Below are 215,621 nucleotides of genomic sequence, written 5' to 3' on the forward strand. Positions count from 1 at the left end.
TTTTTCCTTCTCTCGGTGTTTGGGGGCCTGGGTTGCAGCATCAGGCAATGCTCGGTCCACTCGCAAGGTCTTGGGGCTTTTCGGATGGCCATTGTCACATCTGTGGGGCCCTTTCTGTCACCAGGGGGGACACACCACCACCATACTCCCCCTCCCACACCCCCCACCCCCCGAAATCTGCCTGTTAGAAGAGAAGGAGGAAAACGTCCTCGAACAGAGAACATCCACATTTGAATGGGTGCCGTCGCCACTCCAGGCTCGGTAAAGGCAGCCACACCACTCACAGGGAGGGAGGAAAGATTTGGGGTTCTGGGGAGGGGGAATTGGGGTGCAAAGACACAGACCTAGACCTGGTGAATGTCCCCTCCCGGCCAAGCTTTTTCCTCTTTCTGCTGTTTTCCTACGGCCCGAGCGTGGTGGGGTTTGCTGTTTCGGGTGCGTTGGGTTGGCTTCTATCCTCTTTGTTTATAGATACATATTATTTTTTAGTTTCTCTCTTCCCCCCCCCCCCCCCTTTCTTCCCCTCCCCCCCTTGGTTTTCTTTCTGTATTATTATTTTCTGGTCTTCAGGATTAAAACAGCTCCTGGGGAAAGGGAGACAGGGGAAGGGCAGCAGGACTTATGGCGAGGGAAGAGGTAAAGAGACTCGGGGATTTCACCCCCACCCCCACCTCTTACACCCGACCCCCCTTTTCACCCCTTCCCTGCGTTCTTATTAACCCCTTCCCCGTTCCCCCCGCCGTCCCCCCCGGACTCTGCCCCTACTCAGGACTTTCCCAGGAGCCAAACATGAGCAGAAACCGCTTTGCCCAAGCATTAAAATCCACATTATTTTATTCCATTTATCCCCATCTCCGAGCACAGACAGCACAGGAGCTTGGCTCACCCCCCAAATCCCCTACCCCCACCTAATCGTCCCTTTTTTATTTAATAATTACCCTTCCATGCCCGTTTTTTCCCCTTTTCGAGGCAAAAAAACCCCAAATTCCCTCTCTCCCTCCCTCCCTTCCTCTGTCCCTTCACCCCCTTCATTCTTTCTTTCTGCCTCTCTCCTTACCGAGCGAACTTCATTGTTTTCTGGAGGAAATGGTAATGTTCAGACATTAAACCTTAATTGGGCTTTTCTTTATGATGTTTAATTTCCTCCATGGCAGACGGGTTTGCATCTTGCTGGGAAAAGAGAAGAAGGAGGGGAAAAAGGAAAAAAAAACCCAAAAAACAACCCGAAGAAGAAAAAAGAGACGGGGAAAAGCCCTTGTTTGAAGTCTGCAGTCCAGCTTGGGGGGGAGAAAGGATGAAAAAAATCAGGATTTGGTGAAAAGGGCTCCATAAAATCATCCTCCGCCTTTGCCATTTCAGCACTTGGCTCCTCTCCCTGCCCCTCACCGCCTGGAGGAGGGGGGGGGACTGGAAAAAACGAGGGGTTTAATCAAAATGAAGGTTGCGGCATTGAGCGGCAGGGCCGCCGGCAATGGCATTGCCCGCGGGGCCGCGGCGGAGCAGCGCGGACAGGCCGCGGAAAGGGAGGCTGGAGGCTTAACTTGACCTTCACTTTGCAAGGGCGGCCCCCGCCCACCCAGACGGGCAGCCCAGACGGCTCCTCCCGCGGGCAGAGCAAGGCAGCGCGGGCAGGGCAGCGCGGTAGCCCTCCGCAGGCGCGGAGAGGGGGGGGAAAGAAGAAAGAAAGTAAAAGAAAACCGAGTAAAAATTAAAAAGACATTCAAAATAAAATAAATTAAAATAAAATAAGATAAAATAAAATAAATTGTATTACGGTGTGTGTGAGGGTGAGTGCAGGGCACCTCTCGCCCGGGACCCCCACCCCAGATATTCGAATTTCCACGATTTATTTGCAGTCTCGGAAGAGGAGGGGGGTTGAAAGCAAGTTTTCCCGTTGCCTAAAACAAGGAAATACTATCTCGATTCTAGTAGAACAGAGCCTTTCGTCTCTCTCCATTCTCCCCGTGAATCCCCCTCTCACCACACCGTACCCCCCCTCCGTCTTCTAAAGAGGCATCCAAAACCCCACAGCACATTTTTTCCCCAACCAACTATTTATTTATTTATTTGTCCCGGAAATCCACCCCCAAAATCCCTTTTTCCTTATAAAAAAAATAAAGGGGACAACGCAGAACCGCGGCAGCCAGTACGGCTCCTCTTTGCAAACAAATATTTTCTTTAGCCCCATTTAGGAAATAAAAAAAGAAGAAAAATATCCAAAACTCATGGAAGAGCCAATTTATTGGGTTAGGAGGATTTTTGTGAAGTTTGAGGAGGACTTTGATGAACGCTTCTTGGGTGGAAAAAGAGTAAAGAAGGAAGTGCTTGTGCAGATGTGTAACTTTGTCGGTGTTCACCCGCCTTTGTGTGTGTCTGGGTAGGGGGAAGACAGATGCTTTATTTCACAGTCTCTCTATAAAGAGATAATTATATATCTAGTTATCCACCGGAGCAATAAATACTCTTCATCCACAATTACAGATGAAGATGGTTGGTTTAAATACCCATAAAGTCAGTGTTTGGGCTTGGGATGGAAGTTGGAAATGAGAGATTTGGAAGGGGGGTGAGGTGTAAAGAGCTACAGAGAGGGAAAAGCCAAAGGAAAAATCCCGGTAGCCCCCCCAAAATGAGCACAACTGGGTAAAATATCTCAGTATTGCTTTAGCTGTCGTGTCCTCCCCCACCCCGGCAGTCGGTTGCCCATGGGTGCCATGAGTTGGTCGGTCTTAGCCTAGGCGGGAGTGAGTAGGGTGAGCTGTGCCGTACTCATACTTTGCTCCATGGTTACACACCGGAGCTGTGCGTGGGTATTTCCACTCCGAGGGGTGCTCACATACACACCCCCACACGTTTACCTTAACAGATGACCTCAAAACCCCACTGGGATTTATGTTTCAGCGAAGAAAAAGCCCCCTGGCCCGCACCATCTATTAAAATATCATTTCTTATATTGTTTCTACCTCCAGATATTTTAATTTGAGGTATGTATGGCCTTGATTTTTTTCCCTTTCCTTTCTTCCCCTTCATTTTACTGGACCTGAAGCCTGCCCGACATTCCTCATTGCTACCTTGGGTCTCACACTGTACTTTTCCATACCTAATTTTTTAAATGCTTTCTCCTTTAGCAGCGTCTCGTCTCACCTCATAATAGTTTACTGGTTAATCATAAAAATAAAATGAATTTCCACTCTCTCTGTAATTATCGACACTTCTCCAGCCGACGTGTAGGTTTGGGAGGCACAGGAGTGTAGTGGCTGCAAAAATGAATATTAATACGCTTTCCCTTTGAAATGAATTAATTTTGGCAAACGTTTTTATAATGAGGTATCCCGATGGTTTATGTGTTCTCTGTGGCAGCGTTTGGCTAACGCTAGCTTAAAATTAAAGCACAAACTCTCTTTAAAAAATACAGGTAGATTTTTAACGCGGATTTGAGGCACATGCGCTCGTATTCCAGCTAGACTGAAACATGAGTTAAATGTGATTTATTCTGACTGAGGGAGAGATAAGATTTCTGTATTTTTCTGGTACCAGAAAAGCATAGGAGGGGGGGAAATAGAATTTCCGCACTGACAAAAGCAGGAAACACTCTTTATTTTCAGAAATAAAGTTTTTTTTGGAGCTGAAATCGAGAGAAGGGAGACCCCCCCTCCCCTTAAGGAGAAGGATAGTTAATATGAGATTTATTGGGGAGCGATAGGCGCGTATCTTTATTTCCTCTTTGAGCAACATGAAAATAAAGTCACTTAATGAAGTCTGACCAGAAAGAAAGGAAATTTGTGGAGAGTCAACAAGACGCAACCATTAGAAAATCCGCGCAATTTACCCGCAGTAAGGAGTACAAGGCGAGTGATCTTTTTATCTTTCTTATCCTTTTCATCTTTATTATCACTCTTGTTAACAACACCAATGAGACTGGATACATATATCTCCTTTAAATGCAGTCATCCATGGAGCCATTGTAGTTGCTAGCTACAGATATATTAATTAATTTATTCTCTCAACAGTAAAATATTGCTCTGTCTACTTGCTACCTACCAAGCAATAAAAAAGAGGTTTCCCTCAACCCGCCCCCCCCCCCCCCCCCACCTCTGCACTTCATTAGGCTTTACCTATAAGTTTCTATTTGAAATGATTTGCTCAAAACTAATTACCTGCAATGTAGTTCATTTTCCCCTCGCAGGGTCTGGAAGGTTTCAAAGTGGGGTGGGTGGCCTTATGCTGATAAATGCTGCTAATTATTCCCACTCTGTGTTTATTTTATATTTATGAACCCCCACTCGGAATCAAACCAAGGCATTCTTAGGAAATAATTGGCATATTAATGATAAGGAGGGGGGGAAGAGACGTGCTTGGAAACAGCCCTAATAATGCACAGGGAAGGAAAGCAAATAGTTAACATATCGCGGAATTAGCCAGAGGACAGACCCCGAGCCACACACAGACCGGGAGAAGGAAATCCAGCCATTCTTCTCACTCTAATGGGAATTATGATATTTATTGTTAATTGCTGTGGCACTGGAAGATGCAAGGGGGTTCTTTGCTTTTGTCGTTTTTGGGGGGGGCTTCGGGGGTTCGGTTGAGCCTGGAATACAAATTATTTCTACTCAAGGACACGGGCATCTCAGATGCTGTACTGAAGCCCAAATCATTTTCCCCTGCATGTCCTTCTCGTGTATAGCACCTCCAGCACCCCCGCGGCAATGTTCAGCAGGTCAAGGTGCCCCCAGCCTTCTAACCCTCCCGCTCATCCATGACCCTGACAATCCGCTCTTTCTGGAGTTCCTTTTTGGCCTGGTCCGAGGGATTGAGCCCATACGAAGACCACGCACACCCGTAGAAACCTATACAGAGCCCATAGCACCCCGAGCTGTAGAGGCTACGCCTTTACTCTTCATTTTCGGGGGCGTATAGGAGAAAAAAAGAGGAATTTCCAGGTCACTCCCCTCCAGGCAAAACCACCGACCCGGGTGTCTGCAGCGCAGCCGGATTTATTTTCCCCTGAACTTTGAATTCTTCCTATTTTTCCTTCTGCTAAACCACCGCAGGGCAGCCAGGATTTGGGTGTTTAAAATCCCTCTTTGGTCCAGAAAAAAAGAGGGTGTTAAGAAAATGAGAAGCAGGATAAGAAAATTTTGACTTTTTGACTTGTTTTTCTCGGTGTGGCCGGATTAAACTTTGCTTAAAGCGGCTTTGAAATGAGTCCAGCCCTAGGTCGGGTCGGGTTTTGCAGAGAGAATTCAAAGAACTCGGACATTTCTTCGGCACAAAGGTGTCAAGACCACATCTCCTGGCTCAGAAAAAAAAACCCCTTTTTCTGCTTTGCACATTCTATTCCCCACATTGACTATACACTGAGAGTACCAAAATGGGAACAAATCCCTAAATTTGACCCTCACCCTTCAATATTTTCTACGATTTTGCAGTGACTGAAAGAGCACCTCGGTCGTTCTCATTAGCGGTAGAAATATTCCTCCCAATTAAAGAGACGAGGTTCTTCTCTCCTCACTAACGAATTCATTTTAAAGCCAAAGCAATGAAATACGCTGCTGAATAAAACAAACTAGCCCAGGAATAATACGGATTTTATGGCGAAGCAACAATTTGTTCTATCCGCTTGCTGGTAATAAATAAGTTTTATCTATTTTCGTGAGTGTTTGAATGTCTTTGAAATCCAACTATTCCTGTTCAAGGTGAACCGACTTACGATATATACAATTTATGTCACACTATAGCAGTCAGATGTTAGGCATAATCCCTCCTCTTGACCATTTTCCTGCCGGATTGGTGCAGAGACATAGAAAGAAGGAAATGAAAGCGGAGAGAAGTCTAATTTGAGTTTGCTTCTACAATGTATTTGTACAAATATCCTCCTGGAGCAAGGGAAAGAGGGGCAAAGTGCGTGCATCAATGTTAAAGCATTAAAAAGTAAAGTAAAAAAGTAAGTATTACGGGGAAAAAAGGTCATTTTTCACTCTAGAAAACCTCATCCCTACGTTGCCCCAACTCCTGCTTCTTCATGTACCAAACTCTAAATCTTTCGGGAGGGGTGGCTGGGGTTTGCTGCTGCAAGTGGGGCCCATTCCTATGGAAATATTGGCTTTTCTCCTTCCTCCTCTTACTCCTGTGTGCAAATCGAGCAGCTCCTGGAAAAAAGAAAGAGGAAACTGCTCAGGACTGAATGAATCCTCTTGTAATTTTGGAAGACCCCAAGTGCACCTACCATGTGTTGGGGAATTCTGGTTGAGGAAGAGAAGAAAATACTTAATAGTGTGTTCTTCGTAGAAAAATCTGTTCTTAACTCCATCAATCAGGCTGAGGCTCAGGCCAGTGGCTCCCAGTGTGCCCAGACTGGAGGGTGGGCTGAGCTGGGGGTTACTGGACTTGGGTCTAGGTACAGCTAGGACTGGAGGAAGTATCAGTTACTTTGCCATAACTCCATTGTGGATGTCTTTAGGATTTCTCTCATTAAAATCCCTTAACGATCTTCTAAAAGCTTCCGCACCCCTCCACCCCCAATCCCCCCCCGCCTCTGGGAACTGTATGGCGTCTCCCCCGAAAGGAAAAAGCAGAGAATCCATTATATATAAATATCCGCTTAGAGAGAGATCGAGGAAATCATAATCTAATTTATTTAAATTGGCCTGACGGGGTTATTTTTTCCTCTTGTTAAATGAATTTGCTGCAAATTTACACTGAAGAAATGCAATAATGCTGGTCCTAATAACCATAACCATAACAATAAGCATCAAGATGCCCAAATTTAAACCCAGACTAATATATTTCCAATTTAAGAGCTGTGCTTTCACGTCTCATTCCCATCTTAAAGTCAAATCCAGGATAACTCTGACATTCCTTTGGTTCCTGTATCTACAACTATGTCTATAACTGGTTCCTACAGCTATAACTGGTTCCTGTACCCATAAGGAAACCCATCCATATAGCATTTCCCATATGTACATAGAGACTGTGGGAGCCCCTTGGGCAGGAGGTTCACTTCCAGAAGAGACAGAGCTCCCCTGAACCTTCCACCAGAAACAAAAGAATCCCAATTAACCCATATTCAAGCTTCTTCACCCACCAAAATAGCATCTCGGTTGGGTTTTGCTTCCAATTAATACTACGTGCATGAGTATAGCTCTCATTAAACCAGCAATTTGAAGATTAACTTATGCTTCTTGTTTCCCCAGGATTTTTCTAATTATATTTAGAGCGACGCAGCAAGCGATATTTCTTTCCTTTTACAACGCATTTTACACATTCATTTAATTACTTTCCTTTTTTTTTTACCCAAAGATGATCTACAAGCCACAGAAGGCAAGGCTGGCCAATATATTTTTCTGTTACTCTTTTATTAACCTTGCAACTTAATACTCATTTTAAATGGTAAACAGTAAATCACCAAGTAGATGTTTGGGCAATTTTATTTATTATCAAGAAATCACATAATAATACATTATATTTTTTTATTATTATTATTGTGAAGCAACTTTTTACATGACTATATAAAGCCGGAACGTGCTATAACAGACATTTGCATAGACCCTACATAGAATAACTTGAGGTAAAGAACATTACATATGAACTATACTGCGAAGGGAGCATATTAACAACCGCAATGTCCTAGACTAGAGGTACAAGCAGAAAAAACAATGCCACGTACACGGAGAACAGACACAGACTGAACAGAAATCCCACCGAGGAGCCTTTTTAAAGCAATCTGGAAGAGAATATTGCATATATTTTCATTTTCTTCGGCATTTTCAATAGGGGTTGCTGCTGGTGCCTTGGCCTTTGTGTCGGGGAGAGCGGGGGGGGGGGGGGGGAGGGGAGCTTTTCGGGGGCTACAAGTGCCCCTCGGTGGGTGAAGAATAACGAAACGGATTGATTTGTTTTTTGGGATGGTGGGATTGAAATCCAACACAGCATCTCTGACATCTCACCGTAACTCACCCTCACCTTCCTCAGGCTCCAGCCTCCCTCCTCACGCCACTTCGTTGCGGGGAGGGGTGGGGGGCTGTTCAGCAAAGCCTGGGTGGATTTAGTCCTTTTTTCCCATGGAATTCCACCCCCTCCAGTCCCCACGATACTGCACAGCACCAAGTCATCCTCTACAGAGTAGGCTTTGTCCCGCGACACAGAGACAGGGTGCTCTGAGAGCACCCAAAGCTACAACCACTCCCCAAAATCTCCCCCCACTACCTACCCGCCCCCCAAATCGCCCCAAGACATTACATTCCTCCACATCACCTTCTTCCTTTAATTGCACGTGGTTGAGCTGGAGCATCTAAGATAGATCCATAGGTACGTGTGGTTTAATACATCCTAGGCTCTATTGCACAGCATCGCGACAGGCGATACCCTCCGCGGCGGCTCTTTTGTGTGGGATTAAGGGGCAAAAGGGGACCCTCACCCAGGAGCCAGCATTGAGGGAGGAGACAGGGGGTCTTTCTTTGTAAAAATAAGTGGAAAGAAATAAAGCTGTGACATTTCCCGAGATGGGAATGGGGAAAAGAAGGGAAGGAGCTGGAGAAGGGCAGGGAATGAAGGGAGTGGGTTCTGCTGGATGTTCCTGCAGAAATAAAGCTGAAGGAAAAGGCTCTTTTCAGCCCGGGGAGGGATTTTTTTTCCCCTTGAAGGAGTCGGCTCCATCCTTTGCAGCTCGTAAATAAAAGCATTCCTCGGCGCTGCTGGTCATGACCATGAACGCGTGGAAGCAGGAGCACGTGGTGAGCATCCAGACTTCCCAGAAAACGCTGCTTTGCCATAAAATTAATCCCCCCTCCGATATAAAACGAATGGAGCAATGCACGGCGTGGCAAAGCACCGGGCTGCAGCACCGAGCCCCCCTCTCCCCTCCAGCCTGGATTAAAAATTCCTGTTTTTTTTCCCCCTCTTTTTTATCCTAAATTACAAATTCCCATGCAGGCAAAGCTTCCCAAGGCCCTAAACCTCCTGCTCCCCAGGTCCTACCCCCACCTTGCCTCACTCCCCCGAGACTAAAAGTGCCTTTAATACAGAGAATCACGAAAATTGGTATTTCCCCCCCCCCGAAAATCAGAGCACACTTACGAAGAAAATACGTCGCATCCTACCAGGCCCCTGTCTATTGCTTTGAAAAAAGAGGGGGGTTTAGGGAAACACCCCTTAATGTCCTCCCAAGACCAAAACCTCTTCTTAAAGTTGGGTCTGTCTCTATTTGCAGCTAGAAGGACTTTTTAGGGAGGCAAAGAAAGCATTGCCCTTGCTATAAATGTGCCGGTTTTTAACCTGATAGGCTGCTGGGCAAGGGAAATGTAGCTAAATGAGATATATTTCCTTAAAAAACATCCCATAAATTCCCTTTAAAAACACCCTATTGAGAAGATAGCACCCAAGCGACAAAGCACATCTTTCCAGTTACCCCAGGGAAGGGGAGATGCAACTCGCTCAGACTCCAACAGGCTGCTATCACCGGGGGGTACAAAACAGGGCATTTTTTCCACCTATTTTCCTACGTTTTCATCAATAAACGCAGCAAAACAATGTACCTCCTCCATCAGCAGAACTGTCGCGAAGGAACATCTCTCTTTTTTTAAGAGGGGGAATGTAATTTTCAGATAGTGCAGAAAAAAGCTGTGAATCCAGAGAGACGAGGAAAGAAAATTCTCTAAAAGGCTCAGTTTATGTGAAAGGAAAGTCAGATGATGGGTTTTTTTCCCCGGGAGGGTTTTCTAGGGTGGGGGATGCACTTTCCTTCTCCTTGTGACATTCTGGCGTTGAGGACAACACCATCGCCTGCATCAAAGCCTCGTATCTGCGTACGAGGAACATAGTGTGATACACAGACCTCATATATTATATAGATATATACCATATACACCGGTTATATACACAGTCTTTGTCTCTCGCCTGTTCCTAGAGATCTCCATTAAACCTGGAGATGCTGATTAAGCGTATAGGTCCCCATTAAGCCTGGAGATACTGATTAAGCCTAGAGATACTCATCAGCCGCAAGCCTTCAATTTAGACGGAGAAAACCACATCTTGGGTCACACCGTGCATTGAAAAAAGCATCTTCCACCAGGATGCGGGGTCTATCCCTTAGGACAATACCCTCCGTCTCATTTTTTGTGTCATTCCCTCCCTATTTACTTATTTTTGCCATTTTCCCCTCCCGCTTTCCCACTAAACCGGCCCTAAACCCTACGTGCCAGCCCAGGAAGAGCTCCAGGATCTCCCCTCATCCCCCTCAAACCCGGTCTCGCAGTCAACCGAAGCCGGGGGGGGTGGGGGATGAAAGGTAGTGGGGGAAAGGGACCGGCGGCCCCCGACGGCCCCGACGGTGCCCGGCGCTGCACGGAAACCCTACCTGTGCTGTTGGTAAAGGCAAAACGGGTAAAGTCGGGCTCAAAACCTCCCCTTCAGCCCGCCGAGCATCTCTGGAAGCCGTCCGTCCCCCCGCGGTCCCGGCGGAGAAGATGCATTATTATTAATATTATTATTTTCCTCGCTGTCGGGTTTCGTGTTTTAAGGGAAACTGTTAAATTATCAATATCATTTCTTTATTCATTGATTTTTGCGTAGGGAGGGGGATTAAGAGTGATCAGATAAAGTCCCGGGAGCTCGGGTGAATGCTAGAGAGTCTATGTGGGGGTTGTTTTGGGTTTAGTTTGCTTTTTTTTCCCCTTTTTTCTTTTTAGTTTTTCTATTTTTATAATTTTTTTTCTTTTTTAATTTTAATACCCGACACGGACGTTTTTTAAACTTTAAAAGAAAGAAAGAGCTTGCTCTCTCAGGAGGAGTCTTTTCTTTTTCATACGCCGGTTCTGGAACCAGATCTTCACCTGCTGGTCGCTCAGGTTTAATCGGTCTGAGAGCTCCCTCCTTCTTTGGCGAGTAATGAATTCATTGACCATAAACTCCCCTTCCAGCTCTGCCAGCTGCAGCTTGGAATAGGGTTTTCGCTTTTTCCGGGACCGTGTGTGCATCGGGTACCAAGGAGCACCTGGCAAATGGGGAGCGAGAGTTTAGCACTTGGCAAGGAAACCCCATCCCAAACCTTCTCTTAAAGAAAAAAAGGGGGGGAGGCACCCCCAGCACCCCTTTTTCTGCACCTCTCTGGTAGCCCCGCTCTTACCCAGGTCCCTCGCTGTGCTTGGGAATGCTCCCAGATGCCTCCCAGACCCGTGGGTGATGTACAGGAGACAGAGGAAAGGAAAAGGGGGGAGCCTTATAACCGGGACATGAAGCAAAGGATGGCCAGGGAGCGGGAGATAAGCCTGGGGCCCCCCAAGAAGGGCTCCAATGCAACAAGGAGAAACCTCCACCCGAATGCCAACTTGGAAGGCTGTGTTTTCGTATGGTTTTTAAGCACCCCCTCCCCTTTTTCCCCCTTTCCTTGGAAAGACACACCTCTGCGATATCCCCAAAAAGCTCCCGCACGTTCTGTCAGCCCTCCGCGCTGCGCAGGGATGCGCAACTACTACCCTGCTCTGCGTCTCTCTCTCTTTTTTTTTAATGGGATATTTACATGTTTATAGCCTTTTCTTTTAAAAGAAGCACCACCTAATAAAACATTAGGGATTTCGGTGCTACCCCTAGTGGTCTCAGCACACATAGACACGCCGCTTCCCACCGCTGAGCCCATGAATTACACCCCGGAGGAGCCCCAAGCCGGCAAGTTTCCAAGCAAAAAAAAACCCCAACACAACCAGCTCCAGCCCCGAGGTCCTCCTTCCCGGGTCTTACCACCGTTGCCTAAAGTGCTGCCTTGGTTCAGGGGGGACACCAAACCCCCCGCTTCTCCGGTCGTGCCTTTATTCCCTTCATTGAGCAAAGAAGAGCTGGAGTCTGACTCCAAGGACTGGCAGGAAGGAGGGTCGTGAGGCACCGCCTCGCTGCTCGGATAGTCATATTTGCTGAAATTGCCCCCCATGCCTGTGGGGAGGCTGGATTCGAGGGGCAGCAAGGCACTGTCCCTGCCCCTCTCCTCCCTCTTGAGCCCGCTGGGTTCGGAGCAGGTTTCCCGGTAATAACATTTGCTTTCCTCCACCCGGGCGAGGTCGCAGGCTCTACCGAAGGAAGGGTTAATGGAGACGGGGCTGCCCAGGTAGGGTTGAGGGTACCCGTTGCAGGGTTCCGAGGATGCCCAGGGCAAGGAGCAGACGTTATCCCGTCGGGGGTAGGAGAGGGAAGGCAAACCGGGCAGCTGCCCTCCGGAGGCCCGGAAATTAGGGAAGTAGAAGGTGTCTCCTGTGTGGATGTTCACCAGAGGTCCCACAAAGCCGGGATTAAGGAGGTTGTGCTCGCCCATTTCCGCGGGCCTGACCGAAAGCTTCTACTTTATTGCTATCTGACATTAAACATAGTTAAACCGACGGCTCGGCCTCATTGGTCCGGGGGGGTCACGTGAGTCCCAAATTGCGCTGGGAGGGGGGGGGGCCTCCCCTCCCCTGGCAGCCGAGACAAAACACAACAGCAAGTTCCGCCTTTTTACGCCTTTTCTTCCCCCCCCGAATCCCATCCTTCTCTCCCCCACCCCATAAAAAATCATTAAAAAATCCCATAAAGCATTTTATTAAAAAAAAAGGAAAAAAGCCCCAACTGCTCCCAGCGCTGGCTTAAGAAGCGCGGAGCTCCCTAAAATGTCATATTTAGCATAAAATAATCGATAGGAGAGGGTTTTACCCCAAAAACGCTGCGCGTCCCTCCCCCGGCAACACTTCGGGCCCCTCCACCATCTGCAAAAGCGAGGCTGATTCTCATTAATTAGCTCCTTTATTAACTAAAACAGTTCGAATTTACAATATCTCCCCAATAAATTACTATTAGATATTGTGTCATATAAAGTTTACGGGCTTTTTAAGGAGACGAATGATGGTGCCCGCAACAGGCTCATATTTACGCGTGGTGGGATGGCAGAGTTGGAGGCTATTTGCGACCTTTCCTACTCCTTTCTATTATTATTATTATTATCATTTTCTCCAGCTCCTCTGGAAATAGGTGGCTTTGTCGTGGGCTGAGGAAATGCAGCCTCTTCCCAAGCTTTTGCCACTCTCTCAAGAAGAGATGGAAGATTTTTTAACAATCCTCAATTGCTTTTATTAATGACCTGTGTCGAATAAAGCAGCCAGAAGAACACGACTCTATATAGCCTTAATTTACCCGCTATATATCCCATATGCATAAGGGCGCACACACGTATAGAGTTAAGTGTTTCCACCTATATTTTGAATTCTTCTTTTGCTTTGTTTCTGAGAAAGAATTATAGTCCTACCCCCCATTTATTTGGTCCCCACCCCTGGAAACAGAGGTACACACACACACATACACACTCGGAGCTGGTTCTTCGCCACCTTATAGCAATATATTCTGCCCTCGTAACACTACGGAGCTCTTCTTCCCTCCCACCCATCGTCTTCTCCTGGTCATACTGAAAAGAGCTGCTGTAAAGGAATACAAGGGGGGGGGGGGAAATAATGAACAAAAATCGATTTTGGCTTCCTTCAGTGCGAAATAAAGATGTTGGGGGAAGGAAAAAAATAATACTACTGGAAAAGGTGCATCGCATGGAAACCGGGAACGCGCAAAGGCGTTTGAGGGTGGTTTGTGTTCGATTTTTTTCTGGAGTGGGTTTTTTTTCCCCCTCTTTTTTGTTTTTTCCTTGCTTCTCCTCCCCCCTTTTTTCTTTATTTTCTAAAAAAACAGTCTCCCCCCCTTCCCCGTTGCTGGATTTTTGCATGGCTTTGCATTCCTCCCTGCCTTGAGCAACTCCCAAGCGCTCCCCTTGCCAGGTTGACTCTGCAAAGTACCGTAAATATTCCTGTAGAGGTAAAACCGCTGCGCAGGGGCGGAAGCGCTCCGCGAAGGCTGAGCAGGGCGAGTGTAGCCTCGTCTTCCCAACTGCTGCCTTTCCAGCAGCCTCCCTCCCCAATATTTGATATATTTCTCAAGCATAAAACCATTTTGGGGCTTCAGCTTCCCCCCCCACGTCCCCCCCCCAGCCCTGCAAGAAAAATCAGGTGCCAATAAAATAACTCCTTGAGGTGCTTTGTTTTGTCTTCCATGGACAGCTCCTGAAGGTGGAAACCCTCTTTTCCCTCTTTCCTATCCCTTTTTCTCCCTGGCACATGGATATGGTGCATACATACCTTGCAGAGATATGTGCATACCTTCCTACACGCTTTGCCTGTGAAGGAAGAAATACGACTACTAGAAATATGTTGCTAGAATGAAAAATTAGCACTTTTTTATCCCCCTCTTTAAACCTTGCCAAGGAATTTTTCTCCCTGCAGGTATAAGTGAAAAAGCTGCTTGCAATTTCTCCCAGAGTGTCTTCTCGCTGCAGAAGAAACGCTCGCAAACGCTGGGCAAGCGTGGGGAGGAATAGTTTATATAAAAATGAGCACGTGATCCCCGGAGGTTGCCATCTGAATTGGCTTTGTTTGCTGGGGTTTTTTTTATTAAAGAAAACCCTTCCTCTACCTTGCTCTTGGCTTTGCAAAATTCCCCATAGGAGACGTGCCCGGGTGCTGCACGGCTTTGTTCTCCACTGGACCTTGGGAAAGTGAGGGTTCTTTTTTGCTCTAGAGGAGTCTCGGGGTATTTGGGGCTTTTCCTCTCATTTTTTTTTCCCCAGGGTTAAAATGTATTAAAAAAATAATAAATTTTCACATTTACCTCCAAGGAAACATGTGGGGAAGTAACTGCAGGATTGAGCTACGGAGCAAGTGAACCACAGACTGGTGGAGGGATAATGTCAGCGTGGGCATCACAGCAAGGGAGAGGGAGAAAAACACCTCCGGCTCCCCTATTTATTCATTTTTTCCTCCTTTTCTTTAGAGCTGGGAAATGCCGCAGCCGTGCTCAGAAATATATTAAGGGATGCAGAGCGTGGAGAGGAGCTCCCTGCTCTTGGTGGCCTTGGCTGGGGCTCCCCAGCTCCGCTCTGCTCCCGCTGCAAGCAGAGGGCAGGTCTAAGGAAAAGGGGGAAATAAAATCCATCCGAAAGACACTTAACCAAAGCTGCCGCGTTTCCCTGGAGTTTCTTCCCCATTAAAAACGCATTTCCCAGTTCAGGTTGAGCGCTGGGGCTTTTCTAATGCTCAACACAAGCTGAGCGGAGTTTAAAAACGAAAGCCTGAGCCGAATCTCGCTGCTTGGGGCAAGGGTACCGGGGGGTTTAGGCGGTGCAGAACCTACCCCAAAATATATTCCCATTTCCGCCTCATATCGCTTTGAGCCACCCTCCCTTCCTTTTTTCCTGCAGTACTGCTATCCCTCAAATAAAGTTGCACAGCTCAACAAAGTAATTCTCAGCACTTTTCCTCGGGAATCAGCGTTTTCAGGTAGAGAGACCCTTTTGACGCCGATATTGCTATTTAATAATCCTCAGGAAGGGGTTTATTTTTCCCCAACTCCCCAAGTTGTACAAGGAGCTTTCGGGAGACGCTGGTGAGAAGAAGCCGGGAGAAGCTTCATCCCAGCTGGGAGTTTCCCTGGGACAAAAAACAGTCCCCGGAAAAACAAAGAAGAAAGAGAAAAAGACGCTGGAAAAGAGATTGCAACGTCTCAGTTCAAGGTCACTGTCTAGTGTAGTAAATAGGATCGACATCTTATGCTAATGACTGTCTCGGATGAGCATCACTGCACGGGGAAAACAAGAAGCCCAAGTTTGGGGCTGACTTTTCCCTGTGTTTTGGGGTATTTATCTCTGCTTTCCAGCCTTCCTTCTCTTCCCGTTTTGCACCATCGCCTCCCTTCTCTACCAAAGCATGAGAAATAAAAACTCCACTTCCCCTCATCCCGCATTTCATCCTTTTCCCCCGCCGGCCTCCCTGGCACAGGCTCTGCCTCCTCCACCCCTCCGGCCTCGTCTCTTCACGAAATCAAAACTAAAATTTAAGGGGAAAAAACAATGAAAATGGCCTCATCCTCATGGCCACAACAACACATTTATCTTTCACATACCCACTTTCAGTTTTCTCTCAGAAAAGACCGTGAAATTTAACCCTCGTAGAGTAAAAATAGCCCACAACATATATATTGTATCTTTCTGCCTGGAAAAACGAGGGGCAAAAGTGAATTAAAAGGTCTCCTTGAGCTTCTGCAGGTTGGAAAAACACATCCCGTCATAGCTCAGTTTTTCTGCTCAATCAAATTTCACCCCAGGTTGGTTGGGAGCTGTAAGGAGTTGCGGTGACTCGAACAAGAAGTTAGATGCCAGGGCCGAAAAGGAAGTATTTAGGATAAATATATAGATACATGACACGGGGAATAAAATAGACAGGCTTTGGAAAGCCCACAGAATGGCTATTTCGGGCTATATATCACTGAAACCTGTCCCAGCTACTTTTTCTGATGTGGAAAATGTGTGTCTATAGACATCTTACAGATATAGAAGTGCACAATACTCCTCATAGATATATAAGTGTACAAGACAGCTCATAGATACACTAGTGTAGAAGACACCTCTTAGACACAGAAGTGTTCAGGGCACCTTCTAGATATCTCTATAAGAGGGTAGTAAAAAGGAAACCGTAGGAGCTGGGCAAAAAAAGAGAAATATTAACATGGGAAAGAGGTAAATGGATGGGAATAAAAATGTCTACGACACTTCAGCTCATCGAATACACAAATCATTCAGGGCAGGTTTCAGTTTTAAAGACGACAGGTCCCAGCCTCGGTGCAAGGAATAGTTAAATGCCTGGAATATCATGATATTTTTCCCCAGCTTTGCCAGCAGAGGATCTTCTCCTCCTATTAGACTAATGTAAACTGATGCCTGCATCTTTTGTAAGGCAAAGGTTTAGTCCCCAACTTTCAGGAAGTTGTCTTCGTCCTCCAGCTCTCTTTTGAGGGAGAAGTTGGCGTTTTGCACTGTAATTCCCTTGGAGGACTGAAACCCCCCAACAACTGTAACAACAAACCGGTTAATGGTCTAGAAATCACGACTCTTGAGCAAATCACAATTGGAGAGCCTGCAAAGCGTGATCTCACTTATTTAATGTTCCTTGTAAAGGAAGGGAAAGTGGTGAGGAGGAAAAGGAGTTTATTAAACCCACGGCCGGTCCCACTGTGGGCTGAACCAGCTCCCTGCCAGGCAGCAGCCTTCCCCCAAAGCGGAGGCGACAGGGGACACGACATTTTGCTGGGTATAATTCTTAAACACCCATAAACACGAGGGTTTCCCCAACGTGCTGCTCCACGTAGGCGAGGCAGTTTGTAAGCTAGGACCCAGCGGTGCCGGAGGAGTCTGTGGGATGTGTGTGCATACACACACTGTGTTGGCAGTCGGTGGCTTAAGAAATAACATTTTGGCAAAGCCTTTAGAAGCCTGTTTTGTTGCCATCAACAACAACAACAAAAAAACCCAAAACAAAATCGCCTTTCTTTTTAAGACCAAGAGCTTCCATAACAGAAAGTGAACCAGGAAGAGTTATACTCACCTCTGCACTGAGCGCAGGGCTGTGAGAGCAGAATTCCCCCTCCAGAATAGGAAGTTATTCTTTTAAAAGATGCGTTAGAGAAAATAATAATAAAAATACGTATGCAAATGGGAGTGAGTTATTAAGAGAAAACACGAAAGAAATAATACAGGAAAGAAGGAAAAAAATAGAAGGAAAATAGAAAAAAGAGAGAAATAGAGAGAGAAATAGAGAGAGAAAGAGAGAAGAAAGAAAGAAAGAAAGAAAGAAAGAAAGAAAGAAAGAAAGAAAGAAAGAAAGAAAGAAAGAAAGAAAAAGAAATAAAGAAAGAAAGAAAATAAAGAAGGAAAGAAAACATAAAACAGTGAAAGAAAAATAAAAAGGAAAAAGTAGGAGAAAAAGTAAAACAAAAAAAGATACTATGGGGAAAAAAAGGGCGAGGGAAATCCCTTGTCCGGGATTTTACCATAAAGGCTGCGGTTGGGAAGTTATTCAAAGCCCTCGATACAAAGGAAAGAAAAGGCTAAACTTGGGAAACTTCCTTTTCAGGGCTTTATTGTTGGCCATTAGCCCGCCTGTCTAGACTTCAAATAACACCTTGTTTATCTGTAAACAGGAGCGGGAGCTGCCTGGTGAGGAGAAGATCAAGGGTGAGGGTCCCTGCGCTTATTATCCCCTCAGCTCGTGATGTCAAGGTCAAACAACGCCTAGTCACGGTCAAGGGTAATACAGGAGTGACGTCACGGCCTGCTGACCTAACACCCAGCGAGCTACGGGCAGGGAGATGGAGAAATAAGCAAGGAAAAGAGAAGCACGAGATTCCCAATGTTATTTCCTATCGGGAGTGTGAAGAGATAAGTGGAAAAAAAGGTAGAAATTAGATGGATTTGTGTTCCTGGGGGGGTTTGGGAGGGTGGATCACATCCGATGGAGTTCGGTTCCCTGCCCGCGGAACTTCAGCGGAGAAATAACACACTCTTTTACGGGTTTTGCGTGTGTGCGCTCAATTCCTATTCGAATTTCTTCTCCTCCAGGCAAGTGCCTCTTTCAGTGCGCTTGGAAGAGGATGACCAAGTAACCTGACTTGAAGGTTATATTTTGCCTTTCGTATGGGGAAAAACAATCCCCCAACAACCCCCCCCCCCCAAACTAATCAACCAAAACACAGCCCCAAAACCAAACCGAACAACTCAAATCAACCATGTCTGGGATCGCCAGGAGGATTTATCTAGAAGAAATTAAGTGTTATTTTTGTCCGACCAGCCCCGAAAATACCTTTTTTCCACCCAAAGAGCATCATTAAAGAGAAGACCTAGCATCCGCGGATGTGCGCGGAGGAAGAGGTCTAATCTTCCCAAGGAGAGAAAATCTGTCTGTCCCGAATTCCTTCTCTGCCCCGAGAGTCCAATCCCGACCTCCCTCCGCTGTCATCCCTACCAGATTCCGGGGTTAAGACTCGGTCCCACTCTGGGAGGACTGAACCCCGAGGTCTCGAGCACATCGGGGTTGGGGTCCCCCTTTCCTGGGATCTACGCTCCCCCGTAAAACTTCCCACCTCAGCATCGCCTGCCTGCATCCGTCTTCTTTGCCGGGTCCCGGGCGGTGGGCCAGCCCCCGAGGGGAGGGAGGAGGCGTCAGGCGACACCGAAAATATAAATGCATTTCAAAATATCGTGGGAAACATGGGCAATGGCAGGAGAGCGCCTGGTTTCCTTCTCTCGCCAGTATCTGCCACCAATTCCACCCAAACCCCTTGGTGCCCTGAAGCGTCATGAATGAATTTCTTGTTTCTTCTCTGGTTTGAGATTTGTTTTCCTTTTTGCTTTTTCTTCCCCCCCCCTTTCCTTTTTAATACTTCCCACGCCACTTGAAAGAGCGACCGACACACAAACCGACACACAAACAGCCCTGTCCCCCTCCAACAGAATTAAACCACAACTGACAAACACTTCTAAAACTGTAAACTCCGTGAAAGACTTGGGCTCAGTTATATACACCCCTGAAGAACAAAGCCCCCTCATTTATCCTTATCCTATCCCTCCCTCCGACAACACTAGCCCAATATCCTCATTTTAATATTTGTTATTATTATTCTTTTCAAAAAAATGAATCAAAAACAAAGGTTAAATTCAGGTATACTGAGGTAGAACAGAGCCACCGCCACCAGCGCGTTCGCTGTCGGGATGTCGGATTTGGGCTTGTCTGGAGTTGCTCTCAGGCGTTGCTGTGTCTGCACACACAGCAAGCTTCCTTCCTTCCTTTATTTATTTATTTATTTATTTTAGGAAGAAGAGAATTGTTGTTTTTACACCCAAACTACATATTCTGGTGGTTCTCGTAGGTTTTCACCAACGACTTCATCCCGCTATAGCTGCGGTGATGGGTTGCTGGAGGTATTGCGATATTCCAGAGCTGACCGTTTTGGACAAAAGCATTAAAATCAAGAATTTAAGCTCTGCCTGTTTTTCCAAACAGAAGTTCTTCATAATAAAAGCAATAAACACCCTCAGGTTAGTGTCTGGGTTTCTCCACTCATTGGAGAAATGAGGGATGTGGGTTAGAAATAAGAGACCCCCTTTTTTCAGCCCCCCGCTAAGGGATGGGGAGGTGAGAGGAGAGGATCCAGCTCCCCGTTCGCCCTGTTACCAGTATCATACAAAGTGGCGTCGCCCCTTACCTGAGATCTGGGATCATACAGGGATTCCAAATCCATATAGAGCTCTCCCGGTGTTTCTGGGGGTGGGATGGGTCGGTGGAGGGAGATTATCCACACCCCACCATGCATCTGTCTTCTGTACCCATTTATAAAGCTAGAGGTAGATCCATACATACGCACTGGTGCAGACTGGGATTTACTCACCCCTTCGTATGATAACACAGAGGGTGCACTTGAATATAAATTCATATATATATATATATATATATATATATAAATTTATATATCTAACATACATATTATTTACCCACCATCCCATAGAATAATGTAGATGTTTGCATTTGGTTCTGCATATATTAATTTATAGATATAAATCCCATATATTTTATCTGTCCTCCACCATTCCACAGAATAACATAGAGGGCTGCACTTGGCTATGTACGTATAAATTTATATATTTAACATACATTCTTATCTACCCACCATTCCATAGAATAACATAGAGGGTTGCACTTGCATATATATATATATATATAAATTTATATATTGTGTTGGTATATCCAGCATATTATACGTGATAGAATCATATATAGAGATACAGCGGTTGCCTTAATACCCAGACTTATATAAATTACATGCGTACCATCAAGCCCCGCACACATACATATAACACACACACATATAGATATAATACCTACACACCGACGCCCAGATCATAAAAAGAAACGGGCATACAAGGTCCTACGTACATGCCATTATATACCCTTGTATAAATGTGTATATTAATTCTATATATATGCATTTGTGCATAATACCTTGAGCACCTAGGATGCTTACGTGTGCATTTCTGCCAACACCAATGTTAATCTTACTTTACTAGAGCTTGATAGAGCTTGTGTAGGCTCTATCTACCCCTCGTATAAATATATGCACACACTCGATGCAAATTTAACCCGCAATAACATTGTTTTAGGTTACATGCCTTTAAAAGCTTTTTCTCCCCCCTTCCCCTCCCCTTCTGATCATTTAACGAGGTGATTAAATCTAGCAGATATTAAGGTAGATTGTAATGCGCCTATGGAAACAATTTCCTTTCTCGTATTTCTTCCCGAGTTGCCCGGCCGGCTCGGGACCGCGTAAGATCCGCGGGTAGGAGATTTTTATCTAGGGACGGAGTTGAAGTCAAACAGGTTTAGCGAAGCCTTTGAGAGGGAGATTTAAAGAGATTAGAAGAGTCTCTGAAAAGTCATCGCCTTTTCACTGGGGGTAATTGGCGGGGCAGGAAAATAAAGACAAAAAAGAGAGGAAAAATAGGGAAAAACTTCAATAAAAAGCAATCAGCTGGGTCAATCTCTGCGGATGTATTTCCGCCGCTTTTTACTTCCCCTGGGAACAACCCTCCTTGGCTACAGGCATCTACCCTTCGCATCCTCCTCGTGCTTTCAGGCAGCCCCTGATTAAGAGTTTTCTACTCAAATTTGCCGGATTTCCCCCCTTTTCTCCCCCATTCTTTCTCCGCGGAGGTTCCGGCCCGGGTTGTGTTCGCGGTGTGGGGATAGGAGGCAGCTGGAGGGAAGGGTGGGAGAGGAGCAGGGCTACAAAGAGGTGCACAAAGAGCCTCTCCTCAAGGCAAAAACAACAACAAAAAAGGTATTTATTTTTAAGAAATGTCATCTGCAGTCGGTACATATCGTCTGGACACCACAATATTATATACATATACAAGACATTTAAAATAAAAAAGGATGCTTTTACATATCCAAAGAACACTGTCGATAATTAGCCGGGTTAAAGAGGGAAAGAAACAAACCCCAAAGACAATATTGTGTATTTTCCATCTTGTCAGCGGAGCACAGACATTCCAGTTTTACGGCAGAGATATAGAAACCCTCAGGAGAACATACCCAAAATAGTCTCGTACAGCAACTCCCTTCCATCTAGGACCTAAAATCAGTGGTCGGGATATTTAAGCGATACCGAGCAATGGTTTTCTTCCCACAATAGCAGCTTTATTTCTTATTTTCGGTCCCTAGTGCCGAGAAAATACGAAGCTGATGCAACTTTGCCATAGGTTCTCCATACATTGATATATCGGTGGGTGAAATGGCCCGAGATAGGGAAGACTGGTGAGGGGGTCGGACTATACAACGTTACAGGGCGATATTCAGAGTTCATCTCCCCTTTAACATAACTACACTCTTAGCTTATGAGTATATTCTTTCAAAAATGTACACAGTTGAACCTTATCAAGTGGATTTTTCAGAGCAGAACTGGGGGGTTCACAGTCAGAGAGGGGTGGAGGGATAAATCAAAGATGCGCTCGGTGGGTTTTTTTGGGGGATGCTCATCTGCATTCATGAATGTCGATTTTTTTCTATATTTTTTTAAATAACTAATTGGAATCAGCAGAGTCCTGATGATCTCATCATACAAGCTACCAGATAAATATTTACGCTTCTTGTTCCTTTTCCTTGCCCCTTCTCCAAAGTCATCCTCTGTCAGGTGGCGTGGAGATGCGCTGTCTTGGACTTGCTCACCACCTTCTTCTCCTTGACCCTCCGGTTCTGGAACCAGATAGTCACTTGGCGCTCAGACAGGTTGGTAGTGGCCGAAATCCTCCTTCTCTTCTCTTTGGTGATGAATTTGCTGGCCGCGTACTCCTTTTCCAACTCTTTCAGCTGGATTTTGGTGTAAGGGACCCTTTTTTTCCGGCCCCTCCGATAGCTGCTGACTTCGGGTTGTAAGGGGACCACGTCTGGATTAAAAATGAAAACAAAAGCAAAGAAAACATATAAGGAAGAGGGAAAGAGGCGGGTTCTGCATCCCAGGGCGTAGGGATTTCTGCACATCAGGGAGAGAAAGAAAGGGGTGATAAAGGAGGATAAAGAGTGGAGGAATGCAAGCAAAGAGAAAGGGGAAAAAAGAGGGGGAAAAAGAGACAAGGCATGCAGAAAACGCATCCAGCGAGGGTAATAATACTATGATAATAGGAATAATAACATAATATTCGTAATTTACGTGGTGGAAGCGTGGGTTTTTTTGGCGACATTGTCTATGCTGCCAAACAAGGAGCATCAAGTCAACCCGCTGACTAAAGGTGTGCGCATAATCCAAGGGACCTTCCGAACGGATGGATTTTTGACAATATCTGGAGTTTCTGCACAGCTTTCTTCTTCTTTCCCCCCCTTCTTCATTCCTCCCCTCCTCAGCAGCAAACCTCCTCAGGGATCCCCGAACACCCAGCCTGGTGCAGGGACAAGTGCATCCCCCGCACCTCAGCCCCTCCTGCAGCTTCGTGCAGCCCAGAAAGCCCCTCCGGGTGGGGGGCACTCGCAAACCCAGCAAGAATAGCGCAAGCCCCCCCTTCCCAGTGGTTTTTCGCTGCGGGGAGAGGGGGACAGGGGAGATTCTCTCTTCGGTGCAAAGGGACCATGGGGAACAGTAGGGGTTCAGCAGGGATGCGGGGGCACCTTCAGCCCTACTCTGCTGGTACTGAGGGGTTGGGGCAAAGCTCCACCCAAGCTTTCGGGCAGCCCCAGCCCCTTCCAAGGGTCGGGGGGAACGACCTGGGCGACTAATCTCCTCGCCGCTAAGGTGTGACCCAGCCGGCTGCAGAGGGAAGATGGAGGCGAGCTGTCCTCGCAGGCAGCGCAGCCCCAATTATGGCTGACAGGAATTAATTGGGGAGCCCCTGAGGGAGCCGTGGGGGCGATCGGCTCTTTGGGAGGGGGGAAATTGGGGTGCTGAGGGTGCCGCAAAGGTGGGGGGCAGGAATCTCCTTCAGGGGAGGGTTCACAGGAGCCACAGGAAATGGGGAGAGAAAGTATTAGGGGGGCAGCCTCCTCCAAATAAAGCTTACATGCAAGGACCCCCAGCCCCGAGCCCCCTCATACACCCATCATGCAGCCAACAGCGCATCACGAAATTCCCTTCACCTTCTCCCCAAAAGCTCCCGCGAAAGACAACTCCTCCATCTCTCTTTGTCACTAAGAAGTACATGAACCGATGTGGTCCCTCATTGCTCCCCAAAAGGACTAAAGAAACCCATCCCTTCTTGCCTTCCAAGGGTCAGTTCCCCCCCCTCTTTTATTGTGGTTATCCCCTGCCGCGTCCTTCCCCACCCAGCGCTGGGGAAAGGACAGGGAGGCAGCCCCTACCATCACCTTCCTCCTCCCCGCTGTCGTAGGGGCCCAGAGCACGCAGGGCACGCTGGAGCCGGCAGGGGAAGGTAGTGGGGTATTCGTCGGGCTGAAAGATGCTCCAGAGAGGGCATTTGCCTCGCCGGGTCCTGAGGGCTGTCAGCCGGGCAGGGTGCATACCTGACCCGGGCAGAAGCCTCTCCGAACCCCCCTCACCCCTCTGCCTGTGTCCTTCACCTCCAAACAGCCTCGTTTGTCACTTGACACCTACTCCTAAAATTGTGTGCAATTGTGATATGATTAATGTCCCAGCCTCCGACACTTCTCATTCGACTGAGCCACCAGAGAAGGTTGTTTGGGTGTTTGGACTTTTTTGGTTTGTTTTTAATTTTTTTTGTTCCCTATTTAAGCTTTCTATATTTCGAGAAGCAGCAAAAGGAGAGATAAAAAAGAAGAGAAAGGCACCTCTCTTTAGGTGAGGCAAGCATAGGGAGGAGAGAAGAAAGGGAAGAATTAAACGGCAAAGTTACTTTCCAAGCAAGCTTACGGCGTGTATTTTGATTCAGAAATGATTGCTTCACCTTCTTTCCCACACATGTTCATACACATTGCCTTGCACAGCAGGCATTCCAGAGCCGTTTCTCCCCCTTTAATTACATATACAAGCATACACGGATCTATCCGTTTATATATATGTATATATACATATATATATGCACTCTCATCCGCATACACGCATATCCCCACCTCTGGTGGGAGCTGACGGTTGTGAAGCAGCTGAGCACGCCGTTTCCCGGAGCAGCCTACCTGGGAAAGGTGATTTCCAGAGGTGTGCGGACTGCGATTGCTCTTTGGAGCAGTACACTTGCCCATCCCAGCCATTAGAAAGAGCCCAGTGTTGGTAACCTTCCATGGGAAGCAAAGCGTCGTGTCTCGGTTCCGGATGACCACCGAGCCCCGGTACCACCGACACGTCCAAATAGCCCGGGACCGCCTGGTAGGAGCTGGGAAAACCGGGATAAAAGGCGAATTCTTTGGCCCTCGACGGCAGCTCCTCGCCAGGCAGGGGCCCGCCGGCCTCGGGGTACTTCTCCCCGGGGTGGTAAGCGCAGGGTTTCTGCTGCAAGTTGACTCCGTGGGAGTGGGACAACCTGCAGCCGTAGTAGCCCCCGCCGAAGGGGTAACCGTAGCCCAGCGTAGCGCTGGAAGCCGCCCCCGACGGGCACTGCCGTGGGGGCTCGGCTGCTGCCAGCTCAGCGTACGCTGCTCCCTGAGGCGGTGGTGGTGGCGGAGGGGCCGTGGGGACGGCGAGTCCCGCGTGCGGCATCATCTCCCGGCAGTGTCCCAGCCCTTCCATGCGGTTCTTCTCCCGCGGGGCGTCCTCGCAGCGGCAGGCGAGGCCGTCGGGCCAACGCGGGGGGAGGCCGAGCGGTGCCGTCATGTCATGCCGCGCTGCTCCCGCCGCCGCCGCCGCCTCCTCTTCTTCTTCTTCCTCCTCCTTCACCGCCGCCGCCTCCTCTTCCTCCTCCTCTTCCTCGGCGGCCGCCGCCGTCGGGGGAAGCTCCGCGCCGCGCCCCGCCGCCCCGCGACCCCCCCAACATATCGGCGCCGCGCGCGCATGCGCCGCACCCCCGCCGCCGCCGCTCCATTAAGAAATCCGCCGCGGCCACGCCCCCCCCCGCCCCCCCCCGCCCCGACGTGTCCCCGCACACGTGACCCCATCGCCACGATCATTGGTTGGGTACCCCCCCCCCCTTCCTCCGTCCCTGCGCTCCCGCCCCGTCGTGGGGAGAATGAACCGGGGGGGGGCACAAAGAGCCACGAGTGGGGGGCTGGGTCGTGTCCCCCCCCCCATCCCCTGTGTCCCCACGTACACCCCTAAAATAATACAGGGGGATGCTTTCCCTCGAAGCTCCCCTCCCCCGCCATGTTTTAGCGTGGGTGAAGGATGCTCTAATCCATACATTGGAGGCGGGGGGGGCAAGGAAATACTTTTACAAAGCCAAATATCTCCCCAAAAGCCCCCGCCCCCCCCCCAATGCTCCCGTCAGACTCCGAAATAATTTGATTTCCGTCCATTCAGCACGCGGTTGTGTGATAATTAATGGTTTAGTTAATAGATCAGTGATAAGCAGTTCAGTGGCGATGTGGGGGTAGAGATGAGGCCGGGAGGGGTAGGGGTATGGATGAGGCCCCGAGGGTTGTATTTTGGTCCAGGTTGATTTGGGGGAGGAGGATGTGATGTGAATTACTTCCTAAAGCGGGGTCGGGATGAAATGGAATTGGGGAAAATTAGGGAAAATGATAGTAAAATGACAGGTTGCTGGCTGGGAGTGACTGGGGGTTGTTGGGATTCGGGGGGGGGGGGGGGGATGAAGCCTCTGGGAGACCCCCCGGGGGGTAATTCTTAAGGAAAGAGGAAGCTCAGAGGTCTTCAGCACTCCCAACAAGCTAGAAAATAGCGGAAAATATGGGGGAAAATGGTACATTTTAGGACTGGAGTCTCAGTCTTTGAGAGGGGAGGTGAGCTCCCCACACACTTTCCCTGGGGGGTCCCATGGGGAGTGGAGGTCCCTTCGGGACGGCCCCCACCTGCCCCTGTGCCCCGTGGGGTGAGAAGCCGAGTTCTCCATCACCCTGCCCCGCTCGAGTCGTCGAGGGGGATTTTCGGCGACCGAAAGGGCCATCGAAGTCCAAGTTCAAGGCGAGGGAGCCCAAGCGGTTCCCTGCGAGCACCAGGAATGCGGCACCTTCCGAGGGCCTGGGAGTGGATTCAGAAGTGGAATGGAAAAGGGCTTCAGTGCATAGAGGTGAGGAAAGATGAAAAGAGGAAAAATAATTGGATGGGATGGAATAAAGTGGAATAAAATTGAATTGAAAGAAATAAAAGTAAATGCAATCAGGAGAAAATAAAAATAAATGTAAAGATTAAAATTAAACTTTAATTAGAGAAAATAAAAGAAAAAATAGTGGAATTAATATGAACTAGGAAATAAAGTAAAGCAAAATCAAATGAATAAAATAAGTAAAATAAGTGAAAAAGCCGTGCCCGCACCTTTGGAATTCCACAAAGCGCCGTGAATCCATCCAGAAATCACCCAGCAGAACTACTCCCCCACCATCCCAAGAACCACATGGTGATAATGCAGAAGCCGAACGAGAAACGACGTGTAAATTAAAGCCGGGTGTCCCCCACGTCGGGGTCATGGGAAGGGGGGAGCGGAACAAAACCCCTTCCTTCCCTCAGCAACCCTCGATATATTTGTTTCCCCCTTTAATTTGCAAGATGTAGTTAACAGTGTGTAGCACATGTCCTGTGTGCGCGGCGTGGGGAGAGAATTCAATGTACATGTACATTATAAATGTAAAGGTTGCTGCGAGGGTGGCAGGGTTGGGTGCTGGGGTGCTCGGGGGAAGACAGGAGCCCCAGGGAAAGGAATCCGGGCCCGAGAAATGAAATATCAAATAGCTCTGATGGGTGGGGAAGGGCTTTGCCACCTCGGCTTAGGGGAAAGAGTGGGTCTATGGGACACTGAATTTTGTCATTCAGTGGGTTATGCTCTGGAAATGAAGAGAGGGAGGGGAAGCAAGAGAAAAAAGGAGAAGAGGAAAAGAGGGGGGGAAAGAAGGAAAAAAATAAAAATAAAAAAGGGGGGGAAAACACAAAAGAAACAAGGGGAAAAAAGAATAAAAGAGAGAAATAGAAAAAATATTCAAAAGAGAAATAGAGAGGAAAAAATGAAAAAGAAGAAGAAAACAAGAGAAAAAGGTCTTTTTCTGGAGGTAACGGAGAAGAAAAATCATATTTAACCCATTTAACCCTGCGGTTTCCTAGGAAAGTGTCGGTGTCATAATTTCTTTTCATGTCTGAGCTTTGAGGGTGGCTCGATGTCGAGTAATGAACCTAGACCAGCTCAGCTTCCCAAAATATGGAACTGCTTAAGAGAGTGGTACCCATAAATAAAAAATAGGAAGTGGGAAAGGAGCAATTAGAAATAAGAGCAGATGTGTGACCCTCCCTTAGGTTTTCATTTATTATTTATTTTTGTTTACATATATATATGTGTGTAGTTTCCCCCCAAATTAAAGCTCACAAGTACTCCTCTGATTGTGCCCTTGTAGATAAAGGCTGGAGGAATCCGTCGCATCTGATTTTCAGCTTATATTTTAAATGAAGGAAGAGGGAAAATTGACCAATATCAAATAACATTGACTTAGAAATTCCTCTTTCTCAGCCTCCAGCCGGCTCTAGGCTTGCAGATTGCTCCGGGAAAAGGAAGGGTTTATATGGATATTTCTGCAGGGAGCGGTTCCCTCTCCCTCTACCAGCGGGTTCCGAGAGGAAAACATGATTTTTCTTCTTCTGAAGACGTGGATGGTTCTGCCTTGTTCCCCTTCCCTTCCTCTGCCATCTTGAAGACGGACCCTGGAAGGAATTCAGTGTGTTTTTATCTATCTTTTTATTCCAGCTGGAAAGGACGAGAGAAACAGATTCATCACCGAGTCCATGGGAATAACTGAAATAATTACATCTATCCTTGCGATATCCAGCTCTATTATTTGCAAAGCTGCAAGTTGTTTCTCATTCCCTTCTCTCCAGCGCTTTAACTGCTGTGGTTTAAGGCAGTTTTCTACCTTCTCTCCTTTAAAATAGCCGTTTTCTTCTTTAAATTAGCCGTTTTCTTTGTTAATTAGCCTTTTTCTTTACTGCCCCTCTCCCGTTTAAAGAGAAAACACGGACATTTAGGGCTGAACACAGTTTTGCAGGTGAACGCGTGTTTGCAGTCGGAGATCTTGAGGTGGTCAACAGATCGCCTTTGCTAAAAAGCTAAATTGACTTGTAGGTATTCAAAGCAAACTCTTCAAAAGCAGGATTTCTGCCCCAAACGGGTGAAGGTAGCTGTTACCCTGAAGCTACGGATGCGTTTGTGGCCAAATGCATTCGTGCTCACATCTAAGGGAGCTCAAAGTCAAGCCAGGCCAGGGAAATCTCACCTAAAATAGAGTTAATCCGCTGCGGAATTTTATGATAAAAATGCCTTTTTATCATCCTCATATTCAGGAGGAAAAACACCCAATAAATAAACGGGATGGAGGAGAGAAAGAAAAAGGCAAATCCTTCATTTCAGTTAGGGATAGACAGAAAGAATTCACCCCAAATCTGCGGCACGTGGGTATTTTTCCTTTCCTATTTTCACTTTCCCTTTCTCCCTCTTTGTTTCCCTTTTTCTCCCCTCGTTGTTGCCCGAAAGATTTAGAAATCCCCCCCTCGCTACGCCATTTTCTGCAGGAAAAAAGACCACGTATTTATGGTTCTTCCCACCTCCAGACATCTTCCATACAAAGGGAAATGGCCAAGGTGGGAATTTTATTGAAGGAAAATCGGCTCCAGCCGCTGTCAGTGCCTCTAAACCAGGATGAACCCTCACAGAAAAAAAACCTCTACCTAGATTTATGAAAAGAAAAGTGGCTTTTCCATTATATATATATATATTTTGGAGGGGGTGGGGAAGAAGGGGGATAAAGGAGGAGAATTGTAGCTTTGGAGCCCTCAGGGAAATTAGAGCCCGTGGTATGAGAACGTCTGACATCAACATACAATTTTCCCACTGGAGTCCCAATTTAGTGAAGAAATATTCCACTAAATCTCATATTCTTGCAGAGGAATCCAAGGAAAGCTTTCCCAGGCTTTGTTCAAAATGTGCTTTAGATAAATAAAAGCCAAAGACGACTTCTTTTCTCAAACTTCGCGTGCCTTTTTTTCCGAGAGAGAGAAAAATAAATCCTAACATCCCTGCTTCAGCTCATTGCTGAATTAATACAACCACGGAGGCTGTGGCCAAGCCTTAGTAGCATTCTTGCAAAAGCAATGCCTGGAATAGAGCAGGAAAAGATTAAATACAGCCTCAATGCCTTGTACCTCAAAAGGGACACAAAAAACGAGCCCAGAAAGGGACAAAAAAAGGGGGGGAGGTTGCAGTACTTATATTTATCTCATTCCTTGGGTTTATCACTGATTCTTCACCCCCCCCTTGCAGTGGAGATGTTTATGTAGGGAATAAAAGAAAGATAGGATAAGTCATGATAGAATAAGGTGGGATATGGTAAGATAATCAGAGAATAAAATAAATCATAAAATAAAAAAATAAAATTAAATTAAACTTCCCTACTTAAGCTTTAATTTAAATGCTTTTAAAGAGAGAAGGAGAGAGGGGGAAGATGCATCAAAGACGGAAACACAAGATCGGATTTCTGCCCCCCTCGCCCCCCTCCTCGGTCTGGATCAAACTGTCTCGGGTGGTGTCAGGCGGGGAATTGAGCCTGACCCGAGACGATCCGGCTTTTCTCCTTCCTAACCTGTCAGATTCTTGCAACCTGTTTGGAGTGGATCCACCCTCGAGCTTTTTTCAACGTTTTCCTTCTTTTTGTTTTAGCTGCCATAGAATCATGGAATGGTTTGAGTTGGAAAGGACTTTAAAGGTCATTCTGTTCCAACTCCCTACTATAGGCAGGGATACCATCAGGAAGGAGCTGCCAGCCCAGCACCTCCATTTCTCCCCAGCTTAGGAGTGGGGAAAGATGCTACTAAATCTTTAAGTTCCTCTTTGTGCCTTTTGCTTTGTCTTCCTTGCATTTGGCTATACAGAAAGGGAGAAAAATTAAACATATAGATATAGAATCCGGCCCCACGCAAGGCCAGAGGTGGTTTTAGAAAGTCAAACCTCGCTGCCTCCATCCTATGGCTTTATTACTGTGTTTTATACTTTTCCCCTCAAAAAAACCCACCCGCGTCAAAATGGAGAAGAAGAAAAGGACAAGGATAAATCCCTCTTGGTCCCACTCATCTGCCCCATCACCCCAGGGGTGACAACGCAGCTTCCAAAAACCCTTTCCTCCCATCCCGCCGGCCCTTCTCACGGCGGCACCACATTTTGAGGCAAATAAAGGCTTTTCCTCCACCACTCTTTCTGGTTTTTACAGCCACTGAGGAATGTCCCGGCTCTTGGCAATTCCCCACCGTTAATTATTGTTATTATTTCCACGCTGGTCCGGTGCAATAGGTACTTCTTGACTCAGCGATTCAGAGACAGACAAATAAAATATCTGCCTCAGTTTAGGGCCCCTGTCTGGTCGGAAGTCCAAGTTCAATTCCAAGTTAAAACAGGAGGTCGCCTGAAGCGTTGACAAAAGAAAAGGGGGCCATTTGGTCGGGATGGTGTCAACAAAGTGGTATCTGGAGAGGGTAATTACTGCCTTTCTCTCATCATTTTTGCCTGCATATTCTCAGAGAGAGAAAGAGAGAGCGGAGACGGGGACACTCAGGTGCTTTGCAGCCCTTTGTGCTTGGATGAAGCTTTATTTCCCCTTTACATGTAATTTTAGGTCTTTATTTGTAATTGCTCTGAAATACGGAGGCTTATTTTAAAATACAAGGGCTTTTTTACTCTGATTTTTTTTGGCCGTAGGATTACAATCATCCGGGGTTCTTTTCTCCCCCGTCTCCTGGTCCCGAATTAACTCAAGATGCGTCTGGAAGGTCGGAGACTAACATCAGGCCAGTGTAAGAAACCTTCTTTCTCTCGCCAAATCCCCTTCAGAACCAGCTGTATGAGAGCTGCATGTTTTAGACTGTTCCTCCCCTTCTCTCACCCAAACTATTTGCTTCTTGGTCCACTTCATGGCCAAATATTTCATCCCTTGGAGCTGCTGGGAAGGATTGAGGGGGAAGAGTGGGGGTTCTTTGCCAAGTTTATTCGCATTTTGAACAGTAAAACACTGAAGAGCTTCATTTCCATAGGTAGAAGCTGAACTTGCATGATCTGTATTTGCCAAACTGGGGATTAGAGTGTATTAAATAGAGAAATAGAAATGATAAACTAGGCACAAGCGATGCCCACACGTTCACACCGAGGGTGAAAAAAGGATGCAATTCCATTTCCAAACAGTATCATGACGGGAGAAGGGTAACTCTCTATGGGAAACCTGGGATTTATAAGGCATTAGTTAGGGAAAATATGTATGCAATAAACAAGCAAGAAAACGAAAAACAACCCCAAACCAGAGTGATGTTTGTCTTCGAAAAACGTTTTTTTGGTAAATGGGGAGATCCCAGCCTGTTCCCAAACTTATTTGCTGGGCTGAATTTTCAAGAAGAAATGCTTAGGGAAATAAAGTGATACATGACTCCAGCTTGGCAGGGAGAAGCTGAAATTGCCGGTTTCCCCCCCAAAAAGTGTGCGGGTGGTGTGTGGGATGGGCCGCTTTGATTTTTGCAGGCTCTTGATCTGCCTGGATGGGAATAAACTGGTTTTTCACCCGAGAGTGGGACTGTGCCCTCACCTCAGGTATGGCTATTTATCCTCCACAGCGATTAATAACACTGATTTCATTATAATACTCACCGTCTATACTAACTGCCAAAAACCTGATGAGTTTCCTCTTTCACGAGCTTAAACTCCAAATATGGATTTTGGGTCCTAAAGTCGGGCTTAAAAAGCTGCTGCCTTTCCATCCCTCTCCTGTAATTGCTCCAAGAGCATCCAAAGCATCAGCAAAACTTTGGCACAGGCAAGATACTTTTAAATTCAGCATCCTGTTAAAAAGGAGGTGAAAAAAGGGATTCTTATCCTTTACTGGCAAAATAAAGTAATTTTCCTCCCTGTCCTCCAAGGCTTTCTCAGGCTCCGACACACCACACATGACCTGCACAGCTCCTATGTGTTTAACCCCTCCTGAAACACATCCCAGCCTTGCGTGTGATGAGCTCCCAAAAATGAGCTCAAAAATGGGTATACAAAGTCAAATCTAATTGATTTAATGTGTGGCAGAATGGTGCTGCATAGGTAAACCTGGGAGCCCAGTAGAACATGGGTAATGCATCTCTCCCTTCTTCCCTCCCTCCATCCTTCCACCTATCTACCTATCCATGTACCCACCTCTCCATTCAACTACTATACATCCTGTACCGATTCTATACAATGCATATCTCTAAGAACTTCCCTCACAGCATTTGCTTCCAATCCATCTTCCCTCCAGGGGTTACGTCTGTTCCTACATGTCTATCCCGAAAATAAGGTTCCCAGTGCTGCCTGGGAAGATGCTGAAGCCCCCGGAGATACTTCACCTTTTATTTGCCTTCCAGTTTATTCGTTATGATGCCTTTTGCTAAAAACAAAGCCCAAACCAACCAACATTCTCCCTAACCAGTTATTTATCAAATCATTCTGCAAAATACTTGCAGACATCCCGGGTCCTGCTTTTTATTTCCCCTCCCCACAGCTCGCTTTGAAAGCCCGCTGGCAGGTTGTGTCTTTCCAAGGAGCACTATTTAATTATGCCCTTTAATTAATGACTCGCACGGAGACATTTGGACTCCTCAACTCTTTCAGGACACTATTTATCCCCTGTTTAGCTTTGCAGATCAAGTGGAGAGCCATAGCATACCCAATCCGCTCCTAAAGCTTTCATTCTGGAGCTAAAGCACTCCCAAATATTCAGCAGGTGAGGAATTAGAGGAAGAGACATGGGGAATTTAACTGATGTTTCAGCATGGCTACAGGGAGGTGGGAACTCGAGGCAGCTCTTGGGAGTGTGTTGGCGACGGGAAAGCGGTTGGGTGGCTTCTGCAGTGATTACTTCATGTTATATTAACCTTACGTAATATCGTATTGTTATATGTAAATATGTGCAACTTGTGAGCTGGAGACCTCCTAGAGCTATTTACGACTAAAAACCAACAAAAAAACCCTGTAGAATTTCAGCTGGGGACGAGCCTCTTCCGATTCCTTCCCTTCATTCATCATTGCACGACTTCTGGAAGCAAAACCTGAAGACCTGAGAGTGAAATAATGGAGCTTGGGAAAACCAAGGGTACAAAAAGGGTTTTATCTCTGCGGATCAATAGATTCGCGATCTAAAATAAAAAGAGAGAACCTGTTCTTGAGTGTTCAAATCAAAAATGCGCATAAATTGCACGGAAGGAAGTGATTTTCCAGGGATGTCATCCCCTTAAATTAATTCTGCTGTCTCTTTCCTCTCGTTCCTTGAGAAGAAATAATGAAAACTAAAGGGGGAAAATATATATATATGTGTGTATATATTTAAATAACGGACCAGAAACATTTCCTCGGTATTTTGCAAAGCTCTTTCAAAGCTTCTTTCTCTCTTGCAGCAAAGTCGGGCCGTGGAGGGTAAAATTCCCAGCCGGGTCCCTTCTGCACATTTCAGTTGTGGTTCCTTTTCCCAAACTGGTCATTTTTCGAGCTGTTCGTGGGATTTATTCCCCACCGAGCTTCTCCTGCCGCAGCCCTGCTCTCATTCCTGTCTGCCAAATACAGAAACACCAGTTACCGGCCTTTATCGCACTTAACGGCTCCAAATATTTATAGGTAAAATTCCTTTTTCTACATAATTCCCCCCCCAAATTCCTCCTAAATATTTCCACGTTATTTTTCCAACCGCGCTTTGAGGTTATTGCAAACTCCCAGCTTTGCTCCTTCTTGCACAGAGGTTTTCACTCATGCAAAGGCTCCAGGGATGTGCCAAGCACCTGGGAATAACGATGGGATTTGGGGGAGATTTGAGGTTTTCCATGGAAAAAAACAAACCACCGGAGTTCTGGGGAGCGGGAGGATTTAAATGCCAACAAGGTGGTTCATAATAATAGTAATAAAAGCAAATAAGATTAAAGCCGTCGGTTTATGCCACGAGTGCGGGTTTAGGAGGGTAAATACACGAGTTTCTTTTTCGCCCGAACTACTTTTTACAGCCGGGCTGGATTAAGGTGGGGAAACTGAGAGGTAAAGGTGGTTTTTTCCTACAAGTCCCCATTTCGCGATGACAGGAGCTTCCCAAGGGCTGGGGCGACATAGAAAACTGTATTTTCCTGCCTTGCTTCTGCTGGCCCGTGGACACCCCACGATGGCCATAGCCCTGGCGCTTCGGAGCCACACTTTACACCATCGCAAAGCCGACGGAAGACAGAGAGGAGGGGAATAAGTGGCCCTAAGAAGTTAAAAGCTGCAACTTTGGCACCTTTGCCCAGCAAAAGAAGCTGCAAATAAAGAGTCCAGAGCAGGGCTGAGATTGGCGACTCCGGTTTTAGCCCTCGAAGCCCAATGGAAGGTGGGAGAGGATGCTCTCGGCTCGGCCCTAGGGTGCTCCTGGCCCTCTCCATAGGCAGTGACCACTTAGCAGAGGTTGTTTACTCACTAAATACCCCCTTAGAAAGACCTAAATCCCGCATCTCTCATGGGTTTGACGGGGAGCAAGCACCGAGGTGACCCTGAGTCCTCTTCATTCCGTGGCAGGAGTAATTTTTATGAAGGGGAAGTTAAGCAATTTAAAGACGATTTGTTCCTCTTTTCCTGCTCCTCTATATGCAGCCAGAGATTTGAGGATAAAAGAATCTGTGCCTAGACAGATGAATATGCCTGTATTTACGGCTATGCCTGTGGTTATGTATATATATACAGGCATATTTGCATGCAGATATGGATAAATGGTTGGGGGAATTTAATTAAGAATGTAATTGGCTGCACTAGGTTAGCTGGAGCAGCGCTAAGGCTTTGTGGGATACTTGCGTCGGCTTTTTAGGTGAATTTGGGAATTCTGATGCAGCTTCTGGGGAAGGAGAGGCCACTGAAGGTGATAAATGAGGCGATTTGCAAGTTCTGTGGTTCATTTCGACATCTTTGGGAAAGCAAAAGAAAGAAGGAGAGAGGGAAAAGGAGAAATAGGAGAATGAAGGAGCAAATGACAGAAAGGAAAACTTAGATTTTAATATATTTTTTCCCCTTTTTTGGGGGGGGTTGGTGTTTTTTGTTTTGTTTTTTCTTTTTAAAGGCAACTTCAATCACACAAAGCCAAGAGAAATAAGAGGAAAAAATTCACTGGCAAAACTCCAACATCAGATAATTACAACTGTTCTTCTCTTCCCAGCGGCGGCTGCTTTTGGCATTCCTTGTTCTTTGCTTCCTAGCGACACGTTTTACCATTTGCCCATATTGAGCCAAATTTTGTCCGGGGATCTACAGAGTGAACCAGAAAGTCCTGGGGCTGGGGAGAGTCGTTACGGAGCCAAGGGGAGAGGTGCTTGATGCATCCCATGTGTTAAGCCCTAGAGCCACAAACCTGAGCCCCCACTGTGGGCACCTTGTGCCTCCATGAAACGTGTCCTGCTCCTGGAAACCTCTTCCAGCTCCTACATTTTTGGTCTTTTCCATCTGGATGGGGATGAGTAGGAACTTCAGCTCCAAGGTCTCTTGTTGCTGCACCCCCGCCCTGTCTCCTTCATCTGTGTTTCTCTACCCCCTCAGGGGTTAGCTGTAGGCTTCAGAGCCAATAGTCTCCAGAGTTCTTTGCTCTTCTTTTCCTGCCCCAGTCCCAAATCTGGCACAGATGCCCTGCTTTGCCCATTTTAGGCCCAAATTTGCTGAAGTCTCAGCATTCCATCCAGCCCCATTGAGACAATGAAGCTGTCCCCACCATCCCCCGTGGGGGACAACAGGATCCCCAGACAACGGAGAAGCGCCAGCAGCCACCATGCTCAAAGCAACAAAGGTCCCTTCCTGTCCCCCAGGAGAACAATGTGGACATCTCCACCCTCCCAAAAACAATAGGAGCAGCCTGTAGCCAGGGCCTGGCCACATCTGGCCTCTTTCATGTCAGGGGCATGCATCCCTGTGGAATGTGGGGTACGGGTTCATCACAGTTGATCTACCAGGATGCAAGGACCTTCTCAGTCCTCCCTTATATTGTCCCCTTGGCCGCCTTCTGTGTCTTGAGTCTTCTCAAGTTCAAGACCATCTTCTGCCTGCTTCATCTTTGTTGCTCCATTTTCTCTGGGACACCAGAATGGAGAGATCACCTCCAAAAAGTGGCTCCAGTCCATCCAGCTGTATCTGTCTGTGCATATCCTCTTTCCCCTTCTGTCTGCCTTCACCGAGGATGAAATGCAGCTGACACCAGGACAGGAAAGGTGTCACCTCCAAGAACAGCTGGTCTTTGTCTCTTGTCCAAGGGGACAGTCTGGGATGGTGCGATGACCAGGACACACACTCCCACTCCTACCTGGTGCAGGACCATGATATGGAGCTGCATGGTGGCAACCTCCACTCCCAGTCCACACACAGCCTGAACCCAAATCTGCTTTTTTAGCAGTCACCCCAACAGAGACACGTATCTCTGTGTCCATCTTCCCATCCATCCATCCATCCATCCATCCATCCTTCCCAACCCATGGGAGGTCCATCCAGTTTCTGGCCTCTCCTTGCCTTGGGGTTTGAGGGGAGCCACAAGCTGAGAAGTGTCACTTGGGGACCCCACGATTTGGGGGAGTCGGCAAGAGGCTGGGGAGGCAAAGCAGATCTTCCCGGCTCTGATTAAGTGTTAAGTGAGCATTTTGATGTGCTAATGGTCTTGGGGTACGGGGAGGGGGGGAAGGCAGGAGAGGTGCTTTTGGATGTCTGGCTTAGATTTTGCACTTTAATTAATGGAAAAGATGCTCCAGGCGATGCTTTTCAACCGACACTGAAACTCAGACACTCTGAAATGCCCAGAGAAATAATTACACTGGGCCGGGCAATCCCGGATGACTTGAGCAACAATTCTCCCTGTTCCCCCATCCTGCCTCTCCCCTTCAAGAAAAAAAAGAGGAAAACCCCCTCAAAAAATGATGTATCTGGGCTTAAACTCGGGAAAATCCTCCTCCCTCTCGACCTGAGATGATGAGTTAGGGGCAAGGACCGCGATGCACCTTCCCTGTTTCAGTTTATCCCAGTTTTCTCCGTTTTGATTGTTGCGTTTTGATGTGGTTTGCTTTGGAGACTTTTTTTCCCCAGCAAAGGCCTAATTTTTTCCATGTTTCCTGCGCTTTTGGACTCCCGTTATTCCTCCCATACCCCATCATTTTTCTGCATCTTCTCTCAAAGCAGTCCCTAAAGCCGTGGAGCCCGGTGGGATTGCTCCTGTCACCTCCCCATGGCTCAACCCCCTCCTCAGGGTTTTCCTTCCAATTTTTACACTGAGTTGTTTATTCAGCAGGTTTCTTCTCCTCCTCCTTCTTCTCTTCTTCCTCCTCCTTCTTCTCCTTCCCCTTCTTCTTCTCCTTCTCCTACTCCTTCTCCTTCTACTCCTTCTCCCTCTCCTACTCTTACTCCTCCTTCCCTTTCCTCCCTCTTTTTCCATCCTTTTGTGTGTATTTAATTCAAGCCGTTATTTTCCCGACCTGCAGGACAAAACGCAGAATACCGTGAGGAATCAATGCTCTGAAAAAATACTCGCCCTGGGAGCAGCGTTTGACGCTACTTTGGGCTCAAGAATTCCACAGAAATCAGTGAAAATGGGCAAAACCAGGGAGTCATCACCCTCCGGTGTCCACCCACGAAGTGTCCTTAGTGGTTTGGTTTTCACCTGATGCTCTGTACAGGTCGTTTCGGTGGGTTTTATGTGAAAGAAATGTATTTCAGTAAAGAAATTCACAAACCAGCTCAATATCTTTCTCGGAGATAACAAGAAAAAAAGCGAACAAGCCCTAAAATATCCTTTTAAATCAGGTTTCTCCTTTTTCCCTCCCAGAAAGCTTTTAACTTCCAGATAAGTTACCTGATGGACGAAGACTGCAAATACTGAGGGGGCAAATGCATCGAAAATAAGAAACTCCGCTTTAAAAAGAGATGAAATAGGTCCTGGAAAAGGTCCTCGAGCCTTAAAGTTGTGGTTTTCTGCAAGGACACAAAAAGCACCAACTCTTAAATAAAAATCGTTTGTTTTTTTTTGTTTTCAGGGCATATTTATATGTGTTCTTCCTTCGGGAATTTCAGTTTCAGATCCAGCCTTGGAACTATCTGCTCCTGAGTGCACACACGCCTTCCTACTCAGTCCATTTCTTTTATTCCTCATTTAAATACCTATTAATTTAGGAAAGCAATGCACTGATTGAAGAAGTATTCGATCATTATCAGTCGCGAAACCGCAGCGCCGGGCTTTGAACTGGGAATAATTTATTTAAGGAAGGGAATCGTTTCTTCGGGCTTGATCTTCTTTTCCCTTTAAGGTTTTGCCTTTCACCTCCCCAGACGGGAGGCTGCTTTAAAACCCAGCGACGGGCTATTTTGGACGGGAGAGAGTAGAATTATGGATCTACTTTGGGCTTTCCTAAGAGGAAAACATAATAATAGCAATAAAACAAAATAATACTACAAGTAAAAAGCCAGGAAAGCGGCCCTGCACGGGTGGTTAGGTGCCAGCTCGCTCCCGTGGGAATGGGGAGAGATTTCCATGATGATTCGTGCATGTCTTAACTCGGAGCCTTCCCGGTGACCTATGACTAATGCGATGAGCGTTTCCAGGCTCAGCCGGGGATGCGGAGGATGGGGCTCTGCCCCCCGGCACCTGTAGCGCCGATCACACCACCCTCCATCCCCACCCCCCTCGTCCCCGCAGCATCCTGATTGTTTTTCAGGAAAACCCCTAAATAATCGCATTTTTGGGAGGATGGGAAACGCCGGGAGCATCTTCTGCTTCCCGCGACGGCGGAAATAGCGCGTTGATGGAGCTGCGCGGGCGCGTATGGGCACCTCCGCCTACTCCCCCTTCCCATGCAGTGTTTGTACAGCCCCAATTCCCCCTTTTTTTCCCCCAAGCAACGCGCATCGCTCTGCCCTGTTGTCCCCGGCCCCTTTAAATAAAACCCGTGCACTTTCGGAAGCCACGCTGGGTTTGTCACCTCTGTGACACACAGTTGTGTCTGTAATTCTCTATTGGGGTGTAGAGGTGATGTCTGGGTGCATCCCCTCTTCAGATCCAAGCTGCAGTATCCCTTGGAGGCAGATGCATGTCACTCACTGCCCATCTCTTTGTGCAACCACTGCGTTCCCGGCCCTTTTCCTCTTCTCCTGATGTTCCATAGCACTGTTCAGATGCATCATCAGTACCAACCTGGTGGAAAATGCAGCTGGTGAAAAATGGGACTTTATTTCCCTTCCCAGGTACATGAGACTCCAGTTGAGGTTCAAACCTCCAACTCCAGAGATCACTGGCACATGCCTCAAACGCTGGGTAGGACCCAGAAGAGGACTACGTACAGGAGGGGACACCAAATGGGTTAAAGACCAGGAGGTCTGTTGTACAAAATATGCATTAAAAGAATGACTTCAAAGGTGTTGTGGTGCTTTGGGAAACCCCTATTTTCCTTCTTAATGATCAGGTTTGCTGGAAATGGGAGCTGGGAAGGAGGAACATAGGGGAAAGGACTCCATTTTCCACAGCAGGATGTGTGGGGCAAGAAATACTGCTTCTTCTGGAAGACCTGGTCTTCTCTGCAGCTTCTTAGGTGCTCACCTGTGGAGGCCTGTGGTTCCTGCGGGTCACCAGAAAGAAGGTCACTGGGAGAGAAGATAATCAGGGAGCAGTGTTGAGGTGATACAAGTCAACCTGGAAATAAATGAAGATGTCTATTGCCAATGAGTTAGGTTTCCACACAGGGATTTCCTCCCCAGATGATATTTTTGGGACAAATATTAAGTTTTGTGGAAAATATTGAAATTCTTCTTCAGTGCAAAGTTGTTGGTTTTTTTTTTTTCCAATCTTGGGTGTTATTTACAGACCCAAGAGTCTCCAAAGAAAATTCTGAATAGAAATGAAATGAAAAAGAAGGTCCATCCATCCATCCATCCATCCCTCCATCCATCCCAGTGTGCCCTATGTGCAAATGTGGACCTTGAACATTCTCTTACCACACATCAGCAATGTCCTGGCCTTATAATAGCACTCTCTATCATCTGGAATATATTCCTTGTGTATTTCCCAGGTTGTATATTACGTTTCCAGGGTATTCTGTCTGTCTTGTCTGTGAACTGAAGAGTAAAACACTGCAAAAGAGAGCAGATCCTTCCTCCCTCTCCCTGTGAGGAGGAGGAGGAGGTCTGAAGGCATCTGAACCCAGCCAGGACCTCCTGGACATGCAACTGGCTTTGACCTTCTTGGTTTCCCCCTGCCTCTAAGGCACCATGCAAGGATTTAATCTACTTTCCAATGCGGTTTCTTTGTTGGTTTTCCCTTACATTGTCCGGCAGCTGTTATGGACTCTTAACTATATTTATAAGAGGCCTTTTCCTCTCATTTTAGTTATGTATTTTGTTTTTCCTTTAGCTAGAGGGGGTGGTTCAATAAATAATGGTAATGAGGCTCCTGTAATTGCTTTTGGATGTGCCTGCAGATGAAATCTTGGATAAATTATTTCTTGGTGGGAAGATTTCACTTGACTTTTTTGCTGTTGTTCTTTATTTCCCCTTTCTCCTTGCCCAGCTGCCAAAGAAAATTGGATTTCCTCAAAACCAGCTACAGCTTGGGGACTTTTCAGGGCTTTTTATAAAACAACAACTTTACAATTTACCACCTTGTAGGGTTGTTGGTTAGTTTTCTCCCCCATGTGCTTCCCTGTGCACAGGGAGAGATTTATTCTGCCTCAAATGCCTCCCGCTCACAACAGCCCTGTATGAAAAATCGCTGCCCTTACGAGATGCTCAAGCCCATTCTTTGCCTCCTAAATTTGTCAGGCGTAAATTCAACAAAATAAAACATGTCAACAGGAAGAGAAATGACTCAGGCTTCTATGGAATAGTCCTCTTGGTAGGAAAACGGTACTTTTACTGGGTTTAAAGAAAGTTCCCTCTTGACCCAAACTGGGGTTATGCTTAAAACTCGATGGCTGGAGGGGACTCCATAATATGAACTAAACATTGCAGTCAAGAGGATTGGTTTTGGTTAAAATAAAAGGAAAATAAAGCTGGAAAAGGGAGGTGCTGGGGTTGGAAACAGCAGAGAGAGGACAGAGGGATGGAGGGATGGTTGAAATGGGATGAAAATGCCCTGGGAGCTGTTGGAGAGGTTGGGCTGGCTGGAAATGGAGAGGGTAATGAGATCGGTTGTTGTTATGTGAACTGATTAACAAGAGCTGAAAAGGAAAAGCAACTCACTCACACACCCCCACGACTAAATATGCCTTTGGTTGTCCAGGCTGAAGAAACCTTCCCACTCTGCAGTGTCTCGCATGGTTAAAAATCTGTTTTCCAGTCAAACAAGGGATTTTTCCCATGACTCGCTGCCTCTGGAAATATTCCTCTCCCAGACCTTTCTCCCCTCCCCCAAATCTGTGTTTTTTTCCCCTTCTCTTGGACATTTTTGTCTTATTTATTTCCACTGCTAGAACAAAACTTTCCGAGGCAGTAAGGAGAAAAATGGCAGCGAATGGCCAAGGGACTTCAAACCCAGGGATGGCATTTCCAAAGGCTTGGAAAATCACTAAGGAAACAGTTTCAGAAGTTCATCTCAGCAACTTCAAAAGTGCCCAAACCAAGAAGGAATTAACCCTTTGGCCCCTAATTTGCTTAGACGTAAGACAGGAAAAGGTCATTTCCCTTTTCTCCAATCCCACTGTGTTTTGGGGTATGAAATTTGGGCAGGATCCTTTGGAAACTGCTTGCTGGGGAGACTGGGGCAGGTAGAAAATGGGAGGGATGTTTCTGGGGGCAAATCTCTCCTGCCTGCTTCACCCTGGCGTTTGCAGCCAAAGTTGGCCAAAGGAGGGAGGGAAGGCTTTGTTATAACAAAGAATATAGAATCATATAAAGGGCTTTGCTCTTCTGCTTTATATCCTTTCTTTCTAAATCTGAGGGGATGTGTGTGACTCCTCTGCTCCAGTCCCATAGGAGCATTTTATTTCCCTTCACATGGCCAAGGTGCAAAGCTGCTTGGTCCAAAGGTGATCTAGGGTGAAACTACACCAAACCCCGAAGTGATGGGTAATAGGGGGTCATTCCGTGTCATCACCTCTCCCATTCTATCGTCTTTTCCCACTGAGTTTTGGCAGTGGTAAAAAGCCTGCCTCGATAAGTCCCAACTCGTCACAGGGGCTCTGTTTTACACGAGCTGGGACGAGCAGTGATGAGAGCAGCTATAGAAATAAAAGGTAAATTCCCTTCCTAATCCCACGACTTAAAGTGGTTTATTCTTCAACACATACGTGGATCTTTTAGGTTAGTGCTAGAGCCAAAAGTAGGATTTCTCCTGCCTTTCTGAAGCCAACAGCCAATACTTGTGCACACATAGACATGGAAAACTGCTTAGTTTCCCCTCCTGCACACCCAAACCCAAATGTGATCTCCCTTGCACTCATCCACGGTGCATTTTAGATCGGCAGATATTATTCTGATGTCTGGATAATTAATGTATTCATTGCCATTAATGAAATGCCCAACCTGCCTCATGCAAGGAGCAAAGTAAACCCAACCCGAGTGTTGGTGTGTTTGCCAGCTCCACCAGTGCTGATGCCTGGGATGGTGCTGGGCTGTGGAGCCAAACGAAGGGAGCTTTCATCAGAGCATCACTCTTGGGCCAGGGCTGAGCTGAGCCCTGGCGTGGCTGGAAGCTCTGATTGCCAAGAAAAAGTCTTCCTTGGGCCAACAGTGTTGGTGGTGTAAGGCAAGCCTGGCTCCTTTGAAGTGTTTGGGGCAGAGCCAATTTACGCCCAGTTGGGTTTGGCCCATGGTTCATGTTTAGCAACAATATTTTCAAAAACAAACACTGGGGAGGGAACTCATGGGTATTTTTCCCTCCAGGGCATTCAATTTACTAGCATTAAAGGAAGTATTCCTCTTCCTTTCCTTTCCTTTCCTTTCCTTTCCTTTCCTTTCCTTTCCTTTCCTTTCCTTTCCTTTCCTTTCCTTTCCTTTCCTTTCCTTTCCTTTCCTTTCCTTTCCTTTCCTTTCCTTTCCTTTCCTTTCCTTTCCTTTCCTTTCCTTTCCTTTCCTTTCCTTTCCTTTCCTTTCCTTTCCTTTCCTTTCCTTTCCTTTCCTTTCCTTTCCTTTCCTTTCCTTTCCTTTCCTTTCCTTTCCTTCTTCTCTCTGCTCTTCCCTTTTCTGTTTCCTTTTCTTTTTTTCCATCCTCAAACTGGTGAATTGGTTCTCCAGGCCCAGTTCCTGGTTCATCCAGCACTCAATTCCCCAAGGCCTTCCCTGGCCCCAGCCCATATCAGGGGGAACAAGGTTCCTGGTTCTTGGAAATCTCAACAGCTGGATCACACCAGAGGTCACTGACCACTCTCAGTCCCCCCCTGGTTGGGATCTGATGGAGTTAATGCCCACTGAGTTGGAAGATCTCATGCAAGCCTCGGGTTTGCTTGTAAGGAATAGGTTTTAAGCTCCAAAATCTTTGGAGCAGGCACAGCCTCGTGCACACTCCTGCTCCCTGAATCACAGCGCCTGGCTATGGGGAGTGGGCCTTTACTCAGCACTTGCAACCCTGTGATTCACAGAGGCTGATGGCTGCTCATACCCACGCGCAGCAAATCCACCTCGAAACAACCTCTGCCAAGATGAGCCAGGCTCAACTTTCTGTTTGCAATGAGATTTTCTTTTGAGGTCTCTGTCTGGTGAGCTAAAAATAAGACAGAAGGATGGGGGGGAGGAAAAGACATTGGAAAAGTCAACTGTGGCTTTGGGTTTCAGATGTATAGGCACCAAGGTGTTTGCATGCTTGGCTTCAGCATCTCAAAGGGTCAGACAGGATGCATTGCCAAAGTGCCACCATCGAAGACAGCTTTATTCCTCCCTGGAGATCTTGGGACCTGAGTAAAAACCATCACCAATGATGTTGTCCCGTCCAGGGAGTCATGATTTCACCCTGGGATTTTGGAGCTTGGGTATCAAAGCATTGCATAGTCTGCTTCCTCCCAGCAAAATACGCATTACCTTGGCGTCATCACGATGGATTAGGGTGACTGGAGTCAGCTGAGGGGATGGCAAAGAAAGCTCACCCCTTTATCCACCCGGAGAGGCAGGAGCTGCCAGGCCAGTCACACATGAACCAGTTCTGCAGCGCTCCAAACCAGCCACAGCACCTGATGACACCAACCCAGCCAAGCTGAGGGTGTCTGGGATTTGGGACATCTTTGGCTTCAGCATGTCTGAAGACACAGAAGAACTGTGAAGTTGGGTAAATGAAGCCCTTCTAATGATCAGCTTCTCTTTGGTCCTGTGTTTGCCTTGTTCCTTGTACAATGAGCCTGGATCTGAACTAGGTGTCTCAGCTCTCCCCTACAAGGTTTTGCCACCACAATGCTTTATACATTATCTTCTTATATCAATATCTTCTCTCCCTTCTAGAGCCTGGAGAAGGGCAGTAAATGGGATTTCTGGAAACTCAAGACCTTAGGGTTGCAAAGCCAGTTCAATCTACCCCTGTCATCATGCTGGGATGAAACTCAGACCAGGGAGTTTTCTTACTGTGTGTTGATGACACCACCCTTTAACTCCATGACTAAGTTCTGGGGATGAGCCATACCCACTCTCACCTTGTTTCTTGCCAAAGCAGTGCACCTTGCTGCAGACATCAGAGATGAGGATCATTCCAAAGAGCACTACCATATTCATTATGTTATGCAAACCCCCAAATCAGGAATGAACCATTAACCTCTCTTGATTGCTCGGGTCCCTCTTTAAGAATGTCATCTGCTGTGTATTTCCGTGGAACCTGCTTGCTTCAGCCCCTGCATCCATCTCTTCCCACCTACGGGACAGACTGAGCTGCATTTGCTGGGTGGGAAGGTAAAAGAATGGTTTATCCATGGATTTTTATTTGTTTTCCTTGCTTTGCTCTCCAAATAGCAAATCCAAGGAGTGCCAAGGATGTGCATCAACAGGAGAAGACCATTCCTACTGAGCTGGACACATTTCCCAACATTGCTCCATCTTTTCACACAAATCCAGGCTGATTGCCACAACATCCCATCTCAGGAAAGGGTTGAGAGCCCTTCATCTTCTTGTTCTCCTTTATCTGCTATGTGCTCATTCCTGGCTCTGCCATCAACTCACTTGTGACCTTGGCTGCATCGTTTCCCCTCCCAGTGCTCTAATTTCTTATTCTATAAAATGAAGCTAACGGCTGTGATTTCCCTGGCAAAACACTTTGACAGCTCCAGCTGAAAGACTTTCTAACAACGGCTGCGATGGTTTTATCACTGTCTGACAGGTAGATTTGGGGTTGCTGGGAGTTACATGGCTCTGCAGCATTTACTGAGCTGTTTTAAGCTCGTAAAAGCAAACTAAACCTGTGAATGAGCAGAGGACTCCTCACCTCAAGGCTCCCTTCCACCAGAGCCAAGCGGTTCTTATCCTGAAGTTATAGTCAATGAGGTGGGATGGGACCAAGTCACCCGCTTGGTTATCTTGGCATGAGCAGAAAGCCTTCCCCATGGAGATATGTCTGAGTTGCTCTTCCAGCACTTGAGATTCAATGTTCCCTGTGAGCAACAGGTTTTAACATCTCCCATTTTGCAAAAGCCAGGGCTGTATTTCATCCTCTTCCCCAGAGATTCTGCATTAGAAAAATTTATAAGCTTGGAGGATTGTACTCAGGGATGAGCTAATGGAGGCCAGGGGTGCCTCTTCTGGGAAATGCTTTGGTGGTCTGATAAAAGCTGGAAAAATATACTTGTTTTTTCCAGTTAGATCCATTCATCAAATTAAAGACACCGGCTGCCCCGGATAGGTTTTGGCAGTCCCTGGACAAACAAATAGGAAGACCAGTATGGAGCAGGCAACGCTGGGCATCCTGCAGACACTGCATCTGAAATGAGAATAACTTTCCTCTGTACCTGTAACTCCTTCCATAAGGAAAGAGGAGGAGAAGGGTCTAACCCACCAGCTGCATGCTCTGCAGGCAATGGAATTGGTTGTGGACTGGTTAAATATGGGATAAACTGGAGAAATAGGTGCCCAGCTGGCCCCCACTTGGGTTTGCCAACTCCAGGTCAGGAGTGTGAATGTGGCTTTGCAGCTTCTCCAGCCTGGGCTGGTTTGACTGAGGTCAGCTTGACATGGAGCCGAGTGGGAAGGGAGCGAGCAGGCTCAGGCTGTTCAGCCTGAGTTCACCCCCTGCATCCTGCAATGTTTCACAGTGACCTTATGGGGCCAAGAAACCAACCCAGATCTTTTTGGAGAAGCCAAGCACTGGGTGCAGGAGATGATTCATCTATAGGCATCCTTCAGTGGTGGCAAAGCCTGATCCCACAGAAGACCCATCAGAAATAGGCTGCAAGTTCTTCCATTGACTCCAACAAGCCTCAAGCTCATCCTGCAAAATGGCAGATGCTCTTGGTCCTACCATAAGGGGCTTCAAAGAGCTGAAAGCTGGGCCATGACTCCTTTCTACTTTTGCAGATGCTTTGGCTCTTCCACTCCAAGCCAAGAGTTGCTGCCCTTTGACTAATCACAGTGTAAATCCTCATCTCCCATTACGAGAAGCTGCACACGTTGAGGGCTCAACACCCAAGATGCAAATCCCAGGCAAGTCTCAGAGGCTCAACCCATCCCTGCACGGTGGCTGCTGCAATTGTGTAGAGATGCTCAGAGCACCATGGAAAGAAGGTTTGAAGGAGAAACCAACAATTATTGTTCAGCCAAATAACTCAGTTGGGGGGAAGTGGGATCGGGCGCCTTCACTTTCCTCCTGTCATCCCTTTGCTGAGCTTATTTATCTAAAAATAAATGACTGGCCGTCCTGTAAAACACTTTACTGGCAGCTTTTAAAAATGGTCTCTCCCTCCAGCTCCTAATGCCACGTTATCCAGCAAAAACAGTGTTCCACACACGGCAGCCATCAACTGCATTGATTTGTGAGGACTCAAAGATGAATGATAATGCCGGGCCATAGGACAGATGGTGATTTATGAGCCAGGAGCGAGCTGGTGGCTCACTCCTCGTAGCCCAGGCTCTAGCAGTGCTCAGGCACAAGTATCACATCACCATCCCACTACTGGTCCTACTAGAACCAGTAGGAGAGGATTACTGGGAAGGGATGTTGGAGAGGACTGCTGGAGGTGATGGAAAGGGGCCCCTTGCTTGTGTTCATGGCCCAACAAGGTGATGGCACACTATGGCTTGTCATGTCATCATTGGGAATGATTGCACTGAAGGTGAGTTGAGGTTGGGTGGAAGCTTCCCAGGACATGATGCCTGTGTTTTTTTGGGTGCCATTTGAGCCAGCAGCTATTTATGAGTCCTGGGATGGAGGAAACATGGTTGCCAGTGGTTCATAACTTGCCCTTTTGAGTAAAGTCTCACTAACTCTAAAGCACGACCTCAGAAATGGATTTTCCCTTTGCCAGCAGGATCCGGGCCCTGGGTGAAGTTTCTGCTGGGCTATGGGCAGCATCAACATCTCTCTTTGGCAGGGAGGCTCCAAAGGTTACACTGGTGTGGAGCTCACCCAGACCTCCCTGAGATAGAAATACTGTCCCTCACCTTCACCTGGTTACATCAATACTGCAGGATTTTAATTACCTTTGAGACCTTTAGCTCAGTACTGATATTAATATGGCCAACAGGTCTAAAAGCCATAGAGAGGTGGGAATTTATACACCAGCTCACACAGAGCACAGGCGATAATTCCTTTAGGAAAGCAGCCTAAAGACTTCAGTAGGGATTTTTGCAGGCGGATCCAGGCAAAATGGGGATGTGTAGTTGGAGGAGAAACCCCACATCTAGGAATGATGGCTCAGCACCTCCTAAATTTAAGTTAATACTTAAATACATCTGGATTGCACCTTCTCCCGCTGCCGTCCCAAATGCCAGGTCCTTCTTGCGCAAGATCCCGAGGAATACAATGACGTGCCAGGATTTTCCTTATAAAACTCTTCGTCTTGCTCTGCAGGATTGCAGAGGGTTGGAAAACTCTGCCGGGCATGTGCAACTCTGGGTCGTGCTGGATGCAAATTACCTTGATTACAGGTTGGGTAATTATAGTCGCAGCACTGGCAGTTGGAGGGCTGCGGGGGGAAGCCCCTTGTCTTGTTTCTGTGGAGGCTGCCTGTGATTCCATCTTAAAGCTTTCAACAGAGAAGGGGGGTGCGTGTGTGTGTGTGAGGAGGGGACGGGACGGGACTCTGCCACTCCGCACTGCAAAGAGCATAAATCACTTCAAGGGAATCATAAATCAATCTCTTTCCCGAGCCCTCCAGCCCGTGAATGCAATGAGGCGATGGTGGAGCTCATGCTTCACAGCCTGCATGTGACTCTGGCAAGAAAAACACTCTCCAAAATATAAAGAAGGCTTGAGAGTCTAAAAGCCCTTCATTCAGAATGGGCAGACCCAGGAGGCTGGTAAAAGGGGCCCTGGAAACTCTAGGTATTTAGATAGGGGAAGATTAAGGGGGGCTATTAAGGGGATTAGTGCTGGAGCACCTTTCCCACTTGGATTTGGGGGAAACAAGCGCGGTTTTATCCTGGCTTAGTCCCTTTGGGATGCAGACACCTTTGTGCATTTATGTTCTCCACCCTCAGGCTCTGCCCATCCCAACAGCCTCAGATCCTGGTCCTGGCTTGATAACCGATGTCTTTAGTTTTATAGGGAGGTTTTGTGCCAGCCCCAAGCAAGCCCGTGGTGGGGCTGCTGTGGGGGATACATGCCTCTGACCCAGCTAGAGAGCATTAACTGCTCAACGCTTGAGCTGTGCACATTGGGGTTTGCCAGTGGGAGCCACTGATTTCTCTCTGATGAGCATTTTGAACAAGTGTATTAAATGCTCAGCATCCTGCTGAGCCCTCTGCGCTCAGCATGGGTAATATATGTATTAACATGCCAGTGAGACACAGCATTATTCTTATTAAAAGTAATTTACGCAGCCCCATCACTTGACATTTATGTTTCGAAGATGGTATAAATCTGGCGTGCCCAGGCAGGGGGGTTTCTGCATGGATGGGCCATCCCGATCGGGATGCTCCTACCACCAAAAGCTTTGGTTTGAGGCCAGGGAGAGAAAAGGCAGCTCTGGGAGGCTTTTATTAAGGGGGAAAAGGGAATATTTAGGGAAAGGGGGCTAAGGAAACGTGGCTCTTTCTCCTGTTTTGACTAAGCTGTTAATTTGACAGTGAATGACGACGGGGTGGTTGTAAATCTGCTGCCTGTGGATGCAGTCAGCTGAAGCCGTCTGCAGGGTGGGAACTGTGACAGCGAGGTCCCCCCGGGCCTTGATGCCTCCAGGTGAGGCTCAATCCCATGGGATCTGCCTGTGGGGTGCCCCCATGCTGGAGCAAACCTCCTAGCGTGAGTGGGGCACAGCGGGGTCAGAGCAACCGGTTGTGGCACGTCCCTGTGTCCCCAGGTCTGCTGAGCGCCAGCCGCTCCATGAGCTCATCGCTCGGGGGATCTCTGACTCAGTAAATGACCCGTTGGAAGAAATGAGGGGGAAAAACACTGATGGAAAGCAGAAAAAAAAGCAGACCTAAAACAACCAAAGAAGAGCAAAAGGTTTTGGAACGTGGCTGTCTAATTTGACATCATTGGATGCTCTTTCCACCCGGCCTCTGCCCTATGCTGCATGCTGTCCCCAGTGCCCTGATGTGAATTAGTCCTATATGCACGCTGTGCCTCAGTTTCCCCATCACTAAACCAGCATTCTGCTTGGTCCAATAGATTGCAGGGAGCCCTGAAGTGAAGCACAGCAGGCAAATGGGCTATGGGTTGGGTTATTTGTAGACAAGAGGGGACAGAGCCCCAAAAGAGCTCTCTCCCAAACCGAGAGTGCTCAAAAAGGGATCCCAGTGAGCTCTACCTCAAGTCCATGGCACAGTCCTATCCTTGTGCCCTGAGATGCCCCATTACACCCCATTTCCCATCACCTGGGCTTTGCCATCACCCAATGTGCAGCACCCAGAGGGTACCTTGGTCACCTTTTGCAAGCTGCCTATCTCAGGATGGGGGGAGCCACCCCCTGGAGGCACCTATTTCTCTTTGGGGACTCCAAAGGGTGCTGAGGACAACTGGAGTAGGCCCAGGTCTCTGGGGTAACCGCCTGTGTTACAGCCAGGGAGCTGTGATGAATGAAGGCTGGATTGTGGGCACAGACAAGGCAGTGCCAGCGGGGGAATGAGAGTGGGGTGACAGCAGGGACAGACGCCGCGTCCCTTTGCATCGCTGGCAGCCAGTGTGGGACCGCATCCAGTGTCTGCAGCTCACGGGAAGGAGCCAAGATGCCAACAGGTAGTGCCAAAAACCTCTCCTAGAACGGAGGTAGCCAGCAGGTCCCGGAGCGATTGCTGCCACTAAAAGTATGGGGTGACCTACTTGCTGTGGAGTTTAACTCAGTGCTAAGAAGAAAATAGATGCCTTTAACTAAATCTGCTCTGCTTTCAGTGGCCTATATTCCAACCTGCCTCTTCAGCAGCAGCAAAGTCTCTTCTGCCAAGGAACGCTGCAGCAATGACCTGTTTCTTGCGCTGCCAATGCCTCCAGCCCATCACGGTGGCATGAGGAACTGGAGGAGCCTAGACACCTGAAGATGATGCATAAAGGGTCTCCTCCAACCTCCTCCTCCTGCATGCTTTAGTACAGGGTTTAATGAGGATTTTTCCCTTCCTGGCTATAGCCGAGCAACTTTTTCCACAGGATTTCTTGCTTTTGCAGGTCCAAGGACAAGGGTTTTGGGGCAATCACCTTGTTCCCTTAACCCAAGAGTACATTATCCATGTTTCCTTGGGAAACACCCAGCAAAGTGTCACAGGACGGTGGCAGAAAGGGGTTCACCTCACTTGGCGTTGCAGAAATGCCTTTAATTCCTTAATATCCCCATTTTTAGGGTACAATTATAGATTGGCTGCACCTCGCTGCCGTAAATCAGCATCAAAGGCTCCCTCGCGTCAATAGGAGAACACATGTACTTACAAGACTATGGGTGTTTGATGCTAATAAAAGAAGATTAAACGAGAGGTCGTAATCACCAGCCGAGCCTATGAGTGCCAACACAGTGTGTGCAGCCTGGCCAGGCTGGAGGAGCTGGGGCTGACCCCCTGAGGACACCCTCCCACCCCAGAGACCATCCCAGTAGGGACCCACTGGGGCTGCTCCAGCTCCCGTCCCCCTTTGCTTCCCCCTTCCCACACCCCACGCTGGATTTTGGGAACATTAATCACCCTCCCTGAACTGACAGTCCAGCTTTCTGTAGCCGTAGTGATTATCCAAGCGTTTTAATGACACCTTGGACCCAAGGTATCAATTAGACATGTCAGGATAAGAACTGCCTTGAGCTGATTCAGCCCATCACGACCACAAGGCAGGGACCTGTTCCAGGCTCTCTCCCCGGGATGTGTTCAAGCCTCTGGGGCTGGGATGGCTCCGAAATGCCGGCAGGGGGGAACCAGACAAGGATTTTATGCCTTTTATTTAGTGCCTCGCGTGCTGCTAACTCCTTTCCTTGTGCAACAGCTCCTGCAAAGAGAGGCAGGAGTGTGCTTAAGAGTTATGTAGTTGGGATAGTGCTGTATGGGATTATAGTGAAATTCGGGTTGGATCATGCCAATATGGGTTGAATGGCTCCTTGGCCTGAGCTCCTGCTGGAAGTAGGGCCATCTATGGGGTTAGACAAGGTTGTTGAGGGCTTCATCTTCCATGTGCTTATCCACTCAACCTTCATCTTCAACTGTCTTCCTCTATCTCTTGTATTATTTCTTCCCTGCCTGGTGCATCACCCACCTGCAACAGCTTTTAATGTCCAAAATGCTTCCCTGCTGCTCACACATGAATCTGCATGATTTTCCTCCTGGATATAATCCTGCTTTGCAAATGTGATACCTGCAGCCAGCATGGCTCCTACAGTTGATGATTTTATTCCCCTTTGCAACTAGATAAGAGCTAAGCAGGAGCATCATTTCAGAGAGAGGACAGGAAAGAGCTCAGGGAAGACCCAAACCAGCAGGTCACAGTGGTTTGGGTTTGAGTTACATCTCCACTTGCCACATCCCATGGGAATGCCATCAGGTGGGGTTTGGGTCACAGAGGCCTGGGGCAGCTCTAGGGGGAGCTGAGGGTCACAAATTGGGATGTTGAACACAGCAAGGGTGGATTTAAATAACCATTTTTCTATGGGGCCAAAGAGCCCTTATGCCTATCCTGGCCACAACCCATGCAGCTGTGGGATGGGACACATGGGGTACATGAAGCACATCCCTCTCACAGCTGCAGCAAGGAGCAGATGTGCTCATAGGTCCCGAGATGACTCCCACAGATGTGGATGCTCTTGGAAGATGCAAAGCTCTACTCTGCAGGTGGGTATTTCTCTTCCTTTGGGTCACCCAAGATGCACGGACTCCAGGAGACCTCTTTCTCCTGACAAAGCCCAAACTCCTCCATAGTCTTTCCCTGGTGCCAGATGGTCAAATCAAGGATTTCCGCTGAGGGAGACCCAAATACAACATAAAACCACCCTATCAGTGCAAGAGGCTCAGGGCTTGGGCGGCAGCTCGGCCCGTGGTTGCTTGCCATGGCCAATGACTCAACATGGTTGTGGGCTCAGGTTTTTCACATTCTTCTCTGCACGCAGGGAGTATTTACACCCACAAACTGTGGTGCACACACAGCTCAGCATCCTTCCTCCTTAGAAAAGCCTGCAGAAGACAAGAGAGCCTCGAAGCTGTCATCAACATGTGGGCAAGCCGATGAGCGCTTTGTGGTGACAGAGGGCCTGTCTTCGTGAGCTGGCCTGCCAAAAATGTGTCTCTCAAAATGCTGGCAATGACATATTTTTGGGAGCTGGCTGCCTCCTCCTTCTCTGGAGCTGGAAGGGCTCTAAAGCCAATGATCTGTCAAAGCCTAAGGGCTATAAACATGTGGTTTTGCCACCCAAGGTCTTTCTCCTTGGCTTTTGCCTTTGGCATTCTGGGATTGGGTGTTTTCTTTCTTTCTTGGTTTTTTTGAAGAGTCTGTGGGATTGGGCAAATTCAATCCAGCCTACGGTTCCCTGCATTGCTGGGGCCTGCAGCTACACCGCTTTTGGGCCAAGAACCGCACAAGTGTTTGGAGGCTTTGCCATGAAGCCACAGGCGTGGGATGCAGGACATCTCGGCTCCTCTTCACAGGGCTGGCCAACCTCTGTCCATAATTCATCTGTTTCTGAGTCCTGGGGAAAAAGGTCAGAGTTTCTCAAGTGGACCTGGTCTATGTTCCCTTATTAGGAGGACAGGGCGAACCCATTTTGTGTGGTGCACATTGTAAAGCACTAAGGGCGATTGAGGTTGGGTCATTCTCAAGAGGTGTTCAACTAAAAGTGACTGTAATACCCCAGTTCTTTTAGATAGGGAGAAGAACAAACATTTTTGGCTCCAAGGCCAAGCACCTCAGATGACATATTCCTCATAGAGAGGTTGGTGGTAGGCTTTGGTTGGTATTTCATTTAATGCAATCATAGCAAAACCCATCTAAGTGCTTTTTGGTTCCCAGCTGCTGTCTGGGACTCTGAGATTTCTGTTCCTCTTCCATTTTGGGCTCTTCAAGCACAAAAGTTGCTCCATGATGTGATAGCCTGGATTGGACTCAGCTTGGTACATCCTGCTCAAGCTTTTGCCTTCTTTTCTTATCCTCAGCAGACAAGGGGGTTAGTTTACTCTTTTCAGCAGACTTTGACATGAAACTGCTATTGCTGCTCCTTTTGCTTCCTCTTCTCTAAAGTCCTTGCAGAGATTGCACAAGGTTGTGCTTCCTTCAGCTTCTGATCATTCTCAGCATGTTTCCTGATTTACCCTTCAGATCAGCCTTGAACAAGGTGCTCAAAAGCAGCCGCACAGGTAGGACCTGTCTACGATGAAGGCTGAGATATCAAAGACTCCCGTTATAATCAAAGGTGAGGAAGAGACACCTGCAGAGGGTGAATCACTGGAGATCGGTACCCAAGATAGTGCCGATGAATTGTCCTCTGCGTGTGCATACTTCTCCCCATGCCGATGGCAGGAACCAGGTGGAACCTGCTTCAATTTAGATGTCGCAGGGTTTCCATTGGGGTGGCATGGGCTGAGGTGGCATTTCACGCTGATTGAAGGGGGGCCACTTCTCCTCTCTCATTTATGCATCCCTATAGGAAGTTGGTGTGAACACATGTAACAGACACAGTGCCAGGGAGCAAACAGCATCTGGCTTCTCTTTTTAATTTTCCTTTTCCTTTTCTTTCTCCTTTTTCTTTTTTTTTTTCTTTTAATTTTCTTTCTCCTTTTTTCCTTTTTCCTTATTTTTTCTTTTTCTTCTTCTTTTATTTTTTCTTCTTCTTTTTCTTTTCCCTATTATATATATATATTTTTCTTCTTTTTTTTATTTCTTACATTTTCCTTGGGTTTTTTCATTTCTTTTTTTTTTCTCCATGCAGAACATTGGTTTGATTCCAGGACATTTTTTAAATTGCTTTTAGAATTAGCAGGAGGTGGGGCAGGGAAGAGATCTGCTCTGGAGCTAAGCTGGGATATACAGGCTTAATTCCCCATTGCAAGGGGAGCTTGGTGATGCAAACAGGCGGCAAAGGCCCTGAGCTGAGCAGTTGCAATCCCATCTTCTCTGGGGCACGCGGGAATGTTGGGGTGACTCAGAAAGCTGCTGTAGCTGCTGCTGGGAATGGAGCTAGTCTGAGCCCGTCGCTGCACGTGAGAGTGGGCAAGGGAGGGCAAGCCGGGTTAGGATCAACGTGGCAAAGGCAAGGAAGAAACCTGCAGTTTCTCATTGAGAAATTAGCTTTGGAAACAGTTGTGTTGTTCACCAGGGCCCTGGTGGCATGAAAGGAGGGGAGGTGGCAAGAAAGAAGGGAATCCATCTGTCCATCATCATCCTCATTCTCCAAGCGCAGAGTCCAGTGTTATCTGGGCAGGGAGCAGGACTGAGGTGGTGATGGGTCTGACTCATGCATGGGTGGGTGTACATCTGGCTCGTTGGGTTAGGGTCCCTCCGTGTTGTTGCTGATGGGTCAATGCAGCCTGCCCTGGATGGCACAAGGTGTGGGTGAACTACGAAAGACCTGCTCTATGAGATATCTCAGATACCCTGGGGCATCTGAAACAACTCCAGCCGCCTACGTATGGGCAACCCAACTGAGATGAACGCTCAACTCAGGCAATCTTAGAAGACCAAAGGGAAGATGTCCCCACGTGAGCTGCTCTTGCCAGGCTTCCTGTATTAGCCAGGCAGCAGACCATATGCTCCACAACCATCACAGCAGCATGTTGGATTCCATCTCAACAATGGTGGGACACAGAAAGGCAGATTCCTTGTGGGATGGTGGTAGTGCATGAAGTAGATGCCCCAATCACTATCTCTTCAAGTCTTAGTGTCACCTCAGTCTCTGCATCTGTGCTTGTGAGCTACACCTTGCTCCTATATCTCCAACAGCCCCTCAAAGCATAGCAACATGTCAAGGGGGAGGAAGAACCAAACCAATGGTCTATAGAACCTCAGCTATGGGCACCTGAGAGCAGCTTTCAAGAGCAAAGTGAGGCTCAGGGCTGCACTGATGAGAGCAGTGATAATGGGGTCCCAGTGGATGGGTTTGGGCAGCTCGGGTCTCACAGGGCTTGTTCGCCATGTGGAGGTTTCTTGCCATTGGCTTAGTCCTTGTCCTCTTTGGTAAGACTTTATCTTGTCTATCAACAGCCATGGAAGGCTTTTTACTCATCAGAGACTGGTTATCCTCCTTCCATCCTGACTTTGCTGTCTTAGAAGAGCCAGAGAAGAACTGAGAAGGTGCCCATTTCTCTCCACCAGCTCCAAAAGAAGACTGGACAAATTCATGCTACAAGACTAAGTGAAACATCTCCTGGCCTCCATACCAGGGCCAGCACATTGCCCTCTCCCATCAAGCCATTTTGGGGTGGACGTAGAGTTAGAAGGAGAGGTAGAGGATGGGTTGGAGAAGGCCACCCTTGGCACCAACAAAGCCTCGCCTTGCTTTCCTTACCCCTACAGCTCTTGCCATGCGGAGACCTGAAGAGGTCACGAGTTGAGAGGAGACGTCTTGGCGGTTGGGTTGGCGGAGGAAGCAGGGAGGAGGCAAAGGGGGTGGATTTGTTCTAGGCAAGGAGACAACCAGGCAAAAGAGTCATGAGTTCTTGGCTATGGAGGGGCCCATTCCTTGGAGAGAAAATTACTGGCAAGTGGCTGAAACACTGAGTGTTTCTCCCCAGCCCTTCCCTTGCTGAGAGCAATATGAAGGCAATTATTAGAGCTACTTCTGAAAGGAAAAAGGGGGAGGGAGAGGAGGGGAAAATGCAACCAAAGGAAAAAAAAGGGAACAACCTGGAGAGCTGAAAGCTGCTGCCTGGATGTGGGTTTTCAACAAGGCTGCTTGGCACATCTGTTTGCCTAACCCAATGCATCACACAACCTCCGAAAGCTATAATCAGGCAATTTCAGGGTGTGGAGCTGGGCACTAAATAAGTACTGAGATAAGTGCACGCATTGTTCACACGCCAAGAGTCAAAGAAGTGCAGACGGAGAGACCTGCATTGGCCCAAGCCATGAAATCATGAGAGCCTTGGGGGCTTGGGGACGGTGGGGACGGTCCTGGGCCTGGGTGCTGCTTGTCTCGCAGCGGAGCGCCCAAGGGGAGAAAAGGATGAGCATTAAAAGAACACAAAAAGAAGGGAGGAAAGAGCCTGGCTTCTGCTTCTCCACACCTCCCCACGCCAAAAAAGCCTCGGTGTAAGTGTCAATGGCGTCATCGCGGAAAGGTGGTGCTTGTCACAAATAAATCAGCCCTTGCCTTTTAGCTGTGCTGATAATTATATGGTGTCTTAAGTATCTGTACAAACTGTCAGGGGAAATATATGGTGAGTAAAGAAACTTGGAGCTTGCTAGCAGGGAAATGTTAAGGTGTCTCAGCTTAGCTGCTACAAAGGAACCTTGTCTGGATTTATTTGGAGGGGGGGGAATGATGAAAGGTTGGATTCAAGTCCTTTCTTGTCCGTCAGGAGACATTTCATGTGGTTGTATAACCCTAATGGCTTTTTTTGGGAAGGAAAATTAGAGAATCGGAGATTTGGGAACAAATGTGGTCCAGGACAAGAGGCCAGATCCTGGGCACCTTATGTGGTGGCAGAGAAGGCCCTCGTGGTCCAGACAGTGGGGTGGCAGCACCCCAAGTGTTGCCACTCTGCAAATGCAAGGCCAGAAAGCTCAGGTGGGGCCAGGAGCGATGCTAATTCGGGATCAAACCCCACAGGGCAAATGTATGAGTGAGCGGCCGTGCAGGACTTTCACCCGCAGGTGCAGATATCATCTGGGGTTTAGGAAATCCCCAGACTGTGGATGCTCGTAGGTATTTCATTCGCCACCCGCCCATTATCGGAACCCATAACTACCAGCAGGCAGCAGCCCAACTCAGAGAACACCACCACCAAGGACTTGACCTTGGCACTGAGAACAGCCCCAGCCCCACTGCACGGCCAGCTCAGGTCATGCTGGGCACCTGTGGCAGGATACGGCCCTCTACTGAGGTGGCACTTCGGCTTTTGGCTGGGCTTTTCCCAGGGCGCCCATCACCATGGCCTCTGGGCGCCTCATAGCTGAGCTGAGAGTGTAATATCCATGGTGATCACAGCGTTAAAAGAAGCTGTGGAGACACCGCAAGAGGGTTATGCTTTAATTTCCCTGCACCCAAACACAACCAGTAACAGTGTACAAACCAAGTTTGCCTCAAAAGGCTCTATTTGTACCAAAACCTGCTCCATTCCTTCTGCATTTCCTTCTCTCTTCGAGCTCCTGGTTTTGGTGAATCCAAGACCTACCCCCCACACACAGGTTGGGTTTGGGCACAGCTATTTCAGTTCTAGGTGTGGCTGCTTACACAAACTATAATTACACCAACAAAACCCCCATGGGGGACATGGTTACAACGGCACCGAGGTGCCAAAGACATATATGGAGATAACAAGTCCTCAGTAGACACGTCTGGCCCAGCACCTTCAGAAGAAGGCGTCAGCACTGCTGTCCCAGCTTTACAGGCAGGGAAACTGAGGCACGGGGCCATGAGTTGCTCAAGGCCAGCCATAACCGGGACCAACCTCACCCCTCACTGCTGCTGTGCTTCACATTCCTCCCTCTCCTTGACAGCCCACAGCCGGGAGCATCTCACACATCTCCTACGTGAGGGCTCCTGGGTTATTAAGCGGAGCCAGGGCTCGGTGTCGGGAAGGATGCTGCAAGCTCCTACATGCTGGAGCTGGGTTAATCCCCGCCGGTGCAGCTGCAGACGGGCAGGGTGGCTCCACGCTGTGGCAGGGTCCAAAATGTGGGGGTTTTGGTACCCTAAAGATGGGGGAACTGGAGATCAGCCAGGGGGTGGGTTAACAGCGATGAGGGCATGGCAGCCCTGTGGCTGTCCCTGTCCTTGTGCCCATCCCAGCAGCTCTCAAAGGCTTGGCACAGGGGGCCACTCATCCAGTTTGCAAACTGGATAGTGAAAAGCATCTCCTCTTGTAGTGGTGCCCTAGAACAGGCACATCCTACTCCAGGGGGGCTGCATCCCACCTCAGCTTCCCCTTATTCCACAGGGCATCCCACCTACAGCATCTTCCCAGGGGTCACATCCTGCCTAAGTCCAGCTGCACCATGGGGCATTCTCCCTTATCCCTACCCCTCAGCCAATCCCACTCTGCCATCTGTGTTCTTGACCAATCCTGTGCTGTCACCTAGCTCTGCTTCCAGCCAATCTTGCACTGCTACCTCACCCTGCTTCCAGCCAGTCCTGTACTACCACCCATATTTCCAACCAATCCCATGCTGCCTCCCCAGGGATATATAAACCCCCAGCAGCCACTCCCCTAGAGGGACTGTTATGCTTTTTTTGGGGTAAAAATGGGTTTCTTTGGTTAATGGAACCACTGCAGAGCACCCAAACCTCTTCCCCACGTGGGAAGAAGGGGTCCCTGCACCCCACAAGACCTCCATCCCCGCCTTCCTGCCAGATACAGCCCTAATGCCACCTGAGCTCATTAGAACCTGGTGCTAATTGCCTTTCTGAGCAAATTTGGGCATGGGAGGGGGTGTCTCATTAACCCCCACCCGGTGTCTTTGCCCTGCCAATTTGTCTCATGAAGCCGCAATTAAACCCAAGCCCATTTGCATGCAGGTAACGAGCTCTTCAGGCGCGAGCCAGCATCCCATTTCTTAATTTCACATTCCCCCCTCCTTGTTTCTCCTCAACTCTCCCCAGTTCCTTTGCCTGTTTATTTATTGGCCTTTTATTGCAACCGATATTTGCATGGAAACTGTTTCCTGCTGTTCCCTTCCCACTCCAAGCCATCATCCTCGGGTTGTGACATTAGAGTTTCCATGGCAACGCGTTGAGATGCCACAGAGGACCGCGCTGCCTTCAGGTGGGGAGTCAGGCAGATGGAGCTGGTGAGAAACAAAGAGGGGAGGGAAGAAAATACCCGGTTTTGTGTGGCTGGAGTGGTCCAGGGCTTGCTGCAAAGCTGGGCTGGGATAGGGGGAGATGCTGGGTTCGGGGGTTTATTGCTGAGCTGCATGAGGATGAACTGCAGGGCTAAAGGTGTCTGCAAAATGCTTAGAAAGGGCTGGGGGGTGATGAGGAGAGGGCTCCTTGAAGGGAAAAGCGCTGGGGTGGTGTTCTACCTGCATCTCAGAGCACCCCATTTCACCCCGGGATGCCCAAGACCTCGATAGGTTCATGCATCTCCAAGAAAACCCCTTGATATCTCTATGCGAGGGGCACTGGGAGCTGCAACACCACTTCTGCATAGGCAGCTCTCTCAGCCTATCCCCTCAATACCCTAAAACCCTTTTCTCCTTCAGATCTCCCCCATTTCCAGCCGAGGCCACTGGCTGGTGTTGTTCCTTCCCCTCCGCGGCTGCAGGCAGGAATGTCTGGAAATCGTTAATCCCAAGAATGCTGCCAGGTTTCTGGCGCAATGGGAAGGGGACGGGGTCGGTCCTATAAAACCTGAGCAGCCTGAGAGCGGGTGGTTTGTGAGCTCGCTCCTCCTCGCCTTGGCCTCTTTGGCAGAGGTCGGGCTCTCGGCTTTCCTGATCTATCCTGATGGCTGCTGCATCTCCAGATGTTTGTCATCCCAACAGGGGCTCCTTCGTTAGGTGCGTGTCCAACCGCAGCTCCATCTTTTGGCCCTTGTGTGGCCCTGTTGGGTCCAAATCTCTCTCTGATGTGGGAGAGGAAGAGATGAGACAGAGACCTCCTTGCTTGTCTTTCCTAGACCCCTAAAAGTGACCCACGTTTGGATCCAAAAACCTTGATGTGCTGATCCACACTTTGATGTGCCAATTCAAGGGGATGCTGGGAACTTCATATTCCACCTTTCAGTACAAAACCTGTCTCTGTGAAGGGTGGGATGGGTTGCGTTAGGTAGAAAACACAAAAGTGCTCATTTCTGACAAGTTTCATGCACTTCCTGGCATCTCACCTCCAGGCACCTAATCTCCCATAGACATCAGCAAGCCCACAGGGCTGTCATGGATGGTTTAACAAAGGTGAAATCCAGACCATATCCAAACACCCTCTTCCTTGAGATCTTCCCAAAATGGATGCTGAAGCCTCTGGGATAGCTGCCAGCACCTCTCCAGCACCACAAACCCAGGCTCTGCCTGGCTCTCACCTGATTTTTGGATCATATTTCGAGCAAAACTTCATCTCTGCATTTCCCAGGCCCAGCCCTTGGTACCTCTGTGCCGTCTTTTGTTGTATGTTTGCTTTTATTTCTTTCCCAGTCTATAAAATGACAGTAATAGGTGCTGCAAATCAAGGGTGTCTAGATGCTAAACATGCTGCCACTCACCGATGGGCTCTTTGTGACCCCAGCACAGCGATGCTGAGGGGCTTTTTTTCATGGAAAAGAGCTTGGGAAAGATCATTTCTCTGCAAAACTGAACCATGACTTCCTGCAACAAAGGAGGGAGCTATTACTGCAAAAAAAAACCTGCTGACTGCAACCAGGACACATCTTCGCAGTATATTACTGCTTATTGGAATATTCCCCGCATCTACTTTACCATATGTTTGTCCTCCCTCATTTTAGGTTGTGCTGCTTTGCTAAATTACATGTTTAAAGCCAACCAAAGGAGAGAAGAGGAGAGGGGAGACTGGAAACACACCAAGGGCTTTTCCTTTTGCAAACCCATCACGATAAAATGAGGCGCAGAGCTACAGTCGTAGCCAAAACCGACCTGAATTTCCTTGTCAGTTCGGTTTGGAAGGGGGAAAAAACCCCAAGTGTGATGTCTGCATCTTCCAGTTTTGATTCCCCTTGTAAGTCACAGTGGAACAATCGGCTGCTCTGTTCGTGCTACTCTCTATTCATACGGTAATTAGAAAGCTAGGAATGACAGCCCGTTTAATGACGGCTGTAATATGTACCTGCATCTCGCACAACAGCTGGTGCACTGGAGAAAATGCAGCCATGTTTCTTTGAGATGGGCTAATAGGAAAATCTTGAGCTAACAAGGAAATAAATCTCCCCAAGGCTAAACTTCCCCGAAAATGGTTTCGTGTGCAGAGAAAGGAATTTTAAACAAGTCAGGCCAAATTCAGCCTGGCTGGAGCTGAACCCGGCGCTGCTGCGGGTGCCTTCAGCCCGCTGCCGGTGTAATGGAGCTCAGTACCTGCACCTCAATGGGGTTTTTTTTGCTGTTTATGTTGGTATAAATCAGGGCTGACACGTCCTGAGCCGCTGGGTTTACACTGGGCTGTAAAAGCTGTGGCTGGGTAGATGTAAAAGGACACGGCAGTTGGGGCTGCTCACCGGGGCTGGTGGGTGCTGTTAGCTGCCTGTTCCTGGCATGAGCTGGTGGCCGTGGTGTGGCTGTGACAGAGGGTCTCATGTCAGGAGGGATGCAATGAAAACTCCATGGGATTTATGCCATTTAATTACATCCCCCTTTCTAGGTGACCCTGCCTTGGGAGGGAGGTTGGACAAGATGATCTCCAAAGGTCCCTTCCAACCCTAATGATGCTGTATTCTGTGTTGCAGGAGATGACGAGTGCCTTGGCTGGAGGTGCTGTGTCAATGTCCAAGCTCAGCTCTGTTTTTTCAGGCTTCAAAAGGCAAAAGACACAAGAATGATGCTGAAGACTGAAAAAAGAGACCTTTGTGTAGCCCCACGTGATGCAGTGGACCACTGGGAGAAAGATCTGCAGGGAAAGCAATGCTTTAGCTAAATCACTGTGCTCCCAGTCTATGTTGGACTTATCATGGGGTTAACCCTCTCCATTGGAGACCACATCTGATTTTGAAAGGGAATGTGATTTTCCCTATGAGTAGCCACCTCCTCAGGGTCTCCTTTCCTAAGGTCTTCTCTCCATTCATCCACCAGCCCTGGTTGCCTTCATGTTTTTGTTGTGTCTCCTTGGGTGATGGCAGCTGGGAGGAAAGAAGAGAAGAAGCTGAGATCTCCCATCACCCAGCAATCACCCCAAAACCCCTCTCATACAGCTGCTTTCAGCATGCACAAAGACATCCCTTTGCACAGCATCCCATCAGAGAGGGCCCATCCCAAACTACACCCATCAACCTGACCTTTAGATGCCCAACAGGAGCAAGCTGAGGTCGCAGCTCCTCCATCTCATGGTCCACAGCCAGGAAAGAGGGCAGGATGGGACCAGGCCCCCTGCTGTGCCATGAATTACAGCCGTGGGGCTGCCGAGTCCCAGCCCAGCGAGGACCTGCCGGTGCGGTGATGATTTGCAGCTCGGCCCAGCCCAGCTCACTGCGTGCCTTCTCCAAACGGATCCGTCTGAACCGGCTCAAGTTCTCCCCAGCACTAATTGATTTCTGCTTGCAGCCGGCTCCCTTTCAGCCCCCTGCTAGCCCCCAACCCTCAGAAACCCGGAGATAAAGCCCCAGGGTCTCAGTTTCCTGTAGTCAACCTCCAAACATCTGATCAAGTGTCTTAAATTGTGTGGATTTCTCTCTCTTTTTCCCCCCCCTCCTTCCCCTTTCTCAGGCATCCCTAGGGAAGTTCCCAGAGCCATTCCTCATTTCTTCCAGCCATCTGCTCCGACCCACGGCGAGAAAAGTCTCCCTTCCTCCCAAATTCCCCTTAAAAACCGCGTTAATCCAACCCGCTTGGGTCGCACATGGGTTTTGCAAGGGACGTGGGAAAGAGCTCCTCGGCAGGAGAGGACCTCAAAGGAAACCCGGAGCAAGCGGAAAGCTGTCGGTGTGAATGGGGGAGAGGGTGAACTCAGTAGCATCCACGGTGCCGTGAAACGGGGGATCTCAGGGGGCCAGCCCCGACCGTTGTCAGCCCATAAAAAGGAATCCTGCAAACAACTTCTCAGTGTCCTTCCAAAGGGAGCTGCTGCTCCGCTTCGTCCCTCCTCGGGCTGTAATTTAAGGGCTCGGAGGGGGTGTGTGTCCCTTCCTGGAACCGCTGGCGCTCCGCATGCTGTGAATAATATTCCGCTTTTTCCATCTGTGACTAGATTTATGACCCGGCAGCTCCGTTCAGATCTAGGTCTGATTTCGACGGTCGATGCTGGAATGTGATATTTTCCTAAATGTCCCTGTAGTGCCATGAAATCCAGTTATAAAGAAAACAAGGACATGTTTTAACAATAAAACCAATGTGCATGATCTAATTAAATGGCATAATAAAATTAGGAAATAAATGCACAAAGCATGAAAACCTGTTCCTTGAAAAGTGAATCAAATTGGCTACTAAAATGAGCGTTTATTCCTTGTGAAGGAAACGGGAAGATCTTGTCCTTTTTGCTCCGGGAAGGGATCTCCAAGCTTTTTCCAGGTTTTGGGGAGGTTTGGTCGTTGAGGGTTGTTTTTCTCCAAGAGCTGGATGGAGCCGGAGGCAGCCAGGAGGGGGAAAAGGAAAGAAATATTTGCCTAGTGAATGCATTTACCTGCTGGAAAACCCATTCTTGTGCACAAGATTAATAAATACATCGCAAAGGAGCCTGAGATGCCAAAGCTGGGGGAGGAAGAGGTTTGCTGCTTGCTCCAGCAAGACCCAGAAACATGGCTGGGAGATGATAACCACCCTACAGAGCTGCTACTGGTAAAAGAAGGAGCAAATTTGGTTGCTCAACTCTTAAGCTCCTCTGATGTGCAAATAATATGACTCTCTTTTTATCCATAAGCTTCCTTGTGCTCTCCAACTGTGGGTCTGTGAGCTGGAGCAGGGGAAACTGAGGCAACGGCGACATTCCCTGCCCGTGGCCGTGAGTGATGCCGGCTCCATGCATGCAGAGTGGAGGCAACAGAGGAGGAGGAGGTGAGTTTGACTCACCAGCTTGGAGTCTCAGATCCCGCCGCATTGGCAAGGGAAGAGGGAGCAAGGCCAAAGCTGGAGCCCTGGGTTTGTAGCCAGCACCAGGCACAGATAAAAGCCTGGTTCTAAACCTGGCAGTCCCAGGATGCTTGGGCTGTGCTGGAGGCTCCTGGGGGGAATTTTGCAGGATTTTTTCATTTTTTGGTTTTGCAAAATTGTGGAAATTGAGTCTGGAGTTTGCAAACCTCAATGTTTTGAAGCATAGAGCTCTGGCATTTACAATCACCTCGTGGTCTAAGTTAGGCTGGTGCCAACAACCAAGAAGTTCTGGGGGGGCTGAGGTCTACCTGGGGATGGCTACTTCCTCTCTCCCTCTCTCCCAGCAATGCCTGGTGATGCCAGTAGAAAATTCCCTTTTCCTTTTCTGCTTGGCACCACCATCCATCCTTCATCGAGCCCATCCATCAACGAGCTTGGCTCGCTCTCGTTCGCAACTGGCTGTGTCATCTCCTGTACCCCTGTGGTGTTAAATAATTAAACTGTAGCACATTGTAAAAGAGGGAAAAAAATAGGGATCTGTCTTACAGCTGCGGAATAAAATCATTTGGCACCAGTGCCGAGATCAGATATCGTTCTGGCAGGCAACAGTGCCAAAGCTGGGCGCCGGTTGGAGCTGGTGGCTTGGCTGGTGTGTGGGATTTCAGATGACCCCGGTGCTGGATTTGGGCTCCGCAGCAGAAGGAAAAGCTCCTCAGTGGAAAGGGGATTTTCAGGAAATGGGAAAATCTATCCCAAATTAATTATTGCCCAACATCAGGCGATGCTGTGAACTCGTAAGTCAGCGTGGGAACGCGGAGTGGTTGGGTTATTGCTTTAATCAGCGTTGCAGGGTGTCGATAAGGACACGGGGTCTTATTTATTGTGTAGGTGAAAGAACATTTCAGCTCCATGCTGGATCCTTCAGGATCCTGGTAGGAACAGAGTTCCATGTGCCTTCACGGCGAGAAGCTGAGCAGCATCTTTGAGCCAGTGGAATGTGAATGGCCACATCCCAACACCAGCATGGCAGCAGCAGGGGACACAAGAGGGGTAAAACCCCCAAGAGTTTGGTGTTTCTCTTCTTGCTTTGCAGGTTTTTTACCTGCCAAAGAAACTTTCTGATTTATTCTTGGCCCCTATTTTTCACGCTTAAGGGCATGACACACATTATCATTCACCACCTTCGTTTACATGTAGCAAACATAGGTCAATTTATTTCTAAATCCCCTTTTTTATGGCTCTATTGAACTATTTGCCACATTATTTATACGTTAATGCGATGAATCCCTCTGGATATCCCACTGTCTAATAAATAACGCGACAAATCATTAAGCAGGGTGATAAAATCAAGCCATTTAAAAATACATCAACCTGTGTTGCTTTCGTGTAAAATAAGCTCCAGGGGCCCATCAGCGCGAGAGAGGAGCAAGAGGCACACACACACGTGCACACACACACACACACAGAGGGAAAAAAAGGCAAAACATCTGCTTTTGCTGAATACCCTGGAAAATGAGGACTTGGTTGCTTGGGGGAGGGTGGTTTATTATGCAGGTGATGAGGCTGGAAGGAGAAGGATGAAATGAAAAGGAGGGATGATGCAGGTTGCGCTCACTGGGGGATGGATGGGTGGTTGTGGATGAAGAGTTGAAGGAGGATGGGTGAAACTCGTCCCCCAAAACCACGCGAGACCTAAATCCTGCTGTCGGGATGGCGCATGCGGCATCCTCCTGGAACAGTCATGTAGGTAACATAGGCAAAGCTGGCTTGCTGCAACACGCCGAGACATTCACAGCTCCCAGCTTTGGGCGAGGGAAGGTGCCAGGTGGGAGAGAGGACCCGCACTTCTGGCATTGTGTCTGGGATTTTCCAATGGAGCCGTGGCCATGGGATCCCAAATCCCAGGCGCCTGAGTAATAGGTGAGTGGGGAGGAGAAGTGGCATCTCATTCAAGCAACCTCAAGGTGGATTAGATAGTGGGTGCTTTTGCAATCACACCCTGCCAGCACCCAAAATCCTTCCAAGGATGAGGGAGGTGACCAAGGCCAACAGAAAAGCAGTGTCAGAGGAATGACAGCTCCCCTCATCTTACCATCATCACCCACCTCTCATCTTGCCTTCATCTCCATGTCCTTACAAACAGATTTGCATCCATAGAGACTCCATCCTCCCTATCGAACAGATCCGCCTGCTCCATGCAGATCCCCCATTGAAGGTGCCTTTGCTGGGCATCATCTCACTCAAGCCCAAGGAGAAAACCCGCATAACTCGCCTGCTTGCTGCTCCCGAGCCATCACTTGCCTCTGGCACTTACAAATGATGTAATCCACTTTATTTGTGTGACAACAAAACGGTTATTATAGTAATAAGTATAATTAGCACCAGACAATTACCATAATAATACATTTCCCTTGTTCCAGAGGTGCTTTTAAAAAACAGGTTTATTTAAGATTTTGAAGAAACAAATAAAAATTGCTCAGCAAGGCGCAGCCATCAAGTGTTTCATTGTGCTGATGCATGGGGAACAGAAAGCGGCTCCTGCCAGAGGCGAGTGTGGACTTGGAGGTCATCAGGTTGCTCTTTGCCCGGAGCTTGGGAAAACCTTATCCCAGTGATCTTCTCCAAGCAGTCAATGAAGGGAAATACGTGGGATAACCTGGAAAGAGAGCTCCAGCATCATCTCCTGATGGATGCAGCCCATCAGGCTGGGGGATGCTCTTGGAATGTGCCATGTGCATGGATCATGGTTTGGTGGTCACCATTGAAGGACTTTTCAGGGCTCAATGCTGTTGCTTTTGAAGATGCTGCAGGGAAGTGGAGCTTAAGGAATCACCAGCTGCAGCCAGGACTTACAGAGGGATAATTACATGGGTTAAAATCTTGCTTTTTCATTCATTTTCAAAACACACCCTTCGCGTCCATCGGCAGAGCAGGGAAGCTTTTCCAGGGAGCTTGGGGCTGGAGGTGCTTCAGGGCTGGGAGTTGAGCATCACGCGAAGGGCTTAGCCACTCCGCTGGGGTCTTTAGGATGGATTTGGAACCCAGAGTGGTTAAAAATAGTCTGGGAGACGCGTTGCTGCCGTGACACCCTTGTTCCCAACAGTGCTGGGACGTGCCTGGCTCCAGTTGGGATGGAAATGTCACCTTCACTGCACCTTGTGTCATTCCAGGGACTTGAATGGGTAATGGGGGAGCTGTGGGAGCAGCCTGGTCCCCTCTTAAGCCACCGACCACCATGCATCCCCAGATTCTCCTCTGCTCAGTCCCCTGTATGCCAGTGTCTCTACGTGGTGTGGAGTCTCTGATGGCTTGTAGGGTTGTGCAGCTTTTCCTTTGGTTGGAGAGGTCATGTCCATGTGGATGGGTCAGCAAAGGGGCATTTTTGCCTCAACGTCCAGCTGGAGCTGTGAGCACACCAGAGGCAGCTGCAGATGATGATGGTCACCAAGCCTCTTGGTGTTGCCTCTTCTTGCCACTGTGTGGTCCCATGAGCATCTCCCCAGCCTCTGTGCTCAAGAATCAGCTCAAAACCAGTTCCAAGCTCAGCTTCCTTCCCTGCTTCCCTGCCTCTGCCTTCTCCCCTTGGATCATGCAACGTTGCATTGGCAGGATGCCTCTTCCAGAGCATCAGCCTCTGTTTTGGGGCAGGATTTGGGAATTTTGGGTGGAGGCAGCTGCGTCGGAGCCGCCTGGTGCTGACTTGACTGCGGCCCAAGGACTGAATCACCTTTTGCTTGGTCTCTTGGCCAAAAGGGATGGGTTTTCCACCCAGACCAGCAGAAGACGCTGCTGCCACTTCAGGATGGCGCTTGAGCACCATCAAACCATCCTGAATGTCCCAAACTGATGACATTTTGCATTGAACCCTTGCTGCTTGTCCCAGAGCTGTGATCCACAGGACTCCACCTCTTGCTCATCTCCTTCCTCACGCAATCCAGGTCGAGCTGTGACCCAAAGACATTTTGTCTTCCTGCCTTTGAAGCAGGCGGCTTCTCCCGACCGTGCAGAAAAGCCTTGAGTGTAAACACAAGCCTGGCCTTGGTATTTTTAAAAGATGCTTTGAAAAATCCACTTTAGGACTATTATTCCTGCAGCCTTATTATTTTCAGATGCAACAAGCGAGCTGCTTGGCAGCCGGCAGCCGGAGTTAATACGATGCAAATGCGGCGAATCCACCGCAGCTGAACTCCTTCCATGCCGGAGTAAGGCTGCGCCCTTGATTTCTTTGACAATGGCTCTTTGGAAAGACACCAAAATCTCTTCTGCAAAGGCTTTTTCTCTTCTCAAGTCTGGTTCAAGCAAAAGTTTATTAGTGGAAAGGGGGTAATGAAAATAACGTGAGCTGGCATCGTAAACACGCACACTCAGACGGAGGAGTTGAATGCAGTTTGGAACAAGCCATGTAAGCACCACGGTATCGTATTCCTTCAATCCTCCCAGCCAAATGCCAATAATTAGCCATAAATAATACCTAGGCTCCTCACAGCAGGTTAATCCACTATAAACATGAACCAAGCTGGAGAAATAACCTGAGGATGGAAAACAGCCTGGTAGCCAAGTGAAAAGTTTTGCGCAGACAGAGCCGTTGCCAGATTCCAAGTTGCTGGATATAAACAGCTTCTTGGCTCATCCCACAGCTGCTTGGCCACCGAGCATCCCTGCCTCCGCGGGGGATTCGGGCTGCTCTGCACTGCAGCAGGGACACCCGGCGGCTGCGGTCCTTCCTCGTGGTGCTCCTCATATCCCAGCGGGATGCAGGTGGGATTTGCTGTGCCCTTGAAGGTGGGTGCATGGGTGCTGCTGGGGACCCTGTTGTGAAGGAGCAACTCAAGATCCATCCAGATGGGCTGAAGCGTGGAGCGGATGGGTGGGATTTCACCTGTCACTGGCCCTGATTTCAGCCCAAGATGAATCTCAGGAGATATCAAGGTGGTCATTGACCTACAACCCCCTAAATTATCCAGCGGCAATGGAGGGAGAGGAAAGCCTGCCCAAAATACACCTTTTCCATGGCTCTGTGAGGAGCTCCTGATGTTAGAGATGATGGAGCATGACTGTGGGTAGCCAGAAGGTGATAGAGGTATCACCAAGCTCCTGAGATGGAAACTCAGCCTGATCCCCTCCCCTGGACCATTGTTTCCCACCTCCCGCATAGACCAGGATCGGGGTGCTCGGGATGCCGGCTCCCACTTGATTCCCTTTGCAGGAGCAGCCGAGTCTTTGTCTAAATAGAGAACTGTTAAATCAGGCGAATTCCCATCCAGGACCTCTCAGCTGCTATTTATAAAAGCTGCTGCTTTCATTAGAGCGGAGCGGGAGAGCAGGGAGAGCTCATCCAGCCTGGGAGAGGCGAAGCAGAGCGGCTGGAGCAGCGTGCCTGGTTTGAAGACAGCGCCGTGTCCATAACGCTGTGCAGATGTTCAACCAGAGCAGTTCAGTCACCAGTTGCTTTCATTTTCCTAATGGGTTTTTTTCCTTTTCTTCTCTTCCCCCCCCCCCCCTTCCCATATGTATTTTCCCCCCTTTTAGTTCCAAGCTACAAACCCCATATGCTCTCTCCCTCCTCACAGGGATAACCCCAGTGATCCATCAGGGATAACTTCCCTGCATCTCTGCCCCCGGTTATTTCCATGGGGCCAAAAATCAAGAATCATAGAATCACAGAGAGAAGAGACAAGTCAAGACCCCAAACCCACAGGCCATGTGGATGCTCAAGTACCACAACATCCCCCAAAGGTCTCCCTTGCTTGTTTCTCTCCATCCCAGTCCTCCCAGCATGGGTGGGAGGCCCTGGGCTGTTCAGGGTGGGGGAGGCATTAGGGAACCATCACCTGCCAGCAACCAGAGCAACCAGCTTTTAGTTTTCAAGAGAAAAAACGTGGATCTTTCCTGCTCAGGGGCTGCTTTCCTGCTCAGATGGGTTAATCAATAGCAAAGAAAGAAATCCAGAGCAAAAAGCCCCTGGGAAGGGAATAGAGGGTGGAAAAGCTCTGTCAGTGGCCCCATCTAGAGAAGCAAGTGGTTCTCCATGGCTAGAGAAAGGATGTGGGGTAATGGGGAGAGGATGGTGCTGCTGTGCAAGACAATATGGGACAGGACATCTGGGAGGGATGATGTTGCTCCCGAGCAAACCCAGTCACAGCAGTTCATCTCCTGTATGTATATATATATAATATTGGGTGTCAGCCCTGATGTGAGCTGGGTGGGAAGGTGAAGAAAGGCCATTTTCTGTCCCAGCATAATTCCTCCTTGTCACTCGCCGCGAGGAGCCACATTCCAGCACCACCAGCCGAGGCAAGCCTTCCAAAAATATCTCTTTCACAAGGAGTTATGGTTTTCGGCTTCCTCTCTGGGGGCAAAATCCTTCCCTCCCCCCATCCCTCCAGCCCAGCATCCCTTCCAGCCAGCAGAGAAATGAAACACAGGCTATTTTGCCCCAGATCTCTCCAGCTGCAGCCAAGAAAAGACACGGTTCCGTTGGAGCCAAATGTGGCCCCGTTCCAGCTCCCATGAATGGGATGTTTGGAAACCAGTTCTAAGTTCTGAAGGGAATCTCAAAGAGCAGGAGGAGGGGCAGGAGGGCTGCAGGGTTGGTTGAGTTTGGGGTTTTAGGAGACATTTCTGATGTCATTTATCTTAAAAGTAGAAGAATTGAAGGGGTAAAAAATGGCTTTTTATGCAATTGTTCTCTCCATGTGAGTGTGTGTCACCTAATAGCTTCAAATCTGCAGGCCAATCCCAACTGGATTAGGCAGTGATGCTCCAATCTGCCTAACTCCATTGAAGCAGAAGAAACATCCCTAAAGGAGGATCCTCAACCATCTGCAACTGAGGATCCACCCTGTGGCATATCCTCCGCAGTCACCATGAACCCAACACTGCTCCTTATGACCATTCAGGATCTTCTTTACAGCCAGGATGGCTTTTGGAGTTTCAGAGATCATTCCCTTGCTCAATCCTCTCCAGATTAGCCCCAAATCTCTGCTTTCTCTTGCATAAGCCACATACCTCCAAGATGACACCACCACCAATTAGGGATCATGTGTTGGCAATTAAGCACGTTGGTATCCTTGCGCAAGAAAATCCAACTCAAATATCAAGTGGAGCCCATTATATGGACTAATTGGCATGGAGAGGGTGTTAAAATGGGTCTTTTAACCGTGCGTTAATCTCCCCGAAGACAAACAGTTTGTTTTCACAGCTTTATGACTCTCACTCCCACACACATTGTAGATTTTGACCCAGATGATGGACAGAGTTATGGGAGAGAACTGTAAAAAAGTAATTAGGAATTATGAAAAACATATATAGCCCTTTTCAGCCTGGTGGATGAGGCAGTGTGGCCGGTGTCTCGTGAAGATTTAATACTCCTGGGCTTTATTATCTCTATCTAACCATCCATCCTTATAAAGCGATCGCGGGACAGTATGCTACTGTAATAGCCCCAAACACGACAGCCTGCAGAAGAGATAAGGCAGCTCGTGCCCAGCCAATACTCAAGCATCGTTTTATCCTTTAAGCCCATGTGAAATGGTCGATTCTTCAAGGTCAAGGCATTTGGGGCGATACCAAAGCTCCATCAATCCCCCTGACGTTAACGAGGTGGAAGAGGCAGGCGCTTGGCCAAGCTGCTGTTTGGCTGAGGATGAGGAGGCAGGCTCTGCACTGGGGTAGCTGAGCTGCATCCCCGTCACATGGAGTTGGCACAACCCCTGTGGGGTCCCCCATGTCATTGCATCCACAATGGTGGCTCACAGCCAACACGTCAACCCTATTGAGTTGACAACATGTTGGGTTTGGTGCTGGGAAGAGCTTCTAGGATCCCTCAGATGTGACCGTGTGCGTGTGCAACATGCACGCACAATGATCCTGGTCTCCAACGTGTCTTGATCCCACCACGTGTGCGCCCTGTCAAAAGCTATGCATGTCCTCCATGGTAGTCGAAGTGATTTGGGACCATCCAGAAACCACAACTCTCAACCTTCTTAGCCCTTATTTCTGCAAAAACACAAGGAAAAAGAGGCACAAGCGGTGGGTAGCCCAGGCTGGGAGGTGCTCAGCAGCAGTCAGGATGAAACCACCACCCACCCTGGCAGGTCTCTCCCACCCGACGGATGCTCCCGCTGCGGTCAGAAAGCCAATGAGGCTGGATGCTGGCAAGGAGCTGACAACGAAATGAGAAACATCAGGTTGGAGACACTCCAGCTTCTTGACAAGGCGACTACTCACACGCAGCGATGCCAGATGAGCCCCGGCCAAGAGGCGATGGCCAGCTCCCTGCGGGGACACTGCTCCATGCTGGCCTCAGCCGCAGCTGTGGTGGGAAGGGGGGGTTGTAAAAACACCTCCAAGCCTGGGATTTTACAATGTGCTTCCAAAAAGATTTAGGTCACCCGTAGGAGGTCTGGTGGCAGGCAGCAGGATGCTGGCTCCCTGTCTGCTACGATGTACAGGTGAGTCAGGAAACCTCCCCGTATCAGCCAATTCAAGATCAATGGTGAGGTCTGCTCCAGGCTGGAGAGAACATCATCCAAGCTCAAGATGTGTTGGCTGGCTCTCACTTCAGCACTGGTTTCTAGCCAAGGGCATTCTCCAACTTGTCCTCCTGGAGGGGTAACACTGAAACCAGGGCAGAGGAACCACCATGAATGTCTTTGCACTCTCTGTTGTCTCTAGCCCTGCTTTTGATGCTTGCATGGGATAAGGATGGTGGAAGCTCTGGGGCAAGTGGACAATCTCCATCATTGGCATCACTGTCCTTGATGTCTTCAAGCTTTGGTCATCATTAATGGCCCAAGGTTGGTCCAGTGGTCCTTCAGGGTCTCTTCCAGATCACTGTGACACACCAAAGAGCCTCAACAAGAGATTTGTCTCCTAGATGGCATGGAGGGACCAGAGATCCCTCCCCACCTCCTCCTCCCCTGCATTGCCCTTCAAACCCAGCCACTGCTCTTCAGGCAATGCCAGAGTGATGCAACCAGCGTGAGATGAGAACATCTGGGATCCTCAGCCAGTCCTTTGGCCGTATTCAGAAACATGCAGGAAAATCTCAACTCACCATCTCCCCTCCAGATTGCACCTGTTTAATTCCATGTCTGATTTGGATATTGATTTATAGCAGCCAGGCCCTGGATCTGGGTATTCTCAAATTGATTCCAACCTGCTTTCTATTGATTGAGCTTTATGTTAAGCAGCCGTAAGGTGCTTTTAAATCAACGTTCCTGGCCAATGCAGAGCTGGCACTGGCAGCTTAATAGGGAGGTATTCCCGTAAAATGCCGGTCATCTGGAAGCCAGCGTCTGCACTGGGTTGGGAGCAAATGCAATGGGGCTTTATTTGAAATCCAAGACAAAGGTGGGTTTGGAGGCAGAGTTTGGCAGGGGTTTGTGGAGGCCTGTTTGAATTGAAGGGAGTGAATCTGGGGGTGTCTGAAGTGAGCTACAAGGATGCTGGAGAAGGACTCTTCATCAGGAACTGGAGCAATAGGGCAAGGAGTGATGGGTTCAGACTGGAACAGTGGAAGTTCAGGTTAGATATAAGAAGTTCTTCCCTCTGAGGGTGCTGAGGCCCTGGCACAGGGTGTCCACAGAAGCTGTGGCTGCCCCATCCCTGGCAGTGTTCAAGGCCATGTTGGATGGGACTTGGAACAACCTGCTGTAGTGGAAGGATGATCGTAAGGTCCTTTCCAACTCATTCTGCCATTCTATGTCCCCATCAGTAAACCTACAATGCCCAAATGTGTAGGGCCAGGAGGGAAACTGAGACACAAGAACCCACATTCCTTCTTGCCAGCCCATCTTCTGCATGATGCTACCGAATATCTCCAGGAGATGATTTGGATGGGTTATGCATCCATCCATGAGTTCTTGCTTGTTCACATGGGTGGCTGGGGTGTCCTGGGTCCCCGAATTGCCTCCTGCAGCATCCCATTGCTCCCCCACGACTGCAAAACCTCACGAAATCCTCTTCATTGTGCGGGTTTTATTGCACAATAAAAAGGTGTGGACCTTCCAGTCCAGCCTGGCAAAGGAGGGAGAAGAAGATAAATAACAGAGTCCTGTAAATCATGAGAGATTAATGGAGAGAGCTGAGGTAAAGCAAATAAGAGCACGTGCACGAGTGCAGCACCACAGCAGAGCGGCTGTGCCCTTCAGGGAAGGGTGGATGAGGCTGTTGGTGACGGGATGCTGTTGGTGATGGGATGCTGTTAGTGATGGGATGCTGGTTGATGCTGGGATGCTGGTTGATGCTGGAATGCTGGTGGTGATGGGATCCTGCTGGCAATAGGATGCTGTTGGATGTGGGATGCTGTTGGAGGTGGGATGCCGTTGCTGATGGGATGCCATCCCGTGCTGCTTAAGCGCTAACTGCTCTGTACCTCAGTTTCCCTTCCCCACCTCCACACCTCTGTGATGCTGAGGGGTCCTTCCTGCTTCCTCATCTCTCACTGCAATATACCAGCTCCCCATTCCCATCCATCCCTCTGCATCCCCCAGAGCCCAGATGCCATTTGACTCCTTCAAAGCACCAAATCCAGCTCCAGAGGCAAAACCCGGGTAACGTGAATGCTCTGACTACTGAGCCGTGCTCCCCCATGTGCTGAAAGATTTATCCCTGGGTAGTTGGCTGAGTTTCTAATGAGAGCCAAGACGGATGCTCCACTCACCAGTTAATAGGCTGGGGCTTGGATTAGTCACACTAACTGGCATCAATGCACTGATTTTCTTTTTATTGCACATTATAACTCATGCTCTGGGGAGGTGAGATAGAGAGAAGCCTCGTGACGCTGGGAAGATTCAGCTCCAGAGGGCTATTCCACATTCACCGCCAAGGATTTGCCATGGGTGGATGGAAGGGATGGCTCAGTGCCCCAAACCAGGACCCTCTTGGCCCTCTGGAAGGGGGATACAGGGATAAGGAGGCTGTGGGAGGGATGCTGGGTTTGAGCATCCCATTTGTGCTGCTGTACAGCAGCTCCACCATGCTCTTTACTTCCTGGGGACGAAGGATGCAGCACCGCACTCCTGCTGATGGAGCCCTCATTGCATCTCCTGTATCTTCTCCTTTGGGATTTTGGTGTTGGGCCAAAAGTTTAGAGGTGGGGGAGACCCTCCATCATCTCCCACCCTTGGGAGCAGCAGGATCCAGGTGGCTATGGAGCTAGGACAAGCCCTGGACCACAAATCAATGGACCTGGACATGCTGGGATGAAGCTCAACGAGTGCCCATTGCATCAGTGCACCCCAGCACCCATCCGTCTCCAGCTCACGGCTGGAAATCCCAGCTCTGCAAGGCTGGAGGAGCTCTGGCAGCCAGGCAGGAGCAGGCAGCAGCTCCACACGCTCTTGCTAAGCTGTTATCTCCCCATCTAGTGACCACAGCACGCATAGCAAGACGCACGATGCTGCAAATTATTTGGGATGCTCCCAAATTATTTAGGAGCTGAATAAACACTGGACGGAACAAGAGCTCCTGGAAAACACCCTTCCCAAAATCAAAACCATCTGGGTTTGGAGGTGCTTGGAGATGCCACTCGTGCAACGCCACCCAAAAGCCAAGGGGTCGTGTATGGGCTTGGGGGGGTCACATCCCTCGTGTATCCCCCGAAGCGGGGCCATAGGGAGCAAGCACCTCAAGGCATTCCCATCCCGGGAGGCTTTGAGCACGAGGCTGATCCAACCGCAGCCGCCGCGGGGTTTTTCCTTTGCGTTTCCCACTCAGCAGCTGGTTGTGATTTATGGCTCTCGCCTAAACGCTGCCACGTGGCCGAGCTCCCATGGGCGCCCGCCCCGAGCCCCTGGAATGCCGCCGGGGGCCGATGGGATGCGCAAGGGGGAATTTGGGGGCTGATTTGTTGGGGTTGGGTGGTTTCCTTGCGCCCTGCGCGGTGCTTTTTTTGGCTTGAAAAGGCAAATAAGGGGAAAAAAGAGAAAGGCAAAGTATGTGCTTGGATTGCCAGGATTGCTTCTGTCTGGAGGGTGCAGCAAGGCTGGGAATGGGCTGGGCACCCCGGGCACTCTGGGTTTAGGTTCTTTCACCCCAATTTTCCCCCTTTAAAGTGCTGTGGGGCTGAGGGAGTGTTTTTTCTCTGAACTGATTCATTCCAACCCACAACGGTGATGCTTGGGCCTGGCTTCCCCATCCCCCATCCCATCATAGGGCATCAGGACACCTATTTCCAACCCCCGAAAACCAGTCCTTGACTCTGTCTCCAGACAAACCCCATCCTCCCCCTTCCCTTTCTGACCTCATGGGATGTTTCAAGCTTTACACCCCAAGACACAAAGGCTCCAGCTCTTCCCATACACAACGCAGCTACCGATGCCGGTGATTCACGAATCCCTTCTTTATTCCAGACATTTCCATAACTTTCCCAACCTTTCCAGAGGCAAAACGCGGCCGATAATTGTGTTCATGCAAATTCGAGCCAATTAAACCGAGATAGAGGAAGGCGAGACGGACTTTCCACCGGGTGAAACCTGTTTGCATTTCATCAGGGCAGTAATTACAGGTTAACACGGGGGTGATTGCGCGGCCGCTGCTCGGGTGCACGTTTGGCTCCTGGCAGGTTTGGTTTCCTCCTTTTGAGAGGCTTTTCTTCGTTTCCATGCTAAAAGCAAAGCCACGGGACTTCCTCTGCCTGCCTTATGCGAGGGGGCTCCATCCCGCCTGGAAACGGGAAGGAGATGGAAGAAGGATCCAACCCCGCTTAGGGCAGGCAGGGAAATTTGGGGCTGGTTTTGGCAGGAATGCTGAAATCCTCGCGGGAGTGAGGAAGGGGGTAATTGCTCTGCAGAACCTCTGGAGCCTCGCAGAGCCCCAAAGGGAGGCAGAACCTCACCGACGCATCCGTAAACTCCGCATACAGGGAACAAGCCGCAACAGGCTACAGCCGCCCAGGCTACAGCCGCCCGCTGCTCCTGGCTCCGCTCGGGATGGAGCACAAGGAGAAACGTGTTCTCCCCACATGTTTGCCTCGAACTTTTCTCTTCCCCTTTGGCATCCCCATGTAATTCTGGCAAAGAATCACCCGGTGGAGCTCGTGGAGAGGTTGGTGCAGTGGGTGCAGGAAGGGGGTGAGGTCTTTGCTTGGCTTTGCTTGGATGGTTGGGTGCTCCTGCGGTGTGAAAGCAAAGCCAAGGTGGGGATGTCCAGTGGTGCCAGAGTAAAGCCAAGATGGGGATGTCCAGTGCTGCAAGAGCAAATCCAAGGTGGGGATGTTCACTGGTGCAAAAGCAAAGCCAAGGTGGGCATGTCCAGTGGTGTAAAAGCAGAGGCAATGTGGGGATGCTCTCCTGGTGCAAAAGCAAGGCCAAGCTAAGGAGGATCCTAAGTGCAAGTGCAAAACCCAAGGCTGGGAGGTTTCTCCAGTGCAAAAATCAAGTTGAGGTGGGTTTGCTCCTGCGGTACAAGAGCAAAATCAAGGTGGGGATGTTCCTGTGGTGCTGAACCAAGATAGAGATGGGGCCCAAGCAAAACCCAGGCGCGGATGTTTCCCCATACAAAAGCAAACTCAGAAAGGTCCACACCAGCTCTGTGGTCTCTCTGCACCCCCAATCCTGCACAAACTCCCCCAGCACCCCCATTTCCACACAGGGACTCATCCCATGTACCCGTTTTCTCTCATCCCGGCTGCTTTGGAAGGGGGACAAAGGAGCCCAACCCGCTGCGGAGCCCAAAACGCCGGCGCAGCAACAAGCTGGGACAAGCAGAGCCCAGACAGGAGGTGGCTGCCCAGAAAATGCACCCTGGAGAGGTAAAACCCTCTTGGATTATGCAAACCTTCAGACGCCGCCTTTGCCACCGAACGCCCTTCCAAAGCCCGCTCCCTCCTTGCCTGCAGCGAGTCGTTTTCCTTTTGATCAGCAAATAAAACAGAGTTAGTCAGGGCTTTTTTGGTTTTCCTGCCTTTTTTTCTTTCCCACTGTCAGCACAGACCAAAAGGGGAATTTCAATCGTTTTCGTTTCTATTTCCACCTTTTCTGGGCTTTTCTCCACCCAGAATCACCGGGTCCCGGATCCGTGGTGATGCTGCTCGGCCAACAGCAGAGGATTTTGCAGGATTTGGCCCTTTGGAGAGCACTTACAGCAGGATTTGACCAAGCTGCAAAGTACCATGAGCTGGGATTCCCCCCCCCGGGGGCTCACTGCCTTCTGCTTGGCTTCTCTAGTGTCTAATAGGAGGTTGTGCCCTCTGCAGAGGACACTGGTGCTGTGTCTCCCCTTTTCCCAGCTGCCTCATTCAGGATAATTTAGAGGTTTTCTCCCTGAATTGGCCACGTTCAGCTCGATTCTGACCCGAGGATTAAGAAACAAGAGCTGGGAGAGGGGAATGGGGGGGATCAGGAGCACCCCAGGGCGCTGTGGGGGTGCCATGGGCTGTGCGATGCTCGGTGCTGCGAGCAAGGACACGCAGGGCTGCGGATGCGCAGGCACAACGCTCCCCCTGTCGAAGGCGGGCTGGAAAACCGGGATCCATCCAGGCTGCCGCAGAGCCAGGGCTGCCTCTTCCAGCCGGGATAAAACAGGGATGGGGAGGGAGGAGAGTCCCAGGGGAATGGGTGTCCTACAGCTGCCATTTCCCCCCCTACTTATCTCCAAGAAGAAGCCTCATTGCCTGTTGAATCCATATTCCCCACGATGCTGGAGAGCAGCATCTTGTTTCCTCCTTGGATTTATTTACCTGCAGCTCCCCAGGCTGATGGAAGCGCCCTGGGCTAACAGCTCCTTTCTCCCCGTGCAGCTATTTATAGACAAGGATATTTATAAACAAGCCAGAAATGCTCCAAACGGATCGAATATCCCATAAAAAGAAGGAGATTTGCAAGGTGGACACAGCCAGGCTGGAGGGGGGGGGGAAGCCCACCGAGGCCTGAAGCATCGTGGAGCATCCACAAGCCATGGGGCACTGGGAGATGGGGGTTTGCTCCTTCCTTCCCCCCCCCTCCCTCCCCTCCCCGTAATCCGGCTTTTCAGGCTGGAAAACATTGGTTTTCCACCCAAAACTCCCATAAAGGTTTCAATGGCTCTTAGATATGGGTGTCCTTCTGCAGGGTGGCTACTGAAAGCAGAGTGATGGCCACCAAAACATCCCTTTATTTCATCTCCCCACTCCTAAAAGGGCAAGTTTCTTCCCAAATAATACCCCAGGAATAGCAGGAAAAGGAGCAGAAAATGGAAAATGGGGCTATTCTCAGGGATTTTGAGTCACTTGTGACCAGGGGGGTGGGAAAGGGGTGCTTTATCCTATCAGGAACGTCTACCCAAGTTTGGTACCAACTGGATGGATGCGGATGGGTTTCTGCTTTGATTAACCCCCCTCAATTAAATCAGGTGTGCAAAATCTCACCCATCTCCATAAAATGGGGCAAAAAACCATGGATATAGGGAAAACAATTGCCATGGAGGAGCATTGTGAGGAGCCTGGAGCCCATCTTTGGATGGGCAGGAGCCATCTGAGGATTTCAGACCAGAAGCCTCCCCCCAAAACCCCCTCTTCTATTTTTCTCATCTCATTTTAATGTTATTAACGGCATATTTTCCCCAAAAGCAGCGGATTTTCAAGCGGAATGAGCCAACGCTGATGCTCTCAAGGGGCAGATAAAGCAAGCGGTGGGGGAAGGAGCAGCGCCTGACCTTTCCAAAGACAATTAAAATCCTGACGGAAACGATGGTTTAAGGAGAAGAATCCAAGCTTCGCATAGCAAAAAATCATCAAATCAGGGCTTTTGAATCCCAAGGAGGGTGTTTTTTAGGAACGACGCTGGTTTATGGGGAAATAAGTGGGATTCGGGCTGTGTTTGCACCTGATGATGGCAATTGGGCACAGCGAAAATCCCCCCCAGTGGTTTTGGGGAGGTGATAACAGGTTTTAAGGGGAAAGGGGGGGGGGATTTAATCCTTGTTGCTTTTTATCCCCCCTCCTCCGCTATCCCTGCAGCCTTGCTGTGGTTTATAGAGCATCTCTGCGGTGCTCATTACCAGCGGCTCTGGTCTTTTGGACTGTTTTAACTTTCTTTTTGATTTTATTATTGGATTTTATGACCTTTTTTTTTTTCCTTTCTCCTTTTTTTTCCCTTTTTCCTAGGTAATACCAAAAAAAAAAAGAGCACCTCCCGCAGCCCCTTTGCCTGGAGGGATCCGAGATAAAATACGGAACAATTTGTCAGTTACAACAGGAAATAAAAATGATCTATTAGAGGGACAGAGCCAACCTCCACCCTGCTCCCATCGGCAAAGCTTTCGCCTCCTCTTGTCGCAAGGAGCAGAAATGCCGGCTCGAAAGCACAAAAAAGGTGGAGGACAGATGCTTTGGGGTGCATCATTGGGATTTGGGGTGATTGTTCCATGCTGGGCAATGGAAAGCTGCTTGCAATGGGGATTTTTAAGCGTGGAAAAAGAAGGTGAACAAGTGGAGCTGGATCCTGAGAGGCTTCAAAGGAGGTGAAAGGCAGGATCCCAAAACGTCCAGGAATTCTCTTTCCATCAATTTAAATAGAAATGGAATCAATTTCCATCGTTTTCAATAGAAAATGTAGATCTGGGGAGTAAAAATGCACCACAAGGGTCAAACCTGCTGTAACCAGAGCTGGACACGCAGCCAAATGCTCTTAAATGTTCACCTTGAGGTTGAAAGTGGTCAGATTTGGGGTTTCTTCACCAAAAATGAGTCTTTCCCTGCAGGAAACAAAACATCCATGTTAAAAAGTGAGGTATAGGTAAAAAAAATGGTTGGAAAATGATGGAAAAAAAGCTATTTTTCCATCATCCTCTTGGTGTTTTTTGATCTTGGCATCTTTTTGGGAGCACTGCTGCAGGAGATGCTGGAGACGAGTTGGTGCAAGGAAAGAAGGTTGTTTTATTGGGAGATGAAAATGAAGCATCCCATTGTAGAGGAGGGAGGATCTCCCTGGAAAGCCCCGATCCTGGGGAATGGAGCTGGGAATCCTGCCCAAAACCCTTCTTGCCTCCTCCAGGCCTCACTCACGCCTTGGGATCACCCATAGGAGATGGGGGGTTGGGGGAAAGATGCCTCTTGAGGAGCTGCTGCATCCTGGTTTGGGAAAAAATGGGATTAAATCCAAAGCTTCAGGAGGAATTGGGGTGTCTCATCCCTCACCTCCCTGTCACACATCCCATGGGCCCTGGCTGCAGTGTAGGGGCTGCTCCAGGAGCGTTTTGGCCAAGCAGCCATGAAGAAACTCTGCTGTATTTTGGGCTGTTTCTAATCCAAATGGATCCTATTGGATATTTGCTTGGGAAGGAGAGATGTGAATTTGGGGATGGAGGTGGCTGCATCCCCCAGCATCCCAATCAATCCTTAAATCCAAGGTGAAATCCTGGTTACAGTGTTTCACACCATCGTGTTCCTGTTGTTCCCTGTCCCCGTTTTCCCTGCAAAGCTGTGGGAAAAGGGGGAAAAAAGGTGGAATTCCCTGTTTTGGGAGCGCAGTGCGGACAAAGGACTGCAGCGCCCGCGTGGAACAAAGCCCTGACAGGAGGCAGATGCCTCCCGAGGAGCTGCCGGTACTAAATCACGGCCGTGCCGGTGCTTTTCCGGATCCCCGGAGCTGGAAGCACAAGGGGACATCTGGGAATGCCACGGCTCGGTGTCATCCCCCTGCAAAGCACCCCGGGGTGGTGGTGGTTGGGGGGGGTTGTGGTGTCTCCCACCCCAGGGTGAGGTTTGGTCCCTGTCCTATTATCACTGGGGATGGAGGGATTAATACAGGTGCTGGTGTCCAGGGCTGGCCTGGCTCGTCCTCCTCCCAGATCCTCTGCTGGCCAGTTCAGGTCACTGAACATGCAGGAAACTGGTTGGAAATTGGGATAGGGCAAATCCTTTGGGATAAGGACGGGGCTGAGTCTCAAACCCATCAGGATAAGGATGGGGGGACTGGGAGGCTCAGCCCTATTGGGATAAGGATGGGGGGGGACAAGGACAGACAGACAGGAAAGGCAGGTGGAGAGGAAGGATGGAGAAGTGGATAGAAAGGACAGAGGGGTGGATAGGAAGGATAGACAGAAAAGATGGATAAATGGATGGAAAGGACAGACAGATGGCTGCGTGGGCTGGATGGATGGAGCGGCTGGATGGAGGGAAGGAACAAGCAGACAGATAAAAAAGATAGAAGGACAGGAAGGATAAATGGGATAAATAGACAGGAAGGATAGAAAGGATGGATAGATAGATAGATAGATAGATAGGAAAGGGAAATGGATGGGTAGGAAGGATAGATGGATAGAAAAGACAGACAGATGGAACAAACAGATGGACATGGGCAGGAAGGATGGGGGATTAGGGATATAAAGGCTGTATGGACAAGGACAGAGAGAAAGGAGAGAAAGGATAGGTAAATAGGTAGGTAGACAAACAGCCAGACATAGAGGCAGATAGGAAAGAGACATAGACAGTAAGGACAGATGGACAGGAAGGACAGATGGACAGAAGGATTTCTCTTTCCCTGGACACCTCCTTGGACATCTCCTTCCACCTCAGCACCCCTCTCCTTCACTTTGGCCTCCACTGCTCCCACACCAGCCTCGCTACAGCACCTTGACCCCTCAAATGTCTCTGCTGCCCTTGTCCCCATCCCTGTCCCTATCCCAATCCCTGTCACCATCCTGTTCACATTGTGTCCCCATCCCCTTTTCTGTGCCTTATCCCCATTCCTGTTCCCATCCCTGTCCTCATCCTGTCCCCATCCCCATCTCATTCCCCATCCCCAACTTGTCCCCGCTGTATCCCTATCCCTGTTTCATCCCCCATCCACATCCTATCCTCATCCTATCCCTATCCCTGTCCCCTGCTCTGGCACTCACTAACGTGCGGGCAGCATCGCTCTGCCCTCTCCTGCCTCCCCCCCGCAGCCCTTCTCCTGCCTTCGCCTGTTTCATTCTCTGCTCGGGTTTCGCGGCGCGGCGCCTGCATACAAATGACACCTTTTCCCCCCAAACGGAGGAGCAGAGAGGGGGGTTTTTTGGCTGTTGCCATGGAAACCTTCCCTCGGCTGCTCTTCAACTTCCCGAGCATCCCTGGCCAACGTGGGGGCCGTTCAGCTGGAAAGTGGTCCCTGTGGTCCTCCCGCAAGGACTCGCAGGGGACAAGACGAGGACGTGCGATGCACAGGGTGATGGACAGGGACCAGGATCCCCAACGACCTTGGGTGTCCCCCACACTGCGGATATAGAAATGGGGTTCCGGGTGGAGCAGATCCCCGCAGCATCCCTGCAGGATGAACCCCTTCCCCACAAAGAAGGGCGCGATGGTTGTGGGCAACGCTCCCTGTTTCACCTGGTTTTAACCCAAAAAGGGGTCTCTCCGGACATTTTGCAGCTCTGCTCACGCTGGCTTTGCAACCTGCCTGTGTTACCCAAATTCTTGATGTTTGGCATCATAAAAGCGGCCACGGAGCTGGTGGTGCCAGGGGGAGCTTCAGTTTCATGGGGTTTGGGGTTCAGGCAGCACCTCATGGCCTCGTTGTTATCAGGGTTTTAGGGAGCTACTTCCAACCCCCAAATCCAGCTTCCAACCCCAACGTAGCTTTAAGGAGCCATTCCCAGCCCCAAAATCCAGCTCCTGACCACCTCCGGGTGGGCAAACCGGGAGGGATGCAGGGAACCGGGTGTCCTTCCCTAGGCTTGCATATAGGGAAACTGAGGCACGGGAGGGCAGGAGGCTGCAGGTCTCCCTGTGGAAGAGCTGCTGGCTGAGTATGTGTCTCCCCCTCTGCAGCCGCCCTGCCTCTGCCTGCCCCGGCATTGATTTAATGGGCTGTAATGGGAATAAAAATGAAGCCGGTTTAATGGGTTTCCTTCGCTTTTAAATATTCATTTTCCAGCGGCTTTGCCGGCTCCTTTTTCGCCTTCTTTTGTTGCCGGCGCTGGTGGAACGAATCCCATTTCCCACCGGCGGCTTTCACAGGCAGCACCGGGGTGGCCGCAGCACCCAGGACCCCACCGCTCCCCCCAAACCACTCCCATAACGGGGGGCAAAGCCTCTGCCCTGGCTTTGGGGTATCCCAGTTTGAACCAAGGGCTGGGGGGGGGGTGTCAGAGTGTGGCCCCACTGCAACCCCCTGACCTCAGCCTTTCCCCCCCCCCCCTTTTTCTCGGCTTTTTTTCAACCAAATTTGGGAGATGGGGAGTAAAAATTGTAGAGTTCATCGATTTGGGCTAAATTTGGGGGTAGAACATTGGGGATTAGGCAAAGAGCCGGAGTGAGCCCGTAAGGAACAGCCAGGAACCTGGGGGAGCCCGTAAGGAACACCCCAGGGACCCGGAATCTTGGGTGCCATCACAGCACCCCAGGTCCCACAGTGTATCCCAGCCTGTGATGCAGCTCCATCCCATGACTGCACTGGGATGTAGTTCTTCCCATGCCGGAACGCTGCACCCCACCCCATTCCATCACATCCCAACCTGCATCCCCCCATCCTGTCCCCTGGCTTTCCATCTGTCCCATCCCATCACTTATTTTCCCACTCCATGATCCACCACCCCACCCTGCCTACAACCACCTCATTCCATTGCTCCAAACCCATCCCAGACCCCACCACTCTGTCCCACCACTTCAGCCCACAGCCTATTGCCCCATCCCATGACCCACAACCCCACCACAAGACCCACCACTTCACCCTATGACCGACCACCCTCTCCACCCCCTCCTGTATCCCACCTCCCCATCCCTGAGCTCATCAACCCCCATCTTCTCCCCACTCATCACATTGCTTGGGATGAGGCTCCAGAGAGGAGATACCAAGAAGAATATCCTGGTTTAGGTGGAAAGCGCAAAGGAGAAGGGGAAAACATGGGAATGGTGGGAGAAGAGGAAGCCCTTGGAGGCGGGCGCTGCTCCTCTGCAGTGCTGCTCCTGTCAAAGCTTCCCGAGGAGAACAAAGGAACAGCAGAAAATATTGGGAGAAAAGACTCGGGATTGATCCATGGCCTCCCCCTCAGCCAAGCTTTTGTTGCAGGTTCCTGGGGGGGGTGGGGGGAGAGAGGTTTGTGCCTATAAATCACTGCTCTTCACTCAGCTGCTGTAATTGAGGGCCTTAATGAAGCTGCCCTGTGTCAGCATCCTAATACCTGGCTGTGGGCAATCCATGGCACCCAAAACTGGGATGCCTGGGACATGGGCACCCTATGGCACCTAAAACTGGGGTGCTGGGATATGGGCACCCCATGGCACCCAAAACCAGGGTATCCAGCTGTGAGCAAGCACCCAAAACCAGGATACAGGGACATGGGCATCCTGTGGCACCCAAAATGGGGACATTGGGATATGGGTACTCCATGGCACAGGGATCGTGCACACACTCACATGAACACACGTATGTAAGCATGAGTTGGGGGGGGCTGTCCCCACATCCCCCAGAAGCCAAAGAACCTTCTTAGGGTTGGTCCAGGGGGAGCTGTGACATCAATGGCTTGTTAAGATAACTGATGACGTCACAGATGCAAGCAGTGATGTCACAGGTGCAAGCAGTGACATCACTTCTTCCATCTCAGTGGCCGTAGCTCTGGACCAGACACCTCAATGAGGGGCATTTGCTGACTGGGTGGCATTGGCAGAAGGGGAAAGGGCTGATCTCCTCCTGGCTCTGCAGCACCATGGACCCACCAGCCCATCACATGTTCCCACATGCAGCAGGGAAAGACATGGTCCCAGGTCCAAGGCACTGTCACTTGACCCCAGACATGGCCCCAGGTCTGAGATATGGACCCCAGCCCAAAGCACATCCCTAGGAAGGAGATGCTGGAGAGCAGGAAAGGGGGAAAGCAACAGGAAGGGGTTGAGGATGACATGGAAAAGCCAAGCCTCTTGCTTTCAAACAGCAAAACCCCTCCAGAAAACAGCACACTCACCCCAGCACAACATTGTACGTGCCACTAGAGAATCCCCATGGGCTCAGTTGGGCTTTACCAACCCTAGTCTTCTAAAGCAAGCCTCAAGCCCCCAATAAATCGTTGTCCTTTGCCTGTGGCGCATCCCATGGCTCCAGCATCCCGCCCGGACAGAGACGGTATCTCTAATCCTGCCGCGCTGTCGGAGTAAATCTCACAGCTCTCCTGGCATCAGCGAGACCCCAATAAATATCTCCATTTCCTGCTGTCCTGCAGGGGAGATCTGATCAGCTTTTAAATGTCAAATGTAAAGGAAAGTTTGTCATAAAAGAGCATATAAAAAGGAAAAATAGAAAATAGGAAAATACCCTATGGAAGTGGAGGAGCCGGAGTGGAGCGCAACGCATCCGAAGGTGGAGAGGGATGTTCGGATACCCCGTTCCCATCAGTGTGGGTTGGCAGGATGGGATACCCAAACCCCTTACACCCAAAATTACACCCTGTGTTCCAGATGAGAGGTGCTGGGGGCAGAGCGGTGGGGTTAAGGGTGCTATTGCGGCATGGGTTGCTCAGCACCCAAAATCCCAGTGGATAAATTGAGGTGTAGCATCCCTGGTGAGGCCAAAAATCCCTGAATAACCCTTAAAACTCCCCCCTCCATCCCTGCTTTTTCTCACCCGCCGCCGATCCCCTTCCATTTAATGCCTCCCATGACGCCATCCCCATTTGGGCTCTTCTGAATCATCTCGTTTCATGGACTAATTAAGCAATAAGAGCCACCAGGGCCGGGATTTATGGAGCTGTATTTCACATGGAGGTGTGTGATGGCACCGCGTGGCCGCCAGCGCTTCCCCGTGGCCACTGCAGCACCCTCTGTGTGGGGCTGTGGCACCCAAGGGTCCCACTGACACCCAAGGGTTGTGGGGGCCACCCTATGGGTCCTGGTTCCTAACCCAGGGGTCCTGGTTGCCATCCTGGGGGGTCCCGGCTGCCACCTTGGGGTTCTGATTGCCAACCCTGGGGTCCCGGTTGCCACCTTGGCATCCTGACTGCCACCATAGAGGTCCTGGTTGCCACTATGGAGGTCCTGATTGCCACTATGGAGGTCCTGGTTGCCCACAAGGGGGTCCTGGCTGCCACTGTTCAATTGTGGGTGCAATGGTGACCCCCATAATCCAGCTGTGGGTGTGATAGAGCCCCCCATGATCCAGCTGTGGGTGTAAAACTGACCCCCATGATCGCTGGGATCCAGCTGTGGACCCCAAGATCCAGCTGTATGTGGGGGGCCGGTGCTCACACGCAGGGGTGTGCGCGGTTCTGCCCCCCAGCTCCTCCCCACCCTTCCACCCCCGGCCCCGAGGGGTTCCGTCAGGGCAGGCGGGCCCCATCCCTGTCCCCATCCCTGTCCCCATCCCGGTCCCCATCCCGGTCCCTATCCCGGTCCCCATCCCTGTCCCCATCCCTGTCCCCATCCCGGTCCCTATCCCAGTCCCCATCCCGGTGTTTCGGGGTCTCTTCGGAGCTGGTCCCGCTCCCACCGCCGCCTCATTAGGATGCAGCGCGGGCGGCGACTGCGCCAGCGCCGGGATCGGGAGCGGAGACGGGGACCAGGAGCGGGGACAGGGATCGGGACGGGAACAGGGACCGGTAACCCCCACTCAGGGGCACCCGTTCCCCCTTGTCCCCCCATCCCCGCCCTCCCCACCCCCCTGAACCCCCTCGTGAGCCCCTCATTTGCTCCACTGCCCCCCCATCTTCCCTACACCCCCTTTCCAACGCAGCCACGCGGACCCCAGAGCCCCCCCCGCTATTCACAAGCATGTGTCCCCCTTGAAATTCCCCATCACCCCCCCAACACCCCCTCCATCACCTCCCCATTCATCCCCCCCTTTCAATCCTCAGCATCCCCCAATCCCCCCCCCCCCCATTCCTCACTCCTCCCTCAGTTTCCCCATCCAGCACCAACCCCCCTCGCACTCCAAGCCCCCCCCCAAAGTGAAACCCCCCCAGAACCCCCGATCTCCCCCCTTGGAACGGCGGCCGCCGTCACGCCGCGGAGGCTTCGCACCCCCCGCTATTAATCGCAAGGTCAAAGCCATTACGGTGAGATTAAAACCATCAGAGCCCATGCGGGGGGTGAGGAGGAGAAGGGGGGGGGCTGAGCGGGTCCCGTCGTCCCCCCCCCTTCCGTGCCCCCCCCATCTCCGTGCACACAGAACATTGCTTTTTAATTTAAGCCGTTAAGGTCAGTGGCAGCGAATGGAGCCGCCGCTTCCATCAGGGAATAAAAGGGAATAAAAAGTGGGGAAAGGAGGAAAAATAAAGGAGAAAGGGAAGGAAACGGGGGGGGAGGTCGAGGTTTGGGGGGGGCGGGGGGAGTTTCAGGGGGTAGAGGGGGTTTGGGGTGATGGGGCAGGTGGAGGGGTGCGGGGACGTGGCTTACACATGTGCACACACGTGTGTGGCCGTGTAAAGCCTGTGCGTCCTCCCTAAGTGCTCACATACAGGTACACAGGCGTGCTCACCGCCGTGCACACACATGTCTACACACATGTCCACACACATGTCCACACGTGCACCCCGATGTACGCGCACACACATGCACACGGGTGTGCTCCCAGACATGTGCGTGTACAACCGGCATCCATGTGGGTGCACACACAGCCGTGCACATACACTCACATCCATGCGCACATGCTCCCTCCATCCCGTCCTGCCCCCCCCCCCCCCCCCCAGCCCCGTCTCCTCGTTATTGATTTTCCTTTAATGAAAGTTAATTATCGCGATGATTTAATTAATGGCGGCTCCCGCATTAGGGCTGCTCGTAAATCCGCTGCCTGACAGCGCGGCCCCGCACCCACCCGGTCACAACGGCCCCCCCCCCCCCGGGGCTCCAGCACCCATCGGGGGTCCCCCCAGCACCCCGAGGTAACACGGTGCCCCCCTCAGCTTCACACACATGCACGCGTCTTGCACACACATGTGCAAACACTCTCCTGCTCAAGCATAGGGATGACAGCCACACATATGCCACTGTGCACACGTCTGTGCACACATGTGGGAATGCACACGCGTCACATGTACACACATGTACAGACATGTGCACATACACGTGTGCACACGTGTACAGGCAGATACACGCACTAGCACGCACACGTGTACACACGTGCACACAGCATAAACACATGTGTGCACACACATGTAGACACGCTTGCTCACACATGAGCACACATGTACATACATACACATATATGTACATACATGCACACACGTACATACGTGCAAACATGTACATACATGTACATATATATACACGCATGTACACACATATACACGCATGTACACACATATACATACATGTACACACATATACATACATGCACAAACATATACATACATGCACACGCATATACATACATGCACACACATATACATACATGTACACACATATACATACATGTACACACATATACATACATGCACACACATATACATACATGTACACACGTGCCCCTCCAATAGAGCCCGCAGCTCCCCTCTTGGCCGCCAGAGGGCGCGGTCCGTGACCCCCCCCCCCCCCCCCCCCCCCCCCCCCCCCCGCTATCCCCAGTCCTCCCAGCAGAGGGCGCACATCCCCCGTCTCCACAACCTCCCGTCCTGCAGGCGGCGCGTGCGCGGCGAGCGGCGCTCTGGGCGGCTTCTCAGTGGTGTTTCCGGGCAGTGTTTCCGGTTGCGCCTGCGCACTCGCTGCCTCCGCGACCTGCCCGCCGCCGGTGCGCCAGGTGAGGGCCGCGGCAGGGCCCGGAGCCCCTCGGGGGGGACGAGGGGAGGGGGGGCCCGCGGGTGGGGGCGGGGGGAGAGACCCCCCCTCCGGGGCTTGTGGGGGGAGAGAGCCCCCCCCCCCCATGGGGGTCTGGGGCATCCCCTCACCCTTGGGGTGAGCACCCCTGGTTTGGAATGAATGGCCCCGGTTTTGGGTGACAGCTCCGTGTTCTGACGTGACCTGGCCCTATTTTAGGGTGCACCCCCCATTTTGGGTGATTAGCCGCTATTTTGGGGTGATAACCCCCTGTTTTGGGGTGATCTCCTTCTCTTCTGGAGTGACCCCCCCGGTTTTGGGGTGACAACACGCTGTTTCAGTCTTCCTCCCTCGTTTTGGGTTGACAACCCCTTGTTTTGGGGTGAACACCCCCTGTTTTGGGTTACCCTTCATTGGGAATTGCCACCCCCTGTTTTAAGCTCCCCCCTGTTTGGGGGGGCAATTCCCTTACTCTGCCTTTTGAGGTGCCCCCCCCATGCTCTGTCCTCTCCAGCCCCCATGTGCCCTGCAAGGGCTGGGTGTCCCCAGGCCATGCCCCCCACCCCGGGGGCCGAGTGGGTGCTTCAGACTGCCCCATTCTCTGCCTCAAATGGGGACCTGGGGCCTCCTGACCTTCTGGTCCCCCCCTCTCAAACCCCAAATTCCTGTATCCCAAAGTGGTGATGCTGAGCCAGGAGCTGTCAGTTGGATGACCAAGGGATGTCCTGCCCTGCATGGCTCATGTTCCCTGCCTGTCCCAGCACCCACACAGTGCAGCTCCTCACACCCCATGTCTGTGTCTCTTCCAGCCGTCCCCTCCACGCACGTGTCCCTCCGTCCCTCACCATGTACGCCTGTGCAAAGTTCCTCTCCACTCCTGCACTAGTGAGTAGTGACAAACCCTCCTCCACTCTCCCTTCTTTGGGTGGGGGGGGGGTGTGTGATGTGTGACCCCGTTAGGGACAGGGGGTGAGGTTTGGGAACATGTCTTGCTGGTTTAGGGCCACCCTGGAAGGTGAATGGAGCCTCACTCTGCTCAGAGATCATTTGTCCACTCCAGGGTTACTGATTACCCACGTGGAGGTGGATGCGGTGCTGGGAGTCAAGCAGCTTTGGGTGCCTGAGGGGACTCTTGGGTGCTGGGGAGGATGGGGTGGGACATCCCACCCCAATCTGAGGGTGAATGTGCCTTGCAGGTGAGGAGGAGCCCACGGGTGCTGTGCCAGCCTCTCTCTGCCTCTGTGCTGAGCAGCCCTGAAGCCCGGACGGAGCAGGTAACGTGGCCAGCTTGGTGTGGGGGACAGTGGGGAGCCACAGGGGTGCTGAGCACCAGCCTTGGGAGGGGTATGGGGAGGAAACTGAGGCTGGGGTGAGGTTAATTCCCCCCACCCGCTTGCCCACCCTCCTGTCACATCCTCAGGCACCAGCGGGCACCCACCGGGCCATCCAGACGAGCGCAGCCCACCGGGACATCGACACGGCCGCCAAGTTCATCGGTGCCGGTGCTGCCACGGTGGGGGTGGCCGGTTCTGGCGCTGGCATCGGCACCGTCTTTGGCAGCCTCATCATTGGCTATGCGAGGTCAGGGGGGCACTGGGGTGGGAATGGGGGGCTCAGGGCTGGGTGTGCTCTGCTGAGCGGCCTCTCTTCTCCCCGCAGGAACCCTTCGCTCAAACAGCAGCTCTTCTCCTATGCCATCTTGGGCTTCGCCCTCTCCGAGGCCATGGGGCTCTTCTGCCTCATGGTGGCCTTCCTTATCCTCTTTGCCATGTGATGGAGATGGTGACAGTGACAGTGACAGAGCCCCGTTGTGCCCGGTGCCCTGGCAGGGGAGACCCCCGACCCTGGCCTTGCCGCAGGTGGGAGGGGAATAAAGACGGTTTGCTAACGGGACCCAGCTCCTCGTGTCTCTTTGGTGGCTCCTGTGTCACTTGGCCATGGTTGGCATGGGGAGACCACACTGTGGGAAGGTGGCAGTGTCCCCAGAGGGCACACAAAGTGCCTGCAGCCCCCTGAGGGCCAAGGGGACAGGGACATCATTGATCCCCAGGGATGGGGAGCTGCTGGGGCTGTGACCTGGGCTGTCACCTCCCCACCAGCCGCTGGGGTTCGGCTGTCCCGGTACCGGGTGTCCCGGTCCTGTGTCCCCGCTGCAAGGCGGGGCCCCTCTGTCGGAGGCGTGGTTAGCCCCGCCCTTTGGCGATGAAACCACGCCCCTCTGCAGCGAGGCTCCGCCCCCGGAGCCACCTTATTGGCCAGGCACTGTCACCTCCCCTCTGGTCTCGCGAGAGTCTCGCTCTGTGGGGAGGGGCGGTGAGGAGGGGGGGCCCCAGCGCGAAGGAGCAGGCAGCGCGAGGCCCCGGCGGCGGCGCGGCCCGGCGCTCCCTCAGGTAACCGGCGGGGCACCGGGCTCGGTGGGGCCGGCCCGGGACGGGGGTGGCGGCGGCGGTGGAGCCCCCGGGGCCGGTGGAGGAGCCCCGGCCGGCCCTTCCCCCCCACAACTCTCCCCGAGTTTTGGTGAGGCGGCCGCTCTGCCTTGCTCTTCCCCTTCGTTGATTGACAGAGGCCTCCAGCCAATCGGCTCCGTGCCAGGCCTGGAGTGAGGGGCTCCGCAGCCAATAGCGGTTGAGGGGGCGCCGCGATGGGGCAAGCCCCGCCCCAAGTGGGCGGGGCTGCTGGAGGCAGCGAGGGGCCCGGGCGGTGCCGGAGGGGGGGAACCGGAGGCCCTGGGGGGGGGGGAGAACGCGGAAAACGGGGGGGTTCCGGGTCTGGGGGTGGAGGTGGGGGGGGGATCAGCGGGATATGGGGTGCAGGAAGGGTGGGGGGGCAGGAGGGAAGGGGTCTGGAGGGGGTCTCTGTGATGGGGGTCTTGGGGGGAGTGCTGGGGATATGAGAGGGCTGGAGGGGTGCAAATAAGGGGGGCATTGGTTGAGGGGGTCTTGTATGGAATTCTGGGGGTGAACCCTGCAGAGGTATTGGGGGTCTGTGGGTGGGGGGAGTACTTGAAGGGTGAGAGAGCTCTGGAAGGTGAAAGAGAATTGAGGGGGGGCTCTGGAGGTTGCAGATATGGGGCACCCCTCGGTGTGCAGGTCCTGGGGGACCCGGAAGAGACCTGGGGTGTCCTGGAGGGGTGATAGATATGGAGACCTGCAGGGCTAGAGGAGCCTTGGGATGGATCCTGTGGGGACCCCCTGAGGTGCAGGGGGAACCCCTTTAATTGGGCTCTGCCCTCCTGGATGAGGAGAGATTTGGGCTCAGTGACTCTTTTGGTGCAGGTGGGGAGGATCCAGGCCTATGTGTGGGGGCTCCCAGTGGCAAGCAGCTGTAGACAAGGTGTAGAGAGGTTGTAAGGTGTAGGCTGGGGCCTGGCTGTGGGTCTGCAGGGTGTTGGGGGACTCTGAGCAGGTCACTGTGGTACTGTCAGTAAGATGCAAACAGCAGGAATCCGAGTATGAAGTAGTTTCTTTCCAAGTCCAAATCAATGGTTCCTGGGGCACTGGGATTGCTCAGACTTCTCAGAGCTCCTTGGAGTGATGAGGTTTCACCATGCATCTGCTCACCTGCTGCTGGCACAGTGAAATCTGCATCTCGATAGCTCCAGCTCTGTGAGTGCAACTGGATCACAGCTCAAAGCTGGGTTGTTCCTACTGCTAGAAGTGCTGGTGTGGAGTCCCTCAGCTAAGGCAAAAAGATCAGCTGGTTCAGGTGTGTGCTGAAGTGTGTGACAGTAAAACCTTGTTCTGCTCTGCTGTGCCCATTTGCTGCCTTTTTACCGAGCCCCATCATTACCTTTCCTTACGAAGTTATCACTTTTTCCCCAGCTCAGGTCCCTCTGAAGCCAACATTTCAGGTTCACATTGAAAAGTACAACAGGAAAGTGTCACTAATGCTTCACTGGGCTTCCCAGTTTATTTGGTCTCACTTGTGCTTATGGGGCAGGCACTTTCTTCCACCTGGAGTGGTCTGAAGGACTTGGCTGGTTCTTTGCAAACTGCTTTTAAAACAGTGGTGCCTAAACTGGAGTAGGTTCTGGAGAGGAATGCAGCAGTTCTCAACCACAGGCTTTGTTGGATGCTTTTGGACTGGGGGGGTTTCTCAGCAGAGCCTAAGAATAACTTCACTGTCTGAATGTGGAGGAGAAGCCTGTGGGAGGTGGATTGAGCAGCCAGATTCCCGTTTGGAAAGCAAGGAGGGTTAACATCCTTACTCCTCCTTTCCTTAAAGCAAGAGATCATATTCACCTTTGGTGACAGGAGTGGGGTTGTGACTGTTGCCAACTGCAGTCCCTCTGTGGGCTGGGCTTCTTGTTTGCTCTTGGTGTTAAAAACTAACAGCAAAGGTGTGGGTTCAGGGTGGAAGCAGTGTGTTAGGAATCAGCTTGGGAGGCTTGTGGGGGTTCCTGGGCTTCTCTCAGCGTGTTCTTTCTGCTCCTAGAAGCTGCTTGGGAAGTGAGAAGTGGGAGGCTATTTTAGTACCCGATAGACCTCACTGCTTGGGGAGCTTGAATGCAGCCATGAGTTGCCCTAAATACCTGCCAGTGCTTTGGTTCTACCTAAGTGTGGGACGTTCAGCACTTCCTCTGCTTTTTGGCACTTGCCTGTCAACTAACTGTAAAACATCACCATGGCCACCTCAGTTACTGCTTAGCCAAGCCAGGCCTCCAGTTATTTTAATCTTTCCTTGTAAATCAATCCCTCCAGCTGCCTCACTGGATTTTCCTGAATGCCTTCCAATTTGCCAATATCCTTCTGATACCCAAGAGCTTGGAGCTGGCCGTGCTTTGCAGCAGGACCTCCCCTCCCTGCTCTCCGTCTGCTCTGATTAGGAGGAGGAAAAGCTTTACACAAACTTGGTGAACATATTCAGCCTCCCACTTGCCATTTGTCTTTTGCTGTAGCTTAACTCTTCCCTGTTGAGGGGGCTTCTAACATTAATCTCTGTTTATTGCTTCTCTTTCTGTTGCCCAAGGTTCCTTAGTTCCCAGTTTTCTCCAGCAGTTCCCACCGTATGTATCTTGTGCTCTGATTTCTTTCCCTCTCTTTGTGATTTATGGAGGTGTCAGGTGAAAATGAACTTGCTCTTGAGCCTTGCTGAGCCCACCTTGGTACATTGTGAGTGGTGTTACTCATCTTAAACTGGTTGCTGGTTCCTAGTCTGGCCTAACTAGAAAACACTGTTCTCAAAGGGAGTTTGTAGATTGGGGCAGGCAGAAGATTCCCCTTTCCCGTTTGGAAAGACAGAGAAGTTTGAGAGGGGAAGTGGATGGGTGATTGTTGGGAGGAAGAAACCAAACCTCCTTCCGTCCTCCTTGTGCTGGTTTCATGTGGTGAGGCAGCCAGGAGGAACTGGCACATCCTCAACCGGAACCAGTTGCTGCCTCTTGATGATGGAACCATTTTAAACTGGTTTAGTAAAAGGCTTCAGTTGTGACAGCCTCATGGTGCTGGTGTTTGTAGCATGTGGTAGCAGAGGATCTCTGAGATGGATTTGGTTCTGGACTCATGTTCTGCTGCATCACATGTGGGGCTTTCTCACATTCTGTTTGGGTTTATTTATCCTTATTTTATCCCCTTCTTAGGGCCTTTTTTGACTTTCCCTTCTTTCTTCAACATTCCCAGCACCAAGAATTGAGGGCAGATCCCCAAAACTACTCTTCCCTCATTTAGCAGCCAACTACGAGGCATTTTGAGAGGACATGTTGGGAGAAGATAGACCTGGGGACCTGTTGCTTCCTGGAACTTCATTAAGTATTTCCCCAGACCTTTTAATCTAATTTCTTGGTTTTGGTTTCAAGGAACTTGTAATACAGAGGGTGAATGCTGTGTAGGCTGAGCAAGGATGTAAGCCAGGGGCTGGGTTTCCCTGGGGAGCTGGAAAAGGGCTTTGTTTTGTGCAGAGGTGTGTAGGAAGCTGCCTATAAAGATTGAAACAAAGGCACATTTATAGCCTGGCTTCCTTTGGAATATAAACCTGAGGGTTTAATCAGCCTTTGCATCACAATAACTGTCACATCTTTCTGTCTGGCTGATGAATTCCTACATAGGAATTCCTGGTGAGTTCCGCTTGAAGTCACAGAATCCCAGACTCATTTGTGTTGAAGGGAGCGTAAAGCTCATCCAGTTTTCATGAGCATGACCACACTAGAGCAGGTTACTCCAAGCCCCTGTGTCCAACGTGGCCTTGAGCGCTGTCAGGGATGGGGCAGCCACAGCTTCTCCATTCAACCCATTCCAGTGTCCACCACCCTCATAAGGAAGAACTGCCTAAGAGCTCATCTCAGTGTCCTCTCTGGCCATTCTCCTTGTCCTGTCCCTACAGGCCCTTGTTCAAAGCCCCTCTCCAGGTTTCTTGTAGACCCTTTAGGCACTGGAACTGCTCTGAGGTCTCCCCTTAAGGAGCCTTCTCAGGGCTGAACAACCCCAGCTCTCTGCTTCTCTTCATAATCTTTAGCAAATGTTTTGATTCTGCTCCTTTTCTGCTTCTTTGAGTCCAAAAAGTCAGGATTTAACCAGTGTGTGGCCTTATTCTGTCAGCAGAAGCAGTGGGACAGGAGCCTGAGGCTATCTCTGTGTCCTCAGCTCTCCTCCAAGCCATGCACACACAGGTGGACAAGCTGCAGGACCAGGCTATGGAGCACAGCAATGCTGAAGGACACCAGGATTTCCTTATTTACAGCCCTTGGAGGTGCTGGTGTCCACAGAGGTTCCTCTCCAAGCCAGTGGTTGATGTTCATGCACTCGGGTTTGTTCTCCTTCCTCAGAGCTGGTATTTACAGCCTGTTTTGCTGCAATTAGTCTTGGCTCGTGGGAGTTTGGCTTAATTCCTTCTCTGAAGTTCAATTTCACAATCTTCCAAAAGGCTTCTTGCCTTTTTCTTCCCCACACACACCTGGTGGGGCACGTGCTGCTGCACAAGCCAGGCCTTCAGCAGCCTTTGTAGGGCTTTGACATTTGCTTTTGAAACATGATGAATTCAGTGCCTAACCCAGCTCCAGCACCGTGTGGTTTCACCCAGGAGAAACCGGATTTTAATGCAGGTTAATGCTTTAGCAGAGTGGGATTTTTCTGGCTTGCACCTCTTCCCTCTTAAGTTCTTTGCCTGTGAGAGGCCAAGTTGGCTGGGATGGATCTCCCTACCTCCACATCAGCCTTTTGCTGCTGTAGGCGAGCAGGAGCTGCAGGGCCATACTGGGACAAGCACAGATCTGAGCTTCCAGGCGACAGCAGCCACGTGTTGAAGTTCCTTGCTGAAAGCAATGCATTTTACACCTTAGAGCAGCTTCCAATGTCTGAAGGGGGCTACAAGGATGCTGGAGAGGGACCTGCAGCAGGGACTGGAGTGATAGGAAAGGGGGTGATGGGTTCAGACTGGAACAGGGGGAGCTCAGCTTGGAGATAACAAGTAGCTCTTCCCTGTGAGGGTGCTGAGGTGCTGCCACAGGTTGCCCAGAGAAGCTGTGGCTGCCCCATCCCTGGCAGTGCTCAAGGACAGGTTGGACACAGGGGCTTGGAGCAGCTGCTCCAGGGGAAGGGGTCCCTGCCCATGGCAGGGGGTTGGAACTGGATGAGCTTTAAGGTCCTTTGGAACCCAAAGCATCTCATGACTTGGCTCCTGGGGAGCAGCATGGGGATTGGAATCGATTGCTGCTCTTCTTGCAGGAGCTCTCCCATGGGGAGCCTGCAGCTGTCTGGAATGCTGCTCCCATGTCCCACCCTGGTGTGAGGGAAGAAAGCAGCGGTAGAGATGCGGTGCCAGCCTTTGCAAGCTGGTTCATGAATAAACAAAGCTCCTCTGCCAGCAACGGCCGTGCTACCCACTGCAGCTCTGCAGAGCTCTGAGCTCTCTTTGTGAGCCCCAGCCACTGAAAATCCCTGCAAGAGGAGCTCTGCAAAGACGTTTCCTTCCCATTCTCCCATAGGAAAAGGATGCTTCAGCTCCTTAAGGATGAAATGCAAGTTGGTTGTGGGACACTGGCACAGGGTGCCCAGAGAAGCTGTGGCTGCCCCATCCCTGGCAGTGCTCAAGGCCAGGTTGGATGGGGCTTGGAGCAATCTGCTCTAGTGGAAGGTGCCCCTGCTTTAAGGTTCCTTCCAACCCAGACCACTCTGGGATTCTGTGCCTGGAGTTCCAGAGAGAATAAAGCTGCAGAGTTCCCTTTTCCCTGCCCTTTGGGGATGTGCTGCTGTTAGCAGAGCTCTTGCACAGCTTTTTGTGTGCTTTAAGAATGTTTTCAGCCCTGGCTGGTAGAGATCTTGCTCTGGATGCCATTGTTACTATGTAAAATAATAAGAATACTCATAAAAAGCAGTTTTTCAGACTTCAGTGTATTAAAGACTTGGCTAAATGCACTTGGCAGGGAATAAGCAATGCCCAAAGGAGTGTATTTCTACCTGTTAAAGTGACTGTACCGAGGTGTCTTATGTCCTTTAACTGTTTCCAAAGAGAGTAAAGCAGGCTTGGAGCAGAACCCAGCTTTTGGGGTTTTGTGCCAAAAAGCTCTTGTTGGTGCTGAGTGTGCTGTGAGGAAGGGAACAAATGTTCAGCTCACGAAGCAGTTAATGCTTGCCATCATTATAGCAGGCAGTGTTTAAAATAGACCTGTTTCTGGTCGTGTCCAGGGCTGAAGATGCTGGAAAATCCTTCAGAGCTCTGAAAGGAAGGTTGAACTGCAGCTGCAGAAGCTGAAGGAGGTTATGTGCAGGAGGGAAAAGCTTTGCCAATTGAATCCTGCAGTGAAGTATGGAGTTTTCCTTTACCTTGTGCTGTTCTCATTGCAGTGGGATCTGAAGGGAGGCTCTGGCAGCCCCTGCTCCTTCAGCTCTTCTAGTGGTAGGAATAGTGCCTTTCCTTCTGTGTTTGGAGTGTTGGTAAAGTCGAGCTGGATAAGATGAGCTCCAAAGGCAGATTGTCACCAGGGCTGACAGCACCTGGGTACCAGGGCTCCTGGAATTAACTGTTGGCTCCTGAAAACTGAAAGCAGAGTGGAGCATCCCCCAGCACAGGGGAGATTTACTGGATAGAAACAGGGCTGAGGAAGTTTATCTATAGCCTCAATAGGATTAGTAGTTTCTACATGGCAGAGACACTGCTACAAACCTGGAGGGTTTATATAAGCGTGAGTGTTGCTCATCATCCAGAGCCACGCTCTGACCCAGCCACGTGCACAGTGAACATGACAAAACGTGATTGTTTGGGGCTCTTGGAACGTGAGCCTGAGCGTGTTGGCAGTGCTTTAGTGAGTAAGTATGTTTTCATGGAATCCCAGACTGGTTTGTGTTGGAAGGGACCTTAATGCTTGTCCAGTTCCAACCCCCTGCCATGGGCAAGGATACCTTCCACTGGTCCAAGTAGCTCCAAGCCCCATTCATGTGGATGTTCTTCACGTTTCTACCCCACGTTGCTTTCTTTTCCTTTGCTTTTGGGAAAGCTCTGTCTTTTCAATGCACACAGAGTGCCTGTGTGTATGAGCCACCTTTAGGCTGCTGTATCCTTCATCTGTGCAAGATTTCAGGTTGAATTATGTCAGTTATCCAGGAAATCATTGCTGTGTTCAGTGCTAAACCACAATCATTCCAAGGCGGAATGCAGCTTGAGTTAAACAACTCACAGTAATGTCCCACATTTCTAGACATTGCTTAGATTTGGAATATTTCTTGCTCCCTTCTGATTTTAGGGCTCACATATCAAGTAATGACACCGTAAAACGTGTGTGCCTCGGAATGCTAAATAAATAGAAATGGCCAAATAGGATGTAAATAATAACAAGGTGGGACAAAATATTTCTACTTTATGGGCATGCACACGTACAGGAGCTTCAGGTCTTACTGGCTCCTCTCCCACTGGTGCTATTTTGGTTACTTTAATTCATTGGTAAGAGCTTTATCCATAGGTAGTCGCTTACAGAAGAGTCTCTCCTGTGCTGAACTCCACACAGCCTTGACTTTGCTCTTCCCCTCACACCCCATTGTGGGGAAAATATGCTTAAGCTTGATTTGGGTTCTTATGTCCTGTTTTCAGCAATTTTTTACCCCTCACTTTCATTGAAACAAAGGCTCTGAAGAGGCTGAATGATTCCAGGCAATGGGGCTCTGGTTTCTAGGGCATTTCTGAGCTAAAATAGTGCATTCTCTATAGCTTGTCATGGCTCTCATTATCTCTCCTCAGGAAGAAGCAGTGAGTCTCTTAGGTTTTTCCTTCCTTCCTTAAACGTGAATTATTCCTCTCTCCTGTAGTAGCTCTCTTGCAATATGTTGGCCCTGCTGTGAAGAAGCACAGAGCTGAAGATGTATCACCACTAATGAAGGAACGACCCAAGAGCCGTAGTGCCAAGATCCAGAGGCTGCCTGCGTGTGTCTTAGAGTGTCTCTTTGCTCTGTGTTGTGCTGCAGACTGAAACCTGCTGGAAGCAGCTCCAGAAGCATTTCCTACCTTGTGATCTCTGCTTGGAACCTCTGTGGGCTGTAAGGGTTTGGTTGGTTGTGGGTTAAATGAGGAGAGAAAAGCTTTTTGCTTGGGGTTGCTCCATCTAACTGCTGCTCTGTCTCTGGCAGGGTCTTGCAGGTGGGTCTCACCTTGTCCCTTAGTGTAAATACCTTAGGGACATCTGTAGAGCCCATCTTTCCTCCCCAGAAGACAAGACAGGAAGAACTTTGGCATATGAGGAGTTGGATGATGATTTGGAGATAGTCTTTCTCCATCTTGCCTGGGGAAGTTGCTGACTTGCTGGTTTATGTTGGATTGTGTCTCATGTGCATCAAAGACTTCAAAACCTTTTGGATGGATGCCTTTTCCTAGCAGAAATCTGATACTTGGCACCTAAGGAGAAATCTTGCCTGTGTTAAAGCATGTTTTGCCAAGCTACAGCTGCTTTGGTGGTGTTTGGCACTGGTAACTTGAAAGAGGTATTTGGAGAGCAGCAGCTACTTCTGTCTCAGGAATCTGGCCATGAAAGGAGGAGCAGGAGGATGTGTGCTGGTAGAGCAATGAGATCTGGCCTTCTCCCACCCTAAAACCCCATGAAGTGCTCACAAGGCACCTGAATAGTGTCCCTCAGGCTGATGTCCCTGAGCAGAAGGACCTTCTGAAGATGATTCAGCATCATTGAAGCTGCTTGTTCTTGGTCTTCTTCTTTCCTCTGTTGTGCACAGATATCTCAGGTTAGATATAAGGAAGAAGTTCATTACTGGAGGGTGGTGAGACACTGGCATAGGGTGCCCAGAGAAGTGGTGAATGCTCCACCCCTGACAGTGCTCAAGGCCAGGTTGGATAGAGCCTTGGGTGACATGGTCTGTGGTCATCCCTGTCCATGACAGGGGGTTGGAACTGGATGATCTTAAGATCCTTTCCAACCCAAACCAATCTGTGATTCCATTTTCCTTCTTTCTGTGCTGCCTGTGATGTAGAGGCAGTCCCGTGGCTCAGCTGGGGCCCAGCTGTGCTGAGATGACATGAGGCTCTTCAACACCTTGCTCTGAAGTCCAAGCAGGAGGCCAGATCTGATCTGGAGGCTGGCCAGCGCGAGGAGGCTGTCGGACAATGGAGCTTCTATGATGGTTTTTATCCTCCTCATGGCACTTTTTGTTATGGTAACAGTCAGCTCCTTACTGTTTATAAGAGGCTTATAAACAGTGGAAGTCGTGTGGTTGGGAGGACTGGTGGGAGCTGGGCAGGGAGAAGCCTTCTGCTGGCTGGAGCTCTCAGGCAAGGGGGGGTTGTTGCTCTCACTGCAGGGAAAAAGCTTTTCTGGCCTCACTGAAGTCACTCATAGCTGATGTGCTGCTTTGGGGCCAGGTTTGAAGGCCCTTGCAAGGGAGAAGTGAGAGTGTAGCACATCTCTGATGTATTCCATCTCTTTAGGGATGCTCCTGTGGAAAGGGGATCCTCCCCGAGCTTGGGAGCAGTGCTGAACACCCAGAAAGGTACAGTCAGATGGCAAAGGGTTGGACTTTGCTTTCACCCTATGCTGTAGGTTAACTTGTAATGACTTGTTAAATACTGTCTGTCTGTTGGAGATTTACTTCCAGCCGGTTCCTTGCCAATATTCCAGTTTATACAGTTGGGTTTGCTTTATCAAGCTTATAAAGCAGAAGGGTGTTATGCTTCTAAAGCAGATTTTATAGCGCTGGCTTTTGGCTCTCTTTCCCAGATGACAATTTTAAGCTCTCTTGTAGCTTTCTGGTTACAAAGCAAACATTCTCCCTCCTTCTTTCACACCCCAAAATAACTTTAAAGGCAAAGTCTAGGACTAACAGCAGCCTGCACTAAGCTCCCTGGTGGCCTCTCCCTCTAAAACTTAACACCTTTTGCAATGGCTTTGGGTGTATAATAGCTGCTGGTAGTCAGATGGAGCTCTGGGCACCCAAAGGTGCAGAACAGGCTCTGTTCCAAACTCCCTGCAGGCACCTAATTTAGTTGGGAGAGTCACCAGTGGAAATGAGATGCCAGTTGACTTCAGAAAGCATCTAGAAGCAGGTTGGGCACCAAGCCCTGTGTCTCGGAGAACAAACCCTGCCGTAAGGAAGCCTCCATGTTCAAGTGACTTGTGGTTTTGGGTGGTTTTTTTAAGGAAGAACTTGCCATGTTTGTTTTTATCCTGCTTTCTGATGGATTCTGATGCTCTGAATCATCACTGCAGTGTCCCACGTTAATCCAGGGTAGCGCAGGCAGCTCCAGCACCAAACCCCAGCCTGATGCTGGGTTCCCCTCCTGCCTTTTCTGGGTGCTGCTCCCAGCTTATTCAGAGCACCGTGTGCTGAATATTCATGTGGCTGGGCAGGAAGCTGGAGGCAGAGCTGTTAATGGCTGCACTTAGACAAATAATAAAGAGCCTTTCCTGGAACACTCTCAAAGCAACATGTTTCCTTCCTTGCATTTTAGTGGCAAATCTCGGACTATTTTTGCGAGCTTGGGGCAGTGCCTTGTGCTTCCTTCTCTTTTTTTGGCTAGCAGAGTGGAAATGGCTCTCAGCCTGACTGCTTTTCCCTTGGCCTTCCCAAAAAAGCAGCCTGGGGTTTGATTGAATCCAACCTCTCTTCCCATTCCAGCTCCCAGTGGCAATTCCACGTTCTGCCTGGAGTCTGCCTGCGCTCCTGCATCTTCTCCCGTCCTCAGATGTGTTTCACAGCACAGATTCTGTGCAGCCATCTATAATGATCTAATTTATTGTGAGTTTATCTCCTCTTCCCAGTAGCAGTGTCCTTGGGGCTTGGGCTGGTGTCTTGAGCACTATTTGTGTGTGAATAGGCTTGTTTGTATTGCGGCTTGGGTTGTTAATGCTCCTGGCATGGCTCCCAGGTCTCACCCAAGTTATCCAAATGGAGCTGGGATGGCCTTGCCACTCATTAGTCTCCCGGAATGAGTCCCATGGAGCTCAGGCTCATCAAAAGTTAACTCCTAGCTCTGTTTTACCTTCTTTTTTTGCATGAAAGTGCTGAAGTAGAAGTAGTGAGGAGCACAGTGAGTGGATCAAGGAGAAAGAGCTCTGCCTGCCATTGGTGTAGCAGTACCCAGGTGACAAAGATCTCTCTCTTTTGGAGGCTCATTATAAGAACACCATTTGTGATCCAGTTCTGCCTTTCCTCCTGCTGCCGGCTGAGCATTGGAGTTTCCCTATGGAAGTCACTGCCCTCCCTGCATCCTCTGTTCTTCACCCTACTCAGTATCCTGGGACAATTGCAAACAGGTTCTCTATTGCCTGTTGCTTGAAAGACATCTTAGATTTAGCTGCACCTTGGCTTGGACTTGCTCCTGCAGGCCTGAGGCTCGTGTCTGTGATGGGTTTTACACCTGGTTGTGAAGGGTACTTTGTAAACCAGTTGTAATCTATGGCAGTGCATGTCCTGCCGTGAGATGAGATAGGGCAGATGCACTGAACCATCTGGGTGTCCTCTTCTTGCCTGCAGGTGTTGCCCATCTGATTTCTTCCTGCCGTAACTAAACCATGTAAAACCGAGGCTGAAATTCCCTAAAATGCCCCTTTTCACAATTGGTTGTTCTTTTGGAGGCTGAAAATTGGGAGGGGGAAATGAGGAGCCCTTTTGTTTTACCCCTTTCACTGACACTCTTAACTTGCAGTCAGTTCCCAGGGCAAGTCCTTTCTCTTTATGTCTCCATCTATAGCACTTGTCTTCTCACCCATTCTGCAGCTCATCCTTCATTCAGGTCCTCCAAGGCAAGTAAATCTTAGCAAGAGAGAGATGTCAGTCAGCAGAACATGCAGTTTGCTTTGGTTTTCTGTTCTTTAAGTCTATTTTTAGGAGGTTGCTCTGCAGCTCTCATGGGTTTGTCTCATAGTTGGTGCAACCTCGAGCTTTAATTTTGTGGTTGCATTAATGTAAAGTTATGGTTTATTCCTATAAATCCTAAGGCTAACATGTGCTTGTACTGGTGTATCAGTAAGTGTGCTCATACTGGAGGCTGGACCTGCTCTGGCAACGTGAAGCAGAACTATTTTAGCTTCTGCCCAAGTGTTCAATGGGATGTGAAGTATTTCAGCTTCTCCTGCAAGGCACAGGGACAGGAGTGTCAGGCACCAGCATTCCTGCAGGAACAGTCACATGCAAGTACAATAGAGCCTTATTTTTAGAGCATTTTTCATACCAGCTCTATCCCCCAACGTCCAGCAGAGCTAATGGCTTGGGAGTGTCACAGAACCACAGCTGGGTTTGGGATGAAGGGACCTTAAAGCTCATCCAGCTCCAACCCCTACCATGGGCAGGAGCACCTTCCATTGGAGCAAGGTGCTCCAAGCCCCTGTGTCCAACCTGGGCTTGAACAGTGCCAGGGATGGGGCACCCACAGCTTCTCTGGGCACCCTGTGCCAGTGCCTCAGCACCCTCACAGGGAAGAGCTTCTGCCTAAGAGCTCAGCTCAGTCTCCTTTCTGGCAGGTTAAACCCATTCCCCTTGTCCTGTCCCTACAGGCCCTTGTCCAAAGCTCCTCTCCAGGGTTTTTTGTAGCCCCTTTAGGCCACCATCATCTGGACATAGGAGGGTAAGAGCCCCAACAGCATCCTCAGAGGCGATGTGGTGCCAGTTGCTTGTGACTTTGGCAGAGCAGGAGAGGCCTGACTCAAGAGTTACAAATCGTGGCTTGAGGCTGCTCCAGACCTCAGCTACTTGTCAGGAATTCAGCTGGAACAGTCTGTAAGAGCTTGAGCAGCACAAACCCCACGCTTCTTGAACCTGGATCCTGGTGGTAGTGAACCTGCACTGGGGTGTAGGATACTTGCGGTAACATGGAAGTGTTGTTGTAGGTAACTTCCTAAAGACAATGAAGAGTCTGACTGTGGCCTTTCCTGTGGCATCAAGCTGCCAGCCATACCCATGAGTTGTCCTGTGGCTATGGGCATATCTCAGAAGCCAAACTAGCTCATTTGGAAGGATAAGGAGCATCTTGGATTGAAAAGATCCCTAAATGTGCTTTCAAAACCACATTTCCTGCTTCTCTTGTCTCTTCCTAAACTGTTTCCAAATTGAAGTTTGTCAAATGGGTTCCATGAGGTGCCAACACACTTCCTGGGGGAAATCCTGTTCAGGAAGGCTGCTCTTTCATTGCTGCTGTTGATGCATGTAATATGTCTAATTCCTTTTAAGGGACTTAAAATATTACCCCTAGGTGTCTGTCTAGACTGGGATAATGGGCTTAGTTTTTTCTTAATGGCTTAGTTAACATGCTTTGGGACCACTTCAGTTTATGGACTGATGTACCAGGGGGACAGTAGCATATGGGCTGGCTTGAATAGCTGCAGGAAGAATGAAACTTGGAAAGAAGGGGAAATTTTGGTTTTTGAGGTGAGTAAAATCACTTCTCCCCAGCACAGGGCCCAGGCAAGTTCTTCATTGCAAACAGAGGATCTGATGAGCAGCTCAGTTTGGATGACAAGAGCTTTTGCCTCAGAGCTCATCTCTGTCTCTCCTCTGGCAGGTTCAAGCCATTCCCCTTGGCCTGTCCCTACATCCCTTGTCCCAAGCCCCTCTCCAGGTTTCCTGCAGCCCCTTTAGGCACTGGAGCTGCTCTCAGGTCTCCCCTTCAGGAGCCTTCTCTTCTCCAGGCTGCCCCAGCCCAGCTCTCTCAGCCTGGCTCCAGAGCAGAGCTGCTCCAGCCCCTGCAGCATCTCCGTGACCTCCAGTGGCTTTGCTCCAACAGCTCCACATCCCTTGTGTTGATGCCCCAGAGCTGGATCAGAACTAGCTCAGTGTCAGCCCAGCATCCTGGCATGCACTGAACTGCTCCACAGAACATGTCTCATTTATCTCCATGCTAGCAGTAGGAAGAGGATGTCCCAACAAATCAAGGAGGAGATTAACTTCAGGAAGAAGCTGTCATAGCTCTCTTAGCGCTGACACTCTGGATTAGCAGTGCTGCACGACTGGTCAAGTGTGGCCTTTGGCTGGGCTCTGCTTGTCCCTCTTCACAACCATCCCCTTGTGATGCTGCAGTTGCTTTGATGAGGAGTTGAAGGTGGGACTGAGATCCACAGCAGAGCAGATGCTCTCTTGGATGCAGAGCTCATGTTTATTCTGTTTTCCCCCACGCTGTGCCTGCTCCAGAGGAGTTGCTCCCGTTGAGAGCACTGCTCTATACAAGTAGGCTTCAGGAAATCTGTACACTTAAATACCCTGTGCAAGCTCCAAGGGGTGCCTGATTATCAGCACAACACACACTGGAGACTGCTGTGAAGTGTGGCTTCAGCTTTCCTTCTTTTGCAGCCAGCCTAGAGGTTGTTTGCATGAGTTAATAAGGCAAAAGAGACAGAAAACACACAGAGGCTCTTGGAGCACAGTGTATTTGGGTTGAAAATGGCTTTTCAGCTCTCCCTGAGACAGCAGCAGCTTGTCAGGGCCGTGCTGACAGAACTTGGAAGCACGCTTCAGTAATCTGTCTGCATTTCTTCCCTTCACCTTGCTGTTCCCAACATGCTGAAACTCATCAAAGCAGTGAAATACTGTCCCGCTGCTGCAGGAAGAGGGATGGGAACGTGCTCCCAGTATCCAATCAGCTGCTTATTCTGCCTGTTCTTCAGAATAGAATTTATTGAAGCAATTTATCCTGCCTAAATGTGACATAAATCTGAGCACATGTATGTACATACCAGGCATAGGCGGTAGTGAATGAGCAGCTAAATCTTGCTTTAAGGAATGAGTGAATCCTCCTGATGCTTTGCAAGATCAAGTAAACTGAGGGCTTTGCAGTGGGTTGCTCTTGGGTTTTAATGGAGCTGCTTGGTAGGACCTCAGGAGTCACATTGCAGGCAGCCCTGGTTTGTTTTCCTGCTCTCTGTTTTCAGTAGTGTTATCAGAGCATGGGGACTGACAGCTCATCAGGTTCTTTAATTTCTCTACTAGCTTTTATATGCATTGGAAGCACAGAATAGAATAGGATCAACCAGGTTGGAAAAGACCTTTAAGATCATCCAATCCATTCCTCAGCACTGCCATGGCCACCACTAACCCATGGTCTGTGAAGGCTTCCAGGGATGGTGACTCCAGCCCTGCCCTGGGCAGCCTGTTCCAATGCCTGAGCACCCTGTGGGGCAGGAATTGTTCCTCAGCTCCATCTAAACCTGCCCTGGTGCAGCTTGAGGCCGTTTCCTCTTGTCCCATCCCTTGGGAGCAGAGCCCAGCCCCTCCTGGCTCCATCCTCCTGTCAGGCAGTAGAGAGCGATAAGGTCCCCTTGAATAGGATGTAGAGAGACCCTGAGGTTCTTCATGTTGGGGAAGGCTTGGGCTGCTGGGGCAAGGGCAGATCCCTGACCTGTGTAATTAAGGCAGCACAGGTTGGCTGCTCTGTGAGATCCAGCACCCTCCCTCCATCATCATTACTCTGCTTGTTTAACAATAAGATTTGTTTGTTGCTGGAATAAGCGCATCCTCAACCTCATCCCACGCACCCGAGTTTAAATGTGGGAGGGTGATTTCAGTGCTCTTCAAACACTTCCAGAACTGGCCTCACTGTGACAGCAAGAGGCATTGTAACTGTCCTTTAAAGTTTGGTGACTTTGCTGCTCTCAGCACCACAGCTCTTAACCTGGAGCTGCTTCATCACAGAATCCCAGACTGGTTTGGGTTGAAAGGGACCTTAAAGCTCCTCCACTTCCAACCCCTTGTCATGAGCAGGGACACCATACACTAGAGCAGGTTGCTTCAAGCTCCATCCTACCTGGCTTTATTCTTCCCTATGAGGGTGCTGAGGTGCTGGCACCTGCTCTCATGGAAGGTATCCCTGCCCATGGCTGGGAGTTGGAACTGGATGAGCTTTAAAGTCCTTTCCAACCATTCTATGTTCCTGGCCACCTTTATTGCCTTTATCCTTGCACTTGTCCTGTACAAGGGAGTGTTTTGGCCGCTCACCCATTCCATTTGGGAGGGGGCTCTTTATCCTTTGTGAGCTCCTATTTGTATAGGCCCTGGAGTTTTGCTTAGTAAATCCAAACATAGGCCATGGTTGTGGAGATGTCTCCTCTTCTTGCAGGAGAAGACCTGGCAGCTACTCACAGCTTTTGGTTGCTGCTTTGTGTGCTGTGGCCAAGCCACTGCTCAGAGAGGGGAATTCCCCCCCTTTGTAGCCACCCATTTTAGCTGCTTTAGCACATGGTAATACAAGAAGAATCTTGTTTTCATCTTAAGCACTAAGTGATGCCTGTGCCTCTTCAATCCAAGCAGAAGGGGACTCTTTGCTGTCCCTCAGCATTCCCCCTCCCCTGTTCTGTCGCATTCTTGGAGCACTTTCTCATATAGCTCCTAAAAATAACTAACCCTCCCCACCCTCTTGCACTGTTCGGTGCAGGCCTGAGTGGTTCGAGAGGCAAAAAGGGCCCTCAAAAGAGCTTGCATCTTCATGGCCACGTTCTGGTTTCAGTTCTGCCCTCGCCTGCAGCGAGCTGACATGTGTCACCGAAGCCAAGTGCCGAGGAAGAGATGCTGGAAGCAATATGAAGAGCCGGAACATGTTCGCAGAGTCAACCCCCTGAAGAGAAAGCATTTGCTTTGTTATGGCTTTTTAAAATCCTGCCATAAAGAGAGCAGTGGGGGGGGGGGCAGCAGCATTTCTGGAGGTTGGGGGGGGGGTGACTTTATTTACTCTTGATTTCTTATTAATAAGGACAGCTTCACTTGTAGCATAATAGGAGTGAGTGTTTTGTTATCCTTGGCTATAAGCTGTGATAAACTACCCCTGCCATCAGCCTTGTAGTTTACCCACTAGGGAGCCAGATTATTGCCTTGTAAACCAGAGCACCACTCCTATAATCCCTTAATTAATTAAATGACAAATTTTAGTTCTCTCCCATTGAAAATATAACTTGTACATAGAGAGGACTTGGATTTATTTCATCGTTCCAAGCTCATGCTTTTTTTTTTCCCCCTCTGTAGATTGTCTTTGCTTCTGTGTCTGTGCTTTCTTCAATGCCTCCATCTGGGGGGTGTTCCAGAGGTCTTTGCAATGCAGGGTGGTCCTGTGCTGGAGCAGAGCAGCTTCCAGTGTCTGAAGGGGACTACAAGGATGCTGGAGAGGGACCTTCATCAGGGAGCGGAGCAGTAGGACAAGGGGTGATGGGTTCAGCCTGGAACAGGGGAAGTTCAGGTTAGAAATAAGGAAGTTCTTCCCTGTGAGGGTGCTGAGGTGCTGGAATGGTTTGAATGGAGAAGGTTTGGATGAACCAGCCCTGGCAGTGTTCAAGGCCAGGTTGGATGGGGCTTGGAGCACCCTGCTCTAGTGGAAGGTGTCCCTGCCCATGGCAGGGGGTTGGAACTGGATGATCTTAAGATCCTTTCTAACCCAAATCATTCTATGAGCATCATCCCCAAGTTGCAGATGGTCCCCTCAGAATCAGTGCTGGGCCTTAGTGGGAGCCCAGGCATGGAAAACTCCAGCTCGTTTCTCCAGCTGGGCTCTCCAAAGTCTTACTTAAACTTGGCTTGGATTAATTCCTCTTCCTCAACTGTGCACAAAGAACCTCCTTCCCTGCAGCATTCATCAATGCCCACCCTGCAAAGAGCAGCTTCTGCTCTTGCTATTTGAATTTTGGGAGCTTATTTAACAATTTCCTCTTCTTTTTTTTCTCTCCACAGCTTGACTCAGCTGCATGAAATATGGGTGACGACAGGCCGTTTGTGTGCAATGCCCCTGGCTGCGGACAGGTATGCTTCCAGGGTGCTTTATTGGGAACGTGGTGGTGTGAATCAAAGTGGCTGTTTTATCACTCAGGCAAAGAGTTTAAAGCTGGTGTTTTACGTGAGCACTGGAGGTAATCAGATCAGAGGATTTGCAGTGTGTAAATCCAGGTTATGAGCAAGTGCACTCCAAAGTAATGAAACCTGCCTTGCTTTGTGGGGTATTGGTATTCCACTGGTGTTTCCCATACAGCCCAGAGAGAGCCCTCATCTCCTGTTAATGTTTGCTGGGAGTGTTCCTCAGCTTCTCTCAAGGCTGTCGAAGCAAAGGACAGAATCAGCTCTGTCGGGATGCGTTTGCTGCTGTCGCATATTCCTTAAAGCAGCTGAGAATGTGACACTTGATGGTTTGTGTTATGTGAACCCCAAACTGCTGGAGTCTATTTTGGGCTTGCAGGAAAAGAGAAGAGGCCCATTGTGAATTTGTCCTCCATGGACAAAGTGCTAGAGTTGGGTATGGCCTTGCTTTCCTAGGGCAAAGCTTGGTGCTTTGAATGAGCCACATCTCCCCTTTTCCATCACACAACCAGGAAGGCACCTGTCCATTGTGTTTGATTTTGCATTCCCAAAGCTGAGTTTAGGGTCTCCCTGGTGCTTGGTGGCAGCTCACACACTGTGTTAATGGGAGGAACAGGGGGTTGTGCAACTGGGACCTGTTAGGGCATGGAGCTTCTGTGGCAGGACAGCCCTGTGTGGAGCACAGCAAGAACTGGGTTTGTCTCTTCTGAAGCAGTGAGCATCCAAGTGCCAAGATGCCTTTGGTGGGGGGGGATTGTAGCTTTTAATTAGGTATTAAGTGATGTGCACACACTTTGTTTTCTTGGCTGCAGCCATGGGATGTCAGCTTGCCAAGTGATTATGCTGGGATGCATTTGGGAGCTCTAACCCATCCCAAGGTACTTGCCCGTCGTCGTCCCTGCTTAGTTCTTTGGTGTATTTAATACCTTAATACCTCTTGTGGGGCTCTCAATTGAGATGAAAGAGAATTCTGCATCCCCAGGGCACATCTTTTTGAGCCTGCATGTGGATTCTGTGCCATGTTTGTTCTTAGAGCACAGAAATGGGGCCAAAATCTCATCTGGTAACTCTTGGAGACTGGGGCTTTGTAAAAATCCATTGTTGGAACTCAGCTTTTTGGCCCTTCTAACTCCGGTCTCACCCGGAGCCTTTTCCATTCACTTGCAGGTGATCTTCCTCTTTCTTTCTTTTTTTTTTGGGAGGCTGCTTTTTATCTTGTACCTCTTTGGCTGTGAAATTGTGCAAGTCATTTCTAAAATGTATGAGCTGTATTTGAGCACTTAATGGTGTGAGCACTTCAATCATACAACCTTCAGCTCGGATTCAAACACGCAATTAAGGCAAACAACAATGTATTTAAATTTAATCTCCCCCAATCTCCCACAAATGACAGATAAAGGTGGTTGCTTCCTCCTTGTGCTGTTCCAGACTGCTGCTTATGGGTAATTCTGCCAATTCTTCATGTTAATATTGAAATGTTAGAATCGGGGCAATTCAGAGCACGATGATTCATGGGGATCCAACCTGACCTCGTGCATGGCTTCCTAGAACGTCCTTCACTATCTGCTCAAAGCAGAGCATTAAATAGCGATGATCCAAACTTGATGGAAAAGATTTCCAGTGATGGGATATTCACCACAGCCCTTGGTTAAGTTGTTCTCATAGTTAATTCCTCTTGCTGGTAAGGAAAAATGCTGCCTTATTCCCAGTCTAAACCTCTTCAGCTGCAGCTTCCAGGTTGTGGGTCTGGTTCAGTTTGGTTTGTTAGACAGAAGGTCCTTCCTATTGAATTTGTGATGCCTGTAGGTATGCACTGACTGATCAAATCATCCATAACACTCCTTTGGACTAAATACACCCAGCTCCAAGCCTCTCCCTGTAAGTCCTAGTGTCTTCCATGCATTATTTCATCCTCTCTTCTGTGCACAGCTTCACATTGGAGGTTTTTAAGAGCCTTCCCAAATCCTGCTCACCACTAACGTGCAGCAGTACCTCTGGAGGAGCACAGTGGTACCCAAACCAATCATCAACTAAAATTAACACTGAATGAGATGGGCTTTCTGGGGCAAGTGGAGTAAGATTGAGTGGTTGTGCTGTGCAGGGGAATGCAATGGGTAGCTTTGGATCTTAAAATGAATGTGAACTTGAAGCTGGGGGGCTGATGGTGCCCAGCAGCTGCCTGCAGGGCTCAGCCTCCAAAGCACGTGCTGCATTGTTTCCCCAGCAGCTTGTGCTGCCTTTTGGCACTAAACCCTGACCCCTTGAAGAGCCCCATCAGAAACAGGTTCTCTGTGGGGATTCTTGTTAAAGTGAAGGCTTAAGAGGGGTCAGAGGGGGCCGCACCTCTCTGTTCATTCCCTCATTCCCAAAGATCCAGACCTTTGGCTTTAAACATTGCTCTGTGGGGTCTGCCACAGAAACATCCTGACTTCCCGCAGGTGCTGGTGCCTGTGGCTCCTGTCAGACTCTGGATAATCCAGAGTTTTGAGCTTTCTGAAGGGAATCTGGTTTTGTTTCACCCAGGCACACAAATGCACACCCAAGCATCCCATGTTCCTGCTTTTTCCCAGCTCAACATCCAGCTGGGCTGTGGCTGGCACTGGAGATGGTGAAACTTCCTGAAGGATTCAGCCTTTTTTCCTGATTCTTTGAGACCTTTGGGTGCTTTTTCCTTAGGAAAAACACCACTGGAATGGGATGGGCTGTCGAGGCTCTTGGGTTATCACAGGGTAGTGCTTGGCTCACCAGGCCCTTTCACCACATGGCTCCAGCATCTTTGCGTCTTCCATTTCCAAACCTATTGATCCCATGCCCCGTCCATTGGATGTTTTTATCCCTGCAGATTCCTCTTCTTTTGGCTATCCCTCTGTTTGAGGGATACACTCTGATTTTGGTGGCCTGCTCCCATAGGAACAGGCTGCTTTGGCCCTGGGTAAGTGGAGATGAGCTTCTGGATTTCACTGTGGGCTGGGGCAGGGGCATGGGGACAAATCCCCCCAGTCCTTTTCCACTCACTACAATTAGGGATCTGCCTCTTGCAGTCACTGCAATGTGCTGCAGCACGGGAGAAGGAGAAGGGAGAACTGATTTGAACAGGAGACTGGAGACACTGGGAAGCCAGTGGTGACTTTCCCCTTTTTAAAGGAAGAAAAAACCTTATTTTACTTCCCAATGTAATGTCTGTGAACCATGAGCTGCTGCATTCCCTCTGGAGCTGATACCAGCCCTGTCTTTTATGGTATATGTCCCTTTTTCTTCCTTTCCTTCCCTGTTTCTATGCAGAGAAAGGCTGTCAAGCTTTTCAGGGAAGTGAGGATGGGGAAGAGGGAATAGCCACCAAAAATAGACGAGCAGATCTCGCTGTACCCCCCGTATCATCGCAGCTAGTGGGCTTTCAGTGGGGCTGTAAACATGTTTTGGTTGCTAGGTCTTGAATGGTGGCTATTTTTGGAGCCTGGACTCGAGATCACTTCCCAACAGCGAGGCTGCTGTGCCACAGCTGACACCTCAATGTGCTGCAGATCCTGCTTTTCAAACCAGATTCTTCTCAAGGTCATTTATGTGGGTTCTCCTCAAAGAGGACAGATGACACTGTCCTCTTTCCTTACCCCCTTTCCCATGTCCTTTATGTATGGAGGGAGAAGTATCCTACAGCAGGGACATGCCCCTTTGTGCTGCTGCCTGAGGATGAGGAGGGAGGTAGACTACACAGAGCAGAAGCCACAGAGCAATGTCTCAAGTGAGGCTTCCATTGAGTCTCTTGAGTGAAACTAAGCTGGGCTGATGTGTGTGCACTCTGCAGACAGATCATGGGGAGCTTCTCATTGACCAGCACTCCTCAGGCTGTTCTTCTGCTCCTCTCCTGAAGGCTTTGGATACTTGAGGCTTTATGAAGTGTCATAAAGGAGAAACATCTTTATTAATAAGACTGTTTGGGCCACTCCTGTTGCCCAGCCTAACGGAGGGGCCATAATATTGTGTATCTTCTACTAGGAGCAGGACTTTCCCTACCCCTGCCTCCCCTCTCCACACCATTTCCCTGTTCATAAGTAACACGAATCATAACAGGGATCCTAATTCCAGTGCTCCAGTTACACACTGAGGCCATTTCCTCAAACAACCATTTGCTTTCGAAACCTCCCCTTAATTTACCAGTTTATTCCCTTTAAACCTGTGGCACTGAGGTGATGCTCGGCCAGCGTCCGAGAAACGCAGAGCCCACAACTTCCATGAGGCCAGAAGATGATTTTTCTTCTTTGTGGTTTATTGTATCCTCTTATCTTGTCATATAATAGAAATAATGTTTATGGCATTGAGGCCTCAGCATCACTTGGCATTTAACCAACCTCAAAAGCAGTTTATTGCTTTGTATACTCTGCCGCCATGACCATTATCCCTTAAATCTCTATTGCCTTGTAATATACGAGGCAACAAATGGCTTCTGAGATTGGTTAAATGTGGAACTGAAGCTGAGGTGGGTTTTGTAGCTTGTATAATCCAAACGAATATAGATTATTCCTTTTATATGAGTCCTGGTATGGGGGGGCAGGAGGGGGAATGGCTCTTGCTGAGAGGCTGTGAGCTCTCCTCATCACAGCTTAAGCTTTGGGATGGTCCAGGATGTGCGTGGTGCTGTGGTCACTCCATGGGATTTCCAGCCATGGAGTCATGGCTGTTGGAAGTCTGAGCTATGATTTACACCCATGTATCTTCATCCCACATTCAGGAAGGGACCAGCTCCACTGGTGTGAACAGACTGAAGCAGGTAGGCAGGCACAGAGGAACTAGTGTTCATGGCCCTTTGCTTTCAATAAACCATCTTTAGTGTGATTTCAAAGGTTTGCTTTGTTCCCATCCTTCTCTCATCCCTTTGTAAAGCAAAAGGGAAGGAAATATTCCCTGATGGAAGCTGCTGGAGCTCCCTTTACTATTGGGATGTCTCAGCCCTGGTCAGGACCATGCAGGACCCAACTGTGTTTGGGTTGAGTATGAGCATGTATGGAAAGGAATGGTTGTGCGTTGATTTAACAGCCTCTGGAGATGTTCCTGGAGCTGAGGAAGGGAAGCCAGACAAACTGCCTAAGAAATTCTGGGTTCAACTTGAATCCTTGAGGAACTCCAGCCTAACTGGCTGCCTGCTGTTAGAGCGAACAGGAATGGAAGTGGTTATTAAGCACAGTTATGATACCCTGGCCTCCAGCAGGAATTGTTACTGTCCTGGCATGGGAAATGAGTGGGACTGGACTTGGACACAGGCCTTTGTCCTAAAAAATTCAGGCTTCTAACACCCAATGATTCAATGAGGTAGGAAGCATTATTCCCTGGAAAGCTGAGCCTTCTGCAGAGCAAGATGGGCAATATCAGTCCCCAAGGCTGCAGACCAAGAGCAGGACTCACAACTGCCCCTTCCAGGCTCACATGGATTGATGTTGGGTCTCAGCTCCAGGGGACACCACAGCATCGTTGGGGCTGGATGCTGCATGTCACCAGAGACCCAAGCTCAGGGCTGGCTCACACCGGAGGCACTTCCCATTTCAGCTGATCTTGGAAGCTGAGCAGGGCCTATGGTTCTATGATCTCCAAGCATATGCAGGTGGCTCCAGGCAGTGCCAAGACTTCCCAACATGCCCCAGAGCATCGCTCCCTGTTGGGTTCCAGCTGTGGTGGATGCTTCCTCTCTCAATATTAAAATGAGAAATGGTGGATGGTAAGGATGGAGCAGGAATAAAACCCTGCCCTGAGCTTTGTGTCGGCTCGGGCACAGCGAGCACTTGTCTGTGTTAGCAATAGCATCACGTATGTGCCATGTCCCTACTGCACCCGGATGATTTGAAGAGCTGAGCCGTAAACTCCAGTTTCTTTTAGGGGTTTGAAATGGAAAGGAAAAGGTGGCAGCTCCGTGGTGAGGAATTCCGAGCTGTGTGCTCCTGCTCGCTTCACATCTGCAGCCTTTTTATAGGGAGCTGAAATGAAATCCTACAGAGAACCATGTTGGTGAAAGGTCTGTCTATGGTTTTACAGGGAGGCAGGTTTCCAGAGTTCATTCTGGATTTCAAATGAAGGCCTCCCCAGCTGCAGTACCTGCACATCAAGCCCACAATGGCAGATGCTCCACAAATCTCAGTGTAGTTACAGGCTGTAATGGGTCCACATACCAGGAGTGTTTGGTTATAGTAACTCTTGAGGTTGTTAGCATGAAAAGAAGTGGATTAATCAGAATTGTAACTCATGGATTGTCAGCAGAGTGAAATGAGCTCTCCCACCTCTTGTTTGAAGGTAGGTTTTGGAGGCGGGGAAGGGGGAAAGCTAATTTGGAATACTGAGAAGCTTGGGAAGGCATCTGAAAGCAGGAAACGTTTATTTTTTACACTCCTATAACTTAAAAACGGCCAAACCAATTTAAACCAAATTGGATAATAAAAAATATTGCTCCTGGGCTGAGCCCCTCTATGCCAAGTTCCAGCCTGGAATGAATTTTTATGGCCAAATTATAAAGCCCCTCGAAATGAAGGTTTAAAATGGAAATGTTGACAGACCTTTAACTACAAAAGCACTGTCATAGAAGTTCTTTTTTTTTCCAAAATGGCTGTTTTAAAATATAATTAAGACTTAAATATTATTTAATAGCAGCATTTCCTGTAAGTTAAAAATCTTTATCATTCCACTGCCTGGGATTCATTGCCACTTCGGAGCGTGCCAGCTCTGCTTTGCATTTGGAGCACGTGTGTGAGCGCTGAACCCACACAGACACTTGTCTGTCAGATGGAAATGGCTCTGGACAACATTCCAGATTCCCCTTTACTAAATAAGAGCCTGGATGCCAAAAGGACTGGCTGGACCCCTGCTCCAATCCCGTGGCTCTGGGAAGGAGCAGCCACGTGAGGCTCTGCCAAAGCTCAGCTTCTGCTAGTATGAAACCTCAGTGGCTTCATTCCTTGTAGGAAAACCCATTTTCATCTCCTCTGGCTGCTGAGGTGCTCAGCAGGAGCTGTGCCTTTAGCCTGATGGCTGCTTTGGTGTCCTCCATGCACACTGAGGGTGGAAAGCTGGAAACCAGCAGCCATAAGGAACCTGGGAGCTGCTCCTCGCAGGAGTAAAGGAAAAGGCTTCTCTTTTGCAAGGGCTTCCCACAGGCTTCTCTCTGTGCTCACTGTCGCAATTCCCGATGCCAGGCGATGGCCTTGTGCCATGGGGCAGGATGATGCTGAGCAGTTGTCACCCCCCCTCAGCGTGGGGCTTGGTTTTCATCCCTGCCCCTTGCTTGCATTGCTGATTCCTCTGTTTTGCTGCCTTTCCTTCCACTCCCTCCCCATGTTTAAAAATACCCCTTGGTTGCTGCAGGGCAGATGCAGGGTTGTTGCAACACCCTGTTCCTGCTCTGGTGCATGGAAGTGGAACTGGGAACAGTGTCCTCTCCTTTCCTGCTGGATTTCTTGCTCTCTTCTTCCTGGCAGGTGAATAAGCTTTAACCCTGCTGCCAGCTGCCTTCTTTGGGCAGCCTTTGGTATGGGAGGCTGAGAGCAGGATGCAAAAACCCCTGAGATCTTCACCTTAATGGTTGGGTGCTCCTCTTCTTCCTCACCCTTCTGCAGCCACATGTGAAGGGCTGGGGGTGTGAAAGCAGCTTTTCCCTTCTAGCAGGGTCCCAGCCACAAGCTGGGATATCCACCCCTAAGGCCATTCTGTTTTAAAGAGCAAGATTTACCCAGGAATAGTTATTCCATGCATTTCAGGCTGTTGCTGTGTCATCCTCCTATGTGTACTGCATGGGTAGCACTAGGATTTGACTGGCAAAAGGTCTCTGGACGTGCTTGAGAAGGCTCTGCTGTATGTTTGATGAGAAACCTCCCAGGTTTGGTGGTCGAAATGGATCCGTGGGTTTTGTGTGTGTGAAGTCACTGTTTTCAAGCACAAACCGGTTTAAGGTGTAGAGATCAATGGCTTCAACTCATGTTAGTTCCCTCCTACTTTGGGTTTTCTTTGGAGCATCTGGGTTGTGACTTTTGGCTTCCTACTTTGGAGGTACAGTGAGGTTTGGTGATGGCCTTTACATTCCTGCACCAGGGCTGCTCTAGACCAATCTCCTGGTAGGATTTGTGAGCCAGATTGGCTGCTGCAGCAATGAAAATGAAGAAATAGCACCTTTGGATTTGTCGAAACAGCTGCATTGTTTCCCCTCCTTTATCATCTAAGACATGCTGTGCCAAGGCTGCAGAATACCTGAATAACACCTTCAAATCTGCAGGAAGCAGCATTAATGCAGGGCCTGTCAGAGAAGATGCGACCGGAGGATGCTCTATGCGCGTTGGCCTCCGCATCCATGCGCTCTGCTGTCGTTCATTAGCATCCTTGTTCATTTTGGCATAAAACTGGAGTATATGAGGCGGCACACAACTAGGAAACCTATTTCATGGGGCAATAGAAGAGCCAGTAATGGATCTAATTGCCCTTTTGGAGCCCCTCTGTAGTCCCAAAGGATTCTTCAAGCACTCACAAATCACAGCGGAAACACAGCTCCTGCTGAGCTGTGGTGCTGGGGAAGGGGCATTGGGGGGTCCTGGGTGAAGGGACCCATCCTGCCCACAGAGCAGTAGACCCTGCTTTCTTCAGAGCTGCTTAAAAACTACCTTTAACCTTCCTTGCTTTGGAGGAAGGGTGCTGAGGAGCCTGGTTTCCAGGGAAAGCTGGGCTGTTAAACCATCTGCTCTTTGATGGGTGGCTTGCAGACTCAGCAGCTATAAATGTATATTTAGGGAGAGAGTGCACACTAGGATATGTTCTTATATAGTCTCATATGTGTATCTACATATATATTTATATGAATATGAACATATTATAGGAATATGAGCATATAAAGGAGATTAGATGTTAAAATCATGGAATGCTTTGGGTTGAAGGGACCTTAAAGCTCATCCAGTTCCAAGCCCCTGCCATGGGCAGGGACACCTTCCACTAGAGCAGGTTGTTCCAACCTGGCCTTGAACACTGCCAGGGATGGGGCATTCACAGCTTCTCTGGGCAACCCATTCCAGTGTCCTACCATACTGGAGGGCAGGAACCATCCATCATGAAGCAAATGAGAGCAGGGCACTGGGTTCGGAGGTGGTAGAGGGAGGAGGGCTTGTTAGAAAAGGAGATCTTAAGATACAATCGAAACCTGCCTTACCCTCAGGAATGGGCTTTTCTTCCTCTTTTGAGCTCTGATTTGTTTTCTTGGCCAGTAAAATATTTCCTTATTTAAAAGCAGTCTTTTAAACATAAGGCTGTTTGGTTTTGTGGGGGTTTTAGTTGTCATTCAAAGCCTCATTTGCTACCTGTCAGCTTTGTGTGGTACTGCATGAGTTACTCCCCAAGCATGGATGCAGCAAGGAGCTTTAATGTCATGCCAGAGAATCAGAGAATGCTTTGTGTTGGAAAAGACCTTAAGACCATCCGTTTCCAACCCCTGCCATGGTCAGGGATACCTCTCACTATCATGGATACATTTGATTTTCAAAGAGGTGTGGGAGTTTTCAGCATTTTCTATTAGATTCTTGCATAAAATCCAATCAAATGGCTGTTTAAGGATTAAAAAAGCAAGTATGGGGACCCTTCCTGAGGCTTCCATCTCCTTCCCAGCAAAACCCATGCTGAGCAGGATGCTTTAGGTTGCAAGGAGAAGGGGCAGGAGTGTTTTCCTCCTGCTGCTGAGCCCCTGCATGGAGGCAGATGTTAGCAACCAACACCATGACCTGGTTTTATTTCACTCTCTAAATAACCAGTGGATTTCTCTTTTCCTGAGCCCATTTCCCCTGTTCCACCCTCTCATTCCAGAAGGACACAACCGAGCTTTGCAGCCGGCTCTTGCCCGTTGGAAAGGCAGCTCAAATCCTCTCTTTTTGTCCCAAGGATGCTCTGGCTGGGATGGGAACGGGCTTTGTTGGCTGGAAGAGGCCGCTCCGCCCCTCTGCGGCAGCGGGCGGGCGATCCATGCGGCTCTTCCCGGCCGCCGCGGTGCTGCCAGAGCGGGGGCAAACGGGAGATGCTGTGTCCTTATACACTGGGTAGGGAGAAAACATCCAAACATCCAACCCCCCCATTTCTAATAGTGCCTTTTTGAAGCATCTAGGGGGGCTTGGACTGACATTTCCCTCCGTGGTTGCTGCTTTGCATGAGAACCTTCCTTAAAGAGTCAGCTCTTGGGTTGAGGGGTAAAAGCTCACAATAAATATATTTATTTATGGGTTTTATATATATATATATGTAAAAATTTATATTATATATATCATATATATAGAGAGAGAAGGGTGGATTCGGCCAGGCAGCCACTGCCTTATCCTGCCGCCGCGGGGGTTGTGATGCTGTAGCCACACAAAGGACTGGTGTTTGCATGTCAAAAAGAGAATAAACCCCCACTTTTGGGGCTCTTCCTTCTCTGTGTGTAAAGAACAAGGCACTGGGGTGGTCTGCAGCAGTCCCTTTGTGTACAGGAGGCAGTAAGAAGGGACTTGTTCATTGCCACCCTTGTGTGAATGGAGCTGGGCTGGAGGAATTGAAGCTAAAGCAGGGCCTGGGTGGGAGAGGAAAGGGCTGAGCTCTTGGTACCAGCCCTACAAATCTCCTACCGTAATACATCTGAGGAGGAGCATCGTGTTTAGTTAACACCTGCTTAATGCTACGAGCAGAGAAACAGCTCCACCACTTCCACGCACTTGGAGCAGCTGTTTTCCTCAAATAATTCCTTTTATATATGCTGAATTAAAACAATAAAACCATTAAAGTCCTCAAATTCCCCCCGAGAGTAAACATGTAGACAATAAAGAGCTGTGTGTGTGTAGAGGGGATGGGGTGGAAGAGTTCTGCAGCACTGCAAAACAAGCTGTCAATTCATCTCAGCACTAAAGGCTGCAAATGAAACCGGTCCATCAAGGGAAGTTCTTGCAGAAGGTTGGGCAGGGCAGAGGTTTGGGGGATGCTGAACTAGTTCAGGTTGTTGGTAACTGGGAAATGCATCTTGTGTTATGCAGAAAGGGGGGCTTCATTTGGGGGTCACTCAAATAGCTGCCAGCAATTCAAAGCATCACTTCTGTTTATCTGCTTAAAGCTCCTTAATGTGGCTTCAGACAGGGAGATGAGAGCTTCAGCTGCACTAAAGCTCAGTTATAAGAACAGATATTACAAGGACTGGATTTAAAGCCATCTAAGCTAGACTTAGAGAGCAGATCATGCCTCTGCTGCCTTGTTTGTGTGTGTCTTGCTGGCTCATTGCTATAGTAGCTTTATGCTTCTACCTGCCCCACTGCTTCTGCTACCCCAGACATCTGCAGAGCCAGTGCTGAGGATACAGCACGAGCTCCTCATGGCACAGCTTTGAGGTCTTCATTCTGGCTTCTGCCCTTAGGAAAAGCTGCTAATTCACCTCCTCGCTGGGGTCTTAATCCAGGCTTTTGTTCCTGAGGCTGGGGGAGGTGTTTCCTGCACACGTTTTTGGTATTAAACCCACTTTGGGCTTGCTGTGGTAGCTGGGCTCCTTTTTTAAGAGGCTTACATGCTGCTTGCTATAAACCTCCAGCCGTTTGTGAGCTTTAGAAGAGAATTTCAATGCCTTTTGCTTTGCCTGCACGTGAAATTTTATGTCCTGCAGCCCAGAATGAGGGCAGCAAAATGGGAAGGACCCAAAAGATGCGAATCCAGTGATTTTTGGTGACCTCAGCTGTGTATTTCCACATCGCTGAATCATCACCCCATTGGCACTGCAGGGGGGGGGGGGATCTCTGCCTGCGAGGCTGTAGATCAAACACGGTGGGGAAAAGCTGATGGCAAAGCTGCTTGTATTACATTGCTTCTATCTCCTCTTCATTTTGCTTGCACTTTAAGGGTTTATCCACTTTATTAAGGGCTGCAGATGGAAAGGGATGTTAAAAGGGTATATACAGGAGGCAATTAGAAGTGAGTGAGAGCTCTGAGCTGGTGTGAATCGCAGCTGGGAGCTCGTTTCAGGCACAGAAAGGCTTTTGCTGGGGATTTGGTTGGGTCTGGAGAGCTGGGAGTGGGCTAATGCACTCCTGGCTGTAATCCTGGGGTGTAGATGGCCCCATTGTGAGCTCCATCATTGCAGGGGTTGTGAAATGTGTGGAAATGAATGTGAGGAGAGCAGGAATTCACTGTGAGGCTGGTGGGACACTGGAATGGGTTTAATAGAGAAGCTGTGGTTGCCCCATCCCCGGCAGTGTTCAAGGCCACGTTGGACAGGGCTTGGAGCAAGCTGCTCTAGTGCGTGGTGCCCCTGCCCATGGCAGAGGTTGGAACTGGATGAGCTTTAAGGTCCCTTCCAAACCCAACTGTTCCATGATTCTATATATCTAATCCAAATCTCACCTCTGTGTTCATATAATGAACCAGATAAGCTTGAAGGTCTTTTCCCAGCCCAACAGGTCTGTGATTCCATGATTCCCCATGAACCTGATGTGACTTGCTGGGGCCGACTTGGCACCGTTTGAAAGTCGGGGCTGTTGCCTAACGACTGCACCTGATTTGGGGTGGGAGAAACAGGCTCCAGAGCCTGAGTGTGGGAGATGCTCCTGCTGGAGGCTGGAGTCAGGCAAAGAGCTTGGAGTTAGAGCCCTCTGCAATAGAAACCCATAAATCCTGAGCGAGAAGAGGGTCACTGAGAACCTCATCAGGGTGGGAGCAGCAGCGCCGCGTTAATATGCCCATAAATCTACCTGTTACGATAAACCAGGTGGCTCTTCCAAGAGGCAAAAAGAGTCAAGCGCCAGGAATCGAAGGGGTTTTTTTTGCTGCCTATCTGCTTTTAAAAGCTTAATTATGGGGCTGAGCTGACACCTGACAACTTATCATGGGCCTTATAAAAGACAGGGCTAGGTTTGTGTCTGTATCTGGGAAGCAGGGGCAGAAAAAGAGGGAAGGAGCTCTGTGCATTGGCCAAAAGCACCATGTGGGGAGGCACAAAGGAAGGATGCACAGCCTTGGGGAGGTGGTTGTGGGAAGCTGGTTGTGCTTTAAGGGCTGCTTGGAATAACAAAGGTGAAGGGAGGTAGAGAATGGAAATTGTGCCTTAGGATAAGATGTGCAGCTCTGTGAATAAGGGTGGATGGGAAGGGATGCGAGGACAGGAATGGCTTTGGCCTGGTGGGAATTACTGCAGGGGTTTGGTGGATTCCTCAGTTTCTCATTTCACATCTTGTACTGGGATAGATGTGGAGACAGGAGCTGGCCAAAGCCGTCCCCACCGAACACTTGTACCTCTCACTGTAGACAGAGCAAGCTGCTCTAGTGCAGGGTGTCCCTGCCCGTGACAGGGGTTGGAACTGGATGAGCTTTATGGTCCCTTCATCCCAAACCATTCCCTGATGCTATGATTAAGTCAGTTATGTGGGTCTACACTTCCTTACAGCGTGTTCTTTCCAGCCACCCTGAAATGGGGGAAAACCCCCAAACCACTTGAATCCTGTCTCCATTTAACATGCTGCTCTCACCAGACTTGCTGTGGGAGAGGTGCAAGCTCAGGCCCACAAAACCCAGCCCTGTTTTCAGGCCGTGGAGCCTCACCACCATGAATGGGTGGGCACATACCCAATATCACGAATGAATTGAAGGAAATCAACCTTCCAGTGCATTAAAAACCTGAATGGGGACCGTGGCATCCTTTTCCTAATTGTAGTGGTGTTCAGAGGTCAAGGCTGAGTCACGGAGGCTCTTCCAAGCAGCACAATGGGAGCTTCCAAGCACTGGCACAATGAGAGCTATTTCCCATTGGAGCTAACTTTTCCTTTAGGATCAGCTTTCTCGTAGCCCTGAAACAATAGTGCAGCAGCGAGAGGATCCTGTTAGCCTGGTGCAGGCACCTTCTGAGCGGACAACCCCCAAACCTCTGGATGAGACCAAATTGAACCTCCCTTCTCCTTAACCCTTGAGAATTAGCTTTGGGAACGACCATAAGGGGCTTGCATTGGAGTTGAGGCTGTTTAGAGCAGCATCCACTGCTGGAATCCTGCTTCCCCAGCACTACTTTCTCTTCCTGGGGTAAGTACAGAAAGGGAGATGTCACCATCCCATGCATGGGCACAGCAGCTCCCTGCAGCTCTGCTGTGCTGCTTGAGGACTCCCGCAGAGCTGCATTGGGTACCCAAGATCCAGATCCTGCTTTAGGCTCAGTCCTGCTGGCTCCAACCCCTTCATTGCCCTATTCCTCCATTTCCAACCCCATGGACAGCACTGGGGCAGCACCCCCAGGCTGCTTCCAGGACTTGGCATGGAGCAGGGAAGCGGGAATAGCTCACACCATGGAGCTGCCAAAGCCTCTCCTCACCCGTGCAGCACGGACAGGCTTGGCCACCATCCAGAGGTGGTTTAAGATCCCGGTGCAGCCTCCCCCAGCACAAACCCCCAGGCCTGCAGGCAAATCCATCCACTCCAGGTTGGGGTTGAATGAGTTTTACACGTTACATTCTAGTTTCTCAGGGTATGTGGGGAAGGAGGCTCCTGTTCTGCTGCTCTCTGCACTCTGAATCCCGATGCTGTTTGCTGAGGAGGGTTTTTGCTCCCACATTCTTCATTCAGGAGCTGTGGAGTGTTCAAGGCAGGAAGAGTGACTCATTTGGTAAACAGCAGAGCCACACAGGGGGAGGCAGGAGCCCAGGCTGGGTTTTTGTGGTAGAGCTGAAGCCTTTGGGGGGAATTCTTTGTTTGGTTTCCCCTCTTTTTTCCCCCTTCCTTCTCTACCACCACTGCAGGGCCTCAGGATCCTTGCTCTGCATCACACCCGTGAATAACCCAGCTGCATAATTCACCCTTTTCCTCCCTCAATGCCACACAACTTCCTAACCCAGCTCAGCCCCAGCTGAGGAGCAGGGCAGGCATTTCCCTTAGCCCCAGCTCCCGCTTTCCTTCGGCTCTATCCCCCAGCTGATGGGAAGAGAGGCTGAGCTCCTAATGAATCACTGAGCTCCCACACTTGCAATACTCTCAGGGCAACGCAGCTGTAATTGCCTTTGTTAATATATATTCTTTATTTTCCTGCAGTGCTTCTCACATGGCTCCTGGTACTTGCGTGCGCAGTCGGCTCCCTCTTCCCTAACGCCCTCATGAAGGATTGTGCCTTTTTGTTCCCCCCTTTATTTGCTCTGTCTGGTAGGTAGGGGAAGAATTGATGGCTTGCCCAAGGTCACACTGCAAACCTGTGCTGCTGCTGCTGGGATTCGAGCCGGGGATGTAATAATGATTCACATCCACATTGGAGCGATCTGGGGGTTCCCATGGGGCCGGCGCGGATCCATCGGCACAAGCTGTGGAGTCGCTGACGTTGTGCAGCTCCACCTCCTCACTCACCTCCCTTAATTACCGCTGTGCCTCTCCTCTTAACTTATGTGGCAGCAGTAATTAATACATGGGTTTTAATAACCTTCACTTGCCTCCAAACAAGCCTAAAAACCGCTCCACCGTGTGGAAGGAAATAATGATGACGGCTCTAAGCGAGCATCGCCGGCACAGTGTGACCTCGGGCAGCTCCCTGCATCCATGCTCTGTGTCTGGCTGCATGGAGCTGCCCACTGAGAGCTCAGGAGAAGCAGACTTGCCTCCTGGAGGTGTCTATTGCCCTCGAGCACTGCAGGAGGATAGCGGTGTCTTAGCAAACCCTGCCTGCTCTCCTGTCAGATAGACCCGGTGGAGATTTAGGAGCTTGATCTTCCCAGCTCAGGTTTGAATCCTGGGGTTTGGGCTGTAATTCCTGATGGAGTGGTGCCTCTGAGGCATTGAGGGCTCCTTGTCTGTGGGACCAGGTGTATTTAGGGCAAAATCAGGGGCTGCTTTTTCCCCAGGTGCTCCATAAACCACCTCAGCCATCTGCTGTTTGCCTGCATATGCCCCTTTAAAGAGGAGAGAAGGTTGGTTCATGGTCCTTTGGTGCACTGCAGTGGAATTCCTCAGTATCTGGAGATGGCTTTGATGGGAAAAGCGATCAGTGTCCAACCCGGGATAAATCCCAGTGGGATAAATGCCTTCCTGACCAAGCATGCTGGCTGCCCCAGAGGATTGGTGCTTGGTTTTGCCTGCACTCAGACATGCTGATGCTCAGCTCGGGCTGAAGGAGAAACAGTGTCTACCATATAAGACTTTATTTAAATCACCATAAAGAGAAGAAGTAAAGTTAAGCAGAGAGTTTATTAAAGACTTTGCCCCGTGTGTCCTTGGCTTCCCTCCTCACTGCTATATGGTGTGCTGTAGGCCAGATGGTTGCTGCCTTCCCCCCTGCTGAAACACCTGCATTTCAGTGGAGGGGCATGTGTATGAGAAGCCCTTTGGGATATGGGGAGCTATAGAAATGTAAATTAAATTATTTACCTACTCGGAGTTAAATGCTCTGCCCTTCTGGCCAAGGAGGAATGGGGATGGGACGGGCTCCAGCACCTGCTTAACTCTTTGTTTAGATTGCAGGGAAGTTTTGGGGAGCAACACTCTGCATCGCAGCACTCATTGCCAGTGATTTGGTACGAGCCGAATACTCAGCCCATAAAATATCCTCTCCCTCTGGTTGTTGCTGCCTTATAAAAAACACGGCTTGTCTGTCACCTCCCAGGCACTGAGCTCAGGGAAACTGGAGTGTCCTGTGTCATGCTTTGGTGTCTTAACCCTGCTGCTGCTCTCCTTTCGGCTCACTGGAGGGGATGGGAGAAGCCCGACGTGGAGCCGCCTGCATTAGGAGGGCAGATGATGTGACACAGAGAAGATGCTGCTGTGCAGCACCAATCTGTGATAACCAAACACCCAGCCCCTCAGAAAAACAACATCCAAAGGCGGATGGTTCTCTGTAAGGAGAAAAAAAAAAGCCAGATTCTTGTGGTTTGCACAATGTGCATCCCAAAAGTAGTGTTTGTTAAAGCGCTTTTTGGCTCTTTGCAATGCCAGCATCCCGTGCTGCCTGTAAACAGGCTAAAGGTTCTGCTGCCTGTTCTTTCTTCCTTTATGCCCTTTAAAATCAAGGAAAGGAAGGTGGATTCGTCACAGGATGTAAGCAGGTTTGTAAAGAAAAAGGCAGAGCCACATCTGTCCCTGGTGTTGCCTGAGCCAAAAATGTCATCTCAAGGTTTAATCTTGATGCCGTTCGGGTGTGTGGGGGATTGCACAAATGCGCTGCTTCCACATGGAGCTGGCTCCAGCCCTTCTGATGGTCACAGGACCTGAGTGAGTAGAAATAAGCTTTTCCTGCTGCCTATGGGAAGGGCACCAGGTGCTGGAAGCCCAGACACTTTGCAGAGCAGCATCCTGCCGCAGTGCAAGAAGCAGCCCCACTGCGGCAGTGCCGGAGCCAAGTGGTGCTGCGGGCGCTGAGCCGGTGGCCGCGGCTCCTGCACCATTCCCTCTCATCCCTCTTTCTGCTTTTCTTCCCCCCCTCCACCTCCCATGCAGGCTGGAGTGAAACGACCTTGACTCCGGGGCGTTCTCAATGTAAAGCCTGCGCTGAGCTCGCAGCCCACCAGCAGCCTCTCCCCCTCCTGCAAAGGGCTTTTGTGCTCGAGGAGCGGCAGAGCTCCCTTTGAATGCTCTACGTGCCATAAATGATGTGGGGTTTTTCAGTCTGGAGCTGATCGCTCGTAAACCTTCACTCTTCCTCTCATTTATCCTGCTCAGGCTCGCGGAGGTGTCGGCTCGTCCCTCCTCTAGCAGAAGGATGCTGCCACTGAAACCAGCTTTCCAGAAGCGCTCAGTAACCGGAGCTGCCGCGGCCACCTTCGAGCTGCACCGACTCGGTGCCTTGGCTGCTTCCAGAGACTCAGTGGGAGCAATTGGGCTCTGAGCTCTTCTGAAACCTGGCCTGGCAAGCCCTGCCCTAGGGGGAACCCTCCAAGAGGAAACAGGTCCAAAATCTGTGTGTGTCATCTCTTGTAAGTGTAAAACTAAGACAATTTGGCTGTACCCTGGGTGCATTCTTTCAAACCAACAAGTCTTTGTGGCGTTCCCTCCTCGTCGTCTCCTTTCCCGTGGAAATGGGCCCATTTGGGGATTCACGTGGTCCCGGGTAGATAATTGTAATGGTCCCCCCGGCCTTTAAAATCTATGAATCACTCCAGTATCTGGGCACTTTATGCACATTAGTGAATTAATCCTTACAGCCTCTCTGCAAGGCAGGGAATTATCGTTGTCATTGCTCAGATGGGAAATGGGTGAGATGGAGCCCAGATCTGCGCAAGAACTGGGGGGTCACATCACTCACCAGCAGTAACAGCTATAACCTTTGGGCACCCAGCCCTTGGGGGCACCCGTGACCCCGCATTAGTTACCTCTGCCGTTGTGCTGAGCGAACGGGGAATATCTCTCCAGCCTGCCAAGCGGCTGGAAATCCATCTGAGGCCTGTCAGCAGTGAGATGGATGGCTGGGGCGTAGGCAGCAGGTCTGCCGCAGCCGGGAAGAGCGGTGAGGATGTGATGCTTGGATGCTGGGTGGGCTGGGATGAGTGCAGGAGGTCCAGCATCTCCCCATGGCCTTGGCCTTGCTCTCCCGTGTCCTTCCCAGCAGGAGGTTCCCCAAGTGAAGGAGGTGGGTACCCCTCGCCCATGGAGGTGACAGGAGAGTAAAGCAAAGCCCTGCAGTTCTGCATCCAGCTCTGGGGCATCAACACACGAGGGACATGGAGCTGTTGGAGTGAGGCCAGAGGAGGCCACAGGGATGCTGCAGGGGCTGGAGCAGCTCTGCTCTGGAGCCAGGCTGAGAGAGCTGGGCTGGTGCAGCCTGGAGAAGAGAAGGCTCCTGAAGGGGAGACCTGAGAGCAGCTCCAGTGCCTAAAGGGGCTGCAGGAAAGCTGGAGAGGGGCTTGGGACAAGGGCCTGTAGGGTCAGGCCAAGGGGAATGGCTTGAACCTGCCCGAGGGGAGACTGAGCTGAGCTCTTAGGCAGAAGCTGTTCCCTGTGAGGGTGCTGAGGCGCTGGCACAGGGTGCCCAGAGAAGCTGTGGCTGCCCCATCCCTGGCAGTGCTCAAGGCCAGGTTGGACACAGGGGCTTGGAGCAGCTGCTCCAGGGGAAGGTGTCCCTGCCCATGGCAGGGGTTGGAACTGGATGAGCTTTAAGGTCCCTTCCTCCCAAACCATTCCATGATTCTCTGACACCCCCATCCCCTCACCCCTGGCTGATCACATCACAGTCATTGCTTTAGGGCATCACCACAACCGGATGGACTTTGGAAGTCAAACCTGTTGTGGCTCCTTTTAAAATGGGTGACTTTGAGCTCAGCTCATCCACACTGGAGCTCTTAGTGCCTTCACTCCCCTCCTGCGCCGCAGTTGCACACACGTGCCCTTTCCTTTTGTTTCCCCCGTTTTCCAGGTGTTTCAACCATGTCAGGCAGCTCCGTGGTGTCCGTGGACAGAATAACACCCACTGTGCTGGGTTTAAGGTTGGAGCAGCGTCTGTGTTAATGACAGCTGATTAATTCAGCTGTGTAATGAGCTTGATGGAGACGGATTTGGCTCCTCGCCCCTTTCAGTTCTGCTCTGGACCACAGCTTGTGCTTTCAGTGCGGCAAAGTCTTCTTTTTACAACCAGGCACCCGTGGAACAGCGTGTGCTGTTGTAGCCTACACCCGGTCTATATTAAAACCGCCTTTTGGCTGCATGACTGGCCCAGGGTGTTTATGTGCTCTGCAAATGACTGTCAAGGGTAAAAAATAGCTGTGCTGGAGCTGCCCAAAGAGGCAGCGAGCGCCGAGGCTCCGCGTGGCCGTGGGCTTGGATGCGATGGCTTCGGTGCTCACCCGACCCTCCTCCTGCAGCAACACTGGTTGTAAGCTATGCCGAAAGCAAGGCAAAACCCCGAGCAAGCCCTTGTTCCTCCTGTTGTGCTTATGAAAGGCATGGAAAAAATGTCAGTCTGCCTAAACGCGTCAGCCTCCTGCGTTTCTGCTCTGGCTCTTGCTCTAATGCTGGTGCGTTGGTCCAGCTGGAAGGATTGTGTCCTGTTAAATAAAGCTTTTTAACGGAGCACATTTATTGATGGAGCTGTCAGAGCCTGTTTGAGTGAAGAATGTGGAGCGGCCAACGTTAGGCTGCCTCGAGTCTCTTCTCTCCCAAAAGCTGTTACAGTCTCTGGGATAAATAAACCCAACCCTGTGCTTTCCAAACCCCCCCAAATGCCATCTGAAGGGAGAGAAAAGCAGGAATCGGGGCAGTGGGTGGTGTTGAAACTCAGGTTTTACTCAGCCCTTGGTGTGAAGCCCTTTGATTTTTCGTTATCCCATAGAGTTCACAGTCTACATCTTCCTTTTAATTCCGACACCCGCAGAATAGCGGGCTGAAATAACACTGCTGGATGGCAGCTGCTGATGGAAGGAGATTAAATATTAAAGCCAATGCTGTGGCTTTAACTCATTCCATTTTCCCCCCCCCTCTCCCTCCTCTTTCCCCCTTTCTCCCCCCGCTTTCGTTCTCTGTGTAAAATGACATGATTTAGAACTGAAGTGCCAGACTCAGCCTCTAGGTTTCGGCGTTTGGAAATGTATGTGGAAAGATATATTGTGTCTGTGAGCATTTCTGTGCAGGGAAAAAGAGAGCTCCCCAGCCTGTGAGACCACATAAAGATGTTAAATAGAGCTGTAACACGCACCGAAAGCAGGGAAAGTGCCCTAGAAAAAATAAAAAGAGGGGGGGAAAAAAAGGATAAAAAAAAAGCCAGCGATGGAGCAAAATGAAAGATTAAAGTAAATTCAGTTATAGCAAAGCTGGGCTGAAACGTGCCCGTGGTGGAGCCGGGGAGGGGAATGAGACCCCGTTCTCTACCTCATCCCTGTGCCGCTCCCCGCATTGACCTAAGAATCTTTGGGATAAGCCACAAGTGGGGATTTTCTTCCTTCTCCTTGTTCCCCTGGCTTGGGGTGCTCGGTATTCCGGGAGCAGCAGCCTCCTGCCTGCTCAGTATTCATCTGGAACCGGCTGCTCCTTGCTCCTCACCCAGACCCTGATTTATCTCTCTCTGCTTACCGTAACCCACCTATTGTCACTGCGGCTCGAGGGCCAGTGGGGATGGCAGCCGAGCTCCTTAAAAACCTGGGGTGCTTTTAGGGCCAGAAATATCAATGCCCCCCCCTTTTCCCTCCCTGTGTCCCCCCTTCTCATTTTCCCCAAGAGCAATGCAAAACGATGCTGCAGATTTGGTCTTTTCCCGTTGGGAAAAGGACGGCAGCGCTTCGCTCGCTTCCCCTTTGTTTGGGGATGCTTTGGCATGGCCGGGATTTGTAGCACTGGTTGGAATGGAGGCTGTGTTTGGAGCAGAGCTGAGGGCTTTGGGAAGCTGCAGGGAATAAAGAAACCCAGGGCACGTGTGTCTTTAACAAAACCATTAATAAATCCTAGTTAAGGTTTAGTTACGGAGCGGATCCGGGAGCAGCAGTGGGAAAGCTGCAGCGTGTCCACCCGGAATTACACAGCCAAAACCTCTCTGCTTTTCTCCCTGCAACACCATTAGGACCCAGCAGCTCTGAATTTGTGTTAACTTGAGCCCCGGTGACGAGTCGTCACCAAAAGCACCTTCTCCTAGAGCGTGTTTGAAGGACGCTTTGATATCAGCCTTATTGCACCGAAGGGGAAGATGGATGGGATGTGTGCGGATGCGCCTGTTGTCTTGGCATTGCTGTTCCTTCCCTCCACTAACATCCCCCCTATGTCACACAGAAGGCATCGTGGCAGCTTCCAAGCCTGGAAAACAGGGATTTGCTTAATAAAGGCAAATAAATCTGAGTTGTAAATAAGCATCAGTGAGAGCGAGCGCACCCGGGGCGTGATGCTCGAGCTGATTCACCGACACAGGTGGCTTTGGGTTGGGGTTTGGATGCTTTAAAGCGACTCACACAATCACGAGGGTTGGAAGGGAACTTAAAGATCATCTGAGAGACAGAAGGAAGGGGGAACAGGGCAGGAATGTTTCACTGCAGCCGCGGCTCCGGGATGCATAAAAATCCTGCGGTACGGCCTGAGCTGTGCCCTCGGCTCCCGGTTTGTCGCAGTCTATTAGGAGAGGCGCAATCCATCCTCTGGTCTTTATGATGATTTGCTTTAACCCCATCCCTGCCTCACCCCTTCCTCTGCCCTTTCCTTGATCCCGATGCTTGGGGCTGGTGCAGCCGTTCGAAGCAGCCCCACAACGGGTGATGCTGCCCTTTTGTCTGGGTTTCAGCTCCATGTTTCCCGACCCAGCACAGCCCTAAAGCTGTCCTAGGGGTGGGGGGTTTATCCTGCAATTCAAGTGGAATTTCAGATGGAGTCTTTATGCTGCATCCCCCTCTCCATGTTCCACAGTGGCCGTGCTTCGGCTGCGCCGTCAGCAAGCTGCACGGCGGGCATCTCGCTCCATCCTGCTCCATAAAGCCACAGCCTGGATGAGCGGGCAGGTGCCAGCTTTGCCGCATACCATCCCAAAACCATTCCCTAATAGCCCCTAATTCATTCCGCCATTAGCCAGCAATAAAGGGGAGCATCTCACCGAGTGAGCGGGGCGGGTTTACATCTCCGACATCAGTTGCAATGCTTAGCAAAATGTATTATCATCATCATTACTATTATTATTAACAACAGTATTTGTCCCTCATCCCCCAGAAGCCCCATGGAACGGCATTTTCCTTCCACATCCCACTTCCCACACCACATGTCCCGCTCTGCTTCGGCTTTAACGCTCGGCAGTGATTTCGTTACCGTTGCTCTCCGGGCGACTTTCTTTTCCTCCCCCTTCCCCATCCTCCTGCAGGATGTACCCGTAAAACCCCAATGCATTTATTCACCACTCTCTCAATGGTTTCATTGCAGAGGTTTACAAACGAAGACCACCTGGCTGTTCATAAACACAAGCATGAGATGACATTGAAATTCGGCCCCGCTCGAACCGACTCAGTCATCATTGCAGGTATGCGGCGCTCCGAGCCAGGCCAGCGCGGGAAATGGGGCACATTAATACAGCATGACTGCAAGATTAATACCAGGGACCAGATGCACTGCAAAACGGCTCTACCTCCCATAAAACCCTCTTGTGATCTGCATTTAATCAGGAGGAAAGGAAAGCCAGAGGCTTCCAAGTTGCTATTTTTTTCCCTTTTTTATGGCAGTATCAGGTTTTGTGGGGTTTGGGTTCTTTTTTTTTCCCCTCCTCCTCTTTTTTTTTTAGCTCTCACCCTTTTTATTAAGACTGGAAGATTTATGGCCAAAAGGGCTTTCACGTTCCTGCGTGTGCTTTGAGGATGAGGAGCACAAGCTGACAACCTCAGCTTCCTCTCCTCAGCCCAGGTGTCAATTTTTGCGAGCTTTTAGGCTAGCAGTTAATAAATTAAACCACCATTGAGCACACCAGTTTGTGCCTTTGCAGAGCCCAAACGAGGAGCTCCTGCAGCACGGGGTCAATGCAGCCTTTATAAGATTGGGAGAACAAAAGCACCCCCTCTGTCTATCGCTGTCTGGCAGCAGATCATTGCTGGTTACAGATACCCGCCTGCCTTGTCAGTCCCTGTTCAGTCAGGCTGCTTAAAAGGTTTGTGTTACCCCTGGCTGAAAAGGCTGTTGCTGAGAGCAAGAAGAGAGGAGGAAATGCTTTGTGAAGCCTTCAGAGTTCAGAAGGGGAAATGGAGCTGGAAGAGCCTGGCATCCTTTCCCTATCTCCAGCTCCACTTTGGTGTTGAAGCAGGAAACAGCAATACAGTTGTTCCTTAAAGCCTTCAGGTTAATTGTAGCTGCAGGTAGGATCGTAGGGGAGCTGCTGCAGCCTTTGCTGGAAGGGCACAAAGCTTCCCCCTGGAGAGGCAGAACAGGCTCCCGGAGGGAGATTTGATTACAAATAGGATCAGGCTCTTGGGGGTGGATGGTGAAGAATCTGGAGCAGGGGCTGAAGGAACCCTCACTTTCCTAAAGGTGCTTTTTGCTTCAGTTCCCCCCCTTTCTAAACAGGGTTCACAGCTTTTGCTTGCTCAGTGCAGGGTTTAGGGTGGTGATGGGGCAGCAGGAACAGGGGATGGTCCCATCTCCAGCCAAAATCCCACCTGCTCCAACAGACAGAGAGCATTAAAATGATAGAATGGGTTGGGTTGGAAGGGACCTTAAAGCTTATCCAGTTCCAACCCCCTGCCAGGGGCAGGGACACCTTCCACTAGAGCAGCTTGCTCAAAACCCTCCTCTTTGCAACCCCCAGAGCTGTAGGTTAAACCATGGAGTGATTGTATGATTCTCCCAGGGCTGTAGATCCTCCTGTGCCCAAGCTCCGGCAGGTAAAACCGTGGGTGGGATGCAGGTGTTCAGTTCTAGCACAAGGAACACGGTCCAGCCCCTCTCCCAGCCCCTCTGAGCTGATGCTCAGTGGGTTGCTCAGGGGTAAACCATAAAGAACATAAACCCCAACTTCTTCAGCTGCTGGCAGTGCAGAACCAGCCTGTTTAACGCTGCCTTTCCCTGGCTGAGATCTTGACGCAGCCCGAGCAGCCGGGGGGTTGTGGGGGCTATAAAGCACGCTGGCTTTGAGCAGCGAGATCCAGGCTGTTATTGCCCTACATTCCTGATGTCCTTTCTGCTTTGCTTTTATTAAGCCACCATTTTGTCTCTGGCTTTTCTTGTTCTCTCCCTCCCTCTTGCTTTGTGCCGAGCCCAGGGCAGCCGCCTGTGTGTTAATGTGCAGGAGGATTCAACGTGCGGCTCTCGCCATGCTGAACCTAAAGCGAGCCCTAAGGAATTGTTCTCTCTGTGCTGGTTAGAGCTGGGAGAGATTTGGGCTCTGGGCCGGTGTGCACGGCTTGGAAGGACATTGCTAAACAGGGAATGGTCCGAAAAGAGCCCCGAGAGCTGTTAAAGCACTGGAAAAACAACCTCCTGTTGAGATCTTGAGCTGACAAAAGTTTCTTGGTTTAATGAAGAGAGATGTAAGGGAGGGAAGCAAAGTGTGCTCGGAGGAGACCTTTGCTTTATCGACAAAGCCAAGAGGTAGGGTTTGAACAGGCTGGGAATAATGTGTAGTTCTGTGACAGTGTGACAGTGAGGGGAAGGAATCACCGGAGTCGCTTCCCAAAGACTCCCCACCCCTGGCTGGAAATGGAATGGGATGTTTCCCATAGCCCCTTCAGCTCGCGCGCAGCTACCGCGGCTCGCCCGGGGAGCATCCGTGCCAAGCAGCTGATGTTTTATGCAGGAGGTCAGGCTAAACTATCCCAGGGATCCCCTTTGTGCTTCAGAATCCATGTGCTTCTGCTGCCAGATGGATTCTTTCGGTGCAGTGTGTGCTCGTGCCGGGTTCCCACTAGTACCTGGACTCCTGACCTAACGTCATGCAGCACGAGGCTCGCCGGGAGCGGGGCCATTGCTTCCTGCTTTATAGCCTGGGTGATGGCCAGAGAGATCATGACTCAACGTGTTAATCTGGTGGAAAACGGGCCCCAGAGGGATGGCTTTGGACAGGGTGGTAACGATCAGCACTCCCACGGAGCCGTCTGTCCGAGGATGGGATTAATGCATGGAGACAGCACGGGGAGGGAAGCGGCTCTGCCCGGCTCTATTCCACACACTGGAGCTGCTCCAGTCAGCTGGTTCCCTTCTCATCACTCTCTATTTGTAAGATGTGCTGTTTCAGGGAGATGAAACCTCACTGATTTCCTTCCTGGAAGCAGCAATTCAGCTGAGGACAGGAGAAACCCTGGGATGGGAGGGACAGGACACGAGCCACAGGCTGGGAACTGTGCAGGAATCACTGCCTGCCTCTCACTGCAATGGTTGTTTAATACCAGAGAAACAAAATCAATAAGAAATGAGTTCCCCCTTTCTGAATTGTCACTTAAGACACAGCTTAGCAGAAAAGCATCCAGGCTTCTGCAATACCCCATTTTCTGGGGGTCCCCAGAGGGGATTAAGGTGGTTCAGGATGTATTTTCTCCCCTCTCTCTAACTGATGCTTGGTGTTACGACCCCAAACAGATCAGACTCCGACCCCGACTCGGTTCTTGAAGAACTGTGAAGAAGTGGGACTCTTCAATGAACTGGCCAGCTCCTTTGAGCACGAGTTCAAGAAAGCTGCAGAGGATGATGAGAAAAAGGCAAGAGGCAAAGGCCACTGTTGTGATAAAACAGAGCTAGGTGCATGTTGTGAGGGTTGGAGGGGGGACGGTGCTGCTCTGGTGAAAGGCGTCAGAGGCTGTTGGAGGTGTAACAGAGGCTGTTGGTGGGTAACTTAGTGTTGTCTGGGATTTAATATGGGACTTCATTATTTGAATTCAGGTGACTTTGGCTGGTTATCCTGCGATCCGAGGCCTGGTGTGATGGGATTTTGATGGTTTATTACCCCATTGGTCTTTCACGTCAACAAAAAACCCCTCAACCCCCCCACCCCCTGGCCCCAGAAACCCAAGGCAGTGCCCAACATACCTTGCACCTTGAGAAGGAGATGCAGGAAAAGAGCCAGGACTCTGCTAAGCAGCAAAAATTCACTCAGAGCCTCCTTTGGGATGGAGATCCTCAAGGCTGATGCCTTTAAGGTGCAATCAGCAGGGATCAGCTCAGCTGTGTGCCTTTGGCATGTGAAGGGATGCAAACAGAACATGCAAACAGAGCAGGGGCTCCATGGAGGAGGGAGGCTGTTCCTAACAAAGAGCTCCTTCCTATGCAAGGTGGTATCGATTCAGGCTGCCCCTGCCAACCTGGGGAGCGCAGGGGGGGCTGAAGGACAAGGGGCTCTCATCGGATAGCAGCTCATTAAGGCCATTTCCCCCTCCCTTTTGCAGGAGCTGAGGAGCAGCAGATGCGTGGTGGGCTCTTAGGCTGGCACATACATTTACTAAATTGATCTATGGGCGTCCATACGCTCGCAGTCAGCGGCGCTGCTCGGAAATAAACTGCAGGAGCAGAAGCTGCGTAAATCTTCCCTCCGATGGGCAACGGAGGAATTCAGAATTAAACCTGAAAACTGTCTTTCAGCCTCGCTCCTAATAACAGGGCTCTTTAAAGCAGAAATTGATCTCTCTCATTGGTATGCTGCAAGGGCCTCCTCAGCGCTGCGCCGCTCTGAGCTCCCTGCCTTTTGTTCTCGGCTCTGTGCAGGGGAGAAGGTGGCTTTTCGCTTGTGGTTTCCCAGCGAAATGGTTGAGCAGCCCACAGTCTAGCCAGCTGGTTTCGAAGGCAGACCACCCATCTCCTGAGCTGTGCTACCTAATAGCTGCAGCTAAGACCCTTGAGCTCTTCACCGTTCCCTGGGTTTCGCTTTAGGGTGACTGCAGTCTAAATACTTCTGCCTGCAGCCAGGCAAAGGGGGTGTTGTGAAGCTTGGGGTGGTTTCAGGCATTAGGAAAGGCATTTTGCCTCCTAGAAAATCTCTGCAGAGGTGAGGTCCCCCAGCCCCAGATGGCTTGTCACTCAGCAAACCTATCCAGAGCTGCCTGCTGCATTTCTGAGATGCTTTCAACCATTTGGCCGCATGGAGCCCTTGTTGCTGCTGCTGTTTGTGTTTTGTCCTCCCGTTCCAAGGGTGGTCTCGACACCAGCATGTTAATTAAAACCATAGACACAGCAGGAGCTTCCCTGGAGGCACTTTAAGTGGTTTGAAACTTTCCTGCATGTTAATCCCTTCTCCTTTGTGATTCCCAGTGCAAGGTCTCCACTTAAAAGGGCAGGTAAATGGTTGCTGCACCTACCGCAAGCAAAGCCCCTGCGTAAATCAGTGCACTCCACTCGGAGCATCAGGACCATCCACAGATGCCTGGATTTACCCCCTTTGCTGCAATTTTTCCTCCCTGGAGAGGACTTAAATGCAGCAAAGGAGGAGGTTTAGGTTGGGTGCTTGAAGAGCTGTCAGCAGTGGGGCGAGTGAAGGAAAACGCTGGGATTGATTGTGGAGGGAGGGAGAACAGGTTGGACAAACAGCTGTCAGGGATGATTTAGGAAGAGTTTCTCCTGGCCCGGATGGAAGGAGGGACCAACCTGGTGATTTGTGAGGTCTGTTGGAACCCAATTAAATGCAGCATCCTGCAGAGTCTCGCTCCGGTGCGTGCTCCTCCAATGCTCCATCTTCTCCCTGGTCTCCTCTTCCTCCAGCTCTGAGGAAGGAAGAGGTGGCTGTTCCCTTTAGTTATCCCCTCACCTTACTGTCACTTCTTGCCCTTTTCCTGTCCCCAGCAAGTCATGAACTGGTTAAAATGGGGCACGTGGCACTGCTGGAACCTGGGGGGGGTGGCAAGTTGCCAGGTTCAGGCATATGGTTGGGTTTTATTTTAATGGGGCGCTCATAGATATTTAATAACTTGCATGGCTCTTTGTTTGCTTTTGATAATCGGGTCATAAAATAATTCAGGCTGATTTATACAATGCTTTACAGCTCTGCTGTGAATGAAAGTGCCTTCTGGAACTCGCAGGCGTTTGGCTTTGTTACCTGTTCTCCTGAGCAGAGCCCTCTGAGGAGGGAAAAACAGCAACCAAACTTGAAACTATGGAAAGAATGGTGTGTGTGTTACTGAGGAACCACAGAATGGTGCCATCTGGGGCAGAGACTGTCTTCTCCAGGCCTCTGTCTCTGTTTGGATAGGGCTGGCGCGGCCGCCTCGGGCTCCCAGATGCTCTCCAGTCCAGATAAATAATAATCCTTTGGCAGAGCCGTAGCCATTCCTCTGGGAGCAGCCCAATGCTTCATGAACAATGTGAGCTAATTGTCCTTTCAGTCTGTGCCTGCTTTCCTTGTAGAGTGCTGGAGCCCTGGATATGTCTCTGCCCTCCACCCCGGACATCAAGATAAAGGAGGAGGAGCCAGTAGAGGTGGACTCGTCCCCACCAGACAGCCCTGCCTCTAAGCCCCAGTCACCACAGAACAAGGAGAAGGTAGGTCTCCAGCATGCCCCTTGGAGATGTTGGCTTCTCTGGATGAGAAGAAGCCTTTTCTCCACGTGGCTGGATTTGGGCTTGTGAGGTTCCAGTTGTTTTAGAAAGAAAGAGTAAAGTTGGTTTGCTGAAATGCACATTTGCTGCCCTGAAGTCTCCACGTGGATTTGGCTACTGCAGAAGGTCTTGTGTTCACCTTGGGAATGCTTTTCTGGCAGGACACAAGTGACAAACAACTAATGCATCTTGTATGAGACCAAGACCAGCTCCCTGTGTCCTGGAGGGCTGGTGATTCAGAGCAGATTAGTCATGGAATCATGGAATGGTTTGAGTTGGAAGGAACCTTAAAGCTCATCCAGTTCTAATCCCCTGCACAGACAGGGACCCCTTCCACTGGAGCAGCTGCTCCAAGCCCCTGTGTCCAACCTGGCCTTGAGCACTGCCAGGGATGGGGCAGCCACAGCTTCTCTGGGCACCCTGTGCCAGCGCCTCAGCACCCTCACAGGGAACAGCTTCTGCCTAAGAGCTCAGCTCAGTCTCCCTTCGGACAGGTTAAAGCCATTCCCCTTGTCTTGTCCCTCCATCCCTTGTCCCAAGCCCCTCTCCAGGCTTCTTGTAGCCCTTTGAGGCACTGGAGCTGCTCTAAGGTGTCACATTATCCAGGTGACATTCTCTCCCTCTGAATAACTTCCCACCCTGGAGATGCTAGCTGGGGCTGGAGCAGTAATTCAAGGAGGGGGATTATTTCCCAGAGGCTGCTGCAGACAGCAGGATCTGAATTTCCATGTCCCACTCCCTGCTCTGCCATCAAATCCCTGTAGCTTTGGGTAAGTTGCTCCCCTCGTGCCTCAGTTTCTGTAGCAAAGGTACCTTCCACTTGCACTAAACTGCTCTTAAGCCATCAGAAGGAAGAGAAAAGCAGGGCATGAACTAACACCTTGCCTGTTGTTCCCCTTCAGGAGATCACCTCCAAACCTGTCATCATTTCTACACCTACTCCAACCATCGTGCGACCCGGCTCGCTGCCGCTACACTTGGCTTACGACCCGCTCCACCCTACGCTGCCTTCCCCAACCTCTGTCATCACCCAGGCTCCCCCTTCCAACAGGCAGCTCGGGTAAGTGCAGGGGAAGCACACGTGCACTGAGGTTCCTCCTGCCCCGTCAGGCAGTAATTAGGTACCTCAATCAGTTCCTTGATGATGAGAACAACCGAGGGGCTGTGCTTCCTGCTGCGGCTGCTTGGGCATAAGGGCCTCGCTGCAGCACTTGTCTGCAGAAGCAGAATGGGGTGGAAGTGCAGGAAGCAGGAACTAATTGTCTCAGTGTAACGAAACGAGGCAAACCTCACCATGGGGAGGAATTAAACCCAGTCCCCCAACATGCTGACATGCCACTTGTTGTCTATGGTGAGAGCGGGGCTTGGCTGGGGACTCCCAAGTTGCTTTTGGAGACTGATGCGGCAGTGGCAGTGACGGTAGGAAATTGTCTGCCTCTTGTAATGGCTTTGGGAATTTCTCAGGCAGCTGTTGCCTCTGAAGTGTAACCTCTCCTGCAACCTGCTGGCCTCCTCCATGGTCAGCTCCTGCCTCGGGAGCTGTTTGTTTCGGCACATCTAATGGCCTGCTCCTTGTTGCTCCTTTAACAATCTGGAGCCAAGGCTCCAGAGCAGTCACTGCAGTGGTTACGAGCCCTGTCACACTGCTGGGTAGCTCCAGCCCTGCACATAAAAGGAAGGAGCCTAAAGGATGCAGGAAACACATTACAGGGAGCCCTCAGGAGACATATATTTAGCTCTGCTTCTATTCTTTGGTGTCAGGATGCATCTTTTTTGCTGTGGTCCTGGCCTCTCTCTAATTACCCTTGTTTGAGGCTGGCTCCTTACATTAACCAGGCCATTTGTTCTGGCTGTCAGTTCATATTTGTGGGTTTTGGTTTTTTCTCTGCTTTGACCCTCTGGCACCATCAATCCCAATTTCCTGATGGAAAGTTTTAAATCCTGTCTTGAGGCATTAAGGGGTTAAGTGATTGTCCGGAGGTTTTCCAAAGGGCATTAGAGTCCTTCTGTAACCCAGCCCAGGCACTGACTCCTGAGGCTGTTTGGAGTCCCCTTGTGCTTAGAGGCATGCAGAAAGCAGAACTGGAGTAAGCTGGACTTAAATATGATTTTATATTCCCTTTATAGCCCATGGGGGTTGATCCCTCCTCAGGGATGGGGTTGCAGCTTTGAGTGTCCCTTCCCTGGGGCTGGTGCAGATGTGGCAGGGCTGTCAGCGTGACAGAGATGGAGGGGAGGCTGTGACCTCCCTGTAACTCGCCTTGTTAGGCTGGGATTTTCAAAAGCAGCCTGGAGGATTTGGGATGCCCAATAGAAATGAATGAGAGGCGAGCGTTCGCATTCCCAAGGCAGCCTTAAAAATTCCAGCCTGAGTTATTGGCACCATGAACTCCCCCCTCCTCTGACCCACAGCTCCTGCTGCTCCCCACCCTGCCGTTACTCCATGCCAGCACAGCTTCCTCTGAGGAGTCAGCCCAACCTCGTCCATCCCCTTTTCATCCTTCCCCCAAAGTCCTGCTCCCAGCAGCTCTGCTCTGCTCTTCCCAGCTCATCTCTGCCTCCATTCGGTTCCCTGCTGCGCTGCTAGGAACGGAGGAGGAGCAGGACATCAGCCCTTGCTGGCAGAGGGGTGGTTTCCTTCCTCTCCCTGTCGTCTTGAGCTCGTGGGGCTGCCGGGACAGCATAAACTTGAAACCATCCATATGAACTCCAACTGTTGTTTCTGCAGGTCTCCCACAGGTTCCCTTCCCCTTGTCGTGCAGCTTGCAAACGGACAGACCATGCCCGTGCTCCCAGGCCCTCCCGTGCAGATGCCTTCTGTTATATCGGTGAGAGAAGCTTCCAGCACAGCCCTGCATGGCAGAGGAGGGGACAGCGTTTTGCTCCTGCCAAATAGATGCAGCCACTTCCCATTTTGTCAGCGTTAAAATATATCTCCCTTTCTTCCTTTCTTCCTTTCTTCCTTTCTTTCTCTTCCTTTCTTCCTTTCTTTCTTTTCCCACTTGTACCGCTGTGCAAGATCAGACTTGGAAGAGGAGGAGGAAGGGGGCAGCTCTGGCAAGGCGGTAATAGCACGTCCATCACACTAGAGGGCAATAAGTCTGGAATAAAACAAAGCTTTGCCTGGACAGATGGCTCATGCCATTGATCCAGAGCTGGGCACTGTAGGATCCCTGATTAGCTGCTTCCATTTGGAACAGCGTACCTCAATTGAAAGCACTGGAGCTTGCAGAGAACATGTTGGTTTTGCAGGCCAGGAAAGCCACCCTAGCTTTGCCAGTGGGCTAAAGAGCTGTTGGAATATCAGCCTTGCGGGATGTGCTTTTCCATACGGAGAATTTTCCATGCTGCAGAGCTCAGGAGCAGGTTTGCCTGGTGGGTGGGGGTGCCTTGTCCATCTTCTGAGTGCTTCAGCTCCTGACCAGGCAGCCCATGTGGATCCTTCCTGTCCTGCTGGGCATGTAACGGCCAAAACCTGCCTCAGGTAACAGGAATGTGGACGTCAGAGCAGGCAGATGCACAGGCAGCTCAGCTCAGCTTGTGGGCATGGAAACATCTTCAGACCTTCCTGTCTGTTTGAAACACACCATTGTGGAATGGTTGGGTTGGAAAGGATCTAAAGATCATTCAGTTCCACCCCCTGCAGTAGGCAGGGACACCTTCCACTGGAGCAGGGTGCTCCAAGCCCCATCTGCCAGGGATGGGGCAGCCACAGCTTCTCTGGGCGCCCTGTGCCAGCGCCTCAGCACCCTCACAGGGGAGAGCTTCTGCTTAAGATCTCATCTCAGTCTCTCCTCTGGCAGGTTAAAGCCATTCCCCTTGTCCTGTCTCTACATATAATGCTTTACAACAGCACACCTGAGTGGCTTATAAAAGCAAGTGCATACTCTAGTTTTCCCCCTCTTTGTGGAGGGAGAAAGCTTTGTGTAGGGATGCTCTGCCTTCCCCTTGGTGTTGTGGCAGCTTTGCAGTAGAGCTGTGCAGAGGTCTAGAGGAGATCTAATACCCTCCCATTGTATCCGCTCGCCTGTGCCTCTGGAAGGGAAGGGAAAGGAAGGAAAGGAGGCTTTAGAGCTGCCCTCCTTGTCCTCAGTGGTTGGTATGGCTGGGTGATTCGGAAACAGGCACCATGGCCACCAAAGGAGTGGCTGCTGGCCTCAGTGACAGCAGCAGGAATTGATGGCAGCAGTTAAAGGCTGAGCGTTTGTCAGGCTTAATAAATGTGCTCAGTTGGGGAATTATTACAGAGCTGCTTTGCGGAGCGCAGCATGAAACCACCTCAGCTTCCAACCCCCTTGTGTTGCTTCCTCCCTGATAGCTGGCTCGGCCGATGTCCATGGTGCCAAACATTCCCGGGATTCCTGGGCCACCCATCAACAGCAGCGGGTCCATTTCCCCATCAGGACTTCCAGTGCACTCTGAAGCCAAAATGGTAAGTGTTGAATCCATGCTGGGGAGGGCGTCACGTCCATGGTGTTGTCCCTAAGGTCTTCAGTGGCTTCTCTGAAATCCTATAGAGCCATCAGAGCATCTTCCCATACCAGGAGCAGGTGTTGGAAATGCCACCAGGAATATCAGGCTCATCAGCACTGCGGCTCTGGCAGGCAGAGGAGGCACGTTGTTGTCAAGGCAAACGTCAGCCCCATCCTAAACACGGCTGTTTAGTTCTAGTTCCAAGATAACAGATGGGTTGGAGGTGGGCTTGAGGAAGGCAGAGCCAAGAGAAGAGATGTTGTGCTGTAATCCAAGGATCCTGGGAATGGCTTTCATGTAAATCCCTTTAAAAGCTTATAAAAGAGTTTTCCTCTTTTGGCTCTTCATGACTCAAGCAAGGTGTAAGAAGAGGGGGCAGCAAACCCAGGCCAGGTTGGATGGGACTTGGAGCACCCTGCTCTAGTGAAAGGTGTCCCTGCCCATGGCAGGGGTTGGAACTGGATGAGCTTTAAGGTCCCTTCCAACCCAAACCATTCAATGATTCTCTGATTCTGTGACATCCCCCCCCCCTGATTTTTTGGCCTGGATGGGGTGGAGCTGTTTGCAAACCCACCTCTTAGAGCTGCTCACCATTGCTGGTGCATTGTCACTGCTCCCACTGCACCCTGTTTTGGTGTCTGCAGGATCCAGGGGCAGATCAGAGCTACAAGTGGGGTGAGACACCCTAAACCCTAAGGCATGAAGGAGCCATCCTGCCCCACTGGCCTGTATCTGGCTGCTCTGGCTGCTTGCAAGACATGGTCTCAGTCATGTGTAGGTCCTTCTCCATCCCAGAAGGACCCTTCTGTGGGTGATGAAGGACAGTTGGACTCTGCAGCCTGTTCAGTGCATGGTCTGTCTGCAGATCCTGCCAGCTGGGAGTGGACTGGTGCCAGTTGCAGTAGTAATTTTGGGATGTGGACACCTGTCTGCTTGGGCCTAAGCTGAAAGCTGCCTTTGGGAAGGCCAGATGGTGATGGCTTTCGGTTGGATTTGAATCAGCCGCATCCTCTGAAGAGCCCAATCCCCAGCAGCCTGGCTCCTCAGGTGATAGAGGAGCTGGTTAAAGCTTTCACAGCATGGAGAACATGTCCACTGATGTCCTTTTTCCTCCTTTAACAGAGGCTGAAGGCCAGCTTGGCGGCGTCTTCCTCACTGAACGGCAGCAACCTGGTGGTGGGCTCAGCCAGCACGATGGTGACCGCACGTCCGGAGCAGAGTCAGATCCTTGTCCAGCATCCTGATGCCCCTTCCCCAGCTCAACCACAGGTCTGCTGCTGCAGGGCTGGAGGTGCTGGGGTGTTCCCTTGCCTTGGGAAGGCAGGGGAAAACCTTGTAGCTTCCTGTTTTGCAGAATGGGTTAAACCCCCTTGTTTTTCAGTGCTGCTAATGCTCTCCAACACCACCAGGCAGCAAACTTCAGTAACATGTTCATTTGCTTGACAAGGCCTAGAGTTTGGAAAGAGTATTTTCGCTCTCTTCTCTCTGCTCAATTACTGGGGTTAAATGCTCCCCTCTTAGGCAATCAGCTCCAGTAGCTCCTGCCAGCTCACCAAATGCCAGCTTTCCATCAGGATCGCCACCTGCTCCGTCAGTTAGATAGGCTTCCAAAAGTTTAATATCCATATGCTGCCTGACAGCGAGTACCCGAATGGAGCTGCACTCCCTGATTGTGGTGGTGTAATTACAGAGCCCTCGCAGAAGCACCAGCAAGGTTGGGCCTTTGCCCTCCCTGACTTTTCCCTTTGTTCTCCCCAAATCAAAGCAGGAAATATGTGGCTTTACTTGTTGTACCAGTTGCCTCTGAGAGCTTCTTTAGCTGGAGGTATCCAGGGCAAATTGAACCCAACTTCATTCTGAAAGCAGATTATCCGCTCCCAAGCTGGAATTCGTTTGTGCTCCTGGACGAGTTACTGAACCCAAGCAGAGACTGTGCTTGGACCCGTGCGTGGTTGCATGCGTCAGAGTGGGACTGAGTGCTCCCAGCCCTGCAGCTGGATGTCACCCTCTGTCAGCTGATCCCTGATCCCTGCCCATGTGGGAGTCTCCAAAGTGCTTTTAAAACTCTTGAAGTGAAATGAAAGGGAAGGTGGTTTCCTCCAGGTGGTCATTTACCACGTTAGCTCCTTGGCATGGAGGGGAGGAAACTCCTGCTGTTGGTTACCTGCCCTTAGCTGACTGTAGGAGTTTGGGATTTAACTATTTCCCTGACATTGACATATTCCCTGGCTTCAGGATCCCAGAGAGTTCATTTAGGAAGTTTGCAGACTCCACTGAGGAAGGGCTGCCAGAAACACCTGGAAAAGGTTCTTTAGAATCACAGAACCAGCCAGGTTGGAAAAGACTTTTAAGATCACCCAGTCCAACCATTCCCCAGCACTGCCAAGGCCACCACTAATCCATGGCACTGAGGCCTCATCTACACTGTGTGTTAACTCTTGCAGGGACAGTGGCTCCAGCCCTGCCCTGGGCAGCCTGTTCCAATGCCTGAGCACCCTTTGGGGAAGGAATTGTTAATCATCTCCATCTAAACCTGCCCTGGTGCAGCTTGAGGCTGTTTCCTCTTGTCCCATCCCTTGGGAGCAGAGAGCAGGCCCCTCCTGGCTCCATCCTCCTGTCAGGCAGTTGTAGGGAGCAATAAGGCCCCCCCTGAGCCTGCTATTCTCCAGACTGAACCCCCCCAGGTCCCTCAGCTGTTCCCCATCTCTCTTGTGCTCCAGGCCCTGCACCAGCTCCACTACCCTTCTCTGGCCCAGCTCCAGCACCTCAAGGTCTCTCTTGCAGTGAGGGGCCCAGACCTGTCCGTCCTTCCCTTCCCTCCCAGCATCCTCTCATTGCTCCACAGCTCCTCAGCAGTAGGAGCTGATGGTGACTGGGGTCAGATCAGAGGCTCTGTCCTTTCACCTGTGTCAATCAGTGCATTTTACTCCCTAAAGCCCATCAATGAGCCTCAGTAATCAACCTCACCTGGTTGAGCTGTTGCTGCCTACAAAGCCTGGTGCTGAGCCCACCTGTGGCCTTTAGCCCTGTGAGTTTGCCATCCTTCCTCCTTGGCTGTCTCTTGCCCTTTTCTGGCCCCTCTCCAGCACCTCAATGTCCCTCTTGTAGTGAGGACCCAGAACTGAGGTTTATCCCCAGCTCCCCTGGTTCCATCACTGCACTGGGCAGCTCTGCAAACCCCAATCTCTTTTAACACCAGCCTCCCCTGCCAGGCCTGGTTGTGCTGCTGTGTGCCTGCCTGCCTGCAGCAGAACTTCAATGTCTCTTCCACCCCCAGGTTTCCCCAGCCCAGCCCACCCCCAGCACCGGCGGGCGCCGGCGGCGCACGGTGGATGAGGACCCGGATGAGCGCCGGCAGCGGTTCCTGGAGCGGAACCGGGCAGCAGCCTCCCGCTGCCGGCAGAAGCGCAAGCTCTGGGTGTCATCCCTGGAGAAGAAAGCCGAGGAGCTCACGACCCAGAACATCCAGCTGAGCGTGAGTATGTAACTGAGGCTGAGCACGGCCCCTTGCCAGCGTTAGGACCATCGCTCCGGAGGGAGCAGCTTCCCTGGGCTGCAGAGACAACGTGCTGCTGTCTGGAGCAGGAGTGCTGCCTCTGGATTTCATAGGATCATAGAATGATTTGGGTTGGAAGGGACTTTAAGCTCATCCAGCCACAGGCAGGGACAACTTCCATCAGAGCAGGTTGCTCCAAGCACCTGTGTCCAACCTGGCCTTGAACACTGCCAGGGATGGGGCATCCAAACCTTCTTCATTCAACCCATTTTAGTGCCACAGCACCCTCATGGGGAGCAGCTTGTGCCTTATATCTAATCTGAGCTTCCCCTGTTTCAGTTTGAACCCATCACCCCTTGTCCTATTGCTACAGTCCCTGATGATGGTCCCTCTTCAGCATTCTGAGTGCGGGAACGCAGGGGGGGGTTTCCCCAGAGCACAGCAGAGGGGCAGGATCCCATCCCAGAGCTGCTGCTCACACTCTGGGTGTGCAGCCCAGCCCACAGAGGGAGTCTGGGCTCAAGCACACACTGAGGCCAGCTCATGGGGAGCTTCTCCTCTCCCAACACCTTCACCAAATCCCACTCCTTGCTTTCCATCCTGATGCTCTGCCTCGAGCAGGCCATGGGGGAAGAGCTCTCCAGTGCTCTGGTTTCTCTCCCTGTCTCCTCAAATGGGCTCTGCCCATCAAGGCAGCAGCTCAAGGAGCAACACCAGCCTCAGGAGCAGGGCACAGAGGCCCCAGGAAGCAGCAACCCTGTGTGAGGGAGAGCTCTTTGCTGGCATGGGATCAGCAAAAGCAGCTCTGGTTCTCTTCCCTGCACAGAGGACCTGGCATCGGGGTGAGCAGGGAGGCTCTGCAGCCATACTGTTGCTTTTTCTTGGACAATGGGGTTTTCCTGGTTCTCCAGCAGCACCCTAGTGTTCCTAACAGAAGTGTAGCACATATAAAATACAGACTTCACTTCCATTGCTATCAGCCCCCTTGTTAATGCTAAGGATTGAAGGGTCTGCAGAGACTGAGCTGGGGTCCATCCTGGGCTTTTTCTTTCACTGGTGCCTTATGAGTCATGTGCTGGGATTTTCAATAGCACTGATCGTGGCATTTTCATTCTCTTCCCAAGATAATTATAGAAATGGTTTCCTCAGGCAGTTTTGAAATACAATTGACTTCATTCCAGCTGGTTCTCCAAACATCTCAGCAGAGGAATAACACACTTGCACAAAGTCTTCAGGGCAGTAGATCTGCTTTACAGACAAAGCCCACAGAGGTACCCAGAGCTTGCAGGAGCTCTGATGTTCCCCAGGGCTTGGCATGGCCTGAGCTGGTTTTACACTCAGCTTCTCACTATGTTTAGTTTTCCATCAGAGCCAACAGCATTTGCAAGAGGAATCAGGCAAACGTATGTCCAGGATTAGGTGATTAACATAGCAAGGGGCTGCTGGAGGGAAATGTTTGTTCATGTCTTACACACTAAATTCCCCAACCCCAAAACCACTGTTCAGAGTTCCTGGGCTGCAGACATCTCAGATTAGACAACACATTGTAAGTTGGTGGGGCACATTCAGCAATGTCCTGCTAGAGGCTATTGCCAAGAGCATGAGTGATGCACACGTGTGTGTTTGTTTTTCCATCCCAGAATGAAGTTACGCTACTGAGGAATGAAGTGGCTCAGCTCAAGCAGCTCCTGCTGGCTCACAAGGACTGCCCCGTCACTGCACTACAGAAGAAGACACAGGGCTATCTTGGTGAGTGGTGGCTTTTGCTGGGCCTCACTGCTTTTTAAGTAGGTCTAAACAGATGAAATGTGTAGGACACAAAGGGAGTTTTCATCTCGGTCTCTGCTCCGTCACCTTCCAGCTGCTGCAGGATCGACCTTGGTCCTGTGTTTTCTGCTGTTATGGCCTTTAAAGCCTCAGTATTAAGGAGGATCCACTCAGTGCTGGAGCTTCAGATTTCCACCAGGTTAACCTGGTTTATAAGATCTTGAAGCCAGGCAGAAAGGGTCACAGTGGTGTGAAAGCACCGTAGGAAGGAGGTAGCTCATCTGCTTCCTGTCTCTCTATTGTGGGATACTTGACAAATATCCTAGATAGAATCACAGCATGGGTTGGGTTGGAAGGGACATTAAAGCTCATCCAGTTCCAACCTTCTGCCACGGGCAGGGACCCCTTCCACTGGAGCAGCTGCTCCAAGCCCCTGTGTCCAACCTGGCCTTGAGCACTGCCAGGGATGGGGCAGCCACAGCTTCTCTGGGCACCCTGTGCCAGCGCCTCAGCACCCTCCCAGGGAAGAGCTTCTGCCTCAGAGCTCATCTCAGTCTCCTCTCTGGCAGGTTCAAGCCATTCCCCATGTCCTGTCCCTCCATCCCTTGTCCAAAGCCCCTCTCCAGGCTTCTTGTAGCCCTTTTAGGCACTGGAAGACTCTGCTTCTCCCTGGAGTGTAGGCCAGCGTCTCTCCACCCGCTCCCAGGCAGCCTGCCAAGCACTTGATATCCTCTTTGAAGTGAAAAACTATTGCTGCTCTGAAAGCAAAGCCAGAGTCAGAAAAGGCTAGACTCTATAAATGACATCATGGGGCTCTAGATCTCATTCTCTGCAATTCCCATCAAATTGGTTGAGGTTTGGGAGTAAGAAGCCTCTTTTTATCTTCGTTTCTTTCTTCAATTTTTTATATTGCTGCCTATTTCATTATAATCAACCCGGGAGCTAAGCATTATGTCTGGATTCTTATGTCATCTCTGCAATAACAATCCCACACTGTGGTATTTGCAGAAAGGCTTTGGGAGGATGCTGGGGTCCCCTAGCGTTGCCTGGATTAATGCAGGGATAGACGGAGATAGGAAAAGGAAGAAGGAGACAACGAAAGCCAGGAAAGCTGGCACTGTCCTTCCCGACTGCCTCCCGATTCCCATCTCCTGGCTCTCTGAAGCACTCTCCTGTGCAGTGAGGCACAAATACGTGTTGTAGAGGGCACAGCCAGTTTATTTTCCCTCATTACAGTGACTCAGAGCTTGAGTAATGTGGTCGTGAAGCTCCTCGCTGTCCCCCAGCCCTTGCAGGCAGGTGTGTAATGCAGAGAGGCAACATGATTTTTCCTGTTAACTTCCCAAGTTTACAGTTCCTATTATTATTCCTCACAGTCTGTCTACTCCAATAATAGGAATCCATCACACATCTGAATAGTAAAAAGGAAATTCACCCCCTCACTCCCCCCCCATCCCCGGCTGCCTTTTTTATTAGGGAGATTTGTGACTAAACAGGTCCTTAAACAAAAATGCCAGATTCCCTCGATGGAATTACAGCTGCCTCATGTACTGTTGGCTTGTTTTATTTGTAATACCTTGTAAATCTGCTTTTTGGGGATGCCAAACTCTTCTATTGCTCTGCTCGACCTTCCCTCGTCACTGAGTCAGTTTTCAGATCTCTGCTTGGCTGGTGAAGGCTGAGCCAAGGTTCCACCAGGTAAAACCCACTTGGGAAAGGGGTCCAGTATTCTGGGAGTGTTCGAGGCCAGGTTGGATGGGGCTTGGAGCAAGCTGCTGTAGTGAAAGGTGTCCCTGTCCCATGGCAGGGGTTGGAGCTGGATGAGCTCTCAGGTCCCTTCCAACCCAACCCATTCCATGACTGATTCAAACACCCAGTAGAAATCTGAGCCCTAAAGAACATTTCCCAGTTCACAATAAGGTTGTAAACCTCTTCTTTGACTTTCTTTCCCCCCATGTCATGGGATTTGCCATCTTGACGTGGAAGAAGTATCCCACCTCATGCCATTATTTTGCTCTTTTAAAGGAAGGTGACCGCATCTTACCTGTAATTCATCTAGCCAAGTGCACAGGAGGGAATTTCCTCTTGACATGTGTGGATAATGAGTGTATACCCCTAAAGAGAGAGGTCTGATTGCTCTCGCCTTGGCATTTGATAGGTCACAAATTATCCTTTGTGTTAGAAGCTCTGCACAGAGCACAAGGGGCTGTTTGTGGGAGGGAATCCAAAGTGCTGGCAAACCGATCCACATTGCTTGGAATAGAGCGCAGGAGAAGGTCTCTGCCTCCCATCCCTTCAACTGCTTCAGGTTAGGAAAAGAAATGGAGCAAGGAAACAGTTTGTGATGGGCTCTAATTGATTTTAATGTTCTAGAGGACAATAAAGAGCAAACCAGGTAATTTCTATTAAAAATGGCCCAAAAAAGCCGTGCCTTATGAAAGGGTTTCAGTGCACATTTACCCATGTGCTCACCAACAGATGGCAAAGACTCTGAAGGAACTATTGAGTCTCTGGGCTAAATGGCCTTGAACCAAGTACCATGCCAGGAAACAACATGTAGGAAAGTTCATTTCTTCTAATGAGGAAACAGATTTATTACACTAAAGGTTATGCAGGGTCTGCTTGTCCTCGGTGTGCAGCTTTATGCCTTCCTGGCCTCAATTCAGGAAGATTTGCTGGTGGTTCACCAAGGGATGGGGCCAGCAGGACCCGCTGGGTCATTATGTCCCAACTCTAATCAGTTTTATTTCCAGCCCTCGCTTGCTTTTTGCCAAACAGCTGCTTGAGGAGGGGCCTGGCTTGGTGGGAGGAGCTGGGATTCCTGCAGGGATCAGCCTCTCTGCTCCAGGCTGCTTTGGCTGGGAATTCCAAGGCCAGGTTTAGATGGGGCTTGGAGCAAGCTGCTCTAGTGGAAGGTGTCCCTGCCCGTGGCAGGGGGTTGCAACTAGATGAGCTTTAAGGTCCCTTCCAACCCAAAGCATTCTGTGATTCTAGGATTTAGTGAAAGGGGGGTGTTGAGTAAATCCCTGACTGATTTCTGCACATGCTTTGAAGCAGAAGCAATCTCCCATCCCACCACCTTGCTGCTATCACCCGGTAGCAACACTCACAACGTCTCTGTAACCTCATTTTCTTCTCTTTTCCTTCCATCCCTTTCTCCCTCTGTGGCCAAGCAGAAAGCCCCAAGGAGAGCTCGGAGCCCACGGGCTCCCCTGCTCCCGTTATCCAGCACAGCTCCATGACAGCCTCTCCCAACGGGCTCAGCATGCGCTCGGCAGCAGAAGCAGTTGCCACCTCGGTGCTCACGCAGATGGCAAGTCAAAGGACAGAACTGAGCATGCCGGTACCGTCACACGTCATCATGGCTCCACAGTCCCAGTCTGCTGGCAGATGATGTCCCAGCCTGGGCGTGTGACACGGAGCTCCCTGCCACTCGCAGCCGCAGAGACTGAGCGCAGCCGTGGCCCTGACGCCTCGGGGAATGAGGAGGATTTGTATTGCTTTTCTTCTTTGGAGTCTTTTCAAGTGAGTTGAGGGCAGCTGTGGCGCTTCTCACACTGCATAGCCTGTACAGACCCTGCCCAGCCACCGCCTGTCCCCACGGGACGGCCACATCTCTTGGGGTTGGCAACCTGTCAGCTCGCAGAGGGACCCGAACATGCAGAGCTCACTTGGAAAAGCACCTTGAAAGGTTCACTTTCAGGTATCAGTTACATTAACACTAAACCTCCATGCTCAGTGCATCCCCTTGGCGCTTTCACTCTTCCAGGTCGTCCCCCCCCTTTCTCCCTCCTCCTCCTCCTCACTCCCAGCAAAGGAAAACAGCTCTTGGGAGGCTGTGACATTTAGTCGTGCTGTCAATGTATTTTATTTTTAACAGCATGCTGCTTCCAGGCATCTGCTCCCCCCTCTGCTCTCGCTACCTGAAACATTGCACCTTCGCACAAGGAGCCTCCCTGAGCTCTGAGGTTAAAGGGATCGAGGTTTGTTTCCTCGCACACTCACTCCCAAGATGCCAGCAACAGGTTTTTGGACACGTTGGGAATGGAATTGCCATAAATCAGTTTGTGCCCAGTGATTGGGAGAGGGGGACACGGGGCTGGGGACACACACAAACATGTTCCCAGTTGCTTGTGCCGCACTGGGAGCTGCAGATGTTCATGGATGCTCTTGTACTGGGATGCTGTGGTTGCTGGAGTAAAGGTACCGGCTGGTTTAGCAGCAGAGGGGCTGCTCTCAGTCTTCCCTACAGGAATTGGTGCTGCTCTGTGCCCGCTGGGACCGGTGCAAAGGTGCTCTGGCAGGTACATACAAGGATGAGCCGTCCCAGCAGGCAGGAATAACCCAAGTCCCAGAATTCATCATCTGCTCCCAACTCCACTACAAAGAAATCCCTCCATTTCCAAGGATCATCTCCTCTACATGACCTTAACAATGGTGGCCTTAACTCATGAATTAGTTGCCTGTTCCGAGGGAGGGAGCACGATGTAGTGTTTCTGTTTGCCTGGGCTTTTACCTCTCTTCCGCTCTTGGTGATGGAGCATCCGTTGCTTCCCAGCCGGAGCAAAGGAAGAACAGAGCTTCCAGTTTCATGGGCTGGGTTAAAAACCCACCCTGGATGTTGAAAGACGCTTGGAATCGGGTCGGTTTTGGGGGGTGTGTGTGTGTGTGTGTGTCTGTGTGCGCTTCCCGAGGTGGCAAGCGTCTGGAATCAGGAGTTTGGAAGCAGGAAGGGGTGCTCCGTGCGCTCGGGCTCGTGGAAGGAACCTCACCAAAGTCCGTGGAGCTGCAGCAGTCCTTGGTCTTCCTCTCCTCCTCGGGAGGTCCCTCCTCACCTGAGCTCTCGCCCACCTCAGGTTGCACTCGCCACTTTTGAGCCAAGTTGGTGGTCAAAGTGATTGCGTTTGGCTTCTCCACACTTGGAAGGTTCCCAGGGACAGCAAAACCCAAAGCAAGAAACCAGATCCTGTTGGGGATGGGGCAGCTCAGCCATTGGGGTTTCTTATCAATGGGATCTGTCTTCCTACCCCTCCTTCCCTTTTCTTCAGGTTCTCTTCACCTTGGCAGTGTTGGCCATGGCGGGTCTGGGTTTGGTTGCTTGATGCTGCTCTCACTCTCCTTTGGCTCCTCTTGCTTCCAAAGTTGTCTCTTGCGGAATCGGGGTCACTTCTGCCCTTGGCAGTTCTCATTCCCTGTTCAGATCCTTCACAGCCCCCCCTTTTGTTTCTGGAAAGCTGCTTCTGCAGAGTCTGTACCCAGATATTTCAGCTCTTCCTATCCCAGCGTTGTTGCATTGCTGCAGTGAGGGTTTCAGGATGTCTTAGCACCGTGAGACCTGGGCAGAAAGAGGTTTCGAGCAGGCCGGGGATCAGGAGCTGTTTGGGATGGGCAGGATCTAAAGCCAGAGGGTTTTGCAGGACTTAGAAGATCCAGCCTGGCTCTGCCTCCTCTCGACGCTGCTGCTGGATGCGGGTTGTGGAGCTGTGACAGGGAGCAGTGGAAAAACCCATCTAAAACCCGTTTTGGTCCTGAGATCTCCCCAGTTTGCTTCAGGGGGTGGGGGGGCTTTGGGACAAGCGCCTTTATTTCCCTGGAAATAGCAGGAATGACAAAAATGTGTTCTAAACATATTTGCTTCCGTGAATCCCTGTTGTTGGTGTGCGATGCTCTGGGTGCAGCGCCTGAGTCCGACGGCAGCTCACCAGCTCCTCCTAGGCTCCGCAGGAAAACCCTGTCTGGCCAGGGATGGAAGGATGATTGAAGGAAGGGAAGAAGCAGGAATTGGGCTTTGGGCTCCTCCTGCCGCTGGTGCCTTGTTTGCTTCGTGGTGTTGGGGTCGGTAGGATGAGGCAGAGGTGAGGGGATGGTGGGGTTAGAAGGGGGGAACACTGAAGAGGCAGCAGATGGGGACAGGGCCACACATGGCAGTGCTGGCTGTGAATGCAGCAGCTTCCCCAGCCCTTAATGTTGCCTTTAGGGACTAAAAGTGACCTGATTTTCTGGGATGGGAGAGCAGAGGTCTCAGACACTGCTGGTGATGAATGGGGGCGCAGAGAGCGGCTCTTCCCCCTGTCCCCCAGTGCCCCATGCTCCCGATGCCATCAGTTCTCCTTTGTCGCTCTGTGCTCCCCTGCTTAGTGCCTTGGAAAACCCCCACATCCATGAAAACACCATTGTAAAGCTCCAGACCTGGGCAGGGAACAAGTGTCTGACCAAACCTTAATGGTTTCCATCATTTCATCGACCGGGTTCCAGCTTTTGGTGTCCTTTTTGGGGGTGTTCTAACCCCAAAGCATCCCATACCTGAACCACTGCTGTGGGAGCAGGTCCCGGAGCAGGAGTTGGGTCTTGCCAACAGCATCCCTGCAGTGAGGAAGGCAACCAAAACCCCAGCATGACCCTTTGCCAACGCATTTCCCCCCAGCCAGCAACTGGATGGAACTGTCTGATCCCATCCCAGTGTGATGGATGGACTTCCCAAGCCATAAATGTCGCTTTGGAGCACATGAGGTGAGGTCCATCCTTCTTGTGGTCACCGAAGCTGATGCTGAGCCAGACCCAAACCTCAGGAGCTGAATGGCACTGGTGGCTGTTGCTTTGCCAGTGGGATGGACACATTTGGGTGCCTCTTTCCAGGCTCTCCACTGTGTTCTCCTCTCCTGGATCATGCCTGTGCTGATCCCAAGGAGCCGATGGGCTCTGAGTGCTTCCAACAGCTCCAAAGAACCGCATGGGTTCTTGCCCTGCATCATCCCTTCCTTCCTCCTCGTGTCTCTGAGGTTCCTTCTCTAGGCTGTAGGTGGAGAGGTCAGGTTTCGGCTTTGGGGGTGGGTTTGGTGATGCAGGTTTGGTGATGCAGGTTCCCCTTGGTCTCCATGGCGATGGGAGAGGGTGAAGGTGGTGTTTTCCTCTCCTCCTGGTTCAGCTCTTGCTTGAAGACGTTCAGGGCAGGAAGCCCCACTGCTCTCTTGCTTTGTGCTTCAGGGTGATTCCTCCTCTCTTCCCATGCTCCCAAGGGATGGAGCACCCCAGACCCTGCTCTTTGCCTTAGCTTCACCCAGCATCATCCATCCCTCCTCTGTGGCCCATTTGATGTGTTCCTGGGGCTCCTGCAGGAGTTTGAAGGTCACGTTCTGGTGCTGATGGAGGTAGGGACATCCCCAAGGGTGGCACCAGCCACTGGGATTCATTGTCCTGATGAATAGAAATGGCTGAAACCCACATCCCAGGTGGTTGTTCCCCAGCTGAACCCTGGGAATGCTCCTTCCTTGGCCTCCAAATCCCTCGGGATTAGGGAGTTTTGGGGTCGATGCCCCTTTTCCTCCTTGGTTCTGGATTCCGATGGCTCAGCAGATGTCAGTGTTGGACTTTATGGACCCGTTTCCCTCTGGTTCCCCCCCCTTGTTTCCATGCCCTGAAACAAGCCCAGGAGGTGACAAAGGGACACGATGGTCCCTGGGGAGGTGGGAGGAGGGTCTGGGGTGTCCCTTTGTGTCCCCCCCGCTGCTTCCTATGCCGAGCTTCCATGGGAGAAGCCAAGAAAAAGGACACCCCCCCGCCCCGAGGGTGTAGTATCTATTAACCCCCACATATCTATTGAGTATATACAGCCCTATATAGACGTATAAGCAACTTCCCAAGCGGATGCGCAGCTCCTTATGGTTTTTCCAGCTGTAACCCCCTTCCCGCAGTGTCCCCCCACCCTGTGAGCGGGTCCTCACAGCCCCCTGGGGACACGGGGACACACGGGGGGGACACGTCTCGTACCAAACATGTAACGTGCCTTTTATTTATGCTGCAAATATAACATTAAATATTACCCAGGAGCCGGTGGCTGCTGCCCTTTGCTTCAGGGGAGGTGATCTGGGTGGGTGGCACCCGTCTGGGGGACACGGGGTGGTTGGCACCCACTTGGGTGATGCTCTCAAGTCCTCCTTGGGAGCACCATGGGGTTGTCGCCTGTCTGGGTGACACCATCCAGCCATAACTTGGGGTGCCAAGGGGTGGAAGCCGTTGACCCTGCCTGGGGGGTGGGGATACAGGGTGGTCCGCGACACCCAGGGGCTGATCTGGGGCGATTTCCGCTTGTTTTGGGGCAAAGGGAGCCGGGGAAACGCGATTTGTGTGTCCCGTCGGGGCTGCAATAGCGCAGCGTGGCCACACGGTGGCGGACATGAGCCACGATGGGGAAGAGGGGGACCGGGATGGGGGGGGGGGATGCAGCGAAGGGGTCCCTGTCTCAGGGTCCCTGTTAGGGGATTGGGGACAGCGTGGGGGGGGGGGGGCTCACTCTGGGGAGCCCCGGTCCGAGGCGGGGGTCCCGGGACTGGGGGGTTCTCTCGGTCCGGGCAGCGCCGGTAGTGCCGGTTGAGTGTCCCGGGCAGGGGATGCGGAGGGGCCCCCATCCATTCGTCATCATCCGCCCATCACCCGTCACCACCCGTCCGTATCCGTCCATCCCCGGGGGCCGTCGCTGCTCGTAAATGGGTTCCATTAGGGGCGGGGGGGCCGGGATTGATTTAACCCCCGGCCTTTCCCCCCGGGACCCCTCGCTCCGGCCCGGCTATAAGAGGCAGCGGCGGCAGCGGCACTGGGGGCGATGGACGGGCGGATGCTGCTGCTGCTGCTGCTGCTGGGGGGGGTCCTGTGTGCGCCCCGCTCCTGCCCTGTGGACCCCGGCCTGGCCCCGGTGAGCGCCGTCAGGGGTTGGGGGGCTGAGAACGGGCTCTTCTATTGCGGGGGGGTTGGAACCCTCCGGGTCCGGCTCTGCCGTAACCTCCCATCCCGACCTCCCCGTCCGACCCCTCCCGACCTCCCCGTCCGACCCCTCCCCACAGGCAGCCGCCGCCGTCTCACCGGGGCCGCCGCTTCCCGCAGCCTTCCTGGGGGTGATGCTCCGGTCTCTGCAGCGGCCCGAGCGCAGCTCCGGACCCCCCGTCCAGCCGCAGAGGTGAGCGGGACCCGAGGGGGTCCGGGAGGGTCTGGGGGGGACCCAAGAGTTTGGAGGCACCCAGAGTGGGACAAGGAAGTGGCCTGGATGGTGCCGGGACCCCGTTAGGGTCTGTCCGTGGATGTCCCATGTCCGTGTCCCTCAGTCTGCTTCCATCTGCTCCATCCCCTTTTGTCCGTCTGTCCTCACTGTACCTGGCCTTGTCCGTCTGTCCACCCTCTTGCATCCCTCTGTTCCCTTTGGTCCCTCTGTCCCTATCCTTCTGTACCAGCCTGTTCTTGTCCATCTGTCCACCCTCTTGCATCCCTCTGTCCCCTTCGGTCCCTCTGTCCCTGTATCCCCTTTCCCATCCCTCCATCCTACCCGGTCCATGCGTCTGCCCCATCACAGGGTGAGGGTCCAGCCCCAGCTCAGCCCTCGCAGTTGGGACCCTCCGGCCGCCCCCTTCTGGACCATGGCGACTCCGCAGCGCTTCGGCCGCCGCCGCTGAGCCTCCGTCCGCCAAGTCTGTCCCAGTGTCCGTCCATCATCATCCGTACCCCAATAAACTGATGCCACCCCCTGAACAGTGACTGTTCATTGGTTTGGGCTCTAAAATGTGGGGATTTCTTCATTTATTGTTTTAATTTTTATTTTGAAACATTCATTTAATTTATATATATATATATATTAACCTTTTTTGCTTGTTCTCTGCCAGGAATCGCAGTGGGCTCCATGCTGCAGGGGGTGGCAATGTCACACAAGGCACCTCAGACAGAGTAGGGATGTGTGCAGGGGGATTAGCAATGGGACCAGGTGGGATGAAGGTTCTGGCACAAGGTAGAAATCCCCCATCAGAGCATCATCCATTAGAATTCAATCCAAGTTAAATCCAAAGGGATATCAGTTACCTTTCATACGGGGGGTGGGGGGGTGGGGGTATTTAGTCCTGAATCCCACTGACATAGGTCTGGGCTGAGCAGTTGTCCTTTCCCCTATAACTCCAGGAATTGAGGGAAAAGGCACCGGAACCAAGCTGGGGACAGAGGCTGGTGCTTTGATATCCCCCAGGACCAGTGGCCATAGGATCCCTATGGGATGCTCGGGAAGGTTGGAGACATCAGGAATGAGCAGCAGGATTGAGGGAAGGTTTTATTACACTTTAGGGAAAAGGAAGTGGAGAACTGTGGGTCTGAAGGGAAGGGAATGGGTACAGGAGGAGGAGGTTGGGAAACCTTGGATGGGTGAAGGCAGCTGCATGTGATGGATGGATCCTTCCCTTGGAGCACCCAATGGCTGCTGGCCGTGGAGGGTCCAACATCCCCATGCTGATGGTGCTGGAAAGCTGATGCCTTGGTTTGCCATTTAATTGTACCTTAAAAATCAAACCCAAACAGACACGAAACAGCTTCAGCTCCCCCTGAAATCAGAGTCAGAGCTTTGGAACAGCAACAGGGATTTAACACATTGGTAAAGGAGCAGCTTCAGCAAGACCAAACCATGATAATATACCCGATAAATGCTGATCCCACCACGTTTATCATAGAATCATGGAATGGTTTGGCTTGGAAAGGACCTCAGGGTCCAGTTCCAACCCCCTCCCATGGGCAGGGACACCTTCCACTAGGCTGAGTTGCTGAAATGAGGTGCAGAACATCAGGACAAAAGCATGGGGAGAACCAACCAACCTCTTCCCATTGGAAGTTACTGAATTCCCCCAACTCATCCAGCTTCATTTCCTTCATCTTATTACAAATGAATAGCAGAGAATCCCCACGAGTTGAACGCTGGCTGTTGGGGATGACTTACACCAGCAGTGGGGATGCAGCAGGGAAGGGGATGCTGCGCGGCTCCTCCTTTAGGTACCTCTTTGTGGAGCTGCCAAACAGGAGAGGAAAGATGGGGATAAACCTTCCCAAAGTGGGATTTCACTTGGGATGGGGCTCATGGAGCAGAGCTGGGTCATTGCCCAGTGTGTTCCCCTCTCCTCACCTGAACTGCTTGGTGTTGATGAGCCAGTGCACGAAGTCCTTGGCCTTCATCTTGTCCAGGTAACGGGTGAAGTCGCTGGTGAAGGTTCCTTCCGAGTGTCTCTTCCTGTTGGACATCAAGGTCTGGGCATTCTGTGACTCGTATGAGCTCCATCTGCTTGGGCTGGGGCAGATAACATGGCTTTAATGCACATGGTGGCATCCTGCACCCTTCCGGGCACAGAATCCTCTCAAGCAGTGACCGTGTGGAGCATCCTCCAGGAAAGCTCTAAGGATCCCTAAAAATCATTTCCCAATGGGGTCAGCACAGCCTGGACGGGTTTATCCTGACATTACATGGGATATCTCATCCCATATTATTTGCCTTGTGTCTTGCTTGGCTGTAATGGGTTTGTGCCTTCAGTCTGCTGCTCCTGGAAAGGAGTGCAGTGCTGCCCGAGGCTCCTATCAACCCCTCCAGGATGGAGAGGTGATGCTGGGGTCCCTCCTATCCTAAATTGACCCCAGAAGAGAATTCCCAATGGATGTTCCTCCCCATGGAGTGAGGCTCAGCATCCTGCCCGAGCATCCTACCCAATGCATTGGGCCCAACACATCCTGCTCAAAGCTCTGCTCTGCTGCATCCCACTGCATCCCATCACTGGTCTGACACATCCAAGAATTCCATGGGATTAGATATGGCAATATCCCTGCATGGGCTGGGAGAGAGCCAGGAAGGAGCATGTCTGGAGCAATGAGAACAGGAACGCTGCAGTAGGGAGGCAGCAACAGCAACGGCTGAGCTGCTCCAACAGCCCCTGCCCATGGCAGCACCTCCTGCACCAGCTCCACCAACATTCCCTACCTGGATGTGTCATCCAGGTCCTCGGTGCCCATCGGCCACACTATGGGGCTCAGCAAGGCCAACACCAGCCCGCAGAGGTTCAGCCACTGCACAACCTGCATTGGTCCTGGAGAAGGCAATAGTCACGATAGAGGCATCCACATCGCGATAGAGAAAACCATCACTGCTGCCCCCCCCTCCCCAGCCCTGCAGTGTGGCATGGGACAGGTCCAGCCTGGGACAGCCTCCATCCTGGAATCCTGGCTGCGTTTGAATGGATGCAATGGGAATGCAGCCTCACAGTTCCCTATTGGGACCTCTGCCATTGCTTAGGAGAAGGCGCAGAGCCCTAAGGAAGGGTTTGGCTAATCTGAAGATAGAATTCATTACAAGAAACATCATCACAATCTCTATCTAGGACCACTGCATCTATCCAAGAGCCCTATTTCTATCCAGGAGCCCTATTTCCATCAAGGAGCCCTATTTCTATGTGGGAGCTCTATTTCCATCCAGGAGCATTGTATCTATTTAGGATTGATTTCTTCCGATATAGGGAGGAAAGAAGGCAGGAAAAGGCTCTTACCTTTGCCCAGCCCCTCCGAGCAGGATCTCCAGTTCCTCCTCCCAGCAGGTTGTGGAGATGCTCTTCCCCTTCCCAGTGCTTTTAAGCTTGTTAGGAGGATGCTGTGAGCTGACGGGAGGTCACTGCTGCTCCTGGTCGGAGCTGGATGGGTCACTGCATCATTAGAGCAAAGTGGGGCTGCTGCAGGAGAGGCTGTTGCCATGTTTCCAGCTGACACCTTCAGCAGGGGATGGGGCTTTCGGGTGTTGTTCTGCTCTGGTTTTGGCACTTCTGGGCCCAAAGGAGTGACCTGTGGGTTTCCTCCTTTCAGGTGACTTGGGCCCTCATTGCCACCGCAGGTCCTGCGGGGAGAGGTGGTTTCTCTGCCCTTTCACACCCCTCTGGGTTGAGTTAAACACACACAAAGGAATAAAGCAGGAGTACAAGTGTCAAAGAAGCATTTGGGTACCCGAATGCTGCTGCTTCCTGCTGGGTACAACCTGGCTCAGATGCACCCTTGGATCCAAGCCTGGGTTTGTCCCCCAAGGCCAGATGTGAAACTGGAGCTGTTCAGCATCATTTGGTGGTGGCTGTGCACCAGCAAAAGGAGCATGAGCAGCCGGTCATGGATGTGATCCTGCCCCTCTGCTCTGCTCTGTAAGACCCCACTTGCAGCACTGGGTTCAGTGCTGGGGTCCTCAGCATGGACATGGAGCTGCTGGAGCAAGGCCAGAGGAGGCCATGAGGATGCTCAGGGGCTGGAGCAGCTCCCATAGGAGCCAGGCTGGGAACACTGGGGCTGGAGCAGAGGAGCTGCGTGGGGAGCTCAGAGCAGCTTCCAGTGGCTGGAGGGGGTACAAGGATGCTGGAGAGGGACCTGCAGCAGGGACTGGAGCGATGGGACAAGGGGTGATGGGTTCAGACTGGAACAGGGGGAGCTCAGCTTGGAGATAAGGAAGTTCTTCCCTGTGAGGGTGCTGGGACACTGGGATGGGTTGAACGGAGCAGGTTGGGATGCTCCATCCCTGGCAGTGGAGCAAAACCCTCAGCTCCCTGGAGCTGCAGGAGCCCAATGAACCTCTGTGCACTGCTCCTGATGGCAGCTGCCTCTCTGGGGCAGTTTGGAGCTCTCGGCTATGGAACACGCATGGTTCAGTGCTCAGGGGACTAAAGGTGCCCCTTGTCACCCTGCACACTGTCAATGGGCAAAGCTGGACCACATTTCCCCTTCATCCAACACCAGCCCCAGAGATGAGGGCTCCAGGTCCTCATCTTTCTGTGCTCTCCCCCCATTCTGGGGCTGGGTAATTATTGCTGTGCTCCCAAGGAGCTCTCTGCAGCTCCCATCCCTGTCAGAATGGGGCTGGTGCTCATCTTGAGGTGCTTTTAATGAGGGCCGGGGGTGGCCTCACCAAGGAGCCTGTCATCAGAGGGGATTAATGAGCTCAGCCTGCCCAGAGAGGTCTGGGTCTCGCACCCATCACTTGCGTGGAGGTGTCTGAATGGCACCAACTGAGCCCACACTGACTCTGGTTGTGATGCTCCCCCCTCCCTGGCCCAGGAAGGCACATGAGGAGCCTGCAGTGCTCAGCTCAGCCAGCTTCCTAATGCTCATTGGGCTTCCTAATGAGGCCTCCCTTGTCAGGGTGGGTTGGACAAGGGTCCTGCAGGAGCTTTCCCTACTGATGCTGGGCTCCTGGCTCCAAGCATCCTCCGCGCTCCTTCCCTTTCCACCTGGTTGGGTTGCTGCTGGATCTGCCACCCTAAAGGACCACACCATGGGGGCATGGACTTAGCTTATAAGATCATAGGATCATGGAAGAGCTTGGGTGGGATTGGACCTTCAGAACTATCTGGTCCAATCTCCTTGCAATGAGCAGGGGCACCTTCAATCAGATGGTGCCCAGGGATGGGGCATCTCCTCTGGGCAACCTGATGGGCAGGAAGATCCGGGTTTTGTCCCGTTTTGATCCCATTTGATGTGTGTATGGACAGCAGGTGGCAGCCTTCCTCAGGCAGAGAGCCCTGGCACCAGCCAGGCTGGGGAAGAGCTTTAAGCTCAGCCAGTCCAACGGTTCCAAGGCCACCACTAAACCTATGGCACTGGGGCTGTGTGAACACTTGTAGGGATGGTGACTCCAGCCCTGCCCTGGGCAGCCTGTTCCAATGCTGAGCACCCTGTGGGGCAGGAATTGATCCTCAGCTCCATCTAAACCTGCCCTGGTGCAGCTTGAGGCCATTTCCTCTTGTCCCTCAGCTGTTCCCCATCTCTCTTGTGCTCCAGGCCCTGCACCAGCTCCACTGCCCTTCTCTGGCCCAGCTCAATGTCTCTCTTGCAGTGAGGGGCCCAGACCTGTCCATCCTTCCCTTCACCCCCAGCATCCTCTCATTGCTCCACAGCTCCTCAGCAGTAGGAGCTGATGGTGATTGAGGTCTGATCAGAGGCTCTGTCCTTTCACCTGTGTCAATCAGTGCATTTTACTCCCTAAAGCCCAGCAATGAGCCTCAGTAATCAACCTCACCTGGTTGAGCTGTTGCTGCCTACAAAGCCTGGTGCTGAGCCCACCTGTGGCCTTTAGCCCTGTGAGTTTGCCATCCTTCCTGCTCCTTGGATATCCCTCCTGGTCCTCTTTGGCTGCCCCTTGCTCCCTGTGCTCTCTGCATGATGCTCTGCACTGAGAGGTGAGTGCTTCCCTTCCCCTTCCAGAGGAGAGCAGATGCTGAGGACTGTGCTGGGTGCTGTGGGGTGGTTCGGAGCAGGCTCAGCCCCTTGGGGCACCCTGGCCCAGCACCAACCATTGCTGGGTCATACTGGGGCCCTGCGGGAGCTGAACTGGGGCAGCTCTGGGCAAGTGAAGCTGTGAGTGTGTGAGGAGCATCTGTGGTGGTGCCCATGGGGTTGGGTTTGTCTCACGTGGGTTTAGTGCTGATGTGCTTGCAGCCTTCCAAAGCCCTTGTGCAGGGGTAGGGTTGGTTTGGTTTCATCTGAGACAAAGGGAGGTGGTGGGAAGGGTTTGTTCCTGCTCAATGTCCCCTCTTTAACATGGTTCATTTCTGCTCAATGCCCCTTTGGCTTTGAAATAGGGAGAACTCGGTCAGGTTTATTTTCTCACCTGCCTCTTCTTCCTGCCCATGATGCTCTCAGGGTCTTGTGGGAGCTCATGAGACAAGTTATCATTGTACATGGGCTGAAACGGCCTCAAGTAGAGCCTGGAGCTAATGTGGTCGAGGTTGGCACTTCAGCCTCTTGATTTCAATGGGCCCTCAGCAGGTCTGTGTGTGATTCACTCCTCAGCACGGCAAAAGCTCCTCTTTGAGCCCTTCTTTGGCTGTTTGCGATGGCTTTTACCTTGGCAGTGATTGCTGGCAATGGGCTGCTGAAACCTGAGTGTGCCATAAATAAAACCTGCTTTGCATCCAAATGCACCAATTAATCCTGGGTGTGTTGCTGCAATTAGATGACAAATTATGCCTCCAGATTCACTTGCCTGTTTAGATAGAGAAGCTGTGTTTGCTCAGCCGGGGACGGCTGCCCATGGCTTTCCATCTACCCCAGGGGATGTGCAATGGTAAACAGGGGAGCTGCACCCTGCTGCAGTGGATGAATTCAGACCCTATGGCCTCAGCTCCTTTACCTGCAGACTGGAAGCTGGTCTGCTGCCTGCAATGGGCTTTTGAGCTCTCTCGTATTGCAAGATGCTAGTGCAGAATTCACTCTTGCAATGTTCAAGCCTTGTAAAGGAGCTGTGTGAGGTGTTGGGGTCCTCAGCGTGGACATGGAGCTGCTGGAGCAAGGCCAGAGGAGGCTGTGAGGATGCTCAGGGGCTGGAGCAGCTCCCATAGGAGCCAGGCTGGGAACATTGGGGCTGGAGCAGAGGAGCTGTGTGGGGAGCTCAGAGCAGCTTCCAGTGGCTGGAGGGGGTACAAGGATGCTGGAGAGGGACCTGCAGCAGGGACTGGAGCGATGGGACAAGGGGTGATGGGTTCAGACTGGAACAGGGGGAGCTCAGCTTGGAGATAAGGAAGCTCTTCCCTGTGAGGGTGCTGGGACACTGGGATGGGTTGAATGGAGAAGGTTTGGATGCTCCATGCCATCAAGTCCAGGTTGGATGGGGCTTGGAGCAAGCTGCTCTAGTGGAAGGTGTCCCTGCTTATGGCAGGGGGTTGGAACTGGATGAGCTTTAATGTCCCTTCCAACCCAAACCATTCCATGAATTAAGCCCCATCAGACTGGGGCAGGGGTTGCCTTCAGACCTGCAGCTCCCGTTCCCTTCTAGCAATTGTGGGTACCTGATCTGACCACTCTGCTCTAGCTCTGAGACTGGGGCTGGTGCTAAGCAGCACCACTGATGTGCTGCAGGATGCTCCCTCCTGATCACCCTGGTGCTGCAGTGTCCCATTTGCAGGTTGATTTGGAGCAGGTCTTGATGTGGATGGAAGTGCTTTATGGTGAATGCACCAAGACACTGAGGCACTGAAAAGCTGTGGTTGCTGCTAGAGAAAGGTGTTTTCTTCACATGCTGTTTCCATGGAAAAATGCATATCTGGGGGTTGAATTATAAAGGATGAGTAAAGCCAAGGCAGGGATGAGTAAACCCAAGCCCAGGCTCCTACAGGGATGCTGCCTGTGCAGAGCTGAGCTGGTTCCTGATGTTCAGCTTCAGTTCTGAGCTCCAAATCCAAAGCAAACACCAGGACAAAGGCATAGAGATAAGGAGCCTCTTGATGTCCCTGTTTACATACCCGACTTAAATCAAACCTTTATCTCCTGATTAACTGCTCCTACAGGATTTCTTTGTGAGAGAGCCATAGAGGCTTTCTTATCTGGTTGGAACAAAATAGGCTGATAGTGGTTTATAGCCCTTTCCCTTTGGATGCGGATTGATGCTGATAGCACCTGTCATAATTCCTATGGACTCTGGTCCTTTAAAGGAGGAGGGGGGAATGGTTCCCTGTTGGAAAGCAATTGCTTATTTGGGTGAGTAGCTTGAAAACTACTCAAGAGAGGAGAAAGGGTTCATTTTCTCCTGTTGGAGCTGCTTGGGCAGGGAAAGAGCTGCTCCATCACAGGATGAATGCTCCTGTCGGGAATGAGAGGGGGAAATCCCAACAGCTGAGAGAATCCTCAGGGAAGGGGAATTGATTTCTCTCTCTTTGAGGCCCTTTGACAAGCAAAGGCAAACTGTACAGGGCATCTTGAGCTTGTTTTGATCCTGCTCTTCCCCTCCCCAGCTGCACAAGAGGGCATTATATCAACCTGCAGCTGTACCTGGCTCGTGGGCAGGAGAGCTCTCGCTGTCTTGCCAAGCAGGATTAATGTCAAGCCGGCAGCCAAGGGCCGTATCCTGGAGGATGCTTGCCAGGTGCTCGGTTGTGTTTTGTTTGGTGGTGGTTATGGTTTTAGGGGTTGTTTCTGGGCTGACTTGGATCCTGGATCTCCAGGACCCTTCCCATGCAGCAAAGCTGGGCATGAGGACTCATCCTCCTGTGCATCCCGATGCTGGTTGGAAGCCACGAACTTGGGAATCTCTTGTTTTAGGGGAAACCAGCCCAAATGCTGAGTGTGCATCAACCCCTGGGTGGGAGCTCAGCCAGTTCAGAGGCCTCTTACTGGGCTGGGGCTTAAAGCTGCTTAATCCCTTCCTTGCTTGCTAAGTCCTTGTATTCTCCTTGCTCTCAGTGGCTGTGCCTGGAAAACCCTCCTGGCTCCGGAGCTGCCCTTTCCCAACAAAGCACCTTTGTCAGGCAGACCTCAGGGTTGCTTCTTTGTTTTCCCTTCTTTACTTTATGAGTCTCTTTTATTGCTGTCGCCACCCCAAGCACAAGGAGCCATTATTGGAGCCGCTCTTGGACTTTGCCTGTTTGCAGGAGGGAGGTGAAGAACAAACGGGCTGTATCCTGGAAAGGGGAGGTAAAACCTTGGAGCAAGAGGAAACTTGGCAGCAGAAACGCAGCCCTGAGCCAGCAGCTTGGAGCCTGTGGTCCAGGCAGGGAGAGAGCCTTGTGTTCATGTGGGATGCTGAGGCTGCGCTTTGGAGGACAGTGGCTGGAAGCAGGAATGGGGTTTTCTCCCCCTTTTACTCTGAGGGCCCTTCCTCTGATGAGGATTTTCCTGGTTTCCTGCTTGTTCTCCTTGGAGCATCCCAGCAGAGGGCAGCAAGAGATGTCCCAGGCACCCATTGCTCTCCAATGGGTGCTGCTTCATGCTTACAGCAGCATCAGCCCAATCACTGTCCCCTTCTGGTCCCCAGCCTTGGGGCATCTGTGAATAACTCCCATTTATTATACATCTTATAACTCAAATAACTCCAAGTCTTTAGATGCTTTAAAGAGTCATTTTTAGTGCTCTAAGGGGGCATTGAGGTGGGAACAGATAGTCTTGCCCTCCCTGGGCTCTGCACATCTTCTGCCCTTCATCTCTTGAATTGCCACTCGGCCTTTGCAGCAGCACTGGGTGGGCTGCAGTCCCCCTCTGCGATGCTTTGCCATCTGCTTGCCTGCCTGCCTCCATCTCTCCTCCCCCTGTTCTCAACAAGCAGGACTTTGCTTTGTTCTCCAGGTGCTTTTCATGGGAAGTCAAAGCTCCAGCTTGAAGCAAAGCATCTGGGGTTGCAAAGCCCATTGCCGGTGACAGGGATGCACTCCCAGGTTGTGCAGTGTTATCCCTTCTTGCTCAGTGGCAGACTGATGGAGGGAGCTGGGCTGACCCTTTGCTGAGGGCTGAAGCAGAGAGGCACCTACAACCCATTGGAAATACCCTTGTTTAATGGGGCTATTGCCACAAGGCCTTGTTCCTCCTCAAGCACTTGCTTCCCTCCCCTGTGTCTACAATGGCCCAGCAAGCTTGTGTTTCAGGGACTTTAGATGCTGCACAAAGAGCCCTTCCTTAAACAGATTGAAAGCTCTTTGATGCGTGAGGAGATATAAGGTTTCAAGGTTGCTACAACATGGGAAAAGTTGGGGTTTCCTCCCTGCCAGAACAAAACTGGACCTTTTTAAAGCTATGCTAGTGGAAAAGATGCTCTAGAAGGAGAATTAGTCTGTGAAATGCTCTTGATGCAAAGCAACTGCTGGTAGGTGTGTTCAGGGGGTAACTGCACCTCATTATGGCACATGTGTACAAGAAGGATGTGCTGCAGTGCCAGAGTTTCACCTGAGGTACCTCTGAAGCAGGGGATGTGTGAGGAACCGGTGATGCAAAACACTGGTTTAATTCATGTCCTTATAACCCATCCAGTGCTGGGTCCCCGTGGCCATAGGAAGGGGGTTGATGGTGTGGATGGGGCTGTGCTGAGATGCTGCTGCTGGAATGGGTGCAGCAGTTTCCGGGGGAAGCAGGGAAAAGGCTGTGACTGTGTTGTGCACTGCAGGTAAAGCTGGTTTGAATGCACAGGGATTGGATCAGACCTTGTTTTGTCTGCTGGACTCAAGGTGTTGTTTCCCCTGCAAAACAGCTGTTTCTATGAGGCTGGTGCTCAGCAGTAACAGCCCCATTCAAAACAGGGCTTGAACGCTTAAAAAGACCCAAATTTCTCCGGGTTTAAGCACTGCTGTTGCCATCCCCGGGCAGGCAAGAACAGGCAGAAGGACCTTAGGGCTCCCCAGCCATGTCCTGGGCTCTGCCCTGGCAGAGGTGAGGTCACATCCTTGCAGGATGCCAGGCTTTGGGCTGGATTAAATGCAACCTCTCAGCCGTGGATTGCATCTAACATGGACCAGCACGAAGCTGGGTGGGGAAGGTGTGACACGAGCAGCAGGAGCTCTGCACCGGGCAGGATGCTGCTGGTGTCCAGCCTGCACTCACTCTGCTTGAGGGTCTACCCCTACCTGTGCAATGGGGAATGGGGTTCATTGCTTGTGCCCACTGCCCCCAGCCCTGCCTGGGTCCATCCTGTGTTTCGGAGCCAGGCGCTGGCTGCTTTTTGTGCTGACGCAGAGCTGCTGTGGCAGATGCTCTGATTCATCCCATGGAGGGCTCACACCCAGCCTGCCTTTCTGCTGCTTGTTGGGCACACTGGGAGTGCTGCTGGGGGCTGGGCCCCTCCATGGGTGCTGTGGTGGTCCCTGCGTCCCTTGATGGGGTGTGGGGTTTGCCAGGACTCCTGGATGCTGGTGTGGATGGGGTTGAGGTCAGCAAAGCAAGGGGGATGCTCAGGGTGCCCTGCTCTCAGTGTACCTCTGGGTGCATCCTTGGGGTCCAGGGCTGCAGTGGAAGGAGATGGTTGGATGCAGCTTTTGGGATGCTGACCAGCCCCATGCTTTGCTGTGGGGTGCTTTGAGAGGGGTGTTTCTGGGTTCTGGAGGTGCTTGAATGTTCCCCTGGGGCTTGTGCCTGGAGAGCATCATCATTCCATGTGCAATTGTGCTGTGTATTATTCTCCACCCTTAAGAAAGGGGAAGCTGAGGCACAGAGGGGCTGTTGCCTCAGCCCATCCCTGAGCAGGGGTGGGATGGAAGGGTTAAGGCAGGGTACAGGGTTGTGGTTTTAGCTCCCTAGCTCTGTGTGACCCAAACTAGGGGCTTTTCTACCTCCTTTTCTCCTGCTTGTCACCCACCTCTTGTGTTGAGTGTCAGAGCACGGAGGGTAAAGGAAAATGAGGGACAAGGGTCTGCTGCTACCAAAGCTGCTTCAAATAGGGGTGATGCTGCCCATGTCCTATGCAAAGGGGAGGATGTCCCATGCAGTGGGCACTGGGCTGCATCGGTGAGCTCCTGGCCAAGCATCTCCCACCTCCTTTGGGGTCTGTGCTCAGCAGAAGCCTCATCTCTGCAGCACAAAGAGGAGCTGTGCTGGAGCTTTGTATGGGGCTGGATTTGGGGAGCCAGAGGGGAGGGATGGAGCCGGTGTCCCCACGGCCAGGCTGGTGCTTTGGCAGAGGGTGGTGGCAGAACTGGAAGAGCAGGGCTCCAGCAGGAGGTCAGGGCGAAGGTGTGGGTTTGGCGAGGGGCTGGGAGCGTTGTGGGTCAGCTTTTGAGGGCACCAGTGGGAGAACTGGTATGGCAGAAAGCCTGAGTCAAACTGGAGCGTGAAGGATTGCTGCTGGCTCCTCCCTGCTCGTGCCAGCCCTGCCGATGGGCTCCACACTGCCCTGCACCTGGGTCCTGCTTGTGAGGCATCTCCTGCACTGGTTCATCCTCACCCCTGTCGCCTCCCAAGCCACCCCATAATGCCACATCCCAGAGGGTTTGGGGTCCAGGAGCTGCCCTTTGGGATGGCTCCTGCCCTTTGGGATGGCTCCTGCCCTTTGGGATGGCTCCTGCCCTTTGGGATGGCTCCTGCCCTTTGGGATGGCTCCTGCCCTATGGGATGGCTCTGCAGGCAGCTTCATCCATTCTTTACTCCTACAATCTGCTGCCTGTGGCTTGTTTAAAATTCCCTTTATTCACAATAAATAATATCCTATATTACAAAGATCTCGACACAAAATGCACAAATCATGGTTCTTTCCACAGCCATGAATAAATAGGACTCACCAGCACTAGCTAATGCATGACAAAGAGCATCTATGAGTAGCGTTGGCCCTATGGCAGGGAGGAAGCGGGGGATTGGGCTGCACCCACCTTGCCCAAAGCAGTCATTCTTCTCTGCTGGGGTCTACATGGTGTTTCCATCCCCTGGGCCATCAGATGCAGGGGTGAAATCCTGTGTGCACCAGCACATGTGGGCTCAGGCCTCTGCCCATGGTGCAGAACTGGCACCGAGGAGGGCAGGGATGCAGCCCAGTGGGTGCAAAGCTGCAGTTGAGGCTGCCCTGGGCTGAGGTGCCTTTGCTGGCTGCAGTTAAGCTTAGGAGAGGTTCTAGAGCTCACACTGATGTAGAGGGGTTATATACAGACACTGCAATGCTCCTTTCATAGCCACAGGTGGACTTTGAGTTATAAGACTTTTGCTTAAGAGTCTGCTCTAGCTGGATGTGTTCATTGGTGCACACATGAGCCCATGTGTGGAGCTTCCTCCCTTCCTTCTGCTTGTTCTTTCCCAACTCTTCCTATGGTGGGGTCAACTCCATGGATTTCTTCCTCTCCTCTCTCTGCTCTTCCCACTCCTCCTCTGACTCGTAGGTGCCCTTGATGATGGCAACCCTATCTGACAGGTTCATGCAGTAGGGGACTAGGATGTAGAAGTAGAGCAGTGAGGCAAAGCAAGCCCCAAGGATGGGTCCAACCCAGAACACCTAGAAAGCAAACAGGGAAGAGGGTGAAAGCAGGTCCTGGAGGATGGTGCATCAGGTCCAGCCATTACGCCAGCATCCCCCACTGCTCCACATCTCCTATCCTATGCAGAGATGCAAATACCCATCCCAGTAGGCTTCTTGGGCTGAAATCCCTTCAAGCTTTGCTTCCTGAAGACATCAAGCTCTTTATGAGTGCAGAGATGTGGTGTGCTGGAAAGGAAGCGCCAAGCCTGCCCTGAAAGTCTTGGGTCTGAGCTTGCAGGTTCACTAGGTGAGTGGAAAGCCAAAGCTGGGCTTCTCTATGGACTTTACAGACATTAGATGATGCCCTCGCTCATTGTGCACCATTGTATGCGGGGCTGTACTGGCTCTATGCCATGGGGATAACCTGTTCCACATCCATTCATCAGATGTTCTCTGGTCCCTTTTATCCTTTCAGGCTTTAAAACATCCATCCCTGTGGCAATCACTGCCCTCTCCCTTGCCCTGCATCTCATCCAGCCTGGTCCCAGCACTGATGCTCACCCAATGTGCTGAGCTGAACCTCCTCACGACGACCGCGGGCCCAAAGGACCGTGCCGGGTTCATGGAGCAGCCAGTGAAGTAGATCTGTTGGTGTGGAAAGGAGACCAGGTTAAGATGCAGCATCTTAATCTGGCCTCTTCATCTTAACCCCAGCTTAGCAGATAGGGACAACCTCCCACAAGCAGGGACTGAAGTGCTCCCTGGTGCTGTCTCTCTTGCAGAGAGGATGGGTGTCATCCTTCCCCACATCACCATGGACAAGGAGCTCCGCTACATCCCATTGGCTCTCCCAGTGCAGCTCCCACTGGTACCAACCGCATGGGGGTATTCTGGGGGGCTCTGTCCTAGCCTGGACACTCACCCCCACCAAGTGGCCCACGGCAACAGAGAGGCCGATGGACAGCGCTGGGGCACCCACACTGCCGCTCCTCCGGTTGTCCGTGGATGCGAAGATGCAGGCGGCCAGCTGGAAGGTGAGGATGATCTCCACCACGAGGGCCTGCCCGGGGGTCGTGTTGTTGTTGAGCTGCCAACCAGCAAAAGCAACAGTCATCGCCCATCCCTGGGGCTCAGCAATGCCACTCGAGTGCTTTGCTGGTGGGTTTGGGCTTGCAAAGCCGTGCATGAGAAGCCCCCCAGGTCCCCTGCCCAGCCTTTGGGCACAAGGTGCTGTGCTGCCACGGCTTCTTTCCCTGGAAAGGAAGAAATCACCTTTCTTGGCCCAAAATCTGCCTCTCTCCTGATCTCTCCCTTCCCAGCACTCTCTAATCTCTTTCCACTTGCTTGTCTCTGCTACACTTGGTGTTTTCCCACCAAATCCCACATGGATTTGTCCCTTTTCCCCTCTGTTTCTTTCCCCCTTGATCCTTGCAAGTTGTTGTATCCTGGTTCTTCTCCCCTCTGCTTTGTGGAGCACCTCCTCAGGAGGCTGAGGGGTATGGGATGAAGGGAGAGGGTTGGGGTGAAGGTGGGGGTGTTGTCCCAGCACCTTTGCGCTCACCACTGGGATCCGTCAGACGGACTGGACCCCACTGGGCTTGGGAAGGACAAAGTGCCCCAAGACCCATGTTTTTTTAGCTAAAGCTGACTGGTTTGGGACAGGGAGCATACGGGAATGAGATGCATGCAGCATCCCATGCTAGTGACTGAACCCTCTGCCACAAGCCTGTGCTGATCCCAGCAGTCCAGACCTGATGTGGTTGGAGCAGTAGCTCCACTGCTCCCATTTCAGGTGGTTTCCTAGCTCTTCCCAAGGGTTTGAGACAAGCTCCTCATCCCCGCTTATCTCACAGGGTGCCAATGTCCCCCCTTCTCCAAGAGCAGCTGCTTGCTGCCTCCCTGTGATGGATCCTTCAGCTCTTCTCCATCCTCCTCCCATCCCCATCTCCCCCAGTGCAGCAGTGCCAGCAGGCTCTGCTCCCCCTGCCCCTGCTGGCTCTGCTCCCTGCCCTCCAGCCTCTGTCCTGGCACAGCTCCTATCCCAGCACTAATCTCCAGGTGGAGAGGCTGCAGTCAAGAACATCTCAATGGTGCTGGTGACTCACTCAGGCCCTTAGGATAAAGGAAGCACTTATTAAAGGGGAAAAAAACATGCAATTTATTACCCCGCACAATGAATCTGTCATGTCAATCCTGTGTTGGCTGTGCCGGGGTTTGCTCCTAGCCCATTCCCATCCCTCTATACAATGCACTGAGATGGATTCTCCGCATGGATTCGGCTCTCTGAGCTGGCGCTGGCACGAGCTACCCACTCAGAAGGGAAGGGGAACCCACAGGGCAAGATGAACCATCTCCAGGTAGGGATACTTACAGCATTGATGGCCAGGTTACCACGGGTATTGGCCGGTGTCACCCCATAGAGGATGCCAGCCCCAGCGATGGCCCCAACCAGTTGGGCAATCACGTAGAAGAGCGTCCGGAGGAAGGAGATCTGGTTCCCTACGAAGAAGGCGATGGTCACAGCCGGGTTGATGTGGGCACCGCTGATGTGGCCAAACGCCTGCACCAAGGTGCCGATGGCCAGGCCGAAAGCCAGCGAGATCTGGAGGATGCTGGGCAGGGCTGATGGCCACTTGAGGGCTGAGCCGAGGCCGATGAAGACGAAGATGAGCGTGGAGAGGAACTCGACGAAGACGGCTCGAGCAAAGGCCAGGGTCAGTATTTCCCTCTTCATGGTGGGAGAGGGTAGAGGGCAGCTGGGAAAGAAGAAAGTCTGGGTTTCCTCTGTCTCTGGGCTCTTCTGTCTGCACCCACTTGTAGGGCCATACCTATCTATATATGCAAGAGCAGCAGGGAGCTGTGTTACAAGGCGGTGGGTGGAGCCAGGGAGTTAGCCAGTCCTCCCAAATTATCATGTGAAACTGGAAAAGTTTCCATCTGAAAATAACTCCGGAGCCTCTTGGTGAACCAGTGACTCAGATATTGGTGGCATTTCTTTATCCTGCCCTCTGCAAACAAAGAGCCCCTATAGGGTGTCTCTGTGGTCGTTAGATAACGCGGTTGCATAACGAAGCCCTGCTCCCTCCTCTGCTTTTCCCTCTTACCACCTCTCACCAGGCTTTGGGTGGTTCATTAGCAGAGGTGTAGTTCATGTTCCCCTCCTCCGTGTGCTTGCGGGCTGGAAAGGGCTGTAGTTCTGTCTGGGAAGTCTTGTTCCTGGTGTTAGGCTGGAGGGGAGCATTCCTGGAATCGGGAATTCTCATTCCCAGTGCATTCGGTTGACATGAGGTGTTGGGACATTAAGCAAAGTGAAGCTCCTGGAGCTGCTCCCAGGCTGCCAACGCAGCTCAACCATAGCAAAGAAGTGGTTTGCTATTGGAGCTTGGTTTGGGGGATGCTTGGCCTATCTGAGGAGTCACAGACAAGCTGGAGGTGCCTGCATGGGGTGGTGGAGCTCGGGTAAAGGCAGCTGATCACTGCAGAGCCTGACTGTGGACCCCTTTGCTGCCTTGCTGCTCCTTCCAGGGCATTGAGGGCTTTGCCAGCACCGGGGCTGGCAGTCAGGGGATGCTCGCTGCCCATGGCCAGGGAGGGTGGATCCTACCCCTGTCATCTCAGGCCCTTTTCTTTTTGCCTTTCAAGCTGTTGCTCAACGAGGGCAGTGATTTTGCTCTTGGGAATGCCAGCAGAAAGCCACAGGCTTTGCATGGACACAGGCCATGGTTCAACATCTCCTGCCATGTTCCCATAGGGTTGCCCTCCATCCCTTGGCTGGCAGGGATTGCAAGGGGGAGGCTCTCGGTGCTGTGCATCAGGGAGCTGTTGGGGACTGAGGTTGAGGGTTTGGGGATGAAAGAAGGGCCTAGTGATACCAAATAGGAATTCTTGGCTCCTTCATGGTTCTTGTGGCAGGATTTGATTTTATGTTTTTAAATGGGTTTGGGTGAATCAGAATCACAGACGGGTTTGGGTTGGAAAGAACCTCAAGATTATGCAGTTCCAACCCCCTGCCATGGAAAAGATCTTCTCTCTTAGCACCTTGCCTTCCTCAAGTGATGCCATCTCTGTGCCTTATGCAGCGCTGGGGTTATCCATGGCTGCCTCTGAAGGAGGAGTCATAGAATCATAGGATAGTTTGGGTTTGGAAGGGACACTAAAGCTCATCCAGTTCCAACCCATGCCATGGGCACAGGCACCTTCCACTAGAGCAGGGTGCTCCAAGCCCCATCCAGCCTGGCCTTGAGCACTGCCAGGGCTGGTTCATCCAAACCTTCTCCATTCAAACCATTCGAGCACCTCAGCACCCTCACAGGGAAGAGCTTCCTTATCCCCAACCTGAACTTCCCTTGTTTCAGTTTAAACCCATCACCCCTTGTCCTATTGCTCCAGCACGGGGTGAGCAAAGCTCTGCATGCAGGAGATGGGTAAAACCACTTAAACCCCTCGTTGCATCCCCAGAGCACTAAAACAGTTCCCTTCACTGCTGCCTTCTGCTGGCTGCAGCCAGACCTGCACACATCCCATGGGATCAGCACGGAGGAGGGATTCCTCCCCACAAAGGGACCACAAAGAAACGAGCCTTTCACTTCCAGCCCTACCCAGAGTCCTGAGCTCAGCAAACCGACCCGGAGCATCCCGAGGGATCCGGGCTCTGTTACAGCCTTAATTCCTGCTAATGGTTTTCCCCTCGTGCTGCTGGTCCCGGGGCAGCTCAGAGGGAAAAGCCGGATCTGTTATCCTAGAAACACCCGCTCCGTTGGCGTGTTTTGGTGAAAGTTTTGCAAGCTGGTATTTCAAGACACCCTGGCCACATTCCAGCCCCAGTAATGACTTGCCGCTTCCCTTCAGCCCTGTCTGTGGCTCCAGCTGGATCGAACGCACCTTGTGCCCATCCTCCCAACCTTTTCCTTGCTCTTCCACCGCTGATTCCCACTTGGAGGTGGATGCGTTTTGCTGGCAGCTGCTTTGCCCAAGGGACTTTATGGCTTCGGCTCAAAGGCAGTGTTAAAGATGCTCTCCCAGGCTCCCAATGGGTGGATAATGACCCAGCAAAATCCTCCTGACTGGGAGAGACAGTCCAGTAAGGCTGGAAATGATGGGGAAGGTTTCCCAAAGGGAAACAAGATGTTTCTCTAACCACATGCCACCAAATCCCTCTTTTCCTGAGGCTCTTTCCCAGCCTTTCCTCACTGGGGCATTCCTGCATGGCTTCTCTGAGGTCTAACCATGTCGAGCAGGCACTGGGAAGGCTCCTTTTCCTCTTTCCTGGCTGCATGCCCTCCAAGGAGCTTGTACGAACTGAAAAGTGCCTTTGATGTGTCAAACGGAATGGAATTGGGCAAGATGTGAGGAGGCATTACTCAGGGACCTGCTGACAGACGGACACCTACGTGGTGGGGTCACGCACGCCTTGTTTCAGCCCTGGGCTTTTGGAGGAAAGAAGGTGAGGAGGCTTTTTGCAAGGACAGGCTTAGCTGTGTCCTTCCTCTTCCTCCTCCTCTCTCCTATCAGCACACACATTGACCGTCCATGGCTTGGGGGCAATGTGTTGGATGGGGATAGCACTGAGCCCACTGCGGGGCTGGGGTGCAGCGTGCCCGGGTGGGAGGAAGGCAACTGGTGCCTCATCCTCGCCCGGGGCCCTCCCAGGGCTCTGCCTCACCCACGGAGGCGTGTGTGTTATTAAGTGGCTGCGTGTGTTGGTCCCTGTCCCCACGTCGCTGGTTCCATTTGCTCTATTGTTATTTCTGTGTCGTTTCAGCCCAAATTCCTTAGTTCAACCTCAGAGCCTGGCAAATTTGGGTGGCAAATGCTGCTGAGACCCAGCCCAGCTTGGGTTTTGCTTTTCCCCCCTCACTGACTCTGTATCTCAAGCAAGGACTTGAAAACCAGCACAATAATACAAGCAGGAGTAATAATCCCAACAAGAGACAACTATTTTTGCTGGAATCTGGGATTATTTGGGATTAGATGGCCAGAGGAGGAAGTTTGGGTTAGTTTCTTGCTGGCTGAGCTTTGGGGGGTTGCAGCAAGCCACTGATGGGGATAAAAATGCCATGCCCTGGGAATTTAAGGTAGACCAAGGAGTAGCACATTTTGCCCTCCTCATCCTCAGTTCCTGGGGCCGCTTCTTGCCATGGTGGTAGGAAAGAAGTGGGATTAATGTTGATGTCTCTGTAAGGGTTTTGCAGGCTGGGCTCTCAAGGATTTCTCTTATCTAACCCTTCATCTGCTTGTGCTCCCTATAAGAGGGATTACTCTGATGGCCTGAGGGTGATGATGAAGGTGACCTTCTCTGGCCCTGGAACAGCAGAGCTTTTGCCTTCCCTTAGTAACCTGAGTGAGCTTTAGAGCTCAAACCTCTCAAAGCTGTTTGGGTTTAGGGATGTGGCCACGTCCCTTGCTGCCGTGCCACCGCTTTGGCTTGAAGCTGGTCCTGAAGCTGTCCCCAGACTTTGGTGGCTTCTGTGCTGAGCACAGTGGTCACAGTGACCTCGTAACCTATGAGGCTGTCTATAGGGATAATGCTATTGAAGTGCTGAGTAGTGTTAATGCTTAATAACAGCATTGCTCTGCTCTGTGCTTCGAAATGACTGGATGGTCTCTGAGGTGTTCCAGTGGATTTGGTGTGCAATGGAAGCACCAACATCCTTAATAATTAACTTGCACTGAAATCATCATTAAATCGTTATATGAGGATAATAATGTGTATCAGGGAAAGCAAAGGGCTGGGTAGGAAGAAGCCCAGTACGGGTTCACACAGTAGAAAGCTTGGCTGGGAACCCTGGTCCTGATTTTCAGGTCTAGCCCTTTCGAGTGAAGCCACCTGCATTGGGGACGTTAAGAGGCTGCATTTCTGCCCATCTAGAGAAATACCTTGAGTTCTTATGGGCCAGCAGCTGGTTATGGGTGTTCTCAGAGCTGTGGCAGTAGCAGGGATCTTTAAGGTCCCTTCCAACCCAAACCAGTCTGTGATTTTTCACCCTATTCTGCCTTTGAGACCCAAAGCAAATGGATCAAGAAATTTGTCAACCTACATCTTTAGATTGTATGGAATAATTGGGATTTAAAGAAACCCATGATGAGGGCATCCCTCGTTGCACCAGATCTGGAGCTGAAAGTCCTTGTGCCGAGTTGTCTCTGGATAAACGTGTGATTCTGATTTGGGTTCTTTGTATTCCTGGAAAACCAGGCTGAAAATCAAAGCAGAGCCCATGGAAACCACCCAGGTGTGGTTGGGTGGCTTCAGATCCTGTCTCCAATCATTCCTGTTGAGGTCTAACACATGGTGTTATCAGTGCAGCCAGGTCCTAGGTTGGTCTGTGGCAGCTCTGATTTCCGGGTTGCTGATCCTGCCTTCTCATTCGAGTTGCACTGTGTAAATCTGGAATGACTGGCTTGGTTTCCTGACCATGCAAGTTTTGGAAGTGTCATTGAAGTCAATGACACAGCTCCGCAGAGAAGGTAAAGTCGTGTGTCTCATTGGCTCAAGAAGACTTAGGCTGCTTTAGCCATCCGAAAAGCTGGTTTAGTGAGATGGGTTGGGGTGCCAAGAGCAGAAGCCAGCCAGGGCAGGAACCAGCATCCCAGTGGTGTTGAAGTGGGGATGGTCTTTGTTTGGTGGGTCCTATTTTTAAGGTAAAAGAACATAAAACCTTCTTTTAATGTCACTTTTGCCCATCAACAGGCTGCTGGCACAAGGCAGCACTCAAAGCTGGACTGGGCTGCACTGGTGGCTGTGGGACCTCAAGTCTGGGAGGTCACTTTGTGTGACTGTCTCTATGTTATGTGACCATAAATGTGTTGCTATTCAATTCACATATGAGTAAAAGTGAATTTAAAGCTCTTTATTGAAAGAGTGCTGTAAATATTAAACATTTAACCCCATTTCTGGGCCCTGTGCTGCTTGTGAGAGTCTGAAACATTGTCAGGGTAAATAAGAAATTAAAAGCTTAGATCTGAAGGCAAAGAGATGTGTAAATAGCTTGGGCATTGCCAAAAACCCCCAAAAGATTCAGCTGGGTGGCATCTTATTGGTCATTGGCAAGGTGAGTTCCTTTGGGTTCTCCTGACATATACAGGGGTTGTTTTCCCTTTGAATAGTAAAAATCTCCATTTAAAACCGAATATTCAGTGATTTAAATACAGTTTTACACTCTGATTTGGGACATTTATTTTCATTCCTATTGTTGAGAACAGATAGATTGAAAAGCCTTTTCCAAAATGCCATTTAAATGTTCCTTTGCCATTGAAGGAATAAACTGAAGGACCAGAATCAGCATCTTTGCTGTGGCAGAGAATGAGTTAAAGCAGCACTGAACCTGCTGCACCTCGATAGCAGCCTTCTGGGGGTAGTTACATTACTATTACATGACTGGAGGTGTATAATGGATCCTTGGCTACAGCAAATAAAGCTTGTGATGGAATTTCTCCCTGTGCTTTGCAGTGTGTGGCATCAGGAACAGCAGATGACAGCCAGATGAGGGGATGCAGGAGCTCCCATGCTCTCAGCTCCACTTGGTGTGGTGAAATGAAGACCATGAGGATGCCGTGTCTGGGTCAGAGCAGAGCTTTGTTTACTCCTTATCCCTCCAACTACAGCTTTTAGTGGATGGATGAGCAAAAACACAGTGAGGAATAGAGGAAACTATTAATCTAATAGAAGGAGACTGGTACAAGTAGAGCACAGTGGATGAACAGGAAGAGAAGAGCATCATTTGGTGGTGGTTCATGTCCAACCAGAAAATGATCACTAATGCTCCCTATGACCTGGAACTGGGGCCAATCTTACTGAGTGTTTTCCATTAACAGCCCCAACAGAAGAAGCCTGAATGTGGTGATGATGTTTTGTGATGGTGCAATGCTGGGGAGACATCACCAACGGAAGAAAGCAGTAGGATGTCCTGCTGGAAACCAGGCTTTCAGGCTAAGTCATAGAAACCAGATTAAATGAATGGCTAAAGAGCAAAGCTGCATCCCGAAGACTAACCCAAATTCTTTGACTCTGCTGGTGGCCATAATAGCAGAAGAAAGGAGTTGGGATGGTTATGAGGCTTTGGTGTGATGCAGCCATGGAAAGGGTCTGGGCTGTAGGAAGCAAGTGATGGAGAAGATCATACTTGAAATGCTTTGTGTTACCCATCCGAGAATCAGGATGGAACAGGGGAAAGAAAGCACAAACCAGAGAGAGATGAAGCCTCAAAGCTAAAGGTTAACACAGGTCCATGAACAAATGAGCCATGGATGGATTTGGGCTGAAAATCAGGAGGTCCAGGAGAGACCAGTTGCAAGAGCTCCCCAATGGGGTCAGTATGAACTCAAGGACACGCTTCCAGCCCCATCTTCTCAGGAAAGCCTCCATGTGAACAAAGGGTATCCCTGGGGTGATAAATGGCAATGTGGCTGCTGCAAGGAGCCAAACTTATAGCTTCTGAGATACTTATGGCCCGGAGTGAGCCCTCCAGTGTGTGTGTGTGCGAACAGCCAGGCAGGGAGAAGACACAAGACAGGTGAGTTGAGTTCAACAGCAATGAGGCATCGGGTGGCAACCTCCACACCCAGCAAATGGCTGTAATAACAAGTCCTCACAGCACCTCGGAGCCCTTCGTGAAGGGCAACCAGCTCCACCGAGCGCTGCCTCCTACCAGGGAGAAGTGGAAGGAGCCGGAGGAGGACTGGATCGCGGCGTCCTCGTTCCCGGTGGCTTTGATTTAATGGCATTTCCCCCCCAGCATCAGACAACTGTTGGCCGTGGGGACAACACAAGATGGGTTGGAGCATCCCAGTGCATCTCCCCAGGAACTTGAGTTCCTCAAATGAAGAAGCAGAAGCAAAGGGGGAGAGGGGAGAGGTGAGGCACTGACCAAGCACCGGCTCTAGGACAGATGCAGTGTTCCCTGGCTCCTCTCTCATCCTGCAGGGATGCTTGGGCTAAACCTTCTCGGACATCCCCCTGGGCAGGCTCTGTGGGGAGTGCAGCTCCACCGACTGCCGCCGCCGGACCTCGCGCTCTGCCCAGTCCTCCTCGGGCTCCAAGCCCTTGAAGATGGCAAGTCTCTCCGAGAAGGTCTTGGCTTGTGGGCACAGGATGTAGTTGTAGATGATGGAGGCTGCGGCTGCCCCAACCAAGGGGCCCACCCAGAACACCTGGGGGAAAGGGAAAGGTAAGAGTTGGGTGAGTAAAACCCAGCCTGAGTACTTAGGACAGGGAGAAACCAGCATCTCCGAGGGGCATCACTGGTGGGGGTTATGTTCCTTCCTGCCCTGTGTGCACTGGGAGTGAGATGCAGAAGCCAGCTCTGCTTTGGCCATCGCTGTTGACCTGAGCTCCCATCCATTGCTGTTGTGCCTGAATACACCCAACCAGCCTCTTCTGTTGAGAACTGTGTGATCTTCATTAATGATAGGCCATCATGAGCACGGGTTCCTGTGCAGAAGCATCTTTCTACCCCTTTACATGCTGCTACAAAGAGGAGGCTACCACCTGGAGCTGGACACCTCTGAGCATGTCAATCTGAACCCCCACAGCTCTAGCTCTGAAATGGAAGTGCCTGGGAGTGTTCCTAAAGGAACTGGTGGAAAATGCATGTCCAGATCCAAGTGGAAGCAGGAAAGGTCTCCAGGACCAGCAAGAAGAGCTCCACTCTCCATTTGTTCTGCCTCCTTGGCTAAGTCACGGTCAACAAACCACACACCCTTCTGCTGTTGCAATGCCCTCAGATAAGCCAGTTAAGCACCCAGCAGCCCCACCTCGGTTTGCTAATCTCTATATCTCTTCCCAAGCCGGAGCTGGTGTGGAAATGCCAGGAATGTGCCTGGCTCTGTGGGTTTCGAGGAACGGTGCTAATCTGGAGGGGCTCATCCCACCGGAACAACGCTTAGACCCGGCTCTTACCCAGTGGTCGCTGAAGTCTCCGACTATCACAGCAGGGGCAAAAGACCTGGCTGGGTTCATGGAGCAGCCAGTGTAACGGATCTGCAGAGGAACACCAGTGTGTGGTTAACATTAACCCTTTAACGTGATCCTCGGGTGGTTTGGATTCATTCCCTGAGCTGCTGCTTCCCCCCCCATTCCAGGAACAGGGATGCTCCTGCAGCTTCCACCACCTGAGTCAACAGGGTTGCATCTTCTGTGCAAGCACGAGCATGGTGCAACCCGGCTGTAGGCTGGGTGACGTGCCCTGCAGCGTGACAAGAAGCATGGGGACACGCTCCTGCTGTGCCAAGTCCTGGAGCAAGCTGCTGCTCCTTGCCACTGAGGGTAGGAGAATAGTCCCATAGACACATGGGTTGCGGAGTGTTAAGGATGGAAGATGCAGTGTAAGTGTTGATCAAAGGGGGGGTGAATGCTCCATCCCTGGCAGGGTTCAAGGCAAGGTTGGATGGGGGTTGGAGCAAACCTGCTCTAGTGGAAGGTGTCCTTGCCCATGGAGGATGGAACTGGGTGATCTTCAGGTCCTTTCCAACCCAAACCAGTCTATGATTCCATGATTCTCATTCCTACATGTACTGAGAGGCTGGGAGTGTTTGGAGCTGTTTTGGTCTCATCCAGGAGGGATTTCCCTGGGTGTCCATCCCAAATACTTCCCAGTCTTATGAGTGCCTCAGCTTCTAACACATTGACTCTGGGGCAGCAGACCCCACTGATCCCTAGCTGCTTCCTGTAGGACTCAAGGAGCAGCAAACCCAGCAGGGTCAGTGTTTTCCTGCCCCATAAAAGCAGAGCTCAAGCTATGGCTCTGCTACAGCTTTAGTGTGGTTTTCCTCTTCTATCTACTGGAAAGCCATGGGCATCACGTGAGTTAAACCTCCCCATCCAACCTGGAGCAAGCTCCCAAGCAGGCTTTGAGCATAAACACGAAGACAACCCAAACCCATTGAGTTTTATCCCATTTTAGCCCATTCTACCCACCCCAAGGAGATGTCCCACAGCAACAGAGAGGCCAATGGAGAGAGCAGGAGAGCCCAGGTTGTCCTCCCGGCGTTCATCCGTGGAAGCAAAGATGCACAGGACGAGCTGGAAGGTGAGGAAGAGCTCGACGGTCACTGCCTGCCCCGTCGTTGTCTCATTGTGCAGCTGAAGGGGAGGAAAAAGGTGTCTCAGGGGCAAGCATTTGATAACCGGGTTGGGAATGTGTATGGGGAAAACCCAAGAGGGACCAAATAGACCCAGGGAATAGGTGGGATTTTGGCATCAATATGAAAAGGAGGAAGAAGATTCCCAGCTAAAAGGAAAATAGGGTCAATGGGGGTAGCTGATGGACCAGGAAATGGTTTATTTATTGGCATTCCTTTGGGGATTTTTTTCCCCCTGTTCTTTTTTTCCCCCTCTAGGAATAATTTATTCCTTTTTCTCATATTTAAAATGCAAAATGCCTCTTGGAAAAGTTTAAAAATTGGAAATGTCAAAAAGAAGGGATTTGGCACCAAAAACCTCTTCCCATCCCCCCTTCCCCTACTTTCTGAATGGGCAGGATTTGAGCTGAAGCTGGGCCTGGCTGCACCCCCTCCTCCAGCTCTGCTTTCAGGCACTTTACTGCTCCTTGGTGGTTCTGCAGCCACATCTGGGTGGATCTGGCATCTGGATGTGCACATCTGGAGCTGGCAGCATTGCTTCCCTCTGTCTCCCTTCACTTCCCCAGCCTATGGCACATCCCACCCCTTTCTTTGCTCAGTGGTGGCTCGAGGTGACAACTGCCCTCCTGGCCAAGATCCATTTCTTTCTTGTTCTCTTCTCCAATATTCCCCCTTTGTATTAAGGGTAATCTGTGCAGGCAGCTGCATGATGAGCAGCCCACAGGGGAAAGAAGGAAAATCCCTGTCCCCTCTTCCAGGTGATTTAAGCTGTAAACCAACTAAGCTGGGTGCTTTGAAGGCCTCTCTTAAAACCCCTTCTTGCTTTATTGGGTTTATTAAGCCTCAGCTATTATCAGTGTAAATCACCTTGCTCAGATTAATCCCCAATCCCTTTTTCAACCCTCTTAATCTCTTTGGCAGCAAAGCTGGGCCCTGGCACTGCCTCCCTACTGCAAGAAAGGGGATGTTGGGGTGCTGCTTCCTGAAGCACATCCAAAGCTACCTGCCTCCTCCCGCATGGCTCAGCTTGGGTTTGGGTGATGCTGGTCCAGGAGCATCTCTATGGGAGACAGAGCTGCCTGAAGAGGAGTGGTGGGGCATGGAGAGGAGATATGAACCCCATGACTTCCTAATTCCTTTCCCACCACCCCCTTCCTTTAAAGTGCATCAGTGAGGAAGGGGGATGCTGGGGGTTGAGGTAACACTGGGGAGCCCTCTTAAGGCTTCCTAAAGTTCCCTGGTTTCTTCCCTGCATGGATCCAGACTGGGATCCTCATGATGCTGCTGGCATTGGGCACCTGTGTGCAGGCATTGGGATGAACCAGGATGTGGTGTGGCCATTCCTTCCCAACTGGAAGCAATTTAATGAGCAGTGCTAGCTAATGAAACTCTGGGATTTAGACCTAACACAACATTCCCATTGCTGGGAATCTGGCAGTGCAGCCTGCAAACAGTGGCATTGCTGATAGAGGAGAAAAGGCTGCCTACACCCACATGAAGACTGGAAAGTGGGATGAGCTCAGGGCAAGAGGAATGGAGAGGTGATACTTTGGGTCATGTCTTTCCCTAATCATATGGTTTCATCCCAATCCAGCTCCTCCGCCCTACATAAAACTGAGATAAGGGTGGCTTTGGCTTTTAAGGAAGGTGTCTATGTGGGCAGCCGGATCATACCTCTGGTTTTAGTCCTGAAAAGCAGAGGGAGCATCCTGCAGTCCTGCCCTTCATCCCTGCTCCTGGGTGGACCCTTGCTGCATGGTGCTGGGCTATAGCTGACAGAGGCTTTCTACCCAGCACTGAATAAAGAGGGTTTTGCTGGCACCAAACCCCTTCTCCACACCCCTCACCCTTCCCCAAACCCCATCCCAATGTTTCCTGCTGCCTTCCAAGCCCATCTATGGGCTGAGCTCTTACCTTGTTGATGGCCAACCCTTCCCGGGAGTCTGCTGGGGTGATCTCATGTAGGATTGCAGCCCCCACCACAGCCCCCAGCAGCTGGGCCACCACGTAGAAGACTGCACGGAGGAAGGAGACCTGGGAGCCGATGAGACAAGCCACAGTCACCGCTGGGTTGATGTGGGCTCCACTGATGTGCCCCAAGGCTTGGACCAGCGTCCCGATGGCCAAGCCGAAAGCCAGTGCGATCTGTAGGATGCTCGGGGAGGAAGCTGAGGGCCAGTTCAGAGCAGAGCCCAGGCCGAAGAGGATGAAGACCAACGTTGCCAGGAACTCTGCAAAGACAGCCCGGGTGAAGGCTATGGATCGCAATTCCCACATCATGGAGCTGGAGGCTGCGAGGACTGACCCTGCCTGTGGGATCTTCAGGTAAGTGCTACCGGAGCAGCTGTGTCTGTAGGGGATGCTGAGGGACAATGTATATATATATATGGATGCAGGGGGTGAAGGATCCCGAGTGGAAGGAGATGGGAATGTGGTCCTAGGAAACCTGAGGCTTTTTCTCATGTGTGTTCCAGATGAGGGAACATCAGACCCTGCCCCTTCTATTAAAGCCAGGGAATGCAGCATTGGCCACCCTTGGGAGGTCATAAATCAGCCTTGAGCAATGCCATGGAACACTTCCCTTTCTCCTTCGCTTTCTTACTAGGGGACGTATCCCTGCAGGTACTTTGTTCTCCTCTCTTTTCCAATCTCAGCTTGGAGATAAGGAAGCTCTTCCCTGTGAGGGTGCTGGGACATTGGGATGGGTTGAACAGAGAAGGTTGGACACACCCGCTCTAGTGAAAGGGTTCGGGTTAGGGGGTTGGAACTGGATGAGCTTTAAGGTCCCTTCAAGCCAAACCATTCCATGATTCTATGTCTGTAAAGCCTTTTCCTCCCTGTGCCATTGGGGTTGGTGGCTTTGCTGGAAAGGCAGCATTTGTTTCTTCTTCCCTTTCATTAGCAGGCTCTGTAGCTATTTAAAGCTGGAAGGAGCATTGCCCTAGGGGGGAGCTGGAGCTGGAAAAGCCATTTCATTCCAGAGGGATGCAGAGCACCCGAACTGAGAGTCCTTTCTCTGGCTCTGACAAAGGCTGCCACTGTCCAACAACCATCTTCCCCTGCAAGTGCCACCAAACTGACGCCAAAGGTTGACGTAAAGTTCTCCATATTGCCCCAATTTTATCCCGGAATCATGGAATATCTCATGTTGGAAGGGATCCATAAGGATGTGTGAAGCCCTGTTCTTCCCTCCAGTGCACATGGGTGACAATTACACTAAATGATGGTTGTGGGTCCTTTCTAACTGGACTATTCTCATAGGCAGGGAATTGGAAGGGACCTCAGTGATTGTCTGGTCCAGCCTTTAAACTCCTGTTCTATCCTATTCTATCCTATCCCATTCCATTCTGTTCTTGTCTTCTCTTTTAAAAGATGCTTATGGGAATACTGCTCTTAAAGAGGGAGAGATCATAGGGAGAACAAGTCAGGTCCATGGATGAGTCTGAAGGAGATGGGATATGGTCCTTAGGAAACCTGTTCTCTGGGAATTCTCTTGGGCTTCCTCAGGGCCTTTGGCTCATCACAGCATCGCTCTGGCCTCTGCATTGCCAGCAGTGAAGCCAACCACATAGAACAGGTTGTGAGCTTAAATTTGGGGTGCTGATGGGCGACAAACCCATGGTCCCCTCCAGTCTGCAGGCTCCTGAGTGCCTGGTACAGACTGGAGAGCTGAGTGTTACTCAAGGTGTAGTTATGTCAGGTTACCAATGCAGGCTGTTATTAGTGCAGGGAATGACAGCAAATATGGGCAATTAAGTGGAGCTGATATCCTATTTGATTAATAGCTATTCATGGCGAGGGAATTGTGATGTAGCAGTGCTTAATGGAGGCTAATTAAAAGGAAAGAGAAGTAGGCAGGATTAGCGCTGAGCTAATCTTCATCTTAAAACAGACTTAAAAGTCTAATGCAGCCTCATGGGCCTCGCTTGTATCCAGTGAGGCAAACGCTCATTGCAGCTCTTTGAGATGGGCTTTGAGATGTTTGTGGTGGGGATGTGGGTTTCTGCTATGTACCACGATGAAAGGATTGGTGCTGCATTGGGTCTTGCTCAGCAGCATCTCTCTTAGCGTGGTCTTCACTGTGGGGCAGAGCAAACTGCTGTGAGATGCTGCTTCCCAGCAGGAATAACACATGCCAGCTCTCACCCAGGCACCTGTAGCACTGCAGTGACTGTAATCCTGCTGGTTTGACAGGGATCCACAGCACAGAGCCAGATGCTGCTCATGTTAACACCAGGCATTGGCAGAGCCAAGGTTTCCTGCCTGGTTGTGCAGTGCTGTGACCACGTATCCTGCCGTGTGCTGGGAGAAACAGGAGACCAGAGCTTGGTACTGACTTGCTGAAGCTCTATTTGTGTCTAGGAGGGGTTCCTGGACCTGCTGGTGCTGCCACATGTGGCTTTACCCCTTACACCAACTGCACTGCAGCGTTAGGAGCATCAAAGAGCATCCTTCACAGCGAAGCCGAGTGGGTTGGGGAAGTGCATTATTGCACCTTTGAATCCACAGCCTTTGGAGTGGAACAGCATTATTGACTCTCCCTTTGGGACCAATGCAAATGCACATCAAGAGTGTTGGTTGAAGCATCCGGCTTCCTCCCCATGGCAGAAACAGCCTGGTAACCTGCTGTTGAAGAACACTGTAAGCAAGGGAGCTGAGCTTGCACAACACCTCGCTTCTCGAGTGCCTTAGATGGCTCCGATATCTCTGCTTCCCTGGCTTTCAGGAAAGCATAAACATCTCGCAGGTATCTCCATTCCATCGGAAATACCTCCGAGCCACAGGGAAGAACAGATTTATTGCATAAACAACAGTGGGTTTTCCTGCTTGGATCTGATCCGCCACAGGAGGTGCTTGTGCTGCCCAGACCTCACTGAAAGCTCCGGTTCTTGCTCTTTTCTGTGTGTTAAAGAACTCCTCAGACAACTCCTTTGTCCTCTCTAAGAGCCGAATGGGCAACCTGTACCCATGGCAGCAAGCGCCCTTTGTATTAGACACCGGAGAATCCAGAGCAGGACTAAGTCTTGGGATAAACCTTTACCCAAACCTGGCTGTTCTTGGCTCTGCTCTTCATCAAAATACACGTTTTGTGTCCAAGAAATGAGGTGTAAAGCTGAAAATGCTACTTCTAAGAGCATCTAAGGACTTCTAAGAGTTCTCTCGGGGAAGTCTTTAAAGGAAGTCAAAGAATAAGAAGGAATAAATCCTACTTCTAGTATCGGGACTAATCCTGTTGCTCAGTTGAGGTTTTCTGCTCGCTGCCTGGATAAATGGATGTGTTGGTGGTTTTGTGCCCATCCATGGGATCAGCAGCAGAGCAGATGGGGATGAGGATGCAGACACTTTTGGGATGGGGTCAGCAGGGACAGACACACTCAGCTGGGAATCAGAGCACCCACAGCATTAGCTTGGCTATGGAACCTTCCCACCCTGAATGTCCTGACCCTCATGGACTATGGGATCAGAGAGGTCCCTTGTCCTCCTATACCTCGGTTTGTAAACCACTGCAGGATGGTGTTAGATTCCTGCTACAAGGAGCTGTGGGGCATTGAGGGACCAGGATTAAGCTCCCCTTTAGCTCCAGGCTGTTTTGTGGTGGGAGGCAGCAGCAAAGCTCTTGCTGTGGTGTAAACTGAGGTGCAGTTTTAATTGCACATCAGTCTTACCTCTGTCCCCCTCCTGGCTGCAGAACAGAGCAGAGGATAAGGCATTCCCAAAAGCCAGGTGGCCATGGGGAGCAGTTCTGCTCTCCCATTATGACCTTGCCCCAAAAGGACGTTCACCCAGAGCACCCCGTGTGAAAATTCAGCACCTTTTCCGGCATTTCAGGCCAAATCCTAAATCCCTCTTCAAGCAGAACTTCAGGCTCTTGTCGTGTTTATTGTTCTTGGTTTAGTTTAGAGGCAAAAGGATTAAAGCAGCCCCGATTTCCTTCACTGACTTCAATGAATTGAGCTTGAGTGCGGGCCAGGAACTGGGTCTGGTGTAGGGGAAGGACCTGCAAGTTCAGTCCTGAATGTTTGCCCAGGGTCTTAGTCAAGGTAGACTCTGGTGGAGCCGGGTGATGGGAACCATCAGGAGCAGGACATGTTTCTGGTGGCCATGTGAAGACCATGAAGCCTCCCAGCCCATCATGGTCTCTGTGCAGCACCGAGGCAGGGGGTTAATTCTTTCTCCCTGTGGTTTGCTATGGAAGTACATATAGATGTATAGGAAGGTATCACTTTTCTTTGGCTAACAACACGTCAGTGAGACCCAGGCTGTCCACAGCCAGGAGCCATGGTGAGGTATGGACAATCCCATCATATTACGAGGTCAGAGACAGGGCTGAGTTAGGTGATGACCTCCCTTCAATCATGCCTTAAGGGGTGAGGAAAGGAGAGCATTCTTTGTTTGAGTGCTGAAGTTCAAGGCCAGGGCACGGAATACTTTACATCAACCTTCTATGGGAAAACAGCTCATGTTTCTTCTCTTGGATCCATAAAAAGAAGCTGGAACTGGATGATCTTAAGGTCCTTTCCAACCCAAACCATTCCATGATTCTAACCAAACAAAGCCAGACACCAGGATATCCAGGGAAGCCAAATAGACCCCGTGGCCTTACCAGGTCTTGGAAGCTCTTTGCTACTTACCCAGGCGTGAATATTACCTTGATTGAAACCAACCCGATTGCACCATCCTCCTCAGGTGACGGAGCTGAGCAGGAGACCTCAGCTTCACCCTTGCTGGATGCCCAATAGCTATGTTTGCCAAACAAATCACATCTAACGAGCCAAACTTCCCAGCGGGTGTAAAGTGGGGACATGGCTTTGACATCAGTGCTTGATGGAGAGCATCCAGTGGCCTTCCCACTGGGTTCCTCATTCTTATGTAAATCAGAAGTAATGGAGCTGAAGGCCAGGAAGAAAAAGGGATTTGAGTGTCTTTCTTGACGTAATTCTCCTGGATTTAGGAATTTAAAAGCCAGTTTAGATACTACCAGGGATTGGTCCTGCCAATGGCTCTAGAAACATCACCTGTCCCCTCCTGCCCTTTCTTCTGCAGCCTCATGGATCTGAGATCTTCATCATAGAAGAGATTGCAGAGCTGTTGCAATACCCGTGTTATCTCCCCATCAGTGCTGTGGGTACCAGTTTATTGACTGCTCACCTGGGCTGCAGGACTTCTTTGGCTGCTATCTCCTGATCTTGGCAGGCAGGGAGGCAGGAGTGTGCCTGGTAACCTCACCTTTGAGAAGAGGCCCTCAGTGCCATGGGTGGCATTGGCACTGCTAGGGAATGGTTGGGCTGGATGAGCTTGAAGGTCTTTTCCAAGCTGCTGGGGTGTATGGTGAGGAGGTGTGTGAGGATGCATGGTCAGTACCATGGTCCTTGTACAGCCAAATAAGGGGAGCAGCACAAGAAGCTCTGTGGTCCACAGAGGGGGAAAAAGGACTCGGTTAAGGCTGCAGTGCAGTGGGCACACAGAAAGCCAGGAGAGATGTCAGATCCCTCTTAGTCACTAAACCAAACAGGCAGTTTAAAGTCAAGAAGCTGCTCCTGCCTCTGGTTCAGTGGATCTTGGAGCTGGGATCTGAGGATGGAGCTGGGATCTGAACACGGAGGGTCAGAGGTGGCTTCAACTCAAGACTCAACTTCATCCCAACCCTATAGACATGAACTTGGCAAGTGCAATGTCACCATCAGTGCAGAGCTGTTGCATGGCCATGAGGAGCTGCTGCCTGCCCCATAGCTCTTGGTGTCACTGGGTGCTCCCAGCCAGCACCCAAAGGCCTCTAGCCTCTGCTCATCCTCATGGCCTCCTCCAGACTTGCTCCAACAGCTCCATAGCCTTATGTTGAGGACCCCAGCACCACAGTGCTGCAAGTGGGATCCAATGGGAGCAGAGGGGCAGGATCCCCTCCCTGAGCTGCTGCTCATGCTCTGGGGATGCAGCCCAGCACAGGCACAAGAAAGCTCTTTCTCTCCATCTTATCTAGACCTGAGATGATCTCAAGGTCCTCTCCATCCCCAACCATCCTGTGATGAGTGCCTGGGTGCTGGTGTCGGCTGCAGCAGCACCAGGGTCCCTCCTTGAGGATTCTTCACATTCCTGTGCGCATCCCTGCCTTGCTTTACGTAAAGCTCCTTCCTAAGAGCTTAAAGAAGCAGCTGCACAGTGGCATGAAGGTGTCACTCCAAGTGTCACCGAAACCTGTTCTGTGCCCCCCCTGCCGTGGGGCAGCTTTGCATACTTATGCAATTCCTCTCGCTTCACAGCACCCTGTGCACACGCCGGTGCAGAGAACATGTTCTTCTGGCAGCGATGAGTGAAACACTGCTCCTGAGCACTGTAATCCTGGGCAGTGCCTCCTCGCTCTGATTGTCTGCTTGCCTGCTTGGAGCAGACACGTGTGGGGTGGTTGTGCTCTGATGGGTTCCGTGGGCATCGTGTGTTTTGCTTATGGTTAGGTTTAAACCTCAGCACTGGGATCCTGTTGCTTGAGAGCCACCAAAATCACAGCTCCGGAGGCCCTGAACCAAACCAGGGTGAATTGCACCAAGAACCCAAATCTTGGTGCTCTCTCAGCCTCACACGTGGGCAAAGAGCTCAAGAGACTCATTGAATGGTCCCCAATATCTGCCCATTGCTGGGGTTTGAGCCCTCGCTGGTTAAAAATGCCTTTCTGAGGCTTAAAGAGAGCTCAGCTGGGGACAGGTTTCAGGAGCTTCTTCAGGCAATGGAGCACTGAGGGTCTAAAGGGGGTGACGGAAGTTTGGGTTTGGTTTGGGGTGGTTTTAGCTTGGGGAACAGTGTTGGCTCTCAAGGCTTGAGCTGGAGACTAACACTGCAGAGGCTGCTAAGAGCATCCCACCCCAAATGGTTCTGGCTTGTCCAGCTCCTCATAATGCATATTAAGGGCTTGGAGCAAGCTGCTCTAGTGAAGGTGTCCCTGCCCATGGCAGGGCTTGGAACTGGATCAGCTTAAAGGTCTTTTCCACCCCAAGCTGGGGCTGCTGGCAGGATGGAGATGAGGGTTGGGCTTTGCTCTTCTAGGAATGCCCATGGAATAGGGCTTTTTATTGCTTTTATCCTTAACACCTCCTCATGCACACCCTGATGTTCGCAGCTTTCATCTTAATCTCCAGCCCAGGGCACCAGGCCTGGTGGCAGGATTTACCATGGATAATCCATGGATAATTCAGCAAGCTGAGAGCCTGGGGTAAATTCCTCCTTTTTCACATAGAGTTTGGGTGTCAAGCCCATGGCAGAGCATTGGGTGCCAGTGAGGGGGTTGAGACACAGGACATCCCCCTGGGGCTGCAGGAAAGGAGCTTTACAGAGGGCTCCTGGGTGTGCCACCGTGTCTGTTGATGCAGCAGATCCCTTAATTATCCCATAGGTTTCCTTTACCTTGTTTTCAAAGTGATTGAGTGCTCAGCAAAGTTGCTTTAATCCCTGTGAAATCCCTGTTGGATTTGGCAGGGTGCAGCCTTCAAAGAGGTTTTCACTCTTGGCTTTGCAGAGGATTGAAGGTGTTTGTGTGCAGGAGGATGGGGCTGCTCCAGCTTGATGCTGAGCTGGACCACATGGATGGGCAGGGAGTGGGAAGGGGGATGCTGAATGGTGGTTGTGTGCGAACATCACAGCTTGGGCTCTTCTCTTATGTGCACTTGTCCTCCTATTGCATCTGTTGGATGATGCCATCATCATTAAGGGGAGACCTTAAAGCAGCTCCAGTGCCTAAAGGGGTTACAGGAAACCTGGACAAGGGACATAGGGACAGGACAAGGGGAATGGCTTTAACCTGCCAGAGGGGAGGAACTGGGTGAGCTTTAAGGTCCATTCAACCCAAGCCATGCTGTGATTCTATGATTTGATTACATTCTTAGCACATTCAAGAGCTTCCAGCTCAAACAGCAAGCAGAGAACCAGGCTTGGAGCAGTTTCTTTGGCAGAGAAGGATGCTCCCTGCATGGCCTGAAGGGTTCTGCTTTTCAGTGCTATCAGTTGGGCAGCATCATCCTTGTCATCCCCAAGCCTTGCAGCCCCCAGGCTCTCCCAGCTCATTTTCCATGATGGTTTCTCAGAGCCCCTGGAAACATTCCCTGTTGGTGTTGGGTTTGTTTGGGGTGAAGACCCCTCTGAGAGCCCATGGGGTGGGAATGGGACTGCAGGGTGGTGGAGGGGGTTGTGTTGTGGTAGGCAATGCAATCTGCTCCTCTTTGCTGAGGGTTTTTCCTCTTCCAGACCACAGCATTTGAGCTCTTTGCTGCATCTTCACCTGGGGATGGAGCACGTGGGGTCCTGCATTATCCCACCAAAGAGCCTCGTTTCCCTTTGTTCTCCTTCCCTTGGAGATGCTCAGGGCTGGATGCTTGGCTGCCCCTTTAGCCTCCTTCATGGGCTTGAACTGATAACGTCACTTCAGTGCTGTGGCTTCATGATGCTCATAGTCCCTTTAGCCCCTCTTCATGGGCTGCAGGCGATGAGTTAAGGCCACGGGTGTCTCCTCTCACCCAAATGCCTTGTGTCAGCTGCAGTTTCAGTTCCCAAGCCCTCGACCCCTCTGCTCATGCAGTGCTTGAAGGGGCATCATGAGCCCAGCCCAGCTTCTTCAGCTTCAGTTTCTGTCCCTGGCTGGGGACCTGCCCAGTTTGATGCCTCTGCTCGGCCCAGAGGGGGATGAAAGCCCTTGAGGAGCTTGTGGTTCCCTTCACTGGCTCTGAATAACCCTGACAAGTTTTTGCAGCCCCTGTGCGCTTGAATAGCTGGGGCTGGGCTCTGCTGCTGCCAGCTCTGCATTGCCTGGCTGCATTCCTTCGTTTCCAGCTCATGCTTCCCTCTTAACCCATCCATTGCCTCTGCTCTGTGGGAGCTGAGTGTGGGGATGGGCTTTTCAACCTCCTTCCCTTGCACACTCTTCTTAGGGAGCCTGAAGTGCAGCCAAGCCCTTTTTCATGCTTTGGTGTAGGGGTTTCTTGATGCTCATGATCCCTTCAGCCTCTTCTGTATGGGCTTGAATTGATAGCACTGCTTCAGTGCAGGGGCTTCATGATACTCATGGTCCCTTCAGCCCCTTCTGTATAGGCTTGAATTGATAGCACTACTTTAATGCAGGGGCTTCATGATGCTTGTGGTACCTTCAGCCCCTTCTGCAAGGGGTTGAACTGATGTGAGTGAGCAGATAAACTGCTTTAATTCTTGTGCCTGTATTACAGGCCTGGGAAGCTCATTTGAGGTGTGATGTTTATGGCATGACAAGCACTACAGGACTTGGAGGGGCTAGGCCAGGAGCAGAGGGAGCATATAGAGAGCTGGGACACAGGGACACAACCTCCAGCCCGATTGTGGTCCTGGAACGATGCTTTCATAGGTGGGAACCCAGCGCAAGGCTCTGCTGACAGCTCTCATCCATCACGAGCCTGTCTCTCCATGTGTTTGGGTAGAGGGTGTGCTGTGTTTGTACTGTCTCTTCCTCTGTCCTGGGCAGGTTTGCTGCCCATATGAAGCAGTTCACTGTGTAAAGAGACGTTTTTCCCCTCCTGCCTGTGGTGCAAGAGGAGATGGCTCCATCTCCCTGTGCCCTCAAGACTCCAGTCCCTGCCCTAGACGCTGTCATGGGAGGCAAAGCCTCATTCACGTTGTGCTTCTTCCTTTGGAGATGCTCTGGGCTGGATGTTGGTCTTCCCCTTTAACCTCCTTCATGGGCTTGAATTGATAACTCTGCTTCAGTGCAGGGCTTCATGGTGCTTATGGTCTGCTAGGTGCTTTGGGACCCTTCCAGGCCCTCCTTATGCCCCCCAGTTGTGGCTGCATCACTCCAGAGAGGACAAGGCATATGGGGCAAATGAGCTTTACCCTCTTTCCCCATCCATGCAAAGCTGGGAAGGGATCCAGTGCTTTGTGCAGTTTCTCCCTCCTGCTCTCATGTTATGGGGTTGAGCTCAGGCCTTTCTCCTGCCCCACAGGCGCCTCCAGCCCCCCCAGGACAGCCCATGTCCTGTGCCCAGCCCATGCAGCAGCACAGAGATGCTGCAGCAAAGCATCCTTCCCATCTCCTTCCCTTTTGCCATCCCAGCCCCGAGTCCAGCATCCTCTGTACTGCAGCATCCCCTGTACTGCTGCTGTGTCCCTGCATCCTCCCCATCACTCCTGCTGGCCGCTCGCTCCCGTTTTAGCCGGTTCTATCCCGGCTTCCCCTGTGCTGCCGGCTGGGAATGGTACAGTCCCTCCCTCCGTGGATGTTGCTAGAAGGTGAAGGCATCAGCGCAGGCTGCGGAGGCTGCGGCGGCTGCAGCAGCCCCGACACATCCCTGGAGAGGGGTGGAAGGGACCCAACGAGGAGGCTCAAGCTCAGCCCCGGCCCCTTCCCAGCTCCTGCTGCTCCGGCAGCATCACCAGAGAGGAGCCATGACCCAGGGGAAGGTAGGTGGGAGGCCAGTGATGGGTGATGGATCCTGCGTGTTGAGAGGGGAAAAGTGGGTTGAAGGGAGGGGGTAAAGGGATAGAACCACTGTGGGGAGGGGAGCTGGGTACCAGAGTCCAGCTCGGTGCAGTTCCCAGCGGGGGGGCTGTGTTGTTATGGGGCTGGGGGCTGCTTGTCCTGGTGTTGCGTGTGCAGCTCAGCTCCCACTGTTGGACCTGTGGCCGCTCACCCATCCCGATGTCAGGGAGCTCATGGGGTGCTTGTGTTTCCCACCCATGCCCCCCCCGCAGCCAGCACTTGGCACTTGCCACCTCATCCCTGGTCCAGGGAGCTCTGATTTTGGGGTTCTCTGATGCTCTGAACCCAAGGGGAGGGGTGGGGGGGGGGTGTGTGCATCCAACACAGTGCATTGTTGCCATGGCAATGGTGGCTGGAGGCTGCCTGGATACAGCAGCACCATCCCTCCTGCATCTGCTTGGGTACCTCTGGGGGGGTCTTGTATAATGCTGACTGCCATGTACACAAGGGTACGTAATGAAGGATGGGGTGAGGATGGTGCCTATGGGCTGGCAGATGAGATGGCACCGTTATCCCAATGCAGCCAGTTCTGCTCCTGGTGCATATCCCTGTGCCTGCCACAGCGTTGGTTTTAACCCTTCTTACAGGGACTGTGTCCCCTGTTGCAATGCTGGTCAGTCTGCAAGCCTTCATATGGGGCTTCTCCTGATTCCAGCCCCACATCCCTGTGATCCATGGGGATGCTGACACTGAGCTGGCATCCCCATTGGCAGCAAGGGTGGGAAATAGGCTCAGATCTGACAAAGATCTCGAAGGTTAAAGGGATGATGCTGCCAAGGAGAAGCAGGTTCTCAGGTAGCCTGAGGATGCTCTTTGCTTGGGTTACATGGTCTGAGGGATGCCAAGGTCCCTTGGCCGCATCTCCACATTACAGTGAGCAGCAAGGCTGAGCCTCCGGATGGACAGAGAGGAAGGAGATGCTGAAGGCACCAAACCAGAGCAGTTGCTGGGGGCTGTGAGTGGAGATGAAGGAGTTCAGAGGGTTCTACCCAGCAACTAAAGGGGAAATTTGGACAGAAGGATGCTGAAAAGCAGAGAATTCTCTGGATGTTTCCCAGCATCACACATGAGCCAGGGGCACCAAGAGGACCCAGGGCAAGGCTGTGTCTGCCTCAGACCTGGGGGCTTGTATTTTCCATCCCCTTTAACCTGTCCCATCTTTCCCCCATCTCTTCCCTCAATCGCATTCAAAGCTGGTCCATTGAGTTGCTGAAGGTCCTTCCAGTGAGGGGCCCCCAGGCCTCCATCCGTGCCCCATTAGGGGTGGTTCCTGTGCTGGTTTGATGCTCTAACCCCCCCTTTCCTCCTGTGCAGGTCTCGGTGAATAACAAACCCCCCAGCTCCGAGGGGCAGGGGGAGAAGAAGGAAAATGCCTCAGCTCCACCAGCACCTCCGAGCTATGAAGAGGCGACAGCAGGAGAAGGGATGAAGTCGGGTGCTTACCCTCCTCCTCCATCAGTCCCATTGCACCCCAGCTGGGCTTACGTGGACCCCAGTAAGTCCTTGTGTGTCTGTACTTAGGGGTGCAGAGATTCCCCCTATGGGCCTGTAGAGAAGAGGGGATGCAGGGATGCGGTGCCTGGCTCGGTCCGAGGTAGAGCTCACCCTGGAGCTGCAGCTCTAAGCCGTGTATGTCTCTATCTATAAGTAGTTTCATCCAGCCACTAGAACACACTGAGATGGGACTAAGCTCCAGCGCTCCCAGTGCTGGGATGGGAATAACCTCCTCTCCCAGCCTGTTCCCAGGGCTTGGAGCCACACTCATGGCTCTGCAGGCAGCAGCTCCCCGCTCCCCCTTCCTCTGCTGTGCTTTGCCTGCCTGTTCCATCCAGTGCGGATGGTGATGCTTAGGAGAGGGGACAGAGCGAGTGAGACCCCACTGAGCAACCTGTACTTGCACACTGCTGGTTTCACAGGCTTCTCATCCCTGTTTGCTTTCAGGAGCCAGAAACAGGGGGATAAAGAACCTCCCAGCTTGCTCCAGCAACCCTCTGGGTCTTCCCTACTGATGGATTAGGATGGGTAAAGCCCAAATGGGTGAAGGATGCTGGGATTTGGGCTATCCCAGGGACCTGTTTAGGTGACGTGTCACCTCTTGTCCCTTCCCTGCCAAGCCTGGCAGGATTCCCTGATCCCTGCTGCTGCTCTCCTCTGATTCCATGTTCTCCCCCCCTTTCCTCAGCCATGCTACAAGCTCCTGTCCCAGGGTCTGCAGGGACACAATGCATGGTGCTGTGTTTAACAGCTTGTATGGGACTGGGAGCAACTGGAAAGAACTGGTGTGTGTTTTGGGAGCTCGGGGACAAGCTGCGTTGCTGCCTTGGCTGTGGCCACGGATGGGATGTGATGAGTGCCAGGGAGAAGGGCACCCTCCATTCCTCCAAGGCACTTAGGTGGCTAATATGGTGTTTAGATGCCTTGATGGCTCTGACAAAGGAGGCATTGAGGTGTCGTGGGGATATGGCCCTGGGGTGCTCTCAGCCCTGCCTGGTGATGACAGCTCTCACAGTAATGAAGGGAGGATGCACTGCCCGAGATTCATCTCCACTGGGGCATAGAAGGAGGTACATGAGGCTGATTAAGCACAAGAAGAGCACAAGGGCTTTGTTTCCTGATGCATGATGAGGCTTTTGCAATGAGAGCAAGCAACTTGGAGGGCTAAACCAGAGCAAATCCTGGAGCAAAGACCTCAGCTTTGGCTTTCCTGGTGCCTGCAGCCTGTATCCTGAGAGGGTCCTTCCTCCTCCTGCCCGGAGGATGTGAGCATCACTGAGCTGCAGAGCTTTGGGAAGGAGGGATGGCATCTGTCAAACGTGAACTTAGAACTGGTGCAATTGCCTAAGCCTGTGTTCTATAGGAACCCAGGCAGGGAGAACACTGATAATGCTGAAGGGGATGTTTGCAGGAAAAGCAAATAGCACAGGGGGATGCTGTGCTGAGCCAACGATGGCTCTGTATTTGCTTTAGGGTTTCTTGAGCCTGAGGTTCAGGAGATGGAAAGGCCAATTCATATCATTTGAGCCTCTGATCTCAGCAGGGAGAAGCTGCTGCTTTGGGTCTCTCTTGCAGCATCCTCACTGCTGCCTTCATCCAGCAGCAGCAGTTTCCCAGTGCTTCCTTCCATCTCCCTTCAGGCAAAGTGATGCTCCATGGTCCAGCCTTTCTCCTTGCCCACCTGCAGGACACCTCCAGCAACAGGAGCTTGTATTGCAGAGCCTTCAGCAGGATAGGGTTGTGTAGGGTGATGATTGGGCTTGCTGTTAACTGGCTCCCTGCATGGAAATGGGATCGAGGGATGGATCTTATGGAGAAGCCAGTGGCAAGGAGCTTCTCTTTGAGGTGAGGGCACAAGATGCAGACAGAGTCTGAGCGCCAGCAGGGAGGGAATCCTCAGCATGGGAGGTGCTGAGTCACAGCTCCGCTGGGAGATGCTTTAATATTCAGTGAAAGCTGAGCAAGGAGCTCTCTCATTCCCACTGGAGATCCGATGTCACCATAGGCAGGAGTTAACCCTCTCATCCTCACCGTACACAGTGTGGTTTCCCCATCTGCTCTCAGAGATGGTCCTGATAGGATGCAGGGATGAGGTGGGAGAGGGACATCCCAGCAAGGCAATGAGAAAACCTTGGGATGTGGCGTTCCCAAGCACTCCCTGGGGCTAGGATATTGCAGGAGGGGGAGCTTGGAGATGGGACCTGACCTCTCTGGCTTCTGCTGCAGGCACGAGCCCGAGCTATGGCAGCAGTGGGTACCCAGGGGACACGGAGATGCTCACCACCTTCAGCTGGGATGACAGGAGCGTGCGCAGGGTCTTCATCAGGAAGGTAAGGGGCTGGAATCCCAGTTTTCCCTATGGAAGCAGGACACCAGGATGGACCCGGTTTGGCCACCTGGGAAGCAGAGAGCCCATGGGTCACCTGTGGGCTTCCTCTCATTGCAGGTTTATGCCATCCTGATGGTCCAGCTCTTGGTCACTGTTGTTTTCGTGGCTTTCTTCACCTTCTGGTAGGTCTCTTGTGATGCTTTGTCCTGTGTGTGCCCTGCTCCTCATTGCCTGGGGGGGTTCTGGAGGTACCTGCAGCTTTGCCGTGTGTGTTCCAATGGGAAACCAAACCTGGGGGACCCCTGCGAGGTCTTTTCCCTATGGCCTGCGTATCCTGGGTGCTCTCCCCAACCAAAAGGCCTCGAGTGTGAACTGCTGGGTTCTTCCTTAGGGCAGCTCTCCCACATGGGCTTTGGGATGGGGTTACCTCCCATTGCAGGAGCAGATCCCCCCTGGGGTGAGGAGCACTTGGGCTCACGTTGCCTGCAGGATAAATAATGAATCACTGCTGGTGCAGTGGCCATGCCCAAGCTCAGGTGTGCAATTGATAACAGTGGGGTCACTTCCTGACCTGGCAGCTTGAGTTTCCTTCCAAATGGGAAGATCCATGTGTCCAGGATGAGAGGGGTTTGTGTGTGTTTTCCTTCCACATCCCCCATGCTGCATCCCCCCATGTGTGTTCCCAGCTTGAATTCAGCAGCACCCAGTGCAGTGCTTGGCTTCTATAATGCTTCCTGCTCAGCACCCGTTTCCTCTTGTCTTGCAGCGAGCCTGTCAAGGGGTACATCCAGACCCACTCTGCCTGGTACTGGGCTTCCTAGTGAGTATCTCTGCCTTCTCCTATGGCCACGTGTGCTCCAAACAGCTCTGGATGGGGCTGTGGTGATGGGGATGTATCTTGCATGTGAAGAATTGCTTCGATGTGTGTGTGTGGGGGAGAGCTGGGGAAGTTCATGGATAACAGAGGTGAGAAGAGGAAAATCCCACTGAAATGAGTGTGAGCCATGGGAGATGCTGCTCCAAGCACTTCCAGAAAGGAAGCCCTACAAAGCAGGCTCCAAGTAAATACAGGAGTGGTTCCTGCAGAGCAAACTGGGGAGCTTGTAGGGAAACAGTGCAGAAACCCAGCTCTGAGACCCGAGTGCTACCCTGGAGGCTTCATTTTGGGATTAACCCTTTGAAAGCAAGGAGATTGCCTGGGTTTGCATCCCACACCTTGGTAGACATCAGAAGTGAAGGAGGATGCAGGCAGTGAAGGGGTTTGTGTGTGTGTTTGGAGGCATCAGGGTGTCTCTGGCTGTGTTTGGGTGGGATAGGGTCTCATCATGGAGCCACTCTCTTGAGGATGCTATTCCTTAGCCAAGCCTGGTCCCAGAGCTCAGCTCAGAGGTGGTGCTGGTCAGGGTGCAGTTGTGCTGGTTTCCTGGATGCCACTTGTGTTGCTGCTGCTCACGAAGCATCAGGGATGGGATTGCCTGAACCCAAAGCATGAAGCGTGTTTGTTCACACCCAAAGCATGAAGCGTGTCCGGAGATGAGACACCACTTACATAACTGAGAAGAGACCCAGAATAGCAGCATTGGAAGGGAACAGGCACCAACACACCCCTTTGCCCTCAAGGGAAACAGTGTGCTCCTCCTTGGCCACTTGGTAGATGGGAGAAGCAGATACCTTGGAGGGAGACCCTTCAGGTCTGTGCTTTGACCTTTGAGTTCATCTCTTGCAGCTTCCTGGTCAGTAGCATTTACCTCTTCCTCTATTTCAATAGCATCATAGGATCATGACCATGGAATGGGTTGGGTTGAAGGGACCTTAAAGCTCATCCAGTACCAATGACCTGCCACGGGCAGGGACCCCTTCCACTGGAGCAGCTGCTCCAATCCCTGTGTCCAACCTGGCCTTGAGCACTGCCAGGGATGGGGCAGCCAAACCTTCTCCATTCAACCCATTCCAGTGGGTTCCCTTTCCTCCATCCATATCTCCATGATATCTCCCTCATACACAAAGATCCCAACCCTATGGACACCTCTAACACTAAAGTGGGTGCTGTGGAATGTTCTACTGGGGCAATGGAATCAAGCAAGAGCAGATGCCACAGGGCTTGCAATGGAGATGCACAACCTCAGGGGCTCCCTTTGCTCCCTCTGTGCTTTCTTTCCATCTCCTCAGCCACATCCACTCCAGCTTTCCTGCTTTCCCAGCGGGAGAGCAGCGCTCAGCTTTATTTCTGCTGCCTTTCCCATGGCCTGTGGGGTTTGCCTGTGTTGGAGCAGAGTGAGTGGCTATCGAGAAGCCATCGGCACACCCGGAACCTGCTTCCCCCTCCAGGCGCTGGGTGAAAGCAGGTTCCCACCATGCCATAAAGCCTGTGGAAAAACACCCGGAGCAGGGAGAGCATCCCCCATGTGCTGCAGCGCTCGGCTGTGCTGGGCTCTGTGAGGGAATAACCCCTGTGACCTGTGGGCATCAGGGAATGATTTGGGATGAGGGGACCTTAAAGCTTATCCAGTTCCAACCCCCTGCCCCCAGGTCCAACCCGGCCTTGAGCACTGCCAGGGATGGAGCATCCAAACCTCCTCCATTCAACCCATCCCAGTGTCCCAGCACCCTCACAGGGAAGAGCTTCCTTATCTCCAAGCTGAGCTCCCCCTGTTCCAGTCTGAACCCATCACCCCTTGTCCCATCGCTCCAGTCCCTGCTGCAGGTCCCTCTCCAGCATCCTTGTACCCCCTCCAGCCACTGGAAGCTGCTCTGAGCTCCCCATGCAGCTCCTCTGCTCCAGCCCCAGTGTTCTCAGCCTGGCTCCTATGGGAGCTGCTCCAGCCCCTGAGCATCCTCGTGGCCTCCTGAGGACCCCAGCATTGAACCCAGTGCTACAAGTGGGGTCTCACAGAGCAGAGGGGCAGGATCATCCCTGAGCTGCTGCTCACGCTCTGGGGGTGCAGCCCAGCCCAGGGGGGGTCCTGGGCTCAAGCACCCACTGACCTTAGTGAATCCTTCTGCTTCTGAGCCCCTCCTTGAGCACTGATGCAGTAATGTGGGACCAGTTCCCTTAACACAGCCCTTAGCAAGAAGCCAGGAAGTGCCTGGAAATGGAGCCGGCTCTGTCCATCTCCATCCCTGCAGTGATGAGGTGCCAATGAAAGCATCTTGGGTGCTCCATTTACCCTGGACCTGAGTGCTTTAAACCCATTCAGAGGTGTTTGTGTTGGTCCCTCCTTGAGACTGCCTTATGCAATGATGCAGAAGCAGCCTCAGTGACAGGTAATAACTGACTTGATTCCCACCCAATATCAACCACGGTGTTTGCAATCCAAACAGTGCAGCAAAGCCCTGACCCTTATCTGGAGACTCCTCTCCTGCATTAATGCTCCATGCTTGGCTCTTCCTCCCTAAGCTCCTCTTTTCCTCCTCTTTGCAGCGCTGTTTTCTTTGTGACCTACTTGATCCTCGCTTGCTGCTCCGGGCCCAGGTAAAACCTTTTCCTTTTGGCTTCCATACAGCAAAGGATGAGTTTCCCTCTTGTTTCAAGCATCCCCAGCACTGTCAGAGATGCAGGGTCAGGCTGACCTGGTCCCACTGTAGTGGTGGCTGTGGGAGCTGTATTGGCAGCCTGATGCAGTCATGGGATGCTGCAGCAGGGCATGAAAAGCTGAACTTAGACTGCATCACTGTGGAGCTCTGAATGTTCATTGAATCCTCTGCATCCTGCTGCAGGGGATGCTCTTTGCTCTCCATGGAGCAGGGTACTTATCATGGGGACATCCCTTATCATGAGGGCATCCCTTATCACAGGGATGTGATGGTCACTTGGTCTAGGAGCACCCCAAACCCACTCTGATCCCCACCAGGATGACTGTGCCCTGCCACAGCCCCTTCTGTTGTGCTACCCCTGCTCCTCTGACTGGTTCCTTCCCTTGCAGGAGGTATTTCCCATGGAACCTCATCCTGTTGAGCATCTTTGTAAGTAGCACGTGGGGACCACGTCTGCCCTGCCCCTGCCCCCAGCCTGGCTCCAAGCGGGAGAGATGATCCATATGGATTCCTGCAGAAAGCAGGAATTTCATCCCCTCCTTGCCCTGCTCTTGGGCTGAGGAGCTGTGATTGAGCTGGGTTGTCCAGCTGGTCACTGGTGGGAAGTGGGGTAGGTGCTGGCATCCTGTACAAGAGGGGTAGAGCCATAGAATCAGCTGGGTTGGAAAAGACCTTTAAGACGATCAAGTCCAACCATTACCCGGGGAAAGAGGGATGGAGAAGGTGGCCTGCCCTTGTTTTAACCTGCCCCATGGGTATCAATCACTGGAGGATTAGGATCTATGTGAAAACTGCTCCTCTGGAGCATGTGTGAGGTTTCCCTGCCCTTATCTCTGTACCTGGAACATCTCCTCTGTGCTGTGTCTCTCCCTGGGATAAGAATGCAGAAGTAATGTGGTTCTTTTCCCCTCCCAGACACTCTCCATGGCCTATCTCACTGGGATGCTCTCCAGGTAGGTTGAGCACAGGTCTCTGGATGCTCCTAGTCCTGTGCCCTGCAGAAAAGCCTTCCCTATGCCTGAAATAGAGGGGTCGCTGATGCCTGGAGCTGTTCCAAAGCCTGAGCTTCCCTATTGGAAATGATCTTAAAGCCAAGACCTGTGGTGGCATCATCCCCTTCCCTGTCCCAGCTGAGGCACACGCAGCTCCAGCCATGCTAAACCCTGCAGGAGAGCACTGGAGAGCCAGGGCCAAGGCAGCCCCTGCATGGATGGGCTCTAGGCCCCCACATTCCCTGTGGTCTCCCCTTTCCCCCTCGAGCACATGGGGCTGCAGCGAGGCCTTTTCCAGCACATTCAGGGCTCCTGGCCCCTTGCTCCCTTGTGCCTGCCTTGTCCCTGTGACAACAGGGCCAGGCTCACGTGGGGCCCTGGTGATGCAGCAGATGAGCCAGTGGGTGGTGATGGATCCATGCTGGGACAAAGAGAGCAGCAGCTTCAGCAGCGAGGGGGGAAAGTGCCAGTGATGCTGCTCGTGAATCACACCAAAAGGGTGATGGAGACTGCCTGTTCCTAGGGCTGAGCACCCAAACCGGTGCTCAGGCACTCAAAGCAGCTCCAACAGCCTCTCCCCGTTCAAATCCCTCCTTTTCCAAGCACATCCATAGCGTTACGGTGCTTGCAGCTTTCCCATTGTGCTGCAGTGATATTTGCCGTTCTATTTTCATTCCCTCCCCGTTGGAATCCTCCCCCTTCTCCATCTGGCCATGCACAGGGAGCTGCTTACAGCACATCCCCATCTCTGCTGCTCCTGAGCTCCAGACGTGCCTCCTGCCCGCATCCCTTATTTAAAGCAGGAGGAAAACCCAGCTGCTCTCTTTGTGGTGTTCCCTACTCATCCCTTTATACATTAAAGGGGGACATTGACCCTTTCAGTGCTGCTTGTGCCCCTGGGATTCCCTTTCCTCACCCATCTCTGCTGCGCTGCTGTTGTAACCCCTCTTTGCTCATGTCCCTGTTGATTTGGCAGTTACTACAACACCAAGTCAGTCCTCCTGTGCCTGGGGATCACAGCCCTGGTGTGTCTGTCTGTTGTGATCTTCAGCTTCCAGACCAAGGTGAGACTCTGCTGCTCAGCCCCTCTGGGAGCAGCAGCTCACACAGGGTCAGGCAGTGCTGGGGTCTGTAGGGTTCTGGATACAGGAGCAACCTGAGGGATGCTGGGATGGAAAGTGGAGGTTATGGAGTATGAGGGGTGAGGGTTGTGCCAGGGTATAGATGGGGCTGGAATGGGGGGTTAGGCTGTGGGGTGCAGAAGGCACAAATGTATATGATGGGCTTCTGGGGCTAAGGTAGGTGATGAGTACTGGGCCCTTGCCCAAGGCAGTAAAAGGGGTATGGAAAGCGTTTGACTGTGTGCCATAGACTCACAGCGTGGTTTGGGTTGAAGGGACCTCAAGATCATCCAGTTCCAACCCATCCAATCCATCACCCCTTGTCCCATTGCTCCAGTCCCTGCTGCAGGTCCCTCTCCAGCATCCTTGTACCCCCCTTCAGCCACTGGAAGCTGCTCTGAGCTCTCCACGCAGCTCCTCTGCCCCAGGCTGTAGATGCAGGTGAAGCAGGATGGGTTTGCTGCTGGAGGTCCCTCCCTATGGCCCTGGGTGGGTTTGGGTCCCCTCAACTGCCCCATTTCATCGCTGTGCCCCTCTAATGTGCTGCTCTTCACACCCACAGTTTGACTTCACCTCCTACCAGGGGGTGCTTTTTGTGATGCTCATGGTCCTCTTCTTCGGTGGCATTATCCTGGCTGTGATACTCCCCTACCAATATGTGAGTAATGAGCTGTGCCCTCCATCCCCCCCCACCCCCCCAGTGGCACCATCCTGGTGTGAGGCTGGAACTGAGCTGCCTAAAGCAGGGCTTGGATGGAGACGGGGGTCCCAGTGCAGAAGGTACAGGCGGTTGTTGTACAGTCGGATGTCAGGCTGTAGGACAGCGCTAGGCTGGGGCTTCTGTCCTGGAGCTGTGGAGTGACCCCATGGCACATCCCATCCCAGTGCCTCAGTTTTCCCTCCAGTAACACCAGTGCAATGAGCACGTTAAAGCATTGTCCTGCCCCATGGGGGGCTCTTGCTCCACGTTCAGGGCAGGACAAGTGCCATGGGGTGTCTGTCTGTCTGTCCAGACCTGGCTGTGTTCACACCACACAAGCTCATGGATAAGCACCTCTGAGGGTGATGATGGGTCCTGGTGAAGAGTGACCACCTTAATGCTCTTCCCACTGCTCTTACATGGGTCCATCCCCTTCCTGTGGCCTCGCTGGTCACTGCTGGTATGGGTTGTGCTTGTGACCCCATTGCATTGCACTGGGAGCTGGTTGTGATCACACCTGATAGAGGCTTTGCCCTGCCACGATGGGGTGTCTGGTCTCCATCCAGGAGTGTCCCATTGTGTGAGCTGTCACCCGGAGATGGTGACGAAAGAGGGAAGGTTTGTGGGGCTGTGCAGCCCCCATCAATCACCCCCAGCTGGAGGCATGAGGCTTCCATCACAACCAGCCTTTAAACGACCTCCAAACCTCTGCCATCTCACTTGGCTTTCCTGGGCACCTGAGTCAGGCTTTAAGGAGCAGACCTGCACAGGCGCTCCCTGCTGTGGCTCTGCTGGTGGACTGGGGTTTCCAAGCTTGGGTTCTGGTTGTCTTGGCTGGAGATGCACCTCTTGCCCTGTGTGAACGTGCGGGTGAAGCAGCTCCTAGAGCCAAGGCACTGCCATTAAGCTGTTGAGACAACCGCTCTTTATCTTGCAGTGTCAAGATAAGCATAGCTCGGGGCAGGCTTGTAATGAGCTTGTGTCTGAGGAGCTGGGGTTGAATCAGCTCCATGCGGGCACCTCCTCCAGTGTTGCTCCTCATCCCAGGGACTTCCCTGCTGGGATTCCAGTTCTTGGACACCTTGAAGCTGTAGTTGAAGCTGGGTCTGGCTCTTGCAAGCGTTCAATGTTGCTTCCAATGGGATCAGCTTTGTCAGGGTAACAAACACCTTGTGGAGCTGCCGCTAACGGTGTTTCCATCGGGATAGGGCCAAGAGTTTTCCATAGGGCCATGTGGTGAAGGAGGCTCTTCAGAAACCCATGGAACCAAGGCCATAGTGAGAGGGGAAACTGAGGCACAGTGACGAGTGCTTTGCCATGGGAACAGCAACCATAGGAACTGTGCAAGTGGTGCGAGTCCATCCTGGGCTATCAGAGCCCTCCTTTGTATCCTCTCCATCAGCCCTCTCCTGCACAAATCCTCCTGGAGCAGTTTCCCCCCAGGCACTGACTGATGGATTCCTTGCCTTTAGGTCCCTTGGCTCCATGCGATCTACGCTCTGCTGGGTGCCATTATCTTCACTATGGTAAGTGGGTGCTGCTCCTGGAATGTGCTGGCAGGGAAGGCAGCAGGATCCTGTGCTTTTAGCCTGGAGAGGGAAGAGTGAAGAGCTGGGATTGCAGAGCTCAGGAGTAATTGCAGTGACCTCAGCCCCGTCCCGAGGTGTTGGTGTACGTGACAGCGCCGGTGCAGAGTGTGGTGTCATTGACAAGCCCGTGCTCTATGCACAATGCAAGGTGTGAACAGCAGGAACCACCACAGATCCAGGGTAAAAAGGAGATGGAAAAGCCAGGACCAACCAGAGCAGTGGGAACCGGGATGCAGGGTTCGGAGGAAGCAAAGTCAATGGGAGGCAGTGGAGCGGGAGCAAGCCAAGGACCAGCAGGAAGCCAGCTTGGGGGTTAAGGTTCATTGCAGGCAGGGAGAGCCCTGAAGCCTTCAAGGAACGTTGAACAGGCTCCATTGCTCCTCATTGCTCCCTCTTGGTCCCTCTGCAAGTGTCTTCCCGGAGCAAGTCCCGGCAGTGCTGTACTTGCACCCGGTGATGGGAGGTGACTGGGAGGATGCTCAGTGTTACCTGGAGGAGGTGGGGGGGTCAGGAGGAGGCTGCCTTGGGCTTCAAGGCGGTGCCCATTGGGCACGTGGTGAATAAGAGTGGTTGAGCAATTGCATTTATTAGCTGTAAAAGTCATTGCAAGGGAGCTCGGCTGCTCCTGCCGTGATTCACGGCTCAGGACTGCTCCATAAAGTACAAGTGGGCTCAACATCATCTAATTACCCCATAAACTTCAGTCAGAACCTGACAAGGAGCCTTCAGCCCAGGCTCATGGTGTCTGGAGAGATCAGTTGTTATTTATGGCTATGGAGGGCAGAGGTGTCGCTTGACCCCAGGCCATGGCAATGGTGCCAGCCCTGGAGAGCTCTGGCAAGGTGAAGGTGAGATGGGAGAAGATGCTGGGCTTGAAGCGATGCCACGAGGTGCAAGGCTTTGATCCCAGCTTTGATCCCATGTTCCCACTGGGCTGGTTTCAATGCACCAAAGCACTTGGTGGTGTTTGGTGTTAAATCCCCTTGAGATCTGGGGTTTCCTGCTCTTACTGTGCTGCTGGTGCTGTGTTGGGTCCAGGCCCCTTTATTGTGTGGCAGCTTCTGAAGTGAGGAAGTTGGGAATAACAAGTCGTAGGAACAGGGAGAACAATTCCAGAGCTGATCCTGGGACACGTTTGGGATGGATGAAGCATGAAGGAAAAGGCCTGGAGTGACAATGGGACTCTGGCTTCGAGGGTTAAGAAAGGAAGGAAGGGTTAAGTTGCAGCTTGTTCAGTGCTTGTTGGGAGCCTTTAAACTGCAGCTACAGCCTATAAAAGGTGGCTGCGTTTTCCTTTGGGTGCAGTGAAGCAACTGGGGGAAGTCCTCTGTGCTCTCAGCTCCCTTGTGCCAAACCTGCTTGTAACTGCACTGCCTCTGCCCCCTCTCCTCCCAGTTCCTGGTGTTCGATACCCAGATGCTGATGGGGAACCGCCGGTACTCGCTCAGCCCCGAGGAATACATCTTCGGAGCCCTCAACATCTACCTGGACATCATCTACATCTTCTCCTTCTTCCTCCAGTTCTTTGGCTCCAGCCAGGAGTGAGCACAGCTCTGCTGCTGAGATGGGAGCGTTTGAAAGAGGTTCCAAGCAGAGGGTTAAATACAACCAAACAAAACCAAATCCACCCTTTCTGGCCCCAGCTCCATCCATGCCGCTGAGCGATGCCCCTGCAGCTTGTACATATGCTGTTAGGTCTTTGTGAGCCAGAAAGCAAAGCAGGGCTTAAGTGTTCTGTGTCTTCTGCTCCCTTCATCCTCCTGAGCTCAAACCAGACCAGAGGCATGAGACCATGATCTTCTTCTCCATAGAGGCTGTCGGGGTCACCTGTCTGAGCCCTGCACCTCTTGGGCTGCAGAGCAGCTCTGTAAGGGAATAGAACATTAAGGAGTAGGGAATTTTGCTAGGAAAAGCAGCTGAATGAAGGGGAAAGGCTCAGGGAATCCTTTCTCTATTGCATCTATTGGGAGGGAGGGATTCCTGATAGTGCCTGCTTTTAGGAATGCAGAGCATGGGATCACCTATGGATGCCCCAGCAAGCAGTCCTCCAGGCACAAGGGAACCTGCTGTTCAGGATGTGCGGTCTCTTTGGGGACATTCCTCATTCCCCAAAGAAGGAATTCTTGTGTGTCCTTTGCTGTGGGGCTGGGAATGTTTTTCCCTTCCTTCCCAGGGTGGGATAACAGGATGTCAACTGATGTGGATTTGCCTCCTACCCAAGGGAACAGGGATGTCAGTTCTCCCTGAGGAGCCTGGGAGAGATGGGATCCCATGGGAGGATTATTGATGGAGATGGGAGAAGCTGATGTTCAGAGCCTGCAAATCCTAACACGGGGCATGAGAGGCCACATCCTGACACCCACCATAAGGATCTGATCCTTCCCAAACCACCTTGGTTGTGTGAGATCAAGGCCTTTAAATGGTTACAACCCCCAGATCGAGGTGAATTCCTGCTGCCCCAAACCAAACCCTCACCAATGCCTCTTCCTCCTGCTCTGGCCCTTTCCCAGCTCTCCTATCCCAGACGGGGATGTCAGCGAGGGCACTGGTGGTAACTTTCCACCTTGCCCTTGCTCACATTCCCCTCTTTGGGGGCTCAGCTGGCTAATGTCTAACCCTGCAGATAAGAAGCCTTTTGCTCTCATTCGAGACGCGATCCCTGCTGCTGATAGGAGCCCTATCTCCCATCGCCCCGGGAATGGTGAATGCGTCACGGAGCTGCCTCCAGCGCTCTGGGGACGGGCTGAGCCCCAATGCTCCATCCCGCACGTTCCTCTGCTCCGGCTTTCCCCCTTCACATGTTGGATCCTGTGGCCACACGTGCTCCGGGTGCAGGAAAGTTACTGCACAGAGGGAACTGCTTCACTGCTATGGCCGTGCTCATAGAGGGGCACAGGAGACACCTTCCCCTATAGCTTCCTCCCCAGAGCAGCAAGGAGCCTAAATCCTAAGTGGTTTTAGGGAGAAAGGAGCCTCTTTTGCATTGCACTGCACTGATTTTGCATTGCACTGATTTTGAATGGCATTGCACTGGTTTTGCATTGCATTGCATTGATTTTGAATGGCATTACACTGATTTTGCATTGTATTTCATTGGTTTTGAATGGCATTGCACTTATTTGGCATTGCATTGCACTGGTTTTGCATTGCATTGATTTTGAATGCCATTGCACTGATTTGGCATTGCATTGCACTGGTTTTGCATTGCACTGATTTTGAATGGCATTGCACTGGTTTTGCATTGCATTGCATTGATTTTGATTGGCATTGCACTGATTTGGCATTGCATTGCCTGGTTTTGCATTGCATTGCCTGGTTTTGCATTGATTTCATGATGCACTGATCTCTGCAGAGAAAGACACCGACTGAATTGCTGAGCAGGCAGAACTGGCAGAGGGGACAGCATGGGAAGCACCTAAAAGTGGATGGAATAGGAGTTGAAAGTGGGAATTTTCTGGCTCAGACCCACACAGGCACCTCTGGAATAGCAGATTGTGGCTGCCTTGTGCTACAGCAAAAGGCCTTTGAGTGTTTCTGCTTTCCAGCTTTTGAAGAGGGAGAATGGAGCAATGTGATGAGTTCTGCCTCTAACATAGTCCCAAACCTCCTCCTCTGGACAACCCAGAGCCCTGCAGCCCCCATCTCTGTACTGGGACCCCTCATCCTGGCCCTGGGGAGGAGAACACGGAGCTGATCTCTGGATCTCTGGCTCTTTCCTTCTGCTGTGGAGGGATTTTGCTGCTGCTTCCTCCTGGCTTTGTGCTCTGGTGTGGGAAAAGCTTGCATGGAACCTGCTCCATCTCAGGCCACTCCAATGGGGATGGCTCCTGCCCCTCTATGCATGTGTCCTGTGCCCTCTTCTCTTGCTTCCATCCAAGCCACTTCCACCCAAAGCCCTTGGGCTGAGCAGTGAGTAACGTGCTCAGGGAGGTGGAAGTCCTCATGAGGATGAGTAACACAGGATTAGGGGTGGGATGTAGCTTATGGGCACGTTCCTCTGGGTTCATTGCCCATCCATGCAGGGGAGGTGCAGGGCTGCTTCTCTTCCTCCTGTGGATGCCCTTTACCTGCACTCTGTCCCCTCTGGGCTCCGTGTCCCTGCTCCTTGTGTCCGGTGAGCTCCTTGTAAATAGGGTTTTGTATTTTCTTGGGACATTGCTAATAAACTGGTGCAAAACTGCTGGTGTGAGGTTTCCTTGGAAGGAAGGGCTCAGATGATGCTCCATCCCCTTAACATGGGACATAGAACCAAGACCCTGCTATTATGCCGAAGTTCTAATGGAGACCATTAAAGGAGACCCCATTAAACCATTAAAGAAGACCAAGCTGCCCCTTCCTTGTTTATGGCCAAGGACCAAGCCTACCTGAAGCAATCAGATGGCCTCAGCTCCAGCACAAGCATCGTGCATGAGAAGTAGGATCATGGCCTCATCCAGATTGGGAAAACCAATCTCTCCTCCAGCCTGACCCCCCCCCCCCCCCCAGCCATTCCCCATCACACTTGTGCTCCAGGCCCTGCACCAGCTCCTTGGCTGCTCGGGCACAAGCTGCTCGTGTTCAGCTCCATCAATCCAGGTCCTTTCCCATGAGCAGTTTCCAGTTGCTCTTCCCCAAGCCTGGAGTGTTGCAGGGGGTTGTTGTGCCCCAAGTGCAGGACCCGGCACTTTGCCTCCTTGAACCTCATCCCATTGGCACAACCCATGCGCTGAAGACCTAAGTGCCAAAGAGCATCCTGGGTGAGGATCCTGTTCTCTCTTAGACTGGGTTTAAGCAGCACAGGATGCACACACCAGTAAGTAGGGATGAGCCAATTTTATGGGCAAGGCTTGTGTTTGAAGGGCACATTGTGAAGTAATTTGGCTTAATCCAGGTGGGAACAGCCTGAGCTCCTGGGATGTGGGATACAGGAAGGATGGTGGAATAGAGGAAGGGATTGTACTGTTTCCCATTCCCAGTACAGGAATTTGGGAGCCATAAATACAACCAGAATCAGAGACCTCAAACCCCAGGAATTCCATGCAGGAGAATGGGGATGCTTTTATTTAGTTATTCCCATCTTTCTGCTATCCCCTTTCCTCGCTTGACGCATTTCAGAGGATGGATTCTCGCCACTGTCCAGGCGATCCCTGTGGATCCCTATGGATTCCTTCTTGCTTCTCCCACCGCCGAACCAAGCTGCAGGAGGGCCCCATTGAGGCAGGCGCCGTTCACCTGCATTCCTGAGCTCCTGGCGCCCTCTGCTCCTCATCCTGTAGATACAGAACAGCAGGAATCCAGCTTCCGCTTCCCGAAAGCCTTCCCCATCCCAACCCTTTCCTTCCTTTCCAAAAGGAGCTTTCTCGGTTTGCTCTGCTGTAAAACCTCCTGCCTATGGGAGCCTGGGCAATCCCATGTTTAAACGCGTCTTAAATAACATTTATATGTTCTCTTTATACACATCCGTATCTTTACATACACATCTATAAAAGCCTTTACAAGCAGAGAACATCAGGCTGCCCCTATTGGCTCTTCCAGGGCTGAGATGCCTATAGGGCCCCTTGTGGGGTGTCTGGGGGTGTCTGGGGGGTGTCTATGGGTCAGTGGTACCTACAGGACCCTCCAGTGGGGGTCTGTGGGATGCCTATGGGTCAGTGGTACCTATAGGGCCCTCCATGGGGTTCTGTGTGTTCCGAGAGCCGGGGCTCAGGTTCATCCCTCCGCCGCAGCGCTCCGGACCCGTCGGAACAGCTCGGCAGAACTCGGGTTCGCCTGGTGCCGCCGGCAGCGTTCGTTTTGCCTCGGTGCCGCTAGGGAGCGCCCGAGAGCACTCGGCAGGGTTCGGAGGGGCTCGGGTCCGCTGGGCTGGGCTCGGCTGGGCTGGGCTCGGCTGGGCTCGGCTCTGTCCCTCTGGGCTCGGGGGCGCTCGGCTGGGTTCGGCAGTTTTCGGCTGCGCTCGGCGGGACTCGGCTGCACAGGCTTGGGCTTCTGTTCGGCACAACTCGGCGACACTCGGCAGGACTCGGCTGGATTCGACAATGTTCGTCTGGGCTCGGAAGGACTCGGGTCGCCTCGGCAGGATTCCCCCCCACTCCGTACCAATACTCCCCCTTGTGACCACCCCATGATAAAACCCATTTCTGCCCCCGTGCAAATACCCCCTTGTGCCCCCTCCCGATGCAAATACCCTCTCCTTGTGCCCTCCCAACTCAAATACCCCCCCATTCGTACCCCTGTAGTGCAATCTTGTTCTCCCCCCCCCCCCCAGTGCAAATACCCGGAGTTTGGGGGGTCCAGCCCTGCCCGTGCCTCAGTTTCCCCATGTCTGGGGGGTGTTACCCCCATACTCACCGCAGCTGCAGGGAGTTGGGGCTCTCACTTGATGCTCAGCCGGGGGCGACAGGAGGGGGGGCAGCACCGGGGCGGGGGGCAGCAGGGCGGGGGGTTACAGGGAGAGGGGCAGCAGGGTGGGGGGTGACACGGGGGGGGACAGCAGGGGAGGGGGTGACAAGGTGGGGGGCAGCAGGGAGGGGGGCAGCAGGGAGGGGGGCAGCAGGGTGGGGGGCAGCAGGGAGGGGGGCAGCAGGGGAGGGGGTGACACTGCGGGCAGGTGGGGGGGGTGTGACAGGGCGGGGGGTGACACTGGGGACAGGTTTGGGGGGGGCGGCACAGGGGATGGTGACAGGGAGGGGGGCAGCAGCAGGGGGGGTGGCACGGGGGGGGGCAGCAGAGCGGGCAGCAGGGGGGAGGACACGGGGGGGGGCAGCAGCAGGCAGGGGGGGGCCCCCCGCAGTGGTGGGGCCGGGGGCCCGGCCAGCCCAGCCCCATGGTGGCACCGACCCCCCCCTGTCGTGGCCCCCCCACTCCCCCCCCAACTGCGGGGGATTAACGGCCCAAAGCCGCTGAGCTGGGGGGGGGGGGGGCAGCGCACGTGGCAGCACCCATGGGTGCGGGGTCATGGGAGGACACAGAGGACATCAGGGCAAAGAGGGGAGGGATAACGGGGGGGGTGACGCTGAGGGGTCAGCGGGCTTTAGGGGGGCTTTGGGGTGCCCCAGGGGTTGTGTGTCCATGTGTGTCCATGTGTGTCCATGTGTGCGTGTATAGGGCACAATGTGTGTAGCACACGTGTGTCTCATCCAGC

The 215,621-nt window shown here is 51.3% G+C and overlaps 9 protein-coding genes and 1 long non-coding RNA gene across 11 annotated transcripts; 4 read left to right on the forward strand and 6 right to left on the reverse strand.

Annotated features, from left to right (window-relative positions):
• Positions 1 to 10,748: 10,748 nt before the first annotated feature.
• On the reverse strand, positions 10,749 to 12,295 carry HOXC12 (homeobox C12). Its single transcript, XM_005141774.1, has 2 exons — positions 11,731 to 12,295; positions 10,749 to 10,987 (listed from the first exon to the last, which is right to left on the reverse strand). Exons 1-2 carry the CDS (start codon positions 12,293 to 12,295, stop codon positions 10,749 to 10,751), a joined length of 804 nt encoding a protein of 267 aa, XP_005141831.1.
• A 9,444-nt stretch (positions 12,296 to 21,739) lies between these two features.
• HOXC13 (homeobox C13) lies at positions 21,740 to 25,687 on the reverse strand. The gene is made up of 2 exons (XM_005141779.3): positions 25,011 to 25,687; positions 21,740 to 22,819 (listed from the first exon to the last, which is right to left on the reverse strand). Exons 1-2 carry the CDS (start codon positions 25,642 to 25,644, stop codon positions 22,563 to 22,565), a joined length of 891 nt encoding a protein of 296 aa, XP_005141836.2. The 5' UTR covers positions 25,645 to 25,687; the 3' UTR covers positions 21,740 to 22,562.
• A 65,185-nt stretch (positions 25,688 to 90,872) lies between these two features.
• Positions 90,873 to 92,842, forward strand: ATP5MC2 (ATP synthase membrane subunit c locus 2). The gene is made up of 5 exons (XM_034071532.1): positions 90,873 to 90,928; positions 91,755 to 91,830; positions 92,142 to 92,219; positions 92,366 to 92,526; positions 92,605 to 92,842. The coding sequence occupies exons 2-5, from the start codon at positions 91,792 to 91,794 to the stop codon at positions 92,717 to 92,719; spliced, it is 393 nt and encodes a 130-aa protein (XP_033927423.1). The 5' UTR covers positions 90,873 to 90,928; positions 91,755 to 91,791; the 3' UTR covers positions 92,720 to 92,842.
• Positions 92,843 to 93,268: 426 nt separating this feature from the next.
• ATF7 (activating transcription factor 7) lies at positions 93,269 to 157,554 on the forward strand. Its single transcript, XM_034071443.1, has 12 exons — positions 93,269 to 93,335; positions 111,015 to 111,083; positions 133,923 to 134,019; positions 137,058 to 137,176; positions 139,809 to 139,943; positions 140,903 to 141,060; positions 142,729 to 142,828; positions 144,319 to 144,432; positions 145,596 to 145,742; positions 147,751 to 147,948; positions 149,610 to 149,718; positions 152,913 to 157,554. The coding sequence occupies exons 2-12, from the start codon at positions 111,036 to 111,038 to the stop codon at positions 153,128 to 153,130; spliced, it is 1,443 nt and encodes a 480-aa protein (XP_033927334.1). The 5' UTR covers positions 93,269 to 93,335; positions 111,015 to 111,035; the 3' UTR covers positions 153,131 to 157,554.
• A 781-nt stretch (positions 157,555 to 158,335) lies between these two features.
• NPFF (neuropeptide FF-amide peptide precursor) lies at positions 158,336 to 159,176 on the forward strand. The gene is made up of 3 exons (XM_034071616.1): positions 158,336 to 158,425; positions 158,574 to 158,686; positions 159,077 to 159,176. The coding sequence occupies exons 1-3, from the start codon at positions 158,336 to 158,338 to the stop codon at positions 159,174 to 159,176; spliced, it is 303 nt and encodes a 100-aa protein (XP_033927507.1).
• Positions 159,177 to 160,470: 1,294 nt separating this feature from the next.
• LOC117437359 (exendin-3-like) lies at positions 160,471 to 161,601 on the reverse strand. Its single transcript, XM_034071617.1, has 3 exons — positions 161,501 to 161,601; positions 160,658 to 160,813; positions 160,471 to 160,543 (listed from the first exon to the last, which is right to left on the reverse strand). The coding sequence occupies exons 1-3, from the start codon at positions 161,599 to 161,601 to the stop codon at positions 160,471 to 160,473; spliced, it is 330 nt and encodes a 109-aa protein (XP_033927508.1).
• A 9,803-nt stretch (positions 161,602 to 171,404) lies between these two features.
• On the reverse strand, positions 171,405 to 175,019 carry LOC101880225 (aquaporin-5). Its single transcript, XM_005141777.3, has 4 exons — positions 174,552 to 175,019; positions 173,103 to 173,267; positions 172,742 to 172,825; positions 171,405 to 172,216 (listed from the first exon to the last, which is right to left on the reverse strand). Exons 1-4 carry the CDS (start codon positions 174,912 to 174,914, stop codon positions 172,031 to 172,033), a joined length of 798 nt encoding a protein of 265 aa, XP_005141834.1. The 5' UTR covers positions 174,915 to 175,019; the 3' UTR covers positions 171,405 to 172,030.
• A 7,054-nt stretch (positions 175,020 to 182,073) lies between these two features.
• LOC101880397 (aquaporin-2) lies at positions 182,074 to 186,549 on the reverse strand. The gene is made up of 4 exons (XM_005141778.3): positions 186,170 to 186,549; positions 184,092 to 184,256; positions 183,075 to 183,155; positions 182,074 to 182,326 (listed from the first exon to the last, which is right to left on the reverse strand). Exons 1-4 carry the CDS (start codon positions 186,533 to 186,535, stop codon positions 182,111 to 182,113), a joined length of 828 nt encoding a protein of 275 aa, XP_005141835.1. The 5' UTR covers positions 186,536 to 186,549; the 3' UTR covers positions 182,074 to 182,110.
• Positions 186,036 to 211,489, forward strand: FAIM2 (Fas apoptotic inhibitory molecule 2). 2 transcript variants are annotated; one of them, XM_034071570.1, is made up of 12 exons: positions 186,036 to 186,580; positions 198,057 to 198,237; positions 200,463 to 200,566; positions 200,683 to 200,747; positions 201,332 to 201,385; positions 203,987 to 204,037; positions 204,489 to 204,528; positions 205,015 to 205,052; positions 206,068 to 206,155; positions 206,775 to 206,870; positions 208,385 to 208,438; positions 209,897 to 211,489. In XM_034071570.1, exons 2-12 carry the CDS (start codon positions 198,168 to 198,170, stop codon positions 210,044 to 210,046), a joined length of 810 nt encoding a protein of 269 aa, XP_033927461.1. In that variant the 5' UTR covers positions 186,036 to 186,580; positions 198,057 to 198,167; the 3' UTR covers positions 210,047 to 211,489. The 2 variants fall into 2 exon arrangements, with proteins under 2 accessions (XP_033927461.1, XP_033927460.1); XM_034071569.1 differs by lacking the exon at positions 186,036 to 186,580 and adding an exon at positions 196,649 to 196,663.
• Positions 211,490 to 213,490: 2,001 nt separating this feature from the next.
• LOC117437342 (uncharacterized) lies at positions 213,491 to 214,327 on the reverse strand. The gene is made up of 2 exons (XR_004550433.1): positions 214,139 to 214,327; positions 213,491 to 213,750 (listed from the first exon to the last, which is right to left on the reverse strand). It is a non-coding gene; the product is annotated as an uncharacterized lncRNA (long non-coding RNA).
• Between the last annotated feature and the right edge of the window lie 1,294 nt (positions 214,328 to 215,621).

The sequence above is a fragment of the Melopsittacus undulatus genome, chromosome 21, assembly GCF_012275295.1.
Source record: "Melopsittacus undulatus isolate bMelUnd1 chromosome 21, bMelUnd1.mat.Z, whole genome shotgun sequence".
NCBI lineage: Eukaryota > Metazoa > Chordata > Aves > Psittaciformes > Psittaculidae > Melopsittacus > Melopsittacus undulatus.

Bases quoted from the DNA above. Each gene is read 5' to 3' on its own strand.
- HOXC12 (XM_005141774.1), bottom strand. From the start codon at position 12,295: ATGGGCGAGCACAACCTCCTTAATCCCGGCTTTGTGGGACCTCTGGTG. The intron at 10,988-11,730 runs GTAAGACCCGGG...CCCATTTGCCAG, and splicing joins CAGCACTTTAGGCAACGGTG to GTGCTCCTTGGTACCCGATG.
- HOXC13 (XM_005141779.3), bottom strand. From the start codon at position 25,644: ATGACGGCACCGCTCGGCCTCCCCCCGCGTTGGCCCGACGGCCTCGCC. The intron at 22,820-25,010 runs GTAGGCTGCTCC...TTTTTAATCCAG, and splicing joins CTGGAAATCACCTTTCCCAG to ACGTGGTCCCCTTACAACCC.
- ATP5MC2 (XM_034071532.1), top strand. From the start codon at position 91,792: ATGTACGCCTGTGCAAAGTTCCTCTCCACTCCTGCACTA. The intron at 91,831-92,141 runs GTGAGTAGTGAC...TGTGCCTTGCAG, and splicing joins TCCTCTCCACTCCTGCACTA to GTGAGGAGGAGCCCACGGGT. The intron at 92,220-92,365 runs GTAACGTGGCCA...TCACATCCTCAG, and splicing joins CTGAAGCCCGGACGGAGCAG to GCACCAGCGGGCACCCACCG.
- ATF7 (XM_034071443.1), top strand. From the start codon at position 111,036: ATGGGTGACGACAGGCCGTTTGTGTGCAATGCCCCTGGCTGCGGACAG. The intron at 141,061-142,728 runs GTAAGTGCAGGG...TTGTTTCTGCAG, and splicing joins CCTTCCAACAGGCAGCTCGG to GTCTCCCACAGGTTCCCTTC. The intron at 145,743-147,750 runs GTCTGCTGCTGC...TTCCACCCCCAG, and splicing joins CTTCCCCAGCTCAACCACAG to GTTTCCCCAGCCCAGCCCAC.
- NPFF (XM_034071616.1), top strand. From the start codon at position 158,336: ATGGACGGGCGGATGCTGCTGCTGCTGCTGCTGCTGGGGGGGGTCCTG. The intron at 158,426-158,573 runs GTGAGCGCCGTC...CCCTCCCCACAG, and splicing joins TGGACCCCGGCCTGGCCCCG to GCAGCCGCCGCCGTCTCACC. The intron at 158,687-159,076 runs GTGAGCGGGACC...GCCCCATCACAG, and splicing joins CCCCCCGTCCAGCCGCAGAG to GGTGAGGGTCCAGCCCCAGC.
- LOC117437359 (XM_034071617.1), bottom strand. From the start codon at position 161,601: ATGCAGGTTGTGCAGTGGCTGAACCTCTGCGGGCTGGTGTTGGCCTTG. The intron at 160,814-161,500 runs GTAGGGAATGTT...CCCCAGCCCAAG, and splicing joins GACCTGGATGACACATCCAG to CAGATGGAGCTCATACGAGT. The intron at 160,544-160,657 runs GTGAGGAGAGGG...CCTGTTTGGCAG, and splicing joins ATCAACACCAAGCAGTTCAG to CTCCACAAAGAGGTACCTAA.
- LOC101880225 (XM_005141777.3), bottom strand. From the start codon at position 174,914: ATGAAGAGGGAAATACTGACCCTGGCCTTTGCTCGAGCCGTCTTCGTC. The intron at 173,268-174,551 runs GTAAGTATCCCT...GCTGGTTGGCAG, and splicing joins GTAACCTGGCCATCAATGCT to CTCAACAACAACACGACCCC. The intron at 172,217-172,741 runs GTGAGCATCAGT...TTTGCTTTCTAG, and splicing joins GGTTCAGCTCAGCACATTGG to GTGTTCTGGGTTGGACCCAT.
- LOC101880397 (XM_005141778.3), bottom strand. From the start codon at position 186,535: ATGATGTGGGAATTGCGATCCATAGCCTTCACCCGGGCTGTCTTTGCA. The intron at 184,257-186,169 runs GTAAGAGCTCAG...CCTCCCCTTCAG, and splicing joins AAGGGTTGGCCATCAACAAG to CTGCACAATGAGACAACGAC. The intron at 182,327-183,074 runs GTAAGAGCCGGG...CCTTTCCCCCAG, and splicing joins GAGACTTCAGCGACCACTGG to GTGTTCTGGGTGGGCCCCTT.
- FAIM2 (XM_034071569.1), top strand. The intron at 204,038-204,488 runs GTAAAACCTTTT...CTTCCCTTGCAG, and splicing joins GCTTGCTGCTCCGGGCCCAG to GAGGTATTTCCCATGGAACC. The intron at 206,871-208,384 runs GTGAGTAATGAG...CCTTGCCTTTAG, and splicing joins TGATACTCCCCTACCAATAT to GTCCCTTGGCTCCATGCGAT.